We start from the raw sequence: 219,811 nt of genomic DNA, 5'->3' as shown, positions 1-219,811 counted from the left end.
GACCTGGTGATTGTCGGCAAAATACCGTTCAGAGAATCTGACCGCGGATGATAACCTTGATTATTTGCATTACAAAGCATGCGGGCATCGTGCGTGTAATTGCAAATTTGTACAGGGTATTGTCACAGCTGCAGCTCTTGTTTACCGATAAATAAAATATGATAAATCATTCGAAATTCCGCGTACTCCATACTGCAAACCACCGTTTTTGCCCTTTCAGGTGCGCTATTAAACGAGCAAAAAACTCATGTACTACAATGGGATAGAAAGAGTCGCTACCGCTGTAACAATTGACATCTATTTTCCACTCAGAATTCACAAACCTCTAAATTATAAAACAAATCGTTGTTTAACAGAAGTATGGATTTCGTATGCTGGTATTAACGAAAAAAATTAAAAGTTAATCCGTTGATAAATTTTTTTAAGTAATATCCACCTATTTTATTGACTTACTTAGTTTTCTGTAAATTAGGGAAGAAATTGTTAATATTAGGCTCGTTAGTTACCAATATCTAGGTGGTCGCTGCATTAAACAAGCTGTACAAGTACTAGGGTAGTACATTTGTCTCATGTTTCCATTCAGTTTTCGAAGAATAATTTCTCTGTGTGGTTATTCATGAATCTATTTTATTCAAGCATGCAGCGCAATAGATAATATGAGATCTAAGGAACACAAAATCCATCAACAACGATTCTAACCGATACAAGGGATTTGAAAACAAACCGGGAAACTGACACGCATTAATGCATCGTGTAACAGTAATCAACTGGCTTTACCGCGCGGTATGACACAGCGCACAGACAGTCCGGTTGAGGGCAGCGGATGCGGCACTATGATGATGGCAGACTTCGCACTGCCACACTTCCGCTTCGGTAATGGGACTGCCGGTGGCCATGCAGATGGGATATTTGGTCTGGCAGGCCGTGCATTTGACATCCCACACCGGCAGCCGCTCACCGCAGTTCAGGCACAATGGACTGGGCAGCGGATCATCCAGGTCGACATCCTTGGGGCTGTGCCTGCATCCCACACAACACACACATGTACAAGTGTACACGCGGCCTCAATTACACACTGCCAACAGACGGCTACTAATTAGACACGTGCGCCTTGTGTAAACTGGAGCATTCGGTTTAAAATAACAAGCTATTTGCATTAGATCACAGCTAAATGGACGTCTGGCTAATGCTTGCTTGCCACACTGACCAATTGAACTTTTCCATAATATTATTGATAGTGCAACATCAATAATCATTCGATCACTCGCATGATTATTTCTTGCCTTTGTTTTATGTTTCACCAGAATAATTTGGCAATTTGTTGGCACAGTTTTTCAGCGGTTTAAATTTTTTTATTGCGAATCGTTATTTGTTAAAATGCAAAATAGTTAATATATTTATTATATAAAATATTTTTGTATTTGGAAGGCAGAAATATTTATGGTGCCTACACTGCCGTGAAACAAGTGCGCGCGGATCTTACTTGGCGAATAAATCATCGGCAAATTCCTCCATTTCTTTGACGATGCTCGCGTCAACGCTCGGCATGTTGGCAATCCGCAGAATAGCTTCATTAGCAACATCCCACCGCTTCAAACTTGTGGCACTTAACGCTGGAAAAACATTTAAACAGCGTAAACGCCGCGAGCTAATCCGCTGCATTTGACCAAAATATCGACACATCCGCAGACAAAAAACAAAAACACCACACGTCGTGTGTTTACCAATCATCGAGTACACGTGCACCGGATCTATTATGTCCGTATAGGAGCACAGTGTTCCGGCGGCTCGCAGGGCTTTCCCATAGTCAGCCTCTTTTGAAAAGACTGCGCCACTAACATCACATTATAGGCTTCCGCAATTCTCCACGGATTATCCAGAAATGGATAGTCGGCGCTTTTTGTTTCTTCCTGCAACAGCTCATTCCTTGCGCCCTGTAAAGATATAAACCTAAATGATCAAAGCAAAGTCCAATAAATTAAATATTCAAAGATAAAGAAATAAAGGAAATTAAAATAATGTTAATAAAGCACCGGCAAAATCCAAAACATAAAAAGCGCATGATAATGCTAAAGATGGCACTAGTATTGTGGTTAAACTTTTTATGAAATTTCGAAGCAGTAGTGTAGTGTCCGGTTGCAGCCCGGAGAATTATGAATCGAAAAAATAAAACGTATAAACATAAATAAAAGATATACGAAACTGATGACTTCAGTTTACCGTTTTCTAAAGATAAGTGTTTGTTTGAACGCGGTTTACCTTGCCCGCTAAAAGCTGGTTGTTACTTTTTCGATATTCTTCCACAGCGATCGCAGCCAGTACGCCTAATTTTTTCAATCTAAGATAATCGGATTCTTTTTTGTGTATCTCCTGATCCAGAATCTGTAATCCGACATAAATTCTGTCAAATCCACCGAACTGTCCGCTTGGCAGTACAGTTTCCAGGAAATAAAGGATAAAGGTCAGCACGTCGATTACCTGGTACAGGCACTTGGCCGCCTCCAGGTAGAGGCTGGAATTATAGTAGAGACTGGCAGCACTCCACAGCGAAGTCTGATCCCCTTGACCTGCTACCTGATCCTGGATGGCTTGGTTCATTAGTTTTGTAACGGTAGCCGGTGTGTACTTTTCTAGGTCGTAGGTGCGTGCTAGTTCGGCAGCCGTCTGGAAATTGTAGCAGTTGGTACACACTTCTACGGCCATGTCGATTTGTTCCGCTTTGCGCAGGATACGAGCGGCTGCCACGGAATCACCTACGCGTACATAATAGAATTATACGTGCATGCGTTCTGTAATATCTTTGGATACTGTCTAAATTAAACCGTTTTTCGTTTAAATGGACAATATAGGTATTGCTTTACCGTAAGAGCCTAACAGGCGACCAATTTGTACTAAGAGCGGATGTCCGGTGGGGAGGATGTCCGCCAGCTCTTCCAGTTTCTGAGTGTCACCGTTCAACATGTAACACTTGTATAAAGCAGCGTAATCGCGGGCTGCTTCGTAGTTTTTTATGGCTTCAGGCCTGGAAAAGAACCAACTGCTCTAGAATCCTGTTATATAAAAATAGAGTTTATTATAAAAAGGATTCATAACGGGCAAAGTCATTGCGTCAGCTGCTCCTAATTCAAGCACTAAGTAATACGCACAATGCCGCGCATTTACGATTGCAGTAGCTTAAATTACGACCTTTACAAATTTTCAAAAAATTCGTGGATATGAATGGGTTTGGATATTATACAGTTCATGATGTTAGGAGTTATCTACAATAGCTTCAGCCACCTGCGCTTTTCTTATGGCGCGTAATGCATGCGAAAAAGACCTACAGTTACAATGATAATAATTACGTAAACATGATTACTGTAAATCACATCAAAATGTATCTGAGCTGATGGGAACGAGCTGCCCGAAATAAATTTCCTTCCTTACAGCAAAAAGCAATCTGAGTTGGTTATAAATACTAGTACAACGGACTCACCAAGCCTGGCGATCATAATAATAATTTCCTAAACCGATATAGGACTCCTTGAGGAGCGTATCATTCTCACTATCCACCGCCATTTCCTTCAAGCGAAACCAGTCACCGGAAATTCTTCGCAGATCCGCCGCCAGATCGGCCCGGTTAGCATCATTGTACTCCTGCTCAGCCCGGTAATGGTCCCCAAAATACGCCGCCACATCCGCCTTGCGCAGATGATCGGACTAAAAATAAACAAAAACATTCCCCTTGAACATCGCTCCCGACCCCGACGTATGCACGTAATTTATCCGCCCGCGGCACACCCACTTTCAATTTCCGGAGTTTACCAACAAACTGAATCCCCGCGTAGTGGGCCCCGCGGATATAGCATAGCTCTGCGACATCCAGATCCAGACGCTGCAGAGCGCGATTAGCCAGCAGATTCCACAGGATGGGATGGGAATGCATTTCGACAAAATGTTGTGCCTCGGTCAGCGAGCCGGAGTCCATCAGTTGGTAGGTTTCGCGCAGAGCTTTGGTGCGCAGAGTGCGGATACAGTTGGCGGGCGGGTCCGTGGGAACAGCCTGCCGGATTATGTCGTCGAGGAATCCCACTTTGATCTCCAAATCTTTGAACTTGCATAAATATCCTTCGTTGGAAATTGGCTCCTGCAGCATAACTGAAGCTTTTATAACTAAATAATATTAAACTACACAGCTGCAATCCGCAACAATAAAAGAAAAAAGTGCTTTACTTAAACATCGCATGTCAGGAATCATTAAAAAGCGTGTGAATCTCGTATAACTGATAACTGTAGTACTCGTATTTTACGGTTTAACATACAGGTCACACATGCATGCACTGTGATGCACATAATCATGTTCAAATTTTGTCGCCGGTTTATTCTAAGGATCAAGACCAGTGTCAATTGCATTTAGAAATGCAACACTTGGATTTTAATTAAGTATTCCACCATCATTTTGTTTACTACCAAAATATTTTTCACTGGAAAGGTAAATAAAGGTAAATACACTTTCACTAAGGATTATCTTAGACCATTTTTATGCAAGAATAAAAGTACATATTGTACCTCTGCATCACGATTCCGGTAGACGAGAGATCGCGTTTTGTGATTAACCACAAACATTTCCGGATCATCTTCCGCCCACATAAAATCCCAAATATCTCTCTTTTCAAGATTGATTTTCACGTCTTTCACGGGCTGAGCATCCTTGGAAAAGAAGATTTCCTCCAGAGCATACATAACACATTGGCCTTCGTGATTCATCAGAAGCAAACGACTACGAAGACAACAAGCGCGTACACACATTTCACTTGCTGGACGATCAGGTTTGTTAATAACTCCTGACACACTTCGACATGCTCATTATTTTAATCAATTTCTCTGTAGACATCAATATATTAAGACCAGTGAAAACTGCTGTTTGATTTTGAGGCAAAACATTAAGCGACACAGATTTGTATTAAGCAATTAAGAACGGTATAAGCAAACCTCGAAGTTTTATTGAGACCCAGTTTCCGCGCTGCCGGTAGTATGGCAGGGTATTCCCGTTCCCAGATCATTTGTGGTAGACTATAGCGAACTAACGTGCCGGATTCCCTTGCCTAACAATTTTTGTATACGAAGCATTAGTATCTATATTTCATAAATATACTAAACGTTGCGGTACAGGAAGACCGCATCAGTAGCAGACATACCACAATAAGAACACTTTTGGATGCCGTGATTGCGCAAACTGGATCCACTGATACCTATGAGAAAAACAGTACAAAAACAAATTTTTTACTGGACCATATACTTATTCTAAAGTTGCCAAACTTGAAAAATTGAAGAGCTCATAAGACTCAAAATCAGAACTGTGCTTATACACATGAGTTACTGCTTATAGGTCACTGAAGCATTTGGGTTCCTGCGCACTGAACCACAACATTCCACAATCTCTCCTACCTCGTATAACCTTTGCCGCTTTTGTTTCAAATCAATGAAACCGTGAGCGTCGTCCACGTGAAAATACCTACAAGCAATCAGCTTCGTTCGTTGTGTTCTTCGATGTATTTTCATTTTGTTGTTACCGGACTATCCAGTCCTTTTTGTCTTATGACGTTTTCAAAAATTTGAGGTGCAAAAATGACAATGAATTGTTTTTATCTGTTCACAACTTATTTTCTAGCATTTAAGAGTCTGTACTCTATATGACATGATATGTTATGTCTACTCTACTTCACCATACTACTACTCTATACTGTCTACTATACTACTACATGTAAATACTTCACTTCCGAGGAAACGACGCGTTAAATAATGGAAGACGTAGCGAAACGGTTAACAGTTTCACCACAACATGCTTCCACAAAGTTCTACGTTATGTAAAGAACTGAAAAAATTCCCAGATTTAAGCTTTTTTGTGTCTAAGGATTCATAGATCAGGAGCACAACTAACCTCTCACTAATGTCCCATTTATTCGACACGGATTCCATACCGCTTAAACGGAAGCTCCATACAAAGACGACTTCCCGGCTGGCGACGAAAATCTGACTGTCACTGGCGGTGATGAATATTGGTTCAATATTCGTGAAAGAAATATTGATTGTGGCCCCGGAATCATTTAACACATACAAATTAAACTACAAAAATGGCAAATCTAATTAAATAACATAATATAATTGAGAAAAATTGCAAATGATTATCCAGAAAAATTAATCTATCTGTATGTACGTATAAACCCTGGTCGGCTGCGTAGATCTGTTTGTACTTTCAAATGAATTTTAAGAAATGTTGTAGGAAATCAGGATGATATTGTGAGAAAAATATTCAAGCAAACTTTCGATAAAATATGAAGCTTCAACCGACTTGAATGACAAAACGTTGCAGCTCGTACCTGAAGCTGGTTGACTTCCGCCGTGACCCTTGTAGCGATAACACAAAAGTCGTTGCCGCCACACAGACATAACACTCTTTGGTTTGTGTAGTGCTTCACGGTAACCTACAATTCAGCTTTGAAAAACCAAGTGTCGTCAGGCCCGAAATGTAGTGACTTACACGTTTCTCATTTTTCAGACTATACATCACCAGAAGTGCATCTTGTGCCTCATCCTTCGCGCAGGAGTAAACAAGCGTGTTTTCAAATACGCAAAACTGAAACAACGATAATGTCTTAAAAAGCGTGAATACGGTTTCCGAAAATCGCACCTTAATCGGGCGCTTTATAACGACAAAATTTAGCGTTCCATCGAGCACCACCGCCAATCGCTGACCGCTGGAATCCCACGATATACTGGAAAGGTTTTTACTGCGAAAACGCATAGAGTATTCCGGTTTTCCATATAGCGAGTACACCATCAGTTGGGCACTTTCTTCCGGCGCGGCCACTGTCTTCCGCGTACGACCCGCAATGGCCAAACTCTTCCCATCTGCGCTCCATTCCACACATACAACGTTCATGGGGACGTTCACCCAGATTGGGTCTGTTAAAAAGAAAACGCCCAGGTACGAGCCTAATTTGTAACGGAAAATAAAAACAATCTTATGAAGATTGTCAGGTACGAATTCTCAGGTTGTCAGGTATGTAAATATGTCAGACTGTATTTTATGAAAATGGTCAGGGTATACCATTTCGTCAAACATTAACGAAAATATACGGATGCGTAATATGCAGAAATTTTGATAGTCTGGCGTACGATGATCTTCTTCGCCTTGTAGCAAGTACAATTTTCCGTCTTCAAATGCAATAGCCAACACGGGATGATACGTGGTGATCCCATCATTGGGGTAGTACCATTTGATGTCGACAAGGGGCTGTTCACTTGGCTTTTCCTCGGGCTTGGATGTTAAAGTGACCAGTCCCTAATGCATCATTGACATGGACTTTCAAACAATTTTTAAGACAACGTACAGCGTATTACGATATTGTTCGCTGCTTTATCGTAGATGAATATCTGTCCCAATGAAGTCCCAACAAGAACAATTTCTCCGTCTGTAGACCACTATAAGAAAAACAAGATCTTATGAAAGTTTCGGTTGGTAATACAAAATGCAAAAGCTTACAGCTGGTACTCTGGCTAGCTTCTGCTCGACTGACCACAACTTGACTCCATCGATTTTGCCAACCATCACCGTACCTTTAATTGTAACAAAAGAGCGCCGCTTTATTATTATGCATTAAGTAGTGTATTTTTTTTTAGTTTCCAAAGGTGTATGTTTATTCTTATTTCGCTTTTTTCCAGTGTTATACGCTTTTATTATTTTTCACGGAAGTAATATAATTTTTGATAGCTAAAAAAATCCGCAACCTCTCACTGGCCATATGACCGTATTTGTTGAACGGGAACGATACACCAGCAGCGCTCAATGTGGAGAAGTGCATATTTCAAAGACAATAAGTGAAATTTGCCAAAAAAGGCAACAGCTTACCGGTTTCGTATACGATGCAAATGCGATCACCTTCCTTAGTCCACTGCATCGCCAGCACGGCTCTCTGCACCGCTCTTGTTGCCATGTAATTCGACCATAAACCTGGAAATCGAATCAATAAAGTATTCACGCAAAACATCTTTTTTCAATCTCAGCAAAGAAATAAAAACAGTTTCAGTCTTCTCCAGAACGCAAACAGCCCATTCGAAGTGACCTTTACAACTGTTCGAAACAATCAAACGATAAATAAGCAGCCAACCTGTTTTGGGATCCAGCTTCCATACTGTCGTGATTCCCTCACTGTCACTGCAAATTTGCAACAACCATATTAACGCCGACGTTGACTGTACACGTTGTATTGTTGTGAACAAATGCCGTGACGATCAAGAACCACCACAGCGCACTAACACTTTTGCGGGTGCAGTGTTGTTGTTGTGCTCCGGTAGTCTGTGCTAGCCAAGAAAAATTACTATGCTCGTGGCCGTATGAGCACAGTGCACATTACATTAACGTAGCACATCCAAAAGCCGTTTATCGATTAGCTACCTGCCCAAGGTAAAGCATAATCACAAATTACCCCGTCGCGACGATGTTGTGCCGAGGGTTCCAGGCAATACTCCGGATAGGCGCTATAAAAATTTATACATACGTGTAGCAGCGAAAAAACATAAAATTTACTATAATTAGTACTAATCGCAACCTTGGTGATTGAACAGATTCTGCTCTCCGGCCTTTCCAGCGTCGCCGTTAGCGCCCTTGGCAGCGGCTTTCGCAGCTCCTGTCAAAACGGCAGAACACCGGTCTCTGAATAAACCGTTACAAGCATTTGTTGCGGTTGTTCGGTATACTTGTTTTTGCGTCCAGCTGACGCATGATGACCATCCCGTCCGAGCGGCCAGCAATGAACATATCGGTGTCCTTGTTCCATGATACGGCCGTGTACTGATGGGTGTCCGTAGAATTTACCTGTACGCAAAGCAGTTTCAGCATGCGCAACGCGTGTGCGCGCGCCCACGAACGATTAACGTACCTTTTGTGAAAGGAATGCGAGCATGTCTGATTTCGAAAATTCAAGAATTATGGTTGCAACCCTTGATTTACACAAGTAACAACCGAGAAGATTTTGTCATTTCAGGTTTTCAGAATTTCAAAAGCACAAATGCAAGCTGGCTACAAGCTACTCAAGATAAAAATGAAATATTTCGCAAAATCAGCTGGCAGTCAGGCACCAACGTCTCTGTAACCGCTAACCGGGTGCGGATGGCCGGATGCACAAACCTGGCTTCTGTTAGCTAAGTACTTGCCCAGCTGTGTTAAGAAATTACTGTACAATGTTGTATGCATAGTTGTTTTAATTGATTATTACAGTTTTCTAATCGTAAAATTAATAATAATCTACGTAATATTGTGGGTGAATGCTGGTCAGTTCTACCAAATCCAAGCGATCGAGTGATCCTTTATTCTTCCTATATTAAAAAAATTACGATTTGTGATTTGCAGAAGCATTGTACTTGCGCTGGTAGTGTGCCAACTTTGACCGGAAGGTACACGGAGTTACTAATAACTTTCATGACTACTGTGTTCTCAGAGCTGTTTTTCAAAAACCTTTTCACCAATATTTCGGGATCCATGTTCCTAAGACGATCTAAATTCGTAAGTGTACGTTAGGAGTAGCCACAGATCCTTATATCAAGATTCAGATCTATATTGCCACGAATGGGATACACCAGAGCCGGCAAACCAGAAAAGACTGACCAAAACCAATATAGGGGGAAAAATGTGTCTAGCCGAACCAATCCCTTGTACTTCTGATGTAAGCCAGCTGGTGGTTTACGTTGTGGCTGCACAGCGTTTTATGTAAAGCGCTGCTATTAAGACTGTGCGGCATTGACGGTACATGTGGAATTAGCTGCACCAGGCAGGTCCGGGCTATAATACAGTTTTAGCCTGTTTACCTGCAGTTGTACGAGTGCAGCTTACCTGTTATCAGTACCTGCAATCTTAATAGCAGCGCTTTACATAAAACACTGTCAAGCCACAACGTAAACCACCAGCTGGCTTACATCAGAAGTACAAGGGATTGGTTCGGCTAGACACATTTTTCCCCCTATATTATATTCTGAAAGCCCGTAGTCGAAAACCCGGCCAGATAGTATTCATTTCTTTTTAAAACCTCTCCCGCTTCGAGCGCCACAGCGGAAGAGTTTTGACTACCTTCACCAAAAGTAACTAAATTATTATAATATTAAAAAATGAAAGTATTTTCCACTAAGCCCGTTAGGGAACGAGTGACCGAGTTACCACTACTGTCCGGTGCACGGAGCCCGTTAGGTCAGCGGGTGACCGGGCTGTCATTATTGTACAGTGTACATGAGTGACCGAGCTACCACTACTGTCCGGCGAACGGAACCGGTTAGCTAAGCAAGTAATCGAGCCACCACTACTGACCGGACATACACCACTGGGCACACACCAACTTCCAGTGAAAAGAACCAGTGAAGTGATGAGTTGCCGAACTAGTGATCCAGTGCACTATCACTGTTTCGAATTTCACACCTTATAGACTGATATTTCGGCTTTCTTTTCGGGTAGAGGATATCGTAAAATTATCTGTATGTATGTACAGCGAAAGGGAATGCTTTCAAGGTTGAGAAAATCATGAACTGATTTGCATAGAAAATTCGTGTTTGCCCTATTGCATGTACCGATCATGTTTCGACGAATAGACTGATGTTAATCTAATAAATATTCATTCAAATTCAAATAAAATGCCCATGGACCACAAGAAACGCGGAGGCGAAGCCGAGGCTGTTTCTTGTAAAACTTATTCTACTGCCGGTTGCATTAATGTATTAAAATACAATAAACGGTTAATGGTGAGAATACGAGTATTCCACCTTTTTATTTTGATGCAACACACGGCCGGCTTCCGCATGTATCCCGCAGTGCAGTGACACAAACCAAGAAATACCGACCCGACCGATTGTTTACATACTTGTAAAAGCGCTTCATACAGTGTAATACTTTTAGGCATTTTCTGCGACACATCGAGGTGTGCGCCGTGCCTTCCTAGCCTGCCACAACACAAACGAATTACCAGACAACACGGGCACAAATCGCAACTGGCAGGCTGATTGTGAATGTTTTATTGATTGTGCTGGCGCAAGAAATCTGGCGTGCAGTGCAGCCGTTGTGTAGGCGTATGACTTCTCCAGGAGTGAATCAATAACGGATAAACTGCACAGCCACAATATCACGACTGCTGCTCGCTCGACGAGTTGCATGCAACACCATTTATCCGAAAAGGACTTACGAAATCAAAATGTTTTCCTTTAATTTAATAAATCCTTAAATCGTTTTTGGAGAAAACACTTTCCGGGGAAAGGTCACCTTGCGGAGGTATGTCGCTCTGTGACCAGTGAACTTACTGCGAGCGTTGTATACAAATTCAGGATGGATCAAGCTGACGCGACTCCGCAGCCGCGCAGAAGCTACCATGTGGCCCCTTCCATCCATGTGTCCTCGGATACGTCGGACGCCAGCGATCAGCCGACCACCTCCAGTGGTCTGCGAGCGCGCAGAAATCTGCCGCATGCCTTGCGGGTAAATGTCAATGTGTACGACATCCACGCCATGGGCATGGATCCCAACGGATCCGGCAGCACCATGTCGCGGCACTCTGCCATCTCCGACGCGGAAATCACCCCCGACACACACTTGCTCAACAAAGTCCCCATCACAGCCAACCACCTTACCAATATTGACTCCCTCAGTCAAGGAGTTCTGTCCAAACGAGGTACCAGCCCACTAACAATTGAAACTGTGACGTTATATGTATCTAAAATATAAGTACAAAAAACTTAACAAAATTTTGACGGAATGGGTACGGTGCGTACCAATATTTATTTTTTCCAAATAATTTGTGAATGGGTGTTTTGTCAAACTGCGGAAATTTCTCAACAGTTTCTCCGAATTAATTAAAATTGTAAACAATTTTTATAGACAAAGGAGCTTAGGTTATCGTTTCTTTTGACAGATAGTTTACGGAAAGGTATGAAGTTTATCGACGATACTCCACGTGGAATTTCGGACACCGCACGTTCTTCTTACGTTCCGCCACATTTACGTCATTTATCGAGATTGCCGGAAAACAGCACATTAAATGTATCTCAGGATAGCGCTTACGACCCCCTACGGCGGTACTCCACATCGACATTAGCGGCGTACAGTGAGGCCAGCAGCGCGTAAGTTAAATGTAAACAACATTAAAACTGTTTTATGGCAACTGAGAAAACGCAACCTGTACTTACTTAATAGGACTACGTACATATCTATATTGTAATAATTATTAACGATAAGTACAGTACATATATAGATATTACGAAACCTACCTGTACCACATTGAGTAGGTCGTAATCTGACATTATCGAAACATATCTACAGTATAAACTGCAAATCTAACAATAAGTAACAAAAACATATTTTAGGACAATATCGACTGTAAGGTAAAGAGGCATACTGCATTTGAATGCTCCTTTTTTTAGTAACTTTTAACTTGGTACCAGTGTTTTTTTGTTAACTTGGTGAAGATGAGAAGCAAGGATTAGTCAGCTTACACTGACGATGCACATCAGAATTATTATAGAAAAATTGTGTTAGACGATCGAGCATGGAGCGTGGAGCGCAGATTCAGGAGCAGCTGCATAAACTAGTCTCAGCATTCCATGAGCGCGCCAGGAAGGTCAAAGAGCAAGTTGTAGTGCAACCACCATCCCCCACATTTTCCGAGGAGGACGAACCACCGGCGGAAAGGCTGACCATTCCGTTAAACCAAATGCCAGTGCGTCCGCCCAGTCCGTCGCCTACCGGTATCGATGCGCGCAATGACCGACGCGGCAGTCTGCGCCGAATGATGTCCATATCGACCAATGTACGAATGGCACAACGTTTTATTTACTCGTTAATTTAGATACACAAGTATTCGGCTAATTTAACAAGCCGAAAATTAGACATGTACAGTGTAATTTTAGAATTTTTTACGCAGTGTTAGCAGGAAACAAATTTTTACACTATTCTTATTTTTACACTATTTATTAGATTTCCACGTTATTTTTTAAAACAAAAGCAATGAGCATATCTAAAATGCTATGACTGGTTGATAAATATAAAAGGTATTTTTAATTTGTGAATTTTAGGCTTCCTCACGTCATTCCAAGATGCGGTTTCCGGGCACATTTGAACCGCAATCCCGACTGTATATATCCTGGCTGTTTACCGTCAGTCTAGCCTTCATGTACAATGCCTACGCAATTCCAATGCGTGCCGCCTTCGATCATTTGCAGAACGAGCATAATCAGCACTGGTGGTTCTTAGCGGATTATTGCTGCGATATTCTCTACCTAATCGATATTATTTTCTTCAAAACATCCGTCAGATTCGTGTCGAACGGTGTATGGATAGAAAATCGGCGGGAAATTATTAAACGCTACGTGCGCTCCTGGCGGTTCAAGCTTGACATTTTGGCATCGGTACCCTTTGACATTTTGTATCTGGTCCGGATTGTCGGCGTCAATCCACTGCTGCGACTGCCCAAAGTGCTCAAATTGCCATCATACTGGGAATATCAGTCAAGGATTGATCAGGTAGCCCGGTCGCCGCATCTGCTGCGGGTGTTGAATTCGCTGGCGTATATGATGTGGATGATCCATGCTAATGGATGCTTGTTTTATTACATCTCCAAGACCGAAGGTAAATTATGCAATTTTATATGGTAATTTTGTCATTCGAGTCTCGCCATCAATCAATCGGGTGTGGCGATACAGTACTTTTTCTGATTACTTGTGCCACAAATTTATCCTGGCTTTCATCTTTTGGCCGAATTTTCGAAGCTGTGCTAGTGCGGAAAGTAATGGCGGAAGTGCGGAAAACATAAACGGAGAACATGGTCACTTTATTTATTTAAAGTGCTGAAATTTTTTTTTGTGACTAGTAAGAATTATTTAGAGTGATTACCCATCTTACGACTTGCGTTACTGCATTGATAAGTATGAGTTTGAGCCAGTGAGCGTTGAGAAATTATTCTATGTAGTTATGTACAACTGCAGTAAATTAAATTCTACTTTCTGCAGGATTTGGAACCAACCACTGGGTGTACGATAATAAAACGCGTCCCGCCTATCTGCACTGTTTCTGGCGCTCCTTTATCGTCGCTACCGCCGTGGGCAACGCCCCGGAACCGGAGAACATCGTCGAGAATGCCTACATGATCTTTTCCTGGCTGGTGGGCGTGTTCGTCTTCGCCCTGCTCATTGGTCAGATCCGTGACATCTTCACGCAGATGACCTATCAGGAAGACCACTACCAGAAGACGGTTGACACGGCCATCCGCTATCTTCAGAATCTCCGCCTACCTAAGGAACTGCAGGTCAGTGTGCGGGAATGGTTCTCCTACAACTGGGAACAGCACAAGACCCTGGATGAGAATTCCCTCCTGGACGGCCTGCCCAAGAAGCTCAAGACGGATCTGGTGCTGTGTGTGCATTATAATACGCTGAGTAAGGTGCAGTTGTTCCAGGGGATTGATCAGAGTATGATACGGGATCTGGTGCTGAAGCTGAAGCCGGTGGTGTTCCTGCCGAATGATTTCATCTGCAAGAAGGGGAGGTCGGCAAGGAGATGTATATTGTCCGCAGCGGGGTGCTGGATGTCATTGCGGCGGAGAATAAGGTGGTGGCCACGCTCAGTGAGGGCAGTGTCTTTGGGGAAATCAGTCTGCTGTCGTTGGCTGGAGGGAATCGCCGAACAGCGGATGTTAGGTAGGTTTCAAGCAATTAAATTTCAGCGCAAACCAACTTGCATACAAGTCATACTTACTTGTACCAAAATTAAAACGCCGAACCACAATGTCAGTTCAAAATACAGATATACTGAGAACATAGCATTGCCCGATGGATATTAATTTTTGTTTTGCACATTCTGTTGAATTGATATCGTTCTTGACTTGTATTAAAGCTGACTGGTGAGTACAGCACATTTTCAAGTGGCTACTGCCCAAAATACGAGTAAGACGAAGAAACCTAATAAGATAAAATGTATGCAATAGCTGTACTGAATTACTAACAATGTATTGTACGGCATTAAAACATTTGGTAAAGACTGGATGCACATAAATAACGTATAATGTTACACATATAAAATATTATATGTACGTAATACGTACTGGGCAGCAGTTGTGCAATCCATCTGATAATAATGCAACGTTAACGTTGTCATTAAACAGCGGCTGACTTCCATGCCGCGACAATTTTTGGCACCATCAGAGACATAAAAGTTATCGTATCTGCACGTTTATTATGTGTTGTTGTTAACACGTCTTTGGGCAAGCATGCAAATTTAACGACGCAGTTACTTTAGTTTAACTGTAGCTTCGAGCTGCTTACCAGTTCCGACGCATTCATTCCTCGAATCATGGTTGAATATACTTACTATGCGTAGATCCAGAACTTTTATAATTTGATTTGTCGTCTTCAGGTCCAGGGGATTTTCAAATCTGTATGTACTGCGGAAAGCTGATCTTAATGAAGTTCTACGTGATTATCCCGAAACGAAGGAAGCGCTGAAAAAGAAGGCTCAGCGGTTGTACCAACGAATTAGTCCGACAGACGAAAGAAAGCTCCCACCACCTGTTGAAGTAAGTCGAAAGCCGGTGTCGATTAACATTCACGTGATGATACTTGTGAGTGGTAGTATCTCGCTTGAGCAGCTTTTCGACTTTTCGGATTTTGTGGCCATGTAAAACATTCTTGGAAAGCCCGTGTAGACTATAGTATCGTCGTTAGAGGATAAAATTGCTTTGGAATTCTCGTAACAGTTCCCTTATCTTTCATGGAAGAAATAGCTAAGCGCGACTGATACGTAATAATTCTGTTGTTTCTTCCAACAAGTGCGGATGTGTAGAATGTATATCTATCTATATACAGGCAGCGGTTCCGTTTTCCTCTTGGCTGAATTTGCCCATGGACACTGCCTAATTTTACTGCATGTGTGACTTTTAAAAACTTACTGACGTTACTGTATATGAATAAGTTATTGATAATGAGAATGTTTAAATGCCGATTTGTTGTGCAGGTCATCAAAACCCGGTCTCCGACCCCGGAATTTGTCCGCACCGTTATCCACGTCCTCGACCCGAAATCCAGCTTAAAGAAACGCCTATCCAAAACCAGCGTGCGTGCGCCCTCCTTCGCCTCCATACCGGCGCCAAAGGAGGCGGACATTAACCCTTCAGAAGAAGAGCTTTGCCTGCCAGAATCCACCAACGATGAGAACATGGAACGCCTACCGACGCCTCATCCCGTACCGGACGTTCCCGCCGATGACCCAGAACTCCACCCGCGCCGTCCCACCTCCACGGAATTACTGCGACGGCGCCGGGAACAGGAAGTCCTGCAGCGCAAACTCTCCTCGGACACGGAAGACGGGCCGAGCACGGCGGCCGCCGCCCCCCGCCGGCGGAAAGCCCGCAGTCCGCTGCGCAGTCGGCAGTCGTTGCGGGATAAATCACCGGCGCCGCTAGCACAAGTGGACAGTGATGATTCCTCCGACATGCGGAGTACGCTGTCGTTTCTCCCGAATTTTCTTGCGGCTCCGCTGCGCCGGTTGTTCCAGCGACCGGCGAAGATTGCCCCGGTGGAGGTGTCGCACGACGAGCAATCCTTTGAGCAGCATGAACTGGTGTCACCGGCCAAACCGGCAGTGAAAATCAGCCGGAACAACCAGATTTTCCGGCTGCCGTCGGTGCCGTCCAATGAGAGTGTCGGCTCCCGACCGCCTAGTGTTCACTCCTCTAGTGAAGAAAATTATGGGAACCTGGATTTGGAGCCGCCGGATCTGGAGCAATCGTCGGATGAGTTTGGGACGTCTGGGTTAACTATTAAGAATATCAACGATCGACCTTAACAGATGCTTATTCTGTCATCTTTTGCTACAAATGCATTCGCGGCGTGCAGTCGATTACTGCCTGTACAGCTAACTACAAGATGTATCTTAAAATGTATCTTAAAATGTATCTTCCTTTGTATCTTAAAACTCTCTCAATCTTTCGGTTATTGATGGGATGAATTACACGGCTACTATCACGTTGCAAATAAAAAAGCCTATGATTATGACTATACTTGGTATTACCTGTATCGAATAATCTGATGCTGTCATAATACTGCGTCTGGGCACCTTTCTGTTTAAAATTATTGCGTACAGGCTTAATGAAAGTGAATTTTTTATTAATTCTTATGTGGGTTTTTTGCTTTTCTTATGTTTAATTGGTACGAGCCAAAAAAACAACACATGCAATGTTACTTGCGTTAGTCACGTGACTAACGTCTGATCGCAAACTTGACTTTTAATGAGCTATCTGTAATTGTTACACTTTTACAGATAATAGCGAAATTACATCGAATATTACATAGCTACAGTAGATAATCTAGCACTAGAAGTAATAAACACACGACCCTTAACGATTTTATTTGCCAAAGGGAAATACAGTGGACGTTATCCAGTCCAAAACATATTCATATGATACTTTTGAAAAGTAGCTGGGCATTCCGCTGGTTTCGACTACACATCCCCTGCAAAGACACAAAAGATTGCAAACAAAATCATGTACAGATCGTCTACCCAAAAGCCTGTTTCTTACATCCAGCGATTAACGACTCCAACAAGCTCCCATCTCTGCAGATTGGTACTGCTGCGACATACCAGTGGTCCGCCCGTATCGCCGTAGCATCTGGCCGAAGTGGAATAGAAAAGTTTGATATTGCAGTTGACATATTACTAGAATTAGCCTGTACAGAATGTAACTTACGTCGATTTGGCAGAATTGCTCTCCACACACACCGCAGCTGGATGCGATAGTACTCCTGGAGTAATACCGGAAGTATTAAACTGCTGACTGCATACTTTATCGCTGAGAATGGTCAAGTCAACTTGGCGCAAACGGTCCGTATAAGCGCCCTGGCTTAGTGATGCTTCGTTTTTTTCTGCCGCTCCCCATCCCGTTGCATAGCAGACCGTGCCCGCTGGATGGCCAATTACGGATGGAAGACAAACCGGCATCACGTGATCATTGAAAAATATTTTCTGCAACAATCAGTGTATTTACGCCGTAATATTCAAAGCAGAGCTGCGACTTCATACACGATACGATTTTTCATGGCATATATTCATGGCACACATGCTACGTGGGCACTGTGAACGCAGAACATGTACAAATTTAAGAAATATTTAATGATAGCTTTACATTTACCAAGTACAGATAGTTAAGTACTCATACATACCGATTTTGTTTTTACAAGACAAAAGTCACTTTCATCAAAGAATGCAGCTCCTCCAACATTCGGATATTCAATCAGTTGGTCAATATAGTAAATTGCAACATTGGGCTCTCTCGTATTAAAAAGGTCATGTTCCCCACATGAATAACTGCTCCATTTCCCATAAAAGACGCCTCATTTGCACTGTAAAGGGTATAGTGTTTATATCGGTATAAGCGTAACATAAAATAGACAATGATACAAAAAGCAAAAGTAAATTCCTTGAAATAAAACCAATAAGGAATTCAAAATAAATAATGTTGTTTTCACCTTGATCGAACTTACAAGGACAACGTTTGACAGCAGTCCTTGGAAGTCAAAATCCAAGAGTGGTCAATCTATTAATTTTAAAACCCGTCACAGAGAACTGCAAGACATTATGGGGCCTGATTAGCATACAATGGTTCCAGAACACGCGAGGGCACCGTCAAACGCGCGGAAAGCGACATGCCATGGCCAACTGTGTGGGCGTGCCTGTCGCCAACCAGTTATTGTTAAAAATCAGGAGGGCAGTAGATTACGATTTTAACTTAATATTTCTACTATATTACGGACTGACCTTGACGAAATAAAATCACGAAAAAATTAAAAAGTTACTCGATGTACCTCTATTCCTCCAACAATTCGCTGCTGCTTTGTGCTAAGAAGGGGTGGAAATGCTGGCGAACCACATCCGGTTGGACAGTTTTCGTCCTCTCCATTTTGACAGTCTCGTTTTCCTTGAAGTGTACAATATTACCTAGTTTTGTTTATTAAGTACCCAGAGCTTTCTTTTCGAAATTCTGTTATCGGTATTATCCCGGTATTCAATTTAGTGTATCTTAACACCTTTTTTGTGATAGATGGCTTAGTTACTTTCTACGTTCGATTCAAGTTGTGGGTACAAAACGCCACAGTCATAAGTCTTACGAAGCAAATAACAATAATTATAAAATAATTGTATACGCTGCCTTTTACCGTCACACATCATGTCTTCAGTAAAGCAAACGTCTCCACGGGGATTATTGACACATATTCCCGTGTCAGAAGAGCAATCAGAAACTGCAAAATTTCACAAATGAAAATCACTATGCCTGCGATGGTCTAAGTACAGTAGCAAGCGCTAACAACAAATGTCAACAATTACGTTGTTAATTTATTACGGGCCCTTACATTTTAAATGAATACGGAATCCTTTTCCGCTTCCCGCCACTCCATCGGTATCAAACGTAACAAACTAAATTTTAATTAATTGGTCAATGGATCAGAACAATCTCAAAAATGGCTTATAAACAGGCAATACTGTTGCAGTTGACGTAAGCATTAGCTGGCTATTTTTATTATTCAATATTTGTAAGTTAATTCAGTTTTCTGATTTTGTTATTAGCGTCTAAATTTCGTAAAGAAGAAATTTCCACAGTTTACCAAGAAGTTTCCGGTCAGACGAATTCCCTGTGGGCCATTCTTTCCAAGAAATTTGAAGGTCAAAACTAGGATTAGATACAACTTAAGACTTATGTGCATGCGCCACCATACATATTTGCCACTTTACATACAAGTAAAGTCGATGGAATTCTGCTGGTTTATTGTCAGCTCATCGTTTTTGTCCAGCTCAAAAAACTCGGCATTCACCTAATATAAAACTCACTTGTTAGAGAAAAGTCAAGTCGTAGAAAGATTATACGAAGATATATGGGAAAGGTTCGCAGCACCGTTTGGTATTTTACTGTGTTCCGATAAACGTCTGCAATAATTTTCACTTCGTGCTGTATTGCTTAAACTGCTTTATTGGCCGCAGCCACTTCTATAGTTCTATTTACAGTACGTACTCGTATTGCAAATTTTCAGTATAAAGACTTTTCAGTTTATCTACTGCCTATTTTATATTGTACGCTGTTTCTAATAATACAAAAGATCTTACCAGTACGTTTCTTGGCTCATTCGCATCCAGATTAACCTTCCATACACAGTTCGTGTTCTCCGGGTAGGTGTTGGGAAAACGCGGTGATTCAATGTAAAGACCAGTGGAATTATAGTCGCTCAGCTCGAATGTCAGGTCTTCACACTCAGACGGAGCCGGCGTGGTGGGTGGTGCGGGATGTTGGATACTGACTGTTGCATCCTCCGTTGTGCTGTTAAAGTGCAAATGGAAGCCTTTTTTTCTGTAAACAAATTTTAGTTTTAGTGTCAGTATTTTGCGGTGAGTTTTCTATGGCTCAGCACGATCGATGTCCATAAAGAAAATTCATCTTCGTGTGACACGCAGTCGATGGCCATGGAGATGTCCATTACCACAACCTACCCTGATGGAAAATTGTTAAGTCCAAATGTACCTAGAAACAACACACCGAATTTTATTACGTATAAAAAGCTTCGCGCATCGCGCCGCAAAAGAACAAAGAACGTCGTGGGCATGAGAGCTCACAGAATTCGATCACAACCGTATCGTTTCCGATCACCAAGTGCGAAGGGGGCTCGCTTCCACAAAGGTCTCCTGTGTAGCGCACAACTTTCAAGTTATTTGCTGACGTAGCTTTATATTAGCTGCGTTTACTAAAACATTAATTTTGGCATGAAGACAACTTATATGATTGCTGGGAAGTTAGAAACGTCGACATCAACGTTCGAATTACGACGCGGGTAGCTATCTTGTTATTTCGCTATGGTTGTTAGCCAAGTATTGTACGTCTTATTATAAGTATACTACGTATTTGACTGACCATAAAGAGGCACCTGCAGGGGATTTCGATTGCATATGGTCTGAAGATCAGGTGAAAGTGCCCTGACGAAGTCCGTACCGCATCGTCCGGTCAGGGTGGGGTTTGTCCCAACGCTAAATCCACTGCCAAAGGTCAGTTTAATATTCTGTAAATGGAAAAGGGCTGGATCGGTATAACCACAGTAGCTGGACGGAAAGCTAAAGGTCTTTTTGACGGGTTAGATTTGAATTCTAGAGTTCTCGATGATGGTTATTACTGGCCATGCGTCTTCCAAATAGGCCCGTTATGCCTAATTTTCCGTATTAATATCTGCATGAATTATCAGTTATCATTATAAAACACAGGTGCTTACCCGGAAAAAATAAATTAGTTTACAATAACAGGACGACGCGCGCAACATATACTTTGTATACTTTAATGGTACACGCCAAACTAACGAATGCTACAGTAATATTATACACAACAGCCACATTTTGTTATATCTATATTTCCCCTTTGTTTTGAGCAGAAGCTACGCTCTTATCACGCAGTGTCATGTAAGGGCAAATTATAAAGCACAGTAGCCAACCTGGCCAGATGTTCCTTGTATGATCCACCTGCATCGCAGGTTGAAAGGGTACGTCTGATTTGGGTAGAAATCGTAATAAGGAGACTCAATGCTTCCCGAACTAGCGTTGATGATCGCCGGAGATTTGCATCCATCTGGAAAAACGTTTAGCATATTACGATACTCTGTACTTTGTAGCCATATTAGGTATTAATTGCACATATCGAGGAAACGTTAAAGCAAGCCTGATTCCAGTACAACACATGTATTGTACACTGCAGATAGTTCAGCTGACAGTGTAATGTGCTAGCAGTACTGCAAACTGCGCTTTCCGAGGAAGATCTTCCCTATTCCCTAAAAACGGTGTACTGGTAGAATCTTACGAGTGGTTTCCGCTGCCACATAGTCCGAGATTACAACTGTACACAGCATCAGGAATAGCCAATAAGAAATGCATTTCATTTTGAATTGTACTCATATATCTGTAGGTATCTTTCTAGCTAAGGGAACAGTCAGAAATGGGTCAAATTTTAAATAGTCAGACTGGACGACAATCCTAGTTACTTGCATAGTTGCACAATATTAGTGTACGCAGTAATTATGTTTTAATTTCCTTCTTCGCACACAACAGCAAAAATTATAATGGTATCATACAAATTTATCTTACATTCTTATGGTACATTATTTGACAATGCACAGGCGGCTGATAAGGCTCTACAGTTATTGCACAATGTTTCTCTTTTATACTTTTGCTGTCTACTCTATTGTCATCTGTATCATGCCATACGATATTAAGAAGCCTAGCTTATCATAAAACAAGTGATTGCGATACATTTGTTATTTATTAATTATTTGTATAAACCAACAAACGCCTTCGTCATGCAGTTCATGGCATATTAAGATGTGATAAATCGCGTATGTTTTTGCTCCTACAGAGTATTTTCAAATTGTTTGTTGCCTGGTTTAGTGGGAGTAAATAATCTGCTATACCTCAAATTTAATTTCCTCAAATTCTAATACTCTGATAAGTCACTAACAATAATCACTTTAAGTGATGACCTTCGTCAAATCCGCTATAAACTGCCATATAATTTAGCTGTATAATGTCTTACCAATGTAATGCCAGACACCCTAAAAAATATAAGAAATCAGTGGTCACTGACGAATAAAAAATTTGTTTAGTAGACTACATTAGAAAAGAACATAAACCAATAAATGCAGAATTCTTTTGTATTCACTTATCAATATATAATATATGCAAGTGCGTTCAGAGCAGTATGGATGATGGACGGGACGAACGATATGGAATGTTTAGGTTTTCTGGATCGATTAATGGAGTGGAATATTATCTGCAGCTTATAAGCAAGCCTTGACAGTGTTGCCATTTGGTTATCAAATTTTGTTGACATAGGATCCATCCTTCAAAACTTTGCCGTACCCACCTGAATAGAATACACAAAGTGATGCAGGTTGATAACTTGACACCAACAATCTTCTCCTATATAAACCTGCGTAGACTAACACAAATTGTTGCAAAACGCGAAATCCTTATATTAGTAGTGCCTTGCAGTCAATACTACTGGATAGTTCATCCGTTTCCAGAGTACTGTATAGCGTGGTAAATTTTTGAGTACCATGGATCAGAATCCCCGCCCTAGTATTACTTCTTTAGACAACATTTATAATGAAGAAATCAAGGCTGCGGCTGATTCGAACGAGAGAAGACCATCAGAGGCCAGCGATATCGATAAACAGGAGCAGACCAGTGGGACTGCACTCGCAGCACATGAGCGCTTAGTGGATGAGGCACTGGAAAGGTCATCGCAGTCCGCAGCTGCAGCAGTTCCAGTCATCCCGGTTGTTAAGCGAAAGGAACCACTGGATCCACTGACTGCCTAGTAAGTTCCGGGAATACAGTGGATGCATAGAATCCAAGTACTCGTGTTATGCGAGTTTTTTTATTATAAATTCAAGCCTACAATATGCATAATTCATAAACCATCTGCTTCTTTACTCTTATATTGCAGTTTATGGATACATCTGTCACCCATTTATAGCTAAACTGTATAAGCCTGTGACATATGACACATATGCATATATTAAGAAGAATAATTAAATAATTAAATTAAGTTGCTTTTGGGGATCTCGAATGGCAGATTATAGTACAAACGCCAAATACATTTGTGCAGAAAAATTATGCGTTCGTGCATTTATGCAAATTATCGTACTAAATGCGGATCGGGACATTTTCAGATTATATATTATTTTAAGGTAAGCAATGCTTAAAGAATTACCTGAAGATATAATTTAAAAATGTCCCGATCCGGATTTAATACTTGTTGTGTTCGTTCATTCTGTATTGTACAATATGCCCAGCATAGTTTCAGAACCATGAGGGGTGACAGAATTCGCCGCCGTCTGCTGGAATTAGTACGCGCCTTCCGAGCGCGGTCGGACCAGAGCGTTTTGGATTTGGATTTGCGACCGCCCACACCGGAACCGCACGAAGTACAACCCCTCCCGGATCCGGCCGCTAACCCCCTTGTTGTACAGTACGAAATCGAAAACATACTGGAAGGTTCAGGTCAGGTCCATCTCGATGCCGTGACGTCGCCGGATACAGTTAGCACACCCCGAAAAAGATCGCATTCTCGACAGGCTGTTCGGATAAGAATCGGTCGCTTGGCTATACGCGTAAGCTTACATTTTATGTTGTTGTATTGGGAACTTTTACTACGAGCAAATATAAAAAATTAGTTGTCAATACACAAAAAAAGATAACGTTTGTCCATTCACAGTTCACTGCAGCTAAAACTTGCAAAGGTCACACAAGTACCAAACTGCTTTTTGATAACCGGCTTAGTGACGTTGAATGACCTACATTAAGTCAAATACCCAATTTTATGAATACGGATAAACCAATGTAAAAAACTCCATACAGGTACCAGATTGGTATTTTAACCTTCCCCGTCCGGAATCTTTCGACCCACACGCTACGAAGTATCTCGGCTGGTTAACTGTGGTGAGCGTCTTTTTCATTTACAATGCGGTGTTTATTCCGTACCGTGCGGCATTTTTCGAGCCATCCGAACGGTTATGGTTCATCTGGTTACTGGCGGATTACATTGGCGATTTAATTAACATAACCGACCTTATCATATGGAAGCCGTGTATACGCGTGTTCGTCAACGGCATCGAAATAACCCAGACGAAAGAAATCGTTCGTAAATATGTCCGTACACAATCCTTCGTGTTTGACGTGTTAAGTATTCTCCCGCTAGACTTTATCTACCTGGTGCCCCAGGTGGGAATTAATCCTTTATTTCGAATGCTGCGTATTTTAAAAATCTTCTCATACTGGGAATTATTAGACCGGCTTGACCAACTCGTATCCAATCCGTATTATTTTCGCATGGCGCGCTTTCTTGCTTATTCCATGTACTTGATCCACGTTAACGCATGCATTTATTACTATTATTCGTACCTATACGGATTCACTTCTGAAGACGAGTTTGTGTACAATAACCGGCATCCGGATTGTCAGAATCTCAGTAAGACCTTCCACAATCCGGTGGAAGAAAGCGACAAACTGAAATGCAATTTACCCGGCGATTATACGGATTACGTATTCTGTTTCTTTTTCTCTGTATCGATGGTGACCATTATCGGCAACCTGAGTTTTCCCCACACCTTGCCGGCTATGATCTACAGTTTCATCTTGTGGTTTGTCGGTGTGTTCGTCTTCGCCACGCTGGTCGGACAAGTGCGCGATGTGTTCAAAGCGATGACGCATCAAGAAGACGAATTCTACGAGTTAATGGACGCCATTGTGGAGCATATGCACACGCTGAAAATTCCTAAAGAATTACAGGAGCGGGTACGAACGTGGCTGTTATACAATTGGGAGCAGCAACGGACGATCGATGAGGGAAAATTCTTGGAAGGTTTACCGGTACGAATTCGTTCGGATTTGGCTATGGAAGTGCATTTCCATGTCATCAGCAAAGTACAGTTGTTCAAAGATGTGGATAAGACGGTGTTGGAGGAATTGCTGTTGCGGCTCAAACCCAACGTCTTCCTGCCGAATGATTTTATTTGCCGGCGCGGGGAAATCGGGAAGGAGATGTACATTGTCAAATCGGGGGTGTTGGAGGTGGTGCTGCCCGGATGGGCGGGTGGCGGTGACCTTAACACCCGGCAGTGTTTTTGGAGAGGTCAGCCTGCTGTCGCTGGCCGGCGGCAATCGGCGTACGGCGGATGTACGCTCGAAAGGGTTCTCCAATTTGTATGTACTGAGCAAATCGGATTTGAACGATGTGATGAAGGATTATCCGGAGACGCTGGATGCGCTTAGAGCCAAAGCGCAGGAGCTACTGAATAAGGGCAAACCGCCGCCGGAAAAGCTGCCGCATCCGGAAGCAGTACAGGTTAGCACCAAAATTACTAATTTGTGCTAAAATTTAGATATGTGAACATGGCTCTTTGTTTAAAAATTTTTTCGGGTTAAAAGTAGCGCTAACGTTGCAGAAACTTGTTCATTGCGCAAGTAACAGAAATAATTTTGAGGACATTTGTATCCCTTGGTTTGACTGCTGTTTTAAATGTCTTAACATAAATTCAAGTTACCGGCATTATGCTTACTGACAATGAGTTGAATAACGGTAATGCTGTACCTGTGATGTATTCAAGTACGTATACGTCATACGTATGCGTCAAAGGTTATTTAATTTTTTGCAGATTGTACCCAACCGAGTGCCCACACCGGAAATGGTGCACGTCGCCACGAAAGTAATGAATCCAGGATCGGCAGTACGGCTGAAAATCGTTTCCAGCTCCGCATCCGAAATGAAAGCACTCCCGGATGACGACCTGCACTCACCCAGATCATTTGACGCGACTGTCAACACTGCCGCTGTGCCTGATCAGATTCCCGACAACACAAGTAATCACACGGACACGAAACTGCAAATACCCAACGGCGACATTGCACCCGATAGAAAACCCGTTGTATTTCCGGCGGTTCCACCTCGCACGGACACCCTGAACACTGTCACCAGAAAATCCGGTAGACGCAGGCGAAATCAAGCATTTCCACCGGATGACTCGTCATCTGAACTGGAAGAGACGCCGCGCGGACCGCGTATACGGAAGAAAGGTCACTACGTCGGGCACATCCACGAGATCCTGGAATCGCGGTCCAGCAGTTACACATCGTCCAACAGATCGAATAATATTCCGTTGAGGACGCTGGGCGGGAGTCTGCTGCCGGTGGTGTCCGGTGAGAACGACGGAGGTGGCAGTCAGGAGGGCGAGAGCGCAGCCAGTCAGATGGTTAACATTAAGCGAAGGTTGTTCAACACCCCGAAAATTTCTCCCCTTAATGCACCATCATCCCTGCTTACTAACAATGTGATCTCTGCTGGTAGATCTCTGCGCTCCGATCGGGACTCACCCGACACCGCCACCTCCAGCAGCCCCGGCACCTATCAGTCGCCCATGTCCTCCACCGAACCGGTGCATTCCAGTGTGTCGGAAAATTTATAAAGAATACTTTCTGCTTGTGTACAAACACTTTAAGAAATATTTTTGTACATATCTTTACTGTTTAAAGATTTTATTCGTAATTTGTATGTTTTGTAAGCAATATGGCAGTACGAATGGTACGTATGCATGGTTTGAAGTGCTTCCGTCTTCTATGCAAATAAATCACGGTCAATATTTCCGCAGCTGCAAATACAATATGCCGCACTTCATAATTTAGATAATTTTACAACGCTCAAACGTATGCAGAATTTATTAAAAAATCTGAAAAAAAGCAATGCCGATATAATTACAATTGCAAGAAAGCTTGCTTGGATCGTCACCGGCATTTGATACTTCCGGTGATTTCGCCCGTACCCACAAGCTGACGCTGGTGCCCGGTAAAAAAAGATGCTTCGCTCACCTACGGCACCAATAATATCGATTGATTCCGCATTGTTGATGCCGTGTGTTCATAATTAATCCACCGGCAGCCCAGCCGTGGTGTTTCTAATGCACACATCCCCATATTGATTGTATCAGATTAGGGACGTGCTGCCGGTTAAGCTACCAATTCATCGATCTTCAAAGATCCTGCACAGGTAGCACCCATCGCTAAATTGTATTTCCTCCACGCCAGCTCACAACTGTAGATTACAGACCCCATTGCGAGGTAAACTGTATGATCGACACATATCCCTTCCAGCAGCACTCGCGCTAAACCGACTTTACCCGGAAACAATCATCCCGAGTCAAAAACAGCAGCGCGGCCCCTAAGTATTGTAATCCGATATGTCTGTATGACACTGGCGAGTATATTCACGGTACGTGCTGATGCATGGTTAATCGTGTCGCATCGCGGGCATGTCAGGCCATAAACCCGCATTCCCTTCACCTGCACCCGCGCCTGTGTTGATCTCCGATTCAGGGAAAGGTGACTCGGATAGTGAGATCTCCCCTAACGGCGGCAGTGTGGCCAGCACCAATTCCCAGCCGCAATTCCATCAGCACGTTCACGTCATGCCCACTGGACCGCAGAATGATGAGGAACTGGAAATCCTATCCGTCCACGAGCAGCTGGTGGACGAGGCGCTGGCCAGGTCACCGGAGACGGCGCGCGTCTCCGATTTCCTCACGGCCCAGGAGAACGAGGCCAACCTCAACACCAGCACCGTCTAGTAAGTTGAGCGCACGTTTAGTACATGATACCCCTGATGTGACCTTGTATAAATCGTATCTGACACAGGAATGTTTACTTTGAGGAAGTCTATCGCGATTGCATCATGTTGAAATATTTATGATTACGCCAGGAGGAATTTTCACTTTGTAATTTTTTTAATGTATAAGTCAAACAAATGGTCTCTAAAATGCTAATCGAATCTGCTCAAGAAAAAAAGGAAAATGCTTTCTATACACCATCAAATTAGAACTTTAAATGCAGAGCTCTCCCGAGAGAACCTTTGGAGTTCCTGAAATGCTGGAAGAATAATTTGCCATTTTTCCTGCTACATAAAACTCTTATTTCTTGTTAACTGCAAATCCATTTCCCCTACGTGTACACATTAATAAAGTACACATCAACGTACGTTTACACATTTACAGTTTGCTACAACTGTTTCACCGACTCATAAGAACTTGTGTCTCTCGATCCTCTATAAAGTACTTACATAATACCTACGCTCATAATTATTTTGCAGTCTGCAAAGCGAGCATGGGCAAGTGCTGCAGGAACGGCTGAAGAACTTAGCCGCTGCATTCCGGGCCCGTTCCTTACAGGCCAAGCAGGCGGTTATGCAAGCTCCGACCGCTGATTTGCTGAAACCGGAAGCACCGCCACCGCCCAAAGCGGATGAATCCGTCCTCAAACCGGCTGAGCCCAAGGAAGCTGAGAAGAAAAAGGCTCCACCGCCGCCACCGCCACCGAAACGAGCCGAACCGGAACCGCCACCACCGGTTATTATCAAGCTGTGGAAATTACCGGCTGTTAAAGTACGATTACTCGTACGATCAGTAGCTGTGATTGTAAAGTACATAGTGCAGTTTCATTTTGTATGTACATCCATGCTTACATATAAATAATAATCATATTATTATTATTATTATATGCACAGGTCATACTTTTTTATAGCAAAGTACGTGAAACCGGATTAATTACTAGTACTTAATATTACGTATGCTGCATAGCAAGAAAACTTTAATTTTGTGGGCAATATCTTTCGAACAAGTTAATCAAAAGTACGGATTTTGCTGCACACAGGTGCCAGAATGGTATTACAAAATTCCGCGGCCGCCATCGTTCGACCCGCATTCCCGGATATATCTGGCATGGCTGAGCCTGGTCAGTATGTGCTTCGTCTACAATGCCATTGTTATTCCTCTGCGTGCGGCATTTTATGTCCAGGATCCAGACAATTTAATGTACTGGCTAATAATTGACTATTTCTGTGATTTGGTGTACTTGCTGGATTTGATCATTTGGAAGCCGTCCATACGCGCTTACGTTAACGGCATCGAAGTGACAGACAAAAAGGAAATAATGCGGGTGTACGTCGTCAGCGACGATTTTATTCTGGACATTTGCTGCTTGATTCCGTTGGATTTGTTCTATCTCGTCCCGGAACTCAATCAAGTGAACGGTACGGTGAACCCGTTATTCCGGCTGCTGCGTTTAATAAAAATCCACAGTTATTGGGAACTACTGGATCGCATTGATCTGCTATTTACCAATCCATATTATTTTCGCGTTTTGCGCTCGGTAGCGTATATGATGTATTTAATCCATGCCAATGCCTGCATCTTCTTCTATTTCTCTTATTGGAAAAACTTCTCCGAAGATGATTCGTTTGTATACAACAACGAAAGGCCAAGATGCCAGAATGCCACTGCTGATAGCATTCCGGATAAATGCAATTTCCCCGGCAAGTACAATGCCTATATTTTTTGCTTCTTTTTTTCCGTTTCAATGGTGACGATTATTGGCAATCTAAATTTCCCCGCCTACATTTCCGAGATGATCTACAGTACGATTCTGTGGTTTCTCGGTGTCTTTGTCTTTGCCACGCTAGTCGGTCAGATTCGCGATGTATTGAAGGCGATGACGCGGCAGGAAGATGAATTCTACGAGGTCATGGATGCCATAGTTGAACATATGCACACGTTGAAAATCCCCAAAGAGCTGCAGGAGCGCGTACGCACATGGCTGTTGTATAACTGGGAACAACAGAAAACGATCGATGAAGGGAGATTATTGGAGGGGTTACCGGTGAAACTGCGTACGGATCTTGCTATGGAAGTACACTTTAGCACCATCCATAAAGTACAGCTGTTTAAGGATGTTGATAAGAAAGTACTGGAAGAACTGCTGCTGCGTCTGAAGCCCAGCGTTTACTTGCCCAATGACTATATTTGTAAGCGTGGGGAGATTGGCAAGGAGATGTACATTATTCGTTCGGGCATTCTGGAAGTGGTGCTGCCCGATGGGAGAGTGGCGGTGACCTTGACGCCGGGTAGTGTCTTTGGAGAGATTAGTCTGCTGGCGCTGGCCGGTGGGAATCGTCGGACGGCCGATGTCCGCTCCAAAGGATTTTCTAATTTGTATGTGCTAAGTAAAGCGGATTTGAATGATGTAATGAAAGATTATCCTGAGACGCTGGATGCGTTGAAGTTGAAAGCACAGGAACTGATGAACAAAGGAAAGCCGCCACCGGAGAAGCCGCCCACCCCGCCGCCGGTTGAGGTAAAATTAAATTTCTAAAATTGTACCATAAACCGCATCTTGGGCATACGTACTTACATAAATATCCGGCATTCAGGCACATATGGAAACAACCAGCAGTAACTAGCGATAGCAACTAGCAGAGTTTTACTTTTCACTAGCTTTATCATAAAACACTTCGTGGCATTTCCTCGCGGAAATAGTTCCGTCGGCTGTGGTATATATCGGGAATACATGAGACTTTCTATAGTCTGCATACGGCTTGTTCCTGAACGGTGTACGGGAGTCTTTAACTAAATTGCGGCACGCACCTGATTGCAACTAGTTTGGAGGATGGTTAAATACTATACAATGTACGACGAGAGCATATTATTTACAGAGCCGTCCATTATTTTTTCTTGAACTTATTGCCGATTTTGTTTGCCATACTGCTGGCGAAGTTAAGGCAGCTGTCTAGCAGCAACTTAGCTTAAGTACGCGTGCGGTGGCCCATGCAGCACGCTGCTGGAATCAAAATCTTCAAAAATTCGTAACTTTGTTAATTTTCGTGTTAAATTCTTTTGTATAAACTTAAAAAATACAAAATAACGCATACCCTTAGGCAAAACAACTGATCTTTCGTTTTTATTTTCGGGTTATTCACTATGAGCCTTTGATGTTAACATACCCGTCTATGGTAGACTCATTCGAGATTTTAAATAGGCGGCTATGCTAAACACGTATGCTCTCAGTGCCAAACCTTGAAACAAAACCAGAAAATCAGTTATTCTGCCTAATAGCATGCATTGTTTTAATTTTTTAAGCGCATACAAAAAAATTTAGCACGGAAATAACAAAGTTACGAATTTTTGATAGATTTTCATTCCAACAGCGTGCTGCTGGAATGAGAATGTGCTCATTCGAGAACCCATTTCCTCCCTAAAATTAGCCTCTTAAGTGTGCGTGGAGTGAACCAAATTGAAAAATTTGATATTTTGAAAAAAAACCCGTTAACAGCCGCACTGTAACTGATGCAACCGCAAAGAAGCAAACAAGCGACGGTTTAATGCAGTTTTTGACGGCTGGTTGTTTTCTTCGGACTTGCAAGATAACTCCAACTCTTGCGTCTCGATCAGTTATTGCTAAATCAAACCAACTTCAAAAATTTAGGAGAACAAGCTGTTTTTTGTGACAGCTTTTGTCGCTGTCAAGAAATATCAATACATGCGGAAAACGCTTATGAAACATTATAAGTTCACTTTGAGTAAGTGATAAGAATGCAACATTTGTACATTTTACTCCATAGCCGGCGCCTGAAGTTTCTCTGGTGCTCGGGAACCGGTGATTAGAATTTTGCCTTGACAGGTTTTAAATTAAAAGGCCTTTTCTAGAAAATTTGATTAATTTCTGATCCTGTATCTTTGTGCATGTATATAAAGCTTTTGCGTTTAATGTAATTGCTAATATCCTTACAAAGTCCATGCTTGGGAGATTCAGCAAAATTGAATGAGTCGATAGCGCTCAAAGCTAGCGTTCAAGTTGATATAGTCTGGAACACAACCAGCGGTCAGCGGCTTACTTAAGTAAAATAAACCAACAACTGTGGATGGTTGCACAGTTACACTGCCTGCAATGCTAAACTATCCTCTTATAAGGTATTAACCGTTCAAAAGCAAGCCGTATATACTTACAGTCTTTGTATTATAACGTATACAGTATCTTTATGTATGCATAACTCACTGCACTCTGCAGGGTTTTGCCCTCCGGAAAATACTAAACCACTCCCCTAAAATGGGCGAATCAAAGGCGTGTAACATTTTGGTTACGAATCTCCATAGACAAACCCAAAACAAGCCGTTAACACTATTCCTATGCGAAGACTAGTCTTCCCCTTTTCATAGTGTTAAAGTCTGCATCTGTGTGCAGCCAACGGAAAACTACTGTAGCCGACTATTAAACGTAATAGCTATTTATATATGTGCTATTAGGGAACTTGACGAATACCATATTGCCAGTTGTGAATTTGTGTGCATTCTGAAAGCGTTATAGTACCGCAAAACGACTACTTACGGAATACCGTATATCGTACAGTGTTCACTAAAACAAATTATCATAGTACAACAAAACTGCAAAATTTCATTAAGATACCGACGCAAAGACGTTTGCATAATCACTATTTGCACTCGTATACGAGTACTTTTATACGTATACGAGTAGCGGATGCTTTCACTTTTATGATTTACATACTGGTAATAATATTAGGTACGAGTACAGAAATAAGAGACTGACGATGACCTTTCACTTCTTATAACTCTGTACATCAAATATTCCAGATTATTCCAACTCGGCCTCCAACTCCCGAAATGGTCCGTGTAGCGCTGAGTGTGTTAAAACCGACCTCTGTGATCCGCCGGCGACTGTCGCAGTCAGCCATGGAACTCACCGTTTTCCGCAACCACAAATCCGATGACGATTCGGGTGGGGATGATGTGGAACTTCCCATGACTGTCCCAGCAGCCGACAAAGGGAACAGCCAACGCGCACGCACCCCTGAACCGGTGCAAGATGTGCCGGTCACTGCATCAATCACTAGCATCAAATCCGAACCGGCTCAAAAAAGGTCAACAGAGAGTCTGGCTCAGAAGCAGAGCATTCGACGCCGGCGCAGCGCGGTCAACGTCCCCAGCGACTCCTCCGATAACGACGAGGCAACGGGGACGTACAGCAGCCAGAGTCGTCTGCAGCGGCGCAAGAAACACCACCGTACGCCGTCTAACATGTCACACTCGGTGCACACGCTGCGGTCAGTCGGGAGTCCGGCGCCGATATCTAAGCTGACCACTCCGGATAAAACTTTCTACAAGGAGCGCGCGGCAACACCGCTGACCAGTGTGACGAAAAGCAGCAGCTTGACGAATCTGAAGCGAAGATTTTTCAGTACACCGAAAATCGCCCCGATTGAGACCGAACATGACGCTAACGAACTGCAACCGCCCAGCGCACGCGGACCGATTCCCATCCCGAGAAAACTGCATGTCTTTGAATTAGGACCCATACCCGATAATCCGGTTGGCTCGGCTACGTCTCGCAATGTCTCTTTCTCGGATCATGAATTTTCTAACCTGTCGGATAATTTTGCTGCTGTGACATTCTCGAGTCCGGAAACGTCATGATAAATAACTTTTGCAAAGAATTTACATTTACAGGGAACCAGTATGGCGCACGTACAGGAAATTAAACGCCAAAGCGATTGGACATGATAAATACTGTGCTATTTCCTTTACTTTCTGTAGGTGCAGTCCTTTTGTCATACAGTCAAAAATATCTATATGAAAAAAAGTGGACGTGCCACAAAGCTGCAATTTGTACAACATCGTTTGGCGCACCTACTTGTCCTAATAATTATTATACTCGTGTATAATACACAGAGGTGACTGCTATGCGATCCGATTGTGCTGAATCGCGCGCAATCACAACCATTTCGTAAACCTTATTTGACTTTTTGGCGGAATAATTTGAGCAAAGCTGCCTGAATAGCTGTAAGAGATAAACCAAATATTTTACCGCTAAACGCGTCCGGAACTGCAAATATAATATATATATATATATATATATATATATATATATATATATATTATATATATATATATATATATATATATATATATATATATATATATATATATATATATATATATATATATATATCGTTAAAACGAATTTATAATAATTGCCTTCCTGTACGTTTTCAGTTTTGTAAATCTAAGCGCTGAGACAAATATTTGTCTCAGCGCTTAGATTTAGAAAACTGAAAACGTTCTTGTTTAAACAAGAACATTGGAACTCGGCAGCTTGTACAATTTACAAATAACTTCCCGTTCTCCATAAGCAAAAGCAACAGTGCTTTCGCACCACAAGCCAAAGGACAAAAAAAAGTAATACAACAAGACGTTTCTTGCTCGTATGCTTGGCTTTTTGTATTGTACGAGTACAACGTACAGGTACAGTACAGTGGAGTAAAAATAGTTATAGGATCCAGATGTTAATCAGCCTTATTCGCCAATTTAATAGCCGGTAGTGACTGATGGTTAATTGTGCACTACTACCCGCTGGGCGCTGCACTCGGAAAGAGATTCGCTTTGCAAAAAATTGTCAGCTTTTTCTAAGGCAATTTCGATTTGATCGCTAGAATTATGAAATTTCTTAAATGTCTCAAGGACTGATTTTTATTTTTGGTCCAGGTAAGGCTGATGGAATGATTAATAATGTATTGTGGTAGGTCTTTTAAATCCTCTAGGTCGTCCCTGAATTGCATTTGCCGTCTGGCTTCAGCTTATTATGTATTGCTGTGTTCAACATATCAGTTTATGGTTATTACTTACAAGTTGACTCAAGATTATCGTATCAAATATTTCGCAAAACGCGTCTTGGACTGCTTGTAAACTAGAGTTAAGAGTACGCTTACTAACTATTAAAAATCAATAATGTAAATTCGAAGACTGACCAGAGACCAGAGAGTTTACCTGCAGGTAACTCCCTGGCCAGTTTTTCGACGGTTCTGCAAATTGAACTGTCTGCAGAATCGTCGGACGTCGATGTATCTTTGAATGCGTCCTTTTAGCTGTAGCAAAATTGTATCTACTGTAGGCACTCCGATCCCTAACGTGCCATTCTCTAATGTTTTCCTGGAGTGTTTGCGACTTCCCAATCTCGGCGTTTGGTTTGATCTTTTCGAAAACGAAGTTGGTGATCGAGGGCACAGTCGGATTCGCCGTCTGACGACTGTCAGCGACGAAGCTGCGGATATTGTTGATATTCTGTTGCCCGCTTTAAGGTTTGTGCCGTACTTCTTTCGGTGCGATGTGAATTGTGAAGTTACAGTATTCTTAACTTCACAATTTCGGACTGTACGGTAATTGAAGCGATATGTGACAGTAAAATTGAAAGTGAGATCGGTGCGTGCTTTTTATTATTACGATTGAATATTACATATTACAGGGCCACATTCGCAGCTCAAGGAAAGGATATAAGGGTTGGTTGGTTCGGGCAACGCAGCCCGTGCCCAGCGAATTAGTACTGGCGTAACGTACGCCAGATCCAGCAGCGAGTGAGAGGTACTAGGGTAGTATTTGTAAATATTGTAGTTGAACGAGGTTGACCATCATATGTGTAGCAGTCGTGAATAATTGATCTTGGCGGTTCTGCGTGCGGGCGTATTCCGATAAAATAGTTTTAGATGGTATGTTTCGTTACTTTCGTAACTGGTCGGTTGAGGTACCTATATAAAAATCACAACGGCAGAAAAACTGACTTTCCCTTTCGAAGAAAAACGGATTTACGCTTATTGGACAACCAAGCGAATTTATCTAATAATGGTTTTTCTGAGATTGAAACAAGTTTTTTGGTAAACACGTCTACTTTGCCCAGTACAATGCGGTATGCAGTTGCAGGCAATGGACAGCAATTACTGTATCATACAATTACTTTGTGCAGGAATTTCCGGAGTTGGGCTTGTTGATTTTAATCACTCATTTAATCTCGTCATTGCCGTGGCATCCGGTTGTCGTTGCAGCGGCTGGATCCCTCCTGGTTTGATGAAGATCGTCTCTGATCTCCTTGATGAACGCTGCCACACACTGCACAGCAGTTCCACCTCAAAGTCGCTGTCCTGCTGACTATCAACTCCCGCCTAAATCCCGTACTCCCCTCCCCGTTTTCCCGGCCAGTTAACGCGCTCTTTTATTTTAACCTGTCGCTGTGCCCATAAACCGATCGAAGTTTAAGTGGGGGATTCATTAAAGCCAGCCCGTACACTGCGGCGCGTGTAAATAAGTACGCAACCAAGCCTGTCTGTATAGCCGGGTGTTACGTCATCGCACCGGTGAGCATTATAGGCCTGTATGCACAGCAGCAGCGGATATTGGACAACAGCAGAAAAATGGGTGTTGAACCAGTCGCTGTCGTGTCAAGCGTCAGTGCTGCTGCGGCTGATCATCCGGGCACCACTGGTGATAACAACAATTCCAAATACCCATCTGATCCCGCCGCCATGACTTCGGACTACGATTATCTGGTGAAACTGCTGGCGCTGGGTGATAGTGGTGTGGGCAAGACCAGCTTCTTATGCCAGTACACGGACGGCGTCTTTCAGTCGCGCTTCGTATCAACAGTTGGCATCGATTTCCGGGAGAAGCGTGTTGTAAGTCATTCATCCAGCAGCTGGCTGCATGATCTGCATCCCTGTTGGTGTTGTATTCTACTGTGTATACGGGTGAATCTGCCTGTATAGCGGGTGCACATTAGAAATCCCGTTTTCGATTTTTGTGTAATCCATTAAGTGCTGACCGCCAGACATATAACAGCCTTAATAAATATACGCCACGGCGGTTCCGCGTGAAGGCGTTTTGAGAGAAGGATTAAACCTTTAAGAGGCCCATTGTCGCGGGTGATGGATGGGATGTGTAATCGTGTGTCGAGTGCAATCTCCCGTATCAATGCACTTTTTCTTCCCCATAGATTTACCGCTCACCTGATAATTCCAGCCGGCCACATCGGGTTCATCTGCAGCTGTGGGATACTGCCGGACAAGAGAGGTAAAGAATGTGTTGAAAAAACTAATTACCTTGTGCTCGTATTACTGTAGAAGTCCCGGTGCAGATCACCGCATTGTTAAACTGGTGACTTACTCGTAAGGCCATGTTTTTTTTATTGTTAATCCGCTTTTCGCTCTTTACTTAATTTATGCTTTATTTGCTAGTAATAGAATCTTGTCGTTGATTCGTACGCATGCCTTACATTAGATAAAATATAATTATCGATATATTTATACCATACGGATACAAAATTTGCGAAAGTATGTACTTGCTGTTGTACTTACTATTGTATGAATGTTTTTGTTTATGCACACTTTTTTTACGTAAACTTGCAACTGGTACAAGTACTTGTTCTTTTCCTTGCTAATGCTGTAGAAACTGCACGATAATTTATAATATGGATTTTTGCGTTTTGCAACTAATTAATTCCACCACATCATCGATTTTCTCATTTTTCTGTAAGCTGTACACTGTACAGAACAAGCGCTGTAACACAAATTTTTTTCTTGTGGGGTAAGTTTAATTAACTACAAAATGTTTGTATACTCTACGCTTCCCCATTTTTGTAGCTGTGTTTCTTTGTAATTCTTCAGCACTGGAAAAAAGCAAACATTTGGATATCATAGCGTGTAACCTTTCCTGTGTAAGGAAAGCTGTAGACGGCGTACAATTGTTATGTAAACATTTTAACGTGGCTTGTAGCATATTGATCGGGTGTTTAAATGTGTGAATGAAGATGGCTGTGACGCTAGATCTAAACAATGTCTTTTCAACTGAAATATTGTGGTTGATCGATAAATTTACTACTGGTCTTCCGTATTTGATGGGATAATCAAAACGAGTGCGAAGCATCAGTAGTGGCAGTCACAATCCAATAACTGCAGAGCTTTTTCCGTATTAACCACGATTTTACATCAGATTTGATGATGTCAGTTTCATAGAGAAATTTAATTTGAAGGAAGTACGTAATTATGTTTTTCTTTTCGAAAAGTGTGTTGCAATTAATTTTTATCAGTCTGAACCTAATAACGACGGACAAACTGACTTTAACCAATTATGTCGTCGAAGCTTTAGAAAAGTTTCCTGGGTGTTATTTTGACTGAGTTTAAATTTGAATGTGAAAGTCGATTTTTTAATGTAATCAAAGCCTTCGAAACAACACCTGCGAAGTTTTGTCCCTTTTACTGTAGATTTCTGGAAATATCCATTTGCTTTTGTGAATTAATTTTTGATTTTTTCTGTGCACTGCATCGTCAACCGGAAGTTGGTAACGCAGCGGCGTTCCACGGTTGATCAAATCCCTGAATTAATTTGCAATATGTGTCAAATCAGTTTGGCATTTGCGTCATACCCTGTTCGGCATATACGATTTAATAGTACTATAGCGGATTAGGAAGTGCGCAGGATGCCTCTTAGATTTTCTTCCGTTGCATGCCATCTTCTGTATCTATTTTTGAATTATTAGAATCTTTAATAAGCTTCTAAGGATTATGCGCTTATTTCTTTTTTAATTTTTTCATTTGACACATTTGATAGATTCCGTAGCCTGACCACGGCGTTTTTTCGTGATGCAATGGGCTTCCTTTTGATGTTCGATGTGACCAGCGAGGATTCCTTCTTACACGTTCGCAGCTGGCTGGAACAGCTGCGCACCCATGCGGCCACTGAAACACCGGATATTGTGTTATGCGGCAACCAGGCCGATCTGGACTCCCGTCGGAAAGTGAGTGAAGCGCGTGCAGGGGAGTTTGCCAAGCAGCACGGGTAAGCCTGATTAATAATTAGGGAAAGAGCGCGGTGCTGTGAAGAGGGAGACAGCGAGTGCGCCGGTCAATCATCCGGTCCGGCGCAGCCTCTTGTTAAAACAATCGCGAGCTACTTATTACACTCGATGCGTTCCGAACGTTGTATAGATAAAGCGGCCCTTGTCATTACTTCCAGTACGCGATAATGATCTGCTAGGAATGGATTTTGCATGAGAAAACTGGCAATTATGAGACGCATGGATACCGACTGGAAAATTTGTTAATTTTCTTCCAACAAATGTGCCCTTTGCTGCACCTTTTCACTTAAATTTTTTTGCATACTGATGTGCGATTTTTCAGCACAGCACTTGCTGTATGCATTTGTTAATTACCGGTTTCGCTTATGCTGTATTAGAAAGTTAAAGATCAACGAAATACTCTTATAAAGTTCTACGGGAAACTCAGCATATGTTTTTGATGTAACAACGTTAACGTTTTGTCACCGAAAATCTTAGGTACCCTATTTGGTACATGGGAGACTTCAGAGGATGAATAAGACTGACATTTATTTGGTTATCAACAAAACCAGAACTTCAAAATTACTGTATGTAGAAATTTATTATGACTTCCTAACAGTTCGTACCATTACAGCATGCCGTGCTTTGAAACCAGTGCCTCTACTGGGCAGAGTGATACCGCATGCGTGGATGTATTGGAGTTGGTGATGGTGCGAATGGAGGAGTCGCTGGATAAAAGAAGCAAAGCCGGTGGTGCACGCCAGAAATCCATCCAGCGTATTACTCTGCAGGATTCTCTGGAACGCCGGACAGCAAAGGACGACGTTCATCCACATGATGTTAAGTGTTAACTCGACTGACATTTCTACTTTCTGCCACGTTGGTCCTTTTTGGGGTTGCTGGTGGTTTTGTTTCTGCTAACTTGTAAGGATATGCGACATAGCAACGATTAAATTAAATTTTATGACGGGGTAAGGTTTATGCAGTCCAGTTCATCTTCCTGTGAGTTGTAAGTACTCTATCAAACAGTAAAAGCCAAGGGCGTTTAATTGGACGATAAAATTATATTTCTATTTTTGAAAGCTAACAATAAGTATCCTGATCAGTCCACATCTTGCTTTATAAATAATCCGAAATACAAGCTTGAGAGAGATGGAGAAAAATGGTTTTCCATACAACAAACAAATAACAGCGCACACAACGCAGAAACGGCACATACATCAAAAACAGGAAATCCCATAATAACATCAACAGGTATGTTCGGCATGCACGTACGGCAAGGTTGAAGACTCAACCATAACTCATAGACATCGACACAAAGTCTGAATATAAATACGTAATGGCAACAGTAGCAATAATTACTACCGTAGCAATATTTCAATAACGTGCAGCACCATATCCTGTAGAGCTGTTGTTGGATGTACTTCCGTAGCGGTCATAGAACTGGTTGCTGGCTTGGACACCATTTGGAATGCTGGAAGAGGAACATGCTATTGTCAGTTGGCATTGTACTGGAAAACGACTGGTCTCCGTCTCCTGAAACGAAGTGAAGCAGATTCACAATAAACAGCCATGACTAAAGTACTTAAAATTAGATACAGATATAATTAAATTTAGCCATGTTGAACCGTTAAGAATTTGTCAAGCAATGCTTACGATAAAAGGCTTCACTGGGAAGCAACTGATACTATTATGATAACGAACAATGGTGCATACCATAGCGCAATGATTTACAAAAGCGATATTACATAACCAGGAGAACCGAAAGCAACGACTTTATAGTACACACATTAGTAAGTTCAGGTTATAAAGTGTTGTTGACCTACCGTGAATGTATGAAGCTTCTAATTTGTTTAAAAAGTCACAATCAGTTATAACTCACAAAATTCGCAACTTTTTTGCAATATTGATAAGTTATCACCTTACATTGTATTGATGTACAGGACCGTATTGCTGTATTAAACAGAAACCCGCCTTACTTTTAAGTGTAAATCCATCAATTTGGCCGATGATCTTGCAAACCACCCGCATCATCCACTTCGTCATCGAACGGCCTCTTCCTGGATCGGTCAATTACTGTTGACTGTTCACTTGATATACCCTGATTTGAAAAAATGAAATTATGATTTGAATAATCAATATTTTTTTCCGGCAACCAGTAGCTGGTCCGACCTATTACGTTACATATTACCCATAATTTTTTGATATACCTGAACAAACTCTTCCTCGAATTGGCTCAAATCATACGGATCATTCTGCGGAACGTAACAGTTCAGATCATCTATTCCTTCTTGGATAACAGCCGCTTCCCGAAAGTTTCGCCGTTGAACTGCCGCTTTTTTTAGTCCGGGCAGTGCTTCCTTCAACTTACTTACAGTCAACTGAGGAGCATCAATATGACATTTTTTTCTATTGGCTAACATCTGCTTGCCCAAGCCGAAGGCTTCTTCCGACAAATGGATTTGACAGTAATAAGTTCCCAGGCGACCGAGAACTGCGTCCACCACGTTCTGCGGTACGGCGAAATTTCTTCCGCAAACGTTCTCTAAAAAATCGTCCACTTCGATTAATGTCGGGCGATTTTTGGAGATTTCGGTTAAGCAAGCACGTCTCATTCCATCGGCAGATCTGAAAACCAGAAAACGTTGTCCGCGTCATTCACTAACTCTTTGTGCTGAAGAATCACAGTTAATCGATATTCAAGCCACCGCACTCGTGCATTACTGTTTCTGACATAAATTCAGCAGATCGATAGGATTGTGAGTAGACATTCGTTAAAGCTTTTTTAGCAACGGCCCCGCTATTACCTCACTGTGAAAATCCACTTTGTCGGGAGCGTTTTAGGCATTCTCCCAACGGCCAGAATGTCCGACACAAAGTACGGAGCGTCACATCGATCCACAGCTTGAATCTGAGAAACCTAAAGATTCAAAAACAAGAAGTATGCGAACCGCCTCACTTAATGTAAAATGTTGCAAGTAAATTTTTTTAAAATTCAAAGTTACTTCTTGACACCATTTTACCTGGTAAATGGGCTGACTTCCTTCCTCCTCGTACTTCTGGACATCAGTTTTTACAAAACAATTCGAAACAATCTCCGGAAAATCGTCCAGATAAATATACATCATCAAATCGCGTCGGTTCAAGCTCATCCTCAACAAATCCTAAAATCGTAAAACCATTCAGCAACACGACATACGATAATAGCGTTGGTTTCCCGTTTCTTACGAACCGCTGGATTATTCTTTCTGATCTCATCCGCACCCGTCGGGTTGTATTTGAAGCGGCAGTTATGCAGATCCGAGCGCAAATGCAGAAAACAGTACAGGGTGTCACATAAGCATTTATAACCTGAAACAAATACTCTTGTTATTAAAAACGGCTGTTATTCTGCAAGCCTTATGGTTAGTTGAACAGTACACAGCTATTGCCGAAAACGTTCACCGCTATCCCGAACTGCATCAGTGACGTACCTGCTAATTCAACATTCTTATTACATTGGGCACAACGGTTTTCTTTGTCGGATTCCCTCACGGTTGACGGTGAATGCGTGGAGCAACCTGGAAGCGTGCCGGACGAGATCGAAGTTTGAAGACTACCATCAGACGAAAGGGAAGCGGCTGATCCGGACGCAGTGGGAACATGGGGTGGATTACTACTACTGGAAGGATGAGGCTGCAACAATACACGGTATACACCAAACAATAGTTACATTAATTACTACACCCCAATTACACAGTTTCGCTCGCTTATGAAAATCGTCACAGCGCCCTTCAAAAGGAAGCACGCATTCCCACCCACGATCCCATTACCAAATCAAATCTACCGTTATTATTCTCCACTGTAAACACTAGAGCCGCAAAAGACAGCATAGAGACAACACCTTACCAAATGAGCAGTGAGATGGGTTGACACACTGGATGAGAACGGGCTGGCCACACCACCGCCCCCCGCGATACCAATGGGCGATGTGGAGAGATCAAGGAGCGAGCCGTTCGTGGACGTTGTCCCTGATGAGGCCATGGAGACCGGGGAGGAACTGCTGATATCCACCACCAGGGAGCTGCTGCTGGGCGACGGCTGCATGTTGCCGTTACGTGTGTTCTCGTTGCATTTGGCGCACATGCCGTCCAAGGAGGAACTGCCACAGAAACCGCATCCCGCACGACACAAGGTAGGCTGATTGGTGTTGGAATTGGTCTGCTGTTCCATTCTATAGATCGGATCGATCCGCTGAGGGCAAGGGGGAGAAAGACGCAGACAGAGAGAAAGAGAGGGTAGACCAGAGTCTGACGTCGACGGCGCCGAGTCCTCCACACACACTGACGGGACTAACACCCAATTGACCACAATCGAAGAGACGATGAAAGAAAAAACCTTCCAGGAATCACGTCACTGCCAGTAGTTTGGCAGAAATCAGGCAAATTGCAAAACACGATTTACACAAATTCTGGAACACCTGCTCGTGAAACTTCGTCGCAGAAGTTAGCTGATCTTCCAAATTCCGTTATGCGACATGCGATCTGACGTTATGCGACAGGGCAGCCGCGTACGGACGGCAGTTCGCGAAAACCTACGAGTTTGCGGAAGTGGCTGTTTCTGTCGCTAAGCACATGTTCGAAACAGCGACTTTAAATACTGCTCATGCAGGTAATGATCTGTTAACTAAACCAAGACCATAACCAAAATGTACAGAAAAATGTGCTCTACAAGGAAATGTTAGCTGTCACGTGGAAATCTGTTACTGCAGTGACTTATTGCCGCCAGCGCTTTGCACCATGAAATTCGGTAATTATAGATTGTGTTACACTGCGCATCTGTAGTTTTGCCCTGTTAGCGCTATGCTTAATTCTCTGTGCTTTGGCCTCTCACATAGCCAATGGGCGTGTTTGCACCGGCACCGCCCCTCTACCGCATACCAGGCGGACTGTTATTACACTGTAATTAATACAGTAGTACTAGTACTTACTGTTAGATCCGATAGGAAAGAGGGTTCTGTACGTGACGCGTTTTTTGGCGTCAGCCAACTCTGCAACTACTAACAAGTAAGAAAATTATCTTAAGAAAAACCTAAGTACCTAAGGCCTTGTCCCGAATTCAAAGCGAATCTCGTTGCGATACAGCAACTCCACCTCGCGAGGTGGCTTCGCGTACCGTATCTGTAGGCGTGGCCACTGCAAACAGCCACCTCGTGTGGTTGAGCAACCGTACCATAACGAGATTCGCTTTGAATTCGGGACGAGGCCTAAGAACTGCAAGTACCTAAGAATGGCTAAGATTAAGAAAATTAATTACCTTATGGTTAGTACTTTGATACTTGTACTTTCATAGGTGGAATCCCGAATTTAATTAGTGGAAGCAGTTTTAATATTAGTACGTTAGCTTGGTCTGGTTGCGCACGGGTGAATTAATCGCGAAGTAGAGCACCAGAAAGAGTTGAGTTCTCCGTTGTCAGTCTTGTCTTATTTCGATTTATTTGTCAAGAAGTGCAATACTCCGGCATCTTGTTGGTTTGTCAACAATGGCCGATCCCGGAACCGAGGACAGTTTTGAAGGGGAGGATGTGGCGGTAGATACGGCTGATGCGATGGAAGGAGAGGACGCCAGCCAGATATCTTTTGACCAGATTGATCAGCACGACGAGGGAGGCGAGGGACCCGGGATGGAAGGCGAACGGGACAATGCGGAACCCGTGCTGCAGGGGCAGAATGATTTCGAGAACAACACGGATGCCATCAGTGACATAGAAGGGGGCGACGAATCACCCCTGGAAATCAACGATCAGGAGGATGTGGAGAACGTTAACGAGGTAAGCCTGGTGTCCCTATGTTGAGGGTCCGTGGGTTGTATTGAAATTTCGTAGTTACATATTTCTAATTGGTGGGGTGTCTTAGCTAGCTGCTACAAGAAATGATGTAGATTGAGGACTCCTTCGAATTCTTGAAATTATCGGTTGAATCAGACTTTCAAATTGATCCATTTTTCATGGCTTTTGGAGTGGTTTTTAGTTCTCCGTCGCTTATTGAGAGCGATTTGAATCATTTTGGATTGTAACGTTAAGTATCCATAATTCAGTTGACATCAGCTAGAATCTTATGGAAGCGACGAACTTTGAGGTACACAAATCAGGGTGCAGACATACTGTTTTGAAGTATGAACATGATTTTCTAAGGGCATAAGTATTGATCCTAAATATGGCGGATCGCCTTGAGCATTGATTGGTCGGTAACAAAAATTACATGTTATGCACCATTCGTAGCTTTTTCAAAGGTTCGTGAGATTATGATAATTATGATAAGCGGAACAGTAACCTTTGCAGAACTGTTACGTAGTTTGTGATATCTAGCTTTTTGTCATCGTAAAATTAATGCAGTAGTGCCGAAGTACTCACAGTTCTTTTGGATTCGTTAGAAATGTTCGCTGGCAAAAATGGTTATCTAGGTGCATCACTGTTTTTTTCTCTAAGTAATACTAATCGAATACTTTAATTAAGAAGTCATTTAAACCTGCTGTAATTGGTTTAGAAGCATACGATTTGAGTTGGGGACGATACGGCTGATATCTATTTGGCTGTTAAATTCGGCAAGGCTCTGCTTAAATTTTATTTTATGCGATTCAGTTATTTTTAGTTGCGGGCCTTTTGATCGTATCTCCGCCAACGTGTCTACAGGTGTACAGCTGTTTAAGATGTAAGGTTTTTCAGCACTTAAGCTTGTCAAAAGGATGTTAGAAACTTGGAGCTGTTTGAGTTGGGTTACAACAGTACATACTCGTAAATACAACGTACAAGTCGGGTGTGTTATGTTTAGTCGTGATTCGTGAATGAAACTTCTGCCACGGTTGATCCTCTCGAGAATTTGAATGTTTATAATATGGCGATTGCTCCAGTTACATGTGATGCGTTAGTCCTGGCTGTAAGAAGCGCTGTTATTTGCTCCAAAATGTTGAAAATATGTATTGGGGCGTATGGAAAACATGAGATCCTGTTTATGCTGATGTTAATACAAAATCTCTATGACAAGCAGAGATAGTCTAAACATTTTACAATTTCCATCAGATTCTAAAATTACTTGCTGTTGATAGGAGTCAGTGTCGTTGACTGCTGTGAGTTTCTTTTGATTGGTTTGTGCCTAATTGTTATTAATTTTTATTGCTAAATGCAGGACAGCAATATATTATTAAATACTTAACTGAACATTGATTAGCGTTTGTACTCTTTCGAACCACCTGCCATGCAGTGCTGGTTTTGATTGGGCGATATTCACCGTAAATTCATTGACCGTACTCTGCTCGTAAAAGTATCAAAAATACTCCTTCAAGTGCTACACTTTTGCGGTTTATCTCAAGTAGTTACCGCGCTGAATTTTTGGCTCAACCAATATTGACCGATGTGAAACAGCGGCGGTTTCTTTTCTCTCTCTCTCTTGGAATTATCAGAAGAAAATTTCCCATAATTTCATTTCGCTGATGTAAGTGATTATTGATGCCGCATAGGGTTCCACCAAGAATGATATGCTGGATAAAACCAATGCCGCTGCTGGAGTGCGCGAGACCGATAATGAACCCTATCTGGAGATAATGGCTGAGCAGGGTTTTGATGACGTCGGTGAAATGGAAGGCGAAGCCAGTCGCGGTGATACAGGTGAGTGTGGAAAATTGAAAGCTTGAACGGGAATGCATGCATATTCGCATTATGTGTAAATGCATTTGACGACGTCAGCTAGAGAAGGTGAACCGAAATACAGGGGCCAGGTCGATTAGCGTTGTTAGTTCGTTTCGTTCATTCACATCACGCAAGACTGAGGGATGGTCCGATGAGTAGCGAATAATGCAGTAAACACTGGAAAAAACATTGCAAACCTGCAAGCCTTCACAACTGGATTAACGATAAGCGTAGTGGCGTGTCAAGGAGGCTATCGGTTAAGAATCATTAGCTTGACGGATTGTCCTATTCGGCTATTGCGTTCCTGCATCGTTAGCGGTTAACCTTTAGGTTTGCGAGCCTTAATGTTGTTGTGAGAGTATGGGCACCGTCCAGTGAGTGACATTTCCCTGGAAAATCTGTTGTGGTTTCCGGATAGCCTCACTGCAGCAGTCGATACGTAAGTTGTTGTGTCCAGTTTTCGGTTAATATGAAAAACGAAGTGGAATGTGGAACTCATGTCGTAGAAAGGGTACTGTGGTTTCCCTTACGCTTGAGGAAGATATGGCAAGTGGATAATAATCGTTAATCGTCCGGAGTTCCATGAATTCGTTCCTTGACAGCCTTATGGAACAGTCCCGTTGATACCGACTTCCAGAACAATCTCTCCGGATTCTTCCCATGTGTTTACGGAACGCTCTTCTTGCTCACAGTCGCAGCCTTTCAGCACAGCTTTGATTTTAATTTGATTCTCTTTTTAGACGTTCTTATAATCTAGTTAGAATCTTTTGTTCTTCTTGCACTTTTTTGGTTTCTGTGTTGTAAACGCGGGGAATTAAGGGATTCCGGTACACATTGGATCTACGATGGAATTAGTGGAGTTATCCATACCAATGGAATTAGTGGAGCCATCCATTATACTGCTCGAGTGACAGGCCGATGGTTAATTTCTGAATATGCATATCTGGATAAACAAAAATTTTGAAATTTATTTCTAGCATCTAAGAGACTGGGCATTACATTATGCCGTAATCCATTCTACTATTCTGCACAGAATTCACTCGTCCGGAACCACGTTCTGCGTCGCCTAAAAAGCCTTCGGAAAAGGGACCGTCCAAAGCTACCACAAAATCCACTGACAAAAAACCAGCGGCTAGTTCGATCAAGACACAATCGAAGACGTCCACGGAAAATTCCGATAAAGCGAAGAACAGTGATAAAGATAAAGGCAGATTGTCGTCCTCTTCTTCATCCAGGACAGCCAGTCAGTCCGAGAAGAAGGATGCCAAAGCTGAAGTTACGAGCCGTTCGAAGCGCACTGAAGCCACGGGAGACAGCTTATTGTTAGTTAGCGACAAGAAAAGACAGCGCGAATCTAAAAGTGATGAAGATAAGGTTAAAAGCGCAGCGGATGAGCAGGATAGCCCAGACAAGCACAAGCCTGCCAAGCCCGAGGACAAGACAACAGACGTCAAAGCCGAAAGGTTTGTCAATGGAAAACAAAACAAAACTGACTCCCAGTGGCAAGTGCTTCTTGATGCTGTGTTACACTCACGTACATGCAGAAAAACGATGTCAGAAGGCCGCAGCTGGATACCGAATGGACGTGTTTCCTTTTTATGCGCTTGTGTAGTTGTTATCTGTAATTACTAATCCTTGTAACCCTTTTTCCAGTTTCTGCGAGTACAGTAATTTTTGTGTGGTTGGGCGATCAGGTTAGTTTAAACCCGGTATCAATGTGCTTACAGGAATGGAGAGCAGGCGGCTGCCGCTGGCACAGCTGAAAAATCTGGTAAGTTTCTTGTCGGTTGTAAACTTGTAATGAGTGCTTTAAGCGTGGAATGTGATTTGAATCACCTTGCAGGAGGTGAAGTTGATGGATATTTCATAAGCATTCGAAACTTGTCGGACAAAACAACAGCTAATATGCTGAAGGAAAAATTAGCAGAAGTTGCACCGGTAAGTAAATTATTTATCACAGCGTTACTCATACAGTACTTGTACTTTGGCGAATAAAATTGTGTTTAAAAAAGCTCTATAATATTGTAAGATACTTATGTGATTTGTTACATGTCACATGGCTTTGAAATTATTAGAACGTAATAAAAAGTTCCATATCGCTGTTCGAGGGCGGTTTCGCGGTAAAATGCTGTTTTGCCCAGGTTGTACAATGTACGAGTAATTAATAATAAGTGTCTAGTGTCTACTGGCCAGTTTAATACGGTAATACGTACGCAGTGCATGAAAACTAATTTTATATTTTCTTGCCATTAATTTCTAGGTTTTGAGTTGCACGATATATCTTCGAAAGAAGGATGAACGATACGCACTGGTGCGTTTCCGCTCTGTTGATGAATGCAACGCCTGTGTGGAGAAATTCAACAGTGCGGAAGTGGACGGCAACATCGTGACCGTTGCTCTCGTACGGCTAATATATTAAGTATTTTGTCCATAAAGTAGTGTCGGAGAATGTTATCGTTGCTAGGCTCCAAAGCGCAAAATGCCTGTCAGTCCCACCAAGCCGGAAGCAGTGAAAGGGGGCGACGCCAGAAAGGACGCAAAGTCAGGTGACGCTAAGCGTGTCGTCCGTACTACAAGTAAGTGTTTTGTCAGTTTGAGATTTTGTATACTAGATTTCATTAGTTTATCATTTTGCGTAATAAGTTTGATTTTCTGATGGAGTTTGGTTTTAAGGAACTGATGGCAAACAAAGCCGATCCGGCGCGGGTAAAGGCTCGGAGAAATCGGATAGTAAAACCAGCAAAACAGTATCTAGCCGAACCCGCAGTCCAATACGTGGTCCAGGCCGTTCGCCTAATAGGAAAGATTCGTCAACCAATGCCGACGGCTCGCGTCGGCCTATCAAGGCCCCATCGCCAGATAATCGCCCCCGTCTGGTAAAATGTCTGCATATTCGTTAGGTTGCTTTGGCATTTCTTTAATAATTGTGTCCCGACGTATTTTTGTCCTCTTTAGTACAGTAATGCAATTTTGTATTCTTAGTCTGAGCAAGAGCGAGAGCGTCAACGCCGTGACTTCGAAGAGCGTCGTCGCATCATGGAATGGAAACGGACCCAGCAAGATCGTATGCGTCGGGAAGAGGACCTCATGAGAAAAAAGGCGGAGGTGGAAGCATTGCGATTGGAGAAGGAACGAGAACGATTGAAGTATAACCTTGCGTTTCCGATGTTGCCGTTTACGGGTGTAACTACGGTCATTTTTACAGGTTGGAGCGCGAAAGACTGGAAGCGGAGCGGTTGATGCTGGAACGACAGAAACATCGGGAACAGGAGATGTTGTTTCGAGAGCGAAAGCGTCGAGAAGAAGAGGAACGGCGCCAACGGTATAAAGGATTTGTTGGATCGCTGATGACGGTATTGGATCATAATTAAATTTACCCGGCCTGCATTATTTTAGCCTTGAAAAGGAACGCGAACGTGAGCGGGAACGGGAAAGAGAGCGTGAACGCGAACGAGAACGTTTGCGAAAGGTCAGCGAGAAGCGGCCTGTACGGGATAGTCGCGATGTGAGGGAGGTTAAAAAGCGACGTTCGGCTTCACCAAGTTATCGTGACGATCGGTAAATTTCATAAATCTGGAATATTAAAACCAAAATCCTTTTTTCAATGATGTTTTTTGCAGTAGTAACGTCAAGCGTTCGGCTGTGACTCGCACGGACACTCGCTCGGGATTCGATCGTCGAAGCCCACAGCGCAGGTACGACTAACGATTCCGCAGTTTTGTGAGGGGCTGTATTTGAATGGATGCTTGCGTGTAGGGAAAATGTGCGCGCGGGCTCACCGCATCGACGCAACGCTTCGCCAGCACGCAAAACTGGACGCGATAATGAGTTCAGTAATTATCCAAGCAGTACCACGGTGGGGAGTAGGACGTTTGAACATGCTCGCCGCTCTCCGGATGTCGATCGCAGTCGGGGCCGTGAGACGGATCGCAGCTTTACCAACGAATTCCGCTCCACCGGTAATAGCTTCGTGATAACGATTGGTGCGTTGTGTATTCCGTGCGTATGTGAACGAAATTTGTAATCTTAGCTACGCGACCTGCTGTGGATTTCGGACGGCGCCAGCAAGATGGCAGAGGTAATTAGTAACAGTAATACTTATTGTTAGCTGACAAACTAACAGTAAGTTAAAGCATTTCAAAGTAAAACGATCGACTCGTTAATTAATCGTTGTATAATAGCGCTTTGGGACTCATTGCGCTATGGTGTGCTTCATTATGTATTGTTGTGTTATTAAATGCTTCGTAACTGCTTATGAGTTAAATTGAATGGTACTAAAATTGTTTATAATGCTGCATTTTGTATGATTACTTATCGCTTGCACTAAAATGTATCCATAACTGGTTAATGTTATCTTTAACTTTTACAAATTTCTAAATTGTTAACTATCAAGCAGTCTGGCCGCGCTTGCCTTTGTTAATCGGGTGGTTGTTCTCTAAAACATAGAAAGACAACATTTTAAATACGAAAGATGCTAATGATCAGTTTATAGATTGTGCACTAATTGGCTTGACTTCCTTATAGGAGACGGCCACTGGAACCAGTCGTTTTCCAGTACAGTGCCGGTCGGCAGTAGCACATGGTCCTCTTCCAGCATTCCGGCCGTGGCGGCAACGAGCCATGTCTATCCCTCGTACCAGGGCGTGGGTGTGACAAATGGTGGCCAGGCCAGCAACCAGTTCTATGACCGCTACGGAAGTACATCCAACAACAGCACTACAGGATATCGTGCTGCACGTTATTGAAATATTGCTAGTAATTATTGCTGCTGTTGCCGTTACGTATTTATATTCAGACTTTGTGTCGGTGTCTATGAGTTATGGTTGGTTCTTCAATGTTGCCGTACATGCATGCCGAACATACCTGTTAATGTTATCATGGGATTTCCTGTTTTTGAAGTATGTACCGTTTCTGCGTTGTGTGCGCTGTTATTTGTTTTGTTGTATGGAAAACCATTTTTCTCTCTATCTCTTGCGGGCTTGTGTTTCAGATTATTTACAAAGCAGAAGCTGGACTGATGGGAATGCTTATTGTTAGCTTTGCAAAAATAAAATATAAACTTACAGTAATATGTGTTATAACTGGTACAATTGTGCAGTAATCAGTAAGATGCAGTACTCGTATTACCGGTAATTAGTACTAATTGCTGCTTACAGTTAGATTGCTTTCTGGTATGGGGTATGCCGATCGAAATCAAAACATTTTACAATTTCTTTGATATTTCCTGTTTAAAAATAAACAAAATGCTAGAACGACAGAGCATAGAAATTACGGACACGGGCCACTCTGTAATGACCTGTTATATCTGTAGATACAACTTATGGATGTCGTTGCGGACTTCCTGTTGAATTAAATATAAATATGAGTAACAGCCATAACATCACGAATAATTAGCCATAACTTTAGGAAAGTACCTACGTAATTTCTGGAAACCGGAGTCTGGACAACGGCGCTAATAACTGGGAACATTGGCAACTAGCGCGACGGATTCATCGGTTTCATCCTTCCACACTCCAGTTCCCTCCCACTCGTATATGTAGTAAAGTGCTCACTACTCGTAGCGCAGGATGCGTTACAACATTTTTGGTACACTCGTGATCACGTACTGCAATCTTAGTGCAGAAGCTATACATGCCGTTACTTCAATTTCACACATACCCCTCTGCTACAACCGACTTTAATGCCAGTGTGCATTCCACTGCAGTCGAGGCTGTTTTGATTTCTTGAACGCTGACAGCAGCTGCTCACAGGAGTCACAGCGCTTACAAGTCAAAATGCATTCCAGCATAGGAACGAAAATTACTAGCTCAGCCAGCCTGTGATTCTTCCCAAGACCTTTTCACCTTTGGGCTCGCCGTTTTGTTTTTTTTTAAATTTTTACTACATTATCATCCCCTGTCTGAGTAACATCGATCTACCAGCGAACAGCGTGAGAGCTCCCTGATCCACGCAGACGATGGATCAGTCTGCCGTTCTGCCAGGCAGCGACGATGGTGGTGGTGGTGCGCCCTCGCTCCCCTCCTCCGCTGGCCTGTTCCATCCCCTGTTCGATGTTCTCCCATCGCCGACCACATCTCCGGTTCTTCCCGAATCCCTGTTGATGTCCACGGAGACGCTGCATCCGCCGTTGCCTGTCTCGTGGCCGTATGCGCAGATGGATCGCAATGTCTCCGCTGCCGTGATGGAGCGCATTGCCTCGTCGCAGCAGCCTCTTACCAGTGATTTTGTCTTTCCTTTCGGTTTCTCCAGTTCTTCTGCTTTTGGGCTTTCCGATCCTGCATATAGTCTACCTCCAGATGCTGTTGCTCACGCCATATTGCGAAATACATCCCGTAAGTTACCTTTTCATGTTTGTGTAGTTTTATTGCGATGAAAGTCGTGGGAAGTAGTAATTATCCTGTACGGCATCCGCACAGACTATCGCAGGCGTACGGAGAGATGCCCATTGTCGCACTATTTAATTTGTCGCAGTACAAGTACGAGTACGGTTCTAACCTGAAATAATTTGCAAGGCGCTCTCGGTCTTACATTATTTCATAATTTAAAATTATTAGGTTAAGATTTTGTAATTTTACTTTTGTTAGTTACGTGACCACTGAACATTGTGTAGAAGTACATGTTTCGATGCTGGTGTAAACGTGAGTTCGTCGAATGTTGATTGTGCGATAAGAATTAGTGAGTGAAAATCTTGATTTTTGTGGATTGCTCGATAACTATCGCCTGCTAGCTATCGGTAAAGTACAGTAAGTTTATAGTGTTTGAATTGTGATCGATGATGAAACCGGCAACAGTTCAGATGTTTTGGGCCAAAACATCTGAATTGTTGTCGGTCAAAACTTTTGGCCAAACTTTTGAGTACCAAATTATTTTAACTGGCTACGATTTTAGGAAATACAAAATTGTTTTTAAGGATTTTCTTGTTCTTTCTCCGCGTCTAAAAATCATCTTTGCGCATAATATTTCCCTGGAGCAGTGGAAAATGAAATTTTTTCTCCCAGACAACAAATTCAGATTTAAATGGCTTACATTTTACAATACATCTTACATATATTGTGCTCGTAGAAAAATTTATGAGTACTTATCTGAAGTTGTACCATCATACGGATAATATCCGATGCTAATGTGAATCATCCAGCTTCCACGTTCTGGTTTGCTCGTTTTGATGGATGATTAATATTTTAGATTCTGATGCAAGGTTATTGATATGATAATCGTACTTTAGTTTCGGTACGCACGGTCTTTGCACATAGGTATGCAATTTTCTATGTTAAACAAAATAGGTACCTTCACTGCATGCTTGAATTATCTGCGTATGCACCACCATGATTTCCGCGCATTCTATGATTATGATGATGTACCTGAATGTCCCAGTGCGTCAGCAGAGCTCAAAGTATTTCGCATTGCAGTGTGAATCGGTGTTTAACGTTTCGGATTTTCACGTCCTTCCTTTTTAGCCGCAAACACGGGTGGATACACCGGTGCCAGTAGCAGTGCCGGTGCTATCAGAACGGCCGGAATGAATCAAGCAAGCACGAGCGCGTCTGTCGTCATCACGCCGACTGCCCCGTCACAACCTGTCAACATGCCACGGGTAATGCCTGTACTGCGTGCGCCGTCGTCCACGGACGGAGCACGGCGTGAGCAGCGTCTGCAGTTGCAGTCACTGCTGCAGTACGTGGTGCCGTCGACCACCGGACGCCCCATGGACGCCCGCTCGCCACCCGGTTCCCCCGTGATGATCCCCGGCGAGATGGCGGTGGGACCGCCCAATGTCAATCCCTTCACTGGACCCACGAGCCGCCAGCGCGCCAGTGTTATACAGATGTCGCCGTCTGTTTCATCAGGTAAAATTTTGCATCGCACTCACGCAGCTTATTTATTACCTGTGAAAAAGCTCGTACTTTAGCTGCACGCCAGACAACTTATAACCGCATAAGCCTTGGTAGTGTAATAACTGATTTTTCGCGAATTTTGTGGAATTGTATGCCAGTATGGTTTTTACTGAATCAGAATTGCTCGTAACAAGGAGAAAGCTTCGTTGAGATGACTCACTCCCTGATGGGATCCTTTGAGATTTAACTGCTGTAATGAGTTTTTCTTTGTTTTTTGTTGATCCTGTCACCCTTTGGCTTGAACAATAGATCTGTAATCTGTTAATTTCTGGAAAGCTGTAATGTGTTATTTTTAATGCAGCGTGAGTTCATTATTTTGTTATTTTTTTTGCTTTGGTGCGTCGTGTGCTGTAATACCGGATTTTTTAGTGAGAAAGCTGAAACAACGGTGAATGAACGTAGACAGCGTAGTAGTAAAACAGTTGGTTTCAAAGTCCAGTATTAGGATCAGATTAGGGTTTTGCGAAAATTCCGTCTGCAAAATTTTATTCTGGTTTCTGTCAAACCGTTTTCGCTGTTCCCTGTAGCGCAGCACGTGCAATGCAGTTTAATTTTCTGGCAATCATTTTGCTACTCGTTCATTTACCGGAAAGGTGCTTGGAAAATTAGAAGAATTCATCTCGTGGGTTGAATAGAGAGGGAGCAGTTATGATCCGACTTTCTTGTATTTGAGGTGATAATAAGGTTTTTTTCCTTAATGGTGACGCAATGGTAAATCTTGTTCTCTGCGAAGCGGGTGTGCCCATCTTTACCCTTCCCCTGGCGCGCTACACTGGGCACTCGCTGCCTTTTAGGCTGGAAAATGTGAAATTCATTAAATGATTCACTAATGATGATTAGTCACGTCGTTCCAGCGTGTATGTGCGCCGTGCATGCCTCTGCTGTATTGCGAAATGCCGTTGTCTTCAGTCTGCTCAGCTGGAGTTAAGCCTAAGCGGTTATTGTGTTATTTATCACAGCCGTCGACGTCTCCGGGGAACCTGCACGCGACATTCATCCGTCTCCTGTGCAGCATCAGCACCAGCCGAGTGTACATCCCTATTTCCACAGCCGCATCCACGAACTGGAGGCCAGCAGTCATCGATCTCATCGTCTCGCCGTGCAGGAATATCTCCGCAGTATGCAGCGAGCGCCGCGTGTACAGATGTTGGCAGCAGGCGGACAAACCTCATCTAGTCCGCGTGATATGGCGCCTGGCCACAATACATCGGGATTGGCCAGAGCGGGGAATGGTCGGGGATCGGAGGCCGCTGGTGGGAGCACGGGATCGTCTTCCGTTTCGGGATCTGGGTCGCATTCGCATGGATATCGCGAACATCGCTCACAGGTCATTTACCACGGTAAGCGATACATTTTGTCGTAACTGATGTTGTTTTTTATAATGACGTGCTAAAGTACAACCTTAAACGCCATAATAAATCGGTGCTATTATGCTGCGCCCAGTATTTCGCAGTTTTCGCTGTGAAAGTTGTGAATTGTTGTGAAGAGTATTTGTAAATACGGTGGAAATTGGGAAAGGTATACTTACTAGATATTGTACAACCAATTGAATTGTTTTGCGCATTTTGGAGTTTACCATTGTGGGAGAAACGTTTTTTTTCCGAAAGTAATTTGATTACTTACTGGTTCGGTTTAACAAATGGAAAAGCAGAAAATATCGCGTGGTCTTGAAATTTTACCAGAGATTCCATAGTTATTTTATGTTTAGGTTATTACGACTTCTATTGTAGGTAGCCATTTTAGGGAAAGTACTGTACGCTTGTGTGAATTTATCACAAGAATTAGATGCTGCAAAAGTTGCACGGTCACAATCGCTCGTGCAAGTACTCGTTGGTCGTGTATTGTAGCACACGTAATTTTAATGGTTGGACCGAGACGAGAAATTTCCGAATTTTATTGAAAAATGTGTCACGACTGTTGATAAGCGGCTGGTGTATCAACCTGATTGAAACTATAGATAATTATTGGTCGGATTTTCGCGTTCACACAATGTGTGTGCTGCGCGTTGGGTTTGCGTCCTGTGATTCACTTGACCAGTATTAAAAAGGATAGTCTTGGCTGTAGTGAATCAGAGTCGAAAAAATTAGGAAGCCGTAACCGGGTTTTGCAAAGGGTTTCTTTCTGGTTTGAGGGAAAGAATAAACCAGTCATTTCCTTGTTTTTCAGATGCTCTTGGTCGATCCATTCCTTTTTATGCCATTCATCGTACTGGTAATAATCTTCATTCGGAACATCAGGAACTATGAGGATATTGAGCATTTTTTTGAAAATAGAAAACCGTGCTCCGGTCACCGTGGCCACTGGCTCATCCTCACAGACCTCCGCGGTGCCTTCTTACTCCGGATTCTACCAGCCAGTCTTTCGCCCGGTGGACACGCGTCAGACGTCTCAGGCATGGAATCCCCCTTACGCTACCGGTGAAACCAATGATAATCAAACAGAAACATCATCCGGTACGAGTTAGTTTATGTAGTTTCCGTATGTTGTTCTAAATTTTTGCCTTTTGGAAGATGTATCTTTGAGTTGGGTTTGTTGCAGCGGGTCGCACCGCGGCTTTTGAGTCAGTCTCCCAGCGTCGCCATGTGCGCGCCGGTACCTGTCCGTACGCGCGACCATTGGCGGGCCCAGCGCGCGGTGAAGCACCACCGCGTTCCACGGTGGAATGGATTACCGATAACGAAGCCAGCAGCAGTTCCAATCGTGATGTGGAGCGATCTCAAGCAGCTTTGATGGCAGCACATGCTGTGCGGCAACACCGTGCCGCCCTCTCGATGGAGGAACGCTCGGCGGCTTTGCGTCAGCGTCAGGAGCATGTTACCGGTTAGTTCATGCGATGCTAATCTCCGTTGTTAAACCTTGTTAAACCATATCCGTTAAACCATATCCGAGACTTCGTTTTGCAATGAATGGTTCATTGGCTTAATCGATTAGTACCCGATGCGGACATTAATGTCATCACAGTTAATATTGAGTATTTTCCTGGTTTTAATGAATGCAGCGTGCATTTTTAAATACTCTTCGTTTATGTTCTGGTGTGCAGTATTTAAAAAATTAACGTTTAATGGAAAATAGTTTTTATAATTTATGCTATTTGGTGTTTTAGCGAGTGGTGAGCAGTATCACGGCCGCAGTCCACAGGAGATCTTGCGCGGACAGCAGATGAGCAACGCCGAGCAGCGTCGCCGACTGATCTACATTCCACAGAATCAGTCCCATGCCGGCCCGCCGCCCTACGGCCGGATCGCGGCCAGTCTCCTACAGTTCATGGATGCGGGGGCGATTTTCATGCACACCGACGGCGAACCAAAACTGGTATATTGACGTAACAGATCTATCTGTCTGTTTTCTGAACCCAGATAGCTTGTCGCATTTACCGAATGTATGCGTTATAAGCGCTTTAAAAGGTTTATTTACGTGTAGTGATTAGATGTTGCTCTTTGACTGTCGTAGCGAATTGGCACGCTTGGCTGCGTTATGCAACAGCGACGTCCATTTCGTAGACGACAAGACGAAGATAACGAAAGAAATGTAGTACACCAGCGGCATAAAACTTGGAAGCTTAAGACGTCTAACGTTTTTATCGCTGTGTTTGTAGATCTTGGAAGAAGATGTGATTGCGGCGATTGCCATGGATACACAGTCTTTCGAATTTGATAATCAGTTCCCATATAATGAGGAGTGCATTATCTGTTTTGAAGAGTTTGAACTGAAACAGGAAGTTCGGTACGAGAAACCTTTGCTTGCTTGCTGAGCACTTTCTACAAGGATTGTGAACTTTTTTTTATTTTTTATTTTTATTTATCGTTTGGCACGTAGATTTGGCTAGAATTTCACTATCAGTTTCACTATCACTGCTTTTTATGAAAACGTAGTCAGTGTCCTTTACATTACGGTGACTGTAAAATAGGATTGTGATTAGCTATTAAAAGTAACAAGTGCAAAAAGAGCAGGAAAAGAGTTTTCGCAGCTTATATACGTAAAGTTAGTAATAGTTCAAAATTATGTTTTCTATCGGGTTTCTCATGTTTAAATATTTTAAGAGTCAAAAACTTAATAGACTGAAAAGTGTTTTTGGAAAACTAGCGGTGATTAGGAAATGATATAAGCAGTATTTGTTGTTGTCGTTGTTGTATGTTTTTGGCATTCTTGCTGTATTTTCGTATTTTGTGTTCTATAATGGTTTTTTTACAGGGTGCTTTCTTGCAATAAAACTCATCGCTTCCACAAGCACTGCATCGATAAATGGCTAATCAAGAATAAGCCCAACTGTCCCATCTGCCGGCAGATCCTGCCCAGTCTCAATCAACCCAAAGACGCCGTGGTCAGCGGCAGCGGCCTGGCTGATCACCATCCGCTGGCACACGATCCGGCCGTAGTGATGGCCGGGCCCTCCATCCCCATCCCGGCTGATGAGTGGAACTGAGAGGAATGCCTGTTTCTCTCCCTGTACACACAAATTATATTATATTGATCCGGCTGCTGTTTGTAGATGAAAAAATTATTATTTTGAATTGTTTTGTTTTTGTCTCTGTTAGTGCGCATGATTGTCAGTTGATTGGTTTGTGAGAGATGATGTTTGAGAATATTCGTTCGGTTTGCTGCTGTTTTTGTAAGGGGATCATACGACTGTTTGCCGTTTGGAGGTTTAGGTTATTTTTTTGATTTAATCAAGTGTGCTTAATTTTAGCGTGGTTGATGCTGCAAACCGGGGTGGTTGATGTTTGTATGTTACTTTATTTTTGTTATGGTGTTGGTCATGGTTGTGTTTTATCATAATTTCGAAGATGTATATCTTAGAAATGGTAAAAAAATCATTTGAACCAACAAACATCTGTTGTGGACTGTACAAACATCTGTTCTTCATCTGTTGTAGACTTCGAATCAAGTTCTTAATCCAACCTTACCATGGGACTTATCGTAGAACATTGGCTATTGAATTTCTATAGTTGGATTCCTTAAAGCTAGACGATTCTTATTAAAATTGTGCAAACGGTGCAGTTACTTAAGGGCAAAAATTTTTTAGTCCTACAAGTATTGTATCGCAATATGATCAGTTCATAATTTCACGTTTTATAAATGCAAACGCTGACATTACAGGACCTTTTTCAACATGTTTCAGGAATCTAATTTAACTTTTAAATTTTGTTCATTTGTCTAACCGTTGCCGTTTCTTTGAATGACATGAATATATGTGCAAAAATGTTTTCGTGTTGCAAGAAAGTATTATTAGGTCACAAGTTGACTCACAACACATGGGACATGCCGCCAATGTTTCTTCAATCCTGTACAACAAACTTTATTACAATGGCCAAAATTGGTAAAATACAGCAAAAAATTGCAGAAGTATCTTCGCAAGATCATCAAAGAAAAAAAGGCCCGTCAATCAAATACAATAAAAAGCCACACACGCACACGCACTCTTCTCTACCTAGCAGAGAGAGAAAAAATCTCCAGATTGTAAAACAAAAGAAGAAAATAAATTAATGAAAAAGACATTCTCCCATCCGATTCCGTTAAAGCCGTATTTGGTCGAAAAATAAGTTATGCCAGCACACATCACGAGGGCATAAATTATTAAAAAAAGGACACCCAAATCTCCGAAAAAATTCTATCGCATCTGAAACACTCTTCACAGACAATGGTTTGCCTTTTCCTCTGCTTTGCGCCTAACAAACGAGCCAAGCCAAAGAGAAACAGCAGGGCTGAGCGCAAAAAAGAGAAAAATTGAGAAAGAAAGAGAGACGGGAGACACCGACCCGACCATCTCTCCCGCTCTCTCTGAAAGCACAAAAATCAAAAAGACAACCTCCATGCCGAAATAAATCAGCCCGGCAACTATATTATAACCTGATCTTTATCGGGGCTGATCTTGGGCGATTTCCGCCTGCTGGGCGACTGGGTGGGGTTGCTGGTAGCCGCCCGTCGGCGATACACCTTGCGGCGACCGGGTTTATTGCGCGGACTGCGGAAATTGGAGTTGCGCAGGGATGCGCTCAGGGAGCGCTGAGCTTCCTCCTCATAGTCCTCGTGATGGCCATTCTCCAGCGGCCCAGAGTTTGTGTCGACGGAATCCACCAAGGAGGACCGGCGTGAGTCGTTGCGGAAGTGATTCGGTATGGGATGCCGGAAACCCGTCATCGTGAAGAAATTTCGCAGTTCTTCTTGCTGACGCACTGACAAAGCCTCGCGCTCTTTGGCATGCCTATAAGAAAACATCATCACTATAACATTTCTGAATAAGTGCGAGTGTACTTAGTGTCACTATTTTCCTGGTAATCACATATCACGCCTCAGTTTTACTTTAAATTATTTTCTAACTGGATACATACATTTAATTTCACGTAATTTTTAAGCTTTTACGATTCGGTCGAACCACGAAAGCGCCATACCTAAAAATTTATGTATGTATGAACTGTACAAACGTATGCACAGATGGTTATGTAGGAGAATCGGGAGAAAATCAGCTCAAAGATTTATAGTGTTACTTTTCCGAAGTGCTTGTTCATCGTTCACTCAAGGGAAAAGTTTGCAAATGGATGATCATCCAAATATCTCTGACCAAGATGCCTTTTAAGCTCCACTGATTCGGGATGATGCTCCAGCATTTCACATACACATCACAGTAATGGCTAACAGGCGGATTTATCAACGGACATTAAGAATAATTTGCATAAAAATAAACCAACACGTCAGTCGCTGCCAACGCACGAAAACTGATTACAAAACCTTCATTTGTAGCTTGTAAGCGTCATCAACAGCTGTGCTCTGTCATAAAAACTGATATCTACTCGAATGTAATTATGAACGATTCTTCATCCTGCCAACATGACTCGGATGTGGCACGCGATCGACTAAAAATGCCCCCACCAATTACTGACGGAAATAATTACAAACTGTTGACAACAGAATGTCGTATCTCTTACATGCTCCAAACCGACGCAATAACGCAAGATTTTTTCGCCTTTTCAGTTATTTCCTCAACCTTCGACGATTGTATTACCAAACACTACATTTCGCAGTTTCTGGAAGCTATGTTTAGAAAGCGTTAGTAAACAACAAAAAAAAACACGTTAAAAAATAAAGAATAAACTATACAAAAATTAAATGAATCACAATCCTGGTAATTTAAGCAAACCAAACTAAATGCTAAAGTTAATTATAACGTTTATTACTTTAAATTATTTTCCAAAAAATGCACATTAAAACCAATGTGAATCACCTACCGTTTTAAAATGATATTAAGTTCATCATTCCAGTTCTCCGTGGCCACAGGATCATCATCATCGACGGACATTGCGCGCAGAACGGGTGTCTTATGATTGTGTGGATGATCACGAAACAGGCGCTCAATGGCGAAGATGCTGTTTAAATTCTCCAGTGACTGCCGTTCGACATTCATATGCGCCAGTTCCCCATTGGCCGAGCCCTGGGAGGAATTGGAGGACATGGTAATGCCGGATGAATTACTGATGTCCGTCACATAACTCCGATTATCATCCGACACCACTGAGTGGGCTTTCTGCATCACGGACGTTGTCACGGCGTCCTTGATGGTTGTCACGCCGAAACGACCTTTGCGCGTACTGCTAACCGATGCGGCATATGACTGAGCCACCGCGGGAAGGGATGACGCCGAAGATGTTGTGGGAATCGAAGCGGGCAGCTCTACAATTACCACAACGTCAGTTACCATAAGCAAACATCACAACGGCGAACTGTCCAACATGCCTATTGAAATTTCAGATTTTTGTATGGCAAAAATTCTTTTTCAGGTAAAATCCTTAAGTAACTTCAAACACATGTTAGCCAATATTTTAAACTTCGAATTTTTAAAAACGATTCCGAGACTTCCTTACATTTCGCAACATCTGCGTCACCCTCTAAAAAGTACACGTTCTTAGGATACGGGTGTTGTCAGGTGTGAATTCACGTTTGGAATTCATTGCGCCTTTGTAATTACCAATAAATCAAGCTAGTTTTCAACAATCAACCTTTTTATGATGAAATTACCGGAAACACTAACCCCTTTAGCAAATATGGCATATTTCACTAGTCTAGGCGTAAGTGGTTACATACCTGCAGTAATCTGCGACGGCGGCTTCTCCGCCTCGGGGATGCCGTCCGGTCCAACATCCTTAGAAGACGGAGCTTCGTTGTCGCTGGCAGCTTTTTCTACCATTAAAAAAACGCTGTCCAAATCACATTTCACCCTATCACTCAAACAACAAAACCCTTACCCAGTGTTGCCGATGAACTGGATTCCGTTACTCCGTCAATAACATCGACATTGGCCACATCGATCGGCGATGTAACCGTCGCCGGCGCCGAATACATAACCGGTTGCAGCACGGGGACAACGGGCGTCGGGACAATGGTCGCCGGAGCGGATCCATTGGCCGTGGATTCACTCAACGGCGACATGACTTTCACCTCATGGGGCGACATGAGCGGCGTCGATGCCACTTGCTTCACAACGTGCTCCTCACCGGATCCCGACAACTCCGCCAATTTCAGCGTTAACCGATCAATCACCCCGGTTCCGTTGGACGTCTCCGGTTGATTGGGCAGCTGGATGGCGTGCGGCGGCGTGGTGATATGGTTGGGTGTAGAGGAGGCGCTGTACGTCGGCGTCTCGGGAATATCCAGACCCTTTGGCTTCTTCGTGGGCATGGTAATGTTGGTTAACTTCTCGTCCAGCTCTTTCAAGATGTCTTTCGTTATTTTGGATGAATCGGTACTTTTCAACGACGATGGCTCCGTCGCCGGCTCCGGTTTCTCCGTCACCGGCGGCTTTCGGGGGATTTCCTTGTTGGAGATATCGGTTGCCGGCGCCGAAGCCGGCTGTGACGGGGCCGGTGTGGCCGTCGCAGCAACCGGTGGCGGCGGTGCCGCATCGGGCTTCTTCTTCGTTTTCAACAGCTCCCGCTCCTTGATAATCTCACTGACCCGATCACGAATCTGTTTCGCCACGGCGCGCTGATCCTCTTCCATGAGATAGCCCGATTTGACCATCTCCTGGGCCACCGACTCGGCGCTCTCCTCCACCGTGTCAAACTCAAACTGAATGGCTTCATTTTCCCGGTACTTCAATTTCACCGCGCGGGCTTCCGGCACCCGGACGCGCAGCAACACCTTCGGGTCGGTGGAATGGATGTCCGTTTCCTTCTTGACAAACTCCACCCGCACCTGGTTGTCCTCCAGAAAAAACTCCAACGCCAGCAGATCCTTGACGGAATAGCGTTCATCCTTCTGGAAGCGGATACAGCGATCGATGATCTCTTTTATTTCCGGCTCCTCAATCTTCTCGAAGGCTGCCGGTCGGACGCCCTGTATGTGTGCGGGAGAGAGAAAGGCAGATTTTGATGATGTAGACAAGTCGAGAGACATTTAATACGGTTAGATGATACATCTCTCTTCCCGGGCTCTGTCTCTTTTACAGTTTGACATTAATCGAAATAACATCCTAACTTTACTTACCGCCGTAACTCGTCGATAAATTTGGCCGGCGTTCAGACACTCATTGTATGGATATTCCGAAGTAGCCATTTCCAGCATACACATTCCAAAAGCATACACATCGATCGCCTCATCATACTGCTCTTCGTACATCTCCGGTGCCATGAATTCCGGCGTGCCTGTGTATAATCATGACAAAATACACAATAACGTCAAACAGAAATCACGTGCACAGACTACATCTCCTGGCAATGCGGGAATGTGGATTAGTTCCGCTTCAAAAACAAACACTTTGCATCGCCAATTAGTACCCCAAAATAACTACAAAATTCTCAGTCTGATAGCCTAAGCAGTTTTTTTAATTAGTTAACCGGAACCAAATATTTTTATGATTTTTATGCCCTTTTATTGATTCTCCGAAGTCACCAGTCTCAATCGTTTCGCCAACGTGTATATGTGTGTATACACCGTTAACGTGTGCCATTAATCGAAAGTCACATTTTTTTTCTGCTGGTCAGAGTAATTATTTGCCTTGAGTCAGAAGCGTAAGCGTAACTGCCCTACAAGGTATTCGGTACTCGGTAGCAGACATATTCGTTGTCCGTGTTCGACTTATCAAGCACTGTCTGCACGCGCGCGTTCCACTTAAATAAACAAACTCCAGTCAAATTACATCCGCTGTCATTACCACCGCAAAGGCAATTCAACAGATCTAATCCAATGCACCAAAACATTAAAGCAGATCCTCTGATTCCGCCCCCGTTATCTTAAATCGAAAAATGTATTATTCTGTGAAATAGCAAAATTTTAATTAAGCACAAGAATTTATTCCCTGTCCTAATTATATGGGCACACCGAGATAATTCCCGTTATTTGCAACTGATTGTGCTAAAGATTTCCTCGAGAAAATCAGCAAAACCCCATTTTCATTTACGCATGTCCGAGGAGGAACAAACAGGCAAAACTCCACCACCCGTGCGCACACACTATACGCGGAACGCTAGCGCTAAACTGTACCAAATGTCTTAACACCATACCCTTACCAATAACACTTTTGGCGCCTTCTTTGGTTTTCAGCGTGGCCAGGCCCAGATCTCCAATCTTCACCGAGCCTGTGGTGCCCAGGACGAAGATATTATCACATTTCAGATCCCGATGGATGACCGGCGGATCCCGTGAGTGCAGATAGTTCAGGCCGCGCAGTATCTGTCGACACCAGCTCTTGAGGATCTTGATGTTGATCTTGGAGAAGCGTTTGAGGTACGTGCGCAGCGTCCCGGATGCCAAGAGTTCCGTCACCAGGACAAAGTACTTCAGATTGCTCTTGGCCGGATTCTGCGCCTCCCAGTAGTCGAAGAAGCGCACAATGTTGGGATGCTGCAGACCTTTCAGCAAGTCGGCCTCCTCTTTAAACCGCTGTCTTTCCGGTTTGAGAAAGTTCTTACTCTGTTGAACAACAACAAATTATTATATTTTTTTTACCACTCTCGTCATCTCTTTTACGAAGACACAATTTCCGGTTCAGCAACTGACAACAAGGCACTCGCATAAATTATTCAAATTCGTCATTGATTGTGTCACAAGAGCATGGCTAAGCGAATTTCACTGCACTACAATGCGCCGTAAGGTACATAAACAGTTTACAGCATAAATTGTTTGTCCATGCCGAAAATGGAACAAAAACTTCGATACTCAATAAACCGCCTTAATATTATTGCAGCTCTTATAATGCTGACCTGGATCACATGATTGTATTTGTGTATATAGAAAATCGATCGCATTGAACTATGCAGACTGGCACATAATTAAAAAATTCCCCATGGGTTGATACGATTGCAGTGCCGATCAAATTTCTCATTACAGATGCTGTCTCGCACTAAAATACATTTATCCGTCTTTAATTTCTTCTGAATTTATCGTTGCATTTTTAAGGAGTCAACCATGTGGTCTGGCTGCATAATTTAACAAATAAAATAAAATACACTGGTACTATTAAATTTAATTCCACAAAGCAAACACTCCTATCAAAATCAGCCCAGGCGTCTAATTCGAGATCATAAGTTGTTGTTATTAAAGCGGGGCTATCTGCCAGTGATCACCGGATGCCGAAACCCCGCACGCCTAATCCGATGGCCACGATAAGATAGTGCGCAAACTGCGCATTACAAATCCACGCAATAAAGCTCCCACCTAATGCCATTCACAATGTGAATCTATGGCGCGCATACCAAGAATATGCATTTAATGGAGGATAACTATCGCTTCTAACAGCGAAAATTACGATAAACATGTCTGGCGCCGTGGACAATAGTACGGCACGACTACGTGGCTCGTCCTCCTACTCTAACTGATAACGATATGTTCATTAACAATTATCACTAATTCTGGTATTATTCACTTCAAAACGCCTCGCGAGCTACCTACAAATGTTCGCCTTTTTGAGAGTCACCTAAAAAATTTCCTGCGACACAGCTAGAATTTTACTATAAAATATTTCAAACAAGATTGCCAAACGTAAATTGTTATTTTAACTCAGGCAAGTAATCCTACGGTAACCCAAATGTAAGTAAGCAATAATCGCCGTATAATTGTAAACACTGCGCTCTAAAATACTGTCCATTGGGAAACTTGTGATCAAGATTCCTTGAAAACTTAAGTAATGCAGTCATAAACAAATAACCGAACAAAAACGCTTAATACCAGTGCCCGTGGCCGCTTACGCGCAGGTAGAAAGCGTTTTGGCACCGGGATGCAGTGTGTGACGAGGCATCCGTCAAGGTTGCATATCTCGTGCCTTTTAAGCAGTCAAGGTAAATCCGCATGTGCTCTTTGAAAATAAACAAAAATCTGCTACCAAGGTGTTTTTATTCTCCGGTAGATTTAATTTGGTTCTGGCAGCAAAACAAAATATCAATCACGGTCACGTTGCTCCTCGGTCTTTCCTGTATCTGTGATCCTTCGCCGTATTCAGCGCACCGGTAAAATATTTACTTTAAATAAGAAACACAGCACCAAAATGCTTAAATCTCAATTTCAACGATTTCATCGTGTTTATCGTTTCTCCCTTATTTCAATCCATTTAGTCGTATACACGACATCTCAAAAATTTAATTATTCTGGCTGATTTGAAAAGTACAAAAGAAACGCTAAAAATTATTCGATTAGCGCAGATTTCAATGTGTTTACATGTAAAAAGTGTCCTAAATTCTGAGAAAGCCCTGATGTCAGCTTATATTACACGCGTATCAACACAACTGCATTTAAATACACTGGAAAAATATGCAAAACGTATTGATCGCCTGCAGCCAACAGCAGTCGGCAAAAGGATACAAAATATGTCAAGTTTGACCTGAATCGAAATGGACATATGGCGTGGAATTAGACCACTGGGTTCGCAGCAGTGTAGCTCCCCCTTGAACCGGTTAAATTCTTCCGCAGTGTACAGAAAACAGAGTGTCACACCGCCTCTTAAAAACACCGCTGCTTCGTCATACGACTCCGCTCACCCTACCGCTGCGTATACGCCTGCCCTTTACGTCATAATTTCATATGGCAACGCAATATGTTTAAATGCTTAATGCTGTCTCAGCCGTTTCGCGCCCGCCGCAGTGTCAGTGAGCGCACCAGTTCCCGCACACAACACACATATTCACAGGCTCATTATCACAACTCACCGTCAGCTCGCACCACGCCACTGCAAGAGAAAAAACAAACCCCGGACAATAGATGCCAATAATTCTCTTTCGCGGACAAAAATGTCTCACCCGTAGCTCCCGTCTCACGGTCACGGCCCTTATACACCGTCTTAAAGGATCCCCGTCCAATCTCCACGTTCAGTTTAACGAAGCGTCCCGTCGGCGAGGAATCAATCACCTTCTCATCACTCTCCTGCTCACTCTGCTCCTCCTCAACATAATCCTGTGCGTTACGCGTCTGCGACTGTAGATTCTCCACCAGACGGTTAATGTCGTCTTCATTTCCGGTGCGGATCGACTGTAGATTACTTAAGGGTGACGCGGTGTCCTGTTCGCGGGTCTTATCCAGACCCGTCGCATCGTCCTCACCGCGCGGCTCATCGCCATTGACCAGCGTTAGTGACGGCGGCGGTGTCCGAGTATGGAAGAGCGAACATGTCGATTGTTTACCGTGTACACTACCGTCGGCGCAGTGTAAACATGAGCAATCAGGTAGAACATCATCCAAATCAGGTTGATAGTGACAGTTGTCACACTGTCCCACCAGACAGCCGTGCTCGGCGTTCAGACGCATGGGGGATGGGATGGTTGGGGGGTTGTCCAGCAGTACACTATCCAGATCGTCTCCTGCGGTGTCTCGTGCCTCAATCTCCTTGTCCGACCAACTACCATTCATGGCACTCAGGCAGGCCGCGCTCTCTTCAGACAGTGTTTCTCACGTCAAAGGCAAATCCACTGTGCTATTGTCGGCGATCAACATAATGGACTACCTGCCGAATAACATCCATCAATCAACAAACAGTGCGCTAACTTCTGGGAAAGATTTTTTCTACTCTCAATACACACGAAACGTGCCCACCAACGGCTATATACTTAACAATCTACTAAAAGAATGTGTTCAATTTACTGAAGTGCGTAATTCCTGGCGCAAATTATGACTGATAATTAAGAAAATACACAATAAATATCGTTCACAATTATGCGTAGTGCAAATGCGATCTAACGCTCAATTTACTATCTTATCGTTTACGCAATGACTAAACAGTTGATAAGGGCGCATTAGTATGCTAACGATCGCCGTTGACAGTTGACCCAATGTGCCGAAATGCTCAAGCGTGCCGATTAATTTTATCGGAATTTATTCATTCTTAATTCCTGCTGCTGCATTCCGATCAGTCAAATCACCTGGATATTGGCACTCTCATAGAGCGTTGACAAAAAGTCAAAAGTCATTGCAACAAAAGGCCAATCAACGGTTATTTTACCGAATATGTGATAAAAATTTTGTTCATACCCTAAAGTCCAGGTTAAAAAATTCAAAACGTTGCATCCGCACCCACACAACTTTGATATGAATAATTGATTTTTCCGATTTCACTAGGCTGATTTTTGAATAATCTATTCGATTTATATAACGATAAAAATGCGATAACAACAGAAAACTTATCAAAATTATATCGAATGACATGTCAGTAAACCAGGTAAACATTTGTCCAAAAAATGCATCAAGTGACTAACATAAGTCATTCATAAAATCGAAAATTCCTATGCACTCTGGACTTTGGACACGACGAACGGACTGGTCGCATACGCTAATTTATGGGTTTCGCAATGGCTTGCTACAAGTCACGAGCGATTGCTCAATAAAAGTTAACATTAGATAATTCCACTGAGTTCTTCAAAGCGAACTTGGTACCGATCCAATTACTCTTGTTACGAAGGTTTTTTCTGCTGGAAAGTTAGTGTCGTCGCAGTTTCAAAGACGCATTTGTGAATATTCCACAAGCAAAACTCGGTAATTTTCGAAATAATTTGGTGCAAATTGATAAATTCGTACTAGCGATAGATTAATTCACTTTTATACTTTTCCTTGTATTTTTAGGTTTTTAATTTTTCTCTGGGAAGTAACGAATGTCGAGCAGTTCAAAGACTTAAGCGAGCGCTCACCCTTCGCGACATCCTCCTCGTGGCAGTTAACAAGCCAATCTCGACCAGAAATCAGACACTCCGCGGAATTCGCGACCCAAACAGGGTTTATCAGCCTTATCTGGCCAATCCTTCATACGGAACTGATGGAGTGGCTGCTGTTTGGAGGCGTTAATCCTTCAGATAAACTCCCGATAAAGAGTAGCACAAAACCTGACGCGAAACAGGGACCGTTCATCGGCTCAACCGTCCACAGTGTCTGCGATTAGGCCATTCATACAGAAAAATTATCACTGCAGAGAAGAGACTGCGAACAATACGGGTATCACTGGATCTGAAGGTTAACGATAGAAACCGTAATCATAAAAAACACTTGCGTGACTGCGTCAATTTTTTTAATGCTCAATACGCAAATATTGCGCCATGCAGTTCACACTGAAAGGAAAACGAGATCAGATGGCAAGTCGCGACTTGAAACTGCAGTCGTGCTGCGGAAAACGGGGCCAACTCTCGTTTCGTGTCTGAACGTAGCGCACCAATGGAGGGAGGCGGATCCAATGTCAGTACGGCGGCAAGGCGTTAGCGCGGTTGTACTGTTGGTGTTAACGAGCTGTGCGAGAGGCTAGAGCCCGCCCATGCCGCCCATAAATCGCTGCACTGCCTGTATGCAGGGGTACACATTTATAAACTGATTTTCTTTGAGAATTTTCCTGTTCTTTTACAGTATTGTAAAAGCTAATGGAACAGGATGCGTGCGATTGTCGGCAAGTATGAAGGTGTTAAAGGCAATTTTTGAGCGTTACGTTACTTTTGGACTGTCTGGGTCATGGAGAATGAATTGTAAGTGGCGCGTATGATTCTTGGATGCGTTGTCTAGGTTGTCTACGGAGTACGGCGAAAGCCGCGAAACTACGGTGTCGCGCTATGATATCAGCCTGGCAGAGCCAAGATGTACACGCTCTGACTAGGCGGAAACCAAAAATGGAACCATTCAAAAGTTTCGTTTCACCGCATTTTTTTATGTCCGCTCATATGTAGCAGAAAGAGTCATCCCGCGGTTGTTTATTGTTTACAATTTAGATGCTTGTTAATTTCTCTTTCTATGTTATAAAATTTCCTAATATGAAACTGTACACAATAAAATATACACAATATAATATGAAAATTGTAAGTACACAATAAACGTTAACAAGCAGCTAATAATTAGTTCCATAAAAATAATATTATTATTTTTATAGCCATTTTAGTTGCATTTGTTTTAGATTAGAGTAGTATTTTCAATCATTTTTTAAGAAAGTACTACTACTTACTTATGAAACTGGTATGAAACATTTTAACGTTTCTTACACGTCAAAAAAATTCAGAATACACGGTACACCTATTTAAACGGTTCGGTCCGTACGCAGTATAATTTCGTAAATACACACAATTCTATACGCGTATAGATATTACTAAATTTTAATATTAACTTTTATAGGTCAAATACCGTATAGATATCTAATACCTAGTTAAGTAATAAACAAACAGTTACAACACTAATAGATAACGTACGTTGTTAAGTGTGCTTGTTTTTTTTTATTTTTCAACTACTTAATACAATAAGTATTAAGTACTTAATTATATTACTTACCTCCCTACAACTGTATTAAAATTAATTTTATTATTAAATTTTTTAACAGCGTATGCGCAATGTATGTATGAATGCTGGATTATGAGTACTCGCGATCGTACTCACAATCAGTTGCTCGGAGATAGCAAGTCTGCCTAAACCTTAAAATCATTCATACAGTATTTGCGCGTACAGTACCAGAGCTTAAAATCTAAGCAAAAACAAACATCGAAAATATAATTTCCTATCAGCGCAAAGCTTTTGTATGCTGGATTACGAGTACTCGCGATCGTACTCACAATCTGGATTATTCGATTCTGCACTCTCGGATAACAAAAAAAACTTCTACGTGTTCTTAACGCGGTGCTCGTAAATTCTGACTCATTAATATTGCAGTTTCTGAATTATTTAACCGGCGGCGGAGATGAGACCCGTGGTGTTGGTGTACCATAATCGAAATATAATTATAGATCCTATTGGATAGCGTTGTACTGCTTTACAACCTTCTTTCTTTTCAGGAATTTTAAAGGTTATCTCATGTGGCCGCCCGTAATTAAATTATAAATAATTACCCATGATGCAGCTGATTTGGATCATTGCATAATACATACTTAATCTCCAGACGCCGGATATAGATTATACGGTCTACGTATATATAGAATATAGATACGAGATACAATGCAGTCACTGCAATCACACCAGTGTTCCTGAATCTGATTATGATAGTATTAGTTTTTAATATGTTCTATAATTTTCTGAAAATGTACGCATGCTTGCAGCTAAAGAGCCTGAGCTGTCAAAAGCTTACGAACACTAACAATGTACAGATGTAAATTTACAAAATTAAACAGGTTAACCGCGTGGGCGAAGAATCCTCCGCTTTAAATGAGTGTATAGCCGAGAAAGAGCGCTGCGGTGATGTTGGCCGGCAGAGTCGGCAGTGGGTTAGGTGGGCGATCCGGTGACTGCTCCTCATCGCGCGGCTTCAACGGTTTCAACTGATCACGCTCCGACGGAGTAAGCGTAGCACTTCCGATGGATTCCTGGATGACCGGTACAACTGCAAAAGAGGGCTCAATCTGATCAATATCCCCCAGTGAATTAGCCAGCGCTACCATAGGCGACGGCCGGTTGGATTTGGACGGCGCTGCACCCACTGGATTAATGCCGATTGCCTTGGAGCTGAGCGCACTGGCCAGTGCTGCCTGCAGATTGCCCTGGATACGACGCGGTGGGTGCGCCGCGGAATGCGGCTTAATGTGACCCTGACTGGGGCTGATCAGTGCCGGCTTTACTGCCACGGTGGGCGAATCGGCGGAGACAATCACTGCCGGCGGAGTGGGCTTCTTCGTGGTGGTCGGCGTGATGGTGGCCTGCATGGTGGCCGTCGTGTTCCGGTCGCAGGGAGTGACCTTTGTGGGCTGTCCGTCCGCGGTATCGTTGGCCGTCTGCGCTTTTGAGGGGACGGTGTTGGTCGTAACGCCGACTGTCGTAAAAATAGTGGGCACAGTTGTGGTGCGGGTACTGCGTGGCGGTGTGGTGGCTCGTGTCGGTGGCACGCTGGAAGCCATTGTTACGCGACCATTTCCGTTACCTGGTATCTTCGTTGCACTGATGGGTGTGGCTGTTGTACTGGTCTTACTGACATTAAGGGATGTTGGAGGCAATGTGTGCACGTCATTTTCGCTGATGTCATCGGGCTTAGGTGAAGTGACCTTAACCTTAGAGATCGGAGTGGAAGGAACCGGTCGCGCTGTGGAAGGTAAGGTGGTGACGTTTTCCTTCGCTTCGGCCTGGAAAACGGAATCCAACATGGAGCCTTCGGCGAAGACACCGGGGCCTTCTAACTGCGGATCTGCGGTACTGTCTTGGGTTTGGATGTCGATGATATCGGTGCCGGGGAGGCTGAAGTGATGGGTCTGTTCGGTTTTCGTTGCTGATAGTGGGATATTGTCTTCTTGTCGGGAATCGGTTAGAACTGTGCCGCGTCCGGGCACCGGTACGGGAATGGGAGCAGCTTCCGGCTCGAAACGTTGAGGGATTTCCAGATCAGGTTCATGACACCTACGCACGCAAGTTTAACTACTGACCGCTAAGTAACATAAGATTACTGGGAATTATTGGCAAATATTGGTATCCATTTTTAGCTGCCTCTAGCTAAAGCCGCGTGTAGGAAAATTTCGTTATAAGAATAAAACACTGAACTTACTGCGGGTAACGGGTTAGGTCGGGAAAAGGTCGTCGCGTATTAAAATTGCAAAAAGGGTAAAGTTCATCGCTGCAGTCGGTTGCACAGTTGGGAACACCGTCGCATAAGCTGTATAAAATGAGCAGATGATTTTGAGGTCAAGATACTATAAAAAATGTATATCACATAAACATTGTAGGAGTCGGCGTACTTTTCTAAAGGCACACATTTTGTGGCATCCAAGCAAGGAATGTATCCGTCTTCGCAACCTAAAATTATACCGGTGATGTTGTAAGAAATCAAGGGCAGAAAAATGATTTAAGAATGACTCTAAAATGATTCAAGAAATGTGTGATTTTAATGGTTGCCTTACAGATGCCAGAAGGCGGCATTCCATTGGAAATGGCAAACGTGGCGTTACACTCGCAGCGATAACTGCCGGGCGTATTAACACAGACACTGGCCGAATGCGCTACACGCAGCGGATTACATGGGTCCAAACCGGAATCCGGGAAAAGGTCACTGCACTCATCGATATCCTGGCACATGTACTCATTGCCAGGCACCATTTGGAACCCATCCGGACACTGACACGTCTTTTCCATAGGGTCGGGATTATTCTGCACAACCTGGCTACGCTGCACCTCCCCAGGATTTGCTACTGCTGCTTGCACCTGTCGCTTATACAGCAACCGGGTACGTAGAATAATACTGGGCGTGACCGTCTTGGCGCCGCTATCCGCTCCCTCCGACATCATGAAGTCGCCGTCCCATGTGCTGGAGGAATCGTTGACACTGGCCACTTCTGGGTCAGGTAGAATCCGCTGACCATGGGGTTTAGGCGTGGTGGCGGGTGACCCCGTGGGTTTCGCCGGGTTAACGTGCTCGTCCGGAGCGATGAGGATGGGCTGTCCCAACTCTTCGCGATCCTGACCCGGAGCTTCGGCCACGTCGATAACCGGCACGCAGACAGCGGCGTAACTGTCGGGCACCACCCGGATCGGCGGCGTGGTTGTGGTCGTGGTAGTTGTGGTGGTTGTCGAGGTGGTTGGACGGTGAAGAACACGGACGGTGGGGACGAAAAACGGCGGTAAGGGATTACCCGCGGCATCCAGAAAGCTGATATGTTGACATTCGTCGTCAGATTCGCAAATGCTGTTGATACCGCCTGTACACGCATATGTGTTAAGATCATCCATCACATACAACGCTTGTTGTTTTCGCTGAATAAAAATATTTTGGCAAAAGTGATATTTACCTCGTCTTACGCAAGTCACATCATTTGTGGTCTGATTTAGCACCGGTACATAGGCAGATCGACACCGGCAGTGACCTTTTGACTGATTGCCAATAATTTTGCATTCGGCATGCTTATCCCAGCACTGACATTCGTCGTCAAACGAACTAGGTAAAGAAACAGTTAATTATTATGCTACACACTTCGATCACCAAAATCTGGTTTGTTAATACTTATAATTTGTACAAATTCTTAATTACCAGGAATTTGAGAGATTACGGCATTTCAGGCAGACATCCAGTCCGTTGGCAATGCTGTACCGGAAGGAATCCCTTAAGCAGGCACACACCCGGTGACCTTTATTGCTATCCTGCACGCACTGGCCACCCAGACAGTCTTCGTTCTGGACGCACTCGTCAGCCGTTTCCATATTGACTAGACGCGGCGAAAGGACATTGGGATCAATGTTATACCAGCCTGCCTCTAAATTATAGTTCTTTGTCAGCTACGGTAAATGTCAAAAATAATTTGATCTAACTTTAATGCAGTATGTTGTTTATTCTTTAATTATGGGGTCCACATACTCTAAGACTTTTACTTATGATATGAGTACAGTATGTTACAATTAATCCCAAAAATTGTACTGTGATGTACAGTACACGCGTTATACAGTGGACTGTCCCAAGTGGCAATTCGTGAATTTACAACTTACGAATACGATCAAAGGCGTATGATAAGCGCTTATCCGCTGGACGAGGCAGCGAAGAAAGAGGTAAAAAGTTCGAGATCGACGATGTTTTGGATTGATGCGAGTCCATGTACTGTAATCGGCCGTTAGGTTGCAAAAGTAAGCTCCGACCAGGAATAATGTAATTGCCGGCAAACAGGAATAATGTTATCCCCAAAACAAGTTGGCACATTCTCACGGCCACTAAGTTAAACTATTGTGCAAAATCAACTGTCATCAGTTCTCTACAGTCATGCGTGTGAAAAAAAACTCCTTCGGTACAGGATTATTAGATTATTACCATGTTCGAACTGTAAAAACAAAGAGATTTTGCGAGAGACAACTGTGCCTGCAGTTTAGCTTGTGAGCCGACAAAAGATGTTTCGACGTTGTCTTTATGCGAGTGCTGTGGACATCGTCTACACCGGACATGGAACCTCGGAAGCGCACAACGACACTGCTGTTCATTCGCAGCATCGTAGCACAAGTATCATTTTGCTCATTGTGGGAATACTTGCAAGTTTACCGGTTTTATCCGAGATGGATTTTTGTGCCGGTTGGGATTCTTTAGCGTCGTAGTGAAACAAACATTCGGCAAATCGCACGGGCCGCCGAGCTTATGTCGTAGTGGATGGGGCAGGTTTTTAAAGGTCATTTCATTGTTGCACGACTTTACTTTACTCTGGGCTTGACGGCAGCGAGCACAAAACGCTGCATAGCAGTGCGGTAATGGCATGCAAAGTATTTGTGCATAACATGCTTCAGCGAGTATATTTTGAATGTCTGCCAGTCTAAGGGCGACATCAGTCTTAAATTGGAACTACTGATTTACGGTTAAACTAACAATTATATTGTAAACGCTTTGTCAGTTAATTGATTAAATGTTCATTAATTGTCGTCAAGTATTCGCTAGCCCAACGTTTCGACTTTATTAAGGCGCTATCATTTAATTAATGTGCAGCGTTTAGCTTCTTCCGCGTTTCCATTAAAACATATTAGAACCTTAAAGCACACAAAAATTACATGTTTAAGTAAGATTAAGCATCGTGGGTAGAAGCGGGATGAGTGTTGCTGGTGACACCAAGCTCCGTCACCAAACCATCGTTGAAAATGCAACTTCCTTTTTGATCTGTTGACGTTGTCTGTTCCGCTGACTGATCTACGGAATGATACGAAAGAGTTGCCGTACAATACTTCCACTGTACTCGGTACTCGTACTATACTCGCGCACACTACTGTCGATTTAAAATTAGTCTTTCGATTTAGAATTTTAACGTAAAATACAGATTTTCAGAAATACGAGGTACAATGTACTTTTTAGAAGCCGGAATATGTACAGTACCTGTTGGTTAGCATGGCTGTTACATAGGTACGTGCAGTGTCTTAACTCTTAAGCGCCTATGACTAGTTGTTCAAGTTGTACGTGCACTTGACCTCAATGTTTACCGTGATCTGCAGCCGGTTGTTTCGCCACGTCATCCTTCCTTCTCTGGCATTTCCCATCTGGAGCTGGGTTTAAGGAGGAATTTTTACGCAAACTGGACCTGGTAAAACACATAAATAACTTTGACGAAGCAATTTTTTGATTCTTAAGGATGTGACAGTTTAACGGTGTTTTTGGTCTCTGAGGTTTCTTTTCGCAATCTTGGCGTAAAGGAAGCTATGTATATAATGCGAGGCACAAGTGCCACAAGCTCTGCGTTCACCATATGTAGCGTCGAAATAAGACATGTACAGGTGGAGCTCGAGCGGATTGAGGTGACTGGTCACCGCATCGGAAAAAATTAAGGGACGTGGATTTACTCAAACTGAAGGATGTGTGATATGGAAAGCGCTTTAATGCGAAGAGGGTTTTCTGTTTATACTCTAGTGACCTTTTTGGCCTTTGCTGCGTTTTAAAAATTTGTTGTAGTGGTGTCATGGCATAAGATAACTAATATTATATTATGCCATGGTGCACTGCCATAAAACCTGTCTTCGGTCCATTATTTTTGTATGATTTATTGTCTGACCAATACCCCAAATCTTTCAGTTTTACTGAAGCATTTGTACAATTTGTGTATGCATCTACTTCAGTAGTAATTAAGCTAAACTAAATAATTTCTTACATCGCTTACTGTTTATTCCGTTTAAGGTCGTAATTAAATTTAATGATATCAGAACGGTTCTTCTCCGTATTCGGCAGAATGCACTCCTTGGGTAACCATGCTTCGCTACAAAAAATATGAATTATCGCTGTACGTATAACTGCAGCAAAAACTCTTCAGTTGCAACCAGTTGTTGTTATAATAAAGTGAAAAATGCTTGTACACACAAAGTAAGGCTGTCCTACGAGTAGGAAATAGGACATCAATGATAAATCTATGACAATCACATTTTGAAAATGCAAACTCCTAACTCCTAAGCAGTACTCCTAGAAGAGTTGGCTACTTCGCGATCGGGTACTGTTCATCATCCACTATGATTAGTCTATTTTGAGCAGGTAGTGCTGTTGAAGGTGAATCTTATGTATCGCTGTATCTTCATATTTCTTACCAGCCACCATCAGAAAAGAAATGCACCAAAAATGACTCGGATTCGGTAAAGCACTCCGATGAACCCTGAAGAAGTTTACATAATGCCCATTCGTGGACTTGATGGTGCTTCTTCCGTAATCCCCAAACACGTTCCTCTGATCGAGAAAGTATTATAAATATCTGTATTATATTTGTATTATCACATGATTACAGTAAAATTATTGCGTGCACAGACGGTGCAGCGTATAACACTAAATATGAGCATAGTGACGTAGATTCCGAGTAAAACTGTAGGCCTAGGTGTTGTTAACGCTTAATTTTTAGCTGGTTACCTTTTCTCAGGCTTTGTTGTCCTAGGCGTGCCCGTATGGAGCTTGTTGGATCCGAAGAAACAGACGATGCCGAACAATCGGTTCTTATGCTAACCGATCCACTACACGGCGTGCAAGAAGATTCCTGTTCTTCATTTACAATTGTCACAGATCGTTCTTCCGGTAAAGGGTTACATTCTGGCAAACAACTGTCATATTCAGCCCGCGGTATTGTATGGTTACCAAAAAAGTACCACAGTAATCCGAGTAGCAGCACAGCGATGATTATGCCAAAAACAGAAAAGGTCATGCCATTAAAATCGATTGATTTGTAAGCTGGGCAAAACGGTATACATACTATAGATATTCAATTTCTTTATTGTAATTCCATTAGATTTATTTCTGAAAATTTACAAATTGACATATTGTATAACATAAACTCACATAAAAACATTCTGGTGTTTTCAAAAAATTGCACGAGCGTTGTTTGTTAAAATACTGAATAATTAAGTTATCCAGGCTTACTTGACTTTTTACTTTTAACATGTAAATACTCGCGGTACTAGTATAATAAAAGTCTGGGAATTCCTGCTTTCGGATTGTTAATTCCTAAAGAGTGTTCTTAACACGGTCATTGTGAAAAGTCAGTACAACTTGATTTGCCGGAAGTAGCATTACCCCCCGTCCATATTTCTTTGAATCACGGCAAATACAGCAATGTATTTTGTATTTAGGGTTTTTCATTCGAACCAGCGTTGTGATTTTCTTTGCAATCAGTGAGAACAACAACGGGCGGTCTCTATTCCAGGTATGAATGAAATAAAAATTCTCAACGACTAAACGAATTTATTCACAGTGGTATTTTCTCCTCGAACAACATTTTTTCGGTTTTAATCAGTGCAGTTACAGGTGTAGCCTGTAAACTTGTATTCTGTCCATCAAAATTTAGCAATTTTCGTAAATCTCATGGACCTTTCTTTTGTTTCAAAACTCTGCAGATTATGTCGGCCAGTTGCAAGCAACTTAAACGTTGCCAGATTAAAACTATAACAAAGATTAAAACTATAACAAATACTAATATGACATCGCTTGAAAACTCACTGAAAATTTGTTACGACCGCATGCAGGGTTGCATTTATAGAGCTTTTTCAGGTCCATAAGTACTTTGTATATATACCCAGATCAACAAATCAAGTTACATAATATTTTTGGTGGTTGTGAACGGGTCATATTCTGTTTACACTTAATTTTAAGTGTACTTATATACTAGATAACCAATAGATGTTAATTATAAAAGACTATTTAACTCGCGGCGCAAAAGCTGCGTGTTGAAAAATTTAACGTAAGGTACGTAAAACGAGATGACCTTGGCCTACTTGTATTTCTGTTAGCTGCATTAGAGACTTTAGAGAGTAGTCAGGAATACAGTAGAGTAGGTTATAATTTAAAAAGTCAGAATACAGTATCAGCTTTACAGTATAGAGGTTAAAAATATAAAGAAACTAGCACCAATCAAGTGTGAGTGATCGACTGATGGCGCATTCCGGAAGAAATGGATTCCGTGGATTTGACAGATACAGGAATGCGACCAGTGCCTACGTTGACCTAACGATATCAATAACGTTGGTTCCGAAATTCGAGAAGCATAGGCTACATAGTGCATAATTGTTTGTGAACTGAAGATATACAGAATAGTTTTGGTGTTTTGATGTGTTTTACGTTTTAATTTTCTTTTTGTATCCTTTAATGCTGTATTACCTATCTCGCTGAAAATTATGTGATAAAGGGTACTTGTAATTATGGTGAGTTTAGCAGGCTTACATTTGAAACTCCAACTTCTGAACTAGTATGCAGATCCAATTGCCAGTTGGTCGACGAAATAATTATTATAATATCCACATTTACAGATGCTCAAATCTCTATTTTGCTTGCAGTATTGGATCAGTTATTCTGTGACCTTCTAGACACGAAGCTGAGAAAATGTATGGCGGCCTATTAATATTTATAAAATCACTGAAATATTACTAAGTCTTGAGAAACTGATAGCCAGATGTGGAATATTTGCTTTGCAGTATACATGCGATGTGGAATATATTGTTGGGTATATAAACTTGTTCCTCTACAACGCTCATAGTACTCTGTATATGCTGTAACTCCACAGTTGCAGCGCGACTACAGTGTTTACACAACCGGAACCCCGCTTGCAGGGGTAAGTTAAAAGTTGTATGCGGTTAAAGTAGGAATGGGATTATATGCTTATCCACTATGCTGGCCGTCGGGATAAGATCTGGCCCAGTAGCAGCAGCGTCCACAGGGGCCGGGACGGCATGGGATTGTGTAATGTATTCATACTCAGCATCGACCGCAGTTGCGAAAACACTGTCAAGGCAGTATAGCATTCTTCACAACTGGCAGATTTCTGTGCATCCACGGATATACGTATAACCAGCTATATGTTTGATCAAAGTCAGGACAACTCGAGGGTATTTGCGGAATGCTTCAGCTGACAGCGTACACCGCGACCGGCATCCCAAGTGTCAGCATCCGGCGTACATATGCGCTTTTGGGTACCATTGCCTACCAATACTTCTGCTGCAGGTTACGAAGGAATCCTGCTCCAGTATTGCATCTGGGCCGAAACCGCAAATGACCGTGGTACACGCTGCAGCAGTTAAATAATATGTTATTTTTTACATAAATATTTTGCTAAGATTTGTTTCGTGGAATTAGTAATTGTGGTAAATCTTAACCGACTACACTATAGTTTTTAGTAGCAATACAGTAGTTAAATTACCAGTATCGAGCTGTATCAACTCTGTAGCAGCAATGCAAATTAAGCGTCACGTTTGCAGATCATCGTGTAAGCGTTTTTAACAGCGTTTGGAATACTTAATGAACGACATTAATAATAATAATCTAATAATTTGATATGCGGCTATAATTCTTATTATAAGCCTTGTTTGCAAGTTTTCCGCGTTTCAGATTTTCAAAATTATCGGCCCAGTTATTTCTATTGAAATTCAGAAACAAAGTTCCCCTAGGATGTTGTCGGTTCCTATATAGTTGCACTTCAAATTACTTTGCATAAAATTTGTACCGTATACATACTCTTATACATTTTTTCTACGCTCCAGAAGAATCGAAACTTTGCTCGCGACTGCACGATTATTCCTGACAAATTGACAATCATATTATTGCAACTGGTGTAGGCAAAGTTCTTTTACTTATTTGTGTATTCTCGTACTCATAGGACTGTGTTGCTACACCCAGTATACTGATGTGCAATACGTGTAGCCGGCATTTCGAAGGTTTCCTTACAAGCCGAACCCATTGGATTAGCGGGATGACGCATTGTATTTGCCGCAGCCGTATCCTTCGCCCCTTGTTCCCTGTTGCCGGTGCAGTTCGATAGTAATCGTACAGCTTTGATCCCATTTCTGCCAGTGAATAACGCCGGGAATTGTACATCACATTTGGCATAGTGGCATGGATAAGTGAGCTGCGCGCGCGAGAAAAGAGCGAAAGAGAGAGACACACCAACACGCACATAGTGTGCAGCGATCGACTACTCCACGCGGCCAAGTAGAAACCAGTTAAACAAAAACCCCTCATTTCTTTTGACGGCTATCGCAACAAGTTTTCTTTACCATCAGAGCATTGCTTTCGTGACATCTTGCACAACTTCTCATGCACAGTCCACACATGCACCGTCATATCGACGCCGCAATGTGTCAATGTACGCGCTAAATACACTCTTTACCCTTTTATCGCCATCACCAATTTGTCAACTTCTCGGCCAGTGTATGCCCCGGTGATCTGTCAGCTGCGCCAGGATGGAAGCGCCCAAGAAACTCAACACCACGACGTCCACCACCACGTCCCGCTACGGACCAACCCTGATGCCCATGCACTATCTGCAGGCCCCGGGAATGCGGGGTCTGCGCTCGCCCAGCCGCGAGAGCATCGCCAGTGATTTCTCCGTCATGTCCATGTCCAGTCAGTATCAGGACGGGGGGACGCGGCGTAAACGCGCCATGCAATTCCTCTCCAAATCCCGCGAGACCCTCAACTCGGGCTTCGACCAGCTGTCCCTCAATGTGTCCATCGATGTGCCCAGTCTGCCCCATCAGCCCGATGCCTTCTTCACACCCGGCCAGAATGCCACGGTCAAACCGCATAACCAGATGACGCGCTGCTTCAGCTTCACGGATCTGCGCTCCAACAGTAATCATGCGGAACAGGATCCCGCGGCGGTGGGCGATCAATGCCCGGCGGCCATCTCCGATCCATCACTGTCGGTTAATTCGGATTTCGATGATGAGATTAGTATGTTTTTTGACGATAAAGGCGAGCCCATTAATTACCGTGATCGCAATGAGGCGGTGTCCATCCGCATCAGTGCGACCAATGGCGACAACGTATCGCTGCCCGATGACTTTGCGGCAGCCAATCCGGCCAGCGCACTGCCCAGTGCCATACCGGTAGGCCGCAATGCGAAACTGCGGCATCGCATTAAACGGAAGTTTTTCAATTTCTCCTTTAATGAACTGATACGCCGGCGTCGCAGTAAGAAATCCACCACGGCAGCAGCTGTTGCCGGTTCGCATGATGCCGTGGATGGTGGCGGCGATGGAAAAAGCAGTACCGGCGGAAGTCCGTCGCCCAAGCCTGAAAAGCGCAATGTCAATGTGTTCCCCGAGCAGGATACCATGAAAACGCTGACCGATCGTGATATTGAACGGGAGCAGGGTAAAGCCTTATCGAAATACGCCCGGAATCTCATGATCTTCAACTGGCTGCATAATACGGAAGAGACCTGGTTTCACTCGCAGATGCAGTGATGGGATGGTTTTAAAATTCTGACGTTGTGTGTGTTTTTGCAGATTTTACACGCTGAAGGTAAATCTATATTTTGTGATCTGATTGTACAAAATGCTCTAAAGTAGAAGTCTTTACGCGATTAATTTACTTGATAATGCTGAAGTGTTTGTTTTCGTATTTCACTTTAAAGCAAATAGAAACGCATGACTGTTCAAAAAATAATGACTTGACCTTTTCTATTACATTTGAATTATCGCATAATTTATGTCGGCTGGTTCATGTTAGTTAATCGGATATGACACTTTTATTTTGGTCTGCATTCCAGAAACGATCGATTGTCGGTAATGCCTCTATTTGTAAAGGAATTGTGGTAACAACATGCAATTAAATGTCGGGATTAATTGAGTGGGTTTTTTGGATTTTTAAGGAAGATTGCTGTCTGGATTACCGTGTTTCCCATATAATTACATACTTGAGAGTATAAGACTTCACTACAGATACAACCCACAGTCAATCGGCGTCGTCCTTAATTTTCCATCAAACTTGGGATAACGATTCCCCCCTTTCCAGAGGGACTGATTGATTCACTACTCGCCTTCCCACACATCGTCTAAACCCGACATTGGACAATCAAATAAAGTGGCCTATTTATTTTGACTTGATCTAGATTTGTCCGCCGATCGGGCAGGCGCCCGGATTCTTTATGCGCGCTTCATTTCCCTGTTCAATGTGCAGTCGTTGGCATATAATAAATACGCGTAAAGAGCATTTTTTAGATTTGGCCAAATTAGCAACTATTCGAGCATGGATAAATGCTCCCTGTGCAAATGGCGTTTGACGGGTATTCTGTGTAAAAAGGAGAGAAATTGCCAGTGATGGCTGGGTGCGATTAGTTGACGTTGCTGTGTACTGCAGCTTGATGAAGGCCAACTTCCGGTCGGCGTTCCTACAGCTATTTGTTTCACTGTTATCTCAACTAAGGGATTGGAGATTAGCCGTTAGATATCGATTGAATAACTCCCAATGCCGGTATATATATACACAAGCGCTATACAATTCTCTCCAGGTTCGATCCCAAATGTAAATAGACTGCTGCCAGAATGGCCTCGGAATTTTCTCTATAACCATAATGCACAATGCACATATGCCAAGGAAAGTGTACGTGACAATAATCGTTTATATCGATAGACTGAATAAGCACCACTTTCGCATTTTTTTCCCTGACAGATGGATATATTTTATTATTACCTTTATGTACAAAATGCACCAAAAAGGTTTTGTGCGTTTTTCCGGAGCATGTGCAATTTTTTGCCGGTTGCCTTCCGATGCAGCATAAATCAAAATGCATTTTATTGGTTGGGCATACATATTGATTTTGTCTTCCCGGCCAGTGTAATTCTGTGCAGTAATTGATTAAGTCCTCACTCACTTATTTTAGCGGGCCAACCGCTTTTTGAGTGGGCCGATCCTCGGGTCTACCTCACCCGGCGATATTTTGGCGGGGATTAATCGATAATGAATTTTCGGCATTGTCGGACCCAGGTGTGCCAACAAAAGCCGCATCCCACCAGCTGGCTCTTATGTACACATTTAATTAAATCTCTTTGAGAAGTGTCAGCGCCAGTTCGGCTGGACCGATACCGGCTAGCACCCGGTGGTGTAGTGGAGAATGTTTAATGTATTAATATTGTTTGATCAGATTTCTTAACTTGGCAGTGCTGTCCGAGTGCTGCAGAGTGGAGGTGGTGGTGTGTTCGTTTTTGCCGGATTGTAAATTCACGCGGCATTACATCGCAGAATCCGTTATGGATTTCCGGTTGCGAGATTGGTTAACATAGCGCGCACATTGACCATACCGTTTATCTGGCCGCAGTCAACTGTGAGAAACACTGCAGGAGCACACGGTATTGCGCCGCACGCAAACTAATATTAGAAAGCGCCGGTGCATACAGCAATATAAAGTATAATTAAAATGACGCGTAATTGTCTTTATCTTGAATTGGTTGAATTTCATGATTCTAACTATTTTATTTTCCAAAAGAATAATTGATTTAAAGCCAGCACATATATATAGTAATTCAGTCTTCCACTATAACCTCAAATTTCCCAGAAAAGCGCAATAATAATAATAATCAAGCTACACAGAACCAAGTGAAGGGTAGCATTACGTGTATTAAATTTATGTGCTTATTTATAGCGCCAAAAACGGCGGACGAAGCAGTTTCGCGGCGATCAGAAATACTTAATGACACGCGATATTCGCCTCTTAACCGCGCAGTTACGGATATTTTTAGTCGCGAATTATTACGCTCATGCATATATTTATTTTTCCGGTATTTATTTTCTTAGTATAGTTCTAACGGCTTTATATGCGAAGGCTTCTAGTGGAGACAACATAATGTTAAGATCATGTGGAGCTGCGATGGACGTAAGATCAATTAACAATTGACTGAAGGAAACTATAACACTGTTAGCAGTGTGCCAGTAGGAACACGTACACGTTAATGCAACTTTTGTTTTAAGCGCTCATGCTAGATCCAGCCCAGGTTTATTAAATTTATTTTGTGTAAGCTGCAGAGTTCTTAGCTCGCTTTTGGTGACTGTAGATTGGAGATTCAAAATAAGCACGGTGTCTGTAGACAGAATGATGAAGATTCTTACCATATCTCATATTAAGCGTTAATTAAATAAAATGATTTTGTTTTTTGGATCTTGTTTATTAAGGTAAGCTGCATCGTATTGGCAAAGGTATTTAACTATCTTTCACATGTACGAGTACAGTTGCAGCTTTTAGCGCAGATGGTGCAGGTATATTCTACAGTAATTACAGGTACGTCTGTTATAATGTAAATCACAATGCGACCACATGTACGTAATTTCTATCAAATTTTCAGAAATTGTCATGCTTTATTGTTCCGCGACTGCTTTTTCCTGTGCTTTACTACTAAAAGAGAAATACGTATTCAGAATTACAGGCTTTTGCGTTACAGTTTAGCAATTACTTTATACTGTTGAAAGGTCATGTTTCATACTTTGTGTACCTGTAAATCATGTGTTATAAATATAGATTATCCTGTTCTTTACGTCGAACAACGAGCCATTTTCGGTCTTTACTCTGGATATAAAACGCACTGCATGGCACAAACCATTGAGTTGTAATTAATGCAATCAATACCGATCGAGTGTCACATAAATGTAAATGTAATTACAAACCATCGGATGTCAGTCCAAGTTTTCGTTTTTACGTCATCGATGAAATATTCACCGTTCCCTGGTTTAGCTGTAGTTGGGCACTTGTATTCTGTTACACAAGAGGTTTGTTTCAAAATAAGTAATTAAATTTAACGAATTATGACTTATCAGAGATGTTGAATAACTTGAATGCTCCGTAGAAAATAAAATTTCCCTCCAAAAATTGCGAAATTGCTTCATTCGGCTTGTCGAGTTGTTTTCTCATAATAGTGTATCGCATTTCGCCAATCGCAACCAGCCGTCTCAATGGTAACCCCACACGGGCGAAAATTACAGTGCCGTTCATCTGCTTCTGTAATGTTGTTGTTCAAATTCCCAAAATTTCTCAAATCTGCTTATCACAACATACCGTGGCTAATCTTGGAAAGTCGCTGACGTGTAAAATTGCACTAGTTGGGTATAAAATCCGCTAGTGATCTCTGTACATGCTCGCATTGGCAAAATCCTGCTTGCGAGTTCGTTTAACTCCCTTTTCAACCCATTTCAGCAGTTTGGCTACCTGCACCATGGCCAGTCTTCGCCTGGAACCAGGGTAAACGTCCAATGCGATGGCTGCTGCAGTAAATGTGCACTGTGATTAACTCGATGCATTTTTCGTCAGATCCTTCCTGAGCACCAAGACCGAGTTCATTGCCGACGGGCGCAATCTGAGCGAGTATGACGCCCTCATCGTGGTCGGCGAGAAAGGTGTCGGGGATCAGCGCGCGCTGCCGCGATTCCAGTCCGTCAACACGGCCATCCGGAATATCACCGAGGTTTGTCACTTGTTACTTGTTTTGAGATTCCGTATTTCCCTGTTTTAGTGTTTTCCGAGAAATTTGAGCCAGTAATATTAGTAGTTACTTTGCTCTGGTACCATGCATAATAATATTAATATTCATGCCAGCTGTAAATCGCGGAACCCCGTTATCTGGTTTGATAAGAGTGTTGGCTTTTGCATATTCTTGTGCAGAAGGTTCGCTGAACTGCAGCTTTGCGACGGGGGTGGATGTGCACATTAAACAACCTGATTATTTTTGCGCTGAGTACTAGTAGTGATGTAGTTTTTTTTTGATTCGTGCATTTTACTGTAGTATGCTTTTGAAACCAGATGACTCTTATTCGGATAAATAAAAAATTTCCCCAAGCAATGCAGGAAATGTTTATGTATGTGTATTTATTCAGTTTATATCTGTGAATCTTCAGGTGGACTCTGCTGCTGACAAATGCCCGGTGGTGATTCGCCTTCCGGACGGAAATGACTTGGGTGTGAAGCGTCTGGTGAGTGGTCGATAGTGCTGTGCTAAGGGACTAAAATCGCTGATTCTGCAGCATTAGTAGCGGTTACGCTGGAGATTTGCCTTTTTTACATTTTTTTAATTTTACATTTTTTCCTATGGTACTTTATTGTTAGTGTTATGATGTTATCTTACGGTTTGGCTTTAGTTGGCTGGTTATGTACTTATATGTATTCTAGCGTATGCTAGCTGGTAACGGTTATATGTAAGTATTCTAGCGGGGCACATGATTGTATGGTGTATGGCATATGTGGAATATGTTATATAAGTTTTTAATTAATATTACAGCATCATGAATGATGCAGAATTTTTGACGTGATTTTTAAAGTTTTATAAATTTCTAGGAATAAAAAGGCTTAAACCGAATAACTTCCTATTTTAATAATCAATCACAGGTGTACGCCCCGACCGGACCTCTTAACCGTGATTACGACGACGCCCGCCGATATGAAGAAGCTGCCTTTGAAGGCGTTAAGCGGTACTGAACTTAAGCACCGTTTCTTTTATTATCTGACATGGGTTGCATGATAAACTTTTTATGCAGAGCCATTGCTGCTGGTGCACGCAATCCGTTCGTGTACATCGACGTCGACGAGAAGCTGAACAGCTGCCCCGTTTACGGTCAGGCTGAGTTGGTCAGTGTTCTGGGTGCCATGCGAGCCCTCTACGTTGTAAGTTGAAAGTTATTGAAGCCTAATTTTAGGACTTTTTGCTATCGGATCCGAGTCATGTGTTTTTCCATTTCAGCCCTTGGAAATCCGCGAAACGGAAGGCAAGAAGGCCACCAAGGCCGACCGCATCGCCTTCCATATGGGCAATACCAACCGCATGGCCGGACCGAACGTCGAGAAGCTGGCCCATGCTCTGGAAGCTGGACGGTGAGCTCACGTGGTTTTTTATATTTTTCGCGTTCAGTCATTTTTTTGAGTGTTTTCCGTGATTTTGTTATAATCGTTCTGATATCTGTTTATGAATTTTGCGTACGCTTACAGCATCGTCACCCGTGATATCGGTGGCTCCGATCCCGAGCGCATGGCCTCTCCCCGTGTGGCGGAGTACGTCAAAGAGACCTTCTCCGGGGTCAAGGAGATCAAGATCGAATACATCACCGATCAGAAGAAGCTGGACAAAGAGTTCCCGTTGTTGGGCGCTGTTAATCGCGCTGCTTCCGGTGAGTGTCGACAGTGTGCAGGATGGTTTGATCACGACAATGTACACCTGCTGCTTTTCAGTGATTGACCGACATCACGCCAATGTCATGATCCTGGAGTATGTCGGCGAAGGCGAAATTACCGAAAACGTTTTCTTGGTCGGAAAGGTAAGTCATGTATTAATATGGCAGTACTGTAGTGTTTTAACTTCTGATTTTGCTAGCGTAATTTTGTTACTGCAATCTTGTTAAATGTGGGGCCTTGTGCTTATAATTATTTGCTATTGAGTTGATAATTTTCTGTTAGTCAATCCGTCGCTGGTGAATTATTTTTTGTTTTGTATTTTGCAGGGTATTACTTATGACACTGGTGGAGCTGATGTGAAAGCGGGCGGTGTCATGGCTGGAATGCACCGTGACAAATGTGGAGCGGCTGCCGTAGCTGGCTTTTTTCAAGGTGCGTAATGTTGCATCGAATTCCTTTTCGCTTTTTGTTCAGTTTTGTGTATTTTCCATAGACCCTGTCGATCCTTAAACCGAAAGGAATCCGCGTTGTCGGAAGTATGTCGATGGTGCGCAACAGCATCGGTGAAAGTAAGTGCTATTCGATCATACGACTAGTGAAAGAGGAGAACATTCCGGCCGGCGATCCACGTAGCATTTATTTTTGGTCTTTGAATGATAAGGCGCTCGAGTGCCCGGATGCTTTTGTTGATTGCCTAATCATGGCGATAGATAGACCACCGTGTTCTTTGATTACCTGGGCTGTTATCATGACGGGTCGCGTATTAATTTATAGACTGCTATGTGGCTGATGAAATTATCACGTCCCGTGCCGGTGTACGTGTCCGTGTCGGCAACACCGACGCCGAAGGTCGCATGGTGATGGCTGATCTGCTGTGCTACATGAAGGAACGCATCATCAAGGAGAACATCCACAAGAACTCTCAGATTTACACCATTGCCACATTGACCGGACATGCCGTGTTGGCTATGGGACCGCAGTACTCTGTAAGTACAAGTGTGAAGTGTATTAAACTTCGGCAGCGATGAGCGATGAGATGAGCTCTCTCTTTTTCTCTCTTGTAAAACTTTCACTTGAACATTAAATGCAACACAATTAAATCTGTAACAAAATTGCACCAACGTGAATTAGAAATACTCCGCAGTATTATTTACCTGAAAATTTCAGGGTAAACTTTAGCGTCACTGAACGCTTTCCTTACTATGTATAAATGATCTTGATGTTAAATGTTTTTCTGATGTTCTGTGTGATTAAGTCTCGCGAAATCTTTTTCATACACGATTTCTTAAGGAAATTTTGATTGAAAATAATAAGACTACAGTAGTGGTATTTTATCGTGTTTAAGACGTTAGAGATGTTTGAAGCCTGATATTTTGCAGGCTGTTTTGGACAACGGACCAGCTCGCCTAGCCGGCGCTTCACGCACCCTCTTTGACCTGGGTGGCCGTATTGCTGAGCCTGTGGAACTGTCCAGCATCCGTCGTGAGGACTACGAATTCCACAAGGGCAAATCGGAGTACGAAGACGTTCTGCAGTGCAACAACCTGCCGTCGTCGCGCACTCCTCGCGGTCACCAGTCGCCGGCGGCATTCATGATCCTGGCAGCTGGGTTGGACAAGCACGGCATCGACTCCCAGGCGCCCATTCCCTACACGCACATCGACATTGCCGGATCCAGCGGCCCCTTCCCGGGTGTCCCCACCGGCACACCGTTGTTGGCCTTGGCTATGCGCCACATCCTGCCCCATCTGTTCTAAGTTATACACGAACCGTCAGCAGGATGCTGAAGCCTGTTTCCCAAAAATGCTTCCAATGATTTTTTTAGTGACTTTTACTTCGTTATTTCAGTGTGATTCGGTTTTCCAGTTCCCTTGATATGCACGTTTTCTGTTTTTTTTTATTGTTTTTTGAGTTAGGATAGGTATTTAACTGTTCAGGCATGCATGTTTTTTTTGGGTTTATAAATAAATGATCGCATTACAATCGAGCATTTTTCAATAACTGCAACTTCAAGAACGAAGTACTAAAAAATGGGTGCTATAATGCTATTTGTGCTGCGTGCGTGTACTGCGCTTCGTTTGCTGGATTCAGTGGATTGCACCCATGATCCAGTAGTACGCCGGTTACCATAGTAGAAATTACTAAGTAATTTACTGAAAACTGTAGCAATCAGCCAGTCCCCTCGCTGAATAATTCTAATTTGTGAAACAGTTTCTGACTATAACTAGCAGCACTTTCAAAGACATCTGTTTTTGTAGCCTGTACCATACACTAACAAAACCCGAAGCGTGTGGTTCTTGATTCGTAAATTACACTTCATTTCGCGGAAAAGAGCATTTTACACCAGAAAGCAAAGCGGAAACGAGTAGTAATGCATTGCCTCGCAGTAAAAAAACAATAGTTAACGTTTTACCAAACTAAACTCCATGCAATGCAGAACCAAAATCAGACAAAAATTTTTGCACAATCAATACAACCCATGCATGTACAAAGCTGAACACTTCAATATTAAATTATCCAACTGTGCCAAAGGGGACAATCAAGGGGCTCTTTGAGCAAACTCTCCATTCTTCTCGCTTTCGACGTGAAAATATTCAGAAGTGGTGTGCAGGCAAAAATCGCCAGGATTCCAGGATGACCTTGGGTTAATCGGCGAGATTCACGGTGAAGAACAAACAAAAACCGCTATAATAGTGCTTCTGCTCTGTGTATGAAGGCGCCACGGCATTTCCCAGCCGCGATGAACCAGGATTAATGTAGAAGAAAAATATACACAACTTCGTCTCCGATACAAAGCCCATCCATCCATCAATCATCCAGTTGCAACACACGGGAATATATTATTAAATTAAAATTAACAATGTTTAATGCCACCAATCCGGCCGAAATCAGGATGCCAGATGCGATGCGACGGCCGCCACTAATGCCGCACCTTTTCCACTGCCGTCTTCCGAAAGCATAAGATTGAACTAGATAGAGAAAAGCAAAAACACCCGCGGTAAGCAAACTTTAACGTCGAAATCAAACTTTCATGGTACAATATCGTAGATGTAAAACAAACGCAATGTATGCTGTAAAATATGTTTTTTTTATATTTTAAATACTAAAACTTTTCCATTAGCAAATTGTCAACGTAAAACGTTTCTGTGAAAAGCAAAACAAACAAGCAGCTCCAGCTGTTAGCTAAGCAGCCTAAGTTTAAGCTTTTGTAAAACCACACGTTACTTGGTACAGAGAGCAAAATGCTAAATGCAAAGCAATTTACATTGTACAATTCATCCGGGCCGAATTTTCTGATGGGTCGTGCAAGCTTAGCCTAAAAAGGTTCGCCCAGAACAATGGCTGGTTAGTTCACACAACACAAGCACAGACGCAAAGCTTAAATTATTCGTAAACAGCATGGGAGAATGTTTTTTTCTTACCTCTATCCGCTTATCCACATACTGCTTCATGCACTCCACCATTAAATTATGGAATTTCGGATGATACTTGTATACTGAACCATCCACTCCTACTGTGCATTTGTCGCGTTGCATGTGGTTTATCACAGTTGCACAACCTATGACAAAAAATCAAATATTCAACTATTAACGCGAAAACTTGCGACATCCGTGTTAACAGAAGAAACACCTACGAAATCACGATAAAATTCAAGAAAATCTGTACTCGTACAGTGCAGACTCGAAAAGACTGCGTATAAACCTCCGTGCCATCAAATACGTATATCGATTTTGCTGTTTCAGTTTCAAAATTAACAAAAGTATGGCGTCTCGAAATATAATACTCAATATTATTAAATAAGCTGGCATCACGCATGTCGTTATAAATATACCTATTCCAGCCAAATAAGCGGCTCGTGACGATACTGCAGCACAGGCATCTCGGATCAGGTTGAGATCTTCCTGCGAAGCATTAGGAATACCCAGTTCATCCCTGACGATCTTCATGCATTTCGTATAGTGCTCCTCTCGCTCCCTGAAAAACAATCAATAAAAGCTGTATAGAAAATCCACAATATCTGCACTACCATTATTTCGCTACAGCCTATATCACACATAACAATACGCATGGTTGGCCGGAAATCAATGACATTACCGAAACAGAACTTTGCAAAAACTGATGTGCGCATAATATCCAAAAACGAACTACTTATCGAAAACCATTGTTCTGAAGTACAAATCAGACTGCATAAGACAAAAAGCAAGTAAACTAGCATTCATGCGGTAATAACCAGTGAATCGATATTCTTACCCTTCTATTTCGGATACATATTTCGTATAGAAGGCATCCTTCTTCTTGAGAATGTTCGGTAGTTTCCCTCCAAACAGTGCACCGTTCTCACACAATTTGACTAGCACCAGGCGTACCAGTTCGCCGAGATACATGCCAGACATCATTTTCTCATATCTGAAAAATTTTCCGTCTTTATTATTCATTGCCACACGGTGCGACCGATAAAATCGCCCATAAAGCGTTTGATTAACGTCTTCACACCGACATCCACGTGCTCCAAGGTACTTACAGCTGATTGCCCGGATTGATGGACTGTTCGTCGAGGGTCCGATCAAACTCTGTGCGGATAAATTCCAGTACACCGTTGTCGCCAAAAGCGCCCCATTCCATGTTGATAATCACTTCCCGTGGTTCATCATTGTCACCATCCCACAGCTCCACATTCTCTATTCGCTCCATGTAGCAGGCATTGCACCCGGTGCCTGTAATTGAATACACAAACAGTTAGCAATCAGTGAGGTATTTCTTATACGATAAGCTTATCTACCAAATTAAGCCTAACGATTACCGATAAAATACCGCCGAATTATTGTTTCTTTATCAGCCAGCTATACTAATACGTGCAAGTCAGCATGTACAAATTCTCACAGTCTTCCTATTAATGTAATAGCACTGACTGCATTTCTGCACAATCATTCAACAATTTGTACCACCAAGGTGTGAAAATGATCAGGGTGGCACTGTTAATTAATAATATTTTGCACTGTTTATTTTGTTTAAAACAGATGGAAGATGAAAACACTGCGACATGTAAACAGTGAAACATGCCAGTGATATTCAAAATCAAATTAATTAATGCAGCCATTAAAGAAGACAACTATGCGCCAACTTGATCGCAGTTCCACACTGTGCCATCAATCTTCGCCATCGTAATTGCACAGCAAGGCGGAATATCGCATACGATTGATTCAGATAAGCACGTGTTGCCAGCATCTAGCCGAACTTATTCATATACTTTCATATATTTTGGTTTTGTTATCGATGATTGTATTCTATAAAAATTACTGGTTCTTCTAAACCCTTCAAATCATTAAGTAATGTCCACACCATTATAGTTCTCTGCCGGCATAAAAAACGCAACGGAAGGGCATTTTACGAAGCTTTCAAAGTCTTTATTCAGTCAACAAGTTTACGCTATCGAGAATTATTACTGGAAGGCACACGCACGATTAGTAAATGCCGCCTTGTCGGCAACAAACGTTTGTCATACTTTTTTCTTTTCATACAACAACAAACAGCCCTGTCTGCTGATAAAAATTTCGGTCACGGAATTAGCGATAAATACATCCAATCCGTTTACTAGCGTTCACGTAAGCAACCAGGTTGGGGACGACCATGTCAAGTTCCATGCACGAAAGACAAACAGAAATGTATTTGCTCGACAAACTAAAAAATACTGCAAATCAGCTGATGTGGCGTATACGCGGAACACGTATGTATTTTTATTAAGGATTAAATCCTTCCGCCACCAGGCATTAGTCAAGCGTGAGAAAAGGAGGAGTGTATAGTTTCGTCACTAGAATCATCCCCCTGCGCACAGCGAGAAAAACACGCTTCAATGTTAAAAATATCCCTAACTGTGACATAAAAGTCCACAACGTCATTTCGAAGATTATCAGAACAACTTAACCATCATATGTCAGTTTTTACATCGGATTAGCGCCCGCGTGATAACTGAGAGACAAGTTCCAAAAACTTAATTCAATTTTCATCTTTCTGACGACATAAGCACAAGAAGATTCTCGGTACTTTATAAACCTGGACATTAGAAACAAACTTTAAAAAAGTATAAGCAGAATTATTAGAGTGCCCCTGGCCTTTTTACTCAGAAACAAAAGACGAACGTCAAGATACTACTACCATATCCTACGTCATTTCCACCTGTACATAACTAATATTCGTGTAAATTTCGTTTACTGGCGACACAACATAAAAAGCAGAGCATCTTCGAAATAAATGTGAGGTTTTCCCATGAAATAATAATGTGATAACAACATGCTTAAACGTCAAACCTGCCGCAGGGTTTCATTAATGCCTAACCAAAGCCACAAAATTTAATCAAATTCAGTTTAACCAGAAACTGCAACATTCACTGATCTCGTGTAACAAATGAAACACCCTGGAGTTTGTCACATTTCTCACTTCTGACGAGAATTAATAGACTTCCCAACAGCACTTTTAATTACGCTGAAATAACACTATCAATTACACGGAAATCCACAGTACTGCAAGATAAAATAAATCTGACTCCAAAAATAAATATTTCTGTGAAATCTGCGACAGCAACGACGATTATAACAGCAAAATTTCAGTTAAAACGTAAGAGTATATTAAATCTGCTCTATGCAACACGCATTATTCTGCTGATATATGCAAGCAAACCGGTACATATTCGCCAACCAGCTAACCGATCGCGAGGCACTTCTCTCCTTAATCAGACATTCATAAATTAAAAGCGGACCATTCTGCCATATTTACCGCTCCGTTAAAAACTACGTCATGCCATGTCACGAGAATTCCCTCGTAAGTTCATGACCATGCACATATTTATACGCGAACCATTTAACTTTGCTGCTGTCATCCATACGAGTACACATCTCGCGGTAAAGCAAAACCCCTATCGCTGCAACTTCACTACCCCACTCATGACCACCACGAGAATCGCGATAACTATTGCTCAACAATGCAGAATTTCGTTGGAAAACCGATAACGCCATTCATTAAGTGCAATTAGCGTACTTTTCCGGTCAATTAACAACATTTTGCGAAATGTAAACAGCTGTTTCTGTCCCTCTCATGCAATGTATCGAAATAATAGCCCATAGCATTTCTCTTGGCTTTCCGGAAACATTCCGGTACAATCAAAGCATTTGGGAAAAACCGAAAATCCGACTTTCACTTGAACCTCCAAATCGTTCAATCGTTTGACCAGCAGCTATAAACTATGATCGTAAAATGTTATAGAAGCTACGGCATTTGTTTATGTGTCGTGTGATTTCGCCATAATCACAACCCCGAAATCTACAAAAAACCCATTACCCGGACTTTCTTACCGATAATCAGGCCCATATAACACGAAGGAGTGGAGTGTGCACAGGACATGAGGGTTCCGGTAGTGTCATTCACAACCGCCACAATATCCACACTGAAACCCTGCAACCAGCAGCCAGAAAATACAGTCCAATGTCCATGCCCGATAATACCCGCATCGCCGGGTCAAAGTGCGTCGTTCATCAGCTTACACCGTGCCGTTTCACCGCATCGCGTAACAGTTGGGCCACATCCTGGCCCTCCACACCAGAGGCCTTGAAGCCCTTCGTCCACTTGAGCAGAATGGCCGAGGCCAGTCCCAGTTGTCGGCAGGGAAAGGAGAAGGTAAAGCCCAGGGGGAGTACTTGATCGACGATTCCCTCGGCGGTCATAAAGCGGTGCATACACTCCGCAATATGGTCGAAGAGCTGCAAAATCCAGACATTAGCTAATAAATAAGGTTCAATGATACAACACAAATTACTACCAGTACAGGAATTAATTATCCGGTTAAAGACAATCTGCACCAAAAACTATTCGCAAAAGGGCTGTGAACAGACATGCTGCAGGCAAGAAATCAATATTTCTTGGCTAAACCTTTTCGCATGATGAGTCACGCTTACAAACTGAGAGAAGAAACGGTTTATTCAATGGCATGCTCAATTTATTTCGAATAACTGGTTAGAACCACATTACAAAATGCAATTCTGCTTGCAATTATGATTTTTTAGGAGCTGTACCACGATAAATTTTGCAGCCGAAAAATCTGTAATGATAACAGCAAAATTTTGCAAAACTTTATGTAAATATTCTGTACTCGCATAATCGCATTCATCAAGCAAGCTAATATGGCAAAAATCTGTAATTCAAAAAAACTTTGATGGTAAGCAAATGGCTCTAGCAACTGTTGATAATCCTGTTCAGTTGACAACTTGACATACCAGTGCTTGGTTAACTGGTACCCACTACCCAATCATCTGGCAAGAAAAACCCCAAGAATATCATGTTTCCAGAGCAAACAATTAAAAACCGAATAACACAAAAACGCAAATTATTGGGAGCTATGAAGGTGCCTCAATTGCCAAATGCGCCAGCATGCAATCAACTTACCCTAATGAAGTTTATTAATTCTTATTATGATTATTCTTTCACTGTATAACTTTCTTCGAACGTATTGTTGATGGCAGCCCTAAAGCAACAACTACCGATTGTTAATCATAAGAAAATTGCGTGCCAATTTTAAATTAAAAATTTTAGAAAGGCATTCGAGGGTCGAAGCTGCAGGTTAAAGCTTAAGTAGCTCAACTGTCTCAACACTACAGTGTCAACAGCAATCGCTTCCGCAAAAAAATATTAACAAGTGCACTAGTGATACGTGCTTAACAAATGCAACTTCCGTGTGAGGAACATAATGACATTATTTTCATCTCCGAAACGCTAACAGTAACGCAGCACATCCCTGTTTCGCTATAATGTAAGAACCTGACACACCTCCAGTACAGTTGGTTAAGGCCATGCGCACCGTTACGCCATCGCCAGATAAGGCTATCAGACCGCGTAATCGGTCCTGATTTCCCACTTACTCCTTCTCCAGTCCCCGTCATCACTTCCTGGGGGACATTGAAGATTTTGCTGCTCATCTTGACGTGCTTGCCGTGTAGATCAATGAGTAGTACACGGAAGTTCGTCCCGCCCAGATCCAATGCCAGAAATTTGCCCTGTTCGGTCCCTTTGGGCACCGCTCGGACGTAGGTGGGCAGCATTTTGATGGTGGCCGCCGGATTGGTATCCTTCCCCAGGCCCTTTCTTCATCTCCACTAATAACAGCCGCATACATTCCCGTAATTGGCTATCCGACAGCCTTAGCGAGCCCAGGATGTTCTGACTCTGCAATGGGCAATAAAAACGCATGATGCAATCGTGAACGTTTCGGTATCAACACGGGGCAAGCATGCAGAACATCACAACAACAAGGTTAGGTTTATTAATGACAATGAACCTTGGAATCGGTCACCATTTTGTCCAGGACGGGATGTATTCCTGATTTAATCCACACGATACTGATCCAATAGGAACAAATAACGCAGAGAATAACAAGAAGATCCGTTAACTGCAGTCGGCTGTTAATTGTGCCAAGAGGATGCAGGCAAGGCTGCGCTAACTCCCTTTCGTGGTTTTCAAACACCCTGTCCAATCCAACAGGGGGAAATGCCAAGAAATCAGATGAAGGTAAGTGTTTTAACACAGGATTCACAGAACTATAAGTATTTCGTTGATTAAACTCAAAAACCATACCAAATGTAAGAACGAAAAAGAACTCCTAAAATTGGCGATATGTTGCTATTTACGACGGCGGGCTATCGTTTAAACATCCGCAAACCAGACTGCTGAAAAGTTGTAGACGTGTGTACGTGTACAAGTCTTGAACCAAGTTCAGACAGATCAGAGAGACGCAGAGCGTACGTACTCGTAGTACGCGTTTCATTCGCAACTTCACAACGGAATGTACAGAGAGTCGAGATAGAGTGTTGGGTTCTCAAACTACGACGCACAGAGCGGCACGGCATGTGTGATGTGACTCATGAAATGCCTGCGTCTTAAGAAATCCGGAAATTATTGATAAGCAGTTTTATGTTTCACTTCTAATGATGCAGTTTACCAGTCTCTATAATTGAAATTTTACGTTCCAGATGCAGTCGTCATTTTTTATAGAAAATTCCAGGGCTCCTATTCCCGCTTGGTACTTATTATCGCCGGTGCATGTAAACTGTAAATAATCTCGCCAGCATTTAATTTGTTCCCTGTATGCGTTGTGTGGATGGCTGGAAATTCCCACACAGCAACCGCCGCCTGTCCCGGCATATGGCACTTGGCCAACTTGAACCTCAGCGCTTTCAGTTATCGAATTAACTGCTATTTTGATCTACAGTATGTTCGACGGAAACATCAGAAAAATTGATATTGCATTCGACCATTCGGATAACTCTTAGGAATTACTAGTTTCATTTACAATTGCCACAAAATATTCCACGAGTACAGTATTACAAAATCGGGACAGACCTGGACAACACTACCAACAACAACTGGTAAAACTCGACCGCTGTCTGTGAGCCTGCAAGGAAAACGTAATCAGCTGCTCTGAGTGGTGATCCTGGACCTTTCCTGGTGAATTGCTTAACGTCCTGGATTTCTTTAAACCGGCGACAGCGGTGGCAGACTAAACGAATCGGACATCTACTAAAAATATGTATGTACTAGTACTTATCTTACTTACTTGAATGACGTCTTTATTGTCTCTGTTGTCTGGTTAATTTGCGAATGTTGATTCCTTAACTCTTCATCCAAGAACAGTTAACGATGGTATTTAGTATTTATTGCCTGCTCTCGCTTCATCGAATTAAATTTATTCTTTTCTACACTAGCACAATCATTCATGCCCTCATTATCTTCTACTGAGCCCTGCAAATCTTCAATTGATCCTCATTATCATTAAGGAGGGCTGGGGAAAAAGATTCGATTTCAGCTGTTCCAGAAATTAAACTATTGCGCTTAAAGTAGTATTTGTGTGGTTCAACTGACCAAAATAAATCACAAGCTGCAAAGCTAACCTTAAGTTCATCAAAAATTCTACGAATACCGTACGAGTTATAAGATTATTGTAATGCTTGAAAATGGCATTTACTTTCTGTAATTTGAACAAAAGCTTCGACTTTTACAAAGGTTACATCCGCAAAAACGAAAAAAACAACAAACAGAATTTAAGGGAGACGGGAAAAATCGCAAAACAACAATCTGACCCAATATCGTTTGACTGCTATTCCCAAGAAAATAATAATTTAACTAACAACAAAATTTGACCAGATGGGGGGAACACCCATAAACTTTTATAACCACAGCAGCCACAGTTTGTGCGGCACCTCTAAACGAAAAAATTCGAACCGGAAAAATCACTTCAACAACACCCAGGATCACGCTGTTTTCTTCACCGAGTTTTTGGAAGGAGATTTCTTCGCTCCATCGTTCGACGCTGCCTTCTTTACCGTATCTTTCGCCACAGGTTTCTTGGCTGAATTATTTACAGGACTAGTAGACTTTTTTGGGGATGGAGGCCGAATGTCGCCCATAACCGCTTTCTTGGCTATAAAATGAGGAATTTCAAGTGATTCACTTGTTATTTTGGGTTGAACAACGCTTACGCTTTACCTTTGAATACTTTTTGTTGCAGAAATTCTCCGACGAAGTACAAAAGAATAATCATTAAAGTAGCGCCTTGCAAAAAAGCAACTTTCTGCCAGCCGTTCAGTGCGTTGAAAATGGGATAAATCCAACTGGACGTTTTAAAGTACACCCAAAGCGTCCTGTAAAAAAAATGCAAGTTACTTACGTATTCATCTACTGTTATTACTACTTCTATGTATAAATTATGCACATTTAACTGGCTGCAATAAATTCAAGAAAACCAAAATCAAATACGCATGATTTGTCGACTCTATAAATTGGTTCTACTCTGCACGCGATCGATAATACTTAGCTAGCGAAAGAAAACAAATCAAAATCATCACAAATAAACTGAACTAAACAATAAATAACAACCATAAACCAACAAAAACTTAACAGTATACAAAAATGCACCGCCTCCTTACCAGGCCTGATAGGCCAAGGAGAATCCAACAAGATGCTTGAGCCCAGACCATCGCGGAACGGGATGCGTGTGATAATCTAACGCCATCTCCAACAAATTAACCGGCAAAATTACTGTGTGCTACAAGAAAAAGCACCATTACAGGATTACGGTGAATGTAAATAGTAATTTGCAGAATTTGGCACTGAGAAACATTAAACACTTACCATAACATGGTTTGCCCATGCAGGAAACAGTTGATCTAAAAATTGCGGGAAGATCTGCAAGCAGTGCAAAATCAGCGAATAATTATGCATGAGCAAAATATTAATTTTCCATGGACGTACGAGTTCGCGGTCGACGGCGTAAATACCCCAGAACATCAGAACAACAAACTGCAAATCAACACACGATGTAATCCAACAGGCAGGTAAATGGGGAAATTTACCTACCGCTCCGACCGGGAACACCAAAACCGTAAACAAATGGTCCTTCAGCGAGCGCACCGATATCAGCTGTTTCGGAGAAAATCGAGCCAGGCGCGCCACATCGTACAGCGTGCAAACCACGTAAAACAATGCATGCACGCACTGCAAAAAAAATAAAACTGTAAAATAATTTCGATAAAAAACAATTCAAGTAAAATTGCATACAAATTATTCATACTGTAAAAAACCGCGAATTGCATACTAGAAATTTCACGATAGTTTTTGGAATTTATGATTACTTACCAGATTAATGAATGTCAGGAATCTTAACTTTCCTCCGTAGCTGCAAGAATGATGTCGCTGATATCTGCTGCATGTGATATTGCACAATTCGAACGCACTAACTTACACGTCCCATCCCGTTCCGGCGCCGAGATCGATGTAGTGTATGTCATACCACAGTGTGCCGCAGAATACTGCGGCCGAGGCCCCGTGGAACAACAAACGCAGCATTTTCCTGACAGGAACCTTAAGAAAAATTAGCTACCCTACATGCAAACACACACGCAAAGACCTGGTGTTTATGGAACGCACCTCACTCGATGGCTTGCGCAAAGCTCGAACGGGAGTATTTCACAGATTATTCAGTAGGTTGTCAGTATAAACGTTGCATCATTTCGCCTCGGTGCACTAGGACTGTGCATAGGCTGCTTATCAACGGTGTCGCTTAATATGATAAATGTCCAATATCCAAATATATTATCGCACTTGAAATTCTTATCACAACACTGACTACAGAGTACGCTGTGGACCTTAACCGTGCAAAACAGCAGAAGCCAACAAAATCGATCGCTCGAATTCACTCCAGGCCTTGCCGCGCAGTGTCTTCCAGACCACCATACGAAGATGTGGAGAAAACGGGAACAACAAGAAAAAATGAAAGGAGATATCAAATAAGGAAACACGAAAAAACTGAAGAAGAGAGGTTGAAAATAGATTTTATCGTTTAGATTTGATAATCCTATCTCATGGTTGCCATTAAAATTTTGAATTTTCTGCAAGTACTGTACATAGATCGATGGACAAACCGCGGAGCTGCATATCGAGTCAAAAACATGCTGACGTTCCAAATGTTGCAGAAATGCGGGTATTGCAGCCGCCACTCTGGGTGCTTGGCTTAATCTGACAAGCAGAGCCTACGTACGCGTAGAATTGGAAGAAAACACTAAAATTTGATATCCGCACCTATAAGCAATCCCGAATGAACTTAAACTTTTAAATAAAATACTTACTTAAAATTGTTTTTACTTAACATCAAAGGCAGCGAGTTGTGAAAGGCGTAACGGGCGACGGGCGTATGACAACATAATTATGTATATGATTCCGTAGAACACACTTGCTAGAGGTCACAAAAAATTTTCTGTATAGTACTCATGATAAGTCATCGCAGAGCGGCATCCACCAAGGCGATCCACTAGGTCCGCTTTTATTTTCTCTGGGCATTCTTCTATTTACATCCAAGCTCAAGGCAACCTTCAATGCGTGGTTTCTCGATGACGGTACATGGAGGGTCTATCGAGATTTGTCACGGACTTCAGACTGTCATCGACATACAGCACATGCATCTGGACTGAGCGTCAACATGTCCAAGTGTGAGATTTTGTCTGTGGAGGGTCCTGCGTTGAACGGGAAGCAGCTGTGAAAACTTTCCTGGACCGTTTTCCAACTGTTTCAGTCGCTGCCCCAGAAAACCTTTGCCTGGGTGCTCCACTGACGAAAACGGTATCGTCAGCCATGCTGTACAGAAAAAACAGAAGTTATGCGCCTAATTACAATCGTCTCAATCTCTTACCCAAACACCAAGCGTACTTCCTACTGAATTGCAGTCTCAGCGCCAAAGGTCATTCACCTTTACGTTACGCCCAACCTTCAGCACGAGAGAATGCGAATTTGACGACGTCTTGAGGCAGTCGTTGCAATCAATCTGCAACGTACGCATGGATGCACCTAGGTATGTCAAGCTTCCTTACCAGTGCGCTGCTGTGGTGGGCTCGGGATCCGACGGGTAGAAGAATTATCTTTACGGCCTATTTGGCCTCGATTCACGCTACCCAAGGCCTGGTTTGCCGACCACGCTGCATTCGTAGAGTTGCCGTGACGGATCACGTGGGGTTCTTTGAGTACCTGTCCGACGATGCTTCACCTCCTTCATCCGAAAGCCGACACCTACAACGCGCATGGGATACTCCGTACTGTTTAGCGGTGCAGACAACCATGTTACACGAGGCTTTAGATCTCGCTAGCAAAGCTCGGCTGTTAGCCGTTTCAACTCCGGAGTCAGGCGCCTGGACACACGCACTTCCATCGTCCCCAATCGGAAACCTTTTTGGATGATGAGGCTTTCGGATTGCCGTCGCAATTCGACTTGGCGCACCGCTTCATCCAGATCACCAGTGCAAATGTGGAAGTGACGTTGCTGCAGACGGTCACCATGGCTTGAGCTGCAAATTCTCAGCTGGAAGACGCCCTAGACACGACTGCGACGACGACATCTTGCGACGGGCTCTTGGAGCAGCAGGCATACCCGCAAGGACTGAACCTAGAGGCATGCACCATGAGAACGAAACACGTCCCGATGGCATCACCACTTTCCCATGGACAAGGGGATCAGGTTTGGCAAGTGGATGTTACCTGTGTTGACACTGTCGCTCGTTCGTATTTGGACCAGACCAGTGTGATACGGAGCGCAGACCATGCCGAAGCCGAGAAAGCAAGAAAGTACAGCTTCTTTCGGGGCGATACGAATTTGGGCTGTTGGTTTTGAAACATTCGGCAGTTTTGGTACATCTGCCAAAGGATTTGTTAACGAGATTGGGAAGAGATTTTGCTGAAACCGGCGAGATTCGTAGTCTGGAGTTTTTGAAACAGAACATCTCTTTAGCAATTCAACGGTAATGCTGCTTCAGTAATGGGGACCGTCGAGAATGTTGTTTCGTTTGACCGTAATTAGATCAAGGATATTGTTATCACGCTATTGAATCTCATGATAGTATTGTACTCCTATTACAGAGTATTAACTGTATCGCAACATCTGTTTGTTTATCACTTATGACAGTAACAGCAAATAAATTCGTTTGCAGTGGTTAGGGAAGGGTGGTGCAGAATCGCAATCGTAATGCGACTCAGGCTAAAAAACGTGTCTAGGATTCGTTCCATGAAACGAATCCTAGATAGACACGTTTTTTAGCCTGAGTGAATCAGTTCGTTGCCTTTATAAGCAATCGGTGGCCGTTTCGTTTAGGAAACGACATCCCGGTGTTGTTACTTTTTTCGCCGCATAGACTATACGTACGTATCTGTAATAAAAACAGCTGATCTGCCACAAACATGCTATGACTGCAAAATGCAAAATAAACTGCAAATACAAAACTAACAAAGTACAGCAAGAAATTAACATTCCGGTTTCTTCTAATTAGTGCAGTAATAAAGGTTATTCCTACCAGTTATTTTCAACGTGCGTATAACAGTTTAATTGCCGGAGCATCATGGTTTTCTCAGCATTCTGCACACCTAGACCTGTACTGTACATATAAATCACAAGGAGCAACGAACATACACTATTTTCACAAATTGGTATTTAAAGGCTCACAGTTATTCCATCAGCATAAACCGTATCTCACAATGAAATAAATGGTATCGGGAAAAAAGTAAAACTCGATCCTGACCTTTAATATTATGTTCTTGCAACATTTCAGCAGTCTTATTAGATTCAATGCTTTACGCCCTTTAGCTTTAAGCCCCTGAGCTCGTTATTTCACTATTCGTAAAAGTTTTGGAACCCATTTTTTACGGTTATCTCTGATCAGTTTGTCAAATAGTGCGCCGTAGCATACCAGGGCGCTTCGAGACTTAATATATTTGTTAAAACTGGCGTTGGCAAATTGAATCAGTAATGTATAGTACCGGACGGAGTACTGCAAGCACTAAAATTAATTACCTCTGGAACATAATTTATAAATAAATCATGTCTGTCGATCGAAGAAAAACCGTTTGCTTACAGATCTGTACAATGAAGATGGCCCAAGCTGGCATAAGCAGTACAACATGATCAACAGAAAACCGGCAGGTTGACTTTCACTTATAAGACAGAAGCGCAACAGGATCATAAATCAGTTTTTATGGAAAAATAAGTGCACCACAATATCGAAAGGCCGGCGAAAAACCACATTCTCATCTAAGAAATTTTTATGACCATTTCGTAATTATTTATTACTTTCCGAGACAGTTTAACTATATAAGGATTTTGTCGGCGAAGTCGATACAGTTTTATTGTAGGTAAATTTTTCATTGATGCCATTACTTTTCTTTGAAGTGAATTATGTATGGTGTCTACCGTTTTTGCTAATGTGTACTCATAAATATATGCACTGTGCTCTTGGTTAATTAAACAACTTAATCATCATAATTTCGAGTACCGAAGACGGATTGACAAGCAAAATGAGTTCATATAATAATGAACTTGTTGCCCAGAATATTCTTGCTAAACAGCCTGTGCTGAAGGCTAACGATATTGATCATCCTGATCTTGCGATTGCTGAAAAAGAGCACCTGGTGGAACGAACGAAGATGGAGCAGGTTGTTGATGATCGGGTGCCATACGAAGTGCTTGCAACAACGGCGGCGTCAAGAGGGTATGCTTATAGAATTTACATTTTCTCGACAATTGGTAAACAAATCTTGCATGCAACGTGCGGTTGTAAAGCACAACTTCAGTGCTGGAAAATTAGTCAATAATGAGAACTACTAACGTAAAATTTTATTAGTGCGGCATATCAGCTTTGCAGCTTGTACAGGTTCTGTGTATACGATATCTAATTGATTGAAACAAAGTAATTTTTATTGAGATATACCGTTAGTCATCGCCCCTGTCACAATCTACAGTAATCGCACATGGTTACTGTATGAGTTTTAAGTATTCAACGGAAGGTGAAATATGCGCTATATTAACGCTGCTTAATTAACGCATCTACAAATCATTCATTCGTTTCATTCTGTTGCATCACTTGCATATGTGCTCTTGATTTCCAATTTTCCACATAAAAAGTTTCCTAATGGAACGTTAAAAGAATTACTTCGTATGGAGATAGCTTTTTCTATGCCTTAATAACCGATCATCTTCTATTTGCAACTCATTTGAAAATATTTTTGTAACAAACGTCATATCAACGCGCTAATCGTATTCCCTGCGTGCGTGCAGTGGCCGATGAATGCTGCAACACATCTTTTGTTAATAGTTGTGATCACATACATATAAATGCTTTTGTTCGGCCTGAAATTGTGCATCATGTGCAGATACCTTGCAATAATATGGGGTTTTGTGCTTAACCGGGCGGTCACGAAATGCAGTGACTGATATCCCGGTTGTTCTGGTTTTTCAATCTTGACCTTTTCAGAAACCAAACACGAGCCGTTGCGCCTCAATATTAGATAGATTAATGTGGACTCAGTATGTTATTTAATTAATCTGACCCTGCTAAAACTGCTTTTGGTATTCTTACGATGCAGTTTAGCAAATTTCATTTGCTAATGATCAGTTTCTATCTAATTGCGCAATTACAAATTCATTTACTGGAAAATGATTTTACGTTTTCAGGTTTTGCTCACAAAAACGTAGAAACTCTGGCACTACAGATAACAATCTGTTTTCCTCTAATGCCATCACAAGAGTATTTATGCACAAATAGCTGTGCTCCATTTAAATCGGCCATGCACAGCTTTTCGATAATCTTAATTACAGAAATGTTATACCAGTAGTAGATCCATCCAAAGTTAGCATTTATGGTACGCATTGTTTCTTATATGCATAGGCCGCATAGCGATAAAAGGGCATATTCGGAGTAAACTGCATGGAAAACAATGAATTTAACAATTTTCAGCAAAGAAACAGCTTTCCTGGTTAGTAATGTAGTGTTGTACTCTCTGTGGAATTGCCTCTTGTACCATTCGGTCAAGTTTAGCATTTTGCCTTATAGGGAGCACTTTAATAATTAATCTGGCTCTCCGTACCTGACTACAGAGTAGACGAGTACGTGAGAGACAGTATAATATACACAATTAATATGTAAATTTCCAAAATGCGATTTCAACAAATTTGCTATATCCGCGAACGACATAAAATTTTTATACGGTTTTGTGCGTATATCATGCGCATAAACATAGCTACTTGGCACGTTTTATATACTAACTTCACCGATATATACAACTTTCGGAAATTTTTTTGTGCTGCAATACTCGTATATTGCACACATAAATTTAATAAGCACTCATACAGTGCAGATTAAAATGCACAATGCCAGCGCTGCAGTTCTGTGGCATTTCTCGTTCATAAGATGTCTAAAAACATCGGATACTCCATAACAATAGGTAGTACTACGTAAGCTCGATCAATTGTGGTTGTTGGTTATGATAAGACATTGTCGCGCAGACAAAATAAATCCCCGGAAAACTCGACCGTCTCATATACTCGTTTTTTGTCAGAAATCATACGCGCTACCTTAAGCGCTTATATGTATCACATGCACGTGCACACAATCACCGCGACCAATACCAGTTTACGCCTTTTATCCAGCGGAGCGAATAACATTTTTTTGTCCACAACACAAATTGCATATAACATGCAAGTCGCAACATTTATCACCATACATCTTTTGTCGCCACTCAACACCGCTGACACCTTCATTCATAGATTGTCCTTCTTCTCCCACATTAGGCAGTCAGTCGTATAATCTGGCGTAATCGTTAACTACATTAAAATTTGTTTTTTTATTTTAATTAATTATAGTATGGTCATGAATAAACCACTTCCGCCCATTCCCGAGCAGATGACCCCGTCGCAGACGGTGGCCTCCAGTCTGCACGGTCTCATCGATGACCCTATATACCAGCAAAATAACAAATGGGCTTACAGGTTTAAGCGGCGCGTCAAGGACGCCCTGCGCAGCGCCTTTGCGCCCATAATGAAATCGCCCGACAAAGCCCCGCTGGCCGGTGCAAAATGGTACTCGCATCTGTACTGGAACCTCCTCCTGCCGCCGTCCGGAGTGGTCGGCCGTACCGTGACCGTTGTCCTCATTGCGCTGATGGTGTGGGCGGCCATGTGGTCGGTGCTAAAAACGATATGTTGCCGTATGGGAATATGTTCGGACTGTACATTATGGTGGTTTTCGCTCTGCTGGCCGGCTTCCTGGTGGAGCAGGCCCGGCTGGCCCCGCTCCTGGGGATGTTGATTATCGGCTGTATACTGCGCAATGTGATACCGATTAATTATGCAAAATATATCGATGGAACATGGAGCAGCTCGCTACGGTAAAAATCGGACTAGTATCCAATAAGTTGCACTACGTAAGGATCCGGAAGTATGAAAGTACACATAATTATTATGTAGTTATATAAATATGCACTTATAGAATTGCATGTAGATATTTGTGATTTGTCGTTGTGTTTTCTGTTAATTTTAACGTTACTGTTACAGTTTCTAAGTTTAATCGGATAATCCTTTTGATCGGATATTTCCGTAATACTTTAACTATTTCCCACAATCGGTTTCTTGTGAGGGGAGCGACACTCAATAGTTATTTTATGTTATTAATCAATAGTACGATTGAAGTATCGTTTATTAGGGCCAGCCTTATGCGTACTTACACGATGCAGTGTATGCACTATACATACACTACTTGAAGTATACACAATGCTTACGTACCTATATACACTCGACATTTATGAAAGTAGATGATTAGATGATTTATGTAATTAGACAAGACTTGGTTTTGTGTCGTTTGTCGTTAATTTGTGTTAATAAGTTGTTAGGACTCAGAAGTGCGCGTTTTAGTATCCGATATGTAATTATCAATTCTTATGGAACTGCTGCTGATTGATATTAATTAGGACATTTTTTCAGATAATCTTACAGTTTTTAGGACAATCAAAGCAAAATGCCATAAGTTTACTGGATATTATATCGCAGACACATTTGTCGTTAATCATGTGCTTAACAAGATAATTATTGCTTTGAAAATTTTGCATGACAGAGTGTTCTGCCGCTTTTGACAGTCTTAAAACGATCGAAAGAATCGTTGTTATCAATCATAGTGTTAGGCTTTTGTAACGGGATTTTAATTGTAGGTTTCGGTTTACGCTGAATAAGCGATTACAGGTCAATTAAAGTTATTGTTTGCTTAAAGCTGAGCTACTGTAAATGCCTTAAACATCTGCATTCGGCTGCTGTACGTTGTACATATTTCCCTCGAAACATTTCATCTTATACAAGTAATTAAAATGATTTTGATGTATTTGCGAGCTTCTTAAGTACTCGTACCTTTTTAAGTGAATACTGTACTTATCTTAACATTTCCGATATAGGCTCAAATAAAGCTTCTTATAAGAAAACACATTAAGTAATAAATTTACCCAATCATTATATGGACAACTAAATCTTCCATCAGCACTATAAAACTGTCGAAAGTAATTCAACACAAATTAATCATGCACCTTTCCGGAGCGAGTAGAGCGCCGATTAAAACTTCCTGTATTAATGCGTAAACAAACCATAAAAAACCAGTAATGCGTTTTTTATGCTTCTATACAGAAACATTGCACTCTCCGTCATATTAACGCGAGCCGGTTTGGGACTGGATATTAATGCCATAAAACAGCGCTTCTGGGTGGTGGTCAGTTTGTGCTCCGTGCCAACCGTCAGCATCACCATCTTCATCTTAATCGTCGCTCACTACATGATCGACTTCCCCTGGCTGATGAGCGGTGCCCTCGGGTGAGTGTCTCGGCTGACCACTTGTGTATGCTTATGAATGAGAGAACCCGATGACAGCCGGAAGTACCACCATGCTAACAATCCGAAGGTCATGTGATCCATACCTGTGTGTGATTTTTGTGCTTTACAGGTTTCTCATCAGTGCCGTTTCGCCCGCGGTCATCGTTCCTATTATGTTGTACTTCCAAGAACAGAGGATTGGCACAGTAAAGGGACTGCCGTCGTTGATTATTGCCGCGGCCACCATCTGTGATGTGATCGCCATTTGTGGCAACAGCATTTGCTTGGGGATTGCTCTCTCTTCCGGTAAACCTTTAAAATAATTCTACAGCTACACAGAATATTATCACAATATTTTTTTAATCAGTGTACTTTGTTTCCGTACGCTTGACTTAATACATTTGTAGAGCAGCGAATGTCCTTCGTATTAATACTAGTAAACAAATGGCAGCCTGTACAGAATCGGCAGAATTAATTTTCGAAGTTTTGCTCGGTTTGACAAGAATACTTACATTTCGTATCTTTTTAACCATAATACCGTTTGGAAATTCTGCTGCCTGATTTTTACAACATGTACTGTACATGATTGGTCTGTTTTTAGTGTGCCGACATCTAGCATAAATAATTATGATGATACTCTAACTGAATACCTGGGACTTAGCTGGCTTGATCAGTTTACGTAGCGCTTATGCACAGTAAAATGTACCGTAAACGTTTTGATGCTAACCATGCATGGTAAGTATAAAACTTTTTCTCGTCTCGCGCTTCTTTTTTAATGGTGACAGCATGCCGCATACCGTTCCGAAAAAATTGGATTATTTTTTTCGTAATTTTTTTTAAAACTAAGTGTTGTACATCATTTTATTCCAAGTTTGAGCTACAGAATCGAAATTTGGGGCAAGTTGTGCTGCTTCAAACTACAAATATGCAGACAAGAAAAACTAAAATTCTTCTTGCCCGTACTCCTGCAGGCGTTAAACTGAATCTGAGGTCATTCATGGTGTCGATTTTGTTCTAATTTCACAGTTCCGTCAGTTCCTGTCAGTTCACAATCAGTAGTCGCAACTAAATATGGCTAGGTAAACAATGAACTGTCAAAATTGTTGGTTGTTGCCACTTTTAACAAAATTAGTGAATGAATGCTGTAGGTTCCTAACCGTAAGCTCGAGTGCATTACCGTATATCAGTTTTATATATTGTGCCGCCTGGCACACATTTCTGAAATGATTTCCAAATCGATGAATGGCCATGGTGAAAATACGCAAACGTATATCGGTTGGACAATCATATAAGGAAAATTATCCTAAACCTCTCTCACGAAAACGCAAGTTATCCTGAAAGGCATTCTGCAACGCTTTGTAGTATATACGGTAGTTTAAGATTGGGTTAGGTTTTATCGTACAATATGATAGTATAATTATGTAGTTAATAGTACGGGTCTTGACTGCCTTTTCTTGGTTCAGAGCACTTAGATCGCAATTAATTCCTCAGATGAAATAATTACAGGCTGTTGTTACAGACAGTTAGCGAGAATTAAATGGCGGTAATAAATAAAAGTGCATCATACCGTACATTAATACATACAATATCGGTATTGCACAAATTAACACGGGGATTCAAACAGTGTGCCAATAAGTTTGACAGACCATTATCGCTTGTGGTTAAGAAAATGCCTAATAAAATGCACCAGTGGACAAACTGACAAAAAGAGCTTAGTGAAGCGCATCTATCCTTTTTGTCCTGTAGCAATAACACTGAGAAAAAACTCGCTGTTTATCCGCAGGCTGCTGAGTTAATCCAATGATCACCTTTTACTGCAATGCCGTTCAATGCCGTTTCTTCATCAAATACGCTGACGTTACACGGAAAAGTCGGCGTGCATTTTTCCTACTTTAACAAAAGAGGGAAGAACACCGTGTATAAAAAGCTGCTTAGTGGCAAATGTCCAATTTTCTTCTTTCTACGTGGAATAGGTGTAAAAAGGTTTTTGTCGAGATTTCGGTGGTCGAATTGGTTACTTTTCTGCATAGTGTTCTATTATAATCAAATCCATCTACCTAACCAGTTAAGCGGATTTTGTGCCGCTTTCGCATTTTGCTATTGTGTGCAGCGGCGTTCTTAACCAACCGTGCCTATCTATGATCGATGGCTATGGTGTTGTCAATTTGCGTAATAATTTTGTTAATTGCTTGTCAATCTTAACACAACTGCAAACCGCCGTTAGAAATACGATACTGAAATTACGAAAACATGTTGTGATATACTAATTCGAATACACTGGCTGTTTCTTGTAGGGAGCTTGACCTTTAATATCATTGCCGCTCCGCTGTCCATTGTTGTGGGAATCGGATTTGGGTTGTTTGCCGGCGTTTGCCTGTGGTACTTCCCGAGTGGAGACGATGTAAAACTTATTATAATGGTTTTATTTTTTGCTGTCTTTCACGCTTTACTGAAAAACCACACCTATCTGTACTAGCCAAAGTAATTTGATTTTACGTTAATTTTAGGACTCGGCTACAATATTCCGGTTTATTTTACTATGCTGTGGCGGAGTGTTCTGCATTTTTGCCTCCAAAGTCGCCAATATTTCGGGAGCTGGAGCGCTGGGCGCCTTGACAATTCCCCTGACGGCAGCATACGGATGGCGGAAGCGCGGATGGGGTAACAGTGTCACGGCCATCTCCGTGGCGCTGAAGTATGCCTGGTATATCTTCCAACCGCTTCTCTTTGGTCTTATCGGAGCTTCAGTAGACTTTGCCACACTCATACCGGAAAGAGTTGGTAAGTTGTTAGATGCGTACGTGGTCCATCTTTCAAGTCTGTTTTAAAGGTCACACGTAACGGCACTGCTTTGAAGAGTTCTTTAAGGCAAAATAAGGTGGAAATACATGTAGGTGGATTTTTTCTGCAAAGGTCACGGAAGCCGAAAGGGCAATTAAGACGTGTCTTTTCGTCTCGTTTTCTGCCGTGGGTGCATTGTTCGACATACAAACAATGGAAAGTATTACCAGTAGTGGCAACACATTCGCCGTTTAATCAGGTTCTGATAAAAAGAAACTTCTCTCGCTTTTTTCCAGCTAGGCATTCAGTTTTTAATTTAAAAAGTGTCTAAAAAACGACTGTGCATATCCCTCCGGCTCCATGGCGCATGACAAAAAAAACTTTAGGTAACGTGGTCTGTGTTGAGCATAAAGGAAGAGTGCAAACCATTTGTCCCGCGTATTTGTTATTGTCAAGCCTGGAAAAAGGAAAGGTGAACATACAGAGCACGTTTTTTGGCTGTCAATCACTTCGCCGTCCCGGATATCCCAGTGTCTCGTTTGCGTCAATCGAACACATGATAGCCACGGTTTACGATTGCAGTTGTTCCAGTTTAAACGATTTGATTTCTTCATTTCGTTTCCGATTTCCTCGTGGGTGCTACATAATCGGCTAAATTCGAGGGTACAGAGACCTGTATTGTTTCCATATACAATCGATTAATTAAAATTAGAAACGTAAAAAACGGTTAATTAATGTGCAGATTGCTTAAGGTCACGAACGACAACAATGGCTGTGCTCATGGTCAAGATTTCGCATGAGTCGGCGTGACTATAAACATCTCACAGCTTATAATAGCTGAAGTAGGGTACTTGTAAGCAGTTATACAAAGCGTTTAAGTACATTTTGATTGAAACTGCTAATTATAGGATTAATGATTGGTCTGTTGTTTGCCGCACATGCCGTGCAACTGCTGGCAACGTGGTTAGCTGTGGGCTTTTTTGGTTTCTCCTGGAAAGAAACATTATTCCTCTGTCTAAGTTTCCTCCCTAAAGCCACAATTCAGGCCGCCATTGGGTCTACCGCGCTGGATATCGCCACGAAAAACCACATGGGCAAAGAGTTTATAGATTTGGGCCGAGATGTAAGTGAAATAAAGATGATAGGTAATAAAATCTTTAAAAAATATTAGGTTGTATTGGGGAAGGTTGGTACTGGCACTATCTGTACTGACAATTTTACCAGCAATGTTTCTTAACATGCTGTGTCTAAATAACTAATTTCACTGTTTGTTTTGCATATTATAGAAATTGTGTAACGTAAATAAAACGAGTACATAATCTACTCTAGGGCGGATAATATATGTTTCAGGCTTTAAAATCTAACATTTTCTGGTACATAACACCGGCCTATAGCTAGCTGGTGGTTACCCCAACTTGTATGTACATCAAAATATCACTCCACAAAGATCTGTACTATTTAGTATTGCCAGTACAGATAGGTTATTTAATGATAAGTTTTACCTGCTGTGTAAAGTGTTTAATAATACTGAAGTGCATTCTTGAACATTGTTGACCTCTGTTGCAGACACTGAACTGCGCCGTGTTGGCTATAATATTTTTCGCTCCGATCGGGGGTGTGGCGCTGCTGTTAAGCGGAGGTAAACTCCTGGACCACGAGGACATGCAGGCGCGCACGATGGAAGAAGGAAATCCAATTAACGAACCTATGAACCAATTGGGAGATGACAAAGATGTGGATCTTTCCTTCAACGGCGAAGCATTCGAGCTCAGTCCCAGGAGACGGCTTTCTTTCAAGCGCTATTCCTTGCCCTATTGATCGATTTATGATATGATAGGTACATATTTTTCGGCCGGCAAGCCGGCTTTTGCGGCCATCAAGTCTGCATATAGAGAAATGGAAAATATTTATTTCTACCTGAATGCACACAAGTGTATGTATTATGCCCTATCAGTGCCTCTTAAATTGTTGAACCTGCTGTATTTACAAATCCGGTGTTTAGCCCCTTTTTGTTGCCGATCTTCCATATTGTTGTTCACTTGCTCGTGGAACAATGCAGCTGTATTATACATATGGTATCTGATATTCAGAAAATATGCCAATATTGCAGTCTGCTGGTAAATGAATCAATGAAGTAAATTAACAAAATCTTTTTAAAAAATGTGTAGTAAAGTAAGTGCATACTTTTATGTTAAAGTTTAACAATTTTTGTGGAACTACAGACTAGAATACAATCCGTAGTGCCTTGTTTCTCGTATTTTCTGTTTACGTATAAACGAATAAATATCGAAAGTTTAACTGTTGATGTGTACTTTTGTAAAAACATCATTGTTTTGCTGATGTACCTGGCTGTGTAATGCCAAAATATGATTGCCGTGACTTATTTTCGTACCGGATGTAATTCCGAATGGATACATTAATACTACTTAAGTATTTTCCATCAGTTTTGGCCTTAACCACGGGTACCACATTAGGGTTTTAGCACGTAACCTCTGTACAAATACAATGGTTTTTCTTGAATATGCCGAACGAGAGACAGAAAATATGACCCGCTGGATGGATATTCATTCTGACATTTCAATTAGAAAATGTCAGCCGTAATTAGTGTAATTCAGTCGAGATAATTTGCGCCCGTGTCGTATGACGGTATTTATAGACTCTTTGCCTGCGGGTAACTCTTTTAAGCTGCCATTATTTCTTTCAGTATTTTGTAAAACACGACAGCAAACCAACCTGTTAACGCCGCTTACGAACACTAAATTAATGGTGAGTCAAAGGAAATGCAGATTTACCGCAAACAGCGGCGCTTAATAGCAGGAGACGTATTCCTAATATTACCACTAAGGCGCTTCCGGAAATTTAGGAAGTTTTCTGTAAATTGAACGTTTTGGAGGTTATTGTCGTAAAAACAAAGCTTATTTTGTAGCATAATTTTTAATTACACCGATTCTGAACTGGCTCACAATTTTTGCTGGAAATCTCGTAATTACAGTCTGTATTACTTGGCCTTAAATATTTGTTCACAGCTCATCACAAATTAACTGGTGGAATTCATGCTTTACAGTTATACCATTTAGGAAAAGAATTGCGTTATAAAGAAAATGCTCCTACTTCAATAGAAAGTTGTTGTTGCACAAATATTGTATAAATATTCACGGGTTAAACCAATCATTGTCACTGCGCACAAATTGTTGCAATGCAAATATAATGCAGCACCTAGCTAAAAAAATTCAAGAAAACAATAATCAAGAAAATTTTTGGATACAGATACGGTATTGATAAGCCTTAGGTGCAGCTATTGGTGCAAATATTTGATCATCTGAATGTTTTGCCATCGTGGTTTTATTATTCCTTTTTTGACCAACACGAAAAACAGCAACACTCCAAAAAAGAATATCCAAACAGCTAAACTTGTGTACACTTGTGGCAACATCTCTTGCATTGCAAGTTGTACGTAGTTAACACAAAAAGTAACTTCAATCACCATGCAATACCCGAATATAAAAAATCACCAATCAACAAAATATTGCGAATTTGCAAAACTAATGCTGAAATTTGAATTATCACCCAGATCACATTGCCGATTGCGCACTTCTTCCGTCCACGTTCATCTGCATTTTAATAATTATGACGAAATCACGTAAAAAGCGCACGAATCCTTTAATATTTCTTGCATAATCTGGATAAAAGCATATCCAAGCATAACTTCATATAAAAAAATGAATTTAAGTATATAAAAATAGGTTGCGCACAATAAACTCTTATATTTTCTCCTCGCTCTGGATTCCAGAATCGGTGGTCCAAGTTCCAAGCTATGATTCCATAGTACGAGCGTAATATTATCCTTGCATGGCACATTCAACGACGAATGACAGGTTACATGGCAAATTTAAAACACTTGTACCAGGCTTGTCAATGCACAAAGCAGTGAACAAAAGAAACCAGGCGAAAAGAAAATTGTGTTGCCCATTGATCCCATATGGTCATGGCATTTGTCGATGATGGAATACCAAGTACCATTCACAGGAGAAGTATGCTCGCAAATGTCGATCAAACAGGTAATGCAAATCCCCGCATGCCGTCCATGATACATAATTTACAGTCAAACTTATGTACACCGGTACCGTCACGACTGCGCCGGAAACGTGATAAACAGTAGCTGCTGACAATTAATCAAGCATCTGTACTGTATGGACATATATATACATGTATATAGATATATAAAATTCGTACCAGCCTGAGAATGCCTATAGATAAAAGACGCTTAATATCCGTTTCCGCTATGGTCATACATAATTGACCACTTGGGACAGTGCGCGAACGGTTTTTTGATATGCCAACCCGGTCGTCGCAAAGGGAAACAGGAACGGCTGGCAAATATCCCAAACACACATCATTTTCGGCGGAATCACAGCAGTGGAGCTTTGCTTATATATATACTTGCGTACACATTCGTAACAGACAGCGACAGCGATATGATCCATATATGGAGCTTATCGATTTATCTGGCGGAAACGTCGTTATTGGTAATACGATAATGCAGGACGTCAGCGTATTGTGCCGCAAAATGTGGATGTACATTATCCCGTTAACGTTGCACGTTGTTGGCCGGCACAAGAGACCTGTAATGCCACAACGGTAGCGCTGGCGGTTGTGTAATAGGACCGGAAATTATCAGCTAAGGAATCCGGCGCGATGCCGGATCATCATGTCGTATGACATTTTTCTGTGCGCGTTGAACGTTCGTTAAATATTATTGAAACAGTTAGCACCGAATGATTCGGCAGGAAAAACAAAACGCTAGGTGCAGTTTTCATTTTGTTAAACCTAACATTGACAAGTTCTTAGAATTAAATTTTTTTAACATTTTATTCATTAAAATCCGTTATCAAAAGGTACGAGTAATAATGCATAGTTGTTCTGAATGTTCGTGTACGTGTAATCTTGCTGGTACTGGGAAATTATGCGTCGCTTTATAATAATATCATGATCTTGTGATTATCATCGACAGACGACAGATATAAAATTAATCCTCATTAAGAATGAGCGATTTACTGTAGTGTAACGACATTTATCCAAACCCGTTCTTCCAACTTCACATTACATAATTTTTTTAAGTTTCAAACGCAGGCGTGATGATAGTAAGGATCAGTAAAAGACTGTATTCTGCATTTACTTTACATACGACAATCAAAGCGACGTAACACCAGTGTTACACCACTAAGAGTTTTTGATTGAATCTTAGTACGTTAGAAATTTAATACTAGTATTGAATGGAACTGGGCGTAAGCCAGTGCCGCCATCCTAGAGGATATTGCAGTAAAATTAAACTGATGATCTGCTACAAAATTTAATAAGTTAGCACCTTTACAGACCAACACAAACATAAAGCGGTACCCCAAGTAAAACAACTTGCAAACAGCTAAACGTTATTAAACGGCTGACACATTTCGTTCACCTAGCGGTAGTTACACGTTAAACTAACGATTTTTCTTACAATCTGTTTTACTCGGGTACGTAAACTTATGGATACAGAGTCAGTAATTATTACATTAGAAATAGTAAACGATCGTGCACATGTAATTACAGCACTGCTCACAGTTCCTCTAACTATATATGCTAGTTTGCGCAAGGTTCATCGCAAATGCAATCCGGTGGAATCGACATCTCGTAACATTTCCCGGCTGGACATCTTAAAGTGGTTTTAACTGCGGAAGTTGCGGATATCCATCCCGGATGCTAAATTATAGCTGGTTTTTCAGCGCGCGGAAAGCTTTAATTTCCTTGACAAATGGCTCTTTCGTAGCCTAACACGCTGCTGTTAAGTTGTTTTTCGTATGCACAGCAGTAACAAATATCCCACTTTATCAGTTTAATCGATTGCAAGTGTAGCATCAAAGCTTTTGACACACTTTAGGTTGGCAATGAGTTCCTTGTTTACTTGCTATTTAAATTGAACCCTAATGCGTTTATGCTTCTAACGTAACGTTGTAATAAAGAATCGCGCACACCATATTTGTTTTTGTAAAACATGTTGAGATGCACAAAAATCTTCTCTTGAAAAAACTGTAGTCCTATACCTTCGAATTCCGGCGGTAAAATCTCTAATTATTTGCTAGCCTAAAACGCAATTACATGACAACTTGTTTCAGCTTAAAAATAAACAACTATTACTGACATATAAATATAAATGTACAATACGTATGTACGCTTCGCATGCAGAGTTTTAAAAGCTCGGTTTTACAGAAACGATTTGTAAAAGCAATAGGCCTTACAGTTTGTAACCAAAGGTCATGCACGAGAGCTTCCGTATATTGCTTGTATAAAGCTGCAGTGTATATTATATACATACAAGAAACAGCCTCGGCTTCGCCTCCGCGTTTCTTGGGTTCTAAACTCCTTGGCCGGTTTACGGATTGTTAACTTAGAACGGATAAATCCGAAGAGCCCGATAACAAAAAATTTTATAAAAAATGGATGTTTTGGTTTCGTGCAGTCGAACGCAATTATTTTGACTTTACAGATCATTTTTTGTTAAATTTTTTTAGTGAAAAACCATCCGAATCTAATCACCCACGAGAGTATCACATTACAAACTAAAAGGACGCTATAAGACTGGACAGTGGTGCTAGATAGGTCACCCATTAAGAACTTAGCAGGCCCTGCTCTATTTTGCTCAGTAATATTGCAGTTTGGTCATACGTTCACCTAACGGGCTCTGTGCACTGGATAGCTTTGGTAGCTCGGTCACCCACCTACCTAACGGGATCTATGCAAAGGACAGTAGTGGTACCTCGGTCACTAGATCACTTTAACGGAGTTCGTGCACTGGACAGTAGTGGTAGCTCGGTCATGCGTTCACCTAACGGGCTCTGTGCACTGGACAGTATTGGTAGCTTGGTCACCCATCTACCTAACGGGACCTATGCACTGGACAGTATTGGTAGCTCGGTCACCCATCTACCTAACGGGATCTATGCACTGGACAGTAGTGGTAGCTCGGTCACTAGATCACTTAACGGAGTTCGTGCACTGGACAGTAGTGGTATCTCGGTACTCTTTCACCTAACGGGTTCTGGGCACTGGACAGTGGTGGTAGCTCGGTCACGTATACTCACCTAGCGATTTTTTGACGCACTCAATCACTAGGTGAGTGACTAACCGAGCTCAACCTGTCCAGTAAGAAATATCGCTAGGTAAGGAGAGAAAAATCGCTAGGTGAGGATGTGACCCTGCTACAACTACTGTCCAGTGCACAGAGCCCGTTAGGTGAGCAAGAGCAAAGCCCGCTCGATGACTCACTCACCTAGAAATTCCGCTCAGTGGTCGGTGATAGTGTTTCGGTCACTCACTCGTCCAGTGATTTTTCGTATTGATTTTATATTTGATATTTTTACATTTTATATCGGTTAATTTTAAAGGTGTTTCGAGCTCGGCAACTCCGGCAGCAATGTTTGAATAACGCGAGTGTTTGAATAAGTACAATAATTTATTTATTTTTCGGTTTAATTAGTGTGATAATTATGTCAATTGGTATTTTGTATTGTATCTAGGCAAATATTTCTAAGTTTCAAGGTGACCTTTAAGATGGGTTGGATCAATCTGGTCTTGATGCCGGCTTGATGCCGGCTCGATATTTTCATAAAAAAGCACTTGCCGGCCACTTCTGAACTATCCCGGATCTAATGGCGTTGTCCGTTTTTCCAGAAGTTTTATGGTTATAGAGATCTCAAAACTATGGGGCGCCGCGCGTAGTATAGATCTTGTACTTAATAATTCACAGGCGGAATTCAAAACTGGTATTATACGAGTATTTGCAGGCACAGCTTATAGGGATAGGTTTGCATTTAGGTAGGTAAAGCGCACGATCACAAAACCAAAAAGCCAAACTTTATTGAATCGTACCATGTATAGCAAATTGGCGGTATTGCTATAATGCTACAAAGCCCGTGTTGATATGCGATGCAAAGAAGGAGTCATAATAATATTTACAATTAATTTTATTAATCGTTGAATTGCACATTATACTATGAGCAGGACGCACATTATAAATTACAATCATCATCTGAAACTGGAAGTGCATAAAGATCTACTTACAGATACAGCAGTGTTGCCGAATTCGTTTCATCTGGAGATCGCACGAAAATGATACAAGACTCACGAAAAGTCATTGTAATACAGAGATGTCTTCCAGCTTAATTCGAATTAATATCAGTTTTATTTACATTGTAAATAGTGTGAATTGCTAAATGACTTGTATTCGTTAGTTACCAGCAGATTTACAGTAAAATGAACTGTTCTCTTATGGAAAAATCTCTTACGCTGTGGGGAGTTTTAGCTGCTTAGCTTCTCGGGTTTTCTGGGATTACTTGCATCTCAGAAACCGGAAGCGTCTTGGAGACTTAATCCATTCGGTACTGCAGTCTGCATCGCTGTTTCTGCCGACGCAGCAATTAGGAGGGACCTTACCGAATGCTACAGTTGTGACTTAAAGTCGTAATTTGCGACGAGTGCAGTAAACTGATGTGCCTAGGTAGCTTTTGAGATACCGAATACATAACTGAAAGATGAAGTTATATGTAAATTATCTGTAACACATGAATATCATATCAAGAATCACTGAAGCTGGCTGGTAAATTGCTGTTCTAACATCGTTTTCATCCTTTTCCTACTCGCTGCTTCTGAGCAGTGAAGTACTTACTGCAATGTACAGCGCTTCTTTTCCTATAATTTTATATCCTTCCGAGGTAGCTGTATACCGGCAACAGTAGTTGTGTTTTGAACCAAAGGTTTTACTGTCAAGTGTATGGACAATCTGTATCTGGATGGTGCATGTGTCCGAAAGCAAATTTCACAAACACCTTTTTTCCGGATAACTTGCGTAAGATAAAGCAAACAGCATTATGCCAACTATGCCGTATCGGCAGGAATTTTTCTCAGAAACTGAACTACACTTTTTAATACCAAAAAAATATACGTGGTGTCCAACTGGCGTGTGGTGCCGGCAGAACAGAATACTACAAATATAAAACCGAAACATCCCACCTTATATATAATTAATTCTTCATAACAAAAGAAACGTATGTGAAATTTTTTGTTTACGGCCAAGGCGACACACATTGGATCAATTTTTCTTGTCTAATTAACGATAAGCGTATATAAGCGTTAATCGGTGTGTAGAAACAGATGAGCCAAATTCTGAATTAATAAAAAGCATCACCGGGAGTACAATTATATTGTAGGCCGGCAAATTTTTATTTTTAATTGTAAGACCAGAAGAAGATCATGGAAAACATGGAAAAATATGCATTAAAGTTGTTAACGAATTCTGCTTTTTTAGATGGACAATGCCAACTCAAAAGCCATAAGTCGTTTGATAAATCAAAGTGACCGCGACTGCGCACTGTTAATACACCGTATTGTAGCGGCTTTTTATAGTACTTCGCATGCAGCAAGACAACGCTGTACAGATACATAAGTAATTTCTTGTGCTGCATCTATTAAATTGTGCTGCTGCTGTCTATTAAATTTTATATGCCATAATTAAAATAGCAATGCAAACAATATAATGCAAACAAATACTCTATATGAGTTGCTGGTAGAAAGTTTAATTGGTTGACTTTTTTGCAGAACTGCTGAATTAATTATTAACTCATGTCTGTAATCGCTATCAGAAAACATGGAATGAACTGTGCAAAACGGGTATGCTGGAACTATAAAGCAATAAATAAGTGCAATACTTGGACGTTGTTAATTATTAACTACTGACACATCGCTGCAAATCAACGAAACCAGGACTTCGATTTGATATTTGTGCACACTGCACACTAACGCTCACACCTGTGTAAATAAGCGAAAAGCAGTAATTTCGCTAATTCTTTGTTTATAAACACCAACGGCTGCATCCCTTCGTTATCAGCAATGCTTTGTTTACTCAAAATTTACAATGTTTATTAAGGCCAGTCTTAACGTGATGAATGACCAGTTTTAGTATGACCTTTATTAGACTTCGTCTACCTCATTTATGTTTCGCATTCGGTGCTGCAGTAACGAAACCGCTTCCGAAGTCATCAGCATCCGGGATGTTGAGTGCGCTCTACAAATGTCGCAAACTGAACATAGCTGGACGATAAGCTACTGTACACATTTTTAACAACACTGTTTATATCAAGTATGTATAAAAATCTGATACTAGTGACAATAAGTAATACAAGACTTGTTTGATTGAGAATTAATGAAATAATGTAAAAATAATAATTGCTTGATCACCATCGTATAAGCTTTATGGAATGACCACCCACAGTTTCTACTAGTAGCTTAATATCCTTATTTTGATAAGCAGTACTTATTTTTGCTGCGCAATTTTGTATTCTTAAAAAAAATCTACATAATTCTGTGGAACCTGAAAAGATATTTTTCTTTTTCTGTTTAAAATAACTATTTCACATCATACTGTGTATTATTTTTGCAGTAGAATGACTACGTGAGTACGTAGTGAATAATTTTTGACGACGGTGACAAAATGCCGGAGGAAGCACCAGTCATCGGAAACGCAGGCCAAGTCTGCTACCTTTACCGGTATGGCTTCCAGGCATTTTATGCTGAAATGCGCTAGTTTTACAATAATCTAGATTTATCAAGACGAGACGCCGAACAGAAGCATTCGGTTGCAGTTAGCTGGTTGTAGAGTGAAGAAAGCAGGCTCTTCGGTAGCGACATAACCACCGAGATTGGATATGGCTCAAGTTGTTGCAAATCTTCCCATGGAGGAGAATGGTAAACGGGAGAACGGCGGCAGTCCGGCAGCCGTTGCCCGCAAACGAGAAGGACCTTTCGCCAGGTCAGTATGTATAAAAAACGAAGTTGAATTACTTAACCACTAACCACCATAAATGCGAATTATCAATACACTATCACCAATTAAGCCAGCTTTTTATGCTCATGTTTCTCAGTGACCTATGTAGCGAAATTGTAGCCAAATATTGTAGAATTAATCTGATAGTCATAAGACATAGCCGTATACTGGGTGTACTGGTTTCAACAGTCCAATGAAATTGTACCGGGGAGTTCAACTCATCCAGCGTAACTATGACCTTATGCCTGATCTGGAGAAATTCGAAGCCTTTCCCGACGACATCATAGTGGCTACGTTTCCCAAATCCGGTAAGGAAGACATTTGTTAAATCACAAATTTAACTCGTGCGGAAAAAATGCGGCCTTTCGCTATTATCCACAAGCTGTATAACAATTCATACATTAACGGTGCATAAATATTTATAAGTCCTTAATAACTATGCTTGACTGCAACTGCGTTAGCTTCAGTTAGTTCGGCATCTATGTAGATTCTATTACGCATATGAGTTTCATTTCGTTAATACATATGTATGTGTAACTGGTCAATTTAACAGGCACCACCTGGATGCAAGCCATCGTGACCTTAATTCTGAATAAAGGCGATCCCAGCTGCCTGCATAACGGCCTGCTGGAGGAGAAGTGGCCGTACCTGGAAAGCGGGAAGAAGGTGCAGAATGGCCGGCATCTAGATTGTGCGCTGAGCATGCCGCGACCTCGCACGCTGAAAACGCATCTGGCATGGCAGGCACTACCTGATTCGGCACACCAAGCCAAAAGTCGTGTAAGAATCTGCTAGCGAAAAAGTATACCCTCGGGTCACATGCGCTTGATTAACCTTAACACTCGGATGCTAAAGAAATGTGGAACTCCTAAACTTGGTTCACAACTTCGATTACTTTAATTTCGGCAAAATAAGTACAGTAATCAACCGAAAGTAATGTAATGTTATTATAATGTAACAAATTAATTATAAACAATCACAAGTCAATTATACAAAGTACCTTAAACAAAGAATTTGAATTTCTACTAGGTTCGAAACGTTAATTTTGACAAAATATATGGCTAAACAAATCTTTCCAGCACTAAACGCGTGTTGAATTTGTTTTGCTGAAATTTTGAAAATATGACTGCGGCGGTTATAAATGACAACGAAGGTTGCCTTAATGAGACTACGCAAATAATCAATTAATTATTTTCTTTCTAGATAATTTACGTAGCACGGAACCCGAAAGATACCATCGTGTCCATGTATTACTTTATGAAATCTCATCGCGTTCTGGATTACCGTGGAGACTTCGAGGATTTTGTGCGATTGTTTTTAAGGGACGAAGTCGTCTACTGTCCGTACTTTGGCAATGTGGCCAGCTACTGGACACTGCGCAACCACGATAACGTCCATTTCACGACCTACGAAAAACTCCACAAGGTGCCGGTTATGCAAGGAATGCCATTTCGGCAAATATCAACCGGCGGCAATTATTACTGCTCACAACGATTTAAAATTAAATTAGTACAAAACATAGTTTTATGTCATAGTAGGTTTTGTTACGATAACTGTAATACTATGCTATTTTTCTTTACATAGGATCCGGTTAAGGAAGTGCAACAAGTGGGCGAATTCTTGGGACGGTCACTAACGAAGGAGCAAGCCGAACACATTGTTCACTATACCACTTTTGACGAAATGAAGAATAACGACTGCGTCAACTATTCGCAGACTCACAAAAATGGCATTATCGATTTCAACATTGCTCCGTTTTTCCGATCAGGTACAGTCAAATATATGGACAGAGTCTGTATATATGTTGCCTGCAAACTAAGAATTCTAAAGCAAAACTGTTTTGTGGCGAGAGTTCTGATCGGCCTCGAAAATGAGAAGACTTGATAAATATTTCTTCTAAAAAATTACCTTGCGGTATTAAACTACATTACTAATGCTATCAGTTCGAATTAAGAAAATTGTAATGTATCGGCGCTAGGCTCAAACGGTTCCTCTTGCCTGAACGAGCGCTGATATGTACTTGTGTAGCTACCGCGTGGGCGGCTCAAATAAGTACTCACTATCTGTACAATATGCAGCTTTATTAATATATTAAAATTTCATTTTTATACTTACTGTGCCATCAAAATTCTCGATACTACGCATCGGCAAGCAGCCGGATATTTCTGTAGATGCCTACCCTACCCTAGTAGATGGCATATATAACTACTATCATCTGTTTAGGAAAAATCGGCTCCTGGAAAAACCATTTTACCGTGGCACAAAACGAGATTGTTGACGAATGGATTGCTAACAGTCTTGCTAGCAAGGAATTGCAAGGACTGCATTTCGACTATGTCTAAACCTACAGACTACAGAGTATAAACTGAATTTCTCCAGCAACACGATGAAAAATGATACCGTTTGGTGTGGCCTTTAAATTTAAGATTTCAGACTTTGTTTCGTATGCAGTGTGCACTTTATTGAACTGCTATTCTGAAGATTTGCTTCTGCTATGTTAACTTTGATTGTGCGTTTTAAATTGCAAGCTATTGCGCATCACATACGCAGTTGTATTAAAATCATAAATGCCGGGAAACCTGTAAACTGTAACAAGAAATTCTACGGATCCAGAATGTCAACCGCGTCGTAGTGCTCACAAATAGTAATTGATTTTCTGAAAATATATGCCCTTTCTCCAAGCGTTGAAGTATCACAAGAGTTGAAATAATAATCAAGTTTTTACTGGAGTGAATATTGTCTAATGTTTTTCCTATTTATGCAGCAATTGTTTTTTGTAACACAGAGCTTTGTAATGAAACTGATGAATGAAAGCGTAGAACAAAACAAATTTTAATTCCAACGCAGGTCAAAATGATAAGCCAGCATCCGCTCCGCCGACAACAGACGCGGACAAACACATGGGAAAAGGAAGAAGAACCAAAAGCAGGTAACACGAATCATTCCAACCGACTACATTTCATCATCGAAAGATAAAGGTCAATTTACAATGAAAACACAGAGATATGAAAACCCTCGAACTTCCACCCGCAGACAAGCCACGACAGAATCGGACAGAAACAGAAATAACGGCGTAGCCAAACATCCGCCAATATCTGTCCGTCCCGAAACAGTCACACCGTTACGCCAAAATGGAGACACAAAGAATATCCCCCCGAAAAGAGCTCCAACTATGCACAACATATCAAAGCAAACGCAAGTTTCCCGTTCAGGCTGGGTGTGTCCGCGCGCCTGGTTCCAACCCCGTTTCTTCCCCACGGTTGTCTGTCCCCACCAACTAATATGGCTGTCCGTTATTCCGAAGTGAAGGTTTCCACAGCGCAGAACAACTAAATCGTTAAAAATGAAAAAAACACTGTCGGCCAAGCAACACCCGCGTGCGCGCCCGCGATATAATCAAAATAATCTCCCTTTCTCTCGTTTTTGCGCTTCTTTTATAATTTCTGCACTTTCTCCCCACGGACCGCCGGATTATTCTTTCTGATCTCATCCGCACCCATCTGCTTGTAATCAAAGCTGCATTTGTGCATGTCGGAGTAGCGGTGCACGGGGCAGAAGGTCCCACCGCAGCGGCATTCGAAACCTGGAATAAAGACGCATTTCTCCATTATGGATTACCGGATTAAATGATTACGTACATTTCTCCGGATTAGGTGTATTTCTGAGCTACGTTTAAATCGACTTACAAAACCAATTTGTAAATCAATAAGTACTATCAAAGATGATTCCCGCACACTCGCGTACTAAATGTATTTTTAAAAGGAACAAAATTTTTAATACCAGAGTTGGATAAAATTTCACTTTACGTGGTTCGCGTGCTCGTCATCGACGGCTATCGATTTCCCAAAACATTTAACTGCTTACGCACAATCAGCCAAAAACGGCTGTTATTCTGCAAGCCACAGCTATATAATCGTCACCGACAACGATTATGGCAAGTGATGCAGGTGCTTGGAGAAATACACCATTACATGCGGTGTATTTCACAACTGCTTAAAAATGTTTCACATTACCACGCGTAAGAAAGCCTTACATAACCACACCAATATAACTGCTCTAAACGGCGTCCTTACGTAATATCCGATTAACACAATCCGATTAACACAAGTGTACACGATTGCTACTATGGGGGGAACTATCACTATCGGCGTAATCAAAAATCGATTGTCCATCAAATGCTCATTAAATATACGTCGAAAACCAGTGGAAAACCCGTAAATGTCTAACAGAAAATATTCATTCCAGTAAGTACCAAAAAGAAAATTTCGCAAAATCAATTTAAATGGTAAGTAATTTACTTCGTAACTTCATCATTGATGTTCCAAGAAACAACGCAAATTCCAGCACGATCAAAGGCGGGCTGGAACCCCCCTGCCAGGGATGTTTTGATGTTCCCGTGATACAACGCAAACTCCAAACACGATCAACACAACGTACCTGTCAATCCGACCTTCTTATTACATTCGGCACAACGGTTCTTCTTCTTGGCCGCTTCGCTCATGGGCGAGGTGGGGTCCGTGAAACTGCCCGGAAGGCTGGTGGAGGAGGGGGAATTTGAAAGGGCATAATCAGACGATAGGGAAGCGCCTGATCCGGATGCAGTGGCAATATGTGGTAGATTAATGCTACTGGAAGGATGAGGCTGCAACACACCAAACAACAGTTACTTACGGCATCACCGTTATGTATAAATTAATCAAGATCAAGTCAAGGAAGAAGCAACCCACGTCAGCAACCTTATCAAAAATATATATATACTCCGAACCCAAGTATTAGAACGTGATTTTTTTCGGCTAGTGACGTGTTGACGGCGCGCCAGCTTTCCGATCATATGTTTCACAGGTTCACAGCGGTGTTTACACAAACTAGCCGACCTTCCCTTAGAAGCGCCACGGCCATGCATACATCGGCCAGAGTAAGAGACCAATTCACATTCTGCCTGCATTACATTCACCTTCCGGATACATATTTAGTCATACGACTAATCGTGTGTGGGCCAAAGCAAAGCGCATCGATCCAGTGTGGGTGATTAGTGAGCACACTGCACCCATATTCCGCCAGCATTATCTCTTATTAACAAGTTCCGTTCAAACATCAACAAAAACATATCAAATCAGATGTCATTAAACAGCAATTTTTCCTGTTGACCAAACTGCTCACTGGAAAAAACACCTTTGTACCCATATTACCGCAATTACCACAATTACGGCTGAAGCGCAAGAAAGGGGAAACAATGTTAGGAAACAGTTAAGTACCTATTTGGCTGCTGAAAAGGAGAAAAAACCACTCCCAGAACGAACTACTTTTCACTTCTGACCCTGAGCAACGTCATCGCGCAGTAAACCTGTCAGCTCAAATTAAAACACCCCCAATTACGCAACTTCACTCGCTGATGAAAATAGTCACGGCGCCCTTCACCAGGCCGCACGCATTCCCACACACGATGCCCATTACCAAATCAAATCTATTTCCGTTATTCTTCTCGCATGTAAACACTAGCGCCGCACAACATAGCATAGAGACAGCACCTTACCAAATGAGCAGTGAGATGGGTTGGCACACTGGATGAGAAGGGGCTGGCCACACCACCGCCCCCCGCGATACCAATGGGCGATGTGGAGAGATCAAGGAACGAACTGTTGGTGGACGCGGTCCCGGATGAGGCCATGGAGGCCGGGGAGGGACTGCTGATGTTCACCGCCGGGGAGCTGCTGCTGGGTGGCGGCTGCATCTTGCGGTTCAGGGCATCCTTGTAGCATTTGGAGCACATGCCGTCCATGGAGGAACTGCCATAGAAACCGCATCCCGAACGACACAAGGTAGGCTGATTGGTGTTCGAATTGGTCTGCTGTTCCATTCTATAGATCGGATCGATCCGCTGAGGGCAAGGGGGAGAAAGACGCAGACAGAGAGAAAGAGAGGGTAGACCAGAGTCTGACGTCGACGGCGCCGAGTCCTCCACACACACTGACGAGACTAACACCCAATTGACCACAAATCGAAGTACGATGAAAGAAAAAACCTTCCAGGAATCACGTCCCTGTCAGTAGTTTTGCAGAAATCAGCCAAATAATCTGCAAAACACAAAAACAGTTTAACGATGGAACGCCTCCTTCTCGTGTAAACTTCGCAGCAATTACCAGAGTAATCTTCCAATAACTACCACGAAAAAAGACGCACGTCAGCAAAAACACCAGTCCCTTTCTTTAATCGTTTCCAAAGGGCCTGAACATAATCTTAACTTGACAAAAAATCACGCAGCAGCAATACGAAACCTGCTCTCAACTATTCTACTACTATTGTCAGATGTTTTCCATTTTCGGCTCAACACACACATGCCATACACAACACTACTGGGCTGTAAACTGAACTGCTCCACTGGCGAAAAGCGAACCGGTTTTCAGCCGCACAAGACACAACACGGTGATCGTGAAACGCACAAAACACACGCCTTTCCTGTACAGCAGCAGCTGGCTTGGCACCGACACTATCAGCGTACATCGAGCACTTTTAAAGGAAGTAAGCGTTTCAAAAGAAAGCTGACACACAAAGTGTACTCGTACGCGCCACCATCAGACGATGCCGTCCGCTGGCGTCATCATATGATCATGACTCGGTTGAATCAAGTTGTCTTCTACACTCGTATCATGAATCGCGATCTTTCTTTTGGCAAGCATTAAGAAAATTATTAATCAAACTAAATTACCACTGATGTAAATAGTCAATACATTATTCCCCGTGGTTCCAGAACTTATTGTCCGTTTTGTAAAATTTGAACACCTACTGTACGCAGTGACGCACTATATCTAACTCAACATTCAAAATTGGGAGCTGAAGGAAATCGATAATTATACAACCCAACAGATATCGAGAATTCTCTATCAGCGACATTTGCAAATTCTGAACTACCTCACTATCCGCCACTTTAAAATCTTTTGGAAAACTGTGCAAAAAGGCTAAAAAACTCGGCAAACAGGCTGATAAATACAGAAACACAACAAGATTATCAGCAATTTTAAATCCCATTAAGGTAATTGATTAAAAATTCCAAGTGCACCGCCCCTGCCATTATGACAAACGGATAGGCTGGTCGTCGAGAAATAGCCACCATACGCCAGCAGCACACAAAACAGGTCCGCAGCACTGACAATTGGGTATTAAAGGTCGATAAACGTGAAAACGGGTACCATCGGACTCCGAAGCAATCAATCGCACCCAGCATGAGCAAGCCGTCAGCAGGGGAAAGTAGTGAGCGCAAGCGCCCAGTATCACTTTTACACACTGGGAGGAAAAATCATCAAATTCCCAGATCAATGAACCTTGCATATAACAGCCACTAGTCTAGCCATATGTATTTATCACTCCGCTGAATTCCAATAATCCATTACTTTCAAAATTTGCACAGAAAACCACGATCTATCGAATACGTTTGAAACGGATTTTCTGATTGTTTTAACAAAGGAAAATTTCATATGCCTGATAATTGATGACTTAAAACTAACCTGCGGATTATATCAAGTTATCAACAATAATCATATTTCGCGTAGCACTACTATTATCTCGGCAAAAAAATGGAGTAGCAGATTATCAGACTATGCACTTAAAACCCGATTCGTAGACCATCGCTATGAATCACAAAGCTTTCAGATCGCTACTCACCCCAATCAAAACTTCCTTCTTTCAAGGGCAGTTAAAAATAAATATCGAACTGGATTAACTATCGCACACTCATGCCGAAATTTCCCGACTCACACACAAATCACAATTCTATTCCATACGTCGCACTGAAAACACTCCAAGAATCCGATTAATAGTTCCCTCGCTACCCGGGTAGTACGAAAATCAAAGCAAGCCTGTTAAGCACTCGGGCTCGAATAAAAATTCGAAACTAGATTAGAATGCTGCACACATGCCATGAAAAGTGTATGTAAACCGTACACGCCACGATGTCTATAAACGATTAGCGCTTTCGTTCGTCCGCCGTGTCTCTATCGAACAAATACGCAAACATGATCTGCGCGCAGAACAGTCGCGATAACACAGCACTGTTATTACGCTGGGCCTTTTACAGAACCAACCCAGATGGATCACAAGACAAAGTAGCAAGTCAAACGTGGACCACGCAGCCGCTGTGTGATGGCCATACCGCGACAGATGAGCCCCAGTTTTCCAATTAAATGTTCAGTCGTACGGCGTATCACCACAAATACAGGCACGTTCTGCAGTGCCACTGCTGACGCAGTGCGTTACAGTGCGTATGACTTCCGTTTCAGTCCTCATCAGAGGAAGCGTCTCGAAATGGACCAGTTTTACATCTGATCACGCAACTCGCTACACTCTTCGGCGTACTTGTCACATGTGCAAATGTATTTAAACTTGGTCGTTTACTTTTCAGCCAACTTTTCATTTAGGCCAACCTGATTACCAAGTTCAACCGTTTTCACATCCCACATCTTGCCAAAAAGTTTCTTCCACGTATTTACCTTGTGAAGAAACTTCGATACCGGCTCGAAAAAAAATTTAAAGAACAGCTGCATTACTTAACTGCAAGCAGACTAAAACAACGATAGACTTAATTGGTGACAGAAACCATAATTTAACTTTAGAATATTCCGTGATCAAGTCAGTAACCGCATTCCGAGAATAACCTGCATAATAACAGATTTAATATCGTTCAGAAATTGACCGTAATTCTATAGAACTATAGAAGTATTTTAAATTTTTTTTCCGACAAACTTGTAATACACGGTAAAGAAGACACTTCGAATTAAGTAATTAACCGATCAGCGACAATTTCCACGGAAAAGGAAATTAAAACCTGTACGACTACCAACTGGAATTTATTACAGAAACAAAAATTAGTAATGTTTGCCGTAAACCTATCAGTTTGATAAATACATTATACATCTTTCTCACAATTTTGCATTTAGAAAAAGTTACAACTTCACAGGGTGTACAAAAATTCGGATTTCCCTCCTGCCTCAAGAGTACGTAATGAGGTTGCACATTTTTCGAACCGTATTGAACCGCTACTCATGGTCAGTACAGGTCCGGTCCCGCACCACTCACTTTGACGGTGATTCTGCATAAAGTTTACCCGACAGGGAAACAAGCGGAAATGTGGTTCAATAACGGGTAAATCATATCTTATTATTTATAGCTCAAATTCAGTCTTCCCTGTAACGAACCCCCAAAAAATCGCTGAAAACCGGAAACGGCATGCTCTACTCAAAAAGCCTCCATCTCATTCTGCCAGCATTTCACACTCTACAGTTCTCTTTCGTTTAATTTTTGAACGAAAACGTGCCTCAACCGAGACAGAATTTACTTTTTGTCGCACGGACTGATGTAACTGACCAACTCATAAACTAGAGTCGAATACCCAAAGCGCAATATGTAATCAGTTATAACTAGCGAGCATTGGTTTACGCGGTTTACGTAATCACAAAAGACGTGCTGTAGTGGCTTGCCAACGCGTAAACGACAACGTTAGCACTTTTCAAGCAACATCTACAATCCTGGCACACGATTATGTACGTAACCAAATTACACACTAAATCTTAAGAAACCACAAAAACTCAACGATCACGAATCACTTTAAAGTTGAAACTTCTTCAGGAGATAAATACACCGAAGCAACTCACAAATTCCCTGTTATTTACTGTTATCGAACCAGAATTTCCAGATGCTGCGCTCGAAAACCCAAGCAAATGTTGTAGTCACAGTTCTTCTAAATTATTTACAAGATCAGCTATGCACTCATAAATACATCAGGATGTTTTCCTAAATTCCATGCAAAACCATCAAATTTCAGAACCCGGAAACCGGACAACTGCACGAAAACCTACTAAAGCAGATAGCTTTCACACTCACAGGTCGCAGACGCACTCTTACCGTTTTCTGCAAGTCAAGCCAATACGGAATTGGGGAATCCCAAAACCACCTGCAAACCGATGCACCGAAGAAATTATTATCCTTTCCTGAACAATAAAAGGAAAGCAAATTTTCGAATCATTGAAGGGATGCTTTATCGAGAAAAGTCACAAAGTGCAACGAGGAAAATGGCTGTTTAAAAGTTTGCAAAGTCACAGACTGAACACTGCTCTGATTTTGCGATTTGCGAAGGCACGATTTTCACGCTGTCGGCTGTAGTAAAGGAACACCCATAGGCTCTCACGTCGTGACTCACGTCAGTCGACCTGTATAGTATATTTAAACTGACCGGTAGTGAATCATCTGATGGACGTATTGTACTTGATGCGTGACGTATGCTGCCGGCTTGCTGCTCGATGACCGCACCATATAATTTGCCAAAATACGTGGATGCTTCAGGCTTGTGTTTTGTTTTTACGAATCTTGCTAACAATACGGTAATCAATAATAATCTAAGGAAATCAAAATGAAGAGCGCTATTGCCATAACTTCTGCATAGTCTAGTCAAACAACAAGCTGCGACAAAGGTTGTCGCAGAAAATTTTTAATTTGTAAATATTTGAAAATAATGATAAAACTTCTATTGCCTGCATTCAGATTCTTCTTGAAGTTGAATGTCTCCATAATTATGTATGCCTTATTGTGCATGGGTCATGCGGCTTCCGTGCGAGGTGCACCATCGGGAGAAAATAACAATTGCAAAAAAAGTTATTACAAATGTTTGTTCATGTTGGGTTAACACATAATGCAATTTCGTAAACTGGCATACTGTATTTTGTGTGGTTTTTCTGTTATGTGTTCAAATTGCAGGTCCTATGCGGATAAAAAGGTGCTCATATAAATTACTGATAGGCAGTTAGGCACTCAAACAATTTTTGTCGTTTCAAATAATCCAAAATTTAAATACATTCGTCAGTTATTAATATAAAACTGATGCGCAAGGCCCGGGAAAATTAAATACGGTGCTACATACGCAGTGTCATTACGCAATAATTACAACGTACAAAGTTAAATAAGAAAACTTTTGTAAAAATTTCGTAATACATTTCTATGGTTCACGTTCAATTATCCTAGAAATGTTAACAATCCCTCCAATAGATGCATTGCGAGGTGCGAACGGCTCCAAAAAGCGGGCGCTTCCGGCGGAGGACGGTTGGTCAGGTTCAACTAAACGGCTCCTACAAAACGCAGAAAGCATAAAAATAAATACAGTGTGACAGTACTACTATACGTAGGATAAATAGTATAATGTGGCTTGGATAGTTTATTAGCGTACAACGTTTTAATGAAAATGTACATGTTTGCAGTTTGTTGTTAATTATGTTAGAATTCGGGTACAATTGTATAATTTTACTTTTGCGCCCAATTGCAAGCATAAATTACAAGTTATACTCTATACACGCATCCGCAAAGATAAACATTGCATGGCAGCGGAGTAATTAGCCAACAACAGAAATTCAGTTGACTACTTTGTTTTAACGGTGTGTACCGGTACGGCGGTACCTAACAGAATTCAAGTAACCATGTTCATGTAACCGGAAATCATGATTAATTTTTTTATGGAAGTGGTTACAGCTTACGGCTTACCCGCATTCTTGATAGATAACTGTGACCGTTATAATCGAAGAAAGTCCGGTTGCGTCGGTAGCTTGCACAGAGAAAACGGATTTTTCGTTGGCATTGAACGGACTACGAAATTAAAAGTGGATAACAATCTGAAACTACTATTTTTACTTCGAAGTAGCAAGAAACCTGTTGTTAATGAAAAAATTACCGGTTCATATTAATAAATTAGGGCATTACCGGAAGGATTTTATAGTGCCAGTGCCGGCATCTACGACGTAGTCGAGCGCTGACGGTGAGCTGCTAACGAGACTGTAGAAAATTTTATCTCCATCGGCATCCGTCGCTCCTACGCGTCCAGAAAAATCCGGTGCGCAGACGGAGAACTCAGGCTTTTTTACAGCAAACTGGGGAGGTGAACCTTCAGCCTGTTATGCATGTCTGTGATACAGATACGTCGCCGGTCGGCAAGACAGCAGTTTATTATAAGACATAACCACATGTTTGGCTTACCAGTGCACAGAAAGAATTTTCCACAAGGCACATGATAACACACCATACCACGCTGTAAGACTGTTGTTGCATTGTTGTTATGATCAAACTAATGGTAAATCGATAACAACCAATAATGAAGATATATAGGTATTTTCCTTGTAAATTAGATTGTAAATAAAAACAAACGTTCAGTATCACCTACAACGTATCTTCACAAAATTTCTTGTTAAAGAAAAAGGTTAATACTGTACGCGTATTGGGTTCTTAATGGATGCGGATCTAAGTGGCCGCAACGATATAGTGCAATAATTTTACGAACTTCCGGTGAATTTTGTTGCTTAGCCGGTAACGAGCGGTACAGTGATTGCTGACCTCCGTTCGCCCGTTCAGTTTTGCTCGATTGCGCAAATAGAAAATCGATCGGACACCGGTCAGGTGTACGGTTACCATGAACGTACTTAGAAACAGTGTTTTGTGGTGTACATACTCCTGCTGCGAGAAAAAAAACGGTTAGTAAAATTAACCAAAAGGTGAACACACCAAACAGTTTTATATCGGTTTATATCACAATTTTTTCAGGTAAAGGTTTTTGCGCCAGGAACAATTTCTGCCGCAATTGGTAAACATGAAATCTTAATAGAAATCATATCATCAAAAATTTTGATGCAAAAAATGCGAGAATTAACAAAGCAACGTGATATATGCCGCCGCCGCTTAACAGTCGTACAGCTCCATCGTGATCGTCTTCCGCTTCCCGATCGGAAGAAGAGACGGTCACTGCTCCCGTCAGCATGGCTAATAATTTGCGGTACTTCTTCTTATCACAGTTTTGATATCCGAGAAACGAGAACTGGTCCAGATCGATCAGATTGGTAAATGCCCGCATGACGCTAAGGGCTTTGGGTGCCCTGAAATGGACGTCCACCACCACGCAAGAGTCCTGGTACATGCGTTTGACATTGCCGAAATCAATCTGCACGTTCCATTGGGACAGATTGGACACTCGCACCACGTGCTCTTCAAATCCCACGCTATAATGCAAAGGTCACGTTACAACGTTACACGTTACAATAAACGCAGTACAGATTTAACTTATAGATGGCTTAACTGCTAAATTGTAATTGTTATGTATGATTAAGCGTAATTGTTCGCGATTTATAAATATGACTCATTTAGTTACGTTTTTTAGTATTTTGCTCCGAAGTTACTTACATGTCAAAAATGCCGGCATGCTGCAGATTAATTGTCACTTGTGCGTGTTCTTCCTCCAGAATATTTGCACACGCCAACCGAATTTCCCTTTGATCGCCTTCTCTTGTATCGAAAACCACAATTGACCGTCCGATAAGGGAAATGTTTCCTTGCAGTTGCAAGATATCGTCGGTGAAGACTTGGCGTTCGTCGAAAGAAATGCGAACTTTTCCTAAACGGCGCGTCACGTCCCCATATGAGCACCGTGTTGGATTACCGGCCCAACACTCATCACGGTACTCTTGCCCTTCCACAAAGGTGTTAAAGTAATTATCGGTCTACAAAAACACGAAGAAATTTATAAATTCAATATATGTACACAGTTTTAGTTATCAGAATAATTATTTAGTAAGAAAGTTACAGAAAATAACAAAGGGCACTCGCGCCTATTCTTTTACTTTAGGATTTTATCTGATATTAAAATACGAAATATCTATATATTTGTATGTACTAAACAGGCAGACACATTACGTATGCATGCATTAAAAATACAGTACAGTGAGTAATTTATGTATTGAGCCCGCAGAAAATTGGGTGAAGCAAGTCTACACGCATACCAAGCCCGCGGTGATGCAGCGGAAATCTTCGTAAATAATTGCGGCATCCGTAGCAACCGGCAACTGGCACACTGACCATCGGTACTCGGAAGTTGGTCTCAGGTAGTCGATGGTGTTATTGACCATATGCGCCAGACGGGACTGAATGGTCAACGGTGATGTACTTCCGTCGGCGTATACTACCTGGAACTGTACAAAAATCCACGTTAATTTTCACTTAAGTTTATTAATCGAAATGGCCTGCAGAAACCGTGAGACAAGTTTTTTTGTCGCTTATTTATGGCGGAAAGGTTCATTTAAAACAAGACTTCTTTAATAAATGTAAAAGTCGAAAATTAAATATGCGAACAACAATGTGCAAAGTCAACGCCTGCTGCGTATTTCCACATAGAAAATTTAATCTTTCTGATTTTCCTACCATACGCATGTAGCCCCACAAGAAAGGTCCAGGAAATTCGGCAATAGCGTGTACGATTTTGATTTTGATATCCTGCTCGTCAATATCGTGGACGATATCCGCACAGGCTAAACTGCGGCTCTCCAGGCTCTGTCTTACTCCCACAGAGCGGCCCACAACACTGTTCAGACCGGCCAACGGAAGATTCTCATCGAAAGCTTGCCGGTCATAAGAGCTTAATCCAGACAGAGATCCGTATTTACCGCTGTATACAACAGGAGACAACGAAATTGTAAAAGTGTACAAAGTCCGCACACTGCGTTTTTCTTTTGTATATGTATTACCTAAGGTCACCAACGGCATATAAATCGTCTGTTGACACTTCAGCCGACAATGATGTGTTCTGCGACGGTGCGTTTGACGTATTCAAAGGATTATAGTCCTCTGAAAATATTAGTTTAGTTAGTGTTACAACTTTAAAATAAAATACGAAAAATTTTTTCCAGATTGTGAACACATGGATGCTGCACTCGTACATTGCTAAAATTAGAGATATAAAAGTTTCGAACATGCGCGTAATGCCACGGCACAACTGTATCTTATAATTATTGCAATATTGTCTGCGGTGTCAAAGGTCAAGAGTGACCCTGTACTAAATGCACTACACAGGATATTCGTATATCCTGTGTATACAGTATAATCGTATAAAGTTTTCGTACTTCCAAGGGATTCTTCAGTGCAGGGAATAACCAAGTCGTTCTCCACCGGACCCACATGAACCGTCAGGGATGTCGCGGCGCGGTCTAGCTCTTGCAGTCTAATAATCACTTCCGTGTCTTGGAAGCTAGTAGGCTGTGATGCGGTGATGTAACCTTTGATGTTGGTTTTACCTACCCAGGTCTTTGCCGTCGCTTTCACTGGATAAACCTGCAATCATCAGATCGAATTTTTCTCATGACAAACCGTTTCAACAGTGCAAATCAAAATATATGTTAAAAGATTAAACCAATTTCCCCTACAACAGCATTTTGTAACTTTTCTTCTACATGTACAATACTACGGATCCGACACTTAGTTTACATTTTTGGTGTACCTTCTGGATGTTGCCACAGGCTAGCCGATCAGTTCCCTGTTCTTTAGTGTAAATTACAATTGACCGGCCCACAACACTCATGGGCCCGGTGAGCGGCAAGAAGGAATCCGTAAACAGAAAGCGCCCGTTTCCAATGGAACCCTTTAGGGCCACCACCAGATTTTGCAGTTTTAAAGAAAGGTCACCCAAGCGGCAGCGCAGTGGCCGGGATGGAAGGCACTCCGTTGCGTAGTTTTTTCGTATATCCATATCCAAAGGATTGTACACATCCAGCGCGTTAATGCACCGGTCATCAAAGGAAAACGCATCCCGCTCTACAATGCCGGAATGGACACGCCACGGATGGTTGCTGGTGAAGTTCGGCGGTACACCGTTTGTGTAAAACAGGTTGCCGAATATGGTAGTCTCACTTCTCCAATCGTCCGCAGCCTGACGCAAAAATATTTCCCCACCTAAAACCGAAGCCGAACAAAACTCGACATTCATATAAAACCTGAACGCAAAGACAGAAGAACTCGTCATTTCTGAAATATGTACGCATTTATAAATATGTACATATAAATATAATACAAGTTACACAAAACATACAGACTAACAATATTGTATACACTAACAATTGTACAGTATATACTACGACTTCGCTCGCAGATTGGTCAAACCTACTGTACGAGTCAGTACATTGATCACCAGCCCCTCATGCGGCGTGTTACATGTTCTGTTATCCGATATCGTGTGTTGCACTTACACTTTTAATTTTTATAATTGCATTTCAAGTGATAATGAATAAACCGAAAGTCCGACGTAAGGTAGAAATAAGCGATATGCCGAGGTTTCTATGAACTGAGTATGAAGTTTGTTCGATTGGTGATCATGCTGGTTATTACTGGTTATACAAGTAATGGTAACTAGAACGGTGACTATCATAGCGTATACTGTGTCTTGGCAAAGAGAAAAAAAGTTGAATACGTGAAAGGGATAGAAACGAACTTTTTAAAACCTCATTGATATTGAAAAATCATAATACGTGGGCGATCAAAGTACTGTCCCGTATAGTAGGTTTGACCAATCTACGAGCGAAGTCGTAGTACGAACAATACTGAATTATTGTGAATAAAAGTATAGACAAACATTTTCGCTTTTTGACATCAATTTATGAATGCAAAATTAACAATACTACAAACTACACTTTATAATATCTGGGCGATCAAGTTTCAACAAACATTTAATCGCACAATACTGTAATACAGAGTTGATATATGTACATGTATCTGAGTTGTTATTGTTAGCTGATAATCACCCGTTTCTGTTATAACGGCAAACGGTGGTGTTTAAGTTATTCTCCCTTACCGACAGTATAAAAGAAGCGTACTCTCGCTGTTACAGTTTCCCCTCGCGACCACACACTGCTGCACATCCATCTGGATCCGTTAACGCTGTTATTGTAAATGACCAATGTCCTGCCAATGATACTCAGTGATCCAAACAATGGTAAATTCTCGTCAACGTATGCCGCATCATAACTGTCAACACCGCTGAGATTGCCGTGCCGTCCGCTTAGGTCACCCACTGGCCACTGGTCCACGGTACTGACGTTGACGGTCAAACCGAGATTGTATGCAGCTCTAAAGGGGTCGTAGAGATTGCCAATGTGAGCTGCAACACAGAGATCTTCGTTGCGCTTGATGCGCTGCCGGCGGGGAAATTGGTGGAGCTGGTAGGAGTTGGCGCGGGAAGCCAAGCCGGTTAAATTTATATACACTTCCGTTGGATCCAGCGGGGACACTTGCACAAATTTCAGCAAACCTGTAGAGTTGCACAAAGGCAGTCGGTTCATCGTGTTCATGCACAATCATGCGGACGAATCGGTAATGTACAAAATAAAAATATAAGCATATTTTAGTCTTACGTGCGAAATCACGAACTGCAGGGAGTGTATACTGACTATACTCCATACAATCGGACCGTTGGAAAAAAACGTTAACTTTTGCTTACGTAGTTCCAAATACACTGCAGTTCTGCAGTATTAATAATGGTATTTCGGCATATACTGGATGTCATGTGTCTAATGTGTAACTCCACGGAACACTTAAAATACGATAATATGGTTTCCAGTATTATTTTCTGTTTAATAACTGGCTGTTTAATACGTTGTATTAAGCACGGCAATTCTAGTCTAAAGATAAGAACGGAAAAATGTTAAATTCTGTAACAGAAACTACTTTTCTTGAAACTGTCATTATAAAATAAAAAAAAATCTGTTTAAAACGTTTCGTCAACACGTAATGATAATAGTTAAGACTGATAAGATGAGCTGCACGAGTGATATATACGTACCTCTATCGAAATTGTTTGAAAACAAAGTATTGCATCTTAAAAGTAACCCTGCGAAATTAGTATATCGATACCGGTAGAAGTGTTAGCACGTTTTGAGTATGAAAAAATGGTAACTGGCTAGAGTTGTACTGACCTTTAACACCATCCTGACTGAAGGATGCCTCGGCTACCTTGGGCGGCAGCATCCGAATTTCCCCACACGCCACACTAACCAGCGGATTCAACGGAGAGAATACCGCCACATAAATCCGTCTGCCGGCCGTCGTCCCGGACGGGGAGAATTGCGTGTCCGTGTAAAAGGCCTTCTGCGGTGCACCCACCCACCCGATCAACAATCCGCCAAACTTCTGCTCGTAATTCCCAATTTTACAAGACTGCGGCGCGTCCCGGCTACAACCGGCCTCATCCCGGAAATCCGGGTCATACAGCACGCGCATATTGCGACAGGAAACTTCATCCTCGGGGCGGCTGCGATCCAACGGTCCCGTGGTCATCAGCAGCCACTTATAGGTGACATTCTTGGCCATCCCATCCGGGATGAGTTTGTAAAGGTCAACGAAGATGGTGGTATGGATGGTGGCCGCCGCGTACTGCCGGAAGTACACATCGCCGGCAATGGAGCCCCGGATGCGGGCGATAGCCAGTCGACTGGTGAAAGGCTGTGTGGTGGTGATGGTGGCGCAGGCGCGTTTACCTTTGGTGCTGATGACGAGGATGGAGCGGCCGAGGATGCTTTGGTGGGAGTGGAGAGGGACGTCCACCGCGGGGAGGCGGCCGGAGAGTGTAGAGTTCAGACGGAGCGGCCCGATCTGGAAGGTCCGACTGTGCAATCTGAAAATAGAAGGATTTATGCAAGCCTGCTTTATATACACCTCTAGAAGTACAGATTACTAAGTGTTGTTGTATAAATACTTTTATAAATATATACTTTGCAAAGTACTGGTATTTTAGTGGCTCTCTCACGGTAAGTAAATTATTAATCCTTTCATTGAAGTTTGGTGCTCTGATTGAAGTGGTGAAATTGTAGTGCGATGGCGCCTTATCATCATATTCAATCAACTTTATTCAGTGTAAACTGCGATAAAAATAAAGCTTGAGACAAAAACGAATAAATATGCTTGCTTTTATTTCTTGCCTCTAGGTTTCTCTTGCTTACAGTTTTTCTAGCGCCTTTATAATACTGAGTGGGTTTTATCCACTTTTTGTGTTATCGGCGTGCTTGCGCCACCTGTTGCTTACTGTTTGCCCAGCGCCTCGTCGGAGCACTGATCGCCTGTCATCCCGAAGATAACCGGAAACTCCCGGATGGTAATAAACAGTTCATCTTTGGAGGAAGGCCGTGAGGATGTGGCAGCCCATTGCGGATTTTCCAAAAAGTACTCTACGGAAATCGTCGTCGCGGATCCCGATCGTGATTCAGTAGCGTCGCTCGGTGCAACATTCGTCGTCTCCGTAAAGGTCACGAGTGCCCCTTATCCCGCGAGTATTGAAGGAAGCCTGCAGAACATATGCAGCGGATAAATCCGACGAGTTGGCTGCTATGGCGTCAGCAACCAGAGACTGAAATGATAACGCAAGTATACAGAGTGAACAGATTATCTGCATGGCTTCCGACCGAATGCTTCGAATTCCGCAACAATTCTTCCGATGTGGTCACGTATGGCATTATGTGTAGTTCAGCATCTCCGAGATTTTCACATGAACAGATGAATTAAACAAAGAGCCTTTCCTTAAAAGACAAAATACACACGCGGAAGATCGAGGAAACATCCAAAAACTAATCTTCACAGTTAATGTTTTCGATAGTAAAAGAAGGGCGTGATACTTCGAGCCATTGTACCTGCGAAATCGAAAATATTAGTATTTCCAAGTTAACAGAAACTGATGATATGAATGAACCACTGAAATAAAAGCCAAGAGATCCTACTCTAGAACTACAATATGTGGAGGATCAATAAATGGAAATACTAGGTCATTCTATGGCGTAACACTTCAAATTTTGTTCACATGTTCTTTGCGAGACTAGTGGCAGCGGTAGAGCGTAGTAACTGCATCGCAATGGTTGAAACCGGTTCCGAACGTTGGACAGAAAATTCTACTGCGTACGAAGAACAGAGTCTGTAGCTCTGTGATTTTTTCGAATAAGTAATTTTGGTGCTGTTTTGAACTGAACGCAGTATTACGCAACGCACCGGTAATTAGTTCACGCCATTGACCAATTGCGCATAGTCGTATCTGTATTTTGTAGATTCTGTACACGTACCGTACGCACGTAAACAACTGTACTTACAGTTGTTTATGCAGTTAAAATCGTGTGCTTACAAATGCTAAAACGGAAAGAATGTTTCCAGCTGATTTTTTTATTATTTTTTTTCGCTTTCGTAAATTCTAACATCATTTCGTCGATACAACTATTTTGAGAACATGATAAATTTTCTGCATGGAACTCAAAAAAAGCAATAATGAAAAGACATCATGTGGCAGAACCAGTACGGATAAAATGCAGAAAACAGGCCTACAAAGAAGCCGATAAGCCGCCACCGGGACAAAAACATAGCAGCGAAAAACTATGACATAATACAGAGAAAACATCTTACACTGGATAAAAAATAGATAAAACCACAACACGGCCAATACTTTCGCCAACAAGCAAGGAAAGCATAGCCGCAAATCAATTCTCTCAGCATCACATCCGAAAACAATAAATTAGTATCCAACAAAATTTTCTGTCAGGCAATTTCATAATTCGTTCATTTCGATCAATCGCAGAGATCTTCCAACAAATTCAGCATTCCAGTATCAACAAAAAACCGATATATCACGATTTTCACAAATCCCCTCCAATATCAATCGTTACAAAGGGATGCTTCAGCAGACGATCAGCGCGCCAGCGATCATCGGGGTTCTTTTCGAAGCAATGGTCCAGGAAATCCTTACCATCCGGACTCAACGTGTCTGGAATCTTGGGACGGCCTCCCGCCCCAACGTGAAACATAATCGCATACCTGTAAAAAGTAATAACACACATGAATTTATTTGTAATAATTTATAAAATAAACTTTAAAAAATGCCAAACGCCCAAACAGTTATCATGATGGCTAAATGTACACACTGAAGCGCACCGTAATTATGTAAGAGCCACTAATCTACGAATATTGTATTGCAGTGGCTGATGAATACCAATTCGGCACACGATCTAAATAATTCTACCCCCACTGAAATACTTACTCATTATCATCAGCAATCTTGTCGAACTTGGGCGTCTTCCCAGTGATCATCTCCACCACCACACACCCGTAAGACCAAATATCCGTAGCGCGTCCAATCCCGTTGCTGTCGTCCCCGCGGATCATCTCGGGCGACATGAAACGCGGTGTGCCGGTGTTGTTCTGGACATCGCGCGATCGTGTATCTCCAGATTCCAGCTTAACCATCTCACTGAAGTCGCCCAACTTCACGCAGCCCTCGGAGGTCAGGAAGACGTTCTGTCCCTTGATGTCCAAGTGACAAATGGCGTTGTCGTGGAGGTAGTGAATGCCCATCAGCAGCTGCTTGGCGTACACGCGCACCATGATAATGTCCAGGCCCTGCCGTGCAACATCGCTCAAGGTTCCCCCTACAACAATAAATTTACATCAAAAGAAAATGAGGGCAAGCACTTACGAACTGGAAGAGATATCTAAACACGAAGTACGAATAAAGAATATCTTTACAGACAGCGCACACAACGAAAACTTCATCAGATTTGTCTTAAAATACATAATATCAGCCAGTCGAAAGTCTATGGAAGAAACTGAAACAAAACGGATGCGAATGAAATTTTGATAGTGTGAAGAAAACCCTCATAGAAAGTTAAATTTTGAGATCGAACAAACGTTTTTTAACCCGAAATGAAAATCGAACGCCAAACTGCGTCCCATACCATCGCAATATTCCATGAAGAGAAGAAGCTCCTCGCGATGGATTTCTACTCCAAAATACTGCACAACATTGGGATGCTTCAGGCCAGCTAGCCACTCAATCTCCGTGGCCAGCTTGTTGATCCATGAGGACTTGTTGCTCTGGTTGACGGAGAATTTCTTCACCGCCAGCAGTCCTCCCGTGTCGAGATTCATCACTTTGTAGACATCTGCATGTCGGCCAGATCCAAGTTTGTTGCACAATCGCCAGCGGAAATCCACTTTTCGAGATTTCAAATGATTAATGTTTTTAGTGCCTACAATGAACAACCTCGCTGAAAGAACTGAAAGTAAAATTTTTCTCTACACTAATCGAACAATTTATCTGAAAATTTCAGTACTCTCAGACGCAAACCGAATGATTGCGTCTGAGAGTATCTTGCAAACGAATTTTGTCAAAGCCCAAGAGTTCCTCAACGCCACGAAATTCGAACTGGCAAGACGAATGCGATTTAATAGGGAATAAACTGCTGCATTTCTAATGCATCACGTGCGACCTATTTTTGGTGCGGTAAACTCTACACTGGTACTGCAAATTAAGAAAATTTATATCGATTACTCAGTAGGTATGCTGTACGTACGTACAAAACTTTTCATACCATGACAACTATACGTCTATACCAGCAGTTTTTTGGAAATCAAAAGTACAAAGGTCATAATTATGGCTATTTTAATGAACTAACGATACATTCATTCATACTAACGACCCGGCGCAAAATGTTTTGTAAAATTATACTGTAACGACTAGCAAATAGGCATTTACAAAGGCAGTGCACCACTGCTGTTTGTGAGGAATAAAAAAGCACAATAACCATTATCAGTAACTGCTACAGGTAATGCTGTGCTAGAAACGTAGTACTACATATGCATTTCACTTCACACCATCAAATTTCGAACGATAACCGAAGACAAAATTTTGTCTGTAATATCAGTCTGAAATTCTGTTTTCATGCATATTTACCACGATCATTTCGCAATATTTCCGCAGCTTGCTACATCAGCTTACAAGAACTATTAAAAGTATAATACGTACTTTCCGTGGGGACAACCATGCCCACCAACTTGTGCTTCATCAGGTAATCGTTCCTCTTCTTGTCCAATTTGTCAACGGCATCTTCGACGCGGTGATGCAGTTCATGCATCTCCGAATCATCTTCCTCGGACGATTCATACGCCGTGTCGCTCTTCGACGACAGCCGCGAGATGTAGCTGCCGAGAACGACCGACGAGCCCTCGGACAAGGACAGAGAAGAACGGTGCGGAGCCAACGCAATACTGCTCTGTGGTGGACTGAGGTAAAAGGTGGTGGGACTCTCTACCGGTGTCTTGTTCTGACCGGGTTGGGGAGGATCGCCGATCACGTGAGTCACACAGGTGTCGATCTGCGTTTTAAAACTCTGGAATAACTCCTCGGTCATGTATTTGGTGTAGTTTGGACGGACAGCTACCGCTGCAAAATACAAAAACACTGTTCGGTTATTAGAGCGCTCAGCGAAAAATACTAAGATATCTAAAAACACCACACCAAAGATATACACTGTATACCAAAAACTACATAACTATTACAATGCACCATGGATTCATGTAGTGGTGATACGAAATACGAAAATAATAGAAAAACCCGTTTAACGCGTAGCTGTGCCATACGCGAATGCAGAAGAAAGACCAAATTTTTGATAAAAAGTTAATACTGTAACTAAATTGATGATTCATATAGATATACTCGTAAAACATGAACTGCGAAAATATAAACAAAGTTCACATGTTTCCATCTTACTCAGGTAATCCAGACCCGGCGTGCTCCAGCGCGGCCGCGTGCCATGACCTCGTTCGCATTTGTCCACCACAAAATCCATCCACTGCCGCGCTAAATCAAACAGTTGCGTAGCTAAGGCTTCTTCATCACTGAAATTCAACCGAGCCAGCTCCCGATGATATTCCATGGAGAAATTATAGCTCATGTGCAATAAATCGCGGAAAGATTTCGTGAAGAAGGATCGATCCTGTTCGGTAATTTCCGGAAACTGGTTCATCCTAATTTCCTCCTGGAATCTCAATATAACAGAGCAAATCTTTTTGCCCAGTTCAAGCGATTCCTCCTAAACCACAAGAAACGAGATAATTCATAATATACATGGCTAGTACATTTTGCGAAATTCAAACTTTATTTAAAAATACCTTTAATATCTTCCAATGCTTGAGAAATAATCTGATGGCAGGTTGTCTGCGGAATGGACGGCTTCACATAATCCTTCGGTAAGCGCTTCTCAAACTGCTTCGACTGCAGTGCAAGCACTCCGTTTTTCAACGCCACTAACATGACATTGCCGGCATCAAAATCAATATGACTGTGCCGTATCGCTGTCAGCGCGCCAATATTGCTCTTCACCACCCTTCCAGTCCACTTGTCGTTCGTTGCCGGTACAATCAACAGGTATCCTTCCATATCGTTTTCTGTCTCCCGTCCACCTAGCGTCGCATTCAGCAGGCGTGCCACCTGCATGCCGTTATTACCGATATTCTGCGACACGAAAAATCGATATTTCAGCCCATTCTGGTCAGTGTCCGCTGCCGCCAAATCCACATAGTAATGATTGGTCTCCACCAGCATCGACAGGAATGTGGGCATACTGACCATCATCTCGTAGATGGCCGCAATCTCCAAGTCTTTGTGCAACAGCTTCGTAAACTCCAACAATTTGAAACACCGTTCTTTCGCTTCAATAAACACAATCTTGCAATCACGGAAGAACTGTCGGAACATATCTTTGGTCGGCGATAAACCCAGTCCCTCTTCAGCCTGATACAACGACGAGATAAAATCATCCAACCCGGAATCCAGCAGCGTCCCAATCCCGCTCAACAAGCCCTGCACGATGGCACAGAACTTTTGTGGAAGCTCCAGTTCGGCATCGTCAATCCCACCGCACAGCTGCGTCATATTCTGCCACTCATCCTCCAACACGGTCTTCTGCAAACGGCTGGCACGGATCTCCTTCTGCAGGGTTAGGATCCACTGCTGTAAATATTCCAAGTACAGCTCGAGGAGTTTCTTCATCAGTTCATCCAACTGACGGATATCATCGTGCAGGACTTCGTGGTGGCGGATGGTGCTGCCCAGCTCAATGTAGTCTTTCCGGATGGAAATGGCCAGGATCAGGGTGTCTTTGCACTCGTGAATAAGCTGATTCAAACTGGCCACATCGGGATCGCCTTCCGGGCGCTGTTCAAGGCGCAGCGCAATACCTTCTCGCAGTGTGCGTATCGGTAATCGGAGCAGATGGATGAATACACGATCCAGGCAAGGGAGATTGGACTCTTTGTGCAAATCGCACCAGAGTTTGACCACGTCAATTTCAGTACCTAGACCAACCAGAACCAAATTATGTTAAGTGTCTATTCAACTACACGAAGGATTACTGTACATATTTCTACAGACAAATACTGATCGGGTACCGTGATCCAACTAAATAAACGCATTTCTACTTATATGCCTCCAAGTACATCAGCTTACGATCACAATTAGTTTTGAACAATGGCCATTAGTGCAAGGAAAATGTCCATGTACTAGGATTTTCGCTCTGACTTGCTAAGTACAATTCACAGACGACCATCAGAAATTTGTACGCAAAATTCGCCATTCATCGAAACATGAATCTTTGTGAGAAATATGTTCATGTTTCTCACAAAAACTGTGTAATAGTCATATAAAAATAGCCAAATCACGAAATCGATATTATTCCGTAAATATTTACACTTGGATCATCCACAACCGGAAAATGCCATTACGCACAAACGGATCATAACCGATCAATATTACCGTTTACGGAGATTCGATTCCAAATTATTACGAGTATTATCAACAACTGTCACATATTACCCAAGACAGTAAATTACCATATTTGTACCCAAGTCAGCAATACCCAAATTTATCAAATATTCAACTATTCATTATGTTATACACACTTACGTCCTTCTGGAGCAGATGACTGACGCTGAAATGTCACTGCGCTGGTTACAGGCTGTTCTAAGTTCTTCAGTATATGCCGCAGCGTCGGAAATATCAGATTTTTTATCTGACTGATGGTCTTCTCCAGACCTCTTTTCCGCATTCCTTTTTCCAGGAATGCACGCAGAGCGATCTTCATCGACTTGGCATTGGCCTCCACATCGTCCTGGTCCAAATCCCGCATATCGTAATAGCTGCTGCACCGCGACGACAGCCCCGATCGACTCCCTTCTCCATCTCCAAATGGTCCCAGTCCATCAAGGACATCCCTAAAAAAGTGCAAATTTTCCAAAAAGTGTATTTTGCTTCGGAATAAACACACGCGTATGTGTGCACTTCAGTGCTTTTCGTATACAATCGAAACCAATACTGCAATAAAAAAAATTGATGAGGTTTGGACTTTACTTACGAAAGTGACTTTAATCGCACTTCGCACTTTGGTCAGAATTAAAATCGTTTGATTATCGCCTCATATCCGCGGCATACCAGAATTATCACAAGGTTCAAAGAAAACCGTTTCAGAAAAATTAGGTTCAGTATCACGCATGTTTACTGTAAAAATGTTTACCTCGGCTTGTTCATTTCACAGATAAAATCGATTAATCCATTTACTTACCCACTGCACTCTTCCACTTCAGGAATGCAATCTCCGGTGCTTGTGAACAGTTTCGGAAACGCATCATTGTTCTTCCGTCCACAAACGATGCCGGCAACCGATTGCAGCCGATAGCTGAGCTGCATGTAGAAATTGGACCACATATTCAGCGCTCGCACTTTATCCTGAAACTGGCGATTTTCGTAGACAGGATGCGAAAGCCCGATATTTTTGGTGCAGGGATACAGATGCTCCACATCCTCCAGCTGCTTGTGGACGGTGTGCACCTGCTTGAAAGCCATATGCAGCTTCCAAATGTACTTGGTATCCAAATCATGTCCACCGATGAAACACGGCGACGCCAGATCGGGATCATCGATACGAAAGACCTGGATACCGCGCAGTATCCCGTCAATCTTTTCGCGCTCCTGCATTAGCCGGGTATCCTGGTGATGCAGATCCAGGTTGTGCATCCAGGCCTGCAGCTCCAACCACAGTACATCTTTCAGTTCATTGCGGAAGGCCTCCGGCGCCTGCGGGGTGGCGCCTTTCCGCAGCTGCTCCTCCCGTTTCCGTTTAGCTTTCGAGCCCAGCTCGATCAGTACGGCGAAATGTTCATAAAACCTAATGCGCTCACGCGGACAATTGGGCCACCTGGACGCTGACCGCGACAGACTGTGACGCCGGAATCCCACGCTGCGCTCCTCTTTTTCGTTGTTTTCTTTCTCCTTATCCACACGGCGCGACGCCAAACTCATAAACTGACTGCTGGTTTCCACTTCCAGCAGCGGGCCATTAGACTGGCTGAGCGTCACGCGGCCGCCGTGATCGTAATCTGCAAAGCGATACCGCTATTACGTTATGAATGCTTTATGTCTCCTGATTACAACGATAACACCCACACACTCAGCAGTGATTTAGGTCATAAAAGGGGTAATAAAAAACCCGCCTGGAGCATTACTCTTAATCATTGCGTTTGTCATTACGCTTACTCCAAAGGATTGTATACCATCCCAAAAACAACCCATCAACAGATAAAATTAGCCTAACACGCGGCACAACACGCGATGGAGACCGTTAAGAATGAAACGCGATAACATGATAACATCATCCGGTCCTACGCACCCACGCTGACAAACCGAAAAGGCAGAATACGCTCCCTTGTTTGGTTCAACGATCCTCATACTCACGTTACGCTGGTTAAATCGCGAGGTGAAAAGCAACACGTCCGTAAAAGTCAAACTGAATTTACGCGCAATTTCAAACTAAATTTAAATGCAATTTCCTCCCTTTCCGGGAAAGTTTACTGCCGTAACAGCACGAGACACATCATGCACGGTACACAGAACGATAATAGCTGTCTATCAAGTGAGCGTTTCCGGCAGCACACACTGATAATTACGCTTACACCCATTCAAAAACTGATTATACTATGTACTGCGACCTCGTTTTTCATGGAAACAGGTATTATGAAACGTCAGAAACGCGAGAATAACAAGCATAATTAGAAACAAGAAAATTTTCATAAAATCGAAAGGCAATCTGGAAGATTCTGAAAAACGTGATCATGGTCACAAGCCATTTGAAAAACAACAACAACAATTCCAGCTGCTGCGAAGAATACAGTGCCTGCTATCACTTTAAGTCTAATCAAGTGAATCTGCCAGTTTAAAGTTACGAAAACATATGTAGTTTCGCAGACTGAAAGATGATGCAATCACACTCGTTCCCATACCGTGCAAATCTTTATGTGAGAAAATTATATAGCAGTCTTATCAGCGAAATAAAACACTGAATAGTACAAATAAAACTCACCAGCACCCAATAACTTCAAATCGCGATCGTAGGAGCGATCCTTGTTGCGTTTTTTAGTGCGCTTATTCCGATGCGACAGATGCGTCGTCACGGGTTTCGCGGCACTGCCCGGCGTCCCCACGGCCATACTGGAGACACTGTGCGGAAACTGGAAGGGATTCTCCGGGCCGTCATGCTCGGGCGACGTCATCTTGGAGTTTGTGCCGCTGAGCATACCCAGGCGACTTTGCTTGCGGATATTGCGCACGCACTGTTTGGTGCTCTTCGCATAGGTGTCTTTGGTTATGCCCTTACTGCCACGACGCACGGACGGCTTCCCGTCCATCCGCCGATGCACATCATCCACGAGAGCCTCCTCGCGCTGCTGCTGCACCTCCCAAGGACGACGGGCAGGTGACGCAGAGCTGCGATTGGAGTGGGGAACACTGGACGGAGGCCGTTTACTGGGGGAGGGAGTAGCAAAACTCCCGTGATCACCGTCAGCTCCGCAATACTCTTCCGACGCGGAGGAACTGCTGTTCTCGCCATCAGCCATCGTGCATGGTGGAGAAGATCAGCAGGAAAATTAACATGACAGGTATAAACGATTTAGTCCTGGCGGGAGAACCGCACAGATAACAATTCACAATTGAGAATGCGTTTGCTGAACGAAGGCATCATTGGTACACTAGAGTGGCTACACAGCGAGAGCATTTCAAAAAAAAATAAAATCACTGAAGGTACCAGAGCATAAGAGGTTAACTTTTGTTTTGAGAGGTAAACAGAGTTACAAAAATAAAATGAAGAACGCTTTTCTTTAAAATAACAGGCTTTAAAATGGCACACGTGAAGGCGATCTTGCATGGTGCCTAATCTTGTACGGATATTGCCACTGGAAATCTGCATGCTCATTTACGAGGTGTATGTACTCGTACGTTCACTTCCGCATGTCAGTAGTATGCACATTGCACACTGCTATGCAGCTGCAATAAACAGCGAAAAAATTTATTAGTACTTACTGTTTCTAAAATTTTATAATCAGACCGTAACGTTCGGCTTATGAAAAAATAACAGCGATGTTCCAATACTTTTCGCTGTGTTTTACGTTTTATTCCAAGCAAGGAGTACCTGGCATTTTTTGCAGTTTAAAGATTCAGTAGCGAATCCTTCCAGCGACTGGATACCGATGTCCGTTGCTTACTACTGTTGTCTGCCTGTCTGTCGCTCTAGCTGTGAAGTGCGAACCACCAGCTGAACCTCTTTCACAGCTTTCTTTAGCGATCGACTTTTTGTGCGGGATCTTTGTTTGCTCAACATCTCTTTTACATAAGTTTTTTTCTTATTTAATCAATAAGTTATTTTTACTATTTTATATTTTTAATCAGTTTTTTTGTTTAAGTTAACCCGAGGATAATTTTGTGGTTTACAGATTTCTGCGTTTGTAATTCAGCGGATCTATCTGCCACTACCTGTTGGCATCGCAGCATACCTGTCACAGTGCCACTTACGCATTTGCGCATCCATCGTCTGCAATATTTTGAGCCCCGATCGAAGACGATTTCATTTTTATAAGTTTTACAATAGTTTTATTTGCCTGGTTTTGCAGCAAATTATCTGTATTATGTTTTGCCGTTAATCTACTGCATCGTGTGGCTTTGCTGATCCTTTCTGAATGGTGCCTTGAATCGCTGCGTTATTGTTAGTTGTACAGTGTACTGTACTAAAATGATGGGAGAACGGCACAATCATGATTTTTCGGAGCAGTATTACGATGACGATGGTGGCGAAGCATTTGCCTCGCATTCACCACATAGAGATTCTTCCCTGACCACCGAGCCACCGCGCTCCCCCGCTGGCTCCCATCAGGGCTCCATCACGGGCTCCGAGTGCTCATACAGTGGGACGGATTACGGGGATGATTCGTGGCTGGAGAACGGTAGCACGCCACCGTGGCGCAAATGGTCGCAGAAGCTGCAGAATCTCATGGACGATCCGACAGGGATGGATGTCTTCTTTGATTATTTGCAGAAAGAAGGCGCCGATAATGTGCTGTATCTATATTTGGCCTGTGATGGGCTGAAGAAACAGTCACAGCAGAACCACGTGCGCCTGGTCAATTCCATGTATGTCAAATTCATCCAGGCCGACGGTGGATTGTGGTTGTTGCCTGAAACTCGCAACCGCTTCGACCAGGTGTTCCGCAGCAGTGGGGATTTGCGCTTTGCCGAAAAAATGAGCCTCTTTGAGACGGCACAAGACGAAGCGTGGAAAGTGCTGGAGGAACAGCTGTATCCGAATTTTATGCAGTCGCAGAAATATAGCCAGTATATCAACGAACAGGTTAGCGAAAGTTATTTTTTTAGTGATTTTCATCATTTCATGGTTATGTATTTAACAGAGATTTAGATATTCGTATTATTTTCTGTTGTTATTCTTTTGGCTGCTCGCGCTTTCTGCCATCATGATCAGTATTTGTCTTAATTTTCCACTATTTGTCTGTCATACTTTAGAATTTTGATTGCCTTCTTTCTGCTTTTCTTAATTTTACCAGCGGATTATCGTCTTGTACTTACTTATATGGAACATAAACAGGTGGACTAGTTTTTTTATGTTGTTTATTTTATGCAGCTGAATTATTTTATGTGTATTCGCCATATGCCGAAGTAATACTACAGTAGGGTAGTAGTTATTTTGCTTTTGAATTGCAGGAAGAGCGCTATGGCTTGGACGGTGCCAGCCAGACTTCGAGTTCACCTCCATCTCCTGAACCCAATATGTTCTCCATGGATGCTTCGCAAATGGTGTCCCGAATATATCCCTACCAGCAGCCTTTGGATTCTGGCTTGGACTTGACCCCGCAAACGGAAACTCGCCCTTTTCCTTCACGTCCACCGCCCACCCCACCTCCGCCGCTGATTATGCCGCCAGAATGGCCAAACAGACCTGCTGGGCACACATTTAGCCAAACTCGGCAGAATTTCCCGGAAAAAGATCGTCTCGCAGGTGGTGCTCCGGCGATACCGCCACGGACATCCGTCTTGAGTAAGCCGCTTCCCCATTCCACAGGACTGACGCGAGAGGCTCTGCAAAACAGTATCGGAATGCGGAGTGCCCCTAATCAGACGGCGACGGATAAAATGTGGTAATGCAATAATTTTTTGCAATGCTGCATAATGTGGTAATGCTGTACAGTTTGTACAAATCTGTCCGCTTGCCTAATTTTCGGACATGCCGTATATAAATTTATTGTTGACTTATTATGTGATTGTTTAATATTTGAATTTGGGATGCAGGCCAGATTAATGCGTTTAGCGAGCCCTGATGTGCTAACTATTTCCTGAAATCGTTATACTTTTTCCTGAAATACTACTAAATGCTGTTCTTCGTTATTCTTCGTTATACTATTTCCTGAAATGCAAAAATATTTTGTAGGGGAGGTGGAGAACCTGGACAAGCTTATGTTAAGTATGCCCAGTTCTGTATGCCGTCAGCACAGGAAAGCGAATTGGACAGTTTGAGTCAAGTCAGTCTGACGCGAAGGAGCGCCGTTTCCGCTGCCCGCAGCTCCGGCCTCGCTCAACAAACTAGCAACTCGCGCCGAGATGCGCTGGATTTTGAGGCAGCCAAACACATGGCGAAGCTAAATTCCAGTGCTCACACGGACAGTATTCCGCTGCCGTTTACCGAACATCAGGTGTGTATTCTAGATTGATTGTGAGGAACGATGGTGGCGGTGCATTTCAAAGCGGTTGCCCGTTACTACATAATATTATGGTATTATGCACAGAGTTTCTTTATTACATTGTTCTTTAAATATACTTGGCTCAATAGGTTTTAGCTGGATTTAAAAGGATTGGTTCTCTTAATCAGTCATTTCTGATGATACCTTCACCGCAGTTTTCGAGATGCTTTTGCGAATTTAGATTCTAATATTCGTATAACATTATGCACCAACTCCTCTGAATGAAATTCGTATTAATTACAGCGCGCAATGGGTACACTGGATCCGAAAAGCCGAGATCCGCGTAAGAACGGACCTTTTCGTTTCGTTCCGGAAGAGTTAGCAAGTAAGCTAAACGCCGTGATCGCCAACCGCGAAGCAGCAGAGCGAAATAACCAAAGCGTAAAACCCGATCCACCAACTGTTCCGCCCATCGTTGCGCAGCTTTTGGCCATCCCAAAAACTCCCTCCGGTCGACCGAAACTGCCGCATGTCCCCCCGGAAGCAGACGATTCCGAGGACATTCTAAATGAGCACTCCAAGCGGGTGGGGGAAACCGCGACACCTCCGTCCAACAACAGCGTCTGTACCAGCCCGTATCCACGTTTGCGCGAACCGGCATCAGCGTATTCCAAAGCGTCGACCGTTTGTGCGACCAGTGAGGGGGGTCGCCGGCACGGTACATCCTGGGATCCACCGGGACAGTTCGGCCGTCCGACACAGGTCCTGCCGCCCAAGCCTGTCGTCAAAGAGCATCGGCGTCCTGCTGTGCCGGCGCAGTTCGACTTTAAACCGGCGATGACGGTCAATCCGCGCGAGGTTAACCGGCAGTTTACCCATATGAATTTGCGGGACATCAGCACGGATTCGGGATTGGGAGAGGGTTCCACACTGGCGCCCATTCAGCCACCGCATCCGTTCCTCTTGATACCGTCATCCGGAGAGGGACGGGGCGCTCAACCCCCGAAGTTGTCGTCGCGTGGACCAACTATCCCGCCGCGGAAAGATAACGAAGGGCATCAGCTGCAGTTGAAGCATAATCAGAACCAAGGAGCGGCGTCACCGGGCATGATGTCGCGCCATCAGCGATCTCGGAATACGGGAACGGGTCGGTCTGGCAACGGTTTGAAGAGCAGTGTTAAAGAAGAAGAAGGCTTCACGGTGGTGTGGAGAACGGGCCAGACCGGGGACTTTTTTATGACTAAAATGACAGGACGGAACTGTTTAAAGAATTTCAAAAATGTATTGCCCGCGAATATGAATATTGGACCGGCGACTAGGTAAGTCTGAAGCTTGAACACTGACTGCAGGTTAACCTGTTAACAGAATGATTAATACTTAAACGGAAATTATAGAAGAAATGCTAATACTGTGCAGTGTGCTTTAAAGTATGTAAAAATCTATATAGTACCATTACAGTACGAGTTGTAAAATCGTTATGATTGATACCGACACTCAGCGGTTATGTATGTAGGTATTATTTCCGGGAAGCCGTGCCGGGTACTGGAACCGTATGGAATGAAGTAAAGAATGACAACGATACGTTGCCGCTGCTTGAAGGACGAATCACCGCTACAGTGGAATTCTGAAGGTCTTAATTCGTTGGCTCGATAAACTTCAGTAATTGTTTTATGGTTTTACAGGTCTTCCGAAAACTTGCAATATCTGCAGCAGTATTTTTTGTACGTGCTTAATGCATTCAGTAAATAAGTCGCTGTGGTTTGATCGTGGTGTTTTAATCGTTTTTTATAACGTTATGCATTGGAATGTACATTGCACATTTACTAAAGCAACAGCAGCACTGGCCGGAAACAGCAAATAAGAGTATGAAAAACAGTGAGAAAAGCTTACGACTATTTACAAGATCAATTCGTCAATACTTTTGACAAGTTTCAGGAGAACACCTTTAGACGACGCCTGAAAAACATCGTGCCAGTTCTTAGTCGTCTGCATAATATCACCAGATTCATTTTTCACTCCAACAACAAACTGACATCCGAACGCACCGATCCAGTGCACTCGATGGCCCGTTCTTCCCGCTGCAGCCAAGAGATCAATTCGTGCGCCCACCGTGCTGCGCATGAAGGTCATCTTCCTATCGGCGTGGGTTTTCAGATCATCATCACCATAATCTTTGATGGGTGCATGAGCTGCGAGAACCAGCACAACCCGCTGCTTTCCGCTGCGGTCCTTTTTCGAAACGGTCAAGTGGTCGAAAAATAACCCCATCCCTTGACGTTTGAGGCTTTCCCACTGCAAAGTGTAGCCACAGGACTGTGGAAGCAAATGGCGCAAAATTCCGCTCCATCCAACCAGGTAGTTAGCAGCGATCCACGTTCCTTCAATGTGACACTGAATGGATTCCTGAATGTCCGGCGTGACGATTTCACTCCATGGGGCTTTCGTCAGATGCCTTGAAAGTGATTCAAACGTAAATTATGTAAATACTTAAACTTGATGCCGCGGCATTGCCGCCGATATTCTTTATACTGCGTGACTGCGCGCATGTTACATTGGGTGAGATCACACAATTATATAATAACAAAAGCGACGAAATTACCCTTACACGATGGTAAACTCAAAGTACAGAAAGCCGGGATAATACACCGCATTACGCTCCGCTGGTCATAATAGTATTTTCAATTCTACTGATGATTTTTATTATTTTTATAAGTTAGATCGGGCAAGCGAACAAGCACCAAAAATCCCAAAGCATCGAACCAAAACCATGCAGTAAGTACAGTACTCACGTCGTTAAATCAGTTTTTCCCAGTGAAACATCCGCCTACAAGTTAAAATAACAAACTTAGAAATACTGCGTTCCAATTTGTCACGATGTCTACAGATGCTAATATTATAGAAAGAGCGAACTGGTAACAGAACGCTCTACGGAGCACTCTTTACGGTTTACCACACAGATAGTAAAAGATTCTAAGATGATGCGCGGCCACTGCGGCCTATACCTGTTAGGTAAAATGTTAACTTATCAAATAATAACTCCTGAGTGCCCACTGGAAATATTCAAATTTGTTTCTTGTCATACTTGATGTCGCCAGACAGTTTCATCTTCTTTCCGTTCAAATGGCGGACGCGAAGAGCTCGATGGCGTGAAAATCAAGCGCTGATCCTTGCCAAAAAAATCCAGCACAGTCTGTACAGCCACTGTTCCAATTCCGCGCACATTTACAGGAGTGCGAAAAGCTGCTGCTTTTATAATTCCAGACGTGCTGAAGATAAGAATCACTTGGAGAACGTCGAGTTATAATTTGCTGCTTGCAGCTTGCACCGAAGTTTTCGAAGCGACACAAGTACTTTATCTCTCTGCTTCAACGACAGTCATAAGTTAGATTCCCAAGTTGTTACAATGTTTTACCTCAGAATTCCGCGTATCATGCTTCCGTTTTATGGAAACTATAGATAGGCCTTCTATGGAATGAAATATATAGCTGCGTTTGTGGGTCGATGAAGAACCCAGTCTCGAACGTTTTTGGAAAGTTAAAAACCTTAAATGGCTTAAATCTCAAGTTAACTGATTTCGGTGGTAGAGAGATGCCCAGTTTATACGATCGTCAACTACCCGCTGCCTTAACGAAGTCAACCTCCTCAAGGCAGCGGGCTAGTACTGCCACTACAATTGCATAAAGAGTACAGTAATTGTGCACGTACTCGACATTGTCGACAATACACGTACAGCAAGATTACCAAACAAAATACAAAATAAATTAAAAATTAAAAAAATACTTGAATACTTAATACTTAAATTTAGAACACAATACTGCAAGAATCGGCAAAGTTACGTACTTAAAGAACTTCGCGAACTTTCTAGACCGGACCGATTAACGTGCAGAGACACGATGGCGGACCCATATACTGAAGCGATTTCGAATAAAACGGAATATCTGTGGCTTATTGTGCGAATCAAGCATCTAACGTAAAATCTAAATATACGATTATACGCCCAGTGCATTGCAAATAAAATGCAAATAAAATAAAATAAAACGTGTCGACGACAACATCACGCGGTTCTACACCAAGCATGTAAATGGGATCATCCCCAACTTTGACCATGCCAACAGTTACATTGCGAAGGTCACGTAAGTTAGTTGGAACTGCACGATACTTGACATATTTCGTAAAACATTGAATGGCAGACACAACCAACTTGGAGTGTATGGATAAGAACGTCATGGAATTTTTAAGCAAATTTGAATACAAGGGAGGCTATCATTGTACGTGGGTCAACATTGTCAAGCATATCCGTTTTAGTTTTAAGTTTACTACAATTCGAAAACGCATAAAGCGAGGATAAATTAAGCGGAAAAGATGCAAGACACCTACCAAAAGAGCATCAAAATTGATTAGCCTTGAAGTTCTTAACGAGTGATCTGTGGTAATTTTGGGAAAGAGTTCCCGAACTTGGCGTAGCAGGTCTGTAGTTCGATTACTGTTAAATAATATTGGTAAAAAATTGTACATTAGGACGGGCGAGGGTAGTTAAACTTGTTTATTGTATCAACGTTTAAGTCAAAATTAATGCCATGCGTGGTAAATTACCGCTCACCATCAGTACCGACCGTAAATAAAACAGCGGAAATTTAGTTACCATATACCGTATAGCACACTCACGGCAGGCGGTAATGCCATGAGTGTGTTTTATAACTTCTGTTACTTCTATACGAATAATAACACGATCCCTTCCCACGCCAACTGGACAGATGTTTCATTTGAATGTGGTTTTTTCAGTAATGAATGAAGAACCATACTTCCAACGATTGACTTCTGTACATAACCGGGATTATGAGTCTCGCAAGCCCGGCCTGAACAGTAAAATACTACACGAAAGGAAGTACAAAGATGATGTACCCTTTGTTCTTTTGAGCAAAGCCTCCATTTATAGGATGTGTTCCAGACCTGCCAGTTCGAACAAACTTTGTTATGTTCAAAATTTTCGGCACACGAATTCAAGGGTGTACACTGTACACTGTACACCAGTACAGTACCAGGAAGAAACATGAGAACAGATTTGACAAATTCAACTGCATTTGAACCAGGAAGTGGAATTAAATTGTCGATTATGGATGGCTCCAGCAACTTCGAAGACAATCGAGGATGATTTAGTTCAAAACCCTTTACATAACGGCAAGTTACGGCATACAAGTTCAACATAATTCAAAGCCCAAAGGTAAACTGATGCAGCCCCTGACGATGCAGGCAAAAAATGCCACAAATTGTTTACACAGTATTGTACATGTTAATTATCCCGCTCTGATCATCACACAAAAATCAGCAAAAACTTGTCGCACTTTACAACTTCGTGTCATATTGCATTTCACTGGATGCATGGACGTCGACTAGCCAGCAACACCGATGCAAAATTTATAACAAAACAGTATTAGTAGCAAAACTGTACCGATGTGTCGTAATCTGCGGCGAATTCCTCCAAGTACAACTCCTTGATCGCGAATGCTGTTTGTGAGTTAGCATTTCCAACTTCTTCTATTTCGCGTTCAGGGCTTGATGTGGTTTTTTCCTTGAAGTATTTGCTCATTTTTTGAACTTCTAATGTAGCGGATAATGTAGCGGACATGAAAATGGCCTAAACGATAATGATGAAAATTATAGATATTTCCTGACGAGACGGCATTGCACCTGCAGTCCGAAATAACCTTACCTGATTTAAAGAATTTTTGCGCACCATCTGTCGCACTAGCATCAGAGCCAAATCGGTGTACTGATGCCGCTCATGAACCTAAATCAGGGTTGGCTCAAAATTTTAAAATTTATGGGGTGCTGGTACTATAACAAATGCACCCACAAACACAGAGCGAGCATTACAGAAAATACGACCCACAACGCAATAAACAACCAAATAAATTTAGAGATGCATTAGATAAGATATATTAAGTAAACTAGATAGAACACACAGCGGCATAGGGTACACCGTAATTTAAAATCGATGTGTTTATCCTTATAAAAACCCAAACAACCGCACCTGCGTGTATATGCGTGTATATATTCAAATTCATCATGGGTATGATTTTCTCTAGGAAAACCCCGATAGTGCAGTAAGTCATCCTTGTGGACTATGTGGTCTGTCTATCCAAGCCAACCTAAACCGGAAATATATTCAGAAACAACTGTCACACTCTTCCAGTTTTGGCAATACTGGTAGGAGCAATTGTTCGAGGTTGAGTTACAATGATGTTGCACGGTTTATCTGTGGCGGCACATTCGATCGTCCAGAACCAAGAGCGGTACATGAATAGCTTTACCCGTTCCAGTAGAGCCACAAATGACGGTAACCCTTCGGTTACACAAAAATCTCATTGTCAGTACGTATCTGAAAGGTATCACACAAGTCAAACACTGCCAACAGAATACTATTTTACGCATGACATCGTGCTGTTCTAACTGGCTGCTAACGATTGGAAAATACAAGGCATACTAAATAACTACGAGTAAACTATACTAAACACTACTAAAAATACATAGAAAAATTTTTTTAAAGCTGATGTTAAAAATAGTACATCACGCAATATACATATTACAGTATTATGTCAAACCTCGTTTTTTCTAGTATAAATCGGCAACTGTAGTTCGTAAGGGGGATGATTTCCAGTGGATAAAGCTGCTGAAAAACCACTGGATCCTTTTCCGGTTGACAGATAATGTTGATATCCGGTTTACAAGACAGCATTAACACTCGTTCGGTAGGTCTCCAAGTGCATACATCTTGCGAGGTTACAGTCGATGCAGATGTGACTGATGCCGCCTGAGCAGAAATACAAGTACCGTACACGCAATTTCAAAACACTAAAAAGTTGTTGCCAGATAATACAACTAATGCTTAAAAACTAATTAAGCTTTCAATAATGTGAATCACTGCCCTACTCAAGGGTCTTCACTGTATTGTATACAGTGAAAATACAATACTTGTCGCACTTTTGCAGTGAAAATACAATACTTTTGCAGTATGAAAATACATACAATACAGCCCCTAGAGAACCGCGTTGTGTGAATATAAGAAGAGGGTTGCTACTTCGTACACATTGGTCAAGTACTAACTTCTAAGCAGTAATAACAAAGTGATTCGCTCAAAATGTGAATATCACGACTGACACGACACGAGACTGTACATCATCCAGATCAGACATCAGCTGGGAGCGAAAGATCAAAGAACATGGACGGCAAACTGGCCTGGCTACCGAAGCGACCTTTCGTTTTTCGAGAAGACTTTGGATTTCGCATTTTCAGATAATCAGCCCGAGTAGCAGCGATACCCCTAACCATAAGGAAAAGATTTTTACCATAAACTGAATAGTTATGGGCTTTTACGTACACCGTAGCTACTTAGAAGCTTACAACTAATACCTAAGATTTTTGTATGTAACTCGGCAGGCGTTCTTCTGGTGGGTGAATGGGATCACACCTCAGTTCTTTGCTTGCGACGTCTTGGTACAAAGCCCGCAGCTCTCTTTTTTCAATCCAAATGGCGGTGGCCTGTTTTGATCGGGGACAGTGGCCGTGTCAGTTTCCGCTTTCTCGCCATGGTTGACTGCCGTCATCTGGATCAGGCTCAAAATCGTAATCGTGATTTTTGACTCCACTGCCGGCTGTCATTTGGGAAAACCTTTCATCTTTTAGGAATTTTTTGATATCCGAAAGCGGAAGAGTCACACGGCAATACACGCTAAAGCACTGAATGATCAGGGCGAGACCTGACTAGTGACCCCACTGCCCATCAGTAAACTGATTATTTCGCGACGATGAGTGGTTTTCGGATTCGCACGAGAGATACTATTTTCCGGATGCTCATAATCGAAAGGAACGCGGGCATTTTTCTCAAGGAATCTTCTCTGCAGTGTACATATGCGTTGAGCCGAAAGGAATTATTTTATGGAAAAAAAATTGATTTTAATCATTAACTGCAAGGGGCTCTCCTTTTTGTGACGGCTGATCTTGAACGTTTGTCCACAACGTTTGTGGGGTCATAACTTATACCCTTTAACCCTTCTCCAGCCTGCCCGAATATTTTCGGCATTCCAAATATCGTACATAACTTGTAAAATAACTGCGAACAGTAATAACTCCACAGTAAGCTGAATTTTTCGTTACTTAAAACTAAAATTGCAGTTTTCTCGGCGGTGCAAAATAACAGATGCTGCATGGTTGTACCTTATCTCTGGAATTAAACAGCCCAGTGATCCACACAATTTAATCAATGGTCAAAAGTGTCTGAACTAGTCTATTCAGACGGAGCCGATTCTCAGCACTGCCAGTACAAAGCTATACGGTGAGAATATCAATTTAGGTGTTTGCGAATAGTGGCATGCATTGAGGGACGAAGTGCCTCAATCTTTGCCTTAAGTTCAGTTAAAGTGTCAAAAGACTCTTTGCTTAACGGGTCAAAAATCCAAGGAGAGCATGCCCGAAGTACTGGAAGCGGCGATACGGGATCTTTCAGAGCATGATAATACATCCATTTGTCCGGCAGCATGTGGATAATGTACAGCTCTTCATGTCGACTCCGGTCGGACTCGAACACGGACAAAGCGTAAGCCGTCAGCTGGTCAACCACATTGCCAACGCTAAGTTTTAACTCCACTATTAGGACGTATTCGTTGTTCCATACTGGGCCGTAGACAGAATATTTACATGATTTGAACGCCATCATATAGTCGGGTATAACAAACAAGGTTTCATCGTAATAGTGTCTCCTCTGGGGTTCAATGTGATATAGCTCCTTCAATGGAAACACTTCCGCCAGAAGGTTATGCACTGGGCCGTGCATATACGATTCGTATTTAAATCCCGCGTTGAGCGCAGCACGATATTCAAATTGGACATATCTGGAGAAACCGGAATCCGAAAACTTAAGGAACTTCTCTAAAACTTCTTCCGCAGCGTCCACAAGACCTGAAAATTAAAAACACCTTTATAGCAAGAAAATGCGGAAGCTGTAGAATCTGTTCTAGGTGCAGTTCAAAATATTATTAGTATCTAGGCCCGGAACAGACAAATGCACATCATCTGTACACCGGGTGGGTTGGTTTATATGCCTTTTATCTGGTTTGTCCAATATTATTAGGAAACTCTGATATGATGAAAACGGGCACAACATTCGACAGCGCAGAAAACAACGTACCAGTTTGTACAACATTGTGACAAGTTAGTGCAAATTTATTCAAGAAGTGAAAAAGTTATCATGCGCTCACCTGGTCTTTTTACTTGCGCACTTGCTGTTTTTAAGTGCGCATTCTGAAGAGAAGCTAGCAACTTTTGCAATACTGTCTGTTTTTTCGCAGCATTAAGGCTGGCGCCGGCGGAATGGAAACATCTCATTACACGAATGCATGGTGAGGAGATGTGGGGATTGGCCAAACGCAGCAAGTGCTGGGAGATCACACATGGAGACTATTAAATTAGACTATAAAAATATATTATCCACCGACAGTACTTATATTACTACGCTACAGTCAGTACTGTCAACAGACTCAACAGAGTGGAGTGCTCTCAAGTTCCAAGTCACGGTGCAAACGATTGCATTTTGTATACAATAACAACCACTGTAATTTGGCGAAAATGCAACGAGTGTTAAATCTTTAAAATATAGAAAAGTCTGGAAACTGATCTGGTTAAAAAAGTGTGAAAGTACAGAATCGAACCTTAAAAAAGGCGGTTACGGTAGCCGCTCCACATTTGTCACGGTGGATTCTAGCCGCGACACTGCCCGGTTTTACATCCACTCCATCAGTGTTCTGCCAAAAACAAAACAAAAAGGAATGACAAACGGGCAAACTAATCGTAGAAATAATTGTAAGAGAAAAACATATTATTTATCAATATTTTAGTACAGTAATAAAATTAGCATCGTAAAGTAGAAGTTAATACGCTACTCTATATTACAGCATATGACTAACTTTTCCGACTAAGAAAACATTTTCGGTAATTTCGCCTTCGTCGACATACTCCTCGATCGGTCTAAGGATGGAGAGATTCTGGAAAGAATACCGTACAAAAACCGAACTAAAGGCAAAATAAATTCGATGCAACATGGAACGCGCACATGAAAATTAATACGCACCTTGAAAAAGCCAGATGCAGCCGCCACTTCGCATTTGTCCTGGTGCATTCTAGCCATGACACCGTCCGCTTTCATATCGGCTCCACCACTGTCATAAGCAATACCCTGCAAAAAAAAACAAAATAAAAAGCGATTACGAACGACAGGATTAACCGCCAGGAAAATTATAGATTCAACAGCAATCACTGCAGGCTGGAAACCCCACACTGATCAAGACGGTAACAAAATTAGGCTCGCAAAACTAAAAGTTAGATACGTACCAACCTTTCCGACTAAGAATACTAACCTTTCCGACTAAGAAAACGTTCTCGGTAATTTCGCCTTCACCGACATATGCCAGGATCATGACTTTGATGTGATATCGGTCAATCACTGAAAAGCAGGTGTACATTGTCGTGACGGAAACCTTCTGCACACTGTCGGCACTTACCGGAAGCAGCGTGATTAACGGCGCCTAACAACGGGAACTCCTCCAGCTTCTTCTGATCGGTGATGTACTCGATCTTGATCTCTTTGACCCCGGAGAAGGTCTCTTTAACGTATTCCGCAACGCAAGGAGAGGCCATGCGCTCGGGATCGGAGCCACCGATGTCACGGGTGACGATGCTGTAAACGAACGAAAAAATAATAAACACAGATCAGAACGATTAAAACAAAACCACGGAAATACTCTAAAAATGACTGAACGCGAAAAACAAAAAAAATCAAGTGAGCTCACCGCCCAGCTTCCAGAGCATGGGCCAGCTTCTCGACGTTCGGTCCAGCCATGCGGTTGGTATTGCCCATATGGAAGGCGATGCGGTCGGCCTTGGTGGCCTTCTTGCCTTCCGTTTCGCAGATTTCCAAGGGCTGAAATGGAACAACACATTATCGGGACCCGATAGGAAAACGTCCCAAAAATACGCTTCAGTAACTTTCACTTACAACGTAGAGGGCTCGCATAGCACCCAGAACACTGACCAGCTCCGCCTGACCGTACACGGGGCAGCTGTTCAGCTTCTCGTCGACGTCGATGTACACGAAAGGGTTGCGTGCACCAGCAGCAATGGCTCTGTAAAAAATTGTATCATGCAACCCGTGTCAGGTGTTAAAATCAACGATGCTGTACCGCTTAACGCCTTCAAAAGCAGCTTCATAGGGGCGGGCGTCGTCGTAATCACGGCTAATAGGTCCGGTCGGAGCGTACACCTGCGTCAACGATTACATCGTTTTTTTAAGGATGCTTATTTATTCTTAATGAATTTAATGAAACTATTAAGCATATCAGCAGCAATGATCCTGCATCGTTCAAATGAAGTTGCGTATATCTAAGTATTCCAAATAAGCTACAAATGTATCCTTCAAATCCAGCAAACCCAAGTAAAATAAAGCTGCTGGCAAAAAACGTAAAATCCTTAGCTTAATCCCTACTACTGCTGCAAAATTAGCGATTTAATTCCTAAGCGTAGCATAGTCGACCACTCACCAGACGCTTCACACCCAAGTTATTTCCGTCCGGAGTCACTACCGGGCATTCGTGAGCAGCAGAGTCCACCTGATAATTCACAGATAACTGAAAAAACACTCATAACATTTCCTACATTGATCAGGAATTTTTTTAATTATCTGAAAACGATTCATCGGGTTAAAAATGATTATACAGTACCGCTTGTAAGGGCAATTATAAAATACAAAAACGTACCCCGATAATGAAATACTCAAACTGTAGCCTTTAGTTACTTATTACTTACAACGCCGAGGGCTCGCGCAACACCCAGAAGGGTGACCAACACAGCCTGACCGTACACGGGACAACTGTCCAGGTTCTCGTCGTCCTCGATATAGACGAACGCATTGCATTCACCAGGAGCAATGGCCCTGCCACAAAATTTAACATATATAAATTTATAACCCCTGTCATGTGTTAAAAGTACTTATCGATGTTTTTTCAATATTTTTATCGAAGTGTGGTACCGGTCAACGACTTCGAAAGCCGCTTCCTCACATCGGCGAGCGTCATCGTAATCACGGTTAAGAGGTCCGGTCGGATCATATACCTGTTAGAAAAACAAGCCCTGGTTTTCTTGTGCCATTTATTAAAAACATAAGATATATCAGCATCACTGATCCTACATTTTTACATGTATTACTTTTAGTTTAATAATTACTTGTAATTTTTACATGTGATTTAATAAACGCGCACATATTCCAGACCCAAAAGAACCCGATTCGAAGACAAATAAATCAATCCAAACGCCGAAATTGTAACCAGCAAGAAAATCAAAAGCAACACACCAAAGACATACGAAATATAACTACTAGAAAACGAAAAAACGTAAAATCAACAGTTTAATACGTACTTTTGGCGCAGACTTAGCGATTCGGGTTTAATATAACTAGTCGTCCTCACCAGACGCTTCCCACCCAAATCGTTTCCTTCCGGAAGGCGAATCACTGCTGAGCATTTGACAGCTGCAGAGTCCACCTAAAGATTCACAGATACCTAATTGATTTAGAATACTTCTATGCACACAAGCATTTCATACACTGTGTGGAAAATATTTTTATAATAAAATATCCCAATCACTTGGTTCTAACATCATACTACGGCACTATGAATTACTGATACATAAAAATGCGGAAATTAACAAAACCTTCTGTCAGTACCAGTACTTAAATAAAAACATCCGGTAGTGTGCGGTGTCACATCCACTCCCATCGTAAACACCAGCTGAGCAGAATCTTTTATTTTACAAAATAATACACAGAAGGCAACATTCTAATCAGATCAGATAACGGGGATCCACAATTTAAAAATGCACATTATGATGGATTAATCGGGGCAAGAAGCACACTAGTACACTAGTAGAGTAGCAATTTTTTATTACATTTTTTAACAAAAGCGACAAACCTCGGTGATATTCCTGATGACCGCGTTGACGGGCTCGAATCGCGGCAAGGCAGGCTGATCCCCGGTACCTTTCTTGCAGACCACGATGAAGGCGCCATACTGGCTTAGGTTGCGCCCGTCGGCAGTGAACTCGGTCTTGGTGCTCAGTATAAATCTACTGTTTCGAGAATGATATAAGAATTCCTTGTATTTGAATTTTGTACCCAGTATACCATATAAGGTATAATACAAGGTCAATGCTGCGTGGGCAGGAAACTACGAACGCTGGCTTCGTGAACAGAGTTCGGAAAGATGTTTCTGTTGCGTGTCCGGATTACTTCTTTCTTTAAAACCGCTTAAAATTTGAAAAAATGTTTTTGAAACCCAGTTTTGGAGTATTACGACGGAAACGGAGCCGCTGATGTGTTATCGAATGAAAGTTTACGAGTGACAAAAGAGAAGGATACTGGTCATGGAACGCTGCTAAAAACAGAGAAGCGTTAAATACGGATGCACTACGCTATCCCAAAGGCCGCTGCATTTGTTGCGGGCTTGACTAGAACCGGAAAGGATGCAAAGGTTATCGGAAGGTCGCATTCAAGGCCATATACTTGGACTCCTTTCCGGGATTAGGCATACCACAAAAAAATGTCTCATGAACGGCTTACAAAACTAATCGCAAAAAAAGTGAAAAACGATGTGAGTACGAAAAAGGCTACCAGGCTACGAGTACGAAATTATAGATAGAAAAAATATCTAATCGTAAATGTTTGACGACTTCCTATGCACGCAACCAGCACCCGTGCGGCCCCGAAAAGGTCACCTGAGTACGCAACCAACGGGCCCGTGTTACCCGTCCATGCAGCTATAATATTTTAATTATAAAAAGAGTTTCATTACATGCAGATGTTAAACAATAAAACCTAAACCTATGAGATCAGAAAAGGATAACGCAAGATCACGAAAACAATCCAAAAAAGATCAAAAGCACAATATCAGCAAAAACACATGGCTCACCGTCCAGTTTTCAGAGCATCTGCCAGCCGCTCGACATTCGGTCCGGGCGTGTAATTGGTGCTGGCCATACGGAAAACGGTGCGGTCAGCCTCGGTGGCCTTCTTGCCTTCCGCTTCGCAAATCTGCAAGGGCTAATCAGAAATAAATGTATGGTTAGAGGGAACAATTTTAGAATACCACAATTTAATATATTAGGTTAAAGTTCCAATACTTCCCACTTACAACTAGCACACATGGCACCCAAAACATGGCACCTAGAACACTGACCATCTCAGCCTGACCGTTCACGGGGCAGTTGTGCAGACTCCCATCGACGTCGATGTAGACCAGCAGGTTGCGTGCATCGGCATTAATGGCTCTAGAAAAGCAGTATCATTTAACAACCCTTGATAAATCTTATCCATATTCCCGTTTCATACCTGTTAAGGCTTTGTTCATATCGGCAGGAGGGAGTGTAATCACAGTTAAAACATCCGGCGAGGGCGTACACCTGCATCCACGATTGCATTATTAGAAAACGAAGCTTTGTTATTTCTAAGCCATCTAATAATACTACGATTACTATTATACGTCAATGCTTCTGGCCTTGCTGGTCTCTTTTCGAACCTCCAAGGGCTAAACAAAAGCATGACACAACGTTAATACTAACCAAAACTGTAAAAAAAACAGTATTAACAGGTCCAGCTACAAACAGCAGGTCAGTCGGTGCGTTAAACAGCCCGTGTCTACCAACCAATTCAATCACAACTACAAAGAGCGTCTGCTACCCTACTCCAGTAATTAATGGCCAGGACGTACAGGTGATTACAGGCACTCTCAAGATTTGTTCGATGCAGTTTCACAATAAAGGTGAGTAATTGCTCTACTCTTTAACTGCGGATCGAAATTTTTTATCAGGATTAACTTATGTAACACCAAATTGTTTTCGGAAGAGAGCCGGATAAAGAAACAAAAATACCCCGAAACCAAAAACGAGCGGAAAACATGCAGAATACATTTCTGACCTCGTTCGCACATAGCGCAGTCGATCGGCCACCCACCATGCTTAATGGTCCGCAAAGAATGTCCAAATCGGCGGATGTGATCCTGAACACAAAATAGAAGAAAAACAGGAAAATGCGGTCAAGCAATAATTATCTACGCTACCCCCATAATTCGCATGTCACAGCACAAAATAATCGACACGAACCTGGCTCGCCCGTCGTTCTTGCTACCTGTCAGACAGTTGTGGGATTGCAAGCGACGGGCTTCCCGCAGATGCCTGGTGCGGGCACTGACAGCTGCCCGCACAGACGATGTCCTATGAATCATCGTTAGAATCATCATTGAGTACTTCAAGTAAGCAGAGAAACAATTCCTCAAAATCGTTCATGAAGTGCGGGTGTACACATTATTAACTGAACCGCCGGAGCGACGCAACAGGTATCGTACCTTAGGACATTCTTAAACATGTTTTGGTACTGATCGTATTGTTCTTATTAGTGCTTTAAATTATTGTCACAAATGAAAAAACGATTTAAACAAAACAAACTTTCGCATCCCCGAAATGAATACTTGTAGCGAGCAGCAAAATAAAGGTTCTTGACGGAAATCGCGAACCCAAAGACTGGATTTCCAGAACATTAGTCAGCGTCCGCAGCGGAAGTATCAGCCTACGGTCGGTTCCGGCTGGACGGAGTACCAGCCGATCACACAGTGGTAGAATGATGGTGTGATAGATACCGTTTGCGTCGGTAGTCTCGGTACAGTTTTGGCCATACCGACCTTAACACCTACGCCAGACAATGAAAAGTATTATATTGTACTGTGTATTGCATTGTTTGGTATTGTATTGTATTGCATTGAATAGTGTATTATTTTTAGGATGAAACCGCGAAGTTTGAAAACGAAACAAATAACCACCCAATTTCCGATAGAAAAAAGGAAACGTTTTCAACTTGGGCTGTTCGTACGACTCACTATTAGTCTGGAGAATAGTATTAAAATTAATAGTATTATTACTGGGAGTCTTTTGTAATAGCAAGAACTTACTATAGGTAGAGGACTGGGAAGCGACTCTGCAACGGTCGACTACGTCATCACTGTCGCATACAGAATGCACTGGTGTGCTATTGCTTACCATAGGCCCACAGATTTTATTGTCCCTTTTTAAAGATATTCTCAGTTCCTTTCTCCTCTAAAGCTTTCTGATATTTTAACAGATCCTATTGAATTTAGAAACCCCAAGATGAGGGGCTAGAAATTGGAAGAGAAAAGAAATATGCTGAGAAAACTGACAAAACCGTAAAAAACGCGCATCTGTCACCATGGCAGCCGCCCTCCCGTGTATGCGAGAGTGATGACGTCAAACGGTAGGTTACCAGTCCTCCTCACACTATAGTAAGTACTTGGTAATAGTTATACCATACTCTGTATTAAAGCGCGCCTTCACTGATACTATGAGTCTATGACTGTTATTCACACCCAATGGAATTTATGCCCAATCGAATTTAGCCGTTTCCTGCATCAACTTCTGCAATTTTTAACTCTCAAGCTCTTGACTGTCAAATATTTGTTCGTTATATGTACTGTACTCGTATATTATAGCTTCAAGAAACACTTGCGGCTTCGCCTCCGCGTTTCTTGTGATCCACGGCCGCTATAAACAAATAATTCTCTCTATTGGTTAATAAATTCACTAACTGCCTTAGCAGTTAGCAGTTGTTGTAAAACTTCTCAGGCAGGGAGTCTAGCTTGGTCACCTAACGATTTCGTTTCTGGACAGTGGTGGCAGCTCGGTCACTCACTCGCCTAGCAATTTTGTTCACTGGATTGTGTTCCCTTCGAAACGTGGGCTAATTCAAACATGGTCGGAAATCAGACGTTTCTTTTTATACGTTTTGAACATTGTAATTTGATTTACAGCAATCTGGCTACTAAAATTCAGCATGCGTGCAAATAAAATAATTACAAATTTATTATAGTACATACTTAATATTTGAATAAACGAAATGGCTGAGCGCCCCGACAAACCGGGCGCACAGAATTTAGCTGTGCGCCCTGAGTGTTCGGGCGCACAGAATTTGGCTTTGCGCCCCGAACATCCGGGCGCAGAAATATCAAAAATTTTCATGTTTTTCCGGCAGTTAAATGTTTTTACTTAATTTGTTTTACTCGATTTATCCTTAAGGTTGCAGGGGAGCAGAAGCTAAGACAGAATTGAAGAATTTGAGAGCTGCCCCTAATAGCTAAATTTTTGTTTCGTTTATCCCCTTTTTATCGCCTGGTTTATTGGAAAGGTTGTTCAGAACATCACGGACGCAGTCTGAGAGATCCTGATTTTCAACTTTACAGCAAGCTAATAACGCTGGTTTATCAAGTTCTGTCAGAAACAGTTGTTATAGGTCATCTAGAGCGGCACGGAAGTTCACTCCATGCAGAAAACTGTAGCAAAATAGAATAAGCAAAGCTAATTCGGGTTAACCCAGTGGAGGAAGTTGCAAGGCTAGACGACTTGGTTGACCAGTGTCCAGCCGAGAGAAGGCATTAGGGTGTGTCGTTGGGATGTACATCCCGATACCGGACAAGTAATGCAACTCCGACTGACGATGGCGCATAGCGCATGCACAACTGTGTTTAGTACATTTTAGTTACTATTGTGTCGAAGTAGAGTTGAGTTACATGTATCAAGTCGCTCTTCCCTCCTGCCTACTTTCTTTTGCGAGGACACAAGGAGGGGGGGGGTATTTTAGCAAGGACGACGGTGACGGTTGCGCCGGTGACCCGTGTTTCGGTGCTAGTGTCTTCACCCAATTCTCAAGAACCGATAAAGCTTAATCACTACGCTTCGTCGCTGTTGCTGCCGTAGTCTGTGCCAACGCTAATAAAGTTCCAGGTTGAGGCATATGTAAGCTGTCCTGCTTTCATGCGCGTTACAACCTTTACGGATGTAAAGGTTGGAACTGAACTGCTACTTCAGGTCAGACACGATAAAGTTGGCAACTTTCCTATTGCTTCTTCAGATTTTTTACGGAAAGCGCATATTACTGTACCTAAAGTTTGGGTATGGGGGCGCATTTTGGTATCTTACCTCCTCAAGCAACCTAGCGTGTTCGACAATACAACAGGACAGATGATTGGTTAAATAAATAAAAGGAGCCAAATAAAATATAAAAAACTTTCGAAAAAACACAAATCGCCGAAATTTCTGCGCCTGGAAATTCGGGGCGCAAAGCCAGATTCTGTGCGCCCGGACATCGGGGCGCATAGCCAAATTCTATGCCCCCGGTTGCTCGGGGCGCATAGCAGTCACCTTTAATAAATGTTCTGAGCAACTTGCGCTGCTATTATTCTCAAAGGTCACCTTGAAAGCTTTACCGAAGCCAGTTTTGCCGGAACCGGCATCGGTGAGACGGGTTTAAATACTGTAATTCTTTTAAGAAATAAAACGCACTTGACACGATTTCTGAACATGCTGAATCTAATGGCGTTTACCGTTTTTGGATCAAGTTCTGGTTTTTCCGATCTCGATATCTCATCTTATTTGTAGTTACTGTATATTATAGTTCTTGTTCCTTAATCCTTGATAATAACAAATTGCATAGTGCAGTACTTGTTCAGATTTAAGAGCCTTCCGAAAATTTGTAGTGTTTGTCCCAAGTAATTTTTGTTTTGATGTCTCTGCTATGTTCATTTTTAGCTTTATTAATAAAATTGTAGATCTTATATATTTTGAGGTTTTCAAGAGAAATGACCGGACGTTGCCGAGCCGGAAAAAATCACGAGCGTGTGGACGGCGCAGCCTGGCATATTCATACAACATTTTTTCATCAGCTTGCATTTGACGATCCTTTAATATAACTGGTTATTCTAATTAACGAATTACAGTAATAAACTGGTACCATCGAACCTATCAAAGAACTACAAGCACAATTTTGTAAATTACCGTTTAATCGAGCGAACAGACTTTTTACGCCGTAATGCCCACTGACGGGACTATTACTGCCGGAATGCGGCAGCTTCAATTCTTGCGGCTTCATGAGGATATACCTTTCGGTCAGCTATACAGAATATATGGAGAAAAGAGTCATTCACCTAAAGTAAGCAAGACTATCTGGGCTGTAGACCAGCAACAGATGCCATTTCACCCACCCTTTTCATTAAGTCAGTGACTCAGTGTTGATATCACTTTTTCTTCCCGGCATACTTGTGAATAGATTTTCTGTCGGACACCATGAGTCAGTGCTCCAGGTGGGATAATGAGACTGACACCAGTCTCTTCCGACACCAGCATACCTCCAGAAATACACATTAAATACATACAATACAATACAATACAAATCACCGGTATTCTATCGAAGTCAATTTCCCGAGATACCGTTGTGGTCAAAGAACACGCGAACTTCATCCATCACATCCGGAGCATGCAGTTTCTTGGGTGAGCTGAGGAAATCATCAGGTGGCGGTGGGAAGTTCATCTGACTGGAGGATATTCCGCGTTCATCGTCCACAAAGGGGAAATTCATGAGATCATGCTGACGGTGGCCGTCGGTTTTGGGATGCGTCAGGGTGTCCGTTCGATCTACATAAATCGGGTACGCTATGCATCCTATGTAAAAACTGAACCATTACACTTCGTTCACTGTTAACTTTATTGCAAGCTCTTGCTACTCTCTAAAACATTTTTGCGCACGTTGCGCAACAGGTCGCGCCACTGGCCGCATTGCTGCCATGACCGAATCCCGTTTCCCTTTAAAGCTCTCGGCGTGTCCATTCTGCGCCATCTTCAGCCGACCGTTCGTCAGATATTTGGGCTTAGGAGACGATGGCGACGCCTGCTCCTTTAACGGACGGATACCGGACGTAGATGTCCGACTCGTTGAGGTAGCCGTTGGTACAGGTGACGGAAGACTGTGGCACTGCTATTCTTACTCGGACTGGTGGAGACAGCCACTGTGAGATATCACTGGTTTGGGCGCAGCAAAGGAAGCCTGGTAATGAACAGCACGCGGGAAAGCCGGTCTTATGTCTTGGATGTGAAGGAGTGACCGCGCGTTGTCGGCCGACAAGTACGGTATGTATAGATCACCATGTTTTGGATCCTGATAAGTGCCGGAAGTGGACGGTGTGTCATCTGCAGACTGCAGTAGCTCACTAATTTTAGATCCAGTATAACAACTTATAAATTTACGGCTTTCAAATTAAAAATTCTTCATCTCTCGAAACCTAGATTTGATCGGAATGACGAGTCAATACAGTAATTAAATTGGCCGCTTACTGGTTGTACTCGTGCCACCAGCACGGTAATATGTGCGTGCACACTGCACATGGTGGTCGTCGCGACGTGAGAAACAGGATCCCGGTGCCAGCAGCGGTTTCGGAATGCGAAGCTTTGCAAAGGTATTGAGTCTATTGACATTGCTATTAGGATCGCTGGTATCCTGCAGTAAGATACATATACTGCATATATACGGTAGAAAAATACACAGCGAATATTTGCTTAAGCAATCGACCTCTTCGTTTCGTTCCGGAAGAGTCAGCAAATAAGCTGAACGCCGTGATTGCCACTCGCGAAGCGGAAGAGGGAAATGACCAAAGCTTAAATCCCGATATTCCAAATGTTCCGCCCATCGTTGCGCAGCTGTTGGCCATCCCGAAAACTCCCTCCGGGCGACCGAAACTGCCGCATGTACCACCGGAAGCGGACGATTCCGAGGACATTCTAAATGAGTACTCCAAACGGGTGGTGGAAACCGCGACACCTCCGTCCAACAACAGCGTCTTTACCAGTTCGTATCGTGGCTCCGAATGGGATGACACTGGTTCATCCCAAGCGATCAAACACAACAACAGAAAGTCACGGCATTTTTAACCACAAGAGCAGTTCAAGAAAAGGAGCAAGGCTAAACCCATATTTGCAGCAGTATTATTTGCTCTTAATGGATTCAGTAAATAGGCTTTAATCGCTTTTTACATTGTTATGTACTGGAATATACGTTACAGATTTATAAAAGTAACAGCAACACTGGTGCGAACTAAGTAGTACGAAAAACAGTAAGAAAAGTTTACGATCGTCTGTTCACAAGATCAGTTCGTCAATACTTTTGACAAGTTTCAGGAGAACACCTTTAGACGACGCCTGAAAAACGTCATACCAATTCTTAGTCGTCTGCATAACATCACCAGTTTCATTTTTCACTCCAACAACAAACTGCCATCCAAACGCACCGATCCAGTGCACGCGATGACCCGTTCGTCCCGCTGCCGCCAAGAGTTCAACGCGCTCACCAATCGCACCACGCATGAAGGACATTTTGAAATCGGTGTAGGTTTTGAAATCTTCCTCACCATAATCTTCGATCAGTGCATGAGCGACGAGAACCAACACAACCCGCTGCTTCCCAATGCGGTCCTTTTTCGAAACGGTCAAGTGGTCGAAAAATAACCCCATCCCTTGACGTTTCAGGATTTCCCATTGCAAAGTGTAGCCACAGAACTGTGGAAGCAAATGGCGCAAAATTCCGCTCCATCCAACCAGGTAGTTAGCAGCGATCCACGTTCCTCCCATGTGACAATCGATCGATTCCCGAATGTCCGGGGTGACAATTCCACTCCATGGGGCTTTTTTCAGATACCTTAAAAAAGTGACACGAACATTAGACATTCAACGGAAATTTGTGCTATGTAGCCACTACTATTATACTGGTAGTTTGTAATAAATTAAACCTGCTGTCGCCGATATTCTTTGTACTGAGCGGATGTGAATCAGACTGGGTGATCACAACATCGAAATTAACCTTACACGATTTCGTAAGACGAATGTCCGTCACATTAAAGCACTCAATTTAGAAAGCCGGTAACAAGCATTTCGCTCCGCTCGCTGTATTTTGTAATAGTAGAGTACCACATTTACATACTGTTCAAATAATAAACCTAATATTTTCACGTATGTACTGACACTTAACTGCAAGTGGGCATTAGACAAAATAAAAAACCCCAAAACGGTCAAAAGGCATGGAAGCCTGACCATACTCACGTAATCAGATCAGTTTTTCCCAGAGAAACATCCGCCTAAAAATTAAAGCTCAAACTAGTATGAGAACTTTCGACCGGATAGATCATTCACTGGTATTCACAGGGAAATATATATAACATCCTAATAAAACTCTTGCAACGATGTGGAATAAACTCACAATCAATATACTGATGCTAACTGGAGGACAACACTTCCCTTCGTGAGTACCGAGCATTGCACTCATATGACTCAGTACCCATTTTAAACGGTCTAGTTGAAACCCTTACTTGACGTCGCCAGATAGCTTCATCTTCTTTCCGCTGAAATGGTGGACGCGAGGAGCTCGTTGGCGTGAATATCAACCGTCGATCGTTACCCAAACACTCCAAAGCCGTTTTTTCAGTTCCGCGCACATCCACAGCAGTGCAGAAAGCTGCCGCTGCTTTCACAACATGACATTTGCTGAAGCTGAAATCATACCAGTCAAAATAAGCTGTTCCGAACTATTCTGCAAAGCTTTCGCAAACCACCATCTCTCTGGAGTCTGGATTATCTATAAGGCGGGTAGATGCATAGTGGAAACCAGAGCGCTCCCCGACTAATCAATTGAATTCATCAGAGGCAAAACAGAAAATCGGTGACGCTTGCTTTATAGTTTATGGTACTGTAAACAACCGTAACTTTGTTTTCGTTCAGCCACTATGTACTTATCTACCCGCCTTGACCGCTGTATCTTTCCAAGTCATCAGATTATTTCACCTTCGAATTCCACGCATCATGTTTTCGTTTTGGGAGTCTAGATCTCCCAAGGAGTCCTCTAGGAACTATAACAATGCGTTGGTTGGGGTCCCTGGGGAAGTCAGTGGGAAAGCCCAAATCAGAGAAAAATTGGGCGAAAATTAAGTGTCAGCCACGGAACTGTACAGATCTGCTTTCAAAACAGTAAGTATGTTTTTGCAAGTCTATATTTCGCTAAAAGGAAAAATCAAAACATCTCTGAGCGGTCGAGAAAATATGTAGTCGAAAACAGAAAGATACAACTTACCAGTTTACAACTTAAATCAGAGTACAATGAAAACGAATTAAAATTCAGTCTCCACACCAGAACCATCTGTGCGCACAAGGTGACAAGCTGCAGGAAATGTGGCTCTTTTTTATCAGAGGCGCTTTCTTATGCTGTACGGTTGCACCGATAAAAACTAAGATTGTCTTAAGTCTGAATCTGTAATAAATCTGTAAGGTGCGGTGTTGTAGTTTTTTTATCATTTCATTACGTGACAGTAAGAAATGTATTTGCAAGTACACGAAAGCAAATATACGACGAATATAAAGTGCCCAGATAACAGGATAAAGCGATTTTCTGCTGGCCATTCGATCCTTTCAAAAGGGCAATACACGTTTCGATCACCACGACGGGACGGGCAGTCGAAGTGACAGTGTCGTCGGACCTCTGCGACCTCGGAAGCTTGTCAACACCGTCTCCTCGCGAAACTTTTTCTCCATCTCAGAAAACGGTCAGAAAACGGAAGGCCTTTAGTCCATGCGCCTCGGCACTCTACATGAGACACGACTACGCCTTACTGAGTTACTTGCACTTGGAGAGGACGGTTGCGATCCGGAACCCGTACGCTTTCCCTACGACGCTACGAGCTATTTATAGTCGGAACTCAAGAGAATAATTCTTTGCAAATCGCAATGTTTTTTAGTTCGTTTTTCCTACTACCGCCAGCGCAGTCTCATGAAAATTTAAACAACAATGGTAGAAAGGTCATGCACCATCACCACTGTTGGTAAATACTTTGAGGTCATCTGCGCTGGTACTGCTCGATCCAGGAAGCCGGCCGGGTGAGTACTCGAGATGTTTGAAAAGAAATGCAAATGAGAAGTTTCAGCGATGTTTTGGCTATGTTTGAAAAAAAATCACCGCCACAGTGGAACTCTAAAATTATTAATTTGTGACCACACCAGAATTTCAACAATTTATACTCACGTTGTTACTTTGTTCACAGTCTTCACAAGTCTTCCGAAAACGTGCAATATCTGTCCTGGTACATTTTGTACGAGACTGTTATTCCTTGTATAATTTGTTGTGGATTCTAATCGTTTTGTACACTACAAGCACAATCGCAAATTTAAGGAAATAAAACCAACATCTTGGTAGTACCTATTTTGCAATTCGCTTGTACAACTGTAGCATCTGTTTGTATGGGAATATGAAAGCTTACGTGGCTGTTTCCATTGTATTCCTCACTTTTTTCTGTAACGAATTTTATATAGTAATATCATGTCCTTGTGGAATTCTAAACAACAGTAGTCAGTCACAAACCATAACAATGCCATCCCAGAGCTAATGCGAAACAAGAGATTACGAATGACTGCATGTACAGATATATTGGCAACGTAATATAATTATTACGTGCATTTAAAAATTTAAATTTAAAACGAGCCACTAAAATCATAGGTACACCGATACGTACAGGTACAAGGAAGAGAAAGAAGATTTGAGTGAAGACAAAGTGACCTGCTCGCTTTCAAAAAATATGGATTCTACATCGCACTCACGTGATTAATCGTAAATCAGCTTTTCCAGGAGAAATATCCGCCTGAAATAAAACAGGTCAACACACAAGCCCTAAATAACATTTAGAAGCACCTGAACAGGCTGAACCTGTTTAGAATAGCTATGCTTGGACTGTTTGACTCAACTCCGTTACAATCGCTATCGCTAACTCGAGGACAAAGCAAGAGTTTGTTAGGCACTAACAGAAACCTTTATGTTAATTCTTATCAAACGCCACCAGATATCTTCATTTTCCTTCCGTCGAAACGGTGGCTTACAGAAGCCGGTTGGCTTAAATATCATGCGCTTATCCCTGCGAAGAAGTTCCACAGGGAGCTAGCTTCTGTTTTAGTTCCGCGAACACTCTCAGCACCACCGAGAGCTGGCACGACTTTTGTAACACGAAGTCTGCGAAAAGAAATGGATAAGTGAGTGAGCAAGTCTTCTAAACTGTGCTGCTTACTGACAGCCCACATATCACAGTGATGACACTATAAACCACACGAACCATCCCAGACAGAGAACGAGGGCCATGAGAAACTACTAGTATTTTATATTTTCTTTACGTTTTCTTGTACAGAGTATTTTACGGTTTTACCTTATAATTCCACGTATCATGCTTCGGCTGTATGAGAATTTCAGTACGCCTTAAAAATTCACTCTAGGATCTGACAAGAGCAATATGTCCCACTTACTGGAGAAATGACAGAGCTCGATACAAGAAACAGTATCGAGAAATCCAGAAACGAACCTGATTTTCCATGAACCTTCCTCTTCAATAGAAATACCTTACAACGAAGTGACCAGAAGGTGTCGTGTCGGAAAAATTACGAGTGCGATGGTGCACCAGGAGCATGTTCATACAACGGTACTGTTTTAAGTTTATTTGCTTGTATTTGCTACTCCTGTTAACGTGAATTTAACCGACCAAACGTTCCTAGTACCAAGAAATAACTGAAGACCATCCAAAAGTCTGTTTGGGTATGCAACTGACTTTTATAGTGTACGCTTCGCTTCGGCTCAATTATACTCGTACAACGAGCAATAACGTTTTCTAACAAAGGTTTTCAGAAGGAAATAACAAGCTTATGTGTTAGCTGCGCTTTGCACAATGCTTAACAAACCAATCCGGTTCGCAACCTTTTTAAGGCTCTCAACAACCAGAAAAGACAAGGACCTACCCATGCAAAGGCAAACAAAAACCCAACCATGTATACATCTAAAGCTATGCTATGCGGAAACAAGCAACGGAATGGACGCCGGTGGCTGTTCACAATCAGAACCGATCCACATACACCGACACACTTCCCTGTGCACCGGCGAACTTAGGACTGTTCGGCTTCGTCTGCAGATTTTGACTGCGATCCATTAGAATGCCTAATAAAGAGTCAGAAACTGTGAAACAGAATTTGTCAAAATTACATAATTAATTGTTTGAAACTGGTATCCGGTAACATAGATAATATTAACAATAGGTTCGCAGTTATGCTCCATACAGAACTAGTCAGTTTTACTTCGATATCGCCTTCTCTAGCTATCAGATTACGATTACTATAGCACTGCTAATATCAGAGCTATCAAATAATTACAAGCACAACTACCGTTCGATCGAGCGGATGGACTTTTTACGCCGTAGTGCCCACTGACGGGACTGTTATTGCCGGAATGTGGCAGTTTCAGTTCCAGCGGCTTCAAAAAGGATATCCCTTTTGGTCCACACAGAACACACGGAGAAAGGAGTCGTTCGCCTAAAGTAAGCAGCATTAGTACAGCTGTAAACCAAGATCCACCAACACCAGATGCCAAGGGTCACCTACCCTTTTCCTTGTTCAGTGTTGATATCACATTTTCTTCCCGGCAAACTTTGAAATAGATTTCCTGTCGGACACCATGAGCCAGTGCTCCCGGTGGGATGATTAGACTGACGCCAGTCTCTTCCGATACCAACATACCTCCTGAAATGCACATTAAAATTCATACAATATAACATACTGGTACGTTATCCAAACACGCTTCCGCTCACCGTTGTGGTCAAAGAAACCGCGAACTTCATCAATCACATCCGGAGCATGCAGTTTCTTGGGTGAGCTGAGGAAATCATCGGGTGGCGGAGGAAAGTTCATCTGACTGGGGGACATTCCGCGTTCATCGTCCACAAAGGGGAAATTCATGAGATCATGCTGACGGTGGCCGTTGGTTTTCTGATGCGTCAACGTGTCCGTTTGATCCACATATATTGGCCGTGCAGTGCAACCTGCGTGTAAAGTTCCATTATACATTATTTCATCACTATTATTATTGATTTTATTTTATAATTATTTTGACGCTCAGTATTTAATCATCGCTTTTTACTACTCTTTAATTTTGCTTCACTCACGTTGTGCAACAGGTCGTGCCGGCAATTTTCCGTATGTTCCATTGGCCGCATTGCTGCCATGACCGAATCCAGTTTCTGCGTACATATTCTCGGCGTGTCCATTCTGTGCCATCTTCAGCCGACCGTTCGTCAGATACTTAGGTTTAGGAGGCAATGGCGGCGCCTGCTCCTCTTTAATGGACGGATGCCGGACGTAAATGTCCGAGGCGTTGATATAGCCGTTATTGCTGGTGGCGGAAGACTGCGTGGCACTGCTGTTCTTACTCGGGCTGGTGGAGGCAGCACTGGGAGATATCCGTGGGTCGGGCGTAGTAAAGGAAGCCTGATTATGAACAGCACGTGAATGCCGGTCTAATGTGGTAGAAGTGAAGGAGTGCCCGCGCGTTGTCGGTCGACAAATACGATACGGATCGTAGTGTTTCGGATCTTCGTATGTGCCGGAAGTGGACGGTGTGCCATCTGTAAGAAGTCACCGATTTTAGACCCAATACAACAGCAAAACTTAGAAAACAAACGGCTGCTAAAATAAAAGATACGGAATTAGTGAAATCTGAACTTATCTACAATTTTGGAAAGCCGGACTGGCCACTTACTGGTTGTACTGGTGCCATTTGAAAGATCGGCCAAGCTAATACTGGAAATTGGTTTCCGATCGAAACTGTCGCCGATTTGTGGCGGCATGGTAATGGGAGGTGGTCGTGGTCGACGTGAGAAATTGGATCCTGGTGCCATCGGTGGTTTCGGAATGCGGAGCGTTGCGAAGATATTGACACTGCTATTAGGATCATTAGTATCCTACAATAAAAAACAAAACTACTGCATAGTGCATACATACGGTAACAAAATTCGGAACAGACCCTTATACAGCGAAAAACTTCGTTTCCACGAAAAAAATAAGTTTCATGTTTGGAACAGTAAACAGAAACAAAACTAAGGCATGTGCTCGTAGAATTTTTCAGTCTTTAGTTAACGAAGTGCATGAATTCCACAGAGTGTGTGATATTATTAAATACGTTTACGTCGACAGGGCTTACAATTCGCGGAGACATCTGATAACTGGGAAGCATTGGACGGTTTTCCTTGGAGTCATTGACGGGAGCGCCCTTGTACAAAGGTTCACTGAATCCGTTAACCCCAGCATGAACGGACCGACTGGACGCTAATCCCGACGAGCGACCATGCGTCAGCGTCGAGCCTGTCATCCCGTCATCGCGGGATATCCTCCGCGGTGGAGGCGGCGGCGCCGCATCGTACAGTGTCTCCGCGTCACTTTCCGGTCCAGACGATGCGCAGCTGTACAGTGATGAGGAAGCCATAGGGAAAAGGAAGTCGTCTGCCAGGGCGTTCTCCGGCTGCGTTAGAAAACGAATTACATGACACTTCAGCACACTCTCACAGTACGCCTAACGTATTAGCCGGCAAGTAGCGTAAACCGCGTGCAACACAATGAATGACACTAGAATCATGATAAGAGAAACACAATCAAAATTCAAATTACCGGCTTTTCTGTCATCCAGATTGGTGTCTGCTGTTGCTGCTCGATCATCTCGCACACACTGCGGAACCAACTGTTCTTGTTTTTGATAGGAACAACACCTAATAATAAAAGAAGACATTCAGATGCTACTTATTGGAAAGTCTTGCGGTGAGTAATGGTGATACAATTCTATGCTTAATAATTTTAATAATACTTTAAGTGATTTAATGGAATACATTCCTACCAGTAAAAGGAATGCGGCTTGTTTCTCCAGCTTCTGAGCTTCGATAATGAGCTTTTTTGTGCTTTTTCGCTTGAGATCAACCGATGAGCGAATTTCTTTAACCACGTCCTTACTGTCGGCCTTCATAAATATCACAATGGGATACATTTGAGCAAAGTTCAATCGATCGACAGCCTGGCAGGTCAAATCGACAACGCAGTGCTTGTTCTGAAATTCAAGCAAAATGCCGCAAAGACTGTATATATACGCAAACAGCACATAAAACATTTCAAAATTACGTAAATTCGAAAACTGGCAATGCCACTATTTTAGATAAGGTTGTAATACCAGTGACATGGTTTGCCGAATGACACTCAGCCGGATAATGCCGGGTTTATCTTCACCGTTGCCTGCATCGAGTTCTAAAATCATGAGAAATTTCACACTTTACTTTAACAGTATACAGAGAAATAAGAAGCAGGACGTACGAGGAGCAGCATAACGTTCTGGAAATTCTTGGACTAATTTTTCTCGAGCAATATCGGCTAGCGGGCCGTAAAAGACCACTGGTCGCTGGAAGTGCGGCATCTTCAACACGATACGTTCATACGCGGGGAATTTCGTCTCGACACCGGCAAAAGCTACTTCTTCCCACTGGTCTTTAGTCAGTGATTTCGCTCGTCGACTCCGCCGACGGATACGGTCAGCCAATGTATTTGTGTAGGGTTTTGATGATTTTGGTCCATCTGAAAATAATTTTAGCCCGTTATGTTCAGTTATCTAAACTTTTTATTTTAGTGTAATTATAACAAAGTAAAAAAGCGAGAGAAAAATTCATCTGAAAACAACATAATTTATAAGACGGAATTACAGTAAATAAAAGATATTCACAGAAAGACACTGCAACTGCGTCAGCTGCTAATACATAAACGGAAACTTTAATCACAAATTCAAACTTTAGCCCGGGGGAATACAAGAGATCACGGATTGCTAATTCTAATAATATGCTAATGCGATAGAACAAAACAATTTGCAATTCACATAATCTATTTGCCAATCAACAATCGAAAATCTGGCTTACTTCGCACAATTTTGGACAGCTCCTCAGCCCGCACAGCATTTGGCACGCTGCCTTTCACCGATTCCACTTTGTTGGCCGACAATTTGGCCACAAACCACGTGCCGACACTGCCGGTGTGCAGGGTGTCCAAAACACGAAAGACATCTCCCGGTTGAAAAGACAGATCATTCTTATTATCCGGATCATATATAAAATGAGTTCTAAACAAAGACAACAGCCCCAATCAATAAAATATGCTAAGCACCAGGGGATAACAAGCTCGACCGCGAACACAACAAACAAACAGCCGTCGCTGCTGTCCTCTACGCTTTGATGGACATTTGCGGCAAACGGCAAAGCGCACCGATTAGCGCGCGTCGCAGTGGCTACTCGTACCTGATATAGAACGAATCGCCTATTTGATTGGCGATTATGTAATCAAACTCCTGTTTCCGATGTTGCACAACCATTTCAATTTGCTCACTCAAGTGCAGCAGGAACAGCACCGCTTCTTCACGCGTCACACCTTTCATGTCCTTATCGTTCACCTGCAACCGGCGTCTATCGTCTAATGACCGCAAAAATTAAACGCCGCTAACCGACCGGAACATAACATGACACCACTACATTTCCTAATCGGCTTATAATGTTGACACATTTTATTGTAAAGTTATGCAGTCGTAAGCATTTTTTATATATTTCAGAAATATAAGAATAACATAATCATTTAAACGTATTATTTTCGAATTTGTTACCATTTGCACATTCCTCTCATAATAAATAATAATATATATATATATATATATATGCAATCTGCAGCATACGTCACGCTGTGTTAACGCAGTGCCGCGCTGTAATCTTTTACTCTATAAATACAATGTACCTTACAATTATGAAGAGACTAACGCCATCTTTGGTACCTTAAGAATTTTATCGCCGGGAATCAGGCCTGCCATGGCTGCCGGGCTGCCTGGTGAAGAAGCCGCCACAAAGATGCCTGCATCGTTCCCACCCGTTAAGCGAAGCCCCACTCCAACGCTGCTGTCCTTCCGGAAGGAGACAAATCGCGGATCAGGAAAGCGCCAGTCAGACGACAGCGAAATAGCATCGTGTGGGCTTTCCGTAGTCGCTGAAAATGTAAAACATTCTATCAATACAACGAAGCCCATTTCACTGGCAAATTTCGAGGATTTACCATTAGGTCGAGGCTGGGTTATCACATTATTTTGCTTAAATTTTCAGTCGTATATTTACGCGTGGTATATGATGGTCGGTCAACCATACTAGGCGAACACTCACGTTTGTTGGAAAATTGTGTATGCGTATAAGGCGACGTAATTGGAAAACCGCTGCCTTCTGAGCGGTTTCCGGACGAGGTTGGTCCATCCGGAAGCGCTTTCGGTGGCAATACGGGAATGGCTACTCGCTGCACGGCCAGCGGAGATGAAATTTCCGTCTTATTTAGGTTCAAATTCATTGACGCTGAACGAACAGCATGGTGAGAACGTTCGCCTCTGCAAAAAGTACAAAATGTGTCAAAATATTCAGACAGCTACATGGATGCAAAATAACCATTTTTGGAAATGAAAGCCAGATATCTAGGATTAATTTTTGACATGTTTCACATATTTTCACTTCTATTGTTCCGAAATTATATCAGTAATAACAAATTTAATAACAGCTGTCAAATTTGAAACTTCGACAATTTGTATCTATATTGTCTACGCCATTGTTTTGAAAAAAAATGTGCGACAAACGGACCAGAAATGGATTATTTCTCATAAGAGTAAGGCGTATGATCGAGCTCACAATCAACAAGACTCATCAAAAACCGATAATCAGTGTAATGAGATTCGATATCCTCATTCTACTGCTGAATATCAACAGAAGCGACATTTATCAAAACCCAATTATTGTGAATAAGATGGAGTAACTTGGTCGAAGAACGGTACGCTGTGGTCGCACTGTGTATTAAGCCCGTAATTAATTACTAAATACACTTGAGTCCATGCAGCAAATCAAATAATTAGGCGATGAAAACATGACATTTCACTGTCGGAAACAATTACACATAGAGAATCAAGTGGCTTCTACAAAAGCGCGGTTAACGGTCGATACTGACATGGCCATAAACATAAACTATGCCGGTAAGGGCAATTTGACAAGTGGTTGAATATCTTTTAACCGTATAGGTACGTGTAATACACAACAGCCACAATACCACTACAAAACCAAGATTTGATTTTCTATAAAAGCCAAGATTTCATCAAATTTCTGGCCGCAAATAATGCATACTTATGGATACTGCTTTTAAAACGCGCATGCAGGTCTTTAAATAAGACTAAAGAAACTATGAAAACCAACTATGAAACTATTAGGGTTTAAAACTTATAAGTTTATTTTACCGAATTAAAAATCATGAATAAAAGTTCTGAAAGTAATCATTAAACTATTGTACGAACACCACTCTAGTTAACAAATCGAATGCTTATTAAAGTTACTTTAAAATCAGTGCTACCGAAATTTTCACATGACTTCCTCAGACATTACGGCGAAATTATGCTTAAGCTGTTGTTGTTGTCCACTTGATCAGCAAGTGTCATAATCCCACTTGACCAGTCCCCACCAGCTTTTTTTCTCACCTATTAACCGCATTAACCAGCTTGCCATCCATCGAATCGACGGACTTCTGCCTGACATGATTATCGGTTTTGGTGGGTAATTCCGTATAAACATTCTGACTGCTCTGCCGACGGTGCTGGCTAATCGGCGGCGTATTGGGATTGCTGGACGACGAGGCCATCAGAGCATTATGCCCCAGTACCGAGCGCGTGCCCCGTGGTCGCTGAAACACCATGGTCAAACGGTCCTTCTGGCGTTTCTCCAGCACTTTCTTCACTTCATGGAACGTCAGATGATCAACAGGTGTTGTGCCGATCCGCAGCACCGTATCGCCGATCTGGATACCGTGAGCATCGGCCAACGACCGGTTGGTGATGTCCTTAACGTAGAGGATGCAGCCCAGGACGAGGCCATTGTAGTCGTCTTTCTTCTTGCTGCTCGACTGCGGTTTGTTGAGAGTGACCGCGTAGGAAGTGGGTGCGTAGCGCGAAGGAGTTGTGGGTGTGGGAAGGGCCACACGGCGTTTGATCAAGAGGCAAACGGTCGGAGGAGAGTCCTATCAAAAAATACGTTTTATGTAACGCCAACTGCGCAGGTATGTTGCTAATTAAAACACCGAGCTCACACAAATGGCCGCTCCTGCCAGTTAGTAAAACCAACATAATGCTGCCAATATAAATTCAAATTCATGTCATGCGCATTATTGTACTTGCATGAAATCGTATCAAATCATTTCGTCAACCCAAACATTACATAAACGGATTAACGAGAAAACAAAATACAGTTGCAAATAAATAAGTCAATCACTTTCAAACAAACCATCGGCGCATATTGCATACATTCTACTGCATATTGCATACATCTGGTTTAAATCACCAAAGGTTTCTCTTAGTTGTCGAACTGTATCAATTATTAACAAATTCAAACAAAAATAATTCATAACATTCTTGGGAATATCTGTTTAGCCTGTCTGCCTGTAAATATCTTTACCTTCAGGATGTTAACAGCATAAGAATAATCCACATTCTCCAGACTGATGCCGTTAACACGGATAATGCGATCATTAATACTGAAAAAGAAAAATTTATCAGTAAAAAGCATATATCGCAATCACCAAAATCATGTCTTCCGCTTACAATAGTCTGCCTTCCGCCGGCCCAGCCTTCAATACATCGGAGACGGCGATGGACGGGTCACCATTGGCAAAATGCGGGTTATCCCGACCACCGCTGACCGCTATCCCAAATCCATAGGGTGGCAGCTGCAATGAGAAAAGCATTACACCAAGTGTCTACTTATAGATGGCGCAACAACGATAGCCCATTCAACTGTCATCATTATCACTATTCTTATCAGCACAATAGCCAAAGCAAATCTATTACAAAGATCCTGGATGACTCACCTTGGACAGGGTGATCTCCGTTAGCTCCCACTGGTCATTCTCTTCGTTCTGTAAACACGAACGGTCATGAAATGGGTCTTTTGTGAAAAATCTGTAATGGATGTCTGCCACAATTTTTTCCGAAACATCGAAAACATTAATTGCTAATCTAAGCAATTAGCAACGTAGGTTGCCGGGCTATCCACCGATAATAATATTCGCAACACATTAATACGGAAGATCTGGAAACGAAAAGGTGTCCATTACCGGTATTTCATAATACTCGTATTGGTTTCAACAGGTTCTTGAAATCATTTGCAATAATTTAACATAACAGACAAGCACTTCATCAATGTCAACTGGAAGCTATAAACGTTTTTGTGTAGTGGATTATAATTGTAAATAGAGTACATGCTGAATTTGCTGTTTCCCAGAAAGCATGCAAAAAGGCAATGAAAAATCTGGCAATAAAATTGCAAATGAATGTTGCAAGCATGTACTTAAAACCACACGCTAAAATACAAGCACAGAAATGCAAAAAACAGAAGGAACTACCAAAATCAAGCAACAACTACCTAGCAATTTCACACTTTTAAAAGTTAAGCAGTAATTAACCTAACGCTAAAATCCGGTACATCCACAGCAGTTCTAATCAACTACATCTTTCTGATGCAACCAGTTTTTCAGCCAATAATTTAATGCAAAACCGACAAGCACAAGCATTCTTCCTCATTTTCCCTCATTTTCATTAAAGATAATGCGCAAATATATTGTTTCTCGAGTATATACAGCAATTTTAAATACATATCAAATTAATTTTACTCTGGCTGTTAGTTGATTTAAGTAAGTGTCTGTAAATGCTAAAGCTGCGTAAAAACGGGAAATTACCTAAAAAAAAAACCTACAAAATGCAGGCCAAACTTACATTTTTCTTGACTCGCATTCTGATCAGAAAAAATACCAATATTCCGCAATTAGAAAGTAATTCCACAACAACATCCGGCGCAAATGTTAGATGAAATTTCCAGCATGCTTAAGCATGCAGCAAAAATGAGTCAGACTTCGATAAAAGCCCAGGTAAGGGGACTGATAACGTATTAAAAAGCAAACCACCATCCGTCGCCGGCATAAGCAAAACTAAATTTACCCAACGGACAACAATATCCGTGGCGACGCGGACCGCACAGTGAACACAATGGGCGTGTCGACGATGACATAGGCTTCTCTGTCTGTTTGGAGTTCTTAAATATAACTCTTTCTCATTTACTTTTCTACTCTACAACTGTCAATCTCAAGCACAGCTCTCTCCACTCATTAAATGCATGATGTCATTGTCATTATGCTATCCTAATCCAACAAAGAACAATGTCCACTAATATACTGCATCTCGCATCCGATGCGGCGTTTAGCGCGTTATGTCCGCTCAGCGTCGACGCGCAACTCTGTTCACGGCTCACTAACGAGAGGTTCACATCTGTTTTAAAGACCACAATATCACTGCTTAAATTGTTTATTCAACTAGAACATTTCTGTTGAGAGAAGACCGATCATTTTTCCATAGCCCTGCAAAACTGCATGTACAGTTGTACACGCCTCCTGATCGTGACCAGCGCCCCCGTAATTCCGTGCACACACACGGAAGTTCATGGGGTTGCACTGTATCATGAAAAAAGCGTGCGCGCTCTTTGTCCACTACTGCAAAAGGTTGTGGTCAGTTCCGAATTACTGTCGTAAATCAAAACGATATTGCAATCACATCAGCTATTAAATTTTCAAATTTCCTGCAGTTTCGTCCGCGCAACGGAATTCGTTCACTTTTAATTTAATCTCTAGAGATGAACTTTCCGAAATTAATACTGCCCAGTGCCTACCAGTTACATGCAGCTTGTGCCCAATAACTGCTTCAGAATGTAAATACGTATGCTATAATGCTACTACCTATTTGCTGCTCAAAGAGTAAAGAAACTTCCACGAAATAATAAAGAGCTTCAATGTATAACACACTGTCTCTAGATATTACACACTGGAAAGCATCAAATAATAATTAAATTACCAAATTTGTAGCAACTTCTATAAAGAATATTTTATTTCCCAGGAAGTTATTTCAGTTTCTTAGAAATAAATGTTGCGATCTGCTCCCTTTGGTTAGCAATTCCCAAGTTTGTACCAATAAAACAATTCTCCTGACTGAATTTTTCACTAAAGCAGCAAGGGTGCGATGCATAGGTGAACGTTCTAATCGACCAGTTTTAAGAAGTTTCGAAATAATTCCGAGCCGTTTCCAGTGCGAAATGTTTACATAAAGGACGTATTATGTATAAGTGGGATAACCATTATGGTTTATGTTAACCATCGATCATAGTGCGGTGCATTATTATACCAACAGTACGATTATACAGCACGAAGGTAACAAGTAGGCGATTATAAAGTACACACAATTATAAACATAAATCAATAAATCGTTACCCACACTTAAATCGCGCAATGTTTACGACTGGCCTCGTAAAAAACAAACACCACGCAAGTCTGTGCAGAATCTTCCAAAAATCAATGCTCAGTGGGCGTCGATACTGGCCTCCGCCGTGTACGGCAATTAAACCCTTAACGACCTGAAAAAGCTTCGGAACATAAACAATAAACAGTAAGTGACACACGGCGATCGTGACAAATGATGCACCGATCACAACACAATCTGACAACACCTCCATGCATGACAATAGCAAATTAATAGTTAAGAAGGAAATTATTTGTTAGGAGAAAAAACAATTGCAGCAAATCACAGCCCGGCATCGCCGGAAGGGAAGACTGTGCTGCACGGCGGATATGCTGCGTACGCGTCGGCCCAGTAAAATGAATATAAAATCCAAACGCGGGAATCATAGCGCAAAACCGGCCAACTACGCCCTTTTCAAATCACTGCCACTTTGTGTGACCTAATTCGATTTTCGCCCAGAGATAACTTTTTGAATCGCCGATGGACTAGTATGCCAGCATCTTCTTTCGAACAAGCGCTGGAGTGTAAAAAATCATATTTCACTTTTATCATGCAATAATGATACCGACGGAACCATCAAACATCAATGCATTGATCTTCGAATAAAAGAAAACTGTGTTGTTAAAAAAGTGCCGGGTATTTCGATATCCAAATGTAAACCGTGAAAACAACCAAATAAATGAGTACACTTTTACAGAAATACTCGTTATTACTCATTACGTCATAGCTTGAAAAATTAGGTTTACAGATTTTTACAAACCGAGCTGCACATACAGAATATACTGTAGCAACAACTTGTTAAAGCGTTGATGAACAGTGCACAAAATTACAGTCTTTTTAAACATTATGTTTTCATAAGTTGAGTGAATTTGTTTTGTTTAATAATTTACACTTTGTTCTGCTACAAGTAAAAAAAACTGGTATACCGATACATACAGATAAGTACAGCACATAACTGCGGCACGGATCGTGCTTGCTCCATAGTGGGTAAGCAAGCTGAATACTAAACTCAACCGACAAACGTCTCATAAATTTCCAAACGATTTAGAAATCCTTTAAGATTTGTGATAAAACATCAACACAAATGGTCAAAACCGATAAATGGAAGTCCGAATGGATGTCAAATAATCCACAGCTGATCGCCATGGAACGCCGCTAGCATTAACCTAAATGAGTAAAGCCCATTCCCATCGTATCGTAATCAAGAGAATTCTTAGCAGTAGGCGATTCACAGCTGACGCGAATATTCATCAGCCTCATTTTCAGTCGATGCTGCTCATGCACACATATCGCAACCGAAATTACCCAAATTTGAGAAAACCACACGATAATGCCATTTACAAAAAAAACGCGAGCAGCAAAGAATGTAAACATTCTTCTAGTCAGCATGCGGCAAACAGCATTAAAAAAACACAAGTGTGAAACGCAATTTATGCCATTAACGAAGCACTTTCCAGGCATTCTCTTGGATATGTCGAAACATAAGCAAAAAACTTCCATAAGACGTTTAAAGTGACTAAAAACAGAAAATTTACATATACATCTCTTGTACAAAAGCACGAATTTACTGCTCCGCATCATACCAGATCACTCGAGGAATGTTAATACAACTTCACAACAAAAAACTTTGGGATTGACTCTTACGAAAGGTTCATGGACTGGACAAGTGGAGCGCCTCAGTGTCGTAAAAAGGGATATGGCCCGAGTTTACAAGACCTCCGAACAGGCACGGAATAACCCGGCAGCGCGTTTACTGTTCCCTGATGAGCTTGCGGACTGGCCATGATTGCGCAATGACCAGTGCGATTCAAATCCAGAAGACAGTCCGAATAAAGCCCATGCTGGGCGGTGGATAGTCCTTGGTAAGGTAATCGTTCAGTGAAAAACGATTTGACAGACCACCAGCAAGCGCGAAGACAATGAATCGAAAAGGTGGGATGAGACGTGAAATTAACACGATCGGGTATAGCTTACTGGAATGCTTCTTATAAGTACATTGACTTAGCAGCCGACAAAACGCTCGCACGTAAACGGGAAGAGTGATGGGTTAGCCTGCTCTATGCCCGCCAGCAATGGCTTGTACTGGCTGTACAAACGCACTGTGCAGGATTCACTTCCGTCCAGCCTACAAGTTAGGCCGGAACCGATGAAAACCGATTGCAATCGGTTTCCTCACTGGTTCATCCACAGTTGCTCCAAGTGCAGCTCGGATACTCCTTTGTCGATAGTGCATTAGGAAGTTATCCTGGATGATGTACTAATTGGCTCGATGAATATGACATGTTGCATGCTAATGCCGACTGGTCATCTGCCACCATAATTTGCCTGAAAGCGCTTTCACATCTTTCCGCAAAGGAAATGGTTCAAATTAGATTAGCCATGTTAATACTTGAACTGTTTTTATTACACAATTCTGATGTGTGGTGTCTATTCCTGAGTTTTTGTCGAAGTTATTAAAATTGCATTCACACCAGCTGCGCTTTGATTCGACTGGGTTCGCTAAACCGGCAAATTGTTCGGCTTGTTTATATCGGCCTCCATAAGATGTTGTAATGGTCTGCAGGCGTTTTTCCTTCCTTCATAACATAACGGGTCAAATCCAACGATCAAACGAGCAGTAAGCCAGTGTATGCGCTGCCGGCCTTTATCCCGGTTCCCGTTCTTCCGGCTAGTGAACAAACCAGTCAGCCGGCAATATCCAGCCAACAGCCAGCCAGATTGGACGTCACATCCCAGCCGTCAGAGATAAGGAAACGGAAGATGTATGTAGCGGAGCGGCAACAGAAAGCGCCAACACTGGCCCAAGTAACAAGAACAAAGACCCTCCCTGCAATCCCATAGGACTGTACAAATAAGATCCCATCTCCACAACCCCATACGACAACCATCCGACAATCGGCCACTCAATTGTCGAATGCATCAGTCCTGGCGCTTCCGTCACAAGCAGTCGACTCAAGTGACTAGATATCACTTGAAAAATACACACAGTCAAACATGGTGATTGTGTTTTTTCTAGAGTGGATAACCAATTAAGCAGGACGGAGAGTGAAATCAATAAACGGAGAACGCGACTTTAACGGCATTTAACGACGATTCTAAATGCGCGGCTGGACAATAAGCAACAATGCAAATTAGATTATTGGAGGAAAAAAATAAATTTGCTCATCCCCGCTCAGACTGGTCTATCTCGCGGGCACTAATCATTGAGAACAACTTATTCTGTGGGAGATTACATATTGATTTTCATCGAGAAATGACATTCACTTAAGAATTCATTCGCATATTGAGTTAAAACTTCAAGTGCGCGACTGAGAATAAGACAAACCAGGCTGGAGTAAATTAGATAAGTGCAAAAAAGAAGGCAATAATGCCGTTCAATCAGGCATTGATAACTCTAATTTATCGCCAATTTCCCCGCATCGAAGATGTGCAAAGTAAATCCGCGAATGGGCTGGCACTAATAAGAAAGGCTATATCGAAGTATATTTGCAGAGGTTCCACTTAAATGTTTTCAAAAGTTCTGATTACAAATTCAAGAAAATATCTGCGAAACAAATTATTTACACAAATACGAGCAGACGAGAACGTACACCATAACAAAGCAGCAATATCGAATAACATGTGGTATCTACGTACATGGTAGTGATATTCAGCCAAAGTACGTCTTGAAAAAATTCGTATAAATCTGAAAATCTTTCCATTAATGAAAATACTTCACAATGTTTCGTACGCAGCTCTACCGCAGCACTATCAGACATTAAAGAGGATGACCCAGAGCTGCGAAAGGGTCACCCTTGTCTAGCCAACCTCATGAATAAAAAGCGCCCCTCCATTTGACAAACCGTACATTCCAAATGCACTAATAAATTGTTCAGCAGGACAAACAAGTGAACAAGTAAGGAAATACTGCAGGAAGTGCCTGCTTAGTGGATTACGAGTAGCTAATCGATGCCGCCGCACTAGGCAACACCAAGTGGCTCTATATCTGCCGCATTTTTCACGCTCAACTTCACTTACCAGTCCCGTGGATGCCCCTGTGCCGCCCGGCATCATTCCCACTGAATCGATAGTGTCCTGGCCAGCCGAATCCATGGATGGACCGGCGTTAACGTAATTTGACGATTTGGACGTGGACAGTGCCAGCAGCTGAGCGACCATACTGTTTCCGGCCAGCGATGATGATGCGTGGTCCAGATTACTACAACACAATTTATCAGCAGCAATACCAACACAATTAGCAGCGGATTACGCTGGCCAAATTAAATATTGAACGGGAAGATGTGTTTTGGCACAATCAATGTGCAGTAAATCGTTAATACGCTAAATATTACGCAGTTGCCCCCGATTATCGTCGTATTAGTGATAACTTTACACCGGAGTTGAAGACTACCTGAGCCGATCATTGGATCGTTTTTTGGCATTAAACGGAATCGTGGCTTAGATTAATAGACGCTAAGGCGAGATTAAATAAATACGATGAATGCTGCGCTGCTATTATAGTTGTGTTTTATGTGCGATATACGTGCTTTTATTTATTTAATGCGTGCTTTTATAGTGAGCAATCACTCACCATAAATAGCCTAGAAATTTTCTCACCTAACACCAGCTAGTTGGGCGCCAAATCTGCAGCCTTATATGAGTTAATAAACCAAAAAACAAAAGAAGTTCTTCGACTCCGGCACAATACATCGAGAAGTGCTCCGAACACACGTATAGCAGCGTACACATGTGCAAACGCAGCAAGTAAATATAGAGGTTTTGTGTTACTGGTTTAACTTCCCACCAATATTAACTGCAGATTTAATATCTGTGCTACGGTTTACGAGAAGTTCTTTTTTACCGGAGGACCAGCTTCTCTACGTTAAACGAGCACATGAATATCAAGCTCTAATCAAAATATTCGAATGCTCCAGAAAATATCATGCGTTTTCTACGAACTTATGCTCTGAAGTAAAATATCAAAAACAGCAAGCCAGCATGGAACAAGACTTTCAAAAACGCTGTATTAACATATGACATTTTGCCATTATATTCTTAACTTGCACGTGTGCAGACTTGCAAACTAACAGCAAGTCCACGGTCGCACATTCACGAAAACAGCATTTCGATAGCAAAATTACCAGCATCATCCAAATTTTGTTCCACAAAGTCACGAACAGACTTCACGGGCATATACCGCGTACGCCGCGCATTAAATTCACTGCTCACCCATGATGGAGAGATAAAAGTTTGCTTTAAGAAGGAAATCTTAATGCTAGTACTGTACCAGACTGAACTTATCCATGATGAAAACTGAAAAAGTTCGGCAAAAAGTTAAATTACTATGCGCTATGCGTAACGCTGAAAAATAATCATAGCTAAGACTCATCACATGAATCACAGAAGATTTAAGAATGAAACATTTCGTACAATAGGTTAAACTTACCAGCAGGTGAACTGTAACCTTCAAAGATTCATCAAGTATCTGCGCAACGTACCGGTTCGACTAACAGCAACACTGTTCTAAATGAAAATTTACACAATGCATGCATAACATTTATAGATGGCTACAGCTCATTTACAAGTACAGCTAATAACAGGAATGCAGTCTCGGTTATTTCAGAAACCAAAATTACAAAAGAAAATTCAGCTACGGTATCAGGACCACCGGTCCACCACTGTTACTGTACCTAAAAATTCTTCGTTCTAAGCTGACCAAATAACTGATACTATAATCTGTTTATTTTTCGTATCATGCACGACGACAGAATTTACATAAACATTAGACGTACACTAACCTTCGCTGTTTACGATGAGAGATAGACGGTATGCGAATCTGCGGTGAAAACCGGTGAGAACCGCATAGATTATCTGGGGTCAGTCTAACAAAAACTCCGCATAAATCAAGGTAGACAAAAGGAAAGGCCTGCCACTTGAAACGCACAAACCTAAACATTACCCAATACCCCAGCTCGTCTAACCTGACAATTAGTGCGCGAGCAATTTACCAAAGTGGAGAGCCCCTTTCTCACCGAGCGCCAACCACGTCAAACATAAACTCGCACGGTCCATGTCGAACCAGACACCACGGAGTGAAATCCTACACCCTATCCACCGTTAAATCGACGGCCTTACCGGTTGGATGTCTTGGGTGACTTGAGCGCGTATCCATTGACATCCACAGCCGTCAGGGATTCCGGAATGGTCGGTAAGGTTGTTTTGGGTCCAACCATGGTATCCACTGTGTCATGGGGACGTAATAGCATGTTGTTGGTACCGTATCGCTCCTCCATGGCCTTACTGATTTCCTCCTGCAGTCCCGGCTCCGCCGCGGGCACAGTGTGCTCATGAAATCCTGATGAGGATGAGCTGCGATGGTGCTGCGCTGTGGACTGCACTGGACTGTGGTCCGATCCGGTTGAGCTGTGGGTCAGCGTGTCGATGGTGGAGGAGGAGGACGACGGCTGATCCCGCTGATTAGCCACGCCGCTTCCGGTCACTACATTAATCACACAAGCAGCTGTTTAATTAGGGCAAAATTTAATCAGCTTGTAGTGAACGGGGCGGATGGGGTTGCGGTTTTCGACAGATTAAAATGCATTATCTTCATCGCCGATCAGATTGTTGCAAACAAATAGATCGAAAAATTGTGACAATCAGTCAATTTCACACCGTGTGATGCTACATAGGAAACAGATCTAAAAGCTCTAAATCTTTCAAAAAAAATATTAAATAATGCCCAGAACAATGGTGCTATCGAAAAAAAAACGGCCCGACGTCGGCGGTCAAAAATATGCGTGTTCACAAAACAAATTGGGTATAAATTACAAGTTCTGTTTTGCGCATTATTGTCACACACGCGGAAAAAATTTCTCAAAATTAGCTTCTGCTGTCACACCTCAAAACATTTAATTTGGGGCTTTTGCAAGCAGCATCATGACAGCAGTGGCAAACAAACGAGTGCAAAAGTCGCCAACGATGTGACTGTAAATGTTCGCGCATGTAGTGTAGAACTTGACACGAAAAATATCAGTCGTACATGATCCGGCATATATGATCAGAGCATTTTAGCGTACAATAACAAAAGATGCTGCCGTATTGAGCGTCATTAAATTAAGTCGTTCAAACGTTTGCAAACAAACGCCGCAATCAATAACTTGACAGCTTTTCGTCGGTGGATCGAATAAAATATTGCGGCACAGTTTAGTAACAAACTGTGCATCAATGCTGTTGTCATTGCAAAAAATATTCATTTGTGATTTCGAAGTCGCATGTCAGTTTGATCTATCGTACGTAACATCTTGAGTGAGAAAGACACAGTCATAATTTCAAGAATAAATTTGCTGCCGCAATTTTATAAAAACGAAAACAGCTTACAGAATCATACAAGATTCGGCAGGCTATCTAGTAAATGTATGCACAAATTAAGCCAAAATTTTTCTTTCGAAAACACCGGTAAAAAGACGTAAACAAAACAATATAGCGATCCAACATCGAGACGAATATACAAATCCACTATTCGTAGGAAGTTCAAGAATTCAGTAAAAACCGGTTAGGCTTCACTTCCAGCTCGGCGCCTTTGACCACCCATAATTCCAGAATGGAAATGGAAATTCCGATCACAATTAAGATCTCGAAAATTTCGCTTTGCCAAAAGCGCACTCGGATTTCATTTTACGAGGATGTCTGCACTGAGCCTTCAATATGGGACAGACAATCCGAGCACGCATTAACAATTCTAAATGGATATTTCCAGTTTTACTGGCTCAATGGATGCCAATCTGGATTCTAAAGTTTGCAGACCATTAATACCTGATAAAGTCCAAATTTACGATGCTATTACAGTAATAATAATACGCCACACCAATTAGCGCTCGTGTATTCCGAAAAACATTAACCTGAAGCCCTGACAATGTTGTAACTATTTCAACTATTAAAAGACAGCACAGTCCTGTATATAAGTGCAGCTAACCGTAAGCTTTTTGGTTGGCAGTAAATAGTACGAAAACATCGAAATATCAGATTTAAATATATTTTTGGAGAAAATAATCAACCCCAACAAATAAAGTAATTCCCTTTTTTAATGCATAGAAGTATACCTGACTAGTAAACTAACCCTGTCTACTTTGAAATTTTCGTATCTGATTTGTTGCACTGCTTTTACCACTGTGTATTGCGGTTGGGCTACTTTCATATACCGGTATACACTTTTAACGCGGTTTCGTACTTTGTGGTCATGAAGCTTTTATTACAACCTTCCAATGTTCTGACAATCGTTTTCAATTTTTTCGGTTACGACAGCGTAATCTTCTTGAGGTTAAGCTTCATAATCAAAATGAATTTGGAGGATAATCTGCTCCCGTTACAAACATTATCGTTGACAATTTTTAGCTCGTGCAAACAGCTTTAAGCGGTATATCGAGCGGATTGATATTCATTCGACGGTGGAGATAATCGAACTGCCTTATTCCTTTTACACAAATATACACATTTTTGCCCAGCCACGAACAAATATCGATACAAAAACCGTTTCAGATCAACTACTTTTTTAGCGGTCAATGCATTTGATCCCAGCCATAACAAGATTCGTTTCTCAAGCGTCGTGTTCGTAGCGGCACTTAGCAGCCATTTGTTCAACTCGACCTCATGTAATATTCCATGTCCGTCAACATGCAACAACAACCAAGTACACTGATAAATGGATGCTACTTTAACTTTTCTCGCGCAGATTGTGATTTGATGCTTTGCCTAAAAGGTGTACTAACAAAAATCTCGATGAAGGCTGATCTTTTACAAAATCCTCAAACTTCGGTCATGAAACAGCGGGAAAGCATAGCCGAACACAGCGGGACATGCGACACTAAATTGCCTGCCGCGTATAAAGATAAATCAAAGATAGGCGTAATTAGTGATCTCGCTTCAAGCGAATTAGATAAAATATGTGTTTTAAGAAAATGTCGACGAATGAATGATTACTTCCCAACCTCCATAAATAACCTCTGGAACGAGTAGAAACGAGCGTTAACGACAAAAAACGAGAATCTCAAAATTTGTAAGCCGTCTGTGGACAAGTTACAGCATATATTTCGTTATTTGCCTGCATGGCTGAAGCCATACGTACTAACAGATCTGTCCACTTCGATTACTTAATACATAATGGTTAAAATTTTGTTCATTATTATTCATGAGTAAGCGGGGTCCCGTCAAAGCGGCTCTGATAAGTGACTCAATTAATTACGCCGTTTGTTTATTTCTAGCTTTTTTCAGTTACAAGTTATAACAGAATTTACAAGCGGCTCATTAACCATTTAAGTGGCATCTCCAAACAAAACGCTATTCGTCACGGCATTAAAAAAGTAATAAGTGTTTATTATATGTATCCATGCCGTTGCTTTCCGCCTTTTCACACATCTCTTTTACACAATCCATTATCAAAAAGTAACTTATAGCGGTATAAACCTCCCAGCCAAAATGCTAAGTGAAAAACTAATAGCGCATTCAAAAAAACTAATCTCACATGGCAGTTATGTGTAAAGCGAAGGCTGCTGATGGTTGCACACAGCCATTTTCCATTAAGCGATCATCTGCAGTCAAAGAAGATAAATCATGCCTAAAGGTAACGTTTGCCGCTTGTCGTTCGGTGAAAAAGTATAGACAAGGAAAAATATTAATTATAATTACACGTCAGTTGGCAGATGGCTGGTTAACACTCTAACAGCTGGCATTGTTCTGTTTGGTTCACAAGCAAGTAACATCCAAAAAACTGGATTTTGAGGATACCTAACCAATAATCAACTGGAAAGTGTTTTCGCGCTGCTGCGATTTCTCACACGCCAACGCGACCATAAAACAAATCGAAACGTGATATTGAATTTTTATGACGTTGTAGTTATAAATTATGCCGGAAACGGTATAGAATCTGGAAAACAGAAACTGAAAGTATGATAGGACAAGTACTGCAGGAGATTTGTCTTAGCAAAGCGCAGTCGAACGCGATGTTTACACGTTATCGGGCGCTAAAATATGGAAATTCGTGTGGAAATTACAAACATCAAATTTATGACCGATTTATAACATGCATGATGGTATAAAGTTCATGCCTTACAAGTTACAATTAACAGTGCACGTTAATACTCTAGTACAAGTACCTGTACATGTACAATAACAAAAATAGCCTTACTGCTGCGAGAGAGCGTTACAAAAGTTCAAAAAACAGCAAAATCCAAATCCTTACACTTAACACACACTTATGGCGTTTCTCCATAAAATCAGAAAGGCAAAATTCGCTTTACGAATTTACGATTTAGTCATTTAGACAAAACACTTTCCGGCTGACACATACATACAAAAAAACCGTACCTAAAAAAAACTAATAAATACCGATTCGCATGTGACTAACCGCAAGAAATACCAATGCATTCACTTTTGTGAATTTACCACAAAGAGGTTGTATTAACAGCAAAATTTGCTGAACTAAATTGCAAGCTTTAAATTAAATTTATTTTCAAAAACTTAATAAATATGCTACTAAAAGTCTGCTCTACAGTTTCGCTGCCTTTTGAACATACAAATTGTGGAGTATCTCCAACCCTGAACATTCAGGCATGTTGTAATCAGTTCATATTTTTTATATTCGGTGGACATGTCACGCCAGACCTGACACGAAACGTGCAGGGTGACGAAAGTAAAACCGCGAAGAAAGAAAAACGCTCGAATTCACCATAAAGAGTGCTTGATAAGACCGAAGGGAAAATATAAATATGAAGGCTACAATCTCTCCTACATCAGATAAGCATTACTTCCTCCAAATTATGTCAAGTCGACAAAGCGCTTCGGTCACATTCAATTGGCCAAGCGTAAATCAAACACGAGATCGACAAGTAAAATATGGTTAAACGCAGATCGGCTGACTGTTTGAATTTGGTCAGATTTATACCCAACCTCAACTTTTTCTAGAGCAACGTTTTTATAATAATAATAATCGCATATTCAAGTCTAGACATAAAAACGGTAGACCCCTCGAAAACTTGCTTAGACAGGTAGAAAAACCGAGTATATTTGTCTGGCAAACACCGCATATAAAAATGTAAATTGGAGCAGAAACACCTGTGTAAGAATATTACTTCACTGTAAATAAATTACGTAGCATTCACAAGAACGATCTAACTTCGATTTTTTAAGCATGTTATTGGCCCAATCTAAATTGTTATTAGCCCAATCTAAATTTAACTTCCACTGCATACGAATTAAAAACCATTTTACTTTTTGAATGTCTGCGGCAGAGAAAACATTTAAGGCTTACAATTTTAAACCGCGGTCCGTCGCCCACAATTAATAAAACCAAATCAAAAGCGTGAATGGTAATGGAAAATGCAGTTTGCTATACATTGACCGATGTCCGCTTACCTCCACCCATCATGTTCAAACCGCTATTAGGCAGGAATCCAAAATTAGCTCGCATGCCACTTCCTGTTTGGCTATTTATGGGCTGCTGCATGGCGGTCAACCTGAAAAAGCTCTCCATGGCCGTGAATCCTTTCGCATACACCATCTGTAAAATCGCTTGCCACCGTTTCTCTTCCGTCATCTCCTGTAACACAACCTGTTGCTCGGACGAGCTCAGCGTCCCATTTCGCACTAGCACATCCAGCACGGCCAGCAGATCAACATGCTGAAAGGACGACGCGGATCCATTGACAGTGGACCAGCTGTGGCCAGTTGGCGCGCTGGACGTGGACGCCATCATATCGGCTGTTGCTGCCGCATCATGATCCGATAAGAATCCATTGCTTAATGGAGTCGAGGAGTCCATAATCATGTTTCCAGCCTCCGCGCTGGGCTGCTTCTCACGATCAATATAGCCGCACACTGGGTGAAATGTTGGTTTTAAATTGTTCAGACGTGAGTTAAACCAGGCATGATGGCGTTATTTGGCATATTTAATGCAACATCAAGTTAACTTTGCCATAATATCGCGTCTTGTGCTCTTGACATTCCAAAGTACAACTGCTGTGCTGCCTGCATACAGAGAACGGTACGCGACTACGCGCCATGCCGTATGCACCTTGTAAATCAACTATTTCGGCCCTGCCTTCCTCTCATAGTGCAGCTGCCTGACCGCACCGTGTTGCGAGAACGGTGTGGCCAGTACGAAGCCGCTTTCTATCGCTCGACAGATATGTTACTGGTGCTGTGAGCGAGGGGAAGAAAGGGCCAAGAGTGGCAAGTGGTCACTCCCTAATATCCTTTCCGGACAGCGGTTCTGCATTTGCAGGCCACAAGGTGTGATTACCCAAATCAAGACGGCAGAGGGGAAAGTGTTTCTGTAATAGTGTAATGCCGTAGCCGTACTCAAATTAGCACGGGTATCGGTGAACTCAAATTCCGGGAAATCACTCAGAAAGGATAGGTTTATCGGTTTATTTATCTTCTAAATTCCAACTGCAAATTCACGTTTCATCCGGTTTAATTTACGCCACTGCAAAACCAATCACAAAATATCATAATACTTCTATGCTGCAGTGAAAAGGATAGATACGTAAAAACCATAAAATCAAAACACAGTCTATACAGTATACACCGCCTGATCGCCCGCGTGTTGTGTGTATTGTAATATTCTGCACAGCATACTCTGTATTTTCCGTAGTACAGACTAAAGAGTATAACCGTAGAAGATTTACAACAGACCTTCTGCCGAAAAACATACCTATCTGTTATACAAACTGTTTTGAGATTAATAAATTATTATTATTACATACTCCAGAAAATTTCAAGCTGACACGGTTATCCCGGAATCAGGAAGCATCAGATCTCCCATTTCCGGCAGCCGGCTCTAATCAGCAGCCATGTGTCGTTAGCGTGACCTCCTGGAAGCGGCAGCTATACCACTTTCTGATACTTACGCGCTGGTTGTTGTTGTGAGTCACCACCGAGGACGTTGATTCTGCTTTTGAACAGACTTCGCGGTTTGCACTGTTCAAAGCTACTTAAACTTTTTATTTCCGAGATATTCCCGTATTCTTACTGGATCTTTTACGCATTAGGATAGAGTTTCTACCATTTTTTCTTTGTTTTTGTGATTTGTATTTGTGCTCGGTATTTGTGGTTTGTGTTAACGTTAGCGAAGATGTCTCGACAAAAGAATAAGCAGAAAGCCCAAGATGCAGACGCGAGCCTGGAAATCGTTGAACAGCAGCCACAACAACAGGAAGAAGAATCCGGAGATGGAACTTCGCAACATATTTCTGTGCTGAAATCTCGCGTAAATCTGGGAGAAAAGGATATCAGAGCTTTAGTAGCTGCTGGTTTCAGCACTGTTGAATCTGTTGCCTTTGCTCCTCTAAAACATCTACTGACTGTCAAAGGTACGTGGTTGGTTATGGAACGGTCGTCTCGTGACTTGTTGATGAGTTTAGTAATCTTCCCAAACTCCTGGTTTCTTTGATTTTGATATATAAAAAATTATGAGTTAAGTCATTATCACTTAATAGGATGTTTTTAAATTGAAATTCATTAACGCAGCTGTACTCGTGCTGATCCTGCTGTCTCCCAATGCTAAGACAGCTACGAGCCAAATTCACGTTCAAACACGTTACTGACACTGCAACTTGCCAGTACTGTATACAATACATCTACCGTAAAAGTTCGGTGAAACAGGGACGCACGCAGTTGGGGTTTGTGATACCCTGAAATAATGTGTTTACTATGAAAGATCTACATATTAAAACTAATAAATTATTTTTAAACATAATGTTAATTTGATTTTTTGTACGGGATTGCAGGCATTGGAGAATCCAAAGCTGGAAAGTTACACGATGAAGCCGTCCAGATGGTGCCGATGGGTTTCATGACGGCCACGGAAATGCACGCCAAACGCCAGGAGATCATCCAGATCAAAACGGGCTCGGTGGAGTTGGATAAACTGCTAAATGGTGGCGTGGAAACCGGATCCATTACCGAGATGTTTGGGGAATTTCGGACAGGGAAGACGCAGCTGTGCCACACTTTGGCCATCACGTGCCAGTTACCCGTGGATATGGGTGTACGGCTAATTTCGATTCTTTGTGATTTATTGTCCGAAAAGCGGATCTTGTAATTTTTAACAATTTTGCAGGGTGGTGAAGGAAAGTGTCTGTACATCGATACGGAAGGGACTTTTCGGTAAGCTGCGTTTATTCATCACTTTATCTTTTTGCACTGTCCGATTTTCGAAAGTCTTTTTGTTTTTTATCGTAATGTTAATGTGTATTAGGTACCCTGGCAAAATTAGTTTATTTTATTACTTAGAGGCTGATTGTTTTAGACCTGAGCGTTTGATCGCCATTGCGGAACGTTATGGAATGAATTCTACTGACGCATTGGAGAACGTCGCGTACGCCAGAGCTTACAACACCGACCACCAGTTGACACTTCTCCAGATGGCTGCCGCCATGCTGGCCGAATCCCGTTTCGCCCTCCTGGTGGTAGACTCCGCTACTGCACTGTACCGGACGGACTATTCGGGCCGCGGAGAACTGGCAGCTCGCCAAATGCACCTGGCTAAATTTCTGCGCTTCTTAATGCGACTGGCCGATGAGTTTGGAGTTGCTGTGGTTATTACGAATCAGGTTTGTGAAATTGTTGTAGATGTTTTTGAACGTGGATTATACCCATTTCATGATTAATGATGACGTACTGCGATGATTGTGTAGATGGAAGTAGTTGTTTTTTTTAAATCTGCTTTTCTCAGGATAGATAAAGTACAGATAAAGTGCAGATAGATCAAAAGTTAAATATACATAGATAACTGACAGTCTTGACTTTACGGATTCTCTGTTACTGGTTGGTCGTTTATTGCTACAAGTCTCGTTGAAACGATCTCACAGTCAGTTATGTTATGGTGAATTGATATTGATTTTGCGCCTGCGTAACCTTTATTCACATTATTTAGTACTGTTAATTTGGGAAGGTGTTAGTTGCGCAAAAGCCTTTATGCCGTTTCCGATGCCAGTCGCGCTGTAGCCGTATTTTCTTACTCTAGGTGGTTGCTCAAGTGGACGCCATGGCTTGTGGTGGAGAAACTAAGAAGCCCATCGGCGGAAACATCATTGCTCATGCCTCCACCACACGGCTAATGATGAAGAAAGGGAAAGGAGAAAATCGCATCTGCAAGGTATATGATTCCCCGTGTTTACCGGAAGCCGAAGCGAAATTTGCCATTGATGTTGGCGGTATCGTGGACGCAAAGAAGGATGACGATTGAGTATTAGATCTCCTTACCGTTGCCAAAGTACGTTTTCTCTTATTGTTCCTTTATTCCGCTGTCTGTATAGCCTTTACTATAACCGGCCTAGCAGGTCCGAAGTCTTGGTCCGAAATTTTATTCATTGATTGATATTCATATGTAAAAAGCATTATGTGCATCTCACATACTGTTCTCGAGAAATTGTCGTTGGACCTTGTTGTTTATTGTTTGGAGAATAAAATACTGACGTTTCCTGCGAGTGGGGTACTAAATTTAGTTTTCATCTAGCGATTACAAAATCCCTCGAGATTCATGATTTTCGCACTTTTTTGTATGCATATGCATATCAGGTGGCGTTGAACTGTTTAATCGCAACTTAATCTATTTCCGGCGTGGAGTGTTTGAGTATCCGTGACTGGAACAGAGAATTTTCGACGATGGAGCACTTATGGATACGACAATGGCCGGGACGATCGGATGAGTTCGCAGCGATGTAATAGCAACATATTGCCCATTAAGTGGGAAATAATTTCAACCATCAAGAGAGCGATAAGCGATCGTTTCTAACCGTCGCGAAGAGAAAGCACCATAACGTCACCAGACCCTGTTTTCCCGACAGCAGTGTGCCGTACAAATTAGCGCAAACGCTTTGTCAGATGATTTCCAATTTAGTTTTTGCACTCCAAGCCGATCGGCGATTACCGACGTGTAAGGTTTTCTGTTATCCCTGTGAGTGACAGAGATCGACTCACCAAAATGGGATACTGTTCCTTTATGAGTGGGATTACTGTTGTTGTGTGAGGATATTTGGATATTGCGCTTTTTGGATTTTGTTACCCGCTGGAAATTCATTCCCTGCAGATATTTCGATTTGGGACACTGACGAGGTATTTTATGACTATTGACTACCATTTAATTAACTTCTCTTTGCAGTTATACAGTACAATAAATACTTACTCTTAGATTGCGCTAAGCACTTTCCTGGCTGCGTAGTAAACTGTATTTGTTATTTGCTATAATACAAAATACAACCGGTGCGCAAACAGTATTAAGAGAAAGGTCATGGAATACGATAACATGGAATACGAGAGCATCATAGCACGCAGGCGCACAGTGCCAAGTCACTTGCAATTCAGTTATGCAATTCAGTTACTTCCTTCGTTAATTTAGAATTCGTGTCGAAAGCAGTTTAGAAATTCAGTCAAAATGTTTTACCAGTAGTATTCGTACAAGTATTTTCTTGCTTATGGCATTCGGTCGCCAGCGAGTTTCACGTTGGAGATCAGAATTATAGTGGACATTGGACAGATAAATTTATACTGATACGTGCAATCGTGCATACTATATGTGCCTTTGACTATTTACCAATATACAGAGTACGATTTATTTACACACTTTTATTTGGCACCCGATATTTTAAGCAATGTTTGCCTCATGTTTTCACGTACAAAGTACAAATACTACATATAGGTATACCGAAGATTATTAAACAGTGTTACGATGTATTGTACAACACAATTGTAACTAACGGTATGAGTTTCTTGCGATGCGTTTTGCAAAGTGCTTCGTTAATTAGATCGGCTACATGCAGGATCAGTGACAGTCTTGAATCTTGATATTTAATTCTCTACGCAAGTTTGAAAGAATTATGTATTTCACATTCTATGGTACACACATGAGCACTGCGAAATGCAATGAAATGTTTTGCCTTTTTAATTTGCAATTGTGCTGTGAGATCCTATATCCTGCATGGGATCAGTTGTATTTTGGTGTGCTTTTGAGCTGCAGACATCAAACATGTAAGGTTGCTCATACATAGTTAGCGTTACCGCGCTATTGAAGTTTAATCCTGAATCAGATTCGTGATACGGGGAAAAGCCGGGAAGAAAATGCGCGGGCTATTGGTAAAATGCTTTGTGTGCAGTGCGTAATATTTCGCTGCCGCACCGGCAACAGTGCCCGCGCGCTTGAACGACATGATCCACATATTGCCGGCGTTTATCAACGCCTGTTTTTCGCTTAATTCCGTACTAACTTTCGTAAATTACTGTAGTGTATAGCAGTGTTATTACCGTAATTCGTACCACAAAGGTTCGGTTTGCAGAATTAGATAATTATGCTAATACGAGTATATATGACGACATTGACGATTGCAGGGTTTGCAGTTGGTGGTATCAAGCAGTGCGCGATTACAATTTAACAGGACTTGGTGTGATTTTTGGTTGTTCACGTCTGCATTAAATGAGGATGGTTTTCATTCCACCCCGGAAGCGTTGATTTCCGCTTGCGGCAGTATGCATCCAGCGACGATATCGATTGCAAATGTATTTTTACACATTAGAAATTTGTTTGTAATGTCTTTCTTTCCCCAGTGAATGCATCCTTCCCCTGCATTCCCGGAGCCGGGAAGTATCCAGTTCTGCAAAGCGTATAATATTGTACACACACATAACACACCACACAGCAGTGTCTGCGAAATGTACCGCACAATTGCAAAGCCGATTTATTACATTTTTCCTGAAAATTATTACCGGCACAATAGCGCATTGATACGATAAAATTCAGACCGTATTACGTATATATACCGCCTGTATGCAATGCAGTATTGGCACATCAGCAGCAATATGTCCATCGCTATCCACGAAAAACGATCAACTTTATTTTGCACTTTGCAGCCACAGCGTTTTAGCCGTATGGACCGTTAGCGATAAAAACGGATGGACGGGAGGATTGGTGCGTAATTCGACGGTAATGGAAGTCGGGAATTCGATTAATGATAAAACGGAATAGTCAATAAAGTGCCATCCTCATTAGATTGCGAGAAGAGCTGCTGTCGCGGCCATTTGGCCAGTGGTGGTTATATGGCATTGTACACGAGATCCACTTATTAATTTATGCAACGCTCCTGCATCATCACCGATCGCAAAAAGCCGATATACGGTTGCCACTTGATTCTCGTATATATGCCAGAGCGCTCGCGTTAACCGCTTCGGCAATCCATTTTTGTTGTAGTTGCGGGGATCTATGCGTTCCGAATGGCCGGGAGTTTTGTTGATGTTTGCTGTTTGATTTAGAAAGTTTGATCAAAGATCAATGATTACAAGACAATGAATTTGGATGGTTTGATTTAAAACCATTGATTTTCAGATCAGTGATTTTCAGTCAATGATTATGAATCAATGATTTTCGAACACCATGATTTTAAATCAGTGATTTTCAGATCAGTGATTTTCAGTCAATGATTAAGAATCAATGATTTTCGAACACCATGATTTGAAATCAGTGATTTTCAGATCGGTGATTGAAAATGACTGACTTAAATATTTTGATTTTGGATCACTGAATACAATTAACTGGTGATTCACTGGTGATTGTATTAAATCAATGATTCATTAAAGACAGACCTGCAATCATTGATTGCCATTCATTAGCTTGCCATCAGTGATTTTCAATACGTAACCGTCGCCGCGTGCAATGGAAACCATATTCAGACTTGGAAAAGTTTTCACGCTTTACAAGTTCCGATTCCTATCTACCGATTCCAATAAATTTACTCCAGTAAAAGGTTTAGAAATCATTCAGAGTGATACACACAAATAATGATATGTTGCAGTGCTTCACATTTTTAATTATTTGATGAAAAATGCGAAAAACAAGTTAAAACGAAGTTCTGTATATCACCATAAATTCTGTTATACTGTAAAAGAAGAAAAGGATGGCATTCTATGCAAGCGAGATAATATAAGTGTTCAGTGATCCGGTCACGAAAAACATAAAGCTTTACTCCAGGCAGGACATTAACGGGTACTCCAGGATGTACATTAAGTAAGACTGACCAGTGATAGCTGAACATTAAGCTGTACTGCAGGCTTTCCCACTAACTAAACTTACGAGCTAAATAGTTCCATTGAGTTATTCGCACACATGCCAGACGCATATCGTTTTATGGAGAAAAATTAGCTTTGTCAAGCAGTGTTTTTTTATAGCGGGGTGGTCTTTATTCTTATCGTTTAAAAAAATGTGAAGTTAGTATTGCAAATCGTCCAATGACGCGTCTGTGCGCACTTCAAAGACGCCACCCATTACGCATCCGAAATACTGAAATTCGGTGAAAACTGAGCGCTGGCCCGCCTGTACGACATCTGCGTTGGCAATAAAGAGTCTTTTATTTGCTTTAGTTTTGAGTTTACAAAGAGTTCACAAAATAGATTGTTGATATTTTCATGTGCATTTAAGGTTCAAAATCGTCGAAATTAGATTTGGAATTTTTAGAACACAAACAAAAATTACACCGCGTTCAAGTGTTTAGTGCTCAGAATCTACAGCGTACTTTGTGCCAGCTTCAGCTAAATCCGGATATGATCAGCCAAGCTAATAACCACGCGATGCAGCATGCCCGCAATCAGCGCTGCAGAAGATCGGTATCTCCGATGCGTGATGGGCGGCATCTTTGAAGTGCACAGACGACACGTCTGGGACGAAATGCCATACTTAATTTACATGTTTTTTAAACGATAAAAATAGAAACCAACCCACTACAAAAAATTTTTTTCTATAAAGCGATAGGCGTCTGGTATGTGTGAGAATAACTCAATGGAAATATTTTGCTTGTTAGTGCAGCACAGGTTGAACTACAGGCCTTACACAAGGTCATACTACGGGCTATACTACGAGCTGTACTACAGGCGGTACATTAGGCAAACAAGTTCTGTACACGCCGGAGTATAGTTAAAATGCAGAAGATATTAGTTAAGCATATTGAATATTTTTTGTAATTATACTTAATCACATTAGAAATAATTTGAGGCGTAAAATTGAAACCGGTAAACTGGAAGCATGGATATATATTTGATACATGAAGACACAATTATTAATGAATTTTAGCACTGCATCGAGCCGAATTAACAAATTCATAAAACCAGAGACGCGGACAATCTGCAGCTTTCAGAAAAAAACACTTTTGTCTTTAGTTTTTTTGCAAAAAAGTGTTAATAGGGTGACTTATATTGCGCTCAGAAAAGTATTTAAGAATTCAGATGCATTACGTTAAACAAATCAACAATCATTGCGATGGGCTGCCTAAATTTTTTTATTATCCTAAATTCTGTGTGCTATTACGCTATATTTGTTTTTCTGATGTGATAAAATACAATTAAGAAAAATATTCAAGATGCTTAGCTGATATCTTGTGCCATATGGCTATAGTGCGGCCGACCCCGGCGTGCTGGTTTGCCTCGCTTGTTTGCCTAATGTTCCTGTAGTACAACCTGCAGCACAGCCCGGAGTGCAACCTAGTGCATGCCCTGCAGTCTAACCTGTAGAGCACCAAGTTCAATTTAGCAATACCATTAGCATTATTTATCGTACAGCCAGCAGTACATCTCAATGTACGACCTGTTGTAAAATGTTTGCTTTCTATGATTCAGATACATGTGTTGCTTTCGTATTTGTTTAGAATGTTGTCAAATTTTCTTGCAGAGCATTACAAAATTTATCCATATATACTGAACGGAGTTTTTTTGTTTTCGAAAAGTAAGTAAAAATCTATGTGCACGCATTGTTATCATTTTTATGTACATTACTACAAAAGGATTAATAAGCTTTCTAAGTTAAGATGTTCAATTGATATACATATTGCTTCTCGTCGATTTTCAGTTTGCCAGTTAATGGAAGATGTAAAAGCAATGGTGGTTGTTATTTCATCTTTGCTAATGAAATGTCAAGTTCTTATCCAGAAGAAAATGTATTATTTCGATATTATTTTAGTTGAATGTCACAAGTAATACATCATTATTATGCTAGAATTAAAGCTGCACTAGCAATTAGTTATCTGGACTCAGTATTGAGTAGCTGTGCGCAATTCGGATTGGTTGGGTGGTAGTGAACAGGAGTGCGCAGCCGTTTTAAGACGGTTTTCTTGTGCCGCAGAGTCTACGGTGCACTGGATACCAAACATTTTCGTGTTTTCCAAGTCCGAATAGCGGCATCCAGTGCACGCGGCGACGGTTGCGTATTGAAAATCACTGATGGCAGGTCAGTGCAGGGCAATCAATGATTGCAAATCAGTCTTTAATGAACCATTGATTTTAATTCAATCGCCTGTGAAATGTATTCACTAACCCAAAATCAAGCCATTTAAGTCAGTCATTTACAGTCACTGATCTGAAAATCACTGATTTCAAATTCATGGTTTTCGAAGATCATAGATTCGTAATCATTGGCTGAAAATCACTGATCTGAAAATCACTGATTTCAAATCATGGTGTCCGAAAATTATTGATTCATAATCACTAAAAATCACTGATTTCAAATCATGGTGTCCGAAAATCATTGATTCATAATCATTGACTGAAAATCACTGATTTGAAAATCAATGGTTTTAAACCAAACTATCCAAATTCATTGTCTTGTAATCATTGATCTTTGATCAAACTTTCTGAATCAAACAGCAAACATCAACAAAACTCCCGGCCATTCGAATTCCATAGATCTATGCCTGCTTTTGGTCGAAGAAATGGATGGTTTGAGTTAGCTAATTTCCAACTAAGCCTCCAAAGTACAAACCAGGGGAGAAAAAGATCAATACCAGAAAGTTGGATTGACGAGGCTACTTGGATTGGCGCTGGCAACCGGAATCGACGTCGCGGCCCGAATTGGGTGCACAGCTGCCTGCTTAATACACACACACAGTCTATACACCGCCTGATCGCCCGCGTGTTGTGTGTATGTGTTAGGGGGATATTGGGTGTGTGGTATTATGCGGCTATATGGCGTTCAATAAAATCGCTACTAATCCGTTATAAACTGCTGTATGTGAGCGCAGATGGTTGGCATTACAAAGAGAACGCGGCGCCGCGACCGGTCTACGTGTGTGTGTGTGTGCCGACAGTGACGAACGACGAAGCTGTACCGTACCATTTGTTATCCCCCACCATTGTATTTCCATGCGTTTTGTATGGAATTCTCTATTGCCCACTATCCCATGCTAAGCCCGCTCCGAGCAAACACTACAAACACTAGAAAAACATTATGTCCCAATATCCTAAGAGCGGCGGGACGGCAAGTGTAAAGTTTAATCTTCCCGTATCGCGCCATTCCAGCGTGCCAGCCGCCGCCGCACAATCCTCGCGCACTAATCAACGCGAGAAGCCCAATTCGTGTGTTCTGGTGTACATTGGTACGATTCATCGTGATTTACTGCAGCACCAGCAGCAAGTTTCTTCATCGGCCTATCCAGTCAACAGTGCCGCTAACAGTCTACAGCAGCTGACGGAAACCGGTTTAGCCGATACATTTATCTCTTCATCGCCACACGCCGACGAGCGTGAGCGACTGCTCGGCAGTTTGTCCGCTACAACGACCATGTCCAGTCGTTTCTCACCTGCCGTCGACCAGAATCAGCTGGTACGGCATTTTCTCAAGACCCATCCCGAAGTATCGGAAGCACTGATTAAAGAGTTTCTGATTGAGCATCCCAATTCCGCCGCCAAACTACTGCGGATCTTTCGTAGCGGGAAATCAACGACTGGCAGTAAAGGCAACAAGCAGCGACGCCAATCAGGCACAAGTTTACCCAGCAACGCCAGCGGTCTCGTAAATGGCACGTTGACGGGTAACGAGAGCTCCGCCGGCGCTCAGGCTCAGTCGTCAGCATCATCATCCAGTGTACAGCAGTTGACAGGCAGTAGTAATAGTGGTAGTACAGTCGCACCAGCAACAGCCGCTGACGAAGCAACTGCCGTGGATGATGATGAAGATGGGGAAATTGCGGATGACGACGGGGAGGATGCACTGGAGAATATACGCAGTGTAGCGCAGGAGATTGTCAGGAAGAAGAATAATCTGATTAATTACGATCCCACCTTGGCTTCTACCTGGTCCAATAAGACCAACACCAACCGCAACCTGGATGCCAAACTGAAGGAACACCAGCAGTATCTGGCCGAAGTGGCCGCGCTGGACGAGAATGAGCTGTTCATGGAGCTTATCCGTGATGTCGGTAAGTGCAGGCTGCTTTTTTCCCTACGGTTAAGTGATGGGGAAAATATTGGCCATTTTGTTGACTGGCCATCCTGCAAATGACGTTTTGCTTACAGCGGAAAAGTTTTCGGTGCAAACTTTTTGCAAGAGGTTAATAGCGCATGGCTCGATGCGATCGCTGTAGCGTCAGGCGTGTAATGTGAGACAGTATACAGTGAATTTCCCACGATCGACTTGTGGGCGGAAGATGTGTGTGTCTCGGTTGCGTCGTGTCTCGTGTTTAAGAATCGAGTTGTGATCAAGTGCCATATCACTTTATTATGCCTTTAATGTGTCATTCGCCTGGAGATCTTTTATAATCCGATACCAAATATAGCACGCAAGCGTATGTTAGTAAACAGTCATCTTCATATGCGGCGGATAATTCTTAGCGTCTCCCAGCCGCGAGAGTGTGCAAACACTGCCGTGGATATCAATCAAAAATGCACACCGTAAAATTGGCTAAACCTGATAAACATGCGAGCCCGCATTGTTAAGGATTACGAAGATTATTTCCCCAGTTTTAATAACAAAAATATATTTCTGTCAGTGTTCAATAATGCAGATAGGTAAATGGAACCGGCCTTTCAGTGCGCAAAACAATTTCGGCTTTTGATACATTGCGTGAGTTGTGCTAATGTGAAAAATGATGGCCCATCATCAGCATTTATCGGATTGAGAAATTTTTATCACCTGCTCTGACGACATGCTTTTCGTAGACAATTGTCATTTTCCTTTGCATGCGATGCTGCTTATGACATTTACAGAATTGCAATTGAATTTTAGTACGCTGTCTTATAGAGAGGTAATTTTTTGGCCAAAGAATTCAGATAGTTTGTATTATGCTGCCGGGAAATTTTTGGCCAGCTGTTTTCCGACCGTAAATTTGACAGTTAGCAACCTTGACATAGTGACAAAACGAAGAGGACAGGTTTTCTTGAAGATGGTTGTATTGGTTGTTTGTGTTTTGGCTGTTATGTTTTTCTAATCATGTGATATTATTGATATGCGTACGAACTACGAAGCATATTATGCGATTACTGCATTACGTGAAATTATTGTCTCTGACGTGCTTAAAATTAGCAACAACGTTGCTTCATGTTGTCAGCAGCAATCACAAGAAATTTCTGTTTTGCGGGTAATTAGTTTAATTCTGCAACCTCATGTGCAGTTTTTGCTGCATGGATGCATATTGTTCATAATCCTAACTAACAGAAAACACTCACAATTAGTTTCTTAATTTACGTAATTGCTGAACTTCGATAACCTATTTGGAACAGGACTTTAAAGTAAACTTCTATAACAATCATTTTATAACAATTATTGTATTAGTACGGCTACACACATAAAATACAGGATAGTAAGCTAGCGCTGATCCAGTTTTAACTGCCCTCCTGTTCGTTGCTTGTAAGATTTCTGCAGTTACGTACTTTCCTAACAAATACCGGCTTAAATATTACCGTAGACGCTGACCTATTTTATGAAGGTAATATTTCACATCTGTGCAGCAGCGAAATTATTTACAGCACATATGCAAAATCATACGGTAGACGTAGTAGGATCTGGTAGCAAAGATGAAAAGACATCGTGCAGGCATGTACAGGCTAACGGAAGTAACAGCTACCGATTTCCCGATTATTGTAATTATGTGCTATACCTTGCAGCAATTCCGGCTGTTAGTTGGTATAAGCCAATGAGATCCCAAACAGAATAGATCTAGATGTCTTTATAGTGACCGCAAGATAAAGTCGGTCTGCAGTTTGAAGCTTCTAGTAGAGCTAGTTTCCTTCCGTTTTATACATCGATAACTTTTCTATCCTTTTTAGATTGTCTTAAACTCAGACAATCTGCATTCGATAAATTTTATTGAATACCCTAATTGCGGATGTAGACTAAATGATAAAATGATAATTTTGTCATAGAGCGATAATGTAAAGCAAGAGACGAGAATTAGCACAACTGCGCAAGCTGCGTTCCAAGATTTCACGCAGTACATAAAAGTTTTTTTCGAAGACAAATCTTATAATTCATTCATGTGGTGCATTGATAAGCAACATGCACCATGCATTATTTGTAGCGATTTTACTTTGGTGCATGTACTAGCGGAAGTTCAATGTCACGTTGTGTTGCAGTCGACCATTAAGGACTAAAAGTGTTAACGGTGCATTAAAGTGATTACGCTACAATCCAGCGAGACAGTCCAGGCACACGCGGAGCGACTTATAGGGCTTAACCAGCCTGGATTTAGGGGATTGCAGTCGTAACGGGTGGGAATGCTGTATCATGCCTGCGACTGTCGTTTGGGACACAACTGCAAAATTTATCTCTGTTCCCAAACCAGCAAACACTCGTTGTAAAATGTATGCGCGTGACGCACGAACGTTTCACATAAGCCACTCAGGAACGCTGTTTTATTGAAAATTTTATTTTTTCACGACTGAGAAATAAAATGTTATTGCTATGAAAAATAATATAATATAAGAAATAGTCCTACTGTGGTGACCTTAGAAATATTTTTGTCGGGAATTTACGATCTTGTGTTCTGTAATGGTATATAAGTACGAGTATGTACACAAGATAATTTTTTCTTTTTTCAGTGTGGAGTAAGTGGCTGTTTTGTATCCAAGATTAGAATGGCGATGTACCGGCATTTGGCTACTTCCGGTTTTTAGTGGAGATGTGCTGTCAGGGTGTTGTATGTCTTTCTCAAGTTAACATATAGCTTGTTCACGGCATAAAAAGAAAATCAGTGTTCGACCAGACGGCTAGTTTTTCGATTTATCCAAGAAAGATATTGAGCAAGGCAAGGCGAAAACGTCTGGGGTTTCTTAGAAGCACTTTTGATGTTCTCGCACTGAGTAGTGTTGGGATACTTGACGATCATGATCTCGTCTTACTGGAGCTATGTGTGCTGGCTGTTGTTACGGCTTGGTGATACATGGGAGTAGCAAAGTTCAATCCACATGATTGATTCCATTGAGGCATTTGCCGCTAGGCTGATCATATACCGTGTCGACGCTCTGTTGTGAAAAGAGTCCAGATCCATTTTTTTGTCCCGATGATGTGTTATAAAAACGTCATGAAAAGTGGGAACACTCGTGCACAAACTTCGTGAAAATGAAACTCGAATTGTTAACAGTGCAGTGAACTTGTTTTTCTTATTGAAACATCATATTTTATTTGAAAAAAAGCGGTTCTGCTTTCTTTGGAAAGTAAGTGTTGACATTCGCCAATATAAAACAGAATTTTGACTTTACTAAAATATCATTATCGCATTTTTGTAATATTTGGTATTGCACAGTACAATAAAAAATTATGATGCAACGGATTTTCATTTCGTTTTTAACAGTAAATGAAAACATGAAGTATGACCGTATATTTGCAGATGCAAAACGTATAAAACGATCGAGTTGCTCTCTAAAGTTTTATCTTACGCGTACGAATTACCAAATTCGTGACAGTTTTCATCCCTCTCACCACGTTCCCTACGACATGGCCATCTAGCGTTATAAGACAAATAAACGAAACTATTTATTATGTAATATAATCCTCATGCTGACGCATTTTCTGCCTGGTTGCAGCTAACGAGCTGGACATGGAAGTGTTATGTTTTAAAGTCATGACAAATGTGGTGACCCTGGTGGGCGCGGACCGGGGCAGTTTATTCCTCACCCGCAAGGAAGGCGGCTTGAAATTACTTGTCAGCAAACTGTTCGGTAAGAGATTGATGAATACCCTGCTGTAAGTGCGGTGTAAATTTATTATCTGTCGCACAGCTTACTTAATCGTTGGGTGGAAAAATCGTATTAAGACATTGTAAAAGAAGTGTACAAGTCTCTCTCTGTATGGGCTAATTAGATGTCACCGCCGAATCGACGGCCGCCGAAATCATCAAGTCCAAGGAGACGGAAGTGATTGTGCCCTTCGGCAAAGGAATTGTTGGATCGGTCGCGGAAACCAAACAGTCAATAAACATTAAGGATGCCTATTCGGTAAGTAATGGATGAAATATGTAGAAGAGGTTTGCAGTCAAACGGCCCACGGCAATATCACTTACACTGTAGCGGAAAACAGTTCTTTCCACCACTTGTCGCTGCTGTGCTGGCGTGCAGCTGATCTTGTTGTTTTTGTAAACATATGGCAAAATGAACCCTATAGAAATAGAAATATAGTGATACGGCTCTTCATTTACTGCATCAGAATTTTTTACTTGCTGTATTATGGCGGATAGTAAAATTGTGTACTTCAGTATCACTTATTGTTAAATAATTATGCGATTACTTACGTTCAGTGCAGTTCATTAACACCAGTTGCACCACCGGACGATGCGTTATCATAACGCGCTTAAAGTTTTGAAAAACAAGAGTACGGGACTTCATAGATCATTTCATTCTTTATTTGGTTCGAAAATTATATTTGCGAAATGTGTTTTTACTACTTTTTGTTATACCGATATATCGTACTTTAGAAAACAAAGCCGAACCGCTTAATTCCTCGCGAGTACACATAGAAAGCGCGCTGAGATATGTGTGAATTAATTTGGGCCAGTTGATTGTGAAACAGAGAATTTTTTGGTCGGCTCCGGAAGAGAAAGAACGTCATTGGGGATTCATTGTTGATTTTGTTAATCATGGCGCTTGCATTTCAATAGGTGTTCATTTCCGTCACTCTTGTAACAGTCGGCAAGGGGCTTCGATCTGGTGGGCTACTCGAGTAGTGATCCAATTATGGAGATTTTTTATCAGCTTAAAACGAGCCGGAACGGATAGTCCGCCTCTGATTAGCACAGCTTTGTGCTCGTTTTTTGTATCGTCTTTCTTCGCGCAGCAAACCTTAATTTCTAATATGTTCTTTGGTGGAAAGTATTCATAACAGTTTCATAATGCTTCTCTTAGTTCTCTATAAAGTACAATAGGGAATTTACCTAACAATAAGTTTGCTGTCTCATTAAATGTTGTAATTTGTTAATTTTTCAATAAGGTAACAACCCTAGCTGGTATATTTTAACAAGTTCACGTGGATTTTATTTGGTGTAATAAATAACTCTCACAAAAGAATTTAAAGTTTTAGGTAGATTAA

The 219,811-nt window shown here is 42.1% G+C and overlaps 29 protein-coding genes and 1 long non-coding RNA gene across 52 annotated transcripts; 14 read left to right on the top strand and 16 right to left on the bottom strand.

Moving 5' to 3' along the window:
* Positions 1–630: 630 nt before the first annotated feature.
* On the bottom strand, positions 631–9,111 carry LOC129587707 (WD repeat-containing protein 35-like). Its single transcript, XM_055481573.1, is given in 26 exon segments — positions 631–1,020; positions 1,484–1,613; positions 1,725–1,826; positions 1,829–1,919; positions 2,260–2,382; positions 2,479–2,753; positions 2,862–3,022; positions 3,476–3,699; positions 3,785–4,126; positions 4,549–4,759; positions 4,972–5,084; positions 5,178–5,231; positions 5,428–5,494; positions 5,921–6,105; positions 6,360–6,464; positions 6,521–6,616; positions 6,671–6,945; positions 7,159–7,324; positions 7,384–7,464; positions 7,526–7,599; positions 7,892–7,993; positions 8,151–8,197; positions 8,469–8,520; positions 8,592–8,669; positions 8,740–8,857; positions 8,922–9,111. Coding segments are annotated over 26 exon segments (3,543 nt in total). The 5' UTR covers positions 8,946–9,111; the 3' UTR covers positions 631–773.
* A 203-nt stretch (positions 9,112–9,314) lies between these two features.
* LOC129587706 (cyclic nucleotide-gated cation channel alpha-3-like) lies at positions 9,315–17,040 on the top strand. Its single transcript, XM_055481572.1, is given in 9 exon segments — positions 9,315–9,544; positions 10,922–11,687; positions 11,928–12,135; positions 12,551–12,821; positions 13,087–13,639; positions 14,020–14,544; positions 14,547–14,706; positions 15,422–15,581; positions 16,019–17,040. Coding segments are annotated over 8 exon segments (3,051 nt in total). The 5' UTR covers positions 9,315–9,544; positions 10,922–11,344; the 3' UTR covers positions 16,850–17,040.
* A 247-nt stretch (positions 17,041–17,287) lies between these two features.
* LOC129587764 (ovochymase-2-like) lies at positions 17,288–22,119 on the bottom strand. The gene is given in 18 exon segments (XM_055481661.1): positions 17,288–17,514; positions 17,583–17,672; positions 17,751–18,025; positions 18,223–18,393; positions 18,396–18,402; positions 18,544–18,596; positions 18,658–18,732; positions 18,865–18,977; positions 19,216–19,299; positions 19,411–19,474; positions 19,663–19,727; positions 19,794–19,869; positions 20,159–20,399; positions 20,540–20,570; positions 20,663–20,731; positions 20,958–21,102; positions 21,526–21,659; positions 21,888–22,119. Coding segments are annotated over 18 exon segments (1,848 nt in total). The 5' UTR covers positions 21,937–22,119; the 3' UTR covers positions 17,288–17,408.
* A 538-nt stretch (positions 22,120–22,657) lies between these two features.
* Positions 22,658–27,180, top strand: LOC129587826 (cyclic nucleotide-gated cation channel beta-3-like). The gene is given in 6 exon segments (XM_055481757.1): positions 22,658–23,402; positions 23,886–24,198; positions 24,446–25,666; positions 25,668–25,931; positions 26,242–26,852; positions 26,931–27,180. Coding segments are annotated over 6 exon segments (2,790 nt in total). The 5' UTR covers positions 22,658–23,139; the 3' UTR covers positions 27,049–27,180.
* Positions 27,181–27,703: 523 nt separating this feature from the next.
* Positions 27,704–34,094, top strand: LOC129587654 (cyclic nucleotide-gated cation channel beta-3-like). Its single transcript, XM_055481483.1, has 4 exons — positions 27,704–28,202; positions 28,722–29,013; positions 29,282–30,760; positions 33,052–34,094. The coding sequence occupies exons 1-4, from the start codon at positions 27,889–27,891 to the stop codon at positions 33,889–33,891; spliced, it is 2,925 nt and encodes a 974-aa protein (XP_055337458.1). The 5' UTR covers positions 27,704–27,888; the 3' UTR covers positions 33,892–34,094.
* A 703-nt stretch (positions 34,095–34,797) lies between these two features.
* Positions 34,798–40,139, top strand: LOC129587656 (ras-related protein Rab-27A-like). Of its 2 annotated transcripts, XM_055481486.1 has the most exons (8): positions 34,798–34,959; positions 35,366–35,552; positions 35,717–35,832; positions 36,212–36,550; positions 36,613–36,917; positions 37,235–37,311; positions 38,848–39,075; positions 39,708–40,139. In XM_055481486.1, exons 5-8 carry the CDS (start codon positions 36,657–36,659, stop codon positions 39,922–39,924), a joined length of 783 nt encoding a protein of 260 aa, XP_055337461.1. In that variant the 5' UTR covers positions 34,798–34,959; positions 35,366–35,552; positions 35,717–35,832; positions 36,212–36,550; positions 36,613–36,656; the 3' UTR covers positions 39,925–40,139. The 2 variants fall into 2 exon arrangements, with proteins under 2 accessions (XP_055337461.1, XP_055337460.1); XM_055481485.1 differs by having other exon boundaries at positions 36,212–36,917; positions 39,708–40,138.
* Positions 40,140–40,151: 12 nt separating this feature from the next.
* Positions 40,152–43,583, bottom strand: LOC129587655 (uncharacterized). The gene is made up of 8 exons (XM_055481484.1): positions 42,962–43,583; positions 42,547–42,748; positions 42,306–42,424; positions 42,097–42,237; positions 41,881–41,993; positions 41,284–41,701; positions 41,053–41,174; positions 40,152–40,609 (listed from the first exon to the last, which is right to left on the bottom strand). Exons 1-7 carry the CDS (start codon positions 43,283–43,285, stop codon positions 41,070–41,072), a joined length of 1,422 nt encoding a protein of 473 aa, XP_055337459.1. The 5' UTR covers positions 43,286–43,583; the 3' UTR covers positions 40,152–40,609; positions 41,053–41,069.
* Positions 43,584–44,067: 484 nt separating this feature from the next.
* LOC129587617 (SAFB-like transcription modulator) lies at positions 44,068–51,750 on the top strand. Of its 3 annotated transcripts, XM_055481431.1 has the most exons (16): positions 44,068–44,118; positions 44,405–44,882; positions 46,568–46,715; positions 47,770–48,199; positions 48,464–48,507; positions 48,580–48,674; positions 48,997–49,137; positions 49,201–49,312; positions 49,410–49,612; positions 49,719–49,882; positions 49,942–50,058; positions 50,133–50,294; positions 50,357–50,431; positions 50,493–50,695; positions 50,767–50,814; positions 51,261–51,750. In XM_055481431.1, the coding sequence occupies exons 2-16, from the start codon at positions 44,595–44,597 to the stop codon at positions 51,479–51,481; spliced, it is 2,451 nt and encodes an 816-aa protein (XP_055337406.1). In that variant the 5' UTR covers positions 44,068–44,118; positions 44,405–44,594; the 3' UTR covers positions 51,482–51,750. The 3 variants fall into 3 exon arrangements, with proteins under 3 accessions (XP_055337406.1, XP_055337408.1, XP_055337405.1); XM_055481433.1 differs by lacking the exon at positions 44,068–44,118 and having other exon boundaries at positions 44,296–44,882; positions 50,360–50,431; XM_055481430.1 differs by lacking the exon at positions 44,068–44,118 and having other exon boundaries at positions 44,297–44,882.
* Positions 51,751–52,435: 685 nt separating this feature from the next.
* On the top strand, positions 52,436–59,462 carry LOC129587653 (E3 ubiquitin-protein ligase RLIM-like). Its single transcript, XM_055481482.1, has 9 exons — positions 52,436–53,068; positions 54,191–54,580; positions 55,588–55,968; positions 56,795–56,839; positions 56,902–57,081; positions 57,167–57,448; positions 57,732–57,940; positions 58,224–58,351; positions 58,820–59,462. The coding sequence occupies exons 1-9, from the start codon at positions 52,693–52,695 to the stop codon at positions 59,049–59,051; spliced, it is 2,223 nt and encodes a 740-aa protein (XP_055337457.1). The 5' UTR covers positions 52,436–52,692; the 3' UTR covers positions 59,052–59,462.
* Positions 59,463–59,908: 446 nt separating this feature from the next.
* On the bottom strand, positions 59,909–70,196 carry LOC129587890 (serine/threonine-protein kinase WNK1-like). Its single transcript, XM_055481834.1, has 9 exons — positions 69,727–70,196; positions 67,849–68,549; positions 67,759–67,778; positions 65,128–65,530; positions 64,106–64,263; positions 62,866–63,955; positions 62,705–62,800; positions 61,852–62,293; positions 59,909–60,830 (listed from the first exon to the last, which is right to left on the bottom strand). Exons 2-9 carry the CDS (start codon positions 68,453–68,455, stop codon positions 60,464–60,466), a joined length of 3,183 nt encoding a protein of 1,060 aa, XP_055337809.1. The 5' UTR covers positions 68,456–68,549; positions 69,727–70,196; the 3' UTR covers positions 59,909–60,463.
* Positions 70,197–72,040: 1,844 nt separating this feature from the next.
* On the bottom strand, positions 72,041–75,881 carry LOC129587891 (uncharacterized). 3 transcript variants are annotated; one of them, XM_055481837.1, is made up of 8 exons: positions 75,452–75,881; positions 75,000–75,222; positions 74,761–74,906; positions 73,876–74,670; positions 73,714–73,771; positions 73,524–73,631; positions 72,430–73,378; positions 72,041–72,374 (listed from the first exon to the last, which is right to left on the bottom strand). In XM_055481837.1, exons 1-8 carry the CDS (start codon positions 75,657–75,659, stop codon positions 72,309–72,311), a joined length of 2,553 nt encoding a protein of 850 aa, XP_055337812.1. In that variant the 5' UTR covers positions 75,660–75,881; the 3' UTR covers positions 72,041–72,308. The 3 variants fall into 3 exon arrangements, with proteins under 3 accessions (XP_055337812.1, XP_055337810.1, XP_055337811.1); XM_055481835.1 differs by having other exon boundaries at positions 72,041–73,378; XM_055481836.1 differs by having other exon boundaries at positions 72,041–73,378; positions 75,000–75,174.
* A 301-nt stretch (positions 75,882–76,182) lies between these two features.
* LOC129587760 (uncharacterized) lies at positions 76,183–78,815 on the bottom strand. Its single transcript, XM_055481659.1, has 5 exons — positions 78,315–78,815; positions 78,002–78,137; positions 77,584–77,679; positions 76,913–77,010; positions 76,183–76,625 (listed from the first exon to the last, which is right to left on the bottom strand). Exons 1-5 carry the CDS (start codon positions 78,601–78,603, stop codon positions 76,504–76,506), a joined length of 741 nt encoding a protein of 246 aa, XP_055337634.1. The 5' UTR covers positions 78,604–78,815; the 3' UTR covers positions 76,183–76,503.
* LOC129587763 (uncharacterized) lies at positions 77,796–79,101 on the top strand. Of its 3 annotated transcripts, XR_008690399.1 has the most exons (4): positions 77,811–77,948; positions 78,005–78,149; positions 78,340–78,476; positions 79,028–79,101. It is a non-coding gene; the product is annotated as an uncharacterized LOC129587763 (long non-coding RNA). The 3 variants fall into 3 exon arrangements; XR_008690400.1 differs by lacking the exon at positions 79,028–79,101 and having other exon boundaries at positions 77,796–77,907; positions 78,340–78,626; XR_008690398.1 differs by lacking the exon at positions 79,028–79,101 and having other exon boundaries at positions 78,340–78,626.
* Positions 79,102–81,758: 2,657 nt separating this feature from the next.
* On the top strand, positions 81,759–83,502 carry LOC129587759 (uncharacterized). The gene has a single exon (XM_055481658.1). The coding sequence runs from the start codon at positions 82,127–82,129 to the stop codon at positions 83,132–83,134; it is 1,008 nt and encodes a 335-aa protein (XP_055337633.1). The 5' UTR covers positions 81,759–82,126; the 3' UTR covers positions 83,135–83,502.
* Positions 83,503–86,736: 3,234 nt separating this feature from the next.
* On the top strand, positions 86,737–90,801 carry LOC129587761 (putative aminopeptidase W07G4.4). Its single transcript, XM_055481660.1, has 12 exons — positions 86,737–86,898; positions 86,968–87,121; positions 87,552–87,626; positions 88,039–88,121; positions 88,188–88,314; positions 88,391–88,521; positions 88,636–88,814; positions 88,876–88,961; positions 89,145–89,252; positions 89,312–89,387; positions 89,593–89,804; positions 90,198–90,801. Exons 1-12 carry the CDS (start codon positions 86,792–86,794, stop codon positions 90,573–90,575), a joined length of 1,716 nt encoding a protein of 571 aa, XP_055337635.1. The 5' UTR covers positions 86,737–86,791; the 3' UTR covers positions 90,576–90,801.
* Positions 90,802–91,099: 298 nt separating this feature from the next.
* LOC129587747 (hexokinase-2-like) lies at positions 91,100–98,538 on the bottom strand. 3 transcript variants are annotated; one of them, XM_055481640.1, is made up of 10 exons: positions 98,141–98,538; positions 97,725–98,028; positions 96,354–96,569; positions 96,165–96,264; positions 93,341–93,533; positions 93,070–93,225; positions 92,651–92,793; positions 92,241–92,377; positions 92,084–92,134; positions 91,100–91,787 (listed from the first exon to the last, which is right to left on the bottom strand). In XM_055481640.1, exons 2-10 carry the CDS (start codon positions 97,902–97,904, stop codon positions 91,707–91,709), a joined length of 1,257 nt encoding a protein of 418 aa, XP_055337615.1. In that variant the 5' UTR covers positions 97,905–98,028; positions 98,141–98,538; the 3' UTR covers positions 91,100–91,706. The 3 variants fall into 3 exon arrangements, with proteins under 3 accessions (XP_055337615.1, XP_055337616.1, XP_055337617.1); XM_055481641.1 differs by having other exon boundaries at positions 98,156–98,538; XM_055481642.1 differs by lacking the exon at positions 92,084–92,134 and having other exon boundaries at positions 98,141–98,537.
* A 1,256-nt stretch (positions 98,539–99,794) lies between these two features.
* Positions 99,795–102,721, bottom strand: LOC129587757 (androgen-induced gene 1 protein-like). Of its 2 annotated transcripts, XM_055481655.1 has the most exons (10): positions 102,622–102,721; positions 101,785–102,435; positions 101,600–101,718; positions 101,494–101,533; positions 101,215–101,352; positions 101,110–101,157; positions 100,990–101,043; positions 100,785–100,903; positions 100,345–100,499; positions 99,795–100,279 (listed from the first exon to the last, which is right to left on the bottom strand). In XM_055481655.1, the coding sequence occupies exons 3-10, from the start codon at positions 101,701–101,703 to the stop codon at positions 100,110–100,112; spliced, it is 828 nt and encodes a 275-aa protein (XP_055337630.1). In that variant the 5' UTR covers positions 101,704–101,718; positions 101,785–102,435; positions 102,622–102,721; the 3' UTR covers positions 99,795–100,109. The 2 variants fall into 2 exon arrangements, with proteins under 2 accessions (XP_055337630.1, XP_055337631.1); XM_055481656.1 differs by having other exon boundaries at positions 101,790–102,666.
* Positions 102,722–105,456: 2,735 nt separating this feature from the next.
* LOC129587742 (sodium/hydrogen exchanger 9B2-like) lies at positions 105,457–114,920 on the top strand. Its single transcript, XM_055481625.1, is given in 9 exon segments — positions 105,457–105,881; positions 108,158–108,360; positions 108,363–108,555; positions 109,835–110,017; positions 110,148–110,323; positions 112,312–112,418; positions 112,525–112,798; positions 113,707–113,921; positions 114,365–114,920. Coding segments are annotated over 9 exon segments (1,797 nt in total). The 5' UTR covers positions 105,457–105,687; the 3' UTR covers positions 114,617–114,920.
* An 8,516-nt stretch (positions 114,921–123,436) lies between these two features.
* On the top strand, positions 123,437–126,247 carry LOC129587727 (sulfotransferase 1A1-like). Its single transcript, XM_055481604.1, has 6 exons — positions 123,437–123,638; positions 123,843–123,961; positions 124,207–124,433; positions 124,857–125,078; positions 125,238–125,421; positions 125,877–126,247. Exons 1-6 carry the CDS (start codon positions 123,535–123,537, stop codon positions 125,993–125,995), a joined length of 975 nt encoding a protein of 324 aa, XP_055337579.1. The 5' UTR covers positions 123,437–123,534; the 3' UTR covers positions 125,996–126,247.
* A 222-nt stretch (positions 126,248–126,469) lies between these two features.
* Positions 126,470–133,757, bottom strand: LOC129587726 (uncharacterized). 6 transcript variants are annotated; one of them, XM_055481599.1, is made up of 4 exons: positions 133,548–133,757; positions 129,187–129,727; positions 128,091–128,295; positions 126,470–127,236 (listed from the first exon to the last, which is right to left on the bottom strand). In XM_055481599.1, exons 2-4 carry the CDS (start codon positions 129,508–129,510, stop codon positions 127,088–127,090), a joined length of 678 nt encoding a protein of 225 aa, XP_055337574.1. In that variant the 5' UTR covers positions 129,511–129,727; positions 133,548–133,757; the 3' UTR covers positions 126,470–127,087. The 6 variants fall into 6 exon arrangements, with proteins under 6 accessions (XP_055337574.1, XP_055337573.1, XP_055337578.1 ...); XM_055481598.1 differs by lacking the exon at positions 133,548–133,757 and adding an exon at positions 131,313–131,917; XM_055481603.1 differs by lacking the exon at positions 133,548–133,757 and adding an exon at positions 131,156–131,246.
* A 797-nt stretch (positions 133,758–134,554) lies between these two features.
* Positions 134,555–135,876, bottom strand: LOC129587856 (uncharacterized). The gene is made up of 4 exons (XM_055481796.1): positions 135,663–135,876; positions 135,390–135,577; positions 135,174–135,275; positions 134,555–134,764 (listed from the first exon to the last, which is right to left on the bottom strand). Exons 1-4 carry the CDS (start codon positions 135,732–135,734, stop codon positions 134,635–134,637), a joined length of 492 nt encoding a protein of 163 aa, XP_055337771.1. The 5' UTR covers positions 135,735–135,876; the 3' UTR covers positions 134,555–134,634.
* Positions 135,877–136,204: 328 nt separating this feature from the next.
* LOC129587863 (uncharacterized) lies at positions 136,205–143,111 on the bottom strand. The gene is made up of 11 exons (XM_055481805.1): positions 143,102–143,111; positions 142,516–142,747; positions 141,410–142,107; positions 140,290–140,745; positions 138,943–139,394; positions 138,569–138,776; positions 138,194–138,293; positions 137,871–138,114; positions 137,453–137,641; positions 136,857–137,173; positions 136,205–136,675 (listed from the first exon to the last, which is right to left on the bottom strand). Exons 1-11 carry the CDS (start codon positions 143,109–143,111, stop codon positions 136,288–136,290), a joined length of 3,294 nt encoding a protein of 1,097 aa, XP_055337780.1. The 3' UTR covers positions 136,205–136,287.
* A 518-nt stretch (positions 143,112–143,629) lies between these two features.
* On the bottom strand, positions 143,630–152,515 carry LOC129587860 (mitogen-activated protein kinase kinase kinase 4-like). The gene is made up of 9 exons (XM_055481801.1): positions 151,655–152,515; positions 149,861–150,674; positions 149,206–149,513; positions 147,417–148,598; positions 147,013–147,336; positions 146,269–146,685; positions 145,199–145,492; positions 144,505–144,892; positions 143,630–144,281 (listed from the first exon to the last, which is right to left on the bottom strand). Exons 1-9 carry the CDS (start codon positions 152,187–152,189, stop codon positions 144,104–144,106), a joined length of 4,440 nt encoding a protein of 1,479 aa, XP_055337776.1. The 5' UTR covers positions 152,190–152,515; the 3' UTR covers positions 143,630–144,103.
* A 168-nt stretch (positions 152,516–152,683) lies between these two features.
* LOC129587858 (uncharacterized) lies at positions 152,684–157,202 on the top strand. Its single transcript, XM_055481799.1, has 5 exons — positions 152,684–153,973; positions 154,342–154,775; positions 155,066–155,327; positions 155,619–156,634; positions 156,829–157,202. Exons 1-5 carry the CDS (start codon positions 153,359–153,361, stop codon positions 156,941–156,943), a joined length of 2,442 nt encoding a protein of 813 aa, XP_055337774.1. The 5' UTR covers positions 152,684–153,358; the 3' UTR covers positions 156,944–157,202.
* Positions 157,081–158,904, bottom strand: LOC129587859 (uncharacterized). The gene is made up of 4 exons (XM_055481800.1): positions 158,728–158,904; positions 158,398–158,581; positions 158,105–158,139; positions 157,081–157,767 (listed from the first exon to the last, which is right to left on the bottom strand). The coding sequence occupies exons 1-4, from the start codon at positions 158,745–158,747 to the stop codon at positions 157,212–157,214; spliced, it is 795 nt and encodes a 264-aa protein (XP_055337775.1). The 5' UTR covers positions 158,748–158,904; the 3' UTR covers positions 157,081–157,211.
* Positions 158,905–163,615: 4,711 nt separating this feature from the next.
* Positions 163,616–170,911, bottom strand: LOC129587795 (uncharacterized). 2 transcript variants are annotated; one of them, XM_055481712.1, is made up of 21 exons: positions 170,756–170,911; positions 170,514–170,624; positions 170,329–170,410; positions 169,744–169,814; positions 169,547–169,682; positions 169,325–169,455; positions 168,329–168,485; positions 167,828–167,902; positions 167,392–167,474; positions 167,169–167,295; positions 166,904–166,972; positions 166,547–166,626; positions 166,363–166,489; positions 166,157–166,287; positions 165,869–166,044; positions 165,725–165,810; positions 165,439–165,543; positions 165,275–165,352; positions 165,020–165,112; positions 164,570–164,768; positions 163,616–164,270 (listed from the first exon to the last, which is right to left on the bottom strand). In XM_055481712.1, exons 1-21 carry the CDS (start codon positions 170,773–170,775, stop codon positions 163,657–163,659), a joined length of 2,751 nt encoding a protein of 916 aa, XP_055337687.1. In that variant the 5' UTR covers positions 170,776–170,911; the 3' UTR covers positions 163,616–163,656. The 2 variants fall into 2 exon arrangements, with proteins under 2 accessions (XP_055337687.1, XP_055337688.1); XM_055481713.1 differs by having other exon boundaries at positions 170,365–170,410.
* A 3,426-nt stretch (positions 170,912–174,337) lies between these two features.
* Positions 174,338–180,357, bottom strand: LOC129587743 (uncharacterized). 7 transcript variants are annotated; one of them, XM_055481631.1, is made up of 9 exons: positions 179,880–179,971; positions 179,543–179,617; positions 178,363–179,429; positions 178,077–178,141; positions 177,605–177,785; positions 177,339–177,373; positions 175,816–176,937; positions 175,581–175,743; positions 174,338–175,436 (listed from the first exon to the last, which is right to left on the bottom strand). In XM_055481631.1, the coding sequence occupies exons 3-7, from the start codon at positions 178,426–178,428 to the stop codon at positions 176,382–176,384; spliced, it is 903 nt and encodes a 300-aa protein (XP_055337606.1). In that variant the 5' UTR covers positions 178,429–179,429; positions 179,543–179,617; positions 179,880–179,971; the 3' UTR covers positions 174,338–175,436; positions 175,581–175,743; positions 175,816–176,381. The 7 variants fall into 7 exon arrangements, 6 of the variants coding, with proteins under 6 accessions (XP_055337606.1, XP_055337605.1, XP_055337604.1 ...); XM_055481630.1 differs by having other exon boundaries at positions 179,543–179,574; positions 179,880–179,940; XM_055481629.1 differs by adding an exon at positions 180,088–180,357 and having other exon boundaries at positions 178,363–179,920.
* A 357-nt stretch (positions 180,358–180,714) lies between these two features.
* LOC129587739 (tight junction protein ZO-1-like) lies at positions 180,715–203,561 on the bottom strand. Its single transcript, XM_055481621.1, is given in 21 exon segments — positions 180,715–181,254; positions 181,479–181,625; positions 181,695–181,832; positions 181,901–182,131; positions 182,255–182,713; positions 182,848–183,049; positions 183,289–183,606; positions 183,753–183,841; positions 183,966–184,182; positions 184,303–184,700; positions 185,036–185,235; positions 185,411–185,562; positions 185,935–186,143; positions 186,314–186,528; positions 187,657–188,192; positions 188,627–188,705; positions 188,773–188,897; positions 189,039–189,086; positions 195,529–195,709; positions 197,626–197,989; positions 202,897–203,561. Coding segments are annotated over 21 exon segments (4,821 nt in total). The 5' UTR covers positions 203,309–203,561; the 3' UTR covers positions 180,715–181,153.
* An 865-nt stretch (positions 203,562–204,426) lies between these two features.
* LOC129587728 (DNA repair protein RAD51 homolog A-like) lies at positions 204,427–206,965 on the top strand. The gene is made up of 5 exons (XM_055481605.1): positions 204,427–204,854; positions 205,272–205,531; positions 205,604–205,650; positions 205,793–206,096; positions 206,510–206,965. Exons 1-5 carry the CDS (start codon positions 204,617–204,619, stop codon positions 206,729–206,731), a joined length of 1,071 nt encoding a protein of 356 aa, XP_055337580.1. The 5' UTR covers positions 204,427–204,616; the 3' UTR covers positions 206,732–206,965.
* A 6,241-nt stretch (positions 206,966–213,206) lies between these two features.
* Positions 213,207–218,724, top strand: LOC129587808 (cGMP-specific 3',5'-cyclic phosphodiesterase-like; the record flags this gene model as incomplete). The annotated part of the gene is made up of 3 exons (XM_055481730.1): positions 213,207–214,712; positions 218,314–218,448; positions 218,591–218,724. Coding segments are annotated over exons 1-3 (1,239 nt in total), but the record flags the coding sequence as incomplete, so codon positions are not given.
* Between the last annotated feature and the right edge of the window lie 1,087 nt (positions 218,725–219,811).

The sequence above is a fragment of the Paramacrobiotus metropolitanus genome, unplaced genomic scaffold (assembly GCF_019649055.1).
Source record: "Paramacrobiotus metropolitanus isolate TYO unplaced genomic scaffold, Prichtersi_v1.0 Parri_scaffold0000026, whole genome shotgun sequence".
In the NCBI taxonomy this organism is placed as follows: Eukaryota; Metazoa; Tardigrada; class Eutardigrada; order Parachela; family Macrobiotidae; genus Paramacrobiotus; species Paramacrobiotus metropolitanus.
Note: the sequence above shows the minus strand (reverse complement) of the source record. Positions and strands in the feature narration are given on the sequence as shown.

Coding starts and splice junctions, on each gene's coding strand:
- LOC129587654 (XM_055481483.1), top strand. CDS start 27,889: ATGTCAGGCCATAAACCCGCATTCCCTTCACCTGCACCCGCGCCTGTG. Junction 28,203..28,721: donor CTCAACACCAGCACCGTCTA/GTAAGTTGAGCG, acceptor ATTATTTTGCAG/TCTGCAAAGCGAGCATGGGC. Junction 30,761..33,051: donor CCACCCCGCCGCCGGTTGAG/GTAAAATTAAAT, acceptor CAAATATTCCAG/ATTATTCCAACTCGGCCTCC.
- LOC129587656 (XM_055481486.1), top strand. CDS start 36,657: ATGGGTGTTGAACCAGTCGCTGTCGTGTCAAGCGTCAGTGCTGCTGCG. Junction 36,918..37,234: donor ATTTCCGGGAGAAGCGTGTT/GTAAGTCATTCA, acceptor TCTTCCCCATAG/ATTTACCGCTCACCTGATAA. Junction 39,076..39,707: donor GAGTTTGCCAAGCAGCACGG/GTAAGCCTGATT, acceptor GTACCATTACAG/CATGCCGTGCTTTGAAACCA.
- LOC129587655 (XM_055481484.1), bottom strand. CDS start 43,285: ATGGAACAGCAGACCAATTCCAACACCAATCAGCCTACCTTGTGTCGT. Junction 41,994..42,096: donor GAAGTCAGCCCATTTACCAG/GTAAAATGGTGT, acceptor TTGAATCTTTAG/GTTTCTCAGATTCAAGCTGT. Junction 41,175..41,283: donor TCGAGGAAGAGTTTGTTCAG/GTATATCAAAAA, acceptor TTTTCAAATCAG/GGTATATCAAGTGAACAGTC.
- LOC129587617 (XM_055481431.1), top strand. CDS start 44,595: ATGGCCGATCCCGGAACCGAGGACAGTTTTGAAGGGGAGGATGTGGCG. Junction 46,716..47,769: donor AGCCAGTCGCGGTGATACAG/GTGAGTGTGGAA, acceptor TATTCTGCACAG/AATTCACTCGTCCGGAACCA. Junction 49,313..49,409: donor GCGTGTCGTCCGTACTACAA/GTAAGTGTTTTG, acceptor TTTGGTTTTAAG/GAACTGATGGCAAACAAAGC.
- LOC129587653 (XM_055481482.1), top strand. CDS start 52,693: ATGGATCAGTCTGCCGTTCTGCCAGGCAGCGACGATGGTGGTGGTGGT. Junction 57,082..57,166: donor TCAAACAGAAACATCATCCG/GTACGAGTTAGT, acceptor GGTTTGTTGCAG/CGGGTCGCACCGCGGCTTTT. Junction 57,449..57,731: donor GCGTCAGGAGCATGTTACCG/GTTAGTTCATGC, acceptor TTGGTGTTTTAG/CGAGTGGTGAGCAGTATCAC.
- LOC129587890 (XM_055481834.1), bottom strand. CDS start 68,455: ATGAATGGTAGTTGGTCGGACAAGGAGATTGAGGCACGAGACACCGCA. Junction 67,779..67,848: donor CCGTGAGACGGGAGCTACGG/GTGAGACATTTT, acceptor TTTCTCTTGCAG/TGGCGTGGTGCGAGCTGACG. Junction 63,956..64,105: donor TTTATCGACGAGTTACGGCG/GTAAGTAAAGTT, acceptor GCACACATACAG/GGCGTCCGACCGGCAGCCTT.
- LOC129587891 (XM_055481835.1), bottom strand. CDS start 75,659: ATGTGCCAACTTGTTTTGGGGATAACATTATTCCTGTTTGCCGGCAAT. Junction 73,772..73,875: donor AATGCCGCCTTCTGGCATCT/GTAAGGCAACCA, acceptor GTATAATTTTAG/GTTGCGAAGACGGATACATT. Junction 73,379..73,523: donor GACCTAACCCGTTACCCGCA/GTAAGTTCAGTG, acceptor TTGCGTGCGTAG/GTGTCATGAACCTGATCTGG.
- LOC129587760 (XM_055481659.1), bottom strand. CDS start 78,603: ATGACCTTTTCTGTTTTTGGCATAATCATCGCTGTGCTGCTACTCGGA. Junction 78,138..78,314: donor ACAACAAAGCCTGAGAAAAG/GTAACCAGCTAA, acceptor TTTCTCGATCAG/AGGAACGTGTTTGGGGATTA. Junction 77,011..77,583: donor GACCTTAAACGGAATAAACA/GTAAGCGATGTA, acceptor GTGTTTTACCAG/GTCCAGTTTGCGTAAAAATT.
- LOC129587759 (XM_055481658.1), top strand. CDS start 82,127: ATGGAAGCGCCCAAGAAACTCAACACCACGACGTCCACCACCACGTCC.
- LOC129587761 (XM_055481660.1), top strand. CDS start 86,792: ATGCTCGCATTGGCAAAATCCTGCTTGCGAGTTCGTTTAACTCCCTTT. Junction 87,122..87,551: donor CCATCCGGAATATCACCGAG/GTTTGTCACTTG, acceptor GTGAATCTTCAG/GTGGACTCTGCTGCTGACAA. Junction 88,815..88,875: donor TGTTAATCGCGCTGCTTCCG/GTGAGTGTCGAC, acceptor GCTGCTTTTCAG/TGATTGACCGACATCACGCC.
- LOC129587747 (XM_055481640.1), bottom strand. CDS start 97,904: ATGCTGCCCACCTACGTCCGAGCGGTGCCCAAAGGGACCGAACAGGGC. Junction 92,378..92,650: donor CGCTTATTTGGCTGGAATAG/GTATATTTATAA, acceptor TTTTTGTCATAG/GTTGTGCAACTGTGATAAAC. Junction 91,788..92,083: donor GCCCGGATGAATTGTACAAT/GTAAATTGCTTT, acceptor TTCTCTATCTAG/TTCAATCTTATGCTTTCGGA.
- LOC129587757 (XM_055481655.1), bottom strand. CDS start 101,703: ATGCTGCGTTTGTTGTTCCACGGGGCCTCGGCCGCAGTATTCTGCGGC. Junction 101,534..101,599: donor GCCGGAACGGGATGGGACGT/GTAAGTTAGTGC, acceptor TCATTCTTGCAG/CTACGGAGGAAAGTTAAGAT. Junction 100,500..100,784: donor TCCTTGGCCTATCAGGCCTG/GTAAGGAGGCGG, acceptor TTTTTTTTACAG/GACGCTTTGGGTGTACTTTA.
- LOC129587727 (XM_055481604.1), top strand. CDS start 123,535: ATGGCTCAAGTTGTTGCAAATCTTCCCATGGAGGAGAATGGTAAACGG. Junction 123,962..124,206: donor GGCTACGTTTCCCAAATCCG/GTAAGGAAGACA, acceptor TCAATTTAACAG/GCACCACCTGGATGCAAGCC. Junction 124,434..124,856: donor CACACCAAGCCAAAAGTCGT/GTAAGAATCTGC, acceptor TTTTCTTTCTAG/ATAATTTACGTAGCACGGAA.
- LOC129587726 (XM_055481599.1), bottom strand. CDS start 129,510: ATGGAACAGCAGACCAATTCGAACACCAATCAGCCTACCTTGTGTCGT. Junction 128,296..129,186: donor CCCATCTCACTGCTCATTTG/GTAAGGTGCTGT, acceptor GGTGTGTTGCAG/CCTCATCCTTCCAGTAGCAT. Junction 127,237..128,090: donor TAAGAAGGTCGGATTGACAG/GTACGTTGTGTT, acceptor TCTTTATTCCAG/GTTTCGAATGCCGCTGCGGT.
- LOC129587856 (XM_055481796.1), bottom strand. CDS start 135,734: ATGCAACAACAGTCTTACAGCGTGGTATGGTGTGTTATCATGTGCCTT. Junction 135,578..135,662: donor AAAATTCTTTCTGTGCACTG/GTAAGCCAAACA, acceptor CATGCATAACAG/GCTGAAGGTTCACCTCCCCA. Junction 134,765..135,173: donor GTTATCTATCAAGAATGCGG/GTAAGCCGTAAG, acceptor TGCGTTTTGTAG/GAGCCGTTTAGTTGAACCTG.
- LOC129587863 (XM_055481805.1), bottom strand. Junction 142,108..142,515: donor GACGAGGCGCTGGGCAAACA/GTAAGCAACAGG, acceptor TTCTATTTTCAG/ATTGCACAGTCGGACCTTCC. Junction 138,294..138,568: donor CACTGAAGAATCCCTTGGAA/GTACGAAAACTT, acceptor TAATATTTTCAG/AGGACTATAATCCTTTGAAT.
- LOC129587860 (XM_055481801.1), bottom strand. CDS start 152,189: ATGGCTGATGGCGAGAACAGCAGTTCCTCCGCGTCGGAAGAGTATTGC. Junction 150,675..151,654: donor TTTGAAGTTATTGGGTGCTG/GTGAGTTTTATT, acceptor ATCGCTTTGCAG/ATTACGATCACGGCGGCCGC. Junction 149,514..149,860: donor GAAGTGGAAGAGTGCAGTGG/GTAAGTAAATGG, acceptor GCACTTTTTTAG/GGATGTCCTTGATGGACTGG.
- LOC129587858 (XM_055481799.1), top strand. CDS start 153,359: ATGATGGGAGAACGGCACAATCATGATTTTTCGGAGCAGTATTACGAT. Junction 153,974..154,341: donor GCCAGTATATCAACGAACAG/GTTAGCGAAAGT, acceptor TTTGAATTGCAG/GAAGAGCGCTATGGCTTGGA. Junction 155,328..155,618: donor TGCCGTTTACCGAACATCAG/GTGTGTATTCTA, acceptor TATTAATTACAG/CGCGCAATGGGTACACTGGA.
- LOC129587859 (XM_055481800.1), bottom strand. CDS start 158,747: ATGATACGCGGAATTCTGAG. Junction 158,582..158,727: donor ATGATACGCGGAATTCTGAG/GTAAAACATTGT, acceptor TCTTATCTTCAG/CACGTCTGGAATTATAAAAG. Junction 158,140..158,397: donor AAACTGTCTGGCGACATCAA/GTATGACAAGAA, acceptor TTTAACTTGTAG/GCGGATGTTTCACTGGGAAA.
- LOC129587795 (XM_055481712.1), bottom strand. CDS start 170,775: ATGTTTAAGAATGTCCTAAG. Junction 170,411..170,513: donor AAGAACGACGGGCGAGCCAG/GTTCGTGTCGAT, acceptor TTTTGTGTTCAG/GATCACATCCGCCGATTTGG. Junction 167,903..168,328: donor TCATCAGGAATATCACCGAG/GTTTGTCGCTTT, acceptor GTGAATCTTTAG/GTGGACTCTGCAGCTGTCAA.
- LOC129587743 (XM_055481629.1), bottom strand. CDS start 178,428: ATGGTTCTGGTGTGGAGACTGAATTTTAATTCGTTTTCATTGTACTCT. Junction 178,142..178,362: donor CTGATTTAAGTTGTAAACTG/GTAAGTTGTATC, acceptor GCATTGTTATAG/TTCCTAGAGGACTCCTTGGG. Junction 176,938..177,338: donor GGAAAAACTGATCTGATTAC/GTGAGTATGGTC, acceptor CACTTTTTTAAG/GTATCTGAAAAAAGCCCCAT.
- LOC129587728 (XM_055481605.1), top strand. CDS start 204,617: ATGTCTCGACAAAAGAATAAGCAGAAAGCCCAAGATGCAGACGCGAGC. Junction 205,532..205,603: donor AGTTACCCGTGGATATGGGT/GTACGGCTAATT, acceptor ACAATTTTGCAG/GGTGGTGAAGGAAAGTGTCT. Junction 206,097..206,509: donor CTGTGGTTATTACGAATCAG/GTTTGTGAAATT, acceptor TTCTTACTCTAG/GTGGTTGCTCAAGTGGACGC.